The sequence below is a fragment of the Peromyscus eremicus genome, chromosome 6, assembly GCF_949786415.1.
Source record: "Peromyscus eremicus chromosome 6, PerEre_H2_v1, whole genome shotgun sequence".
NCBI lineage: Eukaryota > Metazoa > Chordata > Mammalia > Rodentia > Cricetidae > Peromyscus > Peromyscus eremicus.
This window is the reverse complement of record NC_081421.1, coordinates 69,193,789-69,464,464: the sequence shown is the minus strand read 5'-3', so window position 1 is coordinate 69,464,464 and position 270,676 is coordinate 69,193,789. Positions and strand designations below refer to the sequence as shown.

The 270,676-nt window shown below is 45.6% G+C and overlaps 10 protein-coding genes and 1 long non-coding RNA gene across 23 annotated transcripts; 9 read left to right on the top strand and 2 right to left on the bottom strand.

The window, feature by feature from the left end:
• Positions 1 to 39,987: 39,987 nt before the first annotated feature.
• LOC131913302 (uncharacterized) lies at positions 39,988 to 46,585 on the top strand. Its single transcript, XR_009379862.1, has 2 exons — positions 39,988 to 40,144; positions 46,359 to 46,585. It is a non-coding gene; the product is annotated as an uncharacterized LOC131913302 (long non-coding RNA).
• Positions 44,080 to 83,966, bottom strand: Anp32e (acidic nuclear phosphoprotein 32 family member E). Of its 4 annotated transcripts, none has more exons than XM_059265887.1 (7): positions 83,819 to 83,966; positions 56,106 to 56,255; positions 55,004 to 55,126; positions 52,928 to 53,093; positions 52,359 to 52,528; positions 47,073 to 47,127; positions 44,080 to 46,219 (listed from the first exon to the last, which is right to left on the bottom strand). In XM_059265887.1, the coding sequence occupies exons 2-7, from the start codon at positions 56,163 to 56,165 to the stop codon at positions 46,152 to 46,154; spliced, it is 642 nt and encodes a 213-aa protein (XP_059121870.1). In that variant the 5' UTR covers positions 56,166 to 56,255; positions 83,819 to 83,966; the 3' UTR covers positions 44,080 to 46,151. The 4 variants fall into 4 exon arrangements, with proteins under 4 accessions (XP_059121870.1, XP_059121869.1, XP_059121868.1 ...); XM_059265886.1 differs by lacking the exon at positions 83,819 to 83,966 and adding an exon at positions 60,090 to 60,474 and having other exon boundaries at positions 52,395 to 52,528; XM_059265885.1 differs by lacking the exon at positions 83,819 to 83,966 and adding an exon at positions 60,090 to 60,450.
• Positions 83,967 to 85,097: 1,131 nt separating this feature from the next.
• Ca14 (carbonic anhydrase 14) lies at positions 85,098 to 92,323 on the top strand. Its single transcript, XM_059265883.1, has 11 exons — positions 85,098 to 85,638; positions 88,047 to 88,067; positions 88,947 to 89,126; positions 89,647 to 89,789; positions 90,001 to 90,096; positions 90,241 to 90,307; positions 90,460 to 90,617; positions 90,702 to 90,822; positions 91,041 to 91,061; positions 91,162 to 91,246; positions 91,879 to 92,323. The coding sequence occupies exons 1-11, from the start codon at positions 85,584 to 85,586 to the stop codon at positions 91,943 to 91,945; spliced, it is 1,014 nt and encodes a 337-aa protein (XP_059121866.1). The 5' UTR covers positions 85,098 to 85,583; the 3' UTR covers positions 91,946 to 92,323.
• On the bottom strand, positions 91,491 to 96,124 carry Aph1a (aph-1 homolog A, gamma-secretase subunit). Its single transcript, XM_059265884.1, has 7 exons — positions 95,787 to 96,124; positions 95,073 to 95,243; positions 94,836 to 94,909; positions 94,478 to 94,600; positions 94,197 to 94,324; positions 93,753 to 93,876; positions 91,491 to 93,422 (listed from the first exon to the last, which is right to left on the bottom strand). The coding sequence occupies exons 1-7, from the start codon at positions 95,897 to 95,899 to the stop codon at positions 93,358 to 93,360; spliced, it is 798 nt and encodes a 265-aa protein (XP_059121867.1). The 5' UTR covers positions 95,900 to 96,124; the 3' UTR covers positions 91,491 to 93,357.
• A 3,087-nt stretch (positions 96,125 to 99,211) lies between these two features.
• On the top strand, positions 99,212 to 103,873 carry C6H1orf54 (chromosome 6 C1orf54 homolog). The gene is made up of 4 exons (XM_059266591.1): positions 99,212 to 99,257; positions 101,101 to 101,187; positions 102,766 to 102,824; positions 103,402 to 103,873. Exons 1-4 carry the CDS (start codon positions 99,212 to 99,214, stop codon positions 103,612 to 103,614), a joined length of 405 nt encoding a protein of 134 aa, XP_059122574.1. The 3' UTR covers positions 103,615 to 103,873.
• Positions 103,874 to 109,258: 5,385 nt separating this feature from the next.
• Ciart (circadian associated repressor of transcription) lies at positions 109,259 to 113,901 on the top strand. The gene is made up of 7 exons (XM_059264892.1): positions 109,259 to 109,636; positions 109,790 to 109,941; positions 110,325 to 110,728; positions 110,867 to 110,942; positions 111,257 to 111,335; positions 111,450 to 111,561; positions 113,261 to 113,901. The coding sequence occupies exons 1-7, from the start codon at positions 109,572 to 109,574 to the stop codon at positions 113,780 to 113,782; spliced, it is 1,410 nt and encodes a 469-aa protein (XP_059120875.1). The 5' UTR covers positions 109,259 to 109,571; the 3' UTR covers positions 113,783 to 113,901.
• Positions 113,902 to 119,654: 5,753 nt separating this feature from the next.
• On the top strand, positions 119,655 to 128,954 carry Mrps21 (mitochondrial ribosomal protein S21). The gene is made up of 3 exons (XM_059264891.1): positions 119,655 to 119,765; positions 120,507 to 120,647; positions 128,683 to 128,954. The coding sequence occupies exons 2-3, from the start codon at positions 120,565 to 120,567 to the stop codon at positions 128,861 to 128,863; spliced, it is 264 nt and encodes an 87-aa protein (XP_059120874.1). The 5' UTR covers positions 119,655 to 119,765; positions 120,507 to 120,564; the 3' UTR covers positions 128,864 to 128,954.
• A 5,097-nt stretch (positions 128,955 to 134,051) lies between these two features.
• On the top strand, positions 134,052 to 161,929 carry Prpf3 (pre-mRNA processing factor 3). 2 transcript variants are annotated; one of them, XM_059265881.1, is made up of 16 exons: positions 134,052 to 134,181; positions 136,507 to 136,699; positions 138,715 to 138,845; positions 141,341 to 141,487; positions 142,534 to 142,617; positions 142,765 to 142,985; positions 144,773 to 145,079; positions 145,640 to 145,806; positions 148,499 to 148,578; positions 154,141 to 154,284; positions 155,934 to 156,033; positions 156,193 to 156,306; positions 157,825 to 157,943; positions 158,177 to 158,260; positions 159,840 to 159,901; positions 161,592 to 161,929. In XM_059265881.1, the coding sequence occupies exons 2-16, from the start codon at positions 136,555 to 136,557 to the stop codon at positions 161,736 to 161,738; spliced, it is 2,052 nt and encodes a 683-aa protein (XP_059121864.1). In that variant the 5' UTR covers positions 134,052 to 134,181; positions 136,507 to 136,554; the 3' UTR covers positions 161,739 to 161,929. The 2 variants fall into 2 exon arrangements, with proteins under 2 accessions (XP_059121864.1, XP_059121865.1); XM_059265882.1 differs by lacking the exons at positions 134,052 to 134,181; positions 136,507 to 136,699 and adding an exon at positions 140,603 to 140,698 and having other exon boundaries at positions 138,747 to 138,845.
• A 19,380-nt stretch (positions 161,930 to 181,309) lies between these two features.
• Positions 181,310 to 238,733, top strand: Rprd2 (regulation of nuclear pre-mRNA domain containing 2). 6 transcript variants are annotated; one of them, XM_059265877.1, is made up of 12 exons: positions 181,311 to 181,572; positions 208,521 to 208,650; positions 211,931 to 212,031; positions 212,922 to 212,996; positions 214,282 to 214,334; positions 215,171 to 215,297; positions 218,241 to 218,416; positions 222,750 to 223,032; positions 223,851 to 224,111; positions 226,530 to 226,730; positions 232,830 to 233,869; positions 234,152 to 238,733. In XM_059265877.1, exons 1-12 carry the CDS (start codon positions 181,368 to 181,370, stop codon positions 235,571 to 235,573), a joined length of 4,074 nt encoding a protein of 1,357 aa, XP_059121860.1. In that variant the 5' UTR covers positions 181,311 to 181,367; the 3' UTR covers positions 235,574 to 238,733. The 6 variants fall into 6 exon arrangements, with proteins under 6 accessions (XP_059121863.1, XP_059121860.1, XP_059121861.1 ...); XM_059265878.1 differs by having other exon boundaries at positions 232,830 to 234,011; positions 234,152 to 234,353; XM_059265874.1 differs by having other exon boundaries at positions 181,312 to 181,572; positions 232,830 to 238,733.
• Positions 238,734 to 243,865: 5,132 nt separating this feature from the next.
• On the top strand, positions 243,866 to 259,051 carry Tars2 (threonyl-tRNA synthetase 2, mitochondrial). The gene is made up of 18 exons (XM_059265873.1): positions 243,866 to 244,226; positions 244,461 to 244,657; positions 246,640 to 246,763; positions 247,996 to 248,120; positions 248,812 to 248,929; positions 249,012 to 249,076; positions 249,328 to 249,406; positions 250,571 to 250,717; positions 251,090 to 251,188; positions 251,567 to 251,784; positions 252,508 to 252,670; positions 253,071 to 253,208; positions 253,382 to 253,459; positions 256,050 to 256,150; positions 256,316 to 256,417; positions 256,579 to 256,651; positions 257,661 to 257,775; positions 258,717 to 259,051. Exons 1-18 carry the CDS (start codon positions 244,146 to 244,148, stop codon positions 258,863 to 258,865), a joined length of 2,172 nt encoding a protein of 723 aa, XP_059121856.1. The 5' UTR covers positions 243,866 to 244,145; the 3' UTR covers positions 258,866 to 259,051.
• Positions 259,052 to 259,441: 390 nt separating this feature from the next.
• Positions 259,442 to 265,121, top strand: Ecm1 (extracellular matrix protein 1). Of its 4 annotated transcripts, none has more exons than XM_059264890.1 (11): positions 259,442 to 259,647; positions 260,706 to 260,768; positions 260,913 to 261,023; positions 261,158 to 261,238; positions 261,352 to 261,411; positions 262,066 to 262,116; positions 262,382 to 262,701; positions 262,974 to 263,348; positions 263,838 to 264,058; positions 264,363 to 264,450; positions 264,795 to 265,121. In XM_059264890.1, exons 1-11 carry the CDS (start codon positions 259,581 to 259,583, stop codon positions 265,026 to 265,028), a joined length of 1,671 nt encoding a protein of 556 aa, XP_059120873.1. In that variant the 5' UTR covers positions 259,442 to 259,580; the 3' UTR covers positions 265,029 to 265,121. The 4 variants fall into 4 exon arrangements, with proteins under 4 accessions (XP_059120873.1, XP_059120872.1, XP_059120871.1 ...); XM_059264889.1 differs by having other exon boundaries at positions 262,063 to 262,116; XM_059264888.1 differs by having other exon boundaries at positions 261,331 to 261,411.
• Positions 265,122 to 270,676: the final 5,555 nt, after the last annotated feature.

The window sequence follows — 270,676 nt, the reverse complement described above, 5'->3', positions numbered from 1 at the left end:
AAATTTCAGCTGTGCAACTTGAGTTCTAGGGACCCGGGGGCCGGTGCCACCTGTCCATGCCATAAGAGAAGTGAAATTTACCCCGGCCCTGAGGAGGATATGTGGAATTCACACTGGCCTCTCACCACGGTGTGTGTATGGGTGGCTGGGTCGCTAAGGCTGAGGCGGAGCTGGGTGGCACAGTGCTCGCCTGGCCTGTGCCAGGCCCCTGTGCCATATCCAGCATTACAAAAACAAGATTGAGCTGCCTCGGTTTCCTGGTGTGAGGTGCTTCCCTTCCCTTCTACCAAGGACTCAAGACAAACTTGAATAGACTGGACTGGCTTGGTCCTGTGCCTGGGGTGGGGCCGCAGAGGAGCTGGGAGCAGCTGACCCTGTGGAAGAGCTGACCTAAGCGTGAAACTGGCTTGTGATGGCGGCTGTGTGGGAAGAAGGGGAAGCCAGCCCTGCACCCAGCTTCCTCTTTCTGCCCCCCTCCTCTGTCCACCACCCTCCCAGCAGAGCACAGCTTCAGAACAGCTCTCCCCACACACCTCCTGCCCGACTTCCTCACAGGCGCCCGGTAGCAGTTCCCCCACGGCTTGTACTCTGAGATTAAGTTTATTAATGATAATAGTGAGACCTAGCACAGGGAAGGCAGGAGCTGAATGATTCGTGGGGTAAGGACATACAGCCTCTTGAATCTGGCATACAAGGGGTTAAAAATATGGTGGCATGTCCTTTGCCCCTGCTCCTCCTGAGGTCTCACCCCAGCAGTCAGGTCCCAGAGCTTCAGAGAAGGAAGAGGAAGGACAGGCTATGGGCTGCGGAGAGACTGGGGGGGACCCTTTGACCTGTGTTCTGTTGAGACATTGCCACCTTGTGCACAAGTTTGGGGAGTCCTTCCAATTAAACCATCTCGAGGAAAGAGAGATTCTGGGCTTTAAGCATATGTGAGTGCTGGAGATTTGAACTCTGGTCCTTGCACAGCAAATGCTCTTACCACTGAGCCATCTCCCCAGCCTGCCAGAAGACGGGCGGGCTCTTGTTTTCTTAGTCCCTCCTTCTCACTGTCCCCAAAGTTTTCTCCATACCTGGCCTGTAGTTACTAGAAACAAGGACCCCACTGGAGCCAAGGGAATTACACCAAGTACCACCTTCCTGACACCCAGGCCTGCCTGGGGAAAAAGTGGGGACCAGGCTCCCTGGCCCCTCAGAGGCTCCCTGGCCCCTCAGAGGCTCCCTGGCCCCTCAGAGGCTTCCCTTCCCACAGCTCTAGCCCCAGACTTCAGAGCCGCCCATTGCCACAGACACTGAAAGCTGGGTTAAAATCCCACACCTTATGCCCCTCCCATCTTGTCAGAGTTTCCCTTTTCTCTTCCTGTCGCCCCCACATAATGGAGAAAGACAAAACAAGAGTGACATGTGTATCCCAACATGCCAGTCATCTGTGGTACCCAGGGGAGGGCAACACACACACACACACACACACACACACACATACACACGCACACACACATACACACACATACACATACACACACATACACACACACACACACACATACACACACATACACACACACACACACATACACACACACACACACACACATACACACACACACAGAATCCAGGCTCTACGGTGCTAAACCGAACCTGGCTTTGAAACCACAGGGGTCTGGATTCAAGTTCTGACTGTCACTTTGGTTAATGAGCCCTGGACTAAAGGGGCTTGATGAGTGTTTTCTCCTCTGCAAACCACAGTGTTGTCGGTGCTAAAGAACAGCCAGGGGCCTCTGCTTGTCCCTCGGCGGCTTCAAAGGCTGCTGTGGCTGCTTTGACTCAGTGAGTAGTGAACAGCAAATTCAGGTGGCCAGAGCACAGCTTGAAGGAGGCAAAGGACACAGGGCCAATCACTGCCATTCTCTTCCACATCCTTGAATGGGCCACAGGCCATGCCCATCCCTCTCTTCGGAGGAGGGCATGCGAGGTACCTCCCCGCACTGTGCTGAGGACAGCTGTAAGGAGGGATGAGCGTGATTCCTGGTCTGCAACCATTTCGGAGCTTAACACAAAGCCATATTTCACACTAGAACAGCAACCTAAATTCTATGCTTGTGGTGGGCGGCTGCCAGCAAGATCTCTGCTCATGTAAAAATGTTTTGAACCTAGCCACCATGTCAGGATCCCAGCATGCTGTTCTAGTCTCCCTCCTGGCCCCTCTAGCTACTCCTTTTCCCTGCATTATGGCTCTTCCTTCCTCCGGTCTCCATGTGTGGAGGGAAGGGAAGAAGTTCTGCGGTGGCATCGGCTGGCTGTCTCCCGCGAAGCTGCCGACAGACATTTTCAGGGTGTTTATATTCACCCTCTTTCCCAACAGCCTGGCTCTGTCTTCTTACCCAAATCAACTGGAGAGGGAAACTCCTGTGGGAGGCCCCGGGATGGGGACAGGGCGAATCCAGGACACAGAGTTGAACCAGGGTGATGAGTAGAGACAGGTACATTGGAGAACCAGATGCTTAAGTCATATTTCAATGACATTCGCCTCCCCTTCTCCTGTTTCTCTCCGTAAGTTGTTCAGGAGGGATGGAGGGAGCTGATAAAGGTACAGTCTATAGCTTCCTCCATTAGGAAGGATGTCTGAGGTGTTGGCCTGGAAAGCTAATGAGTTAATTTGCATATGATTTCCACAGCGTAGCTGTAAGTTGTCTAGGGTGAGGAGTGGAGGACAGGTTTCTCGCCCCTCTCTCCTCACTCAAGCCCTTGCAAACTGGTCCTGAGCCTGGAGCTGTGGTCCTCGGGCAATAGCCCCTGTCCATTCCCCACCCACGCCCCAGCACCCTGCCAACAGTCAGCCTGCGCCCCCTTCTCCCTAGAAACATCCCAAAGAGTCTATCTCAACCTCCCAGGCAAGTAGCCCTTCTGCAACCCTTGAAGCCTGGCTACCATTCCCTCCCCTCCCTCCCTACGCTGGGTTTCTTTTTCTGCCTCCCAGTCTCCCAACAACAGCAGCCAATCCCCAGCCTGCTCTAGAGCCACGCCATATATGGAGAGGTTGGAAGGAAACCCGAGTAAAGCGGGAGTGAACACACACACACACACACACACACACACAGAGAGAGAGAGAGAGAGAGAGAGAGAGAGAGAGAGAGAGAGAGAGTTTGCGTGCTTTTCTGCACGTGACCCTGTGTCTCTGCGTGTACCATGAGTCCCACTGTCCCCTGTCCCTGGTTCACCCACCCACCAGAAAAAAAAAAAAAAAAAGAGGAATGTGCTTGCTCTTTCCCACCTTTATTCAGGCCCCAGGAGGCCATCGCTCCAACTGGTTGCCTCTGACCTAGATTCCCCGCACTAATTACCAGCCTAACGAGATCTAACAAACACCCAACTTAGCACAGCTGAGACCCTCCAGGTCAATTAGTGCAGTCCAGTTCCACTTGGGAAAGGAGGGATGGAGTCGGGACGTTGTGCACGTGCCTCAGCCCAACCCCGCCATAATAACCCTCTGGTTGAAGTAAGGGTGAGGAGAATACAAAAATTAGTAGGACCCGGTTCAAAATGGGATCTTGGAAAGTTAGCCAGTGTGAGAAGAACATCGAGGTTGGGGAACAGTTGGAGAGTTTGGATTCCCAGCCAGGCATGGTGGTGCATTAGAAGGCTGAGGCAGGAGGATGGCACATTCAAGCCATGCCTGCACCAGGGGATTACGGATTCCCACCTTTCCCTAGCCTATCAGCACAGACACAATGGGTACAGGCAGCTTTCTGAAGAAGACTAACTCAGACAAGAAGCCCTGCAAGCTGGGTCAGCGACATGGCCTCAGCGGTCCCTCCTCGTTCCCCATCCTCCCTGCTGGTTTGGAAGAACTCAGAAATCACACCTTTCAGAATTCCTATTGTCTATCTCATTTTTGCTTTTCATTCTTCAAGATATTAAAACTAGAAGAACAATCAGTCCCTTCCTCCTAGGTGCTGGAGAGATGGCTCAGTGGTAAAGGGCACATACTGCTCTTGCAGAGGACCTGAGTCCAGTTCCTAGCAACCACATCCAGGCAGCTCACAACCACCTATAGCTACAGCTCGGGGAGATTTGACTCCCTCTTCTGGCCTCCATCGGCACCTGGACTCATGTGCACATATCCATGCAGAGACACCAGTACATATAATTAAAAATAGTCTCAAAAGCCCTTTCCTCCCAGTCCCTTCCTTTAGGTGGCAATGGAGGGGCTTCCTGTCTTGTGCTAGGTTGAGTGTTTGTGGAGGTGGGAAGCAGGCAGAAGTGGACTTACACCCTTTGCCAGCTTCCTCCAGCTGAGTGGCAAAAGGCTCTGCAATGCCATGCAGCCTGCGCAGTCCTGATACAGAAACAAGGAACTCAGTCTCCCTCGGAACCAAGTATCTTTGTGGCGCCTCTACCAGAATGATCATTCTGTTTATCAAAAAATCAGTAAATAGGCCGGGCGGTGGTGGCGCACGCCTTTAATACCAGCACTCGGGAGGCAGAGCCAGGCGGATCTCTGTGAGTTCGAGACCAGCCTGGTCTCCAAAGCGGGTTCCAGGAAAGGCACAAAGCTACACAGAGAAACCCTGTCTTGAAAAACAAAAAAAAAAAAAAAACAAAAAAAAAAACAAAATCAGTAAATAAGGTTCTCTGTCAACCTCTTCCAAGGCCCTTTACAAGGTGGATTTGATGCTCTTCCCATTTGCAAGGCAGGGCTGTTTCTCAGCTGCTACCTGATCTTAGTTTACCTCGTGACTTATTTTGGACAGTGGAGCATGCCACTGTGGAAGTTCCAGACCTTGAGTCATAAGGGATCTTGCAGTTTTTACTGACTCTTAAAATGCAGCGGCATGTAAGAAGCTGCAGCTCGCATCCCAAGTGAGAGACCACATGATAAGAGAGGCCCGGAAACCCCACAGCTGCATCCAGATCGGACACAGCTGAAAGCAGAACACTGGGTCAAACTGGAGACCAGTGGCCCGGCGAAGTCCAGAAGATCTGAGGAACTAACAACCCTTGTTATCGGAAGCGCCGAGATTTGGAGGTGCTTTGTTATTCTGCAATGCACAGTAAATTAAGAAACTGGTTTGGGGAAGTGGAATGTCGCCATCATTAAACCCTAGAACAGGAGGTGTTGCCGTTGTGGCCAGCAGCAGACGGAAGCCAGAAGAGCAGTGAGGACGCTGTTCGTAAGGCCAGGATGAGCAGGGACGAAACCGATATTGGAGACTGGAAAAAGCTTCCCGCGGTACATAGTGGTGGAATGGTTGATAAAGCTGTTGCCTGTGGTAACTCAGCAGACAGCAAATGTACCTAATAAACTTGGAGAAGTCTTCCGGGTGGAATACTGCAAACGCCAATAGGCTTTCTTGCTGCCTGCTGGTAAGATACCACAAAAGAGAACGATGAAGGGAACTTTGAGGTTTATAAGCAAAGTTGAAGGGAAACACAGAGAGAGCTGGGAAAGTCTTGAGTGGAAAAAACATCCACTCGTGATAATTGAGAAGAGTGACCTGCTGGCGGGCACCACCCGGCCAGGAGCAGTGCCCACAAGGACAATGGAGTCAGCTGGTTGGTACAGACTTGCCACAGTGCCTGGGAGGGATAAGGAAAATATCTGACAAGCAAGAGAACATGCAGAGGCCAGTGGCCTCCACAGTGACTTACAAAGGGACCTACCTCCTGAAGTGATGGAGAAAAGGTTTAGACAGGTCAGCTTGGAAGTGCTAACCTGTCACTGAAGCAGGAGGCTAGTCAACTAAGGGAGGCTGGTCAAGGCATGCGAGGCCTCTAGTGGAACTGCACATAAAATTGGGGACATGTGGTACTTTGGTTGGTTGAAGCCCCTGTTTGGGTTTTATTTCATTAGTTTGTTGTCCTGAGGATTGAGTCCAGGACCTCGCCCGTCCTAGGGAAGTGCTCAGTGTGTGAGCTACACCCCAGCCCTTTCCACCCTAAACCTTCAAGTCCTCCCTTCCTCCACTGCTGGTCAGACATTTCGACTTTGCTAGAGGGAGCCATCGCTTTTTCAGGATTCTAGATGCCCCCCAATGCTTTCCATGGCAATAAACCACCTCCTGCTGTCCTTGCTGATGCACGACTCCGGAGCCCCAGCACAGGACCCTCCTCACCCAGTCTTCTATGCCAGTATCATCAAAGTCTAGATCCATGGGAACCTCCCTGGCTCCTGCTGGTACACGCTGTGTGTTAACTAGTCCCTCACCTTCCTGCCGAACTATGCTGTGACGTAGACACAGCTGTCATTCTGACAGTCGGGGACAAGGCGGGGCAGGTCTGGGGGAGCCCTGCTGTAACTGTAGACAGAAAGGCACCTGTGTTGTCTGGAGTGGTCCCTGATTCTGATTTCTAATAGGGAACTAATTTCCCCATTTTAAAACAATGTTTCAATCAGTTGCACAGCTCTGATCTTCTCTCTTCATGCCTCGCGGAGCTAGAATTACAGGTACGTGACACCACAATGGCCACCTGAAGATTTTTGATTTCCAGTTTCCTAGCATGGGTGAGACCTTCAGTCCCATATCCAGCACCACATAAAATCAGTGTGGTGGTACAGCGTGTAATCCTGGCACTCAAAAAGTGGAGGCAGGAGGGTCAGAAGTTCAAGGTCATCCTCAGCTGTTTATGCAATTTGTGGCTAGTCTGGACACGTGAGAGTCTTAACAAAAAGAAAAAAAAAAAGCCTAACCATGAATTATGAGTCATAGAAGTCACACCGCTCACGCCACACCACAGCTGTAAGAATTGTGCTGGTGGGGATCAGTGGCGTCACTAAACTCATGGCGGCATCTGCAGGCCAGAGCTGGAGATAATAATGGGATTATTGAGAGACTATTGACTTCCCACTCCAGCTCCATTACCAAGCCAGAGAGATGGGTCCGAGGTTGAGAGCACTGGTTGCCCTTCCAGAGGACCAAGGTTTAATTCCCAGCACCCATGTGTCAGCTCAAACCATCTGTAGCTCAAATTCCAGGGAATTTGATCCCTCTTCTGGATTTGGAGGGCACCAGGCATGCATGTGGCGCACATACACATACACAGACAAGGCTCGCACTCAAGTAAATAATTGTTAGAAGAGAAAGAATCACCATGTGATGCAGCAGCTTCTGGATCTGCATCCAAAGTAATGAAATGCAGGACCTGGAAGAGACATCTGTCCACCCTTGTTCAGGAATGTCATTCACAGGGACAAAGTGATCAGGGATGAGTCGATATGCAAAATGCTGTATGGCAGAGCTGGAAGATGGCTCATTTGGTGAAGTGCTTGCCATGGCAGTAAGGGGACCTGAGTTCAGTCCCCAGAACCCACACAAAAAACGGGCTTTGTGCCAGGCGGTGGTGGCGCACGCCTTTAATTCCAGCACACTGGAGGCAGAGCCAGGTGGATCTCTGTGAGTTCCAGGACAGCCTGGTCTACAGAGCAAGTTCCAGGACAGGCTCCAAAACTGCACAGAGAAACTCTGTCTCAAAAAAGAAAAAAGAAAAAAAAAAGTGGGCTTGTGATTTCAGCTCCAAGCAGGCAGACACGGGAAGGTTTGCACTTACTAGCCAGCCAGCCTAGCTGAGGGGTCCTGTCTTAAGACACAAGGTGGTTGGCTCATGAGACACCCAAGGCTGACCTCTGGCCTCCTCCACCCACATGGGTGCACATATGAAGGCACACCCACGCACACATGTGCACCCACACAAAAATGTGATAGACACTTAATGGAACTGTATACAGCCTTAAAAGGGGAAGGAAATCCCATTGCACGACACATGGGTGAAATACACCCGTCACAAAAAGACAAATACACGTGGTTCCACTTACAAGGTGTCTAGAGAAGCCAGATCCACAGGACAGAAAATGGAATGGTAGTTGCTAGGGTTTTGTGTGGAGGAAAATGTGGAATTTCTCATGATCACTATTGCAATGTGAAAAAGTCCTGGGGTTCTACTGCACAAAGTTGTGAATGTGTGTGACACCACAGAACTGCGTACAGTTAAGATGGTAAATTCTGCCTTTTACCTCAATTAAAAATAAAATATACGACAGGCAGTGCTGGTGCATGCCTTTAATCCCAGCACTCAGGAAGCTGAGTCAGGAGGATCTCTGAGTTTGAGGCCAGCCTGGTCTACAGAGCGAGATCCAGGACAGCCAGAGCTGTTACAGAGAAACCCTGTCTTGAAAAACCAAATAATAATAATAATATATACTTTTTTCAGCACTGAGGATCGAATTCAGAATCTTGCTCATGATAGGCAAGTTCTCATGTCAGGGTTGGCCTCGGTTTTCCAGGCCAGGAAGGATCAGCTCCCAATAGATAGGGGTCAAGGTCAGACTTCTCGATGGGTAAAATTAATTCCTCATTAGAAAGGGGCATCTTACTGTTGTTTTAAAATTCTACATCTAATGTCCTTCCCCCACTGCCCTGTTTAATCTTCGGCCTCTTCGCCCGTTCCTCTTGAGGAACCTGCTTGAAGTCTCGTGCTGCTCTGGACAATGACAGAGATGAACAGACCAACCAATAAGCATCTAGGAGAGCTGGAACAGCAAATGCCTTAATATCAAACAAGAGTGTGTGAACCCAAGGGCAGGTGAGTCTCTGAGCTCTGGGCCAGCCTGGTCTACATAGTGAATTCCAGACCAGCCAGGGCTACACTTAGACCCCAGCAAAATAATTTGGTTTTTTAATTTACCGTTAGGCTGAAGCTACAGCTCAGTGGAAAAGCATTTGCCCAGCGTGCTCAGGGCCCTGGGTTCAATCCTGGGGGTGGAGAAGAGCTGTTTAGGTCAATTACTAGGATTCTTTCCCCCCCTTACTTGATACTGGAGTAAGATGCAGCAAATGTCTCCGGTAAGGAAAAGGCCAGAGCAACCCTGGCACGGCCGTCAGAGCGGCTTACCACTGTAATCTGCGTGGCGCTCTGCGGAGGAGCCATGGCACAGCAGCCCGTAATTTCCTGCAGATTACCGTGCCAAGAAGATGCCAGTTGTTTGTTGGAATGTAGAATTCGAATGCTCTCCATTGGGAGGGGCAGATCACACACTCGTGTGTGTGTGTGTGTGTGTGTGTGTGTGTGTGTGTGTGTGTGTGAGAATGGGCATGTGTGTGGCTTCTTCCTCCCACTTTTTATAGAAGTTGGTGTGGTCAGTAACTTTGGAGTACACACCACCATCACGCTGTCATCAAAGCAGCTTATTAGGGGCTAGTGAGATGGTTCAATGGGTAGAGGGTCTTGCTACCAAAATGGTGGAGGGAGAGAACCAGCTTTGACAGGCTGTCCTCTGTCCTCCAACCACCATGCTACCCCATGTGTGTGCCCCCGTGTGTGGGCACACACACATAATAGATAGATAGATAGATAGATAGATAGATAGATAGATAGATAGATAAATAAACAAACAAATAAATGTGATTTTTTAAAATTTATTAAAAGCCATATCCAGCTGGGCATGGTTACGCCCGTCTTTAATCCCAGCACTTGGAAGACAGAGGCAGGAGGATCTCTGTGAGCTCAAGGCCAGCCTGGTCTACAAAGCAAGTTCCAGGATAGCCAGGAAACTAATCTCCATTTAAATCTCTGTTAAACGGAGAGACCTTGTCTTGAAAAACCAAAAAAAGAAAAAGGAAAAAAAAAGAAAGAAAGGAAAGAAGGGAGAGAGAGAGAGAGAGAGAGAGAGAGAGAGAGAGAGAGAGCGAGAGCCAAGCCCAGTGGTGTACTTGGTTGTAATCCCAGCTAATTAGGAAGCTGAGCAAGGCAGGAGGATCCCAAGTTTGAGTCCAGCCTGGGCAACATAGTGACATCCTGTCTCAAAGTCACTTAAGAAGTGTGAGAGGTCCAGCTCGGTGGTGGGGTGCCTGGCCAGCACACACAAGGCCCTGGCTCCAACTCCAGCACACATGTACAGAGGAAAGAAATGTCTCTAAATGGAAAGGTATGCCTGCCGTTGGAGTGTTAGCATGTGTTCATTATCCCTTTTCCCAACACGATGGAAGCCGTTCACACAGGAGCTCGACAAATGCTTCCAGTGAGTGCCCGCAAGTGAGTACAGGGGCTAACCAGTTCGGCTTTTTTTTTTTAAAGAATCACACAGCACTATAAAATAATGAAGCATCTTAGCAGAAGTGAAAGCTGCTGTCTGGAGGGCTGTGTTCCCTCTGGGCTCTGCTTCTGAGTGGTTGTTTGACATTGGATAATTCTCAATTCCTAAATCTATTTCCTCATCCAGAAAAAAAAATTGAATTACTCATATTCACTTTCCTTGCCTCCTACAACTACCGTCTTGCAAATGCTGTATCCCCCGCTCTCACCCCAAGGCTGCTCTTCAGCTCCCGGACTCAAGTGCCCTCCACCTCTGCCTCTCAGTGCTGAGACACAGGCATGTGTGAGGTTTTCAGAAATGGCGTGCATCTTAAAGGATGATTGGAGAACAGGCTCGGAATTCCAAGCCTGAGCCGGCTAAGAGCTGAGGCTGTGTCTCCCCTTGGCAGCCTTGAACAGCTGTCCTCAGCCGCAGCAGCTGGGCTTATATCTTTTCAGCTTTATAAAGGAGCAAAAGCTACATGCAGGTAGCAAACCGGAGTTAAAGCTTTGGTCTTCTCCTGGGCTGACTGTGCATTAGATGTACTGGGCAGTGGCCGCAGGCCCCAGTCAGCCCTGTGAACAAAGATATAATGTGTGGGAAGTTATATGGATTCAGTGTGTTCTCAGCCTATTACTATAGTTCCAGTTATTGGTAATATGACCCCATCACTGGAGTATCTAGGGTTTAGAGGTGGTCTCTGGTCTCTGCTGCCTGTGCTTGTCTTCTCTGAGCCTTGGTTCCTTAGATCCGCCTCTCTGCACCTTGGTCATGTCATGTTACATGAGAATAAAGTGGACTTTCTGGAAGGTTTGCTAGGAAGTCCAATTAGATATGACTCTTGCTAAGGTCCCCTTGCCAACCATGAAGAGCTGTTGAACACACAGAAATCTGGAGCAAAGGAGACAGGTCAGTTGTTAAATGCTTGCCATACTGGGGAGGCTGTGGGAACCTGCTGGGAATCCAGCTGCCACCTTTTCAAGGGTTCTTAGGTGGAAGAGAGAGGAATTAAGAAATGATAGCTAGAGAGACGTAGCCGACGAGAAGAAAGAAACATGGGATAGATTTGGGAGGGCCTGGGTCAATACCCAACAGCCCCAAGCTTTATTCAAAAGGGCTTTTTATAACATGCCAAGGGGAGAGGCAAAAGACCTCCCCCTTGCAAGATCAAAGCACACACAGCCAAGTGTAGACCCTTCCAAACACCTGGTAACCACGAGATGGCCAAGTCATCTCCTTACGCAGCCCTGCTGGGTAAAACAAGCTCAGATTCTCTGACCCTGAGTAAGTTTTCACAAGAAAGCCTCTGGGGGCTCCCACAGGAGGCAGAAATAGGAGGCTCCCTGGGGCTCACTGCACAGCCTAGCCAGGCCTATTCTGCCAGGTCTAGGCCCATGAAACTCCCTGTCTCATTTGACAAGGTAGACAATCGCTGAAAAAACAGCACCATTCTGAGCTGACTGAGGTTGACTTCTGGCCTTCAAATGTATGAATGAGGCTGCATGTGCGTGCATGTACACACACACACACACACACACACACACACACACACACACAATTTTTTTAAAAAAGAAACAATGGTAATAAATCCCTAATGGATGGATTTTTAGGGATGGTCAGCAAGATGCTACCACAGGAGTCACATCTGGGAAAGAATGGAATATGTTTGTGTCTACTGTCTTTGGTTCCATAACACTTGGTTTTCTAAATTCCATTCTGGCAAGGCTTTCCAAAAGGTAAAATACAACATAGGTCCTTTCCCATCAGTTGGCTCATTAACTTGAGCCAACTGGGAATTACATTGGAGACCAGACCCAAGGTTACATAACAGCCAATGGCTGCGTCTAAGACCAGCTCTTCTGTCAGCAGCAGGGGAGGACACGGTGGACATATACTAAAAGGAGGAACTAGTGGGAGATGGCCTTAAACAAATGGCTTGTATTCTCACTTGTCCCAGATACAACTGTCCATTTAAGCCAGTGAGCCGTGTGTGTGTGTGTGTGTGTGTGTGTGTGTGTGTGTGTGTGTGTGTGTTAAATACTACATTTCTTATTATGGCAAGAATGTCCACAGAAACACCAATAACAGGTGGACATGGGTCCAACACAGTGACACCTATGAATGGGAAAGAACCCTGCTGAGAGTGGTGTGTTTGGTATTCTCTTCTGAGACAGCCTCCTCTCCTGCTAATGGAGGGGCAGGCATGGCCAGCTTCAGTCTGTGCCTGTGAGAAGTGCCCAGCTCCTATGTCACATCTCAGGTCTACACATAGACTCAAAGGTTTTCATGAACACACCCACCTGCCCTCCCCATAAAAAACTCTGTAGCCTGAGAGCATGGAGAGAGGCTACTCAACATAGAAATGCTAGGGGTCTCTAGATAATGTATAAATATTTCTCACCACCATGAATTCTCCCTTCATTAGTTGGTGTCTTTTCTCTCTTTAAGATATTTTCAAATACTGAAAATTAGAAACAGCTGTAAACGAATGTTTACTATCCCAACCGCCCGGTCCCAAATAAACACACAGAGGCTTATATTAATCACAAATGCTCGGCCAATAGCTCAGGCTTATTACTAACTAGCACTTACATTTAAATTAACCTATTTCTATTAATCTACATATTGCCATGTGGCTTGTGACTTTGTCCTCTAGCAAGTCTTGCTTCCTGGGTGGCTGGCTCGAGTCTCTCTGACTCCATTCTTCTTCCCTCCAGCATTTTCAGTTTGGCTTTCCTGTTTAGCCTTATTCTGCCTTACTATAGGCCAATCAGCTTTTTTATTAACCAATGAGAGTAATTCTTATTCATGGCATACAGAAGGACTATTCCACAGCAAACAGCCCCATTGTCCATTAGTTTGGAGACCAGCTTAAATAAATTATGATAGCCAGGCAGGATAGACCTGCAATCCAAACTACTTGGGAGACTGAGGCAAGAAGACTGCAAGTTCAAGACCAGTCTAGGCAATGTAATGAGACCATGCCTAAAAATAAAAACACTGGAAAGGGGCTGAGCATGGAGCTCAGGGTCAGAGTGCTTGTCTGGTGTGCAAGAAGCCTTGGGCTTATTAAATTCCTAGCACTACACACAATCATGAATAGATAAATAAGTCACAGTCCTACCATGTACTCTTGGCCAGTCATTAAAAATAATAAGACAGTCAAATAGAGTGTGGAAGAGGAACACATGCATACTGCACTCCAACTTTTGTAAAAGAAAAATATTAAATATGAGCTTTAAAAGCCATAAAAATTCTAAAGAATTCGCACACACACACACACACACACACACACACACACACACACACACACACAAATGGTGCTGATTAAAGAGACACACATTCCAGGATATTCTGATGTCACTATGGTGTGTGTTACTCTTTCAATTAGGGAACAAGCACACTCGGGGGGCCAAGGAGACGACTCAGTTGGTAACGTGCCTTCCATGCAGCATAACAATCTGAGTTTGAATCCTTAGCACCCACATAAAGCTCTAGGTCCACCTGTGCACGCCTACAATTCCAGGACTAGGCAGCTGGAAACGGGCGGATCCCTGGAGTCTGCAGGCCAGCCTGTCCAAATTCATGAGCTCCAGATTCAGAGAGAGATGCTGTCTCAAAAAGTGAAGTTGTAAGGGGCTGGAAAGATGGCTCCATGGTTAGGAGCATTTGTTGCTCTTGCAGAGATCACGGGTTCAGTTCCTGGCACCCACATGATGCCTCACAACTGACTGTAACTCCAATCCCAGGGGATCTGATGCCCTCTTCTGACCTCCATGGACACTAGACATTTGGATAAAAATCTTACACATAAAAATAATAACCTTGCTGGGCGGTGGTGGCCCATGCCTTTAATCCCAGCACTCGGGAGGCAGAGGCAGGCAGATCTCTGTGAGTTTGAGGCCAGCCTAGTCTACAGAGCAAGTTCCAGGACAGCCAGGGCTGCACAGAGAAACCCTGTCTCAGAAGAAAAACAACAACCCTTCCTTTGGATGGAGCCAGGTGTAGTGATGTGCGCTGCTGTCATCTCAGCACTTTTGAGGCTAAAATAAGAAGAATCAGAGCTCAAGGACACCCTGAACTGCAGAACAGAGTATACTTCAACAACCAAAACCTCCGAGGGGTGCAGCTCAGGCAGAATGCTGGCCCAACACGCACAGGGCCCTGGGTCTGGTCCTTAGCACTGTGTACACCAGTCGTGATGGCACACACACAATCCCAGCATTCAGGATATGGAGACAGTAAGGTCAGAAGTTCAAGGTCATCCTCAACTATACAGTGAGGTCAAAGCCAGCCTGAGATATAAGACACTCTGCCTCAAAAAAGAAGAAAAAGAAAAAGAAACACATAAACAGGAGCCTAGTGGCACAGGTCTATAAACCCAGCTACTCTAGAGGCTAAGACGAGGGGATGGCAAATTCAAAGCTTTCCTGCGCTGAAGAGTGAGTTCAAAGCCAGTCTGGGAAAGTTAGTAGGATTCTAACTCAAGCCAATCGGTGGTGGGTACACCTTGAATCCCAGCACTCCAGAGGCAGAGGCACGTTGATCTCTGTGAGTTCTAGGCCAGCCTGGTCTACAGAGTTCCAGGACAGTCAGAGCTACACAGAGAAACCCTGTCTCAAAAACCAAAAAAAAAAAAAAAAAAAAAAAAAAAGATTCTGACTCAAAAAGTAGAAAGGTTTGGGGATACAGCTCAACATCATGTGGTATTTTGCTTACCCAGGATATACAAGGCCTGAGTTCAATCTTCACCACTGGAAAAGAAAGATTGGATGTAAGCAATGTGTATACATATGTATTCAATGTATATTTCTTTCTCTTAAACTTTCCATGGGACAATACTTGGGCTTCCAACTGCCCCCTAGCCTTGCTGTGGGAACCTGTCCCAGGATGGCCATTTCTGGCTCCGTTTGTAAAGGCTCAATAACCTTTTCAATAACCCCCGCCCCTTTTTTTTTTTTTTTTAAATTCCAGAGGTTTCTTATTCTCAGGAGTTTGGGATTGACACTAACAAAATATGAATTTCCAGTTACACTAGTGCACAAATCATGTCTTGACTTAGACAGTTGTTCGAAGGTTTGGAATTTCTCATCTTAAATGCCAAAATCACTATTTAGGGGTTCTAGTTCAAGCTATGACACATCTGTCCTCAGCTACTGCAGCTACTTCTGCTGACCCCCAGTTCTCTGTTTCTCTCTCTCCTCTCCCACAATCCATTTCCACAGTGCAATGAGGTTGGTCACAATTTTTAAATCCAATTCCCATATTCCCCACAGCCCATAAGTTAAAGTCCACCTGCTTAAGAGGATTTGCAAGTCCCTGGAGCCTCATCCTCCCTCTCCACTCTCTCTCTCTCAGGACTTGCTGGGCATGAGAGGACTGCTAGCAGCAGCAGCAGCAACATCACTATCACCATCATCACCATCAACAGCAACATCACCATCACCACCAGCAGCAGCAGCAGCCCGACTGAACGCAGTTACCAAAATAAATGCACAGGGAGGCGAAAGATAAACACCCCGCTCCCCTCACACCCCCATCTCCCGCTCCCTACCCCCAGTTTGCCTCCTGTTGGTTAAAGGAGCACATCTCCTCTTTGGTGAGTGTCATTTTGCTCTCAGCAATCCTGGAGGAGGAGGAAACTGCAGGCCACCGCAGTGAGAAGGGTCTGGGTGCTGCACCGGCAGAGTTTTGAGAAGTAACCTGTGTTCTTTACAGCAGGGCCCCACAAGCCGGCTTCTGGAGAAGAGTCAATAGTGCAGCAAGCTGGGTTCACCCCAAAAGGTGGAATGGCCTAACAAGCTTGTTCAGTAAGCTCAAAGCCTGGCGCTGGAGAGACGGCTCAGCTGTTAAGAATGCTTTCTCCTTTATCAGAGGACCAGAGTTCAGATCCCAACACTCACACTGACCTGTTCACAAACTGTACCTCCACTTTCAAGGGATCCAATGCCCACTCCTCGCCTCCATAGGTACTCACACACACACACACACACACACACACGCACGCACGCACGCACGCACGCACTCACATGTACACACACGCACATATGCATTGCAAAATGAGAAACCATGGCACACTTGAACTCCATCCTAAGGCCCTGGCCCTGGTGGCTTGCATTGTAATTAGAAAAAGAGTGATTTTTCAGCATGACATCCCTCTCATTCACAGCCTAGCCTGCTTGACAGTGACATTGCCAGACACATGCTCTATCCAGGATATATTTATAGCCTTCTTTATACTTGAATTGAAGGATGTGATTTTTTTTTTCATATCACCCCAAACAATAAAGACCAGAGATCAAGTTATCTTGCAAGGTCCAGACCATATTCTCTTGAAAATCTGGCACACTTTCCAATATTCCAGCAAATGCTCTCACCGTGTGCAGTGGTTACTGACTAGTCATTTACTACTGTTGGGGGCTAAACTGACAAGCCAAGGCTCTCCCTGAGGCCCCGATTTTTGGAGAAAGGACACAGGTCCTCCTCTAAGACCAAGACCATGCTTGGTGTAAGACACAGCTTGTACAAGACCTCCAGACCCCAAACTTTCTTTCTTTTCTTTTTTTTTTTCCTTTTTGGTTTTTCGAGACAGGGTTTCTCTGTGTAGTTATGGTGTCTGTGGAGTCTAACTCGATGTAACCTGGAACAAGTCTTTCAGGATTTGGAGCTCCCTTTAGAGTGTGTGTGTGAGGCGTGGGGTGGGGGTGGCATGCTCTGTGGAGAGTATGGTAGGGTGCTGACCACTGCTGACCATGTGTTCCATGGCTCTGGACTCCTTAAAGCACAGGGCCTCAGGCCACATTGTTTCTCAAGTGTGACACATGGTAAAATCTCAGGTACTGGAATAGCAACTGTGTTTCCCCAGCCTTTATCCGATACCTGTGTCTTCCCGGGCGAGAGGGCTCTCACAGTCTCTGGACCGGGCGGCAACTTCACTGATGCCCGTTTAGTAACTTTGGAAATCGTGGGAAAGCTGTTCTCTGGTGTAAATTTAAATCTCTCGAAGCGAATCTTCATGAAAGCTAAGAAACCAGCAGAAACGATCTAAAGAGTTGCATCCCCCTCACTCCTGTCCTCTCTCTGCCTCAGCCCAGACTCCAGTTCCCACAAGCGCAGCAGCAGGGACAGCCACCGGGGACAGGGTCTCCACGTGTTAAGCCCAGTGAGCGTGGGAATCGTGTCTGACCCCCAGAGGCGCAAAATAAACAAAAACAAACAAAAGCAAATACCTTTTGAGAATTTCACTTGAAACACCAAGTGTAATAGGGGTGGGGGGGGCTGATTCCTGAGCTTTGGGGGTGTTGGGGGTGCAGAACTGTGGAGAGCCGTTTCGGAAGGGCGCCGCATACCAGACAATGTGCTACAAGAGCCTCGGGCTGTGGCCTCAATGAGGCCTTTCAGCAGCTCCACACTGCCTCGCTTGTTCCCCTAGAGGGGCGCTTTCTGGAAGCTAAGCCCTCAGCTGGCAAGAGCAGGGACCCCTGCGCCATTTGTCTGTCAACGTCTTTAAAAGGCAAAGGCTCGCCTTCAGCTGTCCCGCTTCGCCTTTCCCTTCTGCGCTTGGGTGCACGCGGTGACAGACAGACGGAGGCGAGGGGCCCCTTCAAAACGGGGAGGAAAGAAACAAGGTAAAAAGTGCCCCAGAAGCCCCTGCATTCGACTGTGAGAGAAAGCTTAGCCTCTCGGAGGAACCAGCACTAATTAGGAGGGAGAAAGGAAGAGCTAAGCCAGTCTGAGCACTCAATCAGCAGGCTGTTGCTCCTCGGGTCCTGAGCACCAAAAACTACAACCAAATAATAAACAGCCGTGGTCCGCCCACCCTTTCCAAACTAACAGCGTCTCTCTCAAACTTTAAACGTAGCAGTCTTTTGGGGAGGGGGTGAATTCCATCCACCTCAACAACTTAATTCTTTTTAAGTTTTTTCACACTTAACCAAGTCTGTTGACATTACTACCCAAAATGATCCAGACTGACTAATATCCCTAAAAAATAGTTTCCCAAAAACCTGTTTTCCCGGTTGGTTTGTTTGTTTTTATCTTGTTTTGTTTATTACTATTCTTTGGTGTGCCCCACATGGTTTTTACAGAGAATTTCTCTTCATGCTTTATTTAATGGCTTAGTAAGAATAGCTTGCCCTGGGTAAGCACTAACAGCTCCGGAAAGACGTCAGAGTGTCTAAGAAGAACTGAAACTCAACATTTCCTACAAATAATATATTTTAAAAGTTACACTTGAATGTTGAAAATAGGCACTTAAAGGGGTGTTCTTTTAAAAGCACATCAACGTTGGTTTTGTTTGATCTGGGTTTTTTGGTTTGGTTGGTTTGGTTTTTGAGACAGAGTCTCATATACCCAAGCTAGCTCAAACCCCCGACCCTCTGGAATCACAGGCACACATATAGTGTTGTTTACTATTACCAATATCCAAGTAGCTGGTGAATTTCAAACTTTCACCCTAAAGAATTGTGTTCTTCCTACTCATTCATTCAACTGCTACGGCTTGAGCCTCCGTTACATGCTAGAGACAGGCACAGTATGAAGAGTAGACAGGAAGTACCATCCTCGAGATGACATGTTCTAGGAGTGAGCAAGATGGAGGGTGGTCAATATAGTCAGCTTCTTTGCTCTTGACTGTTCTTATTTGGATTTTTGAGAAAGACTCTCACTATGCAGCCCTTGGCAGACCTGGAGCTCGGTATAGGGAGAGGCTGCCCTGGGTAACCTGGAGCTTAATATACAGAGAGGCAGCCCTGGCTAGCCTGGAGCTCAGTATACAGAGAAGCTGCCCTGGCTAGCCTGTAGCTCAGTGTGCAGAGAGGCAGCCCTGGCTAGCCTGTAGCTCAGTGTGCAGAGAGGCAGCCCTGGCTAGCCCGTAGCTCAGTGTGCAGAGAGGCAGCCCTGGCTAGCCTGGAGCTCAGTGTGCAGAGAGGCTGCCCTGGCTAGCCTGGAGCTCGGTTTGCAGAGAGGCAGCCCTGGCTAGCCCGTAGCTCAGTGTGCAGAGAGGCTGCCCTGGCTAGCCTGGAGCTCGGTTTGCAGAGAGGCAGCCCTGGCTAGCCTGGAGCTCAGTGTGCAGAGAGGCTGCCCTGGCTAGCCTGGAGCTCGGTTTGCAGAGAGGCAGCCCTGGCTAGCCTGGAGCTCAGTGTGCAGAGAGGCTGCCCTGGCTAGCCTGGAGCTCGTTTTGCAGAGAGGCAGCCCTGGCTAGCCTGGAGCTCAGTGTGCAGAGAGGCTGCCCTGGCTAGCCTGGAGCTCGTTTTGCAGAGAGGCAGCCCTGGCTAGCCTGGAGCTCAGTGTGCAGAGAGGCAGCCCTGGCTAGCCTGGAGCTCAGTGTGCAGAGAGGCAGCCCTTGAGCTCTCTGCTCCGCCTCTGCCTCACAGTGCTGGGCACAGGTGTGCACTGCCATACCCAGCTCTAAAAGTGGCCTTTAAAGTAAGACAAGAATTTGTACTAGCCCATTATTTGTCTGCTGCTTTTCCCGTTCCCAGTATTCTTTCCAAAAGAGAGAAACCTGTATCTGTGATGCTGCAGCAGCAGGTACCCACCTGGAGGAGGGGAGACCACGTCAGAGAAGAGAGTTTACGCCCGTTTCTTGAATCAAATGAAAGCTGAGATTCAGTGAATCCTTTTTATGTTTATTCAATAGTTTTGAAAAGTAAACACTTTGATGCTCTAGATTATAGGATTTTGCATTTCTAAATTCAGACTCAACTGGTAAGACTGAAAATTATGGGCGGCCCAGCAATACCGTTCCATGTGTGTAGAGGGAGAGGGCAAGCCTGTGCCCTGAAGGTCTGATGGGATGAACTTCAGGCTTTTCAGGTCATCTGCTCTGTAGCAATTACTCACAAGGGACAACCACCGTAGGGTACTACCTGTCCAGCGGTGGGCTGCTCCAGTCTGTTTATTTATGGACACTGAAATTGAATTTTCATGTCAAAAAATATTAATCATATTCCATACCCCAATATTAGCTTCATATCACAAAAATTATTGTTCATATCTTTAAAATCCTTTTGGAAATGTAAAAGCCATCTTACAAAAAGTAGTGGAGGACCCATGGGCCAAGGCTGGGCTAGCCAAGGCCCTCCTTCCTAGGAGAAGTCTTACATGTGAACAAGCTCAGAGGTAAAGGAAATTGTTCAAAGCATCAATTATTTGCATTAGCAAATATGCAAATACCAAAAATGTTAGCAAATATGCAAATACCAAAAATGTTGGTATACAATTACCAAAACTATGTGTGTCAACACAGGTAACTTTTTTTTTTAATGGTGAAGTTTCTTTCTTTTTCTTATAATTTATTTTTATGTGCATTGGTGTTTTACTGCACGTATGTCTGTGTGAGGGTGTCAGATCTTAGAGTTACAGACAGTTGTGATCTGCTATATGGGTGCTGGGAATTGAAACCCAGGTCCTCTGGAAGAACAGTCAGTCCTCCTCACCGCTGAGCTATCTCTGCAACCCCCAACACAGGTAACTCTTACAAGCCAATGTCCAGAGGGAAGCACATTATAGAACAAGGTCATTTGCATAAGGTTTTAAAATATGCACAAATTATGTTACTATGCATATCTAACATACAGAGTGCAAATAGAAAAAGCATGTAGAGGGCTGGAGAGATGGCTCAGAGGTTAAGAGCACAGGCTGCTCTTCCAGAGGTCCTGAGTTCAATTCCCAGTAACCACATGGCAGCTCACAACCATCTGTAATGAGATCTGGTGCCCTAAGAATTAAGAAAAAAAAAAAAAGAAAAAGAAAAAGCATGTAGAAATATTCAGTGTCAAACCCATCCATCCAGGACCACTGCAGGCAGGGGCCGAGAAGAGTAGCATGTACTGGAGGAAAGATGGGAAGTCAGGGAGCGGAGGTGAGGAGGCGTGGGGCTTCCCTCAGATTGTTGAGATTTTAAGTTGAATGTCAAGCTTATAGTATCCAGCCTCAGAATCTTGTGGTGCATCTTAAGTATTTAATAATAAATACAAGGAAATATATAGAGTTAATGTGAGGAAGCATAATTTTTTTGTTTTTGCTAATTTGAGGGGGGGCGGTACCTTGTGCTACAGTACACATGAGGAGGTTCAACCTTCAGAGAACAACCTGCAGAGGATTGAACTCAGGGGCCAGGCTTGGCAGCAAGCACCTTCACCTGCTGAGCCGTCTTGCCAACCCAAGAGACTAATTTTTATTTTAAAAATCCAAACATACAAGTTCAGTTATGGACCTGATATTAAAAACGAAAAGCAATTGTTTCATTTTTTTAAGTTGGATGGAACCTTGAGAGAGAATCGCTGTGGCGCCCTCGAACACTGACCGGCTTCAAGCAACAGGCTGGTTCTTTTTTAGACTGATTTTTTTTTTTTTTTTTTTTTTAACGTGATGAGTGTTTTGCCTGCAAGTACGTCTGTGCACCACATGTGTGCTTGGTTCCCACAGAGGTCAGAAGACCGGATGGGATGCCCTGGAACTGGAGTTACAGATGGTTGTGAGGCATCATGTGCGTGCTGGAAACCGAACCTGGACCCCTTGAAAGAGAATTGCTATTCATCAGCTCGTGCTCCGCCTGCCCGCTTGGCTCCTCGTTCCAGATGCTACTTCACAGAGCTGCAGTGATCCACAGAGCCCGGAATCGCGCCTCCCATCACCTGCTCAGAGGAGGTGCCAATGACGTGGGTGTTCGTGCGCGAAATCCGGCGAGATCCTCCCCTTTCGTCTGGCAAAAGCTCCCAAGACATCATTATAGAAGGAAAAAACGAAGCCGGCTGGCTCTGCCCGTCCTGGCCTCGGATGCAGTAGCTGCTAAGACCGTTTTGGATTTACAACTATTCCGATAGTTCTTTAGCCATCTCCCGGTCACTTAGGTCACTTCATTTTCTGCAGAGATCCCACCAACCACAGAAACTGCGACTTTTGAGCAGACAGTGCCCTCTAGTGCTTGTACTGAAATAATAAAAACTTAAACACTGCCCCTTTTATCTAGTATCAAAACAAAGACAGTCTGCCAAAATCAAATCACGTCTTACTAATCCACTTTTTTTTTCAGATTCACAGTGGTGACATTAGGTCTTGATGTTGCCACAGGCCGTCTGCTGTGGGATACTTAGCAGCAACGCTGGTATCTACCGACCAGACACAGTGCAGCTCCGGTCAGGTGTGGCAACCAAAATATCTAAAGACATCACTAACCGTCCCCAGGGAGCCCTGGCTGACTGAGACAAGCGGTTGAGAAATAAAGCTTGTTCTTCTGGCCAAATACAGGGAGAGGGCTGGGAGGGCGGGGGTGACTCTGTCTATTACAGAACTACACTGCTTCCTTTGTTTTTTACTTTTATCTTTTAATGTGTGTGGGGTACTGCCTGCACGTGCATGTGTGTTCCTGTCCTTGGAGGCCAGAAGGTGGTGTTGGATGCTCTGGAAATGGAGTTACAGATGCTTGTGAGCCACTGAACACGGATCCTCTGGAAGAGCAGCTAGAGCTCTTAACTGTTGAGATGTCTCTCCAGCACCATCTCCCACTTCTTTTTTTAAATCAGGGTCTCGTGTAGCCCAGGCTGGCCTCAAACTCACTATATAGCCAAGGCTGCCCTGAAACTCCTGCTGTTCTTGTCTTGGCTTTCCTGGTGCTGGGATAAAGGCCATGTGCCACTCGGCCATGTCCCTCTCTACTGACATGTGCACATTTATACTATTTTATAATGTGTCACTCAGTAGTGTAACTGTACAACTGGCAAGCTCCTGTTCCAAGAACCTTGAAATGGAGGTACGTTGGCCACAGCAGCTAACGTGCTCACCCCCTGCCTCCACTTCAGAAGCTGTTGCTTTACTGGCTGTTTCTACTGGCTTCACCCATCTCTCTCTAATTCAGAGCAATTAGACAGTCTCCGGGACACACTATAGAGCAAATCAGAGTCTTCGGGCCTTTATACTTTAAAGGACTGATTTAGGACGTACATTTAAAACTAGAACCTAGAAATGTATGTGACTTGGCTAGATTAAAAAGCTAAACAGGGGGCTGGAGAGATGGGTCCAGCTATTAAGGGAGCTGGCTGCTCTCACGGAGGACCTGGGTTTACTGCCAGCAGCTGCATGGTGCCTCACAACCATCTGTAACTCCAGTTCCAGGGATCCGATGCCCTCTTCTGGCCTCTATGGGCACACACAAACATATTTGAAGGCAAAAGGCCCAAACACATTTTAAAAAAATTTTTTTTTTTTTTTAAAGCCACAACTAAACGGAAATGCAATCTAGAAAGCTGTGCTCTGACTGGAGAAAACTCTGCATGTCACCAGACCTCAGGGGACCTTTCCCCAGCTATGTGGAAAGTTCAAGTTACTCTGAAATGTTATTTTAAAACATCTAGAAGTTGTCTTAAGCAAAGAATCCTCGAAATTGGCTAATATAATCCATTGCTAATTTCACAGCACTTTGCACTGCGTCTCCCTCGTAAGAAACTGTCTTGGCTCCTCTCTCCAAGAAGTTGGTGTCCTCCCTCCCAGACCCGGTGGATGTCACTGGACAGGATGAAAGGACTGCAGGTCGACTAAGGAGTCCTCGTGAGTGAAAGAAGGACATGGGGAAGGCAGAGACGGGAACAAGGTGAAGGAACCCGAGGCCAGAGGGGTATGCTGTCTGCTTCAAAAAGGAAGAACTCAGGGGCCGAGGAATGTGAGCTGTGTCTAGAAGCTGTAAAAGGCAAGGGAAAGGTTCACTCCTAAATCCTCCAGAAGCGATGTGTCCATCTCAAAACGTCCTTGATTCCAAAACCGTAAAATTGATTTGTGTAAGCGATGTTCGAGGGAATCTGTTCTGGCAACAACAACAACAAAAAAATGACCACAAGGTAGCTGATTAAGTTTTTAATGTCTTATCCTGTTAGAATTTCTGCATTTGAACAATCGAATCTCATCGGATTGCTATAAAACTCCACGTGTGGGGCTGGAGAGATGGCTTTAGGAGCACTTTCTACTCTCCCAGAGGACCAGGGTTCAGTTCCCTGCACCCCACAAGGCAGCTCACAACCATCTCTTATTCCAGTCCGAGAATGTATGATGCCCTCTTCTGGCCTCCTTGGGCACCACACAAGCATTAGGTGCACAGACATACATGTAGATAAGACACCCATACACATAAAAATAAATAAATAAATAAATAAATAAATAAATAAATAAGCTAATTACTGCCGTGCTTCTCCTAAAATATGCTTATCATTCACTTTTAAGTAAATAACATATTCCAAAATTGTAAGACAGAGGCCAACACAAATGTAAATACCTCTATCCGCCATCAAAAGACGAACATATTTGTTACTTTATTTGCATTTAATTAAATGTGTGGCAAATTTTAAGTAGCTACTGACCAAATCTCAAGAGATAAAGCAGATCTAAGAACCTGTGCTGGCTGATCTTATGTCAACTTGACGCACACACTAGAGTCATCTGAAAGGAGGGAACCTCAATTGAGGAGAGGCCTCCATAAGATCCAGCTGTAAAGCATTCTCTTAATCAGTGATTGATGAGGGCCTAGTCCATTGTGGGTGGTGTCACCCCTCGGGTGGTCCTGGGTTCTATAAGAAAGCAGGCTGAGCAAGCCATGATGTGCAAGTCAGTAAGCAGCACCCCTCCATGGACTCTGCATCAGCTCCTGCCTCTGCCTCCTGGTTCCTGCCCTGTTTGAGTTCCTGTCCTGACTTCCTTTGGTGATGAACAGTGAAGTGCAAGTGTAAGCTTTTTGTTTGTTTGTTTGTTTTTTGTTTGTTTGTTTGTTTGTTTGTTTTCTTTTTTTTTTTTTTTTTTTTTTTTTTTTTTGGCTTTTGGGGCATGGTGTTTCATCACCGAAATAGAAACCCTAACTAAGACAGGACCTGACCATACTGGCTTTTAACAGACTAAAGCTGGATTCTGAAAACAGAATCTAACTTCAGAAGACAAAGGGGCAAAGTTGCCAGTGCCTCCTGGGGTGACTGTCGGGCGAGCAGACCTTCTGATGGGTGGTTAGAAACAGCTGTCATTGCAGCAACAGCTGAACTTGACAAAGGGTGGAACGCAGACCTCGCTCCTTAAATAGACCAATGCCTGGCAGTACGCTCTCCTCGTCCACCACCTGTGTGGGGGCTGCTGCGGTGTGGGGTCACTGCACGGTGCCCGAGGGGCCAGCAGCCCCCCAGATTCCTATGATCACAAGCACTCTCCTAGTCAAGTGTGACTCACACATTCCTAAGCTGTCCCTCAAATAACTAAAACGATAGCATGAACCCCAAAGTCAACAGCTTGCCTTCCTACCTCCAACCATACTGTTTATTATTATTCTACATTCAGCTCGTGGAACTTTCTGAAGAAAACGCTAAACAAAAGCTTGTCACCTACCTCCCCAGCATACTTATGAGAAAAAAAATGAGAATCCCTTCACTGTAGAGTTTTCCCTGAACAAGAAGAAGATAAGTAACCCACAGACACACAGAGAAAGACTGTATGGCGGGGGGTGGGGGTGGAGGGATCTCAAAATAGCTTACCTGGAGGTCTTGGCAAGTAGTGATGAGGGACACTAGATAGAAAGGAAAAGTGATCACAGAGAAGTGGTGTGTTCCTTTCCTGGACAGATGCAACAATATCTTAAAAATATCACAAACTTAAACCACCCAGAACTTCCTCTCTCACCATTCTGAGGGCTTGACATCTGAAATCAAGATGTTTGCAGGTCACCCAAGAGGTTTGCTCGCCTCTGATTGGCCCCTGGTGGCTCTCCAGCCCTGAGCATCCCTTGGCTTGCAGACACAGCCTCAGTCTCTGTCTCCACTGAAACATGGAGTGTTCTTTGTCTCCCCCACCCCATGCCTGTGTATCTCCTCTCCCCTACAAGGACACCAGTCCCAAGACAACAAAGAAGGCCACATCCACCAGTGGAGTTAGGACTTAAACGTGTCTCTTTGGGAGAGACAATTCCCCCCACAACACACAGTAATGAGAAGTTGGGGAAAACTAGAAAATAGAGTACTTTGGGGAAAGAATGGAAATAACACATGGAAAGGGGTCAACAGGAGCGGGTGTAGCGGCTCCTCCAGCAGTGGGAGGTGCACTAGGAAGATCAGGAGTTCAAGGTCTTAGGGGTTCTGTTGCCGTGAAGAGACACCATGACCACGGCAACTCTTCTAAAGGAAAAATATTTCATTGGGACTGGTTTTCAGTTCAGAGGTTGAATCCATTATCATGATGGGAAGCATGGTGGCGTGCAGGCAGACATGGTGCTGGAGAAGGAGCTGAGAGTTCTACATCTGGAACAAGAAGAGAGAGACAGTTTTCCTTGTTAACTGTGATGGTTTGTATAAGAATAGCCTCTATAGGCTCATATATTTGAATGCTCACAGAGTGGCACTATTTGAAAGGGTTAGGAGCCGGGCAGTGGTGGTGCACGCCTTTAATCCCAGCACTTGGGAGGCAGAGCCAGGCGGATCTCTGTGAGTTCGAGGCCAGTCTGGTCTACAGAGCGCAAAGCTACACAGAGAAACCCTGTCTCAAAAAAACCAAAAAAAAAAAAAAAAAAAAAAAAAAAAAAGAAGAAGAAGAAGAAGAACATTACTTAGTTTTAAACCCAGGGAGGCAGAGACAGGTGGATCTCTGAATTTGACGCTAGCCTGGTCTACAGAGTGAGTTCCAGGACAGCCAGGGCTACGCAGAGAAACCCTGGAGAGAGAGAGAGACAGAGACAGAGACAGAGACAGAGACAGAGACAGAGAATGACTGTAAAGCTGGGGTTCAGGTACTTGGGAAGCTACGGCGGGAAGATCATGAGTTCCAATTGGCCTGAACTATATCGTGAGACTGTTTAAAAAAAAAAAAAAAAAGAGGAGAGGAGAGGGAGGGAGGGATGGGGGAAGGAAAACAGAGCATCCTCTAGCTGTTTAAATTTTAATAACAGGCACTTCCAGGAATGCACTCTACACTCTTACCATCACTTTCCCCAAGACAGATTGTACTTCCAAGTGTATTCCATTTTTAGTACAAATAACCGCTCCCACTGACTTCCTAGGAATTGGGAGGATGCCAGCGGAGGGGAGTGACATTTAAAGGAAGTTCCCACCATATTCTTCTACAGTTTAATTTGCATAGATGACAGTTTGGTCTTTCTTGGAAAACAGTATTTAGATTCCACAGACTCTGAAAATGCAGCATTGCTTAGTAATGACTACTGATATTAGAAATAGGGCTTAAAACTCAGAAATAAGAATAGTCGTCTGGCCAGGTGGTGGCACACGCCTTTAATCCCAGCACTCAGGAGGCAGAGCCAAGCGATCTCTGTGAGTTCAAGGCCAGCCTGGTTTATAGAGAAAGTTCCAGAACAGCCAAGCTTAGGCAGTGAAGGAAACCACGGAAAACAGAAAGCTGGTGAAGATATAATTAAATGAGAGGGCCATGTTGCAGCCCCAGCAAGGAGCAGAACTTGACAGCTTCTGCCCTGTGGTTCTGGAGTTAAGGATAGAAGAAAGAGGCTATGGGATTTGCTTCTGTGACTAAGGAAAGCCCACGAGGAAAGGCATGTGGCAGGGGCGTCCCTGAAATGAGGCCCAGAGAGGCCGCTGCATGAAGCTGTGAAGTTGAAGCTGGATTTTCTTGGAGACCCCAAGATGTTAGAGATGCCAGCGTCCTGGGATACCTGCTGAGGACAACTGCTAACAGGAAGTGGAACCAGCCCAAGAGAGAGATGTGTGCTGCAGTCAACAAAGCTGAAAGGAGTTGGAGATCTGAAGAGAGCTTTGACATCAGACATGGAGGTGCAGAGTTTGGAGTTTGCCCAGATGGTTTTGAGTCTTGCTTTGGTCCAGTGTTTCCTCACTGTGCCCCCTTCCCTGTGTTTGGAACGGTAATGTACGTCCTGTGTCATTGTATGTTGGAAGTATGTGATCTGCTTTTTGATCTTGATTTTATAGGGGATTACAGTTAAGAGGTTGCATGAATCTCAGAAGAGATTTTGAACTTTGGACTTTAAAACATCGTTGAGACTGTGACAGACTATGGAGTATTGTGGGATATTTTGATCACACTGACATTCCCAAGACTGGCAATAAAGTTTACCTTGAATCAGAGGATGGAGCTAGCTACTAGCTGACCAAAATTAGCCATAGGGGTTTGGGAGGACTTAGGACATATAGAAAGTCACAGGAAATAGTTAAGGAGGAGTTTAGAAAGATTCTCTGCCCTTTTGGGTCAAGGAAGGAGAGAGAGGTCACTGGCTGCTTCTCTGATCATTCAGGTTCGTACCCCGATATCTGACTCCCGAGTTTTTATTGATAAAGTATAATTAGATAAACACTTCAATGGGGACTTTTGAAGTTGGACAAAATGTATTTTGCATTATGATATTGTTACAAGCTCATGGGGCCCAGAGTGTGAAATGTGATAGTTGAATGTAATTGGACCCCATAAGCTCACTGGGAATGGCACTATTAGAAGGTGTGGCTTTGTTGGAGTAGATGTGGCCTTGGAGGATGTGTGTCATTGTGGAGGCAGGCTTTGAGGTCTCATATATGTTCAAGCTACTTTTAGTGTCTCAGTTCACTTTCTGTTGCCTGCAGATCAAGATATATTAATTCTCAGCTCCTTCTCCAGCATCATGTCTGCCTGCATGCCAACATGTCCCACCATGATGATAATAGACTATATCTCTAATACTGTAAGCTTCACCCTTAGGGAAGGCTTTCTCACTCCCATAGGTCTGAGACATAGGTCCTTGGCATGACCATGCCAACAATACACATTCACTGTGAACTTCATCGACTCTTTACACATTCACTCAAGGCTCCCTCTGCTCCCTACATTACTATTTTAAAATAATTAGACAAAACTAAAAGAATCCATAAAAAATGTAATATATGCTTTTTAAAAAAAAAAAACAGAACATCACAGATCATTGGCAACAGGACAGGTTCTCGGTAATCTATAGTGTCGAGTGGCTCTCATAACAAATTGTGGTTATGCAGAGACAAGATTGTTCAAAGGATAGCCCTGGTTCTGACAGGGAGCTAAGAGGCACCCAGGGGTGTCTGTAGCCACTGGAGTTTCCTAGAGAGATGGCATGCAAGCTCAGGCCATTTGGTTCCCAAATTCAGCTGCACTGTCAAGGTCATGCCTACATCTGAGCACAGTGCCCCCGGGTGCCCTTGGGCACATGGCACACTCTCCTGATAGGGAGTGAATGGCCCATACATCCTGCAGACCTTCCTGTTGTGAATTCCTGCTTGAACTGAATAACATTTACTGATGTTACTTCAGGAAGTGGTTGAAGCCAAGACCACACAGTACGCGCTCAAGCTAATTCCAGCTGGTTAGTGGGTTAATAAAAGTAAATCAAAACAAGGATCACCAAAACAAAGCAGAATTAACTAACCTCACGTCTCTGGAAGATGAGACACTTTCTAGATAAGCCAGGAATAAAACAGTTTACTAGCTGGGTAGTGGTGGTGCATGCCTTTAATCTCAGCGCTCAGGAGGCAGAGGCAGGCGGATCTCTGTGAGTTCGAGGCCAGCCTGGTCTACAGAGCAAGTTCCAGGACAGGCTCCAAAGCTACACAGAGAAACCCTGTCTCGAAAAACCAAAAAAAGTTTACTAGATAAATATTATACACCTTCATATAGTCCAAATAGGAAGACAAAGATTAGACGAAGTATTTTCATCTAAAATGATAAAGGACTGAATGTCATTATCACTTTAAAAAATTGGCTGACCTTTAATCCCCATACTCAAGAAACAGAGGCAGATCTCTGAGTCAGAGCCAGCCTGGTCTACACAGTAAGTTCCAGGACAGCTAGGGCTACACAGGGAAACCCTGTCTCAAAAAACAAAAATAGCCGGGCGGTGGTGGCGCACGCCTTTAATCCCAGCACTCGGGAGGCAGAGCCAGGCGGATCTCTGTGAGTTCGAGGCCAGCCTGGGCTACAGAGTGAGTTCCAGGAAAGGCGCAAAGCTACACAGAGAAACCCTGTCTCGAAAAACCAAAAAAAAAAAAAAAATAGTAATAAATAATAATAATAAGTTCAGGGAACATAGAGATGGCAGCATTTAAGAGCACTTCCTCTCTTCCCAAGTACTGGGCTGGTGCCTGGTACTCAAAACCACCTGTAACTCCAGCTCCAGGCCATCTGGCACCATCTTTTGACCTCTGTGGGCACCTGCTCTCACACACAAAATAAATAAAAATAAATTTTTAAAAATTATTTATGGGGTTAGAAAGAGCACTGTCTGCTCTTCCAGAGGACCTGGTTTCGATCCCCAGCACCCATATACCAACTCACAACTGTCTGTAACTCCAATTCCTGGGGATACAACACCCTCTTCTGCCTTCTCAGGCACATGGTGCAGGCAAAACACTCACACACATAAAATAAATACCTAAAATAAAGCTTTTAAAGAATTAGAAACTCAAAGCATCTGGCCACATGTCTGCTCTCAGAAGAGAGCAGGGGGCGCACAACCCGGGTCCCGCCCACCATTAGGGTTACATCAGTTAACGTCATCAAGACACGCCCCCACAAGCACACTAGAGGCCCTTCTCCCGGGTGATTCTGGATTCTGTCCTGTTCTCAGATCCTTGCTTTAGGAGCTTGGGACCGTTAGAGGACATCAAATACGACACTAATTCATGAACTAAAACAGGGAAACATTAGCCCCTACAGCCAAGAGCAACTGAGTGGTCTGTAACCTTCAAAAGCATCAAGGCTGCTGGGCGCGGTGGCCCAAGCCTGTAATCTCAGCACGTGGAAGGTGGAGGCGGAAGGGTCAGGAGTTCTAGGTTATCCTTAGCTAGATAGCAAATCCACGGCCAGCCCCGGCTACTTGAGACTCTTGTCTCAAAAACCAAAAGGCAAGCGAAGCATCAAAATCATGAACACTGGAAAAAAACACTGAGAAACTGTTTCAGCTGAGGAGACTAAAGAGTCAGAACCACTCAATCTAGGAACACGTGACTCAGAACAGAAGTGTCGCTCTACTAAAGGGTGTTACATAATGAACACTGAGAACAAACACAAGGACACAAAGGAGAGTGGCTTTCAAGACGGCTGCATCTACCCAACGTCCTGACCTCAGAACACACTGACAGATGCAACCAGCCGTGTGTACCCAGCCACACCCTGAGAACAGGCAGCTGGCACCAAAAGTCCTGCACCAACAATCCAAGCTGCAGACAGGCGAAGCTCCCTCACAAGAGCCGTAAACACCCAGGCAGCCTGTAGGCGGCTCAGCAGATGCTGGTCTCCAGCACACCTCAACAAAACCACACGTCCTGGAAACCCGGCCAGTGACCGCATCTCCTGCCTCTGGCCTTGGTGACTGTTGAGTGTCTGGCACCCTGGCTGACCTGGCTAAGCACAACTGAGGCGGTGACAGCTAGCCTCTGTCACTCTCAGAGTACGTACGTCAGCTGGAGAACCAGCACCCACTCACTGTCCTTCCCACCAGGGATGTGGACATGGCGGCTTGCTGTGCACTGGGCATCCGATTTGTGACCTGTTTGTGCCACCTCTACCCAACGTCTGTGAGTGAACTCTGCCTCCAGAGATGGATGGCATCACTTAGAGCTAGATGGTCAGGTTGTTAGAGTTTTGCCGGGGATTGTTCCCCGCTTTTTAATGTGTGAACCATAAACTGTGCATTTGAAAAAGACACCTGACCTGCCTGTCTGTGACACAAATCATGTTCAAGACAGAGAAAATGATAATGTTTGAGTAGGACCTAAAGGTAAGGTGGTACTAACGACATGCTAATACCCCCCCTTTTTTTTTACCTGTGTGCACGTGTGGCAAGAGTGTGCAGGTACCCACAGAGGCCCGAAGATGATTTTGGGTCCTCTGGAGATGGCATCACATGTTGTGAGCCATCTGACATGGGTGCTGGGAACTGAACTTCTACAGGAGCAGAAAGCATTCAACCACTGGGCTACCTCTCCAGCCCAGTAAGCCCTTGTTGTGATGGTTACATTCCTTACAAATGAGAGTGTGCTTGTGTGTTGTTTTTTTGTTTTGTTTTGAGATAAGGGCTTATTGAGTTCAACTCAAACCTTCAATCTTCCTGTCTCAATTTCTCAGGCACTAGGATTACAGATAGATGTGCACCACAACACACAGCTATTTAATTTTTAAACACAATTATCCCAGTCAGGGTATGGTGGCACACGCCTTTAATCCCAGCACCCCGGAGGCAAAAGCAAACTCTGGGAGTTTGAGGCCAGCCTGGTCTACAGAGTGAGTTCCAGGACAGCCAGAATTATGTAGTGGGACTCTGTTTCAAAAACAAAACAAAAAAGACACAATTATCCCAACATAGGAGGCATCAATGCCCTGAAAGTTTGGCAAAGATTTAAGAATATAAAAATTGCAGAATGATTAGTCTACAATCAAATATAATTAAACATAACAAAGAAATTAAGGGCTGGAGAGATGAGTCAGCAGTTAAGAGCAGTTAATGCTCTTACAGAGGACCCGGATTTTGTTCCAGCACCCATGTGGCAGTTCACACTGCTTCAGAGGTTCCAAAACCCTGATTTGGCCTCCATGGGCATCAGGCACACACATGGTATACATATACACAGCTAAAATACTTACATGTTAGCATTCAGGCATCTGTACTGGCTTGTCCTTAGGGTCCTGACAAGATACGTCCTTAGCTGCAGCCACTAACAGCACTCCTCCCCCCAGCCCCCACCCCCGTGCACATTAGACACATTCCCTTATAAAAGACAGGCCTTAAGCCGGGTGCATGCCTTTAATCCCAGCACTCGGAAGGCAGAGCCAGGCAGATCTCTGTGAGTTCAAGGCCAGCCTGGTCTACAGAGCAAGATCCAGGACAGGCTCCAAAACTACACAGAGAAACCCTGTCTCAGAAAAAAAAAGAAAAAGAAAAAGGGAAAAAAAAAAAAAAAAACAAGCCTTGCCCACCTCCTTCCTGTCTCTTTCTCTCTGCCATCCTTGTCCCCAGGGACCAGTCTCTGCCCCTTTTCATCTTCCTCTTCTCTCCTCAGCTCTTGTCTCCCCAATAAACCCTCCATGTGAGTTCTGTTGTGTCATGTGACTTTCTGGGACCCCTTGTCTCCAACCCGCCAAGGTCACGTCTACTGTTTTTAAATAAATAACAATATACACAAAACAAGAATAAATAAATCTAAGCTGGAGAAATAGCTCAGTGATTAAAAAAAAACACTGGCTGCTCTTCCAGAGGACCAGATTCAATTCCCAGCACCCACATGGCAGCTCATGACCATCTGTAACTCCAGTCCTAAGGGATTCTGATAGAGTGCCTCAGTTGTACAACAGGATTCCTATGAGATGACCTCTGCTCAACCAGTTTGGTTTTTTGGTTTGGTTTCATTTGGTTTTTGGGGTTTTTTTTTTGTTTTTTTTTTGTTCCCCCCCACCCCCAGACAGGGTTTCTCTGTGTAGCCATGGCTGTCCTGGTACTCACTTTGTAGACCAGGCTGGTCTCAAACTCACAGATCTGCCTGCCTCTGCCTCCCAAGTGCTGGGATTAAAGGCTTGAGCCACTGCCACCCAGCCTCAGCCAATTCGTTATCTGTCAATCCAGAAAAGAATGTCTGTTGGGAGAGCCTGTCTCCCAAGACACTCTTGGGTAAATAGTCTCAGGAGGGAAAGGCTGCAGGAGACGCACAGAGCCCCCCACGGCTGCAGGAGACACACAGAGCCCCCCATGCCTGAAACAGTTTCTTCATTCCCAAGCCCCTATGCAGCTCCTGTAAAGGGTGGCAGCTAGCTTCTTCCCTTGGCAGACCCCCTCAACTTCCCAAAGGAGAGAGGCTGCCCCTCACTGTGTGTGCTAATAAACTGGTTCCACCTGGTGAAGGGCCGACTCCGGTCTCTTTCTGCCTCCGTCCCTTTGCACTGCCTCAGACATCTAAAATTCGGCACTGAAACGCAGGAAGGGCATCTGAAGTCTGCTGGTGCCCAAGGCCCTCACACAGACCTCCCTCGTCTCATCCACACACAGGATCCCAGTGGCCCCTCATCTCTCTGAGGCAGCCGTTTCTTTTACTCTCTGCCTCCACCTCCTCTCCACTCTCCTGTTTCAGTCTGACGCCGTCTGTCTGACGTCCATATGGGAGTTCTTCTTTCATGCACCCAACACAGCCAAAAGCGTCGGGACAAAGCAACTGGGACTTAACCGGGGGGCACCCCATTAGGTCTCCAGGGTTCTAGGAACCCTGCCTCCATCTGCTGAGAGGCTTGCTCAGTGGGAACTTTCAATGGCCTACTAAGCCTGGAAATGTGCTGGTCTGGAGTCAGACGCCCTTCCTACTTTCCAGGACTGTTTGATCGATTTAAAACCCAAGGGATGCCTCCGGTGGCTGGATTTGACCCTTTTTTACCTTGGTTCTGCACCTGCCATGGGTTCCAAATGGTCTGTGGGAAAAGACATACCCTTAGCCCGTCTGTATTCTAATCTGAAAAGGCTCCATTTGGGAGACCTCGGATCAGCCACATGTGTCGGCTCCCAGGCCCAATCTGGTCTCAATACACACTGGACAGTGACCACAGCAGGCTTGAGTTGGGAACTTTCAATTTCAGTATCTAAACTAATTTAGATAACTTCACAAGACAAAATGGAGACTGGTCCAAGTCCCCTCCTCCATAAAACTCCCAGCTCAGCCCTTGCAACCATGCCCTGAGCCGGAAGGCCCAAGACAGAACAGTCTCTCTGCTTGTCTAGAGTCCATGCCTTCTCCTGGCCTTTTCAGGCACCAGGCATACACATGGTGTACATACATACATACACACACACACATAAAATGAAAAAGAAATTAAGAGTAAACCTTCTTTAAAAGAAGTTTTTAAAAAAGTCTGCTAGAAAAAAGTAAGTGTAGTATAAAAGAAAATGGATTGCATAGAATCAAAGAGTCATAAACTTGTCAGATTAATTTAGAAAATCCCCCTCAAGACCAGCTGGCACAAGAGCCACAGAGCCACCAGGCCATTCACTTTGTTTCTCACTTACCTTGTCCCAGGCACAGAATAAGCTAACTCTTACCTAATCACCAAGGACTTGAAATGCGGCTAATTCAAACTGAGTCATAAACCTCCACCCACCCCAGACTGTAAGGACTGTGTAAGAAAAATCAATTTCAGTAATTTTTTTTTGCATTGCTTACATGTTAAAATTATATTTGGATTTGTTGAGTTATATAAAATATACTGCTAAAATTAATTCTGTTTCCTCCTTTTTTTAACACGACTGCTAGGAAGTGTTAAACGTATCTGTGACTCGAATTCTAGATAGCAGTATATGTCCATTCGTGAGTGTCGATCTAGGACACAGATCAAGCAAAACTACTTACTGCAGTCAGTGCTCACATACAACCTCCCTACAAATGAGCATGTCAACACCAGGTATGGACTCCAGTAAGCAAATGCAGCGGTCTCCAGATCGCGTCACAAATGGATGGGCGTTGCAGTAACACAGTGAAGTGCAAAACAGGCAATCAGACCTTCCCTGAAATGAGCAAACTGAAGTGCTGGCATCCTGTCAGCCTCCTGGGTACAAGCTGTCAGCTCAACCATTTCCCTGCCCGTTGTTACTCTCCTGGCTCAAAAGCGTGGTTCAGACACGGTTCTTCAAAGGCTGGAGTTATGAATTATTCACCTTGCTGTCTACTGCTCAGATGCCATAAGCAAAGGTATTCATGTTGTTAAATTTGATGCCTTTAATGATAGCTACATTCGTGTTTGCCTCAGGAAGGATTTGTGCATAATTGTGCACTGTTGTTTATCTGTTAATCACAAATGACTGTAAAGATTAAACATGCAAAGAGTAAAAGGAGAGCAAATGACTCAGTTGTGTAAAGTGAATGACATCTGATGTGTGGAGTGAGAGCCTGTTAGCCACAATGCACAATGTATGTTCTGATATCAAGAATAAAGTCCTAGAGACAGACCACCACACACACACACACACACACACACACACAAAAAAAAAAAAAAAAAAAAAAAAAAAAAAAAAAAAAAAAAAAAAACCAGAGGAGACAAAATGGAAAGCAGGTTCATGGAAGGACCCATGTGATGTTTTGGCCTCGTGACACAGGCCAGATGGTGTCTTCACCTGAGTATCCTATAGGCTGAGAAAGCAACTTCCATATCAAGTTCACCTGCTAGTAATTTTTTTTTTAAACAGCACAGCAGACTGTTAAAAAAGGGAAAATAAGCTGAGTGGTGGTGGCATGCCTTTAATCCCAGCACTCGGGAGGCAGAGGCAGGTGGATCTCTGTGAGTTCGAGGCCAGCCTGGTCTACAGAGCGATTCCAGAACAGGCTCCAAGGCTACACAGACAAACCCTGTCTCCAAAAAAAATTTAAAAAATTAAAAAATTTAAACTGCTCAGCCATTAGCTCAGTCCTACCATTGTCTAGCTCTTACAATTATACTCTGCCCATTTCTATTAATCTATATGTCGCCATGTGTTCCGCGGCTTTACCCGCTGCCTTTACATGTTGCTCCCTGGACGGCAGGCTGGCGTCTCTCCACCTTTCTGTTCCCCCAATTCTCCTCTCTGCTAGTCGCGCCTATACTTCCTGCCTGGCTACCGGCCAATCAGCGTTTTATTTATCAGTCAATCATAGCAACATAACAAATAATGTTTCTAAGCATTAAAAAAATTTACTAAGTCAAAAAGAAAAAAAAAGTTCTTTCCTGAGAAATGCTACGACTCACAGAAAACTTTGGCTTCTCTTCATAAACAACACAAGTTAGAAGCTGTGGGTCAACTTGGAATGTGTCCAGAGCCAAACTGACTACCCCATCTCCTGCCACAGCACACTTGAACCCCGATCAGTCCACTGGGAGCTAACCTAAGAAAAGGATGAACTAGACAATGTTTATTATCAAACTCACCAACAAGATGACAGAGGCCTGTTCCAGCTTTTGAATCCTGCTCACTAAGAGCAGAATTTCATCTACTGTGCCCCTAAAATAGCATTCTGAAGTCTGGGTTATAAAAAAACAAGATAAAGAAATATAAGCTATATGTGCAGACCGTACAGACCGTACATGTAGAAATTGGAGCAAGTTTCTCAATACCAGTGAGAGCCCATTCTCCCCCTCTGAAGGCACCATCCTCTGACTCATGAAGGCACCATGGCTCATCTTCTCTCCCCTTCAACAGGGAGGTGTTTGTGAGAGAAAACAGACTTTAAAACTTACAGCAATGAGAACTTGCTGGCGGTGGCAGCACAGGCCTTTAATCCCAGCACTCAGGAGGCAGAGGCAAGAGAATCCCTGAGTTGGAGGCCACTCTGGTCTACAGAGTGAGTTCCAGGACAGCCAGAGATACACAGAGAAACCCTGTCTCAAAACCACTCCTCCCCACCCCCACTGCCTGCTTTTAAACCTTATGCTTTTACATTTTGTTTTTGTTTTAGACTGGTGGATTCATGAAGGAACTAAACCATTTTCTTCCCCTAATCTTTTAAACAACTAAAAAATTCTTTAAAATATCTCATCATACTTTTTTTTTTTTGAAGAGGTAGCTGTTGAGTGCAGTCAATGGCCCCCAAAGAAAACATTCCAATCGGCTCACACTGTGGAAAGAGGGGTTGGAAAATACAAGAAAACACAAGGCTTTGGTCAGATCAATCTATAAGAAACCAGTAAAAGGGTATTTTGTTCTTGTTTGTTTTCTAGGAATTTCTTCTTTTTCTTTTTTGGTGGTATGGTTTAAATGCAATAGTTTTTGGGAATGGATATATTTTTGCCAATTGAAAACTAGAAAGGCAAATGATTTTTTTATAGCATAGAGAAGATTCACTATAAAAATCTTTTTAGTTTGCAACTGTTAACTAAGTTATACTTAAAATTTGCACCATTGTGAAAAGGAGCAAAATAGTCCGGGGCATTTGTTTTTAGATTAAAATGTTTCTGGATGGCCAGGCAGTGTGACACTTGCCTTTAATCCCAGCACTCAGGAAGCAGAGGCAGGTGGATCTCTGTGAGTTCAAGGCCAGCCTGGTCTACAAAATGAATTTCAGGACAGCTTGGGCTACACAGAGAAACCCTGTCTCAAAAAATAAAGACAAAAACAAAAACAACAAAATGTTTCTGGATAAGGAAAAAAATCAAAACAACGTTTTGTCTTGTGAAGTATGTCAGCACTTGGGAGGCAGAAGAGGGAAGACCTCTCTCTGTGAGTTCAAGGCCAGCCTGGGCTACATAGAGATGCCCTGTCTCTAAAGGAGGAAAAAAAAAAATCGAAGTGTGTTACCCTTTGGTTCGGGACCAAACCATAAGCTTTGTGCTGTACTCTACTTCATCCCACTGACCCTCTCCTTTTTTTATTTGAAGGTAGGACTATGTAGGCCAGGCTGGCCTCCACCTCAAGATTCTCCTACCTTTTCCACATTTCCCATAACTCCCAAGAAACTTCTACATACGAAACAAACTGATGCAAATATTCTAAAGTGACTTATTGATTATAATAAAAATCATTTAAGGACAGTTTTGCTTCATTGGTACCTTCATCTGATGACTAAAAGAGGAAAAAAAAATAAGTCCGAATTCTTCAACTGATCTTTACAAAGTCTCCCCAATGGAATCGCTGGGTCCGGTAAAGAAAGCCTGTGTAGATAACACTTGATTTGTGTGGTCCGGGTGTTGTTTTTCAATGCTTTCCCCCGAGTAACTGCTCAACTTGACTGATTTAGTTTTTTGTTTTTTGAGACAGAGTTTCTCTGTGTAGCCCTGGCTATCTTGGAACTTTCGATAAAGATCAGGCTGGCCTCGAACTTGGAGGGATTAAAGGTGTGCACTACTGCGCGACTGATCTAGTTTTGAGTTTGATCAACGTGGCTGTTCTAGCTTTCAGGATAAGGAAAAGGGGACAGATAGGACAGCTAGCTCCTAAGGACAGAGGCCAAGGTCAGAGAAAAAAGTATCCCTAAGGGACAACTGGGGCAGACCCTGCACAAACAAGATGGAAAAGCAAAAGTGGCCCCAGTTCCAAACACAGATCTTAAACAAAACTGGAGGCCGGTTTGGATGGCTCAGCAAGTCGCTTGAGCTTGTTTGCTAGGACCCAGAGGGAAGAACAGACTCCGAGTTATCCTGACCACTCTGGCGGGGGACAGACACACACACACACACACACACACACACACACACACACACACACACTGGGGGTGGAGCTATGGCTCCGCGACATAACGCACAGGCTGCTCTTCCAGAGGATCTTGGTTCAATCCCCTGCACCCACACAGCGGCTCACAGGCACACGCGTGGTGCACATCTGTACATGCGGGCAAGCCACTCATACACATTAAAACTTTAAAATATTAAAAATAAAACTAGCTGTCGTTCCTTGGAAAGACACACAACGCTGCTGTTTCCGATTACTGGCTGACCAGGATTGGGCGATATTTTCCACCGTTAGATTCTGGAATGATTCCGTATTTGAAACTAGGTGTCGAAAAGCAAAGGTTACACGATACGAACAACAAAGAACCGCCTCGGGGTTCCGCGGGATTCAGGAGGCGGAAGCTCGGGAACCGGGCTTCCGGCGCGACTCCGCATGCGCAGGAGTTCCGCCGAGCGGGGTTGCGGGGAGGAGCGAGGCCGTGTCACATGGCCGGCGCTGCAGCGTTTCTGGCCCAATCGAGTGTAGAAAGGCGCCCTGGTGACGGGGTTCGGGCGGCCCGGGATCGGGTCTGTCCGTCCTCTCCCGTTAGTCCCTGGGGCGATCCCGTCTGACGGGGAGGCGCCTGGGCCGGGCAGGTGCATCCGACGTGGGCGCGCGGTGACGTCAGAGCCGCCTTTGCTAGCTCGGTAACGGGTGCTCGCCCGTCAGTCCGGTCTCGGCGGGAGATCCCAGCTCGACTGCAGGACGCGCTGCTGCAGAAGCAAGCAGCACCTAGAAAACGGGAAATACCGGGAGAGGGGGGGGGCGGGGCGGGGTGTCCAGGGGACTGCGGCAGAGGACTGACTCGCAAGAGCATTTAGAAAAATGTCACCACCTGTTCAAGCCTATCCAGACCCGTTGCGGGCAGCACGCTGGTGCGCCCGGGGGATCGCGGTGGGAAACGCGGCTTTCCAGGAGTCTCCTTAAAGGTTGGGGTCCAGCGCGGCTCCTCGTGAGAGCTGCAGCCCGGTGACCCCCTCCCCAATTCCGATATGCACGGCTTTGTTAAAAAACAAAAAAATGATGCCGGGTGTTGGAGGCGCACGATTTTAATCCCACCACTCCCTAGGCAGAGGCGGGCGGACTTCTGAGTTCAAGGCCAGCCTGGTCTACAAAGGGAGTTCCAGGACAGCTAGGGTTGTTACAGAGAAACCCTGTCTCGATAAACCAAAAATAAAATAAATCACCAAATTTAAATTAAAAAAAAACTTCATTGCTAACCCTATGCAGAAAGACTTTACTAATCTACGAATAATTCTCAGCGCTGCAAAGATTGATTTAACTCACTATTCTCTGAGAAGTGAGGCGGGCGGGCAAGGTGGAGACGCGTTCAGTGTTGCCCAGGTATCCACCAGCTGCTGGTCTGCAGATGGGGCGGTGTCCACTGGCTCTTCAGTATAGTTGCTCAGCCGTGTAATCCCAGCACTCTGCGTGAAGCAGAGCTATTTGAAGCCAGCCTAGGCCAGACTGAGATACTGCCTCACAAAACGAAAAGCTTTTTTTTTTTTGGGGGGGGGGGGCTTCCTCTGCAGGTCCTTATTTTTCTAATGGTTTTGACAGCTCTCTACAAGGGTCCGGTGCTGCCAAAGATAGCTATGCGTGTGGCCTAATAGGAAATCCCAAACTTAAAACAGAGGGTTGTTTGTGCTTAAACAAAACTTGATATTATGTTTTCAAGTGTGAACTTTGTATAAGCCAACATCGTTGATGTCAAAAGGTTGTACGCCCCGTTATCGTCCCTGGGTGGAGAACCCACGAGGCCTCTTTGAGCTGTGTGGCTGTGGAGCGAGCCTACTCAGGCCAAACTCACAGGCAACACGGAGGGCAGAGATCATGGCTGCACTTACAGTCTACGTATTTTAACAACAATCGGAGAAAACAGGCAACATCTTAAAGATGGAACAGTAGGTCTTCACCAGAGCTGAGAGCTTGTTTGGCGGCCTATGTCAGCCATTAGAGTAGATGTGGCCAATGTTTCTCTAAGTAGCCAAGAAAAAATGCCTCGACAAAAAAAAAAAAAAAAGCGGGGGGGGGGGGGGAGATATTCATGAAATACATAACTGCCTTTGAGTCTTTTTTTTTTTTTTTTTTTTTTTTTTTTGGTTTTTCTAGATAGGGTTTCTCTGTGTAGTTTTGGTGCCTGTCCTGGAGATCGCTCTGTAGATCAGAGCTGGCCTCGAACTCACAAAGATCCGCCTGGCTCTGCCTCCCGAGTGCTGGGATTAAAGTCCTGAGCCACCACCCGGCCTTTGAGTCTTTCTAAATTGGGGTTACTTACTTTAGGATCTTACCAGGAAAAGACTTGTACAAACTGAAAGTATTTTAGGATCCAAAGCACTCAAGAGCACTTGCTTCTCTTGCAAAGGACCAGGTCAGGTAGGTACCTGCTCACACAGCCTGTAAAACTAGTTCCAAGGGATCTGAAGGCTCACACATATACTCATAAATTAAAAATCAATAAATAAATTTTTGAAAACTATTGTACCAGGGCTGGGTATAGAAGTGCACACCTTATTGAAGTAAGCGGAGGAGGCAGAAATTTAAGTGGATCCATGAGTTCCAGGCCAGCCAGGGCTACACAGTGAGAACATGTCTCTAAATAAATATATTTTACCAGCATCTCAGTCATTTTAAAGATCTTGCTGAGATAAAAGCCCACCTTGCAGTTTCATTTTGTGACGTGATCTGTTTTCCTTTAAGTTAGGCTAGCCAATAGAACAGGAACTCAAGTAGCTGCCCGGGCCACAGCACACACTCGGGGTTCTCAGGTCTCAAGCTGATTAGAATGTGAAAAGGCATGAGTCGTAGGGTGCTATTTAGGGACAGCTGCAGAATATCACTAAATCCATCGCTGGAAACAGAAATCTCCAGCAACTAGATAAAAATGTAATTCAAAGCCTCTCATTAACAGAACAGAGAATAAACAGTACTTAAGAATGTTTTTAGCAAGACACCCCCCCCACACACACACACACACAGGGTTTCACTGTGTAGCACAGGCTGTCCTGGAACTCTGTAGAGCAAGCTGGCTGGGATTAAAGGCATGTGCCGGCGCCGCCGCCGCCACCACCACCGGGCTTTTTTTTTTTTGTTAGGAGACTCAGACTTTTTTGTTGTTTCCCAGCACTAGGTAGTCAGAGGACGGCAGATCTCCGAGTTCGAGGCCAACTTGATCTACAGCACAGCTTGATCTATAGCACAGCTAGGGTTCCGGGACAGCCAGGGATGTCTTGAAAAACAAACAAAAGAATGTTTTCAGCTAGGCACAGTGGCCCACACCTTTAATCCCAGTGCAGAGGCAGGAGGATCTCTGAGTTTGAGGCCAGCCTGGTCTACAGGGTGAGTTCCAGGACAGCCAGGGGTACACAGAGAAACATTGTCTAAAAAAAAAAAAAAAAAAAAAAAGTTTTGAATCATGACCCCTCACTAAATTGACTCATTATTTAATCATTTTACCCCAAACTTCTATCATCCTATTTTCCTTTTTAAAGGAAGCAATGTTTTTTTTTTTTAGGCAGTCTCACTCTGGAACCCAGCCTGGCCTTGAACTGTAGCAATTCTGTAGCCTCAGCCTCCTAAGTGCTGGGATTATAGGCATGAGGCACATGTTAAGTTGTTAATGTTTTAAAGCCTTTAAGACAAAGCCAACATTCATAGTGGTGGTGGTGGTGGTGGTGGTGACTTTAATCCGAGAATTTGGGAGGCAGAAGCAGGCAAATCTGAGTTCAAGGCCAGCCTGGTCTACTTAAACACTGTCCTCTCACCTAAAAAAATATTCAGTATTCCCATCTCTCCAGAAGCAGAATTCAATATTTAAATTTTTCTCAATATATAACCATAATCATAAAAATATTACTTAGCATATTTAACTTGACAAAATACATTCCAGAATCATCCACAAACAAAACATTAAAGATTACACTTAAGGGAAACCCAAAACTAGGAATTAAAAAAAATAATAGGCCGGGCGGCGGTGGTGGCGCACGCCTTTAATCCCAGCACTCGGAAGGCAGAGCCAGGCAGCTCTCTGTGAGTTCGAGGCCAGCCTGGGCTACCAAGTGAGTCCCAGGAAAGGCGCAAAGCTACACAGAGAAACCCTGTCTCGAAAAACCAAAATAATAATAATAATAATAATAATAATAATAATAATAATAATGTCTATGTAAGAATTAAGATACGGGCTGGAGAGATGGCTCAGAGGTTAAGAGCACTGGCTGCTCTTCCAGAGGTCCTGAGTTCAATTCCCAGCACCCACATGGTGGCTCACAACCATCTGTAATGAGATTTGGCTTCCTCTTCTGGCCTGTGGGGACACATGCAAACAGAACACTGTATACATAATAAATAAATAAATCTAAAAAAAAAAAAAAAAAAGAATTAAGATACTATGGAAAAATGCTTGGGCTCTCATTCTAGAAAAAACCCATGTCCATACCATAATTCTGTGACCATTTTATAAACACTTGCTCACCTATAGGCAATAAACTCTGAGCTCAACCTGCAATTCAAAAGATAAATTTGAGCCAACCCAGGATCTTCATTTCCCCCCCCCCCTTTTTTTTTGGCTGCTGGAAAGATTAATGAGGAAGATGAGTTTTTGTTTTGTGTTTTGAGACAGGGTTTCTCTGTGTAGCCCTAGCTATCCTGGGACTCTGTAGACCAGGCTGGCCTCAAACTAGAGATCCGCCTGCCTCTGGCCCCAGTGTGCTGGTATTAAAGGTGTGCGCCACCACTAACCCCTCAGAAGATGAGTGTTCTAGTGCCTGTTGTCACAACTGTCTACCGTTCAAGCCACTTTTGTTTTTAAAGGCCTTAACACAGTCGATGGTATTACTGAAAAGTAAACATCAAACACTGAAGCTAGTCATTATTAACAACTCTTCGATTTATTCAAAGCAATTCAGTTTCAAAACTTAAGTTACAGCAGTCAGAAAAAAAAACAAAAATAGTCAGGAACACACAATCAGTACTGCCTGCCCTTGTGTTTAACACTGTGTGGCTTTATCCAAAATACAGTTGCATGAAAGTATGAACTTCAGAGTCTCTAAGGACTTAACATACTGTATACACACGCAGTACAGATAGCTAAAACAGAGCCCAGAACGTCTACAGAAGGCCCACCCTTGCTTATTTGCATGAAAATACCACCCACAAAGCTAAGTAAGTCTTAATAGTTATCTGGAGGCCCTATTTGTTGTTTTTAAACCCAAGAACTCTAATTTTGATTGTACAATAGATTGGTAAAAAAGTCAATATATAGATTTACTTTTTAAAAAATAAGCATTTATTTTGAACCTGGCATACTGTGCCAAGAAGAATTCTTAGGGACTGAAAGCAGGCGTTCCAATTATTGAAATGAGGAAAATGTTAGTCCTTTGGAGATCCCAGTACTGGCACTGAATTTATCACACGTTTATTTCAGTCAGATATGCAACTCTGTTAGCTTCTCTGCAAATAATTTCATACTTGTTATTTTAAAACACCATGTCAAACATCTTAAATTAAAAAACGGTCCTACTACTATAAACAATTTCTGCGTCCCAGTACAGGCAGAACTTAATTTGCTGATACTAACAAAATAAACATAGAAATACAAAACAAAGGAAAACAAAAATTAGTGGCCAAGATTTAAAAAGCAATTGCCTTGAACATGGAGCCTCTGGAACAAAAGAAAAGGGACCTGTCTGCTCATGTTTATTTAGTAGCCATGAGGAAGCATGTACACTTACCCCAAATGTTAACAGAAATAAATCCCAACTTCAATACTGACTTTCATACAGTCTCCCAACTGCTATTATATTCCAATCAACTGCTATATTTGATCACACTTTCAAACTATAGGAAGAATAATTAAAGGCTCCACTCAGAAATATAATAAATACTTCACAGCGTTGGTATCCAAATCACCTAAGGAAAACAACTTAATAATTAGACTTGAACATGTTATTAGTTATCAGCAGGTGATCAGTCTGGCCTCTGAGAAAGGAGAATGCTCTGCCTTAGCCTAACACGGCCTCGTGTGTTGTCCATGGTAAGCGAAGCCTGTCTCCTGACACTCCTAACGCTCATCACGGCATCCCAACAGACAGGCCATCTCCCCCACTTCACTTGACACCCAGACAGACGGATGACAGTTTCCTGGGTATCCACAACTTTGCCAGCTTTCCTTTGGATGTGGAGAGGACTGAGGCGATGGAGGGTGACGGAGAGAACGCACCCCTAAAGCCCAGCAAGTTGCTGGCACAGCATCACCCACAGAAAGGGCTCGCCTGCCTGCAAGTCTCTGGATTTCCATAAAATCAGGCTCCGTAAAAGCCTTGAACTGTATCACTGAACAGAATCTCTGAGTTCACGGCCTACGCTGCTGAAGAGAACCCTCTTACTCTGCTTCTACTTTCCAAACTGTGACAGGAAAGTCCTCTAATCCACCCCAGCCCCCAAAACTGCCTTCAAGCTATTGATTTCTGGATCACCTCTTAAAATATATATAAAAAAAAAAAAAAATCGATCAGCTTTATCATTCAAGAGACTATTGCCATTTCATATTACAGCTGAGTGTAATTTGTTAATTTATAAATAACTTTAAAACATGAATGAAATGCACCAAACTACACCTGTGTAAAAGCAACCATGTTTTAATTATGGGCTAAAAATGTCTAATACATTAAGCATGAATTATAAAAATCCAGAATCTAATACAGTGCTAGAGAATTTCACAATGAGAAGATGAGTGAAAATTTTTTCTACATACATTATGATTAACAGACTAGCAAATCTTAATCGGAATGATAAGGCCAAAATAGTAAAACCACACTTTTCCTATAAAAAGTTACACATCATCTCCTATAGAGACAGCTATCATACATGAAGAAACAAGGACATATGGTTGCTCTACTGCATGCCCAGGAGCGCCAGGCAACCTCATCCTGCAGGGACCTAGTCATCTTCCTCTCCATCATCTTCAGCATCCCGTTTCCTTTTCTCTCCCCGAAGACCCTCTTCTTCTAAAATAGAAGTATATAAAATACTCAATTTTAACAAATGAATTTTTTATAGTTACAAAGCTTTCAATCTGAGTAGAAAATGAATGGGAAGCAAAAATTATCAATTGTTTCACTCTGAAATTTCTTCTTCCAATTTCAGAGACTATGCAGACTTGAGAGAACCTGACAAAGTTCAAGAACACAATACACAGGTCAAGAAACCAAGTGCTTGACATCAATGTGAATCTTAACGTCAACACCATTCTGAAGGACTAGGTAAAGAGAAACTAAAGCGACACCTGGTCCAGCCATTTCTCTCTGGACTGAGGTCCATGCTCTGCAAAATGAGATTCCAGAGTGTAATAAAGTGAACAAGCTTTTACTTCATTTCCGGTTTTGTTTGTTTGTTTGTTTTTATCTGTGTATCAGTGGCTGTCCTGGAACTACCTCTGTAGACCAGGCTGGCCTCACACTGAGATCCACCGGCCTCTGCCTCTCAAGTGCTGGGACTGAAGGGATGCATCATCATGCCTGGCTTTCAGTTCCATTTTTTTAAGTACAAGTTACAAGCTCGCTTTTTTGTTTTGTTTTGGTGGAATTAATGTACTCTTTCAAAACACTTCTCTAAGGGGTTGGGGACTTAGCTTAGTGGTAGAGCGCTTGCCTAGCAAGCGCAAAGCCCTGGGTTCGGTCCTCAGCTCCGAGGAAAAAAACAAAAAAAACTCACACTTCTCTACTTCTAAAGGTACATTATGATAAACAACAAAATCAAAGGAACCAAGGGTGATCCCCATTATAGACTCAGTCCTCAACAACCCATCCCACTTATCTGTTATCTTTAGATTCAGAGTTGCTTAAGGCTGATGCAACTTACCCTCTTCTTCCTCTTCCTCCCCTTCATCAACATAATCATCATCATCTTCTTCATCCTTCAAATTCAAATATTCAATGTGAGAAGCAATGAACCGTAACTGGGACTCTTACTGTTTCGAGTTCAGCTATGTTCTGAAAAGGACAGTTTCTACCTGCTTGGCTTTTGAACCTAACTAAGCATGGAGATTTTGATACTCAAGCCTATGCTTTAGACAAACACTGCTCCTGAGAACTTTCTCCAACAATGCGAAGGCTCTCTCTGCTGCACTGTGCGAAGCCACCAAGGGCTGGTGAGTGCCCGAAATAAAACAGCGTAAATGTGGGAGATGCATCCTGAGTTTTCTGTCATTTTAATTACTTGTTTGCTTGAGACAGGGTCTCATAAAGTAGCTCAGGCTAACCTCTAACTCAGTGACCATACTGGTTCTGACTCTCAAGTGCAGGATTACAAGCACATACCACTTTGTCCAGCTTACTTTTAAATAGCCATGTCTGCCCATCATAACAGAAATGGGTCTTTACTATCTTAAAAATAAACTACTCTCTTCTACAGATTGAGGCACAGATGATCTGAACTCTAACAACAAATACGGTTATATGTTGAGTAAATAAATGTATTTCTCTAGACCTCAGCTTTCCAATCAATAAAAGCAAAAGATGAGCCAAAAATCTGAAATCCAAAATGTTCCAAAATGCTGAAAATTTTTTGATTATAAACCAAAAACCTAAAATGCCAAGTGACTTTGCATGCACCTTCAAACTGCAAGCATATTAAAGACACTATATAATACCAGGCAGAGTGACACATGCCTTTGAGGCAGAGGCAGGAGGATCTCTGTGAGTTTGAAGACATCCTGGTCCACAGAGCAAGTTCCAGGTCAGCCTGAGATTATAGATAACATGACCATCATAATCACTGTGTGGGTTCATAAGTATGCACACAGGTATTATGAGACCAGAAGATAAGCCTTGGTACTGTTCCTTAGAGTTACTATGCATCTTGTTTTGTGATGGGGCCCCTCATTGACCTAGACTGCCTCGTGGCCTATACTGGCCCAGAGATTCACCTGTCTCCATTTCTCTGAGGCTGGGATTACAATCACATCCCACCATACCATGCACACTTTTTTTGTTTTGGTTTGGTTTTTAGAGACATGGTTTCTCTGTGTAGCACTGCCTATGATTAAAGGCATGCACCACCACCACCTAGCTTTTTTTTTAATGGATTCTTGGAATTGAACTCAGGTCCTTGTACTTGTAAGGTAAGCACGTCACCCCGAGCAATCTCTCCAGCCCCTCCATCACTTCTTATGACTATGTTTTGACCATGAACATTCTACTTATTAGTAGATGCTAATTTCCTCAGAACCTGTTACTAGATGGAGGATGGTTTTCTCCCTTCTAAAAACTGTATTCTTGCTGTGTGTGCTAATGTGTGGCGGTCAGAAGTCAACTGGGCGTCACCTCTCTCCTTCCACTTCTCCATAGGTTCTAGGGACTGAAGTATCTTTACCAGTTCGGTCATCACTGGCCCACTCTCTCCGTTTTAGAATAACTCCTGCCTCCAGCTGGGTTTCCTCTTTCCAGTTTTCACACCCTCTCTCTTACCGTCCCTTACTCTCTCAATTTTATTCTGCCACAGACTCAGGACAGGGCATCAGAAGTGAATATGCAGGAGACAACAGATTTAATGTCAACACTGAATACTCTCCAAGGCAAACAGGGCTCAGAAGACTCTCATTACCTCTATTTTGACTGCTCGGAGCCTTTTGCACTTACTGCTGTGATCTTGGCCATGCTACAAATATCTAAGTACCGGACAGAGTTGGTACTACTGTGCATCTAAAAGCAATCAGTTGAGAGTCTCTCCATCTCACCACCACGCAAGTTTACTGCTCCTCAGGTATTCTCACTAATAACGTGTGGTGGTGCATACACGGAGCTCTACAGGTGCGAGGACTGAGGTCCCAGGTCAGCCTGGCCCAAAGCAGGACCGTCTCAAAACCACGCGACGGGCTAGGGAGACGGCTGCACGCTGTGCAGACCTGAGCAGATTCCCAAGCACCACATAAAAGGTGGCATGGTGGCGAACGCCCACTCCTGGCCCAGGGGAAGGGGAAACAGGAGATCCCTGGGGCTTGCTGGCGAGCCGACCTGCTAAGTTCTGAGTCAGCACAAAATATAAGTAGTGAATGGTTTAAAGTGCTTGCTAGGCTGGGTGTGGTGGCACGCCTTTAATCCCAGCACTCGGGAGTTCGAGGTCAGCCTGGGCTACATATTGAGTTCCAGGACAACCAGGAATATACAGAGAAACCTGTCTCGAAAAACCAAAAATAAATACATAAGTAAATAAACAGCAACCAGGTATGGTGGCACAAGCCTATAATGCCAGCATTTACAAAGCTTAGGCAAGAAGACCATGAGTTCAAAGACAGCCTGGGCCACACAGAAAACTCCATCTTGAAAAGGCAAAAATAACCACCTGGAGAGATGGCTCAAGGTTAAACAGTGACTAGGACCTAGGTGCTGCTCCCAGCACTTACACTGTGGTTCACAAGTATCTGTAAATACAGCTCTAAGGGATCCTATGCCCTCTTCGGGCCTCTGTAGTCACCATTCACACAGATGGTACACAGACATACATGCAGGCAAAACACCCATACATACATAATAGAAATAAATAACCTTTAAGGAAAAAATAAAATGCATAATCAAATATGCCATTTCCTTCTCATTTATTTTTAAGTCCCAGTGGTCTCTGATGCTTACCTGGCACATAGCTCCTAAAAACAAGAACTCTTGGGTTCGTTGGTTTGCTTGTTCTGAGACAAGGTTCATCTACAGCCTAGGCTATCCTAGAGCACACTAGGTAGCCTACACCATCATTAAACTCCTGCAGTCCTACTGCCTCACCCTCCCAGAGTGGTGGGATTATGGTCATGTGCTTAGCTGAGACTTTATTTTTGAATACCCAAACTATCCCATCCAGAATGAAAATGCTTCCTGGCCCTGCACTTACTTAATGCTGTGTGTATTTCAGAGATTTCTGATCTATGCTTGGCCATGTCATTTTCAGTTACTATTCCCCAACATTCAGTAGAATAATACACCCAAATGTAAGTCATCCCGAAGTTGGTTGGAAGTAATTTTTAAGGCAGGAGTGGTGAATGTCTGTGTGATCCCAGCACTCAGGAGGCAGAATTAAGAGGACTGCCCCAAATTCAATGGCAGCATGGGATGCATGAGTCTGAGGCCACCCTGGGGTGCAGAGTAAAAAAAATACACCCACCACCCCCCTCCCCCAAAACTCCCCCAACTTCAAAATGTAACTTTTAAAGTACTTACTATTTATACTTAAGGAGACCATTGACAGAGAAAATAAAAGGCCAAGTGCAAATAAAACAAAACTAGAAGACTTTCATTTTACCAAATAAAACCAAACATAAGAGAAACACTCAAGCTATATATATGCTGGTGTAAACTAACTAGGCTTTCCTTACAAATACTTAAGATGCTTAAACAAGTTTCCTTCCTCATTACTGCGTAGTTTTTGACTTACAAGGCTCCAAACGAGTCTAAGGCCTCATTATTGTACATTCATTTCAAATTTAGAAATAGTATCATGGCCAGGCGGTGGTGGCACATGCCTTTAATCCCAGCACTTGGGAGGCAGAGGCAGGGAGATCTTTGTGAGTTTGAGGCCAGCCTGATCTACAGAGTGAGTTCCAGGACAGGCTCTAAAGCTATACAGAAAAACCCTGTCTCAAAAAACCAAAAAAAAAAAGTATCATGTTGTAGAATATTATTTTAAGGTGTGTTACTTTTGTGTTGCATTTGTTTAATTAACTCTGTGAAGCTGTGTTACTTTGCCTGTCTAAAATACCTGATGGTCTAATAAAGAACTGAACGGCCAATAGCAAGAGAAAGGATAGGCGGGGCTGGTAGGCAGAGAATAAATAAAAGAAGGAGCCAGAGAAGGAGGACATCAGGGGCCAGCCACCCAGCTACACAACCAGCCACAGAGTAAGAAAGAAAGGTCTACAATAATAGAGCAAGGTAAAAGCCCAGAGACAAGGCAGACAGGGATAATTTAAGTAAAGAAAAGCTGGCAAGAAACAAGCCAAGCTAAGGCCGGGCATTCATGATTAAGAATAAGCTTCCATGTGTGATTTATTTAGGAGATGGGTAGTGGGCCCCCCAAAAAAAAGAGTAAAAAAACACTAAAAGTAGCAGGAAAAAAAAAAATAAGAACCATCCATCCATCAGATATTGTCTAACCACCATTACCTAAGAAAAACTACAATTAATGATGCATGCTTTGGTGGCAAGGGACACATTGCAGTATATCAAGGCAAGTAATGGCCGTTTCGGCATACTATAAAGGTACACTATGGAGGGCATCCCAAACTGAGGGGTCATGTGAGGCCAGCCTGGTCTACACACAGAAACCCTGTCTTGGAAAAAAAAAAAAAAAGGAGGAGGAGGAGGAGGGACAGGAAGAGGAGAAGGAGGAGGAGGAGGGAGAGGAAGAGGAGGAGGAGGAGGAGGAGGAGGGAGAGGAAGAGGAGGAGGAGGAGGAGGAGGAGGAGGGAGAGGAAGAGGAGGAGGAGGAGGAGGAGGAGGGAGAGGAAGAGGAGGAGAAGGAAAGCTCCTGCAAGATGCAAGAGTATAAAGCAAGAGGTAGGTAACTGGAGAGAAGACATTCAGGTCTGTCTCTGCAGTCTGTAATGTGCTAACTAGAACTAGGTGCTTTATATAGAAGCTCGGACATACATTCATCAAACGTTCCACCATCCCATGCCACTGAGGGCACAATCAATTCGAAGAGTATCTGGGCGCTAAGAAACAAGCAGTGGCAATCCTTATGGAGCCACTGTGGACTCAGCAGTCTGCTGCCCATCTTCCTTTCTCTTTCTTCTGGACGCTGGCCAGAACCAATAAACTTCTGGTAATTCGGGTCTCCATGCTCCTCCTCTAATGCCCCTTCCCTGCCATGTGACTGCTTGTCCAACCCATGTCTGACCGCAACACCAGCTTTTACACCACACTGGTTCATTCTCCTCCAGGCAGCTGCTGAGACTTACAGCTTGCCTAGCCTGGGAGCTTTTCCTTTAAGATTTACTTATTATGTATACAGTGTTCTGTCCACCATGGAGCATCCAGTAGGAGGCTGAGAGAGAAGACAGATGCTTACCCACAAGTTAGGAAACGAGTCAGGACTCACTCTTTACAGTACTCAGCCTTGTGCCCAAACCATCGTCAGGACAAATAGCAAGTTTCCATTCACCTGAATTTCTTCTTTCATTAAGTATGAGAGGCCCACCTCCTCTTCTCCCTCTCCCACTTCTGAACCTGCTTCATCCTCATCCTCATCCTCGTCGTCCTCCTCCTCCTCTTCGTATCCTTCAGGTGGACCAGCTTCGTCTTCTTCCTCATCTTCTTCATCTTCATCTCCATCTTTAAAAAACATTTTAGAAGATGAGCCAATGGCTGGGCAAATGCTTCTTCCTGGTATGCAGGCCCTCCCCACTCTTGCCCAATCATCTGAACACCTTAAGCCAACGGTGGAGAGTATCTCAAGGTGCTGCCACTACTTTAATCCCAGCCCGGACCTCTGTGAGCTCAAGACCAGCCTGGTCTACAGAGTGAGATCCAGGACAGGCACCAAAACTACACAGAGAAACCCTGTCTTTAAAAAAAAAAAGAAAGAAAGATAGATGATTCTGGCCAAGCAATGGTGGCACACACCTTTAGTCCCAGCACTTGGGAGGCAGATAAAGTGGATCTCTGAGTCTGAGCTCTACACAGTGAGTTCCAAAACAGCAGGAATTATGTCTCAAAAAGAAAAACCATTACCCTCCTCATCCTCCTCCTCCGAGTCCGGTGCCTCATTGTCGTCCTGATCGAATCCATCCAAGTATGTGATCTGCTGCAGCAGCTCGAAAATGCTTTCTCTGTAATCTTCCAGGTTCGTGATCTCACAGTTGAACAAGTCGAGACTTTTCAAATTTTTAAGATTTTGCTGAAAAAGTAAAGTTAAAGGTTACAATCAAGATTTTAAATACCATGTTCTTCAATTTTAATGAAAGATCTGAAAAACATATACTTGAAGTTAAAGAAAGATTTTTTTGCATTTTTAGTGTGTTTTAAGGGTCATTCTACAAAGCACAGGCAGCTCTTAGTCACCACTGCGCCTCCAACATCTGTCTTAGAGCTTGATTTCTTGTAAACACTCAAGGCGCTCTTGCTGAAAGAATCTGCAGAGATAATCAACAGCACGCCAATGTGGTGGTATACACCCATAACCCGGCCAAGGTAGGAGGCTCAGAGTTGGAGGCCCACCTGGGCTACAGAGACTACTCATCTTAAAAGAACAAAAGGTGTCACAACCATACGACAGTCCCCTTATACCAGCACCCAAGCCTGTTCCCAATAGCTTAACCTCACATCTTTTTTTTTTAAGACAGGGTAGGGTGTCACTATGGAGCCCAAGTCTTGAACTCAAAACCCTTTAGCCTCCCAAAACTGGTATACAGACACCACCACACAAAGCCCGACTGTTTTAAAAACCTGAGGACAAGGGCTAGCCAAGAGGATCGGCGGCTGCCTCCACCTACTGCCATGCCTGACACCTTGAGTTCAATCCCTGGGACCCACACACCTGGAAAAAAACAATTCCCACAAGTTGTCCCCTCACACATTCACTCACACACACACACACACACACACAACTGTAATGAAACAAAATGTAAGTCTGAGAATTTTCCTTCCTATCATCAGAAAATACCTCTTAGTACCTCAAAAGGTACTATGTGTCCCCTTACTTTAGAAGAAAAAAAAATGACAGCTGTTTAAAAACCAGAGTAAAGTCCTGAACAAAATACAAGCGAATCATTAAGTGAATTTGTCACTGATTCAGAATTCTTCTGGATTTTTTAATTTTTCTTACATTTTAATTATATTGAAGGGGTGTGTGCATGCATATGCCACAAGTGTGTGTGTGTGTGTGTGTGTGTGTGTGTGTGTGTGTGTGTGTGTGTCAGAGACAACTTTCGGGAGTGGGTTCTCTCCATCTACTACAAGGCTCTGATATCAAGACAGGTCTTCAAGCTCGGTGGTAAGTGCCTTTAAAAATGAGTGGCAGCCGGGCGGTGGTGGCGCACGCCTTTAATCCCAGCACTCGGGAGGCAGAGGCAGGCAGATCTCTGTGAGTTCGAGGCCAGCCTGGTCTCCAAAGCGAGTTCCAGGAAAGGCGCAAAGCTACACAGAGAAACCCTGTCTCAAAAAACCAAAAAAAAAAAAAAAAAAAGAGTGGCACTGAAGCTTTATTTTATTTTTGTGTGTTTGTTTGAGACAGGGTCTCTATACATAGTCCTGGCTGTCCTGGAACTCATTATGTACCTCGAACCCAGAGATCCACCTGCCTCTGCCTCCCAAGTACTGGGACTAAAGGCATGCGCCACCACTGCCTGGCTTAAGGCCTTAATTTAAAAAAAAAAATAATAAACTTTTTTTAAAGGTTTGTTTTTATTTTATGTGCATGTATGTGTATGTGAGGATGACCTGGAATAGGAGTTAACAGACAGGTGTGAGCTGTCATGTGGGTGCTGGGAATTGAACTCAGGTCCTCTGGGAGAGCAGCCAGTGCTCTTAACCACTGGGCCATCTCTCCAGCCCCAAGGCCTTTATTTTTAAGAAAGGGTCTCACTCTGCAGTCCAGGTTCCAACTTGGTGTCATACCTCCTCTGCCTCAGTGCTGAGTGGCAAGTCCAGCTAGATGTTAAAGAAAAACAGCTATCTGGATCCCAAGAGATATTTCAGAGAAGTCCAGACTTAAACAGAGATCAATGAAATAGAATAGGAACAAACCTCAGATCAATTAATCCAAAACTAATCCCAAAAAGCAAGTGCAGAGACAATCACTCCACTTACCAGCGCCTCTACTGTACTGAGATCTTTGATTTTGTTTCCACTCAGATTGAGGTAGGTGAGATTGGGACATTTCTCTGCCAGGACTTCCAAGCCTCCAGATATTATGTTGTCACTGAGTTCCAACTACATAGTCAACATGGAGAGAAAGCAAAGAATGGTGAAGCTGAGCACTTTGAAAAGCCCCTCAATGTGAAGAAAAGCAATTGTCATTCTCTCTGACATCATCGATTTCCATCTACCTGCAAACAGAGCAGAACCTACACGGCAGCTTGTCCGCGACTCCAGTGTGTTCATCTGCATTTTATGATGGGGGCCAGTGGTAGATATTAAATCCAATTTTGTGCCATAAAACAATTCTAATTTAAATTTCTAAGCAATACTAAAACTAATTCCAAAATCCTACAGTCTATTTCTTTTCTTTTCTTTTTTTTTTTTAAGAGATGGTCTCTCTGTGTAGCCCTGGCTATCCTGGATCTCACTCTGTAGACCAGGTTGGTCTTGAACTCAGACATCTGCCTGCCTCCTCTGCCTCCTGAGTGCTGGCATAAAAGGCATGTGTCACCACTGCCCAGCTCTTTTGTTTTCTTTTTAATTAATTAATTAACTAATTAATTTTATGTGCACTGGTGTTTTGCCTGCATGTATGTCCATATGATGGTGCTGGATCCCCTGGAACTGAGTCACAGAGAGTTGTGACTGGGAATTGTGTGCTGGGAATTGAACCCAGGTCCTCTGGAAGAACAGCCAGTGCTCTTAACCACTGAGCCATCTCTCCAGCTCCTTCCCTTTTCTTATCTCTGGGAACTTAAGTATTTCTTTTGTTTGTTTGTTTGTTTGTTTTGTTTTGTTTTGTTTTCGAGACAGGGTTTCTCTGTGTAGCTTTGGAGCCTGTCCTGGATCTTGCTCTGTAGACCAGGCTGGCCTCGAACTCAGAGATCGGCCTGGCTCTGTCTCTCCTAAGTGATGGGATTAAAGGCGTGTGCCACCACCGCCCAGCATTAAGTATTTCTTATTAGCGGGTGAAATGGTCATTTCGCTTGAGGAAGAACTTGATAAGCCTCAGTATAAAAACCACGGTATCCTCAAACTACTTCCAACTCACCTTTCGAAGTTTATTTAAGCTGGGAAGCCGGGCCAAGGAACTTAATTCCACGTTGGCCATACTAAGAAACTCCAGTTCTTTGAAAGTGTCATTCAGGCCTTCGATTTCCCCATTGACACACAAGCAATTATCGAGGACTAACTCTGTCACCTGTGAGAAGAAACACATCAATAATTAGTTTGCATAACAACAGACCTGTGTCTGAGCACTCCAAACACTGGAGTGTGTTGTAGCACTCCAGAGGCAGAGGCAGGCGGCTCTCTGTGAGTTCCAAGCCAACCTGGTCTACATAGTGAGTTCCAGGACAACCAAAGCTACAAAACAGAGAAAGACCCTGTTCAAAACCAACAGCCAAACCACCAAACCCAAACACCAATCCCTACACTGAGTGTACTTTATGAGGCTGAAATCTCTGCTTGGGAGTGCAGGGGGAAGGGTCACCTGAGTCATGGAGTCTGTAACCAGCCTGGGAACACCAGAGCAACAGTCTCAAACAACAAGCAATCCCTTACACATCATTCCTCCTCACCCATGTTCCAGGAAGCAACCCTAATGGAACTGAGTTCATAAAAAAAAGACTTGAAGGCATTCTGGAGATTAGCTGCGAAGAAGGGGATCAGAGGGTGGAGGGGAGAAGGGAGGGTAAGGAGGGACCATGATCACAACATACTATGGGCACATGTATGAAAAGCATGAAACACTGCATATAATTAACATACTAGTAAAACCTGACGTGGGACTTAGAGATCAGCGTAAGCAATCCTTCACAACGGAATTTGGACTAACAAGTGCAACGCCTGCTTCAAATCACTGAGGCAGAAACACCAAGTGTGAAAAGGGTGTTACTGAAAGGCGTTCGGACTCTTAAGCAAAGCCTCACTCACCACCTGACCTGTGTGCGCTTCCACAGGGAGGGACTCCTGGTACTGCGGAGGACGCCGTGACTACAGGAGGGAGAGAGGTGAACTGTCCGTCACCTTTCCAGTTTAGGCCTCTGTATCTCTGGCTATAAATGTCATGGAAGTCCAATCTTGTTACCCTTCAGGAAGTAATGTTCTGGAAGTCCCTTCTAGAACAACCCACCTCTGCGGTATCGACTGAAGACAAGCACCATCACACAAAACAACATCCTTGACAAACGTTATTTCTCCTTTTGATGCTCAAGCGCCTCTGTGGACTTTCCCAATCCTGGAGGGATGGGGGACTTGGACTTCTTTTCTTGTTTTTTTTTTTTTTGGTTTTTTCGATGTATATGGTGTTTCTGCCTGCAGGTACATCTGTGCACTCTGTGCATGCAGTACCCATGGGAGCCAGGAAATGGGCCTGGATCCCTTGGACTGGACTTAGGGACATTTGTGAGCCAACATGTGGGTTCTGGGAATTCAAACCTGATCCCACAAAGAGCAGCCAGTGATCTTAATCCCTGAGCCCTCTCTCCAGCTCAGAACAGGATTTCTTATTAGATCCAAGTTGTAGGTTTATTTATTTTATGTGTACAGGTGTTCTTCCTGCAGATAAGTGTACCACATGCGTATCTGCTGCCTTCCGAGGCCAGAAAAGGGAATAGACTCCCTGGCAGCTGGCAGCCACCATGTGAGTGTGGGCAAGAACATGTGGTCTTAAGTAGCGAGCTGTGCTCTTAACTAGAGAGCTGTGCTCTTAACTAGAGAGCTGTGCTCTTAACTAGAGAGCTGTGCTCTTAACTAGAGAGCTGTGCTCTTAACTAGCGAGCTGCCACTCCAGCCCCAGATCCGAGACGGAGTAACAAAACTTACCTGAATAGATCTAATCATGGATCCTGGTTCTCTATCCCCAGTTTAAAAAAAAAAAAAAAACAGAAACAAATGCCATCTTCTCTACTTGAGTGTAACTTTGCCATCATTTTTTTCAATGAGCAGAAATGACACCATGACATCCCTTTTAGAGACCAGGGAGCCAAGACTCAGAAAAAAAACGACTTGCATTAGGTCACACCATTAGTGTATGATAGGGTGTCTTACTCTTAAGTCTTTTTGTTTGTTTGGGTTGTTTTTTTTGTTTTGTTTTGTTTTGGTTTTTGGTTTTTCTGTGTAGCCCTGGCTGTCCAGGAACTCCATCTGCAGACCAAGCTGGACTCGAACTGGGAGATCCGCCTGCCTCTGCCTTTCTCTGCCTCTGCCTCTGCCTCTGCCTCTGCCTCTGCCTCCAAGTGCTGGGATTAAAGGCGTGCGCTGGAACCAAAGGAGTGCACAACCACCGCCCACTTCATTTGTCTTCGAGATGGCGGTCTCACTATTTAGTCCTGGTTGGCCAGAAACTTGCTTTGTAGATCATCAGGTAGGCCTCAAACTCAGAGACCCATCTGCCTCTGCCTCCGGGTGCCAGGATTCCATGCCAGGATTAAAAGCGTGCACTATCACACCAGGCAACTCTTAAGCCTTCTTTGGATTCCAAGCCAAAGCTAAGAAAGCTCAGCAAGAGAGCTTGGAGATCTGGTGTCAGAAACCCAGTTCTTCCACTAGAATAAGCCACTTCACGCCTTGAGACTCCTGTTTGCCGACTTGGATTCTAAAACAATACAACCCAGTTTACAAGTTTCCCCAAGGAGAAAGTAAGTAAACAGGGTACTTTATAAACTGTCCATATAGTGGGCTGTGGTGGTGCACACCTTTAATCCCAGCGCTTGGGAGGCAGAGGCAGGTGAATCTGAGTTCAAAGCCAGCCTGGGCTACAGAGCAAGTTCCAGGACAGCCAGGGCTACACAGAAAAACCCTGTCTTAAAAAGCTAAAAACATAAACAAAAATCAACTGTCTACATAAACCTGTTACTACACCACGGTATCGTCCAGCAATCCTCCAAACTGGAGGCGAAAGGATGGGGGGGGGGGGGTACTTCTGTGCCCGAAGGCTGCTGAGAAACCGCTTGTTTTGGTTTGTTTTGCCTTGTTTGACAGAGTCGCACTTGCAGGCACCCTTCTACCTCGGCCTCCAAGGGCTGGGAATTACAGACATCAGAATTACAGATCGCAGTCACCGCGTCCTGCTGATGGGCAGCTTTTCAACTTGGAGTTATTCTAGAATCTTCTAATAAGCTCTAGAAAACTTCCAGTTCTCCCTCCAGATAACCCTCACAGCCACAACGTTCCCTCCACCTCGCTCTCCGCTCAAGTCGGGAGAGACCCGCACACCGGCCACGGGAAAGACTCGGGCTGGGGCAGGGACAACCGCGAAGGCCGGGCAGCCCGGCGCCTGGGCTCGGGCGTCAAGGGACGACCACCACCGTGGCGCGGATCCCTGGTCCCTCGACTTCATGCTGCAGGGAGCCGGCGAGCCCCAGGCGCCGTCACCGCCCGCCGCCGCGGCCCAAGCTCCAGGCCCGTGAACCTGGCGGGAACCGCGAAGGAATCCGACGGCCGGGGCCCCGGCTTCGGAGGCGACGCCTCCCGGGGCCCCTCCCGGCCGGCCGGGACTCCTGCCGACCACCGCACGGAGCACTGCGCGGCTCGCACGGGCCACGGGGCTCGCGTAGAGGTCCGTGCGCCACGAGGACCGCGGCCGGCGCCGTCGGGTCCCGGGATGCCGCCGCAGCCCCGGTGCGCGCCGCCCGCGAGTGGGCGGGCGCCGCCGGAGGGAGCGCGGGGCGCACGTCGGCCCGAGACCCACGCCGGGGGCCGCGGCCGGCCGAGCGGCGGCGGCACCGCGGGAAAGTTACACCAACTTCGCAGGTGGCGAGGGCCCGACGCGGGGTCGAGGCCGGGCCGCCCGGGCTGCGGGGACGCCGAGGGGCTGAGCCCCCCGCGCGCTCGCGAAAATGCCCCTAGAAACTTAAGCCCTTCGCCATTTTAAGCACGAGAGCCTGGCGATTTAAAACTTAAAATAAACACCCCGCCCCCACCCCGAGTGGGGGCGCGTTCCCCAGCCCGCCCGGCGCGCCCACCCGGACCCCCGAAGCCCACCCCTCACGACCCAGGGCGGGAGGGGACGGTGGGGGCTGAGTCATCTCACCTCCTCCGGGGCTCTGTTCTTCAACTCCAGGTTAATCTTCTTCTTCATCTCCATGTCCTCCTCCTTTCCCCTCGCCTGCCCTCCCCACTACCCCCGACCCTAAAAAAAAAAAAAAACCAAACCTCTAAAGGTCTGGAGATGAATGAAAAGAGACGCGAAGACGAACGCCCACCACCACCCGGGTGCGGGGCAGGAAGAAAAGAATAGCAAATGGAGTCCGACGACTTGGGACTAACTCGGCTGCCCCCACCTTCTAGTCCACACACCCGCGCGCGCACACCCGGGCACGCACACACATCCACACACACACACACACAGAGAGAGAGAGAGAGAGAGAGACACGCGCGCGCCCGCAGTTCCTTCCCCTTCAATGGCTGCTGCGAGACTGAGCCTCCATGACACGGCACCGCCAACCCCCTGGCCTACACCCCGCCCACCTCCCGACGGCATTGGCCGAGTCTTTAGTGTCACACGACTCCACTGGGTGAGAGGGCTGTCCGTCCGTCTTTAGGTGGGACCTGGACCAGAAACTCAGTGTCTATTGGCTCGGAGCAAGCGCGCAGTTAATTCCGATAGGTCCGGGAGGATGTACGTCCCGGAGAAATGATTTTGAATCCCGGTCGCCCCCCTCCTTTTCTTTGTGTGATTGGCGCGCTTTCCCTCGGTAGTGGGACGGTTTGGGTGTCTGTTGAATTTGTTGTTGTTGGGGGGTTCTCTGGCTTCAGGGTTAAAGGGAGGGGAAAGGCGTCGTTGGCGTCCCCGGGGTTGTAAGTGGGTCACTGACACCGCACTCCAGAGCTTTTGGTGGTCTTACAGCACAAGTTTTCTGCTATGTGGCTACGGGGTGAGCACGGGACACAAGGCAAGAGCAGCGTGCTCGTTCCACCCCCGCGTCGAACTGCCCTTGCGTGTTTTGTAGAACCAGAGCGTGATAAGCAAGGTATTTTAACTTCCACTATAAAAGGCAGAACGACTCAGAAAGCAGTTGAGTTTAGCACGTTGAGTCAGAAACCTTTAAATACAACCGTCCTGGAGGAGGTGATACTGAGGTCATTGGTCGCTGGCAAAAAGTTGGGACGTTGGAGGAAAAGCAACACAGTCCTAAAGAAAACACGATTGCCAGAAACTCCACAGCTAGGCCTCTCCTTTCCAATTTCCCTTCGGTAAGTTTCCTACAGAAATCTACTTAAAATGTCCTTTTAAAGTGTATGTGAGGGGCTGGAGAGACAGTGTCCTCTTGGAGAGGACCCTGGTTCAGTACCAGCATGATGGCACACAACCATCCATATCCACAGTTCCAGGGAATCCAATAGCCTCTTCTGACCTCCACAGGCTCCAGGCACAGAAGTGTGTGTGTGCATACGTTCAAGCAAAACACTCAAATATGTTTAAAAAAAAAAAAAAAAAAAAAGTAAATCTAAAAATAAAAATTCTATTTAATGTCTCTCTAATACCCAGCATAATGGTACATGCCTTAAATCACAGACCTCGGAAGGGAGAGGAAGGCAGATCTCTTGAGGCCTGCCTGGTATACATAGTAAGCTCCAGGCCAGCCTCTGTCTCAAAACAAAAACTAAAAATCTAAATAAGATATGAGTGGGAGCCGGGCAATGGTGGCCCACGCCTTTAGTTCCAATACTCGGGAGGCAGAGGCAGGTGGGTCTCTGTGAGCCTGAGGCCAGCCTGGGCTACAGAGCTAGTTCTAAAACAGCCAAGCCTACCAAAGAAATCCTTTCTCTAAAAACAAAAATAAAACAAAGCAAAACAAAAACAAAAAACAGATAATGGGATAAGAATTATTATTATTTTTAAAAAACAAAAAAAAAGAATTATTATTATTATTATTATTATTATTATTATTATTTTGTTTTTTTCCAGACAGGGTTTCTCTGTGTGGTGTTGGTGCCTGTCCTGGATCTCACTCTGTAGACCAGGCTGGCCTCGAACTCACAGAGATCCTCCTGCCTCTGCCTCCCGAGTGCTGGAATTAAAGACATGTGCCACCACCGCCCCGGCCTCTATGTAGTTTTGGTGCCTGGTCTGCAGAGCGAGATCCAGGACAGGCACCAAAACAACACAGAGAAACCTTGTCTCCAGGAAAAAAAAAAAAAAAACACTTTTTCTCTACTTCCTGACTGACATGGTATGACCAGCTCCTTCCAGTTCCTGCCACTATGGACTGTGCCTAGAACTGTGAACTAAAACACACCCTTTCTACCTTTAAAGATTCCTCTGGGGGCAGGGGTTTGAGACTGGGTTTCTCTGTGTAGCCCTGGCTGTCTTGGAACTGGCTCTGTAGACCAGGCTGTCTTCGAACTCACTGAGATCCTCCTGGCTCTGCCTCCTGAGTGTTGGGATTAAAGGCGTGCGCCACCACCGCCTGGCTGTTTTTTAATCTTTCTTTGTTTTGTTTTGTTTTTAGAGATAGGATTTCTCTGTGTAGCTTTGTGCCTTTCCTGGAACTGGCTTTGTAGACCAGGCTAGCCTCAAACTCACAAAGATCTGCCTGCCTCTGCCTCCCGAGTGCTGGGATTAAAGACGTGTGCCACCACCGCCCGGCCTGTTTTTTAATCTTAAAGCTCTTAACTTTTCTTAGTTCTGGTTATATTCTGCCACATTCCTTTAAAATTCCAGATGAGGGGGCTGGAGAGATGGCTCAGAGGTTAAGAGCACTGACTGCTCTTCCAGAGGCCCTGAGTTCAATTCCCAGCACCCACGTGGTGGCTCACAACCACCTGTAATGAGATCTGGCACTCTCTTCTGTATACATAATAAATAAATAAATAAATCTTAAAAAAAAGAGGTGGCTTGAAAAAAAAATTCCAGATGATTTGGGGAAATGAGTGAATTAGCATACCTCTCCCATTTTTCAGTTTCTCAGCCTAAGACACCTTTGCGTCTCCAGCAGACTCTTCACCACTCCACACCCTTACCCTGACCCGGGCACAGGAACAAACAGGCTTGCACTTGATAACAAACAGCATAAGTAATGGAATGGTGCTTCTGAAGGGCATCCGAAGAGTTAGTTAGATTTTAATGCTAACAATGCTAAAGGAAGCCAGGGTAGAAAAACAACCAAAATACACAGCAAGGGGAGATTCAGGGGCCTGGTGGCTCACACCTTTAATCCCAGCACTCAGGAGGCAGAGGAAGGCAGATCTTTATGAGTTTAAGGCCAGCCTGGTTACATAGGGAGTTCCAGGCCAGCCAAAGCTACATAGTGGGACCCTGTCTCATAAACAATACAATACAAAACAACAACAAAACACAAAACAAAAATGTCAGGGAAGAGCTGGGCACAGGCTGGAGATGGATAAAAAAGAAAAAACTCATTTTAGGACCAGCCTGGGAATATATCCTGAATTCTGATCCCACCTGAGAGCTGACCATGGGGGAGGGTAGTATCCCAAGAGGACATACCTGATAGCAAAAAGAAGAGAAAAACGTGATTGAGGGAGAGAGAAAGAGAGAGGAAGAGTTTTCTACTAAAGAGCTGTCCACTAAAGAGACTGAGGAACGGAAAGAGAAGGGGCGGGCGGGGGCGTGTAATATATATATATATAATATATATATAATATATATATGGGAGCTGAACAAGAGATAGAAGAGAAGGCAGACGCAGGTAGATCGTTGTGACTTTGAGGTCAGCCTGGTCTACATATCAAGTTCCAGGCCAGCCAGGGCTACATAGACCCTGTCTCAAAAAGAAAAAGAGGAGGAGGAGGAGTGTAGAATAGTTCAGACAATGCCTTTAACTTGCCAACAAGAAGGAAGCATCAGGATTTTATTAAACTCTTGGTCTGCGGGATGCCTCAGTGGGTAAAGACACTTGCCAAGCCTTCCAACCTGAGTTTCCATTCCTGGAAACCCCATGGCGGAAGGAAAGAACTGACTCGCAAAAGTTGTTCTCTGACTTCCACATTCGTGCTATGGTACATGCATAGACACACACACACACACACACACACACACACACACACACACACACACATAAAGGAATAAATAAATAAATGTAAAAAAAAAAAGTTGAAGTCAACGTGTGTTTAACATTCAAGACCTGCAAGAGGAGGGGAGAGTGCCGGGCGGTGGTGGCGCACGCCTTTAATCCCAGCACTCGGGAGGCAGAGCCAGGTGGATCTCTGTGAGTTCGAGGCCAGCCTGGTCTACAGAGCGAGATCCAGGACAGGCTCCAAAGCTACACAAAGAAACCCTGTCTCGAAAAACAAAAAACAAAACAAACAAACAAAAAACATTTAAGACCTAAGCTCATCTTCAGCCACTGACTATCTTACTTACCTTGGGATCAGGATGTAAACTCTCAGCTACTTCTCCAGACCCGTGCCTGCCTGCCTGCCTGCCCACCCAATGCCAACGCTCTGCCATGACGGTCATGGACCCACCCTCTGACACTGTAAGCAAGCCCCCAATTCAATGCTTTCTTCTCTAAGCTGCCTCGGTCATGGTGTCTCTTCACAGCGATACAACAGTAACTAAGAATCCCTCTCTAAACTTACTTTCCATCCTCCATCCACGACTGCATTGAGTCTTAGCAGCTCACTGGCATTGGTCCTGGAGGAAATCAAAACTTAGGAGAGGGGGTTAGGATGTTTGTACCCCTCCCTCCCAGGCCCTTACAAGATGCCTGAGTCCCTCTACTGAAAGCCACAGATCCTGTGGTACTGTGGGATATGTCACTGAAGAACTTATTCCCCCAGTTACTGAGGGTACAGCTGGAAGATAATCCTAGCAAACAATACCCTGGAAGGGGATTGCCTTGCTCAGAACTACACCTCTTTCTGGAGGAAGTCCAAATCAACACCAATCTGGAAGGTGTAGTCTGCCATTTTGCTAGACTTACAAAAAGTGAAGGGATGTCCCAGCTTGGAAGCACTCTGTGGGGCTCTAAGGCCTCTGTTAGGTCTGCATTGCCTGTCTCCCTCTGCTTAGATTCATCGTCTTTCTCCTGCCTTCCACATTTTGGTCTACACAGTGGAAAGAATCGACTACTTCAGCCATCAGTGGTGGCGCACGCCTTTAATCCCAGCACTCAGGAGGCAGAGGCAGGCAGATTTCTGAGTTTGAGGCCAGCCTGGTCTACAGATAGAGTTCCAGGACAGCCAAGACTGTTATATAGGGAAACCTTGTCTTTTGGAAAACCAAAAAAGAAAAGAAAAAGAAACAAGAATTGACTACTTCAGATTTTCCTCTGACTACCACACACTAGCAGTGGCACTCAGATGTACCTGTGTATAAATGCACAAATAAATGTAATTTAAAGCTTATATATTTAACTTTTTCAAGACAAGGTTTGCTGTGGGATGGTCTTTCTGTATGCTGTGAATATATGCTGCTACCACTGGTTAATAAAGAAGCTGCGCGGGTCTATGGCTTGGGCTTCTTACTAGCTAGGTCTTTCATCTTAAACTAACCCATTTCTATTAATCTATGTTTTGCCATATGGCTGTGGCATTACCAGTCTGCTGCATCTTGTTACTGTATATTATTGTGTTGTCTTGGGGATTTTTAACTACAGAGAGACATTTTGATTGTGAGGGCTGCTAAGTTAAACCAACATATATATATTTTAAAGATATCTTGACTTCAAAATTTGAGTCTAAGGATATGTAGCTTTGGAAAAGAGGTTCTGTTTTTGTTTCCACAGAAGGTGAGAACCTGTGGATGGCTTCCAGGTTAATACAGTTTGATCAAGCAAGACCCCCTGAAAAATCTCCAATGAGAATCGATGGCCCAGATGATCCAACATTTCAGAGTGCCTCTGTTACAGATTCCTCTGAGTTCTGCATCCAGAAAGCCTTCAAGGCTGCTGGCTGAGATAATCCAGCCTCACAGAACTCTCCAATCAGGACTTGACCATAATCCCGAATTTTCTTTGGGTCCCCATAAGATTAACAGTGCCCTCTATCAGCAGGAAGTAGCCTAGAAAACTATGCCCACATTCCCAAAAAATGGATTATGGATGTTTGTCTTTGTTTAAAATGTTAGTTACAAATTGTTATGGATAATGGTCAGGAAAAAAGCTAAACAAAGGAAATTAGAATCAGGGGTTTTGTTTTGAAAAGATAGAAAGGGGAAATGCTGTGGATAATGTTCTTGCACACTGTAAAGATTTGTCACTCCTACTGGTTTAATAAAACACTGATTGGCCAGTAGCCAGGCAGGAAGTTGGGGGAGGGGTGGCTAGGACACAGACAATGACCAGACTAGGAGAAGGTTGGGGAGAGGAAAGGCAGAGACAGAGCAGTCAGCCAAATGCAGAGGAAGTGAGATGAAAATGTTGGACTGAGAAAAGGTACCAAGCCACGTGCGTGGCTAAACATAGACAAGAATTATGGGTTAATTTGTTTGTTTGTTTGTTTGTTTGTTGGGTTTTTTGTTTTGTTTTGTTTTTCAAGACAGGGTTTCTCTGTGTAGCTTTGGCGCCTTTCCTGGAACTCACTCTGTAGCCCAGGCGGGCCTCGAACTCACAGAGATCCACCTGCCTCTGCCTCCAAGTGCTGGGATTAAAGGTGTATGCCACCACTGCCCAGCTAATTATGGGTTAATTTAAGTGTAAGAACTAGTTAGTTATAAACCTGAGCAATAGACCAAACAGTTTATAATTATAAGCCTCTGTGTGTTTACTTGGAACTGAACAGCTGTGGGACCTGGCAGAACAGAAACTTCCCCCTACAAAGGTTTCTCTGTGTAGCCCTGGCTGTCCTGGAACTCACTATGTAAACCAGGCTGGCCTTGAACTCACAAAGATCCACCTGCCTCTACTGCCTGAGTGCTGGAATTAAAGGCATGCGGCCAGCACCCAGTAACTTAAATTTTTTTTAAATAAAATAATAACTGTGGGTTGTTCTTCCTCTTAACTTTCCCTTTTCTAAACTACGAGCAGTGTTAGTAACATGCGCCTATAATCACAGTGCTTGGGAGGCTGAGGCAGAAGGATTGCTGGGAGTTCAAGGCTAGCCTGAACTACTGAACAAAACACACACATCAAAACAAAAGGAAAAGAAAACAGAAACACAAATTAGTTAATTTGTGCTCACTCACAAAATAAAGCAAAGCTAATGCTACTAAAGCATTTTTCCCCAGAGTCCAAAGTGATTTGGAGCCCCAAGAAGTGATTCTCACCAGTAATTCTGTAAAATCCTTCCCCAGGAAACAAGAGCTGGTACCAGTCCTGTTGGCTCAGAAGTGATCCATTCCTAGAGAACACTAATGTTTTCCCCCCTTTACAGTTTTTTTGTGGTGTGAAGAAGGTCAGAGGACAGCCTGCAGAAGTCAGGTGCTCTTCTTCCACCATGCTGGTTCCTGGGATCAAACTCAAGCTACCAGCTTTGGCAGCAAGCCCCTTTACCTACTGAGCCATCTAGACATCCCCTACAGTACTCCTACCAATATTCCTACCAATGTACAAGATACAATAAACATATATCTGCTCATCTAACCCCTGTTGGGATACATAACAATAAGTTATGTAACTAGACATTGAACTTATAGACCATCCATTAACACAACAAAACATGATAAATGAATCTTTGGTCTTTAAACCTGTATCTTCTTTTCCTGGCCTATGCTAAAAGATAGTTCCACAGAAACTTAGCATACAAATCCAATGTACACAGTTCATAGACACATTCAATGCAAGAAACCTAGCTACAGAATTTTGATATGTTCTTCTGTTACATAGCTAATAAGTATATTTTCCTACTTATTAATAAATTTATTTTTTGCCAAGGTTGTTATGATGATTGATCTTCCTCAACTTGGCTGGATTTAGAATCAACATAGAAACACACCTCTGGGTGTGTCTGTGAGGGTGTTTTCAGAGAGATTTAACTGACAAGGGTAGACCAGGCTGGCCTCGAACTCAGAGATCAGCCTCCCTCTGCTTCCTGAGTGCATAAAGGTGTGTATCACCACCACCACCACCACCACCACCACCACCACCACCACCACCAAAGCTTGGGTGGTGTCACTGTATGTGCTGGAATGCCCGACTGAATAAAGGGAGAAAGTCAACTTAACAGCAACATTCACATCTCTCTGAGATTATCTTAGTATTGAAATGTTAAATCATTTTTTTAAAGCAAGACCCTGAGGAACGACATTTAAGGGTGTCTTCTGGCCTCCCCACATATGTAGACACACACATGCTTGCATCACAGCATACACACATGCACAGAACCAAGAATGAGCAGCTAAAGCTCTCATACACAGCTGGAGGGGACGACAAACCCTACAGTCACTCCGAGAAAGCTGGGCAGTTCCTTGTGTAGTTAAACGTACAGTTACCGTATGATCCACAAGAACAACAAAAAGATGTGTTCACTCAGACTCGTGTGTCAGTATCGAAAGTGGGTCCATCCTGCAAATGGACACAACCCACACGTTCTCCAGCTTGCCAATAAATGAGCAAATCTGGTCTACACACACAGAAACTTGGTGATAAAGTGAAGCGAATCCCCGGTACCCGACAACACGGATGGATGCTAAGTGTAAGAAGCCACATCCAAAGGATGTGTAATTTGATCCCTAAGATGTGCTGAGAAAGCCAAAATTATAGGGTCAGAGAACAGTAGTTACCAAAGGACGAGTGTGGGAAGAGGAGTTAACTACAAGGGGCGCAAGGGACTTATTGCGGGGGTGGTGGTGATGAAACTCTTCTCTGTCTTGATTATGGGGTAGTTACCCAATGGATTTGTCCAAACTCATGGACGTGCACACTGAAAAGGGTGCTTTTACTGCATATAAATCATACCTCCTTAAGCCTGGCTTAACTTTTTTCACAGTAAAGTGATAAAGGGAAAACTGCAGTACCCACTGAGAGTCCACTTCTAAGCAAAAACTGGACAAGTTTATAAATATTTATGTGAGAGTGTTTTTTTTTTTTATTCTGATTTTTCAAGACAGGGTTTATCTGTGAAGCAGTCCTGGCTATTCTGGAACTCACTCTGTAAACCAGGCTGCTCTCAAACTCAGTCACAGAGATCCACCTGCCTCTGCCTCCCAAGTGCTGGGATTAAAGGCCTGCGCCGCCGCCACCACCGCCGCCACCACCCAGCTTGAGTGACAGTATTCTAATTATTGTTAGTCAGAGGTAAAAAACTGAAAATGACTTAGTCCAGATACAAAAAAGGAGTGAAATATATCAGACTGAGACTGGGGGTGTAGTTTGGTGGGAGAGCATATACTTAGCTTGCAAAAGACCTTGGTGTTCAATCCATAGCACCAAACATGAGTGAACAGATAAATAGATGAATGAATGAATAAATAAAAATTATTACCTTTTTCCTTCCTCAGACTTTTAGCTGCCAGGCAAGGACTCTACCACTGATTCTATCCTCAAAAAAATAGGGTCTCACTAAATTACTGTCTTAGTCAGGATTTCTTTTGCTGTGACAAAACACCATGACCAAAAAGAGAGTTGGGAAGGAAAGGGTTTATTTGGCTCACACTTCTGCACTGTAGTCCATCATTAAAGGAAGCCAGGACAGGAACTCAAACCTGGCAGGAGCCTGGAGGCAGGAGCTGATACAGAGGCCTCCAGGGGTGCTGCTCACAGGCCTGCTCCTCATGGCTTGCTCAGCTTGATTTTTTATAGACTGTAGGACCACCAGCCTATACTCCTTTACACAGAGAAGGCCCCACCCACAATGGCCTGGGCTCTTTAAGAAAATGCCCTATAGGCTTGCCTACAGCCCAGTCTCCTGGAGACATTTTTTTTTTTAAGATTTATTTATTTATTATTATGTATACAGCATGTATGACTGCAGGCCAGAAGAGGGCACCAGATCTCATTACAGATGGTTGTGAGCCACCATGTGGTTGCTGGGAATTGAACTCAGGACCTCTGGAAGAGCAATCAGTGCTCTTAACCTCTGAGCCATCTCTCCAGCCCGACATTTTCTTAATTGAGGCTTGTAGCTAGAGTTTTCCTGCCTGGCCCACAGTCAGGACAAATCTCTCACCCACCAGCCCCACAGCCGCTCAGACCTGACCAAGTAAACACAGAGACTTACATTGCTTACAAACTGTATGGCCGTGGCAGGCTTCTTGCTAACTGTTCTTACAGCTTAAATTAATCCATTTCTATTAATCTATACCTTGCCACATGGCTCGTGGTTTACCGGCATCTTCACATGCGGCTTGTCATGGTGGCGGCTGGCAGTGTCTCCTTCACCCAGCTTCCTGTTCTCTCAATTCTCCTGTTAGTCCCGCCTATACTTCCTGCCTGGCCACTGGCCAATCAGTGATTTATTTATTGACCAATCAGCAACACATTTGACATACAGACCATACCACAGCAGAGGCTCCCTCCTCTCTGATGGCTTTAGCTTGTGTCAAGTTGACATAAAACTATGCAGCACAGTTGCCCAGGCAGGTCTTGAACTTTCGATCCTCCTGCCTCACCTACCCAGAGTAGTTGAGTCCAAGCTTGCCACATCAGGCCTGCCAAAATTATGCTATTTCAATACTACGAAGTCATTGTGGCAAGGATTTATATTTATTGATATAGAATAACTTTCACAAATTATGCATATGATATGGTCCTGTTTTTATAAAATCTAAAATGTCTATGCACCTAAAACATATACATTCATATGTAGCATCACAGAAAACAGTTCCTAAGACATCAGAATGTGGCTGTGGACATACATTGCTCAGTTGGTAGAGCGTTTGTGTGGTCTGTGAAAAGCCCTGGATTTGATCTCCTGGAGAACATAAACTGGGCATGATGATACATCCTGAAGTGGAGGCAGGAAGATCACAAGATAAAGGTCACCATCAGAAGGTTAGGCAGGCATGGTGGCATTGTCATCTAGCCTAGTACCTGGGAGGTGGAGGACGATCCAGGGTTACATGCCAACCTGGACTACATAGTGAGATTTTTTTTTTCTTTTTTTTTTTTTTTTTTTGGTTTTTCAAGACAGGGTTTCTCTGTGTAGCTTTGTGCCTTTCCTGGAACTCACTTGGTAGCCCAGGCTGGCCTCGAACTCACAGAGATCCGCCTGGCTCTGCCTCCCGAGTGCTGGGATTAAAGGCATGCGCCACCACTGCCCGGCCATAGTGAGATTTTTGTCTCAAATTAACAAATTAACGTGAGCAGTGATTGTTTCAAACCAGAATTTTGTGTTTTGAGAGGTGTCACCTTTATTTCTGTTACTGATTTTTTTTTAATTTTAGTATTATTTATTTTTTAGATAGTCTTTCTAGGTAGTCCAGGCTGGCCCTGAACCCATGAGCCTCTTACCGCAACCTCCCACATGCTGGGGACCCAGACCTGCACCACAATGCCTGACTTTTCTTTGTTATAGTCTTCAGCTTCTCCTAATTGAGTGTTACTTGAAATTTTAATTTTATTTTGTAAAGAATTTACTTATGGGGCTGGAGAGATGGCTCAGAGGTTAAGAGCACTGACTGCTCTTCCAGAGGTCCTGAGTTCAATTCCCAGCAACCACATGGTGGCTCACAACCATCTGTAATGAGATCTGGTGCCCTCTTCTGGCCTACAGGGATACATGCTGTATACGTAATAAATAAATCTTTAAAAAAAAAAAAAAAAAAAAAAAAAAAAAGAATTTACTTATTTATGCCAGGTGTTGGTGGCGCACGCCTTTAATCCCAGCACTTGGGAGACAGAAGCAGTCAGATCTCTGTGAGTTCGAGGCCAGTCGACACTACAGAGTGAGTTCCAGGACAGCCAGGACTGTTACACAGGGAAAGCCTGTCTCAAAACAACAACAACAACAACAACAAAGTATTGGGTCCAGGGGCGGGAGAGATGACTCAGTGGTTAAGAGCACTGGCTGCTCTGCCAGAGGACCTGGGTTCAATTCCCAGCACCCACATGGCAGCTCACAGCTGTCTGTAATCCACTTGCAGGGGATCCGACAACCTCACACAAGTAAATAAATAAAATATATATTTTTTTAATTATTGGTTCCTCACTGTCCCCTCTACAGTGGAAGGGCTTGAAGGTGGCCTGCTGGCAGAGCCACAGGGAGAAATGACCTAATATGCAATGGCTGCTTCCAGGAGCCAGTCAGTGTGATCTTCTGGCTTACCAACTATGACTGAGCAGTGTGGCCAGAGCATTCTCCAGAGTATTGCCATAAAAACAGGAAGACAGGAAGGCATCCTCACCCACAGTTTGACCGGATGCAAAGAAGTATCAGTGACCAGAGAATCTATACCTGAGCTAAACAGTGACTGCACGAGGCCAGAGTCACTGTGTGGTGCCCACATACATACAACAGTTACTGGAGTCATGTGTGGTGCCCACATACAACAGTTACTGGAGTCACTGTGTGGTGCCCACATACAACAGTTACTGGAGTCACCGTGTGGTGCCCACATACAACAGTTACTGGAGCCACCGTGTGGTGCCCACATACAACAGTTACTGGAGTCACCGTGTGGTGCCCACATACAACAGTTACTGGAGTCACCGTGTGGTGCCCACATACAACAGTTACTGGAGTCACCGTGTGGTGCCCACATACAACAGTTACTGGAGTCACCGTGTGGTGCCCACATACAACAGTTACTGGAGTCACCGTGTGGTGCCCACATACAACAGTTACTGGAGTCACCGTGTGGTGCCCACATACAACAGTTACTGGAGTCACCGTGTGGTGCCCACATACAACAGTTACTGGAGTCACCGTGTGGTGCCCACATACAACAGTTACTGGAGTCACCGTGTGGTGCCCACATACAACAGTTACTGGAGTCACCGTGTGGTGCCCACATACAACAGTTACTGGAGTCACCGTGTGGTGCCCACATACAACAGTTACTGGAGTCACCGTGTGGTGCCCACATACAACAGTTACTGGAGCCACTGTGTGGTGCCCACATACAACAGTGTGTGCAGAGGGCAGAGCTGAGAGACCTTTGGTTTTGCTGAGACAGGGTCTCACCATGGAGCTCGGACTGGCCGGGAAATCACTATGTAGACCAGGCTGGTCTTGAACTTACAGATATCCACCTGCCTCTGCCTCCACTGAGTGCTAGGATTAATGGGCGTATTCTGCCACCTGTGGTGAGTTTTAGTCTTGGAAGAATATTGGGCCAAGAATGGTCCAGAGGAGGTGGACTGAGAAGGAAAACATACTGGTCCAGGTGTAGTGGTACACAACTTTAATCCCAGCACTTGAGAGGCAGAGGCAGGCAGATCTCTGAGAGTGCGAGGCCAGCCTGGTCTACATAGTAGTGAGTTCCAAGGCAGCCAGAGCTACATAGTGAGACCCTGTCTCAAAGAAAACAAAAGAAACAAATTTTAACAAAGGAAAGAAAGAAAAAGAAGACATACTCAGGCTGGAGAGATGGCTCAGAGGTTAAGAGCACTGGTTGCTCTTCCAGAGGTCCTGAGTTCAATTCCCAGGGTGGCTCACAACCATCTGTAATGAGATCTGGTGCCCTCTTCTGGCCTGCAGGCATACATGCAGACAGAACATTATGTACATAATAAATAAATCTTTATTTAAAAAAAAAAGACATACTCAATGGCAAAATACTTGAGAGACTCTGGGTTCGAGCTGCCAGGACAACTGTTAGGCATTAGGGATAAATTATTCTTTTATTTTTAGCTTTTTTTTCAAGATTGATTTATTTTTATTTTAAGTGCATTGGTGTTTTGCCCGCATATATGTCTGTGTGAGGGTGCAGATGCCCTGGAACCCGAGTTACAGACAGTTGTGAGCTTCCATGTGGGTCCTGGGAATCGAACCTGAGTTCTCTGTAAGAGCAGACAGTGCTCTTAACCACTGAGCCATCTCTCCAGGGCATTTGTTCTCAAATTTTACCAATCATAAGCTTAAGTCTTGAATCTGGATTTTTCTTTGGGGGGACGGGTTTGGGTTTTTGTTGTTTTGGTTTATTTATTTATCTAATTGTTTGTTTGTTTATTTTTGGATTCTTCAGCTGAGACAGCAAGAAAGATGGTTTATTGCACACGAGTTATACTTGGCCCCAAGTGAGAACAGAACTAGTCCGGAACGCCATAGGTTCAGGGCAGAGGGCCAGCGGGACTGTTTCGGTTTTATTGAAGGCAGTCAAGTCTCTCAGGTGGTCTCTGCGAGCAGATGGTGATGTTCAGGTCCATTGGGACTTACACCAACAGCAGCACACACTCCAACAACTTGTACCAGCGTCCCGGCCTTCAGCATCCCTGTCTGCTCCTTCAGCCCCGCGGGTGCACAGGCTGGTTTTCTTGGACCTTTGCCTCATCCTCCTTTTCTTGTGCTGCGCATGCGTTTCTTCCTCCACTTCGCTCTCATGGTGCGGGAGCTTCAAGGAAGATGATGTTAAGGCCAAGAGCAGGTTTTGCTTTTTTGAGACAGGGTGTCTTTGTGTAACATCTCTGGCTGTCCCGGAACTCACTTTGTAGACCAGGCTGGCCTCGAATTCAGAGATCCACCTAGGATTAAGGGCATCTGCCACTTTGCCTGCCTGAATCTGGACATTTTATTAGTAATGCATGGTGGTGAGTTATGAATCTGTGTCTTCTCTGTCTACCTGTAAGGAGAGCTGTCAACCTCCGTCTCCTTAAATAACTGTGTTTCCTTTCCTTTCCTGTGTACCAGCATCAGCCATGGGAAAGGAAAGTGTCCACGGAGGCACACTTAACCAGAAAACGTGTGGGTTCCCATGAGTGACGAGGTCTGATGAGTAAGCAGCCCTTCCCCATCTACCTAGCAAATGTCTTCTTCACCACCACCACCCCGACTATGATCAAGATGCCACCAGACTATATGGACAGAAACCAGCTTTCTTACCTGTTTTCTAGTGTCATGATTTCTGTTTGCCCAAAAGGTCTTTTGTACGTTAACCGCTGCACATAACCAACCTTTAGCTGGCATCCTAATTGCAACCCAGTTATGATCCATATGATACTTTGAAACTGGGAAGAGAGGACATGCCAAATGTGGCTTCACTTTTTCTTAGCAATTAAAGGGATACTGATTACAAAAATCAGCTATATTAGGCAAGGTCTGAGCTGTACAATCTCTAGTGTGATCCACGTCTTTTTCAGCCTTTGAGCATTTGCTTGGCTCGCTCTTCCTGTGGCAGGCACTACCGGGAGGGAAAAGGGCATGGGTCTCCACTGCCCTCCGCTCTCATCCCCTCCCTTTGCACATGGGGTGTCTGGGTTACTTCCATTCACTTTAGTGCCTCGTTTATTTAACACGATTAATATCCCTTTTGTTATGAGGGGCTGCGGTGGTTGCACTTGAGACAGGCCCTTTGTGGAGTCTCAGCTGTAACGGCACTTCCTCCCGTGGCCTCAGTGACCCTTATGACGGCATCCCTAGGGCCACAGCAGCTCAGAAGGGCTTTTTGCCCTGTCTTTTTCTTGGTTCACCGGCCCTACTCTAATGAAATTGTAAAAGGTAGCACTGCCCCCCCCCCCAAAGCATCTGGAATGTGTCCAGCTTATTCTTTACAGGACCAACCTTTATTTATGGGTAAGGTTTTTATATAAAAGTTCCATTATTGTGGACTGGGACCGGACTAAGACTGGCTTCTGATGACTTATTTTTATATATGTTGCACCATGTAGTTAAAATGAATTGGCTGTTGTGTCATGGATTCTAACGGATTCTAACCAGCCTATAAAGATTTAATTTTTAAGATTTATTTGATTTTAAATTATGCACATGTCTGTGTGAGGGGATGTGTGTGAGTGCAGGTGCTCATCAGTCACGGGTGCTGAGAATTGAACGTTCGCCCTCTCCAAGAACAGGATATGCTCTTAACCACTGAACCATCTCCCTAGCTTTTTTCTCTCTCTCTTGAGACAGAGTCTTTCTATTCTATGTAGCCCTGGCTGCCCTAGAATTCCCTGTGTAGACCAGGCTAGCCTCAAACTCAGAGATCCTCCTACTGGGATTAAAAGGACACACCACCCGTCTTGGCCATTTTTTGTTAGTTTGTTTAGAATTGCATTACTTTAGGGACATTCTCGTATTCGCTTCTCTTGTTAGAACATTGTATGTATATAATGCACAAAATTTTAAAAAACAAATCTTTTTTTTCATTTTAAAAGACATCTTTAAATTTAGTTTATTTGTTTGTTTATTGTGAGTACGTGAGTGCTGTGAAGAGGGAGTAGACATCAGAGAACAACCCACAAGAATTGGCTCCCTCGGTCTGCCCTGTTGGTCCCAGGGGTGGAACTCAGCAGTCTGGATGGCAAGCGCCTCTACTCACAGAGCCATCTGCCCGTCCCCAGCTTAGTTTTTCTCTTTTCTCTTTTTAAAGTTTTGTTTTGTTTTGTTTTTGAACATAAAAACAGGTTATAATTTAAAAGTACATGGTTATTTTAAACAGTAAAATATTTTCTCTGTAGAAAATAGTGTGATAACACTTCTCAATAAGCCCTTTTAAGCCAAGTGATAGCTGAATTATACATATAAATATTGATTAGATTCTGGGATGTAGAATAAACCTAACTTCATCTGTTCAGAGAGCTATGTTTTACTTACGTTATGTAAGTGAGATTCCTATTTATCTTCCCTTTCACTATTTGATTTACAGCAGACATTTTTCTATAGGCTAATCCATAGTCTAAAAAGATTTTAGCCTCCCCTCCTGAAAGTACAGCCAACATTTTCTTTCATCAGCTTGATACAGTACAAACTCTTATCCTTTTTTTTTTTTTTTTTACAGTATTCCTTTTTGGCTTTTCAGCTTTTCTTTTAATACTTATTTATTCTTATTTTATGTATATTGATATTTTGCCTGTATGAGGGTGTCAGGTCTTGGAGTTACAGACAGTTGTGAGTTGCCATGTGGGTGCTGGGGATTGAACCTGGGTCCTCTGGGAGAGCAGTCAGTGCTCTTAACCACTGAGCCATCTCTTCAGCTCCAAATTCTTATCATAATAGAGAAATGTTTCACTAAAGCTTGCCCAGTGATTGGGTAAAACCAAAACTTATAAGCCACAGTCATCCTAGGGTCCCCCCTGCTATGTAGCCTCCCTGGTTCTGTGGGTTGCAATCTGATTATTCTTTGCTTTATATCTAGTATCCACTTATGAGTGAGTACATACCATGTTTGTCCTTCTGAATCTGGGTTACCTCACTCAGGATGATATTTTCTAGTTCCATCCATTTTCCTGCAAATTTCATGCTGTCGTTGTTTTTCTCTGCTGAGTAGTACTCCATTGTGTATATGTACCACATTTTCTTAATCCATTCTTCAGATGACGGGCATCTAGGTTGTTTCCAGGTTCTGGCTATTACGAATAATGCTGCTATGAACATAGTTGAGCATGTATCTTTGTGGTATGATTGAGCATTCCTTGGATATATGCCCAAGAGTGGTATGGCTGGGTCTTGAGGTAGATCGATTCCCATTTTTGGGAGAAACCGCCATACTGATTTCCACAGTGGTTGTACAAGTTTGCATTCCCACCAACAGTGGAGGAGTGTTCCCTTTGCTCTGCATCCTCTCCAACATAGACTGTCATTAGTGTTTTTGATCTTAGCCATTCTGACAGGTGTAAGGTGGTATCTCAGAGTCGTTTTGATTTGCATTTCTCTGATGACTAGAGATGTTGAGCATTTCCTTAAATGTCTTTCAACCATTTGAGATTCTTCTTTTGAGACTTCTTTGTTTAGCTCTATAGTCCACTTTTTAATTGGATTGTTCAGTATTTTGATGTCTAGTTTCTTGAGTTCTTCATATACTTTGGAGATTGGTCCTCTGTCATATGTGGGGTTGGTGAAGGTCTTTTCCCATTCTGTAGGCTGGTTTTTTGTCTTATTGACTATGTCTTTTGTCCTACAAAAGCTTTTCAGTTTCAAGAGGTCCCATTTATTAATTGTTGCTCTCAGTGTCTGTGCTACTGGTGTTATATTTAGGAAGTGATCTCCTGTGCCAATGCATTCAAGTGAACTTCCTACTTTCTCTTCTATCAAGTTCAGTGTAACTGGATTTATGTTGAGGTCTTTGATCCACTTGGATTTGAGTTTTGTGCATGATGACAGATATGGATCTATTTGCAATCTTTTATATGTTGACATCCAGTTATGCCAACACCATTTGTTGAAGATACTTTCTTTTTTCCATTGTATAGTTTTGGCTTCTTTGTCAAAAATCAGGTGTTCATATGTGCATGGATTAATGTCAGGGTCTTCAATTCAATTCCATTGGTCTGTATGTTGGTTTTTATACCAGTACCAAGCTGTTTTTATTCCTATAGCTTTATAGTAGAGCTTGAGGTCAGGGATGGTGATGCCTCCAGAGGTTGCTTTATTGTACAGGATTCTTTTAGTTATCCTGGGTCTTTTGTTTAAAAAACAAATCTTGCTGCTAATTAGTCCATTTCTTCCTCTGTACAATTGTTGCATCTGGCACACAGTCTAACTTACCTGATAAGCATCTGGCACACAGTCTAACTTACCTGATAAGCATCTGGCACATAGTCTAACTTACCTGATAAACGCACATTTTAAGAAATGTATTCATGGTCAGGTGTAGTAGTACACAGCAATTGGGAGGCAAAGGCAGGGGGATCTCTAGGTTTGAGGCCACCCTGGTCTGTAGAGTGAGTTCCAGGACAGCCAGAGCTATACAGAGAAATCCTGTCTCCAGAAACCAAAACAAAAACCAAAAGGAAAACAGCATCACTGTGTCTGTGTATGAATGGATGTTGCAAGTGTGTGCAGGTGTCAGTGGAGGCAGAGGAAGGGGTCATATTCCCTGAAGCTGGGTTAGAGGTGGTTGTGAGCAGCCTGGCATAGGTACTGAGAGGTGAATTCTGCTCCTCTGGAAGAGCAGCAAGTGCTTTTAATGCCTGAGCCATCTCGACAGCCCCTGATTTAACATGCATTTCCAAAATGCCATAATTAGCCAGGCGTGGGGGTGCATGCCTTTAATTACAGCACTTGGATCTTGGTGAATTCCAGGCCAGCCTGATCTACATAGTGAGTTCCAGGCCAGGGCTATGTGGTAAGACATCATCTTAAAAAACAAACAAACAAACAAACAAACAAACAAAACTATTAAATATTTTGTTTACATACAGATGAAATAAATTTTATTCCAATCAAATTTTTAAAATATTCTATAATATTTTAATGATTTTTAAATAATATTATAATGAAAACATTTTTTCTTTTTAAAAATTAAATAACAAAGGAGGGGGAAAACTAATTATTCTTTGCTGAGATCTGAAGTTCTCCGCTATTCTGGGGCCAACTCCAAGTACTACTATTTTTTTTCTTTTTATTATTGGGGGGGATATGCATGTTTGTGTGTGGGGGTGTATGGTGTGCACTTTTGTGTGTGTTTGTGTGTGTGTCCAAAGTTTACCACAGGTTTACAAGGTCTGCCTCGATTGCTCCCAGCCACCAAACCTGTCCGTATTTACGCAGGCTCCAGAGATCTGAACCCTTAACCTCATGCTTACAAGACAAGCACTTTCTCTCCTGCGCTATTTATCTCCTGAGCTCTTTTGTTTTTTGAAAAAGTCTTTATTCCCGCCACTGGAGAGGCTAGCCTGGGCAATTTGGTGAGACTCTTATCTCAAAATAAGAAGTAACAAGAGAAGCCGGAAGTTGGTCGCGCACGACTTTAATCCCAGCATTCTGGAGGCAGAGGCAGGCGGATCTCTGTGAGTTTGAGGCCAGCCTGGGCTACAGAGTGAGTTCTAGGAAAGGCGCCAAAGCTACACAGAGAAACCTTGTCTGGAAAAGAAGAAGAAGAAAGAAGAAGAAGAAGAAGAAGAAGAAGAAGAAGAAGAAGAAGAAGAAGAAGAAGAAGAAGAAGAAGAAGAAGAAGAAACAAGAGAGCTGAAGCTAACACTCAGTATTTAAGCCCTTGGCCATCACACAAGGCCCCTGGGTTCAGTTCCCAAAATCGAAAAAATGAAAACAAAACCGGAGTAAATCGGGCCAGGCGTGCTGATACACAGCTATAACCGCAGCGCTCAGGAAGCATGCGCAGAAGAATCTGGAGTTGAAGGCCGATCTGAGCTACTCAGTGAGAGCCTCGTCTGAGAAAGGGAGAAAATATAAAAACAGTAACAACAACAAACAACGGAAGAAGGGAATGGGATCGACATGGAGTGTGCGCTCAGTGTTAGAGTGTTTGCCCAGCGTGTGCGAGGTCCTAACTTTGGTTCCCGAACTGAGAGGGGCAGGTGGAGCAGAGGGAGAGAGAAATCAGGAGCGAAAAGTCAATCTTTGTAATGTGCTTCCTTTCAGCATTCAATAAAAGATGTAGATAGAAGAATAAATGAAATAATAAGCCGGGCAGTGGTGGTGCACACCTTTAATCCCAGCATTTGGGAGGCAGAGACAGGCAGATCTTTGAGTTCAAGGCCAGACTGGTCTAGAGTGAGCTCCAGAACAGCCAGGCCTGAACAGAGAAACCCTGTCTGGAAAAATAAATAAATAAAAGGCTGGAGAGATGCTCAGTGATTAAGAGTACTGGATGTTCCTGCAGAGGACCAGGGTTCAATTCCTAGCATCTACAAGTGGATCACAACCATCTCTAACTCCAGTTCCAGAGGATCCAAAACCCTCTTCTGGCCTCCACAGACACTCTATCCACATGTTCCTCTATACACCTACATGGAAAATACTCATAAACATAAAATAAATTAATCTTTAAAAAATAAAATAAAAAAAGTTTCAATCAGGCACCGATTACATACCATTGATGTTTGGGAACTCAAGCAGGAGGATCAAGAATTAAAGGTTAGCCTCAGCTATACAGAGAGTTTGTGTCTAGCCTAGGTTATATGAGGAGAGGGGGCTGGATCTCTCCTTGTCAAAAAGAACTTTGTTAGGGTGTTAGTGCACAAACTTGAATTAGACGGAAGGCAGAGCATAAGGAGGAAGTGGAGAAGACAGGCAGGATGAGGCAGCCAGAACAGGGGGAAGACATCATCACCCTGGGGGGGGGGGGGGCGACAGCCTTTTCCCACAGGTCACAGGTTGCTGCATGTGTCAGGGAGGACCCTCCTTTGACAGCCTATCCTTTGGTGTCACTCTCAGAGAGGGTGCTATGGCGCTGCCCACCTTCAAGTGGCCGCTGTTCTGTTATTATGGGTGATCCGCTCTGGTTAAATCACAATGTTACATCGCCATGCACAGAAAGACTGGTGTAGGTAAAAGAAGTCTCAATGTTCATCATTCCTGCAGCACCCCGGCTCCCTCCCACTTCCGTCCGACGCTATATGGACACTCACACTGTCTAGACACTGGACAAAATCTGCATCCCTTCGAGATTCGGGAGTGTTTTAGGGCAAAGATCATGTCTTACTCACTTGTTCATTTCTAAGTCGTGACTGGTTCCCAGTACCTACAAGTACCTAAAATACGTTTGTGAGGGAATTGTTGCTAAGCTCAGAGAATATGGTGGCCGCAGAGTGAATTGGTGGTTTTAATCTCTACAAAGAACAGCCAACTCACCACATCTGCTCCTGTGGTGGGATGGGGCAGGTGCTCTCAGGGGAAGTCCCGCAGACTACCAGCACCATCTAATCTCACCTAGGGACCTGCTACAAATGTAGACTCTGGGGACCAGCAAACCGGCTCAGTGGGAAAGGGTGTTTGCTGTTAAGCCTAAAGACCTGTGTTCAACCCCCAAACACACACGTTAGAACTAATTTCCACAAGTTGTCCTCTGACCTCTACATGTGTGCCCACACACGTACACAAAAATAAGTAAATGTAAAAATAAAGTCAATCTCTAGACATATACCATGGCATGAGTGTGCACATGCACACCCACACCAAATAAATAAATAAATAAATAAATAAATAAATAAATAAATAAATAAATAAATGTAAAAAGAAATGCAAACGTCTGGACTTACAGAACTGAGATAGGCCAGGTGTGGTGGCACACACCTTTAATCCCAGCACTTGGGAGGCAGAGGCAGGTGAATCTCTGTGAGTCCAAGGCTGGCCTGGTCTGCACAGTGAGTTTCAGGACAGCCAGGGTTATGTAGAGATAACCCGTCTTAAACAAACAAACAAGCAAACAAACAAGCTATGAGGATGCAGGCTGGAAATCTGTGTTAACAAGCTTTCCAGGTGACTCCAATGCTCACCAATGTTTGTGAGCCAGTGGTGCTGAGGAATGCTCATGGAGGTCTGGACTCTCTTGCTGATTTAGCCCCGCAGCTTTCTCATCAAACACAGCTGAATCCCTAAATCCCTCAAAATTCATTCTCCACTGAGCATAACAAGGAGTTTGGATGGATGCCCAAGGGCCCTGCTGGTCTAAAGGTCTGTGAAACGGCAGAGGTGGAACAACAGCCAATACTGTTCCACAGACGAGATAGATTCATTCATTTAATCCACAAGCATTCATAAACCTAGCGGTGTTCTGTGCATGTAATCAATTCATGACAGAAAATTACTTTTTAATTAAAAGAGAAAAAAACCTGCAGAGGAGATGGCTCAGCAGTTAAGAGCACTGGCTGCTCTTCTAGAGGACCCGAGTTCAATTCCCAGCACCCACGTGGCAGCTCACAACTGTCAGTAACTCCTGTTCCAGGGGATCCTACACCCTCACACAGACATACATGCAGGTAAAACATCAATGTACATAAAATACAAATAAATTACACACACACATCTGCAATATTTCTGACGACAAATTTACCGAAAACTGTAATTTGTAAACACTTCTGTGTTTGCAGAAGGCAAGCATGTAATACTAAATGTGATTTTATTACCTATAAAATTAGAATGTTTGTACCTCCATTATATCATCTCAGCAACAACGTTGTTAGCGTTTCTTTTTGTTTGTTTTTGTTATTAGCTTTTCTAGAAAATCTAATTTCATCTAATCTGTCTCCTCAATTGTTGTTTTAACCTAACTCCATCCTTTACTGAACCTTGTACCCTACCACGCAAACTCAGGGCACTGAGAGGGTTTGCCACAGGAGCATTCTAAAGCAGTGAGTTTAAATATCCAAGTTAAGAACTTTTAAGAAAAGACAAACAGTTGTGATCTGACATTCACGTCTCACTGCCTCGCAAGGACAGGAGATGGCGCCATACGGCAGTGGAATGTCTCGGGTTTGGTGGGCTTTGGGCCAGGTGCAGGGTGAGCAGAGGGCTTGGGAGCGAGAAGGGAAAAACCCAAACAAAGACTCGGGAGTTTGAGGAGAAACTACCTGGAGGAGGTCGAATAACTCAGTCACCTTTCTCCTCTTTTCCTTCCCCCTTTTCACATATTTCCTTTGCACCTACTCCAAATCAACGCAGCTAGAAAGCAATGTGTTCACAGTAACGCCAAAGAGCCAAACAAAAAGTCAAGTCGGAGGAGGGCAGTTCTTTCTCCCTCTCCTAGAAACCAGCCTTTGTTCCTTTGGGGGAATCGGAACTCCGGGACGGGCTGCTTGCTCGGGGAGCCCAAGTGTTGACTAGGAGCTAAGATTTCTCTTATGAAGCAACGTTCAATCGTGTAGGCAAAGTCCCCAAACGTCCAGCACCGACTGCTGTCCAGAAGGAATCCCACATTTTAAAATTTAAAAATTCATAGGTAAGCCAGGAGGTGGCGCCAGGCGAGACGCACTTCCTGCCCGGGAAGCTGAATCTCGGTCGCTGATGCTCCAGGGGAGCTCCGGCCTGACCCGGTCATTCTCTCCCAACTCCTTCTTTCCTACCTTGTGAAATATGTATCTGCTCTCCCTCCCCCACCCCACCTCCTATAACTTCCCCGATTCCAAAGACGTCTTAACTTACATTTTACATCTTTTATTCTTCCTAGATGGGATGGATGGAGCTTTGGAACGATTTCAAGACGGAAACTTTTCTATAGGGGATGAAGAATTCGCAAAGCGATGAAAGTATAAAAAAGGTTACATAAAACAAAACAAAACAAAAAATCAGGCTTGCTCGGAAGCTTAGTCACGGGACAGAAAAGCGCTCGGAGCTCCTGTCTCCGCAGGAGTGATGACCCAGCACATGCATTATTCTGTTCATTTGGCTTTTATCCTGTGCCCTTGTTTGGCTTCGGCTCCCTTTGTTTTGGCTATTTATTGCTACTTGTTAGGAACCAGGAGGGCAGAAGGACCTCACGTAGGTGCATGCCCTAGGCTAGTGAGCGAAGGGTATGGAGGAGACAGAGATTTCACCACCTAGCTTGAAATTATCTGTGGTTTTCACACTCACTAATGAGGGACTTAGGATGTACATTCCGATCGGGATTTCCAGTCCCGTGGGGGAGCGCTCAACAGCTCACATTCCTGAGACGCCACGCAGCCTCCATGCTCCACTGGCTAACTCCACGGTGGCAGGTCTCACTCGGTCCCATTGGACCTGCAGCGACCCTTTGTCGGGTGGGCGGGAAGCCCCCCGGACCCCCTCGCCCCGCTGGTCACATGGCCTCTCTCTGGCCCCTCCCCTCTCTTTCTCTGGAGTCCGCCTTTTTCTCATGGTGACAGTAATTGTTTCCACAGTCACCCATCGCCCCTCCTGTCCAGGCCTCTCTGCTAGGGGTCAGTGTCCTCTTCAGTGACAAAAGGCGCCCTAGATCTGGGCTCCCCGGGGAGGGAGGTGGCTGGGTCTGGTAGTTAGAATGCTGTCTCTCCCTGGTGCTGTGACAACCCCTCCCCCGCTGTGCACACAAATGGGCTTTATACGGCAAACAAAACCGCACCCCCACCCCAGGCCACACAGGCACGTGGACCTAAGGAAGGGGGTGGGTAGTGACAGGCACCAGAGAAAGACAGCCGGGAAGACAAATTCCCCTCGCCCCACTTCTTGGTCTCCACAATCCAGATTTTAAACATTGACTTTCCACTCCCTACCAGCGCCCTGAGCCCCCAACTTCTGTTCTTCTATCTCCCAAGTCTGAATCCTTTCTAGTCCCAACCAGCTCAACTTCTCTTGGGTTTGGAAACAGGTTCCCCGCCAGCTGTCCCACACCACCCAGGGATGTGCTCCTTAGGCAGGCGAGGACACATTGTCCTTGGAGAGAGAGGTGCAAAACCCCCCTTCCCCGCCCGAGAGTTCCAGGGGACACCCATCTGAGCGGCAGTGTGAACGGCAAAGGAAGAGCTCCCTCCTGCTGGGCTCCTGAACCAAGGCCAGGGCGCTCCGCGGGGCCATCCTGCATGCCTAATCCGCTATTTAAGGAGCTAGCTGCTCTCCTGCAGCCCAGGTACCACCCCCTCCTCACGTACACCGGTACAGAGCCACCTTAAAAGCCGGAGGCAACTGTGAAGTTGCTGGCCAGTAAGTGGTGTAGTGACTACGGAGGGACAGAGAGCTGAGAGAGGAAGAGAGAGAGAGAGAGAGAGAGAGAGAGAGAGAGAGAGAGAGAGAGAGAGAGATTGATTAATTTATCCTGGGATCCAGAAGTTCGTTCTAACCTGAGGAAAATCAAATCCCTGGAAGCTTGCAGAGACCAGAAGAAAACACGCCAGAAACTCTTCTCTCTCTCCTTCCACACCTCTCTCTCCTAGCTCCCAAATTCCTGGCTCCCCCGTGCACCGCTGTGGAGATAATGTTGCTCTTCACTCTCCTGTTAAAGGTGACTTGGATCCTGGCTGCAGATGGGGGTAGGTACAACTGTGTCTGTGCTAATGTCCACGCCATGTGTACTTAAGTGGGGGAGGAGAGGTGTAAAGGGAAGCCTAGGGGCTGGGGAAAAGGCATGGGGCTGGGGGTGGGGTAGGGGTTAGAGTATGGAGGAGAGGCCTCTGTTCTTTTCCTTTCCCTCTCTAGCCCAGCTCTTACTGCTATTGCTGCGGCAGGGGAGAACTAGCAGGGGCCAGCGTGTGAACGCTCACATGTGTAGGAAACTTGGCCAGCTACAGTTCTCTGCAAAGCTCTTTCCCTACTGCCCTGGTCCCAGGCAGCGCTCCTTTGTTTATGCACTCTGCTGGTTAGGGGGAGCAGGGGTGCCCGCGGAGACCCCGATTCCCAGCTGATCAGATGATAATCCCACTACCTGCCAAGGGGTCCAGAGAAACTAACCAACTGGTCCATTTCCCTGAAAGTAACACGATGATAGACTGAGTTACTAGCCCTCGGTCACTAGCCCTTTATGTACAGTGTACTTTCAGGAGTGGGAAAGAGAGGGAAAGACTCTCGGGAAACGGTGTTCCTGGAGTCCAGGAATGCTTCAGGCATTCCCACAGCTTTTTTGTTGTTGCTTGTTTGTTTCTTTGTTTTTGAGACAAGGTCTCCTGGAGCCAGAGGGTAGCTCACCATGCAGCTGAGGGTAGACTTGCTTCTGCCTCAGTCTGCATCACTATGCCTGGCGTCTACATTGTTTTTTGTGCTTCCCACGTCACATTCAGTATCCAGCACATAGTAGGTGGAGGGTTTGTTGGAAGAACTAAGCGGGAGGAGTACCTAGAAAGCAAGAGGAGGCAGGAAGCAGATGGGACCAAAGGAACCAAGTGAAAACGGAGAGTCAAAGTTCTCTTTTGAGAAGAAACGGGGAAAGAGGAGAAGTAGATATTAGAATCAGTGCTGAGCATTTAACAGGAAGGGCAGGGCCCCTTCACAAAGCCAGGGAACTCTAGCTGTTGTGGTATCCCACAGAGATAGTGAATGAGTGGATGCCTCCAACCCCATTTGAGCTTTGTTGGGGGGGGGGGAGTGTTGTTTTGTTTTGTTTGAGACAGGGTTTCTCTGTGTAGCCCTGGCTGTCCTGGAACTCACTATGTAGACCAGGCTGGCCTCGAACTCACAGAGATCCATCTGCCTCTGCCTCTGCCTCTGCCTCTGCCTCTGCCTCTGCCTCCTGAGTTAAAGGCGTGCGCCACCATCTCCTCCCACTTAAGCTACACTGCAGAGTCTCTTGAGCTGAGGAATGGGCCAGCTGGACAGACCAAGGATGAGACCTAAAACATCTTACAAGTCTGAGCAGTTAAAGGAATGATAGAGACGCCGGGCATTGTACCACATGCTTGTGATTCCAGCACTCAGGAGGCTGAGGCACAGTTAGTTGTCCCAAGTGTGAGGTCAGCTGGGACCACATGGTGAATACTGGGCCAGTATGGACCACAGAGCAAAACGTTGCCTCAAATAACAAAATAAGTGAAGGACTAATAAAGACGAAAAGGAACTTGGGATTTTTGTCCCCCCCATTTCTAGATTTAAACAGTACAAGCCAATCTACAATTAGATTTCCTTTTCTCCTCAGAGCAGGTTAGCCATGGGGGGTTAGTTAGATCCACAGACCCCCAGATTTTTAGCCAGAGGCAGAACGGCATGAGAGCCTGCATGTGACCAGGCTGGCAGCTCTCCTCTCGACACACAATGCTTCACTTTCATCCCGTCCTTGCCGGCCCGGCTGCCTTGCCCACCCACCACCCTCAACCTAGAATAGACCTTCCCCTGACTCCTGCCTCGCTGTCTGAGAGTGCAGGAGCCGGGTTTCGTGATGGTAGGCAACTTCCCTGTAGAGCTAGTAAGACCAGAAAGGAAGAATGAATCGAAGTCCTGTGTCTCCACTCGTGCGGTGGTGCATCACGGCAAAGGGCTAACAGACCCTCCTGCCATCAGTAGTGCCGCCACACACCGAACGTGTTCCCGTCCTCTTTTGTTCTCTGTCCTTCCCAGCCCTCTGCCCACACCCTTACCCTACCCAACCCCGATCTTCTAAGTGTTACACTGACTGGCTCCAGCTGGAGAAAAGTAAGGGTTGGGCCGCCTGCACATTTGGATCCAGGTTAATTTTAGTCTCTCGGCGTTATCTCTTGCCGTTGCCCCTCCCTCTTTACTCATTAACCCCGGGGCACAGCCTGGCTAGTTATTTTAAATAGGACCCCCGACCTTTCCACCAAGGTGTCCAGTTTCAGGACTTCACTTGGGAAGTGCTGGAGTGGAGGGGGAGAGAGCAGCAAAGGAGGGGGCGCTGGAGGGAGTGGAGAGCGGAGCGGAGGCCCCGGGCACTGCTCCCGCCGGGCACTGCTCCCGCGGCGCTGGCCACAGCCCACACGACTCTCTCTTACAGGTCACCACTGGACATATGAAGGTGAGAGCAGAACTCCAGATGGCCTGGCACGCCTTTCACCCTGGGACCCCCTCACCTGACACGAAGACTTGTCCTGGGGAGGAGGAAGAGCTTCCCTTGAGCTTCACACACTAGCCCCTGTCTTCTGCACGACACCACACAGACACATGCCCTGGGGTTTGCACATGTGGCTGCTAGACCCTGCTCTAACCATTAAATCCCACGTCTGCTGATTCAGCGAAAAGGCCAATGAGTCCGCCGTCAATCTGTGTGGGAATGAAGCAGCCTGGGTGGGGAGAGGCACACTGCGCTCAGCGGCCATTCTTCTGGCTTTCTCCCCAACAGTCCTACCCGCCACCTGTCTGAAACTGGACAGAGCGTGAGGTCAGGAGGAAGAGGCTGGCGGGATACTATGACTCTAGGGACAGTGGAACTCAATCCCTTTGAATGTCTGATTAGTGACCTATCTGCAGTCAAAGCAAGGTCCAGTGTGAGAGTAAGGAGTGAGTGATAGAAAGCATATCTGGACCCCAAGACTACTTGACAGGGCGGTTGTTAGGGTCAGTTGTCCCCCTCAAATTCGACCTCTCCGGGGATTCAGGCTCTCTATTTCCTCTTCCCACCTTCAAGCTCCATTGTTCTCAAACTCCAGGTGATTGAAAGCTACCACTCTCCCACTAACTAGGGTAGCTGGAGAATCACCCCTGCTTCTAGGGAGGCGAGGGGCGCTGCAGCCTAGAGTGCAGTGGGGACTCCCCCCTCACCCAGCCCTGCCCAACTGGGTGGCGAGAGTAGATCTCTACTTCCACTATAACATGTGCAGTATGGGGGGGGGGTTACTAAAGGGTGGCTGGGGCTGTGGGCAGGCCAAACGCCCATGGTAACTTACTCCTCCACCAGGCCCACATGGTCAGGACCACTGGCCAGCCTCTTACCCTGAGTGTGGAGGCAATGCCCAGTCCCCCATCGACATCCAGACAGACAGTGTGATATTTGACCCTGATCTGCCTGCTGTACAGCCCCATGGATATGACCAGCCTGGTACTGAACCTTTGGAGCTACATAACAATGGCCACACAGGTAAAAGACCTTACTACAAGTGACTGCAGGTTCTCGCTCAGATCTTAAAAGAGCTAGAGGAAATAAGACCCCTAATTTGCAAAATCTTAGAATACTCCATTAATTAACACGGACAAATGAGGTTCAGAGCTGGGCAATGGTGGCCCACACCTTTAATCCCAGCACTTGGGAGGTGAAGGCGGAGGCAGACAGATCTCTGTGAGTTCGAGGCCAGCCTGGTCTACAGAGCGAGTTCCAGGACAGCCAGGGCTACACAGAGAAACCCTGTCTCAAAGAGATTCAGGCTCTGCAGGCAAGGTGGGATTGAATGTCTATGATCAAGCTCAGTGTGTAGGAGAGTGCTGTAGTACTGACTGGTCATCAGCAGAGAGGCTACCCTGTCAGAAAAGCCACAGCCTTTAGAGGAGCCAGGCAATTCTGGGAGGAGAAGGAAGAGAAGAGCCAAGTGTCCCAAGTGGTGGCAGGTCGGGGTGGGAACTGTCCACATTCCCCCACCGATCCCACCTTGTTTTCCTCACAGTCCAGCTCTCCTTGCCCCCTACCCTGCACCTGGGGGGACTGCCCCGGAAATACACAGCAGCCCAGCTCCACCTGCACTGGGGTCAGAAAGGATCCCAAGAGGGCTCAGAGCACCAGGTCAACAGCGAAGCCACAGCTGCAGAGGTACCAACTAGGACTCGGGATATAGAGGGCGCCATTCCGTTGATCTTGGAGAAAGGATGGGTCTGAGCCCTTGCAAAGTCAGACTGAGGGGAGAAGGCAAAGCTTTGGGGGCAGAGCCTTGGGTTGGGGGATTGAGGTGGTGACCTAAGTCAAAGCCCTGGGAAGAATGAGGAAGCACCAGGTAACTCGGTCCCCTTCTTCCTCCCCACAGCTTCACGTGGTCCATTATGACTCGGAGTCCTATGGCAGCCTGAGTGAGGCTGCTCAGAAGCCTCAGGGCCTGGCTGTCCTAGGCATCTTAATTGAGGTCAGTCACCCCTAAGCTCTCTCAGGTCTCTCTCCACCGTTTATTTACAATCCTCAGGCCTGTTCTTTGCCGGCCTTTCTGTACTATTTACCCCATGCACTCTTACTCCCAAACACATGCTTCTACCATACACTCCCTTCACAGGTGGGCGAGACTGAGAATCCAGCCTATGAGCACATTCTGAGTCATCTGCATAAAATAAGACACAAAGGTGAGCCCTAAAAACCTGCAGCAAGAATTCAACTGTAGAGAAACCTTCAAAAGTCAACCGAAGAGGCTTTGGGAGCAGCCAGTGGGTTGGCAGTCCATTCTGCCTAGAGGAACCCGGTCCAGGAAGGGTGACCATTGCTCTGTTCTCCCTAGATGATGTAACCTTAGTGCCGCCCTTCAGTGTGAGAGAGCTGCTCCCCCAACAGCTGGAGCAGTTCTTCCGTTACAACGGCTCGCTCACAACCCCCCCCTGCTACCAGAGTGTCCTCTGGACAGTCTTCAACAGAAGGGTCCAGATTTCAATGGGACAGGTGAGTGGTGGGCAGGCGAAGAGCTACTTTAGCTTCAGACCCTTGCCCAGGCCCCAGAGTGACTTCTACACTGCTGCTCCTCAGTTAGAAAAGCTCCAGGAGACGTTGTCCTCTACAGAAGAGGAGGCCCCTGAGCCCCTCATACAGAACTACAGAGTCCCCCAGCCTCTCAACCAGCGGATCGTCTTTGCTTCGTTCACCCAAGGTGACTTGCAGGGCTCAGAAGAGGTGGAAAACTGAGGAACTCAAGGCATGAAACAGTCAAGCCCTGGGCAGGAAAAGGCCAAGGGCGGGTTCTCATACTTTAGACTGGGAACCACTCCTGGCCATGGACGCCCAGGTCATTCTCCAGGTGTGTAAGCAGAGCTCCCAAATGGGAAGATGTTCTGAAACCCCCCTAACCCAAGTTTTCTTCCTCTACAGTGGGACCATTGTATACCACAGGTAAGACAGCCCTGTATGGAAATATGAGGGGTCCTGGTTCCCAGCAAAACTGGAAAGGCTTAGCGCCTGTTACACTGGGCTGACATCTTTATCTCCCCAGGAGAGATGCTGGGTCTAGGCGTGGGAATCCTGGCCGGATGTCTCTGCCTTCTGCTGGCTGTTTATTTCATCGCTCGAAAAATTAGGTGAGGTCCTCCTACTTTCTATCCCTGCAGTCCTTTGCTTTTATTCACTAGTATTCTCAGAGGCTGGGCAGCAGTGGTGCACACCTTTAATCCTAGCATTTGGAGGACAGAGGCAAACGGACCTCTGAATTCAAGGCCAGCCTGGTCTACAGAGTGAGTTCCAGGACAGCCAGAGCTACACAGGGAAACCCTGTCTCAAAAAAACAAGCCAACAAAAAACAAGAACAAAAAAATGCATTCTCAGCCGGGTATGGTAGTGCACACCTTTAATCCCAACACTTGGGAGGCAGAAGCAGAAGGATCTCTGTGAGTTCAAGGCCAGCCTGGTCTACAGAGTGAGTTCCAAGACAGCCAGAGCTACATAGAAAGACACCCTGTCTCAAAAAAAAAATAAATAAAAAATGTCTCTGGAGCTATGGCTCAGCTGGTGGAGTGCTTGCCTAGCATGCACGAAGCCCTGGGTTTGACCCCTAGCACCACATTAAACCTGGCATGCTGGCACACACTTGTAATCCCAATACTCAGAAGGGGAAGGAAGGAGAAAATTTAGGGTCATAATTAGATACTTATTTCCTGTCCAATCTTCACTTGGGACAATAGTCTCTCCCATAAACCACTATTTATCCTTCCAGGAAGAAGAGGCTAGGGAACAGGAAGAGTGTGGTCTTCACCTCAGCACGGGCTGCCACAGAGGCGTAAGCTGTCTCAAGATGCCACGGACGCCTTCCCCTTATACCTGTTAGAGAGCCTCTCTAAGGGGGTGCAAGGACTGAACTACCAGTAGTAGGCAGACACATGCCCTTCTACATACCACCTCCCCACTCATACACCAGAGAAGCAAGGACCCAGCTCTGCAAGGAAGAGCGGAGCCTTTGGCCTTTCAACAACGAAGGTCAGGAGATCCCTGTTTTAATGTTTAGCTATGAAGAAGCGGAGGATAGGCCCTGATATCCCTCCCCTTACACTTTCACGGCCCCTCCCCTAGATACACATCGTGGATTTTTTTTTCCTCTAGGAAAAAAAGCTGCTACTAGGATTTTAGTTATTTTTTTTGCTCAATAATGTTTGAAAACTCAAGTTTCTGACCTTAATTCTGGTCTGTCTTTTGTGCCTTTGTGGGAGAGTTCCTCTGTCTTCTGGGTGGTAGAGACAGACACAGAGAAGAAAACTGGGGGATTAACTCCTTGTATCCTATTCCCAGGGGGAATCTACTTCTGGCAAAAATTAACTCAGTTTCTACACGTTAAACCACCAACCGATGCTTCTGATACTACACCAAAGCTGCCATGGTGAACACCGGTTGCCAGGCCAGGGAGGAGGATGGACAGAGCCACCAGGGGCTAGAAATCTCAATCCATTATCCCCTCTCTTGAAAGCCAAGTTCCCCCACAATTATAAAGTCCTTTTTATTAGTCAAAATCACAATCACTTTGATTAAAAGGATGGGATATCCCACCCTCAGCAGAAAAATGACACGTGATAGAAAACCTCCCCCGCCCACCCACACCCCAATTAAAAACTAGAAAAAATGTCTGCCCTCTTGGCCTGCAATGCCATGGTCGCCTGACTCCTCCAGGGGCGCTGCCATGGAATAGACCAACCCCCATAGCACCCTCCACTTCACCTTGGGGAGAGGAGGGGTGCTGATGGTCACGGACGTTAAAACATGAGTTCCAGTGGTACCAGTTCCCAAACATGCACTTCCTTCCTTTTCCCCAGGGCCTGGGACCAAGGGGAAAGTGGGATAGAAATGAGCCATGATCAGAAGTTTCTGGAGCAAAAGTACAGCCCACAGGAGGTTAGGAAGCTCCCAGTATACCGCCTCCCCCCCACACTTTAAAAAAAAAAAAAAAAAGGCATTTCTGGGGTCATTATCATACCAAAAATGGTTCCTTTCAGACCTGAGAAAAAGACCAAGCTGTCCAGTTTGGGCAGGAGATACTGGAAAACTGAACTCATCTACCATTGGGCCTCCGGTAACTTCGTCACCAGGGCCATGGCTAACCTAGGTCCCTTTTCTTGGCAACCTGCACTGTCCAGAACTGGAGATGGAGAAATACAGGAGGAGGTCGGGAGGGCACCCCAGGCCCAGGGGTCCCCCCCATGCTCCCTCAGTCCTCGGGTGGGATGCGCAGGGCAGAATACACCATCACCCGACTGTCCTCCTGCCGTCGGCCTGCAGAGGGGAAGCGGGGTGAGTCGTGGGCAGGGTGAGAGCGGAGCACTGACACATGGGGAGACCTGGACAAGGGGCTCCCCAGGTGGTGGGGAGAAATACAGATTCAAACCCACCAGTCCCTGACGGGCTGCACCCAGGCTGTTCCTGATAAAGCTTAGAGACTACAGGCCACAAATGGACAACGCCAAACCCGGAAGGTAGCGGGACACATCAGCGAGGAGACGGAGGACGTGGGCAATAGACCCGGGCTAGGGCTGGGTTCAGTCATGGGCAGTGGACAGGCAGATGGGATCTGTCGGGCGATCAGTCCAGGTAGTCAGTCCTTACACGAGAGACTGCGCTGGATACTTCGGAGGGAGCCTCCAGCTGTGATGAACGCCCAGAGCCCCATGGACACAGTGACTACATAGATCGGCAGCAGGCTGGCCTCATACCAAGGGTTCAGGAATGTCTGAGAACGAGGACAGAAAAGAGGTGAGCTTCTCCCCCCACCGAACCCCAACACTCACTTCGTGCCTCTGACCGAATCTCCCCCAGACTTCCCTTCAAAGCACCAACATCTTGTAGCTAAGGGAACTTTGGATTGCAGATTCCCTCAGAGGGTTCAGCTGTTCACCTCAGGCCTCCTGCATTGGTCTGACTAAGCACGTCAGGCTCCTCCCCAGAGCAGGTGGCCTAACTGGTGTGGAGGTGACAGAATGCAGAGACATGCCCCATCCCACTCACCATGAAATGGTTTCTCCCTGACTCAGGCCCCTATCTCCAACTCACCAGTCCTGACGTCAGCAGGTGACTCCCAACTACCAGGCCCAAAGCCCAGTACCGTCTCCTCTCGCAGGCATCAAAGAACACAACTCCCCAAAAGGTGTGGAGCAGGATAATGGCTGCTGTCAGAAAGGCTGCAGGGAGGGAGATGGGGAGGAGATGCGTCCCTGACCTTCTCCCAGCCTCCTGAGATGTTGAGCCAGAGGAGTCTCCCAGGGAAGGTCACTAAATCAGATCGGGGCCAGGGATGGACGGGGCATAAACTCCAGATTAGAAGTGAGCCTTACCTGAAGTCAGGAAGTAATAGGGTGAGTCTCCATGGATCCCAACCACACCTGGCCCAAGTGCATCGGCCAAAATATTGATAACAGAGAAGACACCACTGATGATACCGAAGGACAGACCAGAAACTGGGGGGGAGGGAGGCTCTCGTCAACATCCGAGATCACCACGGCATCCTTACCAGTACCTCCTTCCCCATGCCCAGTGGAAATTCTGCCATACCTACACTCCCTCCAGACCGCCTCTCCTTGGATGTCAAGTATGAAGAAAAACACTTAGCACATGCGGATGTTTAGATTACCCTGAAAGGGAGGAGGGGGGTGTCCGCCCCCTCCTCTGGTCGGTCCCTCTCCCTTGGCTCACCATAGGCCATCTGGCGGATGGAAATGGGTGATCGTCCATCCTCACTCAGCGATGCTAGGCCCTCATCTGCCTTCCTGGGATAAAAGAGAGGAAATATAAGGGAGGGCAGGAATGTTCCCGTCCCTCTAATACCCTCCCTTTAATGCCCCTTACTCCAACCGCTATCCAAGGGCTGGCCCGCTTCCCACTATTCACACCACTGTCCCCTCTCCCTTCCAGACCCCACCTTGCCCTTACTTAAGGAGCTTGTAGTAGGCAAAGCGGAACACTTCCTGTAGAAGCACAGACACAGCAGCACCAAAAATCAGGAGGCCATACTGGAGCCGGGCATCTGATCGGTCTGTCACATGGACCAAGACGAACCAGACCACAGAGGCCAAGAGCAGGGAGACCAGCCAGAAAAAGGCTCTGAGGAAACACAAGGCAATGAGAGAGGCACGGACAGGGGCAGCCAGGGAAGTCAAGGAGGGAACCAGCCAAGGCTGCAGCATGAAAAGTGGAAGTTAGACTTCCGGATGGTCAGGGAGACAGGGACCAAATAGGATAAGTGTCTCCACCAACAGACTCCTCTGTAGGAATCTGCAAGCGGCAGACGGGGAGGAAATCTGGTTAAGAGTCTTCAGTGCGATGAGAGTCGGTGTGCGGGCACGGACGGACAAGCAAGGTATCCATTCCTGGGTCCTCGCCTGGCCGAGGTCAGCACAGCCCCCTCACTAGTCTCGGCCTTGGGCCTTCTCTGACGTTGCCGGGAGGACTACAGGAGGAATCTGTGAAATCCCTGGAAGGCGGAAGCCGACTGCGGAAAAATCGCCTAAACCACGATTTGATCCTGTCCAACCTTTTCCTACCTCTGTCCCCCAACTCAGGCTCCCATGCTCGCCCCAGTTCCTCCAGCTCTTTCTGCATCATTTTTCTCTACGCTTGGCCCCGTCTCCACCACTCGCTACTCACCCCGCGACCAGGATGATCACCCGAAGCGGGTCTCCGGCCACAGTGATCAGGAAAAGGGCGAAGGCTGGGCCGAACGCGACGAAGGTGCATCCGAAAAACACAGCAGCCCCCATGACTGGGCAGCTGGGGGCGGGAGGGAGCCCCGGCCAAGGGAGGCGAGTGGGAGCAGCGCGCCGGGGGGGAGTCCGCGTGGGGCGGCGACGCAACCCCACGAGGGGCGCGGTGCAATGTCACCCCCGGACCCCGGGGAAGGGGAAGGGGGGGCACCGAAACCCCGGACGAAGGTCCGCCCGACCTCCTCTACGGAAGCCGAAGAGGGAACAACCCCCGGTCGCTGCCCCATGGCCACCTCCCATCTAATCCCCACCCCCGGAAGGCCAATGAATACTTGATGGGGCGGAACTGCAGAGGCGGGGTCGTGGCAGCACGGCCTTCTGGGAGTTGTAGTCTCCCCATTTTCCGAACCCTCGACTTGGTGCTGGGAGTGGCTCCAGAACAGTGGGTCGGGACTGGGCCCAATCAGGGCAAGGATTCCTGGGTTCTCTTGTGCCTTGGCGACAGTTTCTTTTCATTACTCTGTGGAGAAGGGTGATAACAACCCTACCTGTTTCTAGAAGAGCTTTGGTGGGGAAAGATCCTGTTTGCATCTAGAGACAAATAAAAAAAGAGCCCAGGATAGGGATTGTACAAAGATAGGGACGGGCATTGTTCTTAACTTGAATTAGAGGAAATGGCCCAGAGAAGCACCCTAAGGAATCAAAGTTGGGCTTAAAAATTGGAGCTCTTTGGCAGGCTCATATAGGAATTATGTGGTACAGTCTCAGTTGAAGACTTCACCTGTATTCTATAATGACAGAATCAGAGAAGCAAGGAGAGAAATGTTAGGAAAAGGTTTAGAAAGAGTCCAGGAGTCAAAACGCAACTAGAGCAACGAGACAGAAGGGAAATGACACCCCTACCCCCACCCCCAGCCGCTTAGTTCCTTTGATGTCATACTTCCTCTATTTATATTCTGAAAAATAAACTTAAGTGGTGTCTTTTCCTCAAGCTGGGGAGGGGGATTTCACATTAGAACAATTTCATCATTTGTATGAGGACAAATTGGTCCTTAGGAGGATGCCTAAGCAAAGGAATCCTACGATGGGATCAGATCTGGAAAATTGTTTTTGAGAGTGTAATCAAAGCAACAACAAACTACAGAAATTGTTTGAAGAAAACCAGGCTTCCCTGGAGTCATTTTTTTTAATTTTCTACATGTGTGCCACTCATACAGAGTATCTTTTACACTTCTTTTTCCGAGTAAATTCTGGGAAGAAACTGAGAAACACGTTCTTGCAAAAAGACACCAGGCACACCTTGCCCCGTGGTTAGGAGGGTTAAGAGGGTGGGAGCATCCTGGCCAGAGTGTCTGCTTCTGAGTTCCGCAGCCTGAGTTAGGGGAAATATGAGCAAGACAACTCTTCTTTCACTTCATGAGCTCTCAACCGGGCATCTCCTGACTAGAGAGAGCCGCCTGTAAAACTGTGATTCCACAGACACTTGTGTTCCAGGGACCCATCTTAGATGCTGAGCAGATATTTATTACATAGGTGGGATTTCTCGAGACAGGGTTTCTCTGTGAAATCGTCCAGGCTGTCCTAGAATTCACTCTGGATCAGGCTAGCCTCAAACTCAGAGATCCGCCTGCCTCTGCCTTTTCCCAAACACTGGGACCAAAGGGCCGCGACACCACACCTGGTATTGTTTTGATTTTTGACTGTCTTGTCTGTGAGGTCTCAGTTGCCTAACAGACTAAACGTAGTTCATTGTGCCTAGTAAGTATGCTGCTGCTTCTGAACTGAACCGAATGAAATTAGGAAATACCAGAGCAGACAGAACGATAGAGAAGGTGCCTGTGTCTGAAAGTGGGAGACAGGTATGGCGCCTAGCAGGAGGAAAGGTGGTGTTTGCTTCCTCTCTTCTTCCATCCTGTATCCAAAAAGTTGGGGGGAAGGGGTGAGGCCAACACAAAGTGGAGAGAAATAACTGGCTTTGGCTATTGCATGCAGGGGAGTACAGTAAAGAAACGGCCAACATGGCCGTTTCATGGTATGGTGAAGGTTTTATTAGGAGAGAACAGCCAGAGGCATCAGGAAGAGTTCAGAGAAGAGAAGGAAAGTAGATGGAGCGTGGCCAGCAGTCTAGACATGGCCAGGGCTATCTGCAAGAGGAGGGGAGAGTGCCGGGCGGTGGTGGCGCACGCCTTTAATCCCAGTACTCGGGAGGCAGAGGCAGGCGGATCTCTGTGAGTTCGAGGCCAGCCTAGTCTACAGAGTGAGATCCAGGAAAGGCGCAAAACTACACAGAGAAACCCTGTCTCGAAAAACCTAAAAAAAAAAAAAAGGAGGGACAGTGAGAATAGTGACAGAGGAGGAGTAGCTGTGGGAGTGGGGAGCCCATGAGCTAGAGGGAGTACAGTGTAGAGAAGCGGGTGAGAAAGGCTAGGATGTTAGTGTGGACTTTTGTTTTGTTTTCCAGACAGGGTTGCTCTGTGTAGCTTTGGAGCCTGTCCTGGAACTCGCTCTGTAGACCAGGCTGGCCTCGAACTCACAGACATTCACCTGCTTCTGCCTCCCGAGTGCTGGAATTAAAGGCATGCGCCATCACTGCCAGGCCAGTGTGGACTCTGAAATATGTAACAGGTATTTGTGATACTGAGGGAGCCTGGAGGCCAGCATAGGATTTAATAAACTGATAATCTCCTCTGGTAGCTGTATGTCCCTTCTGCTAGAGAAAAGGGAAATGACTCCATTGGTCAGATGGGAACCAGTTTCACAAGTTCCTGTGGAATGCTGGCTTTTATCTATCTTCCAGAAATCCTCCTATAGTCCAGGATGAGCTCATTTCTGGATATATGAACTGCCTTTTGGAAGTTGGGAAATTGGAGTTTCCTTTGGACCTGACAGATTTTTATCAGCGGCAATGCAGAAGGAAATTTGGGAGTCAAACAATGGTTCGTAAACATCACTCTCATCCTCCATAGCCAAGACAGGCAGAGAAGAGGCACCATTTATTTATTGTCGAGAAAAGGTCCTCACCCTTTCCTCTCATCATCCCCACAGTGATAAAGGATATTATGAGTAAAGACGAGTCTGCATGGGAAGGAGGAGAGAGTCAAAACGTTGGTCCCAACAGTGGAAGTCCCGAGTGGACCTAATGTAGAGCTAGAGGCTCTCCAGGAATAACAACTTTGCATCCATCAACAGGCTCGCCCCTCAGTCCAGAAGCTCTACAACAGATCTACTGAGCAAGTAGGCGGAGAATTCTTTCCCTTGGGAGGAGAATCACGGCTCCTTCCCAGCAGCAGCGGGGGAGGCTGGGTTAGTGTGGTGGGAAAGAGCAGAATTTCCTCTTTTTACTCTCACAGAGGCAGGGCACAACCCAGAATGGATGTCCTCTTTGTCGCCTTCCTTGCTGTACCACTCATCCTGGGTAAGTCTACTTCTGAGCCTGAGCTTTTGCACTGGTCCATTTGTTGTCAATGGGATGAGAGAAAAGATATAAAGAGAAGGTCAGTGGGCACGTCAGCAGGGGGTGTGATGGTGCTTTCTCAGCTGCGGGAGTCCAGGCTTGGGGGCAGAGGAGAGATCTGGAAGGTGGAGCCGGGAAACCAAAGGCAAAGCAACGCCAAGTCCTGTCAAAGAAGAGAAGGCCGGTGGAGGCTGGAGTCCTCAAGAGAGATCCTTCAGCAGACTGAGCTCAGATTTCTGTCACTGTCACCACGAAGCTGAACACAAGAGTGAGGCGCGGGGGAAGGGAAGAGGGGGGCTCTTGGACGCCGGGGAGTGAAAGTAGTGAGAGAAGCGAGACCAGCTCCTTCCCACAGAGCAGAAGGAAAAAAACCACCTTCTATGAGCAACGGCACAGGTGTGAGAGCCAAGCTCGCTGACACCTGCCCCAGTTCTTGGGACACAGAGGGGAAAGGATCAAAAAGTCGAGGTCCATTTTGACTGCACAGTGAGTTCCTGACTAGCCCCAGGCACGTAATACCCCCTTCACCCCCACCCCACCCCCCAGCAAGGTGCGGTGGCACACACACCTTCAGTCCCAGCACTCAGGAGGCAGAGGCAGGCGAATCTCTGAGTTTGGGGCCAGCCTGCTCTCCAAAACAAGTTCCAGAACAGCCAGGGCTACACAGAGAAACCTGTCTCAAATAAACAAATACTCCCTATAGCAAGAAACAAAACCAAGCTGGGTGTGGTGGCTCACTTCTTTGATTCCAGCACGCCAGAGGCAGAGACAGGAGGATTTTCGTGAGTTCTAGGCTGGTTAGGGATACATTCGCTGGTTAGCGAACCCTGTCTTAAAAAGAAGAAGGAGAAGATATAAATGGATTGGCTTGTAGGACAGTCGAGCACTGGCCGCCTTTGGGGACAGAGTCCCGAGAGCAGCTTGGCTCCTTCCCTTCTTTGTTCTCCAGTCGGCCAGGTGGGTCATTGTTTCCCTTTCCTTTAAATCCTGTGTCCTCAGTCTGGGGTCGGAAGGGATGTATTTAGCAGAAGGCCTAGAATTCTGGATTCAATTGTCAACGCCACACATTTTTAGTTCTAGAAGGGAAGAAAGGGTATGATGGGTCGTTTAGTCCAGCTGACTCATTTCAAGGAAGGGGATGTGAGGCCAGCGGTGGTAGTGTATGCCTCTAGCCCCAGCATTTGGGAGGCAGAGGCAGAAGCAGGCAGATCTCTGTGAGTTCAAGGCTAGACTGGTCTACACAATGAGTTTCAGGACAGCCAAGGCTACGTAGAGAGCCCCATCTCAAAAAAAAAAAAAAAAGAAAAGAAAAAGAAAAGAAAAGAAAAGGGGGGAGGGAGGTAAATGGACTGTTCAAACTTCCGTTAGTTAGCAGGGAAGCTGGAAGTAAACCCAAACTCAAAAGCCTGAGATTGTTAGTATTTTGTGAGAGATGCTGATACGATCTCTCCCAAGTATAACAAATTTGGGAGCATATGGAATCTATATGCTTTTCTAAACTTCTGGTCTCCGTCTTCCACTTATAAAGGGTTTACATCTCCCTTGGGGCTTAGAGGATGTGAAAAGATCTGCTTTCTGTCCTGAGAGTTCCTCCCTGAAAGCAGAGTAAGGAGACTGGGCGGGTTTGGAGGGGCAGAGCAGGGAGCTGAGACCTCTGGAGCGGAGGCAGAAAGAAGGAAAACCAGGAGATCTGGGATCAACTCCTTATGTGCTGTTGCTAAGGAGCTCCAGATGCCCAGCTCCTTATGTGCTGTTGCTAAGGAGCTCCAGATGCTTTTGACCTGTAGCTCTTGTTCCTTTGCAGGACAGGAATACGAGGATGAAGAAGAGTTGGAAGAGGGTGATTACTATCAAGTGGCATATTATTATTACACAGTTACCCCTAATTATGGTACGTACATGAAAGGATCTGAGTCTTAGTGGGGTAGGAAGAGATTTGGGGAATACTTAATTCAAAGATTGCCCTTCACTTTGCAATAGAACAAGAGGGTCAGACAAAATTTTGGCTGTGAGCAAAACCTACCGAGACTCTTGGTATTCTTTCTCAAGCTCGTGATTTTTTTAAATTAATAACTATTTCATGCTGGGCAGTGGTGGCACACGCCTTTAATCTCAGCACTCGGAAGACAGAGGCAGGCGAATCTTTGTGAGTTCAAGTCCAGCCTGGTCTACAGAGCTAGTTCCAGGACAGCCAGGGCTACACAGAGAAGTGCTGTCTTAGAAAAACAAACCAAAAAACCCCAAACAAACAAACATAAAACAAAAAAAAAAGTATTTTATGTGTATGAATATTTTGCCTGTGTGTGTGTCTGCGCACCACGTGTGTGCCCGGTGCCTACGGAGGTCAGAAGAGTGCATTGGATCCCCTGCAACTGGAGTTCCAGATGGTTGTGAGCAAAGAGGTGGGTGCTGGGAACTGAACTCAGGTCTATCTGCAAGAGTAGCCAGTGCTCCTAACCTCTAAACTGTCTCTCCAGCCCCTTAAGATCATGATATTTTTATTCTTTGGAAAAATGTTTGGAACAATTTGGAAAATTTTCAATTTGTAAATTATTTTAGATACTAAATTGACAATATAAATCTATTTAAAAAGATTTAGCCAAACATGGTGATGCATGTGTTTAATCCCAGCCCTTGGGAGGGAGAAGCTGTTGGATCTCTGTGAGTTTGAGGCCAGCTTGGTCTACAGAGCAAGTTCCAGGACAGCTAAGGCTGTTTGTTACACAGAGAAATCCTGTCTCTAAAAACAAAACAAAATAAGACAAAAAGATTTAGTTTTCATTATTATTCTAAATTATGTGAAGTTGCCATGGAGATCAGAGGTGTCAAATCCCACTGGAGCTGGAGTTATGAGAGATTGAAAACTACTCAGTATGGAGTCTAGAAACTAAACTCAGGTCCCCTGAAAGAGAAATACATGTTCTTAACTGCTAAGTCATCTCATCAGCTCCAACTCACAAACTTCTTTTTTCTTATTTATTTTTATTTTTTTTATTCTGCATTGGTGTTTTGCCATGGGTGTCGGGTCCCCTGGAACTGGAGCTCCAGACAGTTGTGAGCTGCCATGTGGGTGCTGGGAATTGAAGGGAATTGAACCCGGGTCCTCTGGAATAGCAGTCAGTGCTCTTAACCGCTGAGCCATCTCTCTAGCCCCACAAACTTTTTGTTTGTTTGTTTTTCACACAGAGTTTCTCTGTGTAGCCCTAGCTGTCCTGGAACTTGATTTGTAGCCCAGGCTGACCTCAAACTCACAGAGAACCACCCGCCTCTGCCTCCCAAGTGCTGAGATTAAAGGCATGCACCACCACCGCCTGGCCTCACAAACATTTTTCACACTAAAAATAACGAAAAGTAGATTGTACCAACACCTTTTACAGCTTAGGTAAGGTCACGTATTCTGAGCATGAAGTATTCTGAGCAGTGCCTTCCCCTTTTATCCTTTTTCTTTTTTCTTTTTCCTCTTCTCCAGATGACTTTAGTGCAAACTTTACTGTTGATTACTCCATGTTTGAGTCGGAGGACAGGTTGGTGAGTGACTTCTTTATCTAAGAGGGTCAGGACAAATACAGTCAACAGAAACTGAGAAGTGCTGAAATGTAACTGACTAGCAAGAATGAAAAGCAGGCTGGGTATGGCAGTTCCCTTCTACAACCCCAGGACTTAGGAGGCAGAGGCAGGAAGATTGCCATGGGTTGAAGGTCAGCCTGATCTACACAGCAAGTTCCAGTCCATCCAGGACTATTGAGTAAGCGTGTCTGAGGAAAAAAAAAGGAGTAATTGAGAAAAGAAAACCTGGTAGATAGAAACTAGGACATGGGTCCCAACTGGACCTGTTATCTGTAGCTGGGAGAAGGAAGCCAGAACCGAGTGGCCTTACTAACACATGAAGAAGGGGCAATCGAGGGAATGTTGAATGGAATACATACATAGTCCATGCTGGCGCTGGGCCCAGACAATCCCTCATCTTCAGTTTTAGTCATGTGGGCCTGGGGGTGGTGGGGTAGGAGGCTTGCTTGAAGGAAAAGATGAAAAACCCTAAAGAGAGCGTCTGTGGGGACATTAGATGGAAGAAGTGAAAACTGTTTCCCAATTGTGCCGAGGTCAGAACAGGCTGCAGAAGGAGGTGACAACAGAAGCCGTAGAGACCACCATTAGTCTTCAGACAGAACTTGTGGACCAGGAGAACCCTGTAACAACGAGACCAGCGAGACCAGCGAGACCAGCGACCACAGAACCAGTGAGTCAAATGGGGATGAAGGAGGAGGGAGACAGGATAGCTCTTATCCGGACAGATCTCAGGCCTAGTGACCTGGAATGAACAGGGCAGGTGTTGGTAGAGGGGAGAACCGGACAATGAGTACTTCCATGTAGGTACTCCATTTTGGTTTTTGTTGTTGTGACCAAACACTGACAAAAAACGACTTGGGTTTATTTCAGCTTACGACTACCAGGTCACACTTCACCACTGCAAGGAGTCAGGGCAGGAACTCAAGCCAGGAGCTGAACATAGACTTTGGAGGCACACTGCTTCCTGGCTTGCTTCCATGACTTGCTCAGTTTGCTTTCTTATACCACTTGCCCACCGTGGGCTGACTCCTTCTATATCAATCACTAATCAAGAAAACTCGCCGGGTGTGATGGCGCATGCCTTTGATCCCAGTACTCAGGAGGCAGAGGCAGGTGGATCTCTGCGAGTTTGAGGCCAGCCTGGGCTACAGAGTGAGTTCCAGGACAGGCTCCATAGCTACACAGTGAAACCTTGTCTTGAAAAGCCAAAAAAAAAAAAAAAAAAAAAAAAAAAAAGAAAAGAAAAAAGAAAATTCCCCCAAATATATTCCCACAATCCAATCCGATGGAGACAATTCCTCAGATGAGGGTCCCTCTGCCCAGTGACTCTAGTTTGTGTCAACTATCCAGCAGAACCGGTATCACACTTGGGCCATATCGCATGTGTGGAGGCCAGAGGACTGCTCTGGGGAGTCAGTTTGTCGGGCTTCAGTGGTATGTTGCTTTTACCTGCAGAGCTGGTCCAGATTTTGTTTTAGACACAACTCAAGACTAGGACTAAACAGCTTCTGCTGGTTAGGTGTTCTGAAAGGACAGACGACTAGGAAGAACAGTTACTACGAGAGTGAAAGCTGCTGAGGGAGGGAAGCGGAACAGACAGTTGTGTCTGGTGATTAGGTACGACAGAAGGAACATTTGCAGAGGGGAACAGCAGGAATCTTCAATATCTACAAGGGCTGGGCTGCAAAGGAAATTCAAGAATTAAGTTTTTGCCATGTGGGGTTGGGGGACAGGAGGCTTCCTTGCAGGAGAGGGTGATGAGGAGAAAAACTCGAAATAAGCCATCTGTGGGGATGTTGGATGGAAGCAAGACCAGCCTGAGGGACATAGCAAGACCCTATTGGGAAAAAAAAATGGCCAGGCACAGTGGCACAGGCTTTTAATCCCAGCACTCTAGAGCCAGAGGCAGGTGGATCTCTGTAAGTTCCAGACCAGTTTGGTTGACACGGCAAGTTCCAGGACATCCAGAGCTACATAGTCTCTGTCTTAGAAAACATTTTGAGCAGTGAGCTGGATCATCAAATAAACAAGCCTGAGGACCTCGGCCAAGTTTGGTCCCTGAGACCTGCTTGGTAGAAGGATACAAGAGATTCCAAGAGTTGTCCATTGGCTTCCACACATGTGACATTCCATGCCCTCCCACCTAAACAGATAAATGTAAAAACCTGTACAAGTCCTTTTGTTTTGTGTAGTAATATTATATACATCAAGTTAGGGAAAAATAGATAGATACTCTGAAATGTTGGGCTGGACTTCGGGCTGATAAGCAATAAGGAGCCTGGTGAGTACTCCAGCAGGGTGAAGACAATGGAATCAAAATTTAGGAAAACTCTTCACCTGATTATATGCAAGATGCATAGTGGAAAAGTTTATACTGTCCCAGAAACACCCGCTAAAGGGCTGGACTAGGAGAGTGGTGCATAAATTGAGAGCAGAAAAATAAAGTTAGAAGAAAATGCCTCTCTTCAGTGATAATTTTATAAAGGAGAGTTAAGATAACTTACAGACTTTAACCATGTTTGGAGAGGACCAGAGAGATGGCTCAGATGGTAAAGATGTCTGCCACCAAGACGATCTGAGTTCAATCCCCAGGTCCCATGTGATGGAAAGAATGTACCCACTTCTTCAAGTTGTCCTCTGACCTCTACATATGCACACATACACACACCAACACACGTGTACCCACAAAACAGAAATAGAATCTAATAAACATGTTTGGGGAAATGGTTAGCCAAAATGGGAACTATTGGAGACCAGAGTGGCTTAGGAGGGAAGTGATCATTTTGCCAGTCCTGTGGGTGTCCTGAAACTGAACTAGATCAGCAGAGACCTAAGGGCAAAGCTATAGTTGTAGAAAGGCCAGTGACTAAGTCAGTGGAGGAAGAGAAATCAACCAAAGAAATGGAAGAGGCAGGCAGACAGCCAACTTTGCATTATAGGGACTAGAAGAGAAAGCTTGATATAATCACTCAAAAGCTACCGAGAGCCCAAAACCTATCTCAAAAATAAGGAAGGCTTGTGTAAGGTGCATGCTTTTAATCTCGGCACTCAGGAGGCAGAGGCAGGCAGATCTCTCTGAGTTTGAGTCTAGCCTGGTCTACACAGCGAGTACTAGAAAAGCCGGAGCTATATAGAGAGACCCTGTCTGAAAAAAAACAAAACAAAATAAAGAGGAGAGAAGAGATTGGGATGTAGTTCAGTGGTAGAGCCCTTGTGTGACATTTGCAAGGCTCTGGTTTTCATCCCTATGGTGGGTGTGTGTGATGATGAACATTATGAGGAAACATAACAAATATAGAGCCACCTAAAAAAAAAAAAAGCTAGGCGGTGGCGGCGCACGCCTTTAATCCCAGCACTCGGGAGGCAGAGCCAGGCGGATCTCTGTGAGTTTGAGGCCAGCCTGGTCTACAGAGTGAGCTCCAGGACAGGCACCAAAACTACACGGAGAAACCCTGTCTCAGAAAAACAAACAAACAAAAACACAGAACACCAATGGCTATTACAGGCAAAGGGAGCAAAAAGCAGCCGAGAAGCAGCTGAACACAAATGGGAGGAACTGGTAGGTTTGGCAAGCAAAGCCTGACAGCAAATACCCACATGTGTCTTCAAATGTATAGTGGGTTCTCTAGAGACGGTAAGCCCCTCCTGAGCACAGGAACTACGTCTTATTTATAGCCCCCCAACGCACCCAGCACAGTGACTAGCAAAAAAGCCATGTACACCAAAGGTAAAACATTGAACGTCATTGAGAGTTGTGGCCTCCCAAGTAGGAAGAATTCTTTACAGTGATGGGGAGGAGGGCTGAATCTCCTTTGAGACCAGAGGGAGGGAAGAAGGGGGTTTGGGTAAAGAGTGTCTATCTTCTGGAGGTGGGATGGGAATTACTAAGAAGGTGACAATGACCTATTGTGTGTGTGTGGGGGGCATGTTTTAGCAGAGTCCAGATCAGAATGATGCCATGTCCAGTCTGCAGAGTTCTGTGTCCTGTCTTCTCTTATGGACCCTCCTTCAAGGGGGGATGCATTTTATGTAGAAGGTAAGAGGCCAGCCACTGGCTTTTGTGGGGGTGCTCTGAAGTAATTCTTACCAACCTGCTCAGTTCTCCTATGCTTAAGGAAAGAAACGGGATCACATTTAGAAATATCTAACCATCTAATCTTGAAGAAATTTGTAATAAATTGAAACAAAGACTTTTGTGATGTCATTTTTTTTTTAATTCTAATCTGGGAGGACTTTCAAGACCTCCTAGGACAGAGGCAGGTTGAATGAGGAAGACTTTTCCAAACTCCCAACAAGACTGGAAAACCAGGGCTGGTTCCATTCTGGCCAGGTTTGAAGTTATGGCAGGTGCCAGAGGTCAAAATGGGTGTGTGCTACAACCCTGTAAGAGCCAAGAGGCAAAGTTCAGCAGGAGGAAGGAAGCATGAAAGGGACACATCTTTCTCAACAAAGAGTGGAGAATCCATCTTAGAACATGAAATCTGTGGAGTCTGCACAGAGATGGGAGCGAGGGCAGACTTCTTGGCCTCTTGTTCTTGTGTTTTGGCTTTATTGTTTTTAATTATGTGTATGTATAGAGGAGGGGTATGGATACATGAATGGGGTGCTTAGGAGGCCAGAGGCACCAGAGCTCCGGGAATGGGGTTACAGGGTTTTGGGAACCACCTGGCGTGAGTGCTAGGAATTGAACTTAGCTGGCGGGCTGTCAATTGTCGGTCGTGGCACATGCTTTTTTTTTTGTTTTGTTTTGTTTTGTTTTTTCAAGACAGGGTTTCGCTATGTGGCTTTGGAGCCTTTCCTTTGTAGCCCAGGCTGGCCTCGAACTCACAGAGATCCACCTGGCTCTACCTCCCGAGTGCTGGGATTAAAGGCGTGCGCCACTGCTGCCGCCACCACCACCACCACCACCTGGCCAGCTCATGCTTTTAATCCCAGCACTTGGGAGGCAGAGCCAGGCGGATCTCTGTGAGTTCGAAGCCAGCTCTGGTTTACAGAGCTAGTTCCAGAATAGCCAAGGCTACACAAAAAAATCCTGTCTTGAAAAACAAAACAGAAAGCAATGTGTTTTCTTAACCACCTGATCCTGTTTTTATGCCCCTCCCTCCAGGTGAGAAAAGGCTGCTCCTACTCTTCAGACTAGAATTTGGCAAGAAGCTGGATGAAAAATAAAGTAAAAAAAAAAAATGTCTACTTCTTAATGATGGTTTGTTCTAAAGTCAACACTGACATGTACACCAAAACTTGGGGGGCTATGAAGGGGTAGATTAGATAGAGAATTAGAAATCAATGTAGTGGCGCATGCCCAGCATTCAGGAGGCAGAGGCAAGTGGATCTCTGAGCTCAAGGCCAGCCTGGTCTACAAAGAGAGTTCCTCCAGGGCAGCCAGGGCTATGCAGAGAAACCCTATCTCAGAAAACAAACAAACAAACAAACTTGAATTAGACGTCAGTTAATTGGCAGGAATCATACCCTGTAAATAAATCTAGAGTTCAGGGTAGAAAAGAGAATATTCACAGGTAACAGGTTTCTAATGGTCCCATGCGGCTCAGGCCATCATACCGAGATTAATTATATTTTATTTGATATTGTCTTGAAACTTTGTGTTTGGGAAAACAGTGCTGAGGTTTAATTTAGAAAACCTTTTCTTTTTCTAAAATAACCATATTGCTAAATATAAGTAAAAAGTATTCGAATATATTTAAAATAATCACGCATTCTCCAAACCCCAACTTATATCCCTGTCCAACTTTTTCTTTTAGTAAGAATATGCATTTAAAAAATAAAAATTCCAGTCTCTGTTCTCCCGACCCTCATCAGAACTAGAGTGCCCCCTTGCGATCCCTGTGTTGTCTTCAACCTACAGGGTCCTGTTCTTCCTTGTTTCCTTTAACTATGACATGGTGAAACGGATGTTAACGTCTGTTGGTGACTCTGGACTTGCTCGTTTCCTTCCTCAACGTCTTTCCAGTCGTCTCAAAGGAACAAATAAACTGGAGTCAGACAAAGCCATAACCTTGAGAATCTACTCTGTTCTACTCTGTTCCCTGTGCTGAGAATCAGAGAGTTCTGAGTTGAAGGGTCCGAAGGGCCCGGGGCAGAAAAGTCAGGGACGAGTTCGGCTTTGACCCCTAGAGTCTTGGCGGGCTGGCATCTGAGATGGTAACGTGCGTGGCAGGTTATGTAAGAGCCGGCTGAAGAAGCCGCTCGGCGGGAGCCCCGGAGAGGACGCGGTGTTCCGGCTGCAGTCCCCACCCTCCTCGCCCAGCAGGGCAGGAGGCACCCAACTAGGAGACGAGGAGGGGAGGATGAAAGAGTGGGGAGTCACGAGGGCGAGCCGCCGACAAGGGAACGGATGCCCGGCGTCACACGTCCCTTGTCACACACGTTGCGGACACGAGTTGCTGAGGGCTCCCACGTGCTGCGCCCGTGCGCGGAGGCGCTCGGAGGGGCCCACGTCCCCAGGCACCGCCTCCACGGCATGGTCTCGCTCTGCACACTCCAGCCGCACCGTCTCCCGCGCAGCGCCGTCCTATTTAAGGCGACGAGCTCCACCCTTTTCCGCCCCTTCCTTCATTTTCACTTTTTTTTCCATCCTCCTTTTTATCACCGGAGGAGCCGCATGTACGGGCGGAGCATCGACTGCTTCCCTCCCAGCCAATCACCACTCGGCTGCCTCTCTATTGGCCGAGCCCCCGCGTGCGGTGGCAAATGGGCTGTGAGTGTCGGTATCTGGAGTCACGTGTTGCCGGCAAGCTAGCCAATGAGAGCACAAGGTCTGTGTACGCCGGGGGAGGCACGTGCAGAGCCGCACGTGTCTGGGAGGGGGAAGGGGCGGGACCCACAGAGTGAGGCGGAGGTGGGTCGGCCAGACCAGCGCCAGCACAGACCGTGAAGGAGCTGGATACCGACCCGGGCTGAACCGACAGACCCAGGCGAGCAGACCAGAGCCGGGCGCACCGGAAGACTGACCCGGACCGAGAGAGTGGGCTTGTGAGACCGCAGATCTGGGTGTTGAGAGGAATTGCATCACCTGGAAGGCGCGACCACAGACAGACTGACCGGCGCAGGGCGCCTGACGGTGAGGGATGCGAACGCTGTGGAGATGGATGTCCGTGGGGGCGGTACCCACAGGGACCTTAGCGGGGTTGGGTGCGCAGATCAGCCACTAGCGGGTGGCTTTTTAGGTCGCTGAGCTCACTTTGAGGTCTGGAAGGGAGCAGCCCAGAACAGCAGGGGAAGGTGTAAAGTCGGGTATTCACTCTGAAGCCAGAGGAAGAAAGGGCTGGGTGGGGTCAAGAGCTCTGTGTGGGCCGGCGGTCTGGATTTTGAATGGGGGTGGAAAAGCAAGTTTTTTTGTTTCTGTTGAGAACGGAAAAAAAAATCGTGTTCAGAACGCCCCAGTCTCCCGGTCCCTTTCCAAATCCTTTGACTGATTTCAGACTCCCTCTCTTTGCTCTTCAGTTGCAGGTTCTGATCTTTGGTACTACAAGAGCTGCTCTTCAGCCCCTGCTCCTGGGCCTATGGATTCTCCATCTAGCATTTCTTCTTATTCCTCCTCCTCTCTCTCCTCGTCGTTTTCCACATCCCCTGTGAGCAGTGACTCTGGCTTCCCCTCTGATAATGACAGGGAGGGCAAGAGCACCCAAGGGCTCAGGCCAGACGCTGTTGGGCAAAGGGGAGCCTCCCAGCCCAGTCCAGGCCCTATCCGTTGCAGACATCGACCCAGGATTTCTAGTAACCAGCCTACAGCCTCTCATCTGGAACAGCGAGGATCTAGGGTCAAAAGATCAAGAGACGGTGAATTGGAGACCCGTCTACACACCCGGGGATGTACCACAGAGGGAGACCTGCTTTTTGCTCAAAAGGTAAGAAAGCAGGAGACAGAAGTGCAGTGGCAAACACCTAATTGGTTGATAAGGACCCTAAGAGGATGGTATTGGCTGCCATACATGACAGCAGAAACCCACTGCTGGTCCCTTAGTCTTTGTACTGTTTCCCTACAGTGTAAAGAACTCCAAGGGTTCATACGGCCCCTCACAGACCTACTGAATGGACTGAAAATGGGCCGCTTTGACAAAGGTAATTAACAACCTGATTGATACATTTACCGGGGTGGCGGGTGGGGGGTAGTAGCTCCCCTCCCTGTGTGAAATGTACATGCCTCTTAAATCTCTCTTTTGGACCTGGGCTATTCCCTGATTGCATCTGTAACTTAATTTCTTTGGGTGAATCCATTTTAACCCCCATCTATCTGTCTTTACATATCCTTCAGTCCCCACCTCTGCTTTCTCTCACGCTGGGGAGTGAGCCTACTGCCTTGTGTACGCTAGACAAGCTCGCTGCCACTGAGCTACATCCCACACCCTCTGATCACCCTCTCTCTTTGACGGTAGGATTGAGTAGCTTCCAGCAGAGTGTGGCCATGGACCGGATCCAGCGTATCGTGGGGGTTTTACAGAAGCCTCAGATGGGGTAAGTCTCCCCATTTCTTTCTTCCTCTCCTCAGTGTGGGATTGAGGGAGACCTGTACAATTCTCCACATCTCTTTTTTCATACTTGACGTTTAAAACTATCTCGTTTTCACAGAGAACGGTATCTAGGGACCTTGCTCCAAGTGGAAGGGATGTTAAAGACATGGTTCCCTCATGTGGCTGCCCAGAAGTCATCCTTAGGAGGTAGCAGGCATCAGATAAGCAAGGTAAGAACCTAGAACCAAGGAAGCCATGGGAGAAGAATCCAGAAATGGACTGTGCATGGAGAAATGTGTCCCTCCTCCCCTTTTCCTTAAGCCCCCCCCCCCCAACATGGAAGAGAATGCCTAGTTTTGTGCAGTACTGTGATGTTTAGATTTAGCCGAGGTGCTGGTTCCATTTTGTTGGGATCCCACAAAACTTAACCCTACCTTCCTGTTTTGGCTTACCTGCTTTCTGAAGATACAGAAGGCTTTTGAATCTGGCCAAGTGACTCACACAGGAAGAGGCCTCAGTTCTTCTTTACAGCTCTGTTCTTCCTTGCACCCTCCAAACCCTTCCCCTCTCCGTCTTTTGACTCCTGTCAAAATATTCTTGGCCAAACCTTATGTGTCTATAGTGGGTTTCTATTTTTGTTTGTTTTGTTTTCTTTCTCTTTTTGTTTTTGTTTTTGTTTTTTGAATCAGGGTTTCTCTGTGTAGCTTTGCGCCTTTCCTGGAACTCACTTTGGAGACCAGGCTGGCCTCGAACTCACAGAGATCCGCCTGGCCCTGCCGCCTGAGTGCTGGGATTAAAGGCGTGCGCCACCGCCGCCGCCACCACCACCACCACCTGGCACTGTTTTGTTTTCTTTTTCTTTTTCTTTTTTTTCAAGACAGGGTTTCTCTGTGTAGTTCTGGCTGTCTTGGAACTCACAGAGATCTGCATGCCTCTGCCTCTTGAGTGCTTAGGTTAAAGGCAAATGCCACCATGTCCAGCTAAATCAACTATAGTTTTGTTTTGTTTGTTTGTTTTGTTTTTGTTTTTTCTTTTTTTTTTTTTTTGGTTTTTCGAGACAGGGTTTCTCTGTGCAGCTTTGCGCCTTTCCTGGAACTCGCTTGGGAGACCAGGCCGGCCTCGAACTCACAGAGATCCACCTGGCTCTGCCTCCCGAGTGCTGGGATTAAAGGCGTGCGCCACCACCGCCCGGCTGTTTTTTCTTTTTATGGTGTTTTGCCTGCATGTATGACTGAGGGTGTCGGATCTTCTGGAACTGTAGTTACAGACAGTTGTGAGCTGCCATGTGGGTGCTGGGGATTGAACCCAGGTTCAAGCCAGTGCTCTTAACAACTGAGCTATGTCCCTAGCTCCTCAACTATAGTTTTTAATGATGTGAAAATAATTGACTGAAAAATAAGTAACAGGATCATGCCTCATGAAGAACTAAACATGGAAAGTGAGGATTTTCAATACAGAAATCAGGACATTAATTCACTTACACTTCTCTGCCTGGGGTGTGGTTAATTCACTTACAGGTCTCTGGCTGGGGTGTGATTAATTCACTTACACTTCTCTTAGAGTGTTCTCCAGCCACATGACAGGCTGGGTTTGATTCTCTTAACAACACAAAAAAGTACTTTAAAGAAATGGAATCATTGTGTACGTAGTGAGAACTGTAGGACTGTTTTATCTTGTCCCTTTCTAGTAGCCTAATAGCATGTGTGACACAAGAGCCACCACCTCTCAACTGTTTGTTGAATAAATGGAAGCATTCCTTGATTGCTAAAATTTTCACTTAATCATCACCTGGCAAGAACACACCTGTTGCACAAACAATGTGTGTTTGCACTGCACAGTGGGTTCTCAAGGCTAGCCAAGGTCCAGACTAAGGGGGGCTAATCTGCAAGCCTTCTTACCCGATGTTTTCCTCCTTTCCCCACTCCCCAGCACTTTCCAAGCCACCAGAGTGACTCAGCTGCTTCCTCTCCTGCACCTCTCACGGAGAAGCTGGGCCAGACACAACTAGGACATTTCGTTTTGAACCCGGAGCAGCCTTGGCATCTTACAGAATGGCCAGCGATGAACCTCACCTGGATTCACAGCACCCCCATTTGTAACCCCCCCCTCAGTGCCCAAGGCTCCACCTCTGGCCACAGTTCCTCAGGCTCTGGGGCCAGCATTGGTGTCATCCTCGTCCTCCAGAAAGGAGGCCAGCCCTTCACCCGCTCTGCCCCAGGCACTCCCACCCCACCAGCCACACTGTCTCCTGTCACCCCTGGTGAGCTGAAGAGACCGTCTGGAGATGGAGAGGGGCCTTGTTGCCACAGTTTGCCAGCAACGGTGCCACCAGACGGCAGCTGCACCCTCTGTCCCCCTGTCCTCCCTACCACTGTCGGAGAGATGGCGGCAGGACCCCGAGACCCACACATGAGCAGTCATCCTGCAGCTGCCCCAGCCCTCAGCCCCTGACCCAGGCTTTGCAACTGTCCTCTGAGCTCCAACTTGTGTAAATACATGTTTGTGGGGGTTTTTTTGTTTTGTTTTTTACTTTTAATGTATTTGTGGTGAGGAAAAAGAAATCCTTTCTGATTAAAGACATTTTTTTACCTAAACACTGCTGACTGTGGTAAATTGAAATTCAGCCTTGAATACCATAAATCTTACCCACTGGGCTTCTGAAAAGAAGATAGGGGACAGAAGTGTTTGTGAATACGAGCTCCACAAGGCCGAGTCTGACTGGGAAAAGACAAAACCTGTGAGGGGCACTGGAGCTGCTGCTTCCATAGGGAACCCCCTTGGGACACTTAAGAGTTTCAGACTTGAGGTGGATTTGTTTTTTTTTTTGTTCACACTCAGAAACTAGTGCCCTTCCCTTTGTCTCTCCCTGTGGAATCTTCCAGCTGGGCAGACAAGCAGGTTCTTCTGCTCTGGCGCAGCTCTGCTTTGATGGGAGCTGTTGATGCTTGGGGGTAAATGCCTATGTAACCTGCTGCTGCCTCCAGAAGAGCCAAAGCCAAAACAGCCACGGGGGTGCCAGTTTTGAAGAGGGCATAGTGCCTGAGGATTGCTGAGATCAGGACAGGGGCACTCGGACTCGGGGCTAAACATAAAGCAGGCCACGGAGAGCTATTCAAGTGTCACTGAGTGAAGTCCATGAATGAATGGATCGCTCCCCTTCTCTGTGTCTGTCTTTCTGATTTGTCCCAGTTTCCAGCAAAACCATTTCCTCTCTCATCCTCAGCCTTTTGAGCGCATCAGATAACTCTGTCATCCCAGTCATTGCTTCTCAGCTGCTCAGCATGCTTCTCACTAGTCAGACGGCTTCCTCCCATTTTTGGTAAATAAATCACCTCCCTTTATTTCAGAAAATATGGCCTCCTTTCTAAGGCAAACCTTATTTGCGTAGCTCAGGCTGGCCTGGAAATCAAGGTGATTCTGGTGCCCCAGGAATTACATGTGTGAAACACCACTCTTAGCTCTATTTGTGATTTTACACACAATTTTTGAGATAGGGTCTCACTATGTAACCCTGATTGCCTAAAACTTGCTACATAGACCAGGTCTGCCTCTACACAGACCAGGTCTGCCTCTTCATCCTGAGTGCTGGGGTTAAAGGAGGCATGAGCCACCATGTCTGGCTCATTTTTTTATTTTAAATTTATTTATTTTTATTTTATGTGCTTTGGTGGTTTTCCTGCATGTATGTCTGTGTGAGGGTGTTGGATCCCCAGAACTGGAGCCACAGACAGTTGTGAGCTGCCATGTGGGTGCTGGGAATTGAACCCAGGTCCTCTGGAAGAGCAGGCAGTGCTGTTAATCACTCAGTCAGTGTTCCAGCCCCTCATTTTATTTTTGAAGATTTATTTTCACTTTATGTGTATGATTATTTGCCTGCATGTATGTATGTGTACCATATGCATGCCTGGTACCCAAGAAGGTCAGAAGAAGGCATTGGATCCCCTGGAACTGGAATAACAGATGTTTGTGGGCCACCATGTAGGTGCTGGGGACTGAACTCAGGTCCTCTGCAAGAGCAGCAAGTGCTCCTAACTGCTGAGCCATCTCTCCAGCCCCTTGGATTTCCTTGCATTTGTGAAACTTTGGTAAGTTATATTTGCTACCCATAATACTTTCTCCCTGGTGTCATCCGTTACTGGCTTACTGGAAACACTGCCTGAGCCGACACAACCTTTCTTTCCTTTGCTCGGTAGTTCTTCCTCAGTCCCACTCCCACTCAGTACTAGGGATTGAACTTTGGTCCCCATGCAGCTAAGCAAGTGCTCTACCACAGCCTTCATCCCAGCGTGCTCCATAATTGCGCAGAGTGGTTTTTCTAATACCTCATTATCACTCTAGCTAACTGCTGGCAGCCCAGCTTACACTCCTTTTATTTTGTTGCACCTTCCAAAGTAACTAGTGAGCCCACAAAATGAGCACAGGTGTTTTAGAATAGACCTCCCACCTAATCAACAGTGAAACCCAGGAGCCTCCACAAAGGCTGTGCGTGATATCACCTGACGCAATGCTGCCTTCGGAAACTTTCCTACCTTAGATCTTGTGACTACACACGGTCCCAACTCTCCTCTTACCCAACTGGCAGCACTTTCTAGGTTTCTTAATGGCCCTGTTTCCACCCACCCCAGAGTGTGGGTGTTCTCTGAGGTGCTAGGCTTGGCTTTTCTCTACATATATCCAATGATGTTAACTTTGCATTTTTTATTGCCTTTATTTTTTTCCTCAAATTAGATAAATGCTAAACTTTCATTTCCTGTTCTAACGTTTGCCCTAAGAAGGCACACTGAATGTATACATTTTTGCTGGGAAGTTTTATTCATATACTGCTTATACAAAAATTAACAAAGGGACCAGTAACATGGCTCATGGCCCTTATCTACAGATCCTTATAGGCAAGTCTTACTGAGTTTGATACCTCCATTCCACATGGTAGAAGGCCAGAACCAACTCCCACAAGTTGTCATCCGGCCTCTGCGTATGCACATACCCATGTAGGCACAGATACACACACGAAGTATTTTTGTTGTTGTTGTTGAATTATTAGGACTAGAGAGACGGCTCAGCAATTAAGAGCACTCTTGTAGATGACCAAGGTTTAGTTTCCAGCACCCACATGGTGGCTCACAACCCTTTGTAATTCTGGTTGCAGGGTATCTAATGCCCTATATCTGATGCCCTCTTCTGACCTCCTTGGGCACCAGGCATGCCTATTTTGAACATACGTGGAGGCAAAACACTCATACACATAATATAAATCTAAAACATTTTAATTAATTAAAATTTTATAGTTGGGTGGTGGTGGCAGCAATGGCCTTTAATCCCAGCATGCAGGAGGCAGAGGCAGAGAGATCTCAGTTCCAGGACAGCCTGGACTACACAGAGAAGCCCTGTCTCGAAAAACCAAACGAACAAAAAAACTATTAAAATTTCAACATTTTCTGGCTGGGGAGGTAGCTCTAAAATAGCACATGCTAAACATGCACAAAGCCATGGGTAAAATCCCTAGCACCCCATAAAACTGGGTATGGTGGCATATGCATGTAATCTCAGCACTTGGAAGGTAAGGCAGGAGGATCCAAAGTTAAGGTCATCCTCAGGTACAGATCTTCTTCCTGACCACCTTAGACTGTCTTAAAAACAAGTGTGGAGCACTGGAGCGATGGCTAGGCAGCCAAGGGCAGTTGCTATCTAATCATGAGGACTAGAGTTGGGATCCCAGACACCAGATAATAAGCCCAGCATGGGCATCTCACAAATATCTATACAGCTCTGAGGAATCCAATGAACTCTTCTGGAATCACATGTACAGGAACATGCACCTGTACATATATCTGCACACACACACACACACACACACACACACACACACACACCTGTCTTTAAAGTAAAAGGCCTGGTGAGACAGCTCAGTGAGTAAAGGCCCCTGCCACCACCAAGCCTGATGACCTGAGTTCAAACCATGGGACCCACCTGGTGGAAGGAGAGAAACCATTTTAGCAAGATGTTCTCTGACCTCCTTACGTGGTGACACATACACGAGCCTGCGTTTGAGCCCTAGTACACAGAATTAATTGCCCTCTAATTAATTAGTTAATTAATAGTAAAATAAGTTAATTTTTAATAATAGTGAAATAAATTAATTTTACTAAATTAATAGTGAAATACAGGATGCCAACATTTTTCTAGATAACTAGGCTCAAAACTTGGGGGCACTGATTTGGGCAGATGGCTCAGAGGCTAATAGCACTGGAAGCTCTTCCTGAGGACTCAGGTTAGTTTCCCAGCACCCACACGGTGACTCATAACATCTGTAAATCCAGATCCAGGGGTCTGATGCCCTCTCTGGCCTCCCTGGAAACCAGGCACACACGCAGACAAAACACCCATGCACATTAAAAAAATTTTTTAGCCAGGCGGTGGTGGCACACACCTTTAATCCCAGCACTTGGGAGGCAGAGCCAGGCGGATCTCTGTGAGTTCGAGGCCAGCCTGGGCTACAGAGCGAGATCTAGGACAGGCTCCAAAACTACACAGAGAAACCCTGTCTCAAAAAACAAAACAAAACAAAAAAAACAAAAAAAATGTTTTTTTAATCTAGTAAAAAAGAAAAAAATTAACAAAGGGGTGGGAAAGTTGGCTCAACAGTTAAAAGCACTTGTTGCTCTTGCAGAAAACCCAGCTTCAATTCCCAGCACTCACATGGTAGCTCACAACTGTCTGTAACTCCAGACTCAAGGGATTCAAGGCCCTGTTCTAACCTCCATGAGCACCAGACACATACGCAGTATACATACGTACATGTAGGCAAAAATACTCATACACATATAATAAGAAAATAAACCTTAAAAATAAGACAAAAATTCACCAAGTACCTTTATATCTTATCCCATTTGATTCTTAGGACAAATTCTGTGAGATCAACAGAGCAGCTATTAAGCCATTTTACAAATAAGGAAGAAGACTGAGCGTTCATCTAACAAGATCCAGATCATAAACATTTGTAGGTCATATATCCCCATTTCTTTTACCCAACTCTACCACTGTAGCCCGAATTAACCATACACAATCAACAAATCAACGTGATAGTATTCCAATATTTTATTAATACAAAAAAAAGTGCAGACTCCTAGTTTGAGTAACTAGTTCAAAGTCATATAGCTGATGGCTCCCAGTATCTGAAGAGAAACGGGAACTCCTTTCCACCGCATTGTGCAACTATCCATATAATTAATTTGGCACTTATTACATGCTACCCCGTCTAAATTTGAGTCTGCGTACTTTCAGCAGTGCTACAGACACTGGATAGTATCAACAGTGCCTGGCAGAGGCCAGGTGTTCAGTTAAGGTTTGTCGACAAGCATAAGGGTGTCCTAGTCTAGCCTCACTTGGGTACTTTGGATTCCGCTTCCTACGAGGTAGGCTTAAGTTGTGTGTAAGTACCTACTAACTGATGATGATGTTCTGGAGAGATGACTCAGTGGTTAGGAAGATTTCTCTTGCAAAGGACCTAGATTCAGTTCCCAATAACCACATGGCAGCTCACAACCACCGGTTAACTCCAGTTCCAGGGATCCAACACCTCTCCTATCTTTCTTGGGCTCCTACATGCACATGGGGCACATACATACACTCAGGCACACACACACACAATAAAATAAAAACCAATCTTTTAAAGAAATAACAGATGAGGATGTATCTGTGTGTGTGTTGTGGGGAGGGTTTTCTGCATTCATTACTTCTGAACCCATGCAAATAACTGTACATGGATATGTGGGGACAACATACACATAAGGTTGTCAAGACAGTGTGAAAAAAATTTTAAAAAAACAAAACCAAAAAACAGATATTTCTACCAGGTCTTACTAGGCAACAAATGACAACGTTGGCATTTAAAAACAAGCAAACAAAACACTTCTATTTTAAATCCTGCAGGCGTTTCCTATTTCTTTCTTTAGCGATTCCACTTTATTTAGTGAAATGGCTTAGGTAGATGATGAAATGGGAAACTCACAGTAAGTAATTTCTTTTTCTTAACTTTTAGGCGGAAGAAGGGTGTGGATCTGCTCTTCACCGGGTGAGCAGATCTGTCCTTCCTTTTTAAATAGAAAACATTCTCCGGACGCTTCCCATTTCCCATCCAGAAAACGAAACCGCTCACTCAGATCTCGTAAAGGTTTAGCGGGGTTTCAGCTACGGATCGGGCTGACCTTCTCGCAGACCCAAGGGCTCCATAGGAAGGCGAGGAAGCGGTTCCTTTGACTTTGTCAGGCGTAGAGTCCAGCGCCTGCGCTCAGGAGCGAACCTTCATAAGGACGGACCGTAAGCACGGCTTCCGCAGCCGACGGCGCCCTTCAGCGCCGCTTCCTCCCGCCGCGGGGATTCCGTAGCTTCCGCTTCCGGTCCGGGGCGTCCTGGTGTCCGAGCGCTGAGGCGGCTGGTAAGGCGCTGGCGGGGATCTGGACAGCAGAGCTGGTGTGGCGGGAGGGCAGGATTTCTCCTGCAGGCCTGGTCCCTAGAGACGTAGAAAACCTTTTTTTTTTTTTTTTTCTTTCCGAGACAGGGTTTCTCTGGGCAGCTTTGCGCCTTTTCTGGAACTCACTTGGTAGCCCAGGCTGGCCTCGAACTCACGGAGATCCGCCTGGCTCTGCCTCCCGAGTGCTGGTATTAAAGGCGTGCGCCACCACTGCCCGGCTGCAAACCTACTTTTTCAAATTACATTTTTTTTTTTTCTTTTTTGAGTTTTGAGACAGTCCTTTTGTAGGCCTGGCACTTGCTCTGTACACCAGGCCGGCCTCGAGAATTGACAGAAGCCATATCGTTGCAGTGTGAGAAGAGGGATATTGATAACAATTGGCTTCTACTTTCTCTTTTTTAAAAAGTTATTTATACTTTATGTGTATGAGTGTTTTGCTTGCATGTATGTGTGTGCACCACAGAAGCCAGAAGAGGGCGTTGGGTCCTCTGGACTGGAGTTACAGATGGTTGTGAGCCACCATGTGGGTGCTAGGAATCAAACCTGGGTCGTCTTAACCACTGATCATCTCTGCAGACCTGCTTGTACTTTCTAAGATGTGAGGAATCCTTCCTACCTGGTTCCATGGGTTCTATTTCTAGATTGAATAAAACTACCTGTGGTAATGTGTGACTCTGTTGGGCTGTTCTCTTACTGATTTTCCAGCTTCCCTGCTCCTTGTCAGTCTGTAGGTCCTGAAGAATGAAGATTTGAAAGCAAGGCCATGGCTAAACACCTGAAATTCATTGCCAGGACTGTGATGGTTCAGGAGGGGAACGTGGAAGGTGCATACAGAACCCTGAACAGGTAAAAAGAATCGGAATTTTGCTTGTGGAAATGTGGGATTATCCTTTACTGAGCTTACCCCCTCATAAACTGTTCTCAGACTGGTCCCAGCCCAGTGTTTAGGCTTTGGACACTGTAGCCCTTCAATTTCTTATTGCAAAAAATGAAGTTCTTCCCAAATCAAACTTGATGGAGTTTACCCAGCATGCAGTCACCATCCCTTGACGAACCTGCATGCTCTCTGAGGTTTTGGAAAGAGCCCATAAGTCTGTGCCTGCTTGTGTACAGCACCTGGGAGGTGGAGACAGGAAGAATCTGAGAACAATGTAGGCTACATCGACTAGACTCTGTCTCAGCTGACCTCTCCCCATCTCAAAAAAAAGGAAAAAAAAAAAAAAAAAGCTAGAAGGGAGATGAAGAACACGAAGAACCAGCGTAGTGCATGAAAAATGGCTGAGACCGCTTCTGTGAAGATGAATTCCTTTGTGATTTTGTTCGTTTCATGTAGCTCAGGCTGGCCTAGGATGGGCAGGGTAGCTAAGGATAACCTTGACTCCTGATCCTCCTGCCTTAATCTTCCAAGTCCTGAGATTATGTGTCCGCTGTCACTTACATGGCCAGCTAGAAAAGATGAATTCTGGTTTTGTTCTTGGAGGAACAGGTCAAGATGAGACGGTATTACAGGTTCAAAGGGAAGTTAGAGCAGAAGCAAAACTATAGAGCTAGAGGCTGGAGGGTGGTTCCGTGAGGAAGAGGAGCGCTTGCTGCTCTTTCAGAGGACTGACAAGGATGTCGGGGATCTGACACTCTTCTGCCCTCTGCAGGTACCCACGCAGGTGACACACAAAAACAGATACATACATACACTTAAAAAATGACGTAGCCGCAGAGGAGGGGCTAGACTATGGGATAGACAGCAGTCCTAATGGTGCCGCTCCGCTCTAGTTCTTTTAGGCTTCCCTAGTCTGGCATGCCTCGTTTATAGTTGTATTAATTATGTGTGTGTGTGGGGGGGGGGCATGTGCACAAGTGCCAGCACTGCTGGAGCCCAGCAGCGTGGACCCCCGGAGCTGGAGCGCAGGGAGTTGTGAGCCACTGACATGGGTGCCGGAAGCCAGGGAGCCGACTCTCCAGCGCTCCCTTTGTTTTGTTGTAGTCTGATTTGGGCGGGGGGGGGGGGGGGGGGGGGGGGGGGGGTGTGGTGGATGTTGGTTTTTGAGAGGCGATCTCAGTGTGTAGTTCTGGCTGGTCTGGAACTGCTGTGTGGAGCTCCTCACTGAGATCCACCCACTCTGCCTCCTGAGTGCTGGGGTGCATGCCACCATGGTTGTCTTTTCAGCTGGTTTTTCTCCTATTTCCTTGGTTATCGGTCTGTAAGAAAACAATGGGCTTTATCTTGACTTGAAGATTGCTTTGAAGAGAGAGGTTTTTCTTCTTTTCTTTATTTGTTTTTGGGTTTTTGTTTGTTTGTTTGTTTGGTTGGTTGGTTGGTTTGGTTTGGTTTTTTTCAAGACAGACTTTCTCTGTGTAGCTTTTGGAGCCTGTCCTGGAACTCACTCTGTAGCCCAGGCTGGCCTCAAACTCACAGAGATCCACCTGCCTTTGCCTCTGCTGAGATTAAAGGCGTGCGTCCCATCACCTGCCTGAGAATTTTCTTATGTAGAGGGCAGTACCCTGCCACCAAGTGCCCCTCCGTTCATTTTCAACAGCATTTTCTGCCTCTGTCCATTTTGTGTAATGGCATGTATTCCTCATTTCTACTTTCAAAACTATAAAGCAAACGTGAGAAATAAAATATTTATCATCCCTTGCCTGAAGGAGGTGATCATCTCTTCATTGCCATCCGGTTACAGTCTTATTTAATCATTACTAGGGGTTGGTTTGTTTAAGATTATTTTATTTTTCTTTAATAGCATTAATTTATGTGCTTATTTATTTAATGTATGTGAGTGACCTGTCTTCAGGGACACCAGAAGAGGGAATCAGATCTCATTACAGATGGTTGTGAGCATGTGGTTGCTGGGGATTGAACTCGGGACCTCTTGACAAATAGTGAGCGCTCTTAACCGCTGAGCCATCTCTCCAGCCCATGAAATAAACTTTTTTAAAAAGTTATTTATATGTATGTATATCTATGCCTGTGTGTTTGGGTGCCCCCAGAGGAGGGTGTGGAATCCCCTGGAGCTGGATTATAATCCTGGGGCTGTAGCTCAGATGGTACAGTGTTTGAGGCTTTGGGCTTCCTCTCTAGTACTCTATGAACTAGGTGTATCGACACACCCTTATAATTCCCGCAGTTAGAAAGTGGTGGTAGGAGGTAAAAGTATTAAAGATTAAATAAAAATACAATCTAGGTGCAAATAACTAGTTGTGAGGGAGAAAGAACTAAATGGCAGAAGTAGAGGGTGGAGAAATGGTTCGGTGGTGATGAGCACAGGCTGCTCTTTTTTTTTTTTTAAAGATTTATTTATTTATTATGTATACAGAAGCGGGTGCCAGATCTCATTACAGATGGTTGTGAGCCACCATGTGGTTGCTGGGAATTGAACTCAGGACCTCTGGAAGAGCAGCCAGTGCTCTTAATCTCTGAGCCATCTCTCCAGCCCTTGTTTTGTTGTTTTGTTTTTTGTTTTTCGAGACAGGGTTTCTCTGTGTAGCTTTGCACCTTTCCTGGAACTCACTCTGTAGCCCAGGCTAGCCTCGAACTTCTGCCTGCCTCTGCCTCCCGAGTGCTGGGATTAAAGACGTTCGCCACCACCGCCCGGCCAGGCTGCTCTTGTATAGGACCCAGGTTCAATTCTCAGCACCTATAGACTGGCTTACAACATTCTGTAACTCCAGTTCCAGGGGATCTGACACCATCTTTTGGCCTCCATGGGTACCAGGCACATACCACTTACACAGACATAAATGAAGACAAACACTTACACACATAAAATAATAAAATAAAAATCTTAAAAGTAAATGCTGTGGGGGCTGGAGATGGCTCAGCAGTTAAGAGCACTGGGCTACTCTTCCAGAGGTCATGAGTTCAATTCCCAGCAACCACATGGTGGCTCACAACCATCTATAATAGGATCTGATGCCCTCTTCTGGCCTGCAGGTATACATGCAGAGCACTCATACATGAAATGTAAATAAATATAAAATTTAAAAAGTAGATGCTGTGTGGATACCTTCTACCATCTGGCTTGGTGTTATTTCAGATCTTGTTCTAAGGAGTCTGTTTTCTTTCTTTTTGGGGGACAGAGTCTTATGTAGTCCAGGTTGACCTCAAATTTACCATATAATGGGGATTTTTTTGTTTGTTTGTTTATTTTTTGGGTTTTGGTTTTGGTTTTGTGAGACAGGGTTTCCCTGTGTAGTTTTGGTGTCTGTCCTGGATCTCATTCTGTATACCAGGCTGGCCTTGAACTCACAGAGCTCTACCTGGCTCTTCCTCTCAAGTGCTGGGATTAAAGTTGTGTGCCACCACTGCCTGGTTGCTCCTAAGTCTGGGGTTATAGGCCTGTGTCCCACCCCCCACGCCCTTCTCTGCAGCTCTGGGGATGGAACCCAGGGCTCCATACATGCCAGGGAAGCACACTGCCAATTTTAAGCTGCTTCCCCAGCTTAGAAATCTGTTTCCTTCAGAAAACAAATAAACAAGTACAAGGCAGTTGGGAGTGGTGACGTATGCTTGCAGTCCCAGTCCTGGAGAGGCTGAGGCAGGAGAATCTCAAGCTTGAGCTGTACAGACCCTGTCTCATAAAATAAAAAGAACATAAAGTACTTTTTTCTTACTTCAGTTATTAAAACACCAAGGAAATTACAAGTTTAGGGCAGGGGGCAGTTTATGTTACCTAAAAAGAAAAAGAAAGGATCTGGGGATGCAGCTCCCTTAGCAAAACGGTCCTTGGCCAGCAATACCATAGAAAATGCCGCATGGTGGCCTGTGCCTGTAACCCTGGCATTCAGAGTCGGAAACAGGAAGATCAAGTTATCCTTGGTTACATAGCAAGCTCGAGGCCAAGCTGGGCTACATGAGACTACCAGAAGAAAGGAAGGAAGGAGAGAGAGATTCTTGGGACAAGGAGGACTTCAGTTAGATGGAGGTGTGTAGAAGAGTAAGTGAAGAAATCTAGGCTCCTGGACTCAGACTCTGATGTTGAATCTCTTTTAGGCTTCCTTATTAACTTGAAAATTTGAAACTGTGGCTTGCAAAGCAGTGCAGGGAATGTATTGGCAGTGAAAGTCCCTCTTCAGAAAGCTGTGTTTTAGAAATAGACTGGGCCAGGCCAAAGGTGACACAGGACTTTAATCCCAGTATAAAGAAGCAGAGACAGGTGGATTTCTGTGAGTTCAAAGCCAGCCTGGTCTATACAGCAAGTCCCAGGACAGCCAGCGCTACACAGAAAAACCCTGTCTCAAACAACAACAAAATAGTAGACTGGTTAGGGCGGTGTATATGTGTAATCCCAGTCAGCACAAGAAAGCTGAGGCAGGAGAGTAAGGGATTCAGGGTTATTCTTGGCTACATAGTAAGTCAGAGGGCAGCCTGAGATACTTAAGAACCTGTCTCAAAAACAACAAAGGAAGCTACACTTTTAGTATAAAAATATATTTGCAAAGAAGAAGAAAGCTGCATTTCTATTCTTTTTTTTTTTTTAATGTTACAGAAATGTCTTATAAATTGTATTTTTTTTTTGGGGGGGAGAGGAGTGAGCAGATACTTTGCTCTTAGGGTACTTTTTTAAGCAAGAACTTGTGAACTCACATGTGCGTATGGAGCCCTGGAGTGCCTGGTCCTCCTTGCCAGCTAAAAGCATTTTTCCTGACTTAGCGCTCACACATCTCCTTTCCTCAGCTGCCCTCTAGGGTCTTCCCTTCGGGTCACCTTTTCTACATAGCTGTCCTGCTCCAGTCTGCTCTTATCTTTCTCAGCTTTCTGATGGTTGTGGTTTAAAAATGAGTCGCTTGTTTTGTGATCTGATTACCGTAGCAGCACAAGTGAGAGGGGAGAGGTGTTTAAACCTTTGCTGTATTTGGAGCACAGAAGAAACCTATAAAGGAAAAACCTATGTGTCTGTCCAGGGGGACTGCCACAAAATGCCTGTTATATAACCAGGGGCTCATTGGAGCCCTGAGATGAGGTTATGGAGAGTGGGGGTTGCTGGGAAGCCTCATGTGATTGGCTGGCCCCCAAACTAGAAAGACAAGCACACTGGAAGCATGCCCCGGTTGACCCCTTTTCCTCCTCATGGGCCAGCTTCTGGGCTCCTTCTGTGTACACGCTTGTTGACGTAGGCTGGCTACAATGACATGTGAATCTGCCTCCCCCAGCTTCCCCTTGTGAGCAGCACAACTCCTTTTACATAATCAGTTGAATTTTACTAAAACTGGCAGCTGGTTTCCCCTTCGTGTAAGGTTGCCAGGCACCAGAACTCCCAGCTGATCTGTTTACACTGAGCTCTTCATGTGCTAGTCCTTGAACTACCTTTGCAAACAGAAGCAGCACTGGTAACACCTTCCCAAAGTGCTACCGTGGAGTGACATCCTCAGCGTTTTTACGTTGCTTACCCCACCCCGACTGCCTGAACTGGGAACTAGAGCCAGGGTCGTGCATATAAGATAGGCAAGCACTCTACCACTAAACCACACCCCCAGCCCTTTTGCTATTACTTGAGTTCTTTTGGTTTTGCCTATTTGGTTGGTTTTAGGGTTGTTGTTTTTTTTCTTTTGAGACAAGGTCTCATGTATCCTAGGCTGGCTATGTATGACTTTGAATTCCTGCCTCTACCTTCCAAGTGCTGGCAAACTGCAGGTGTGCAATAATACCACACTGGGTTATATTGTACTGGGGATCAAACCCAGGGCTCCTTCCCACCAGGCAAGCGTTCTACCAACTGAGTTACACCCCAAGCCCCATACTTGAGCTCTACTACAAAGCTTGACCTACATACATCCTTGCCTAGTAGAGATGAAGATGAATAAGTGCTTCTACTGTGTGTGGGCATGCATGTGTGTATTAATGTGAGTACTCGTGCACATGTGTTTGGAGCCAGAAGACACATCAGGAGTCCTGCCTCCAGCTCCATTCACCTTTTTTTGTTGCTTGTTTGAAACAGGGCTGTCTCTGCCTCCTCAGTACTGGGATTACAAGTGAGTGCCACCACACCCATCCATTTTACGTGGATTCTGGGGATGGAACTCAGATCTGTGTCAACTCAGCTGTCTTCCCAGCTTAATCTGTGCTTTGAAATTCTTTTTTTCTTTTCTCTTTGTTTGAGACAGGGTCTCACTGTGTAGTCCTGACTAGTCTGCAACTCACTATGTAAATCAGTCTGACCTTGAACTCACAGAGCTCCACCTGCCTCTACCTCCCAAGTGCTGGGTAAAAAATTGTACTGTGTCCGGCCCCCAGATGATTCCTTTTTTTAGTGCACCTCCTCTTTTTGGCTTCCATATTCTCTTTCCCTGCTTGAGAAGCCTCACCCAGCTGTCCTCCTCACTGTCTAAGTAAGTCTGTGCAGCCTGGCCCAATCACTGGGTACCCTCCAGGCCAATGAGAGATCCTGTCTCAAAAACACATATAGGACACATACACACTGCACAGAAGGAAGGTGGATGGACCTGAGGAATCACTCCTGGGGTTGACCCCTAGCTTCCACAAGCACCTACACACTCATGTCCACACACAGTCATGATTGGAGCCCCTGATTCATGGGAAAATGTGAGTGAGGCTGTTATAATGTTCCCATTTGTATCACTGGTATGAGGAGGGCCTGTATTTAGGTAGGCCCCCAATATTACTCAGACTTCAATCATGCCCCCCCCAATTTTTTTCTCTAAGCCTGGGTTTATACTTGTGGGACAAGTGCTCTACTACCGAGCTATATCCCTTTTATTTATTTACTTATTTTTATTCTAAAGCAGGATCTAAGTTGCCAAGGCTGATCTGAAACTTGAGATCCTCTTGCATCAGCCTCCCAAGTCCTGGGCTGTCAGACATGCACCACTACCATGTCAGTTCTTTTTTTTGTTTGTTTGTTTTGTTTTTCAAGACAGGGTTTCTCTGTGTAGCTTTGCGCCTTTCCTGGAACTCACTTGGTAGTCCAGGCTGGCCTCGAACTCACAGAGATCCACCTGCCTCTGCCTCCTGAGTGCTGGGATTAAAGGCGGCCGCCGCGGCTGCCGCCGCCGCCGCCGCCGCCGCCGCCGCCACCGCCACCGCCACCGCCACCGCCACCGCCACCGCCACCACCACCACCACCACCACCACCACCACCGCCCGGCTCCGTGTCAGTTCTTAAATACAAAGAGGAAGGAACTGCATTCTTCACTAAGATCAGATAGGAGTCACTTCTACATGTATATAATTACAGATGGCTTACCCCGTTTGTGCTTTGCTTTGCTTTGGTTTTGTTTTTTTGGTTTTTGGTTTTTGGTTTTTTGTTGTGTTTTTGTTTTTTTTTTTTTTTTTTTTTTTTTTTTTGGTTTTTCGAGACAGGGTTTCTCTGTGTAGCTTTGCACCTTTCCTGGAACTGACTTGGTAGCCCAGGCTGGCCTCGAACTCACAGAGATCCGCCTGGCTCTGCCTCCCGAGTGCTGGGATTAAAGGCGAGCGCCACCACTGCCTGGCATTGGTTTTGGTTTTTTAAGTCAGTCTCTGTGTGGCTGTGGTTGGCCTTCAACTCACAGAGATCTGCCTACTTTTCCTTCCATACACCCGGTTTCATGTGTAGTTTCTGAAATGCTCCCATGGTTAAAACGCACTGCACAGGGAGCCACTGTTCCCGTGAGAAGCTGTCCTATACCTCAGGTGTGTTGTGGGGGTCAAACGTTTGAGAACATGACTACAAGCTCCCCAAGAGTAAGAACCGTGGCTGCCTTTTAAATTTATCTCACAGGTTCTTACTGGGGCCTCTGGAAAGAAGTCAGGGCTATGTTGTTACTACTTCCCACTGTAAGTATACGAACACGGGTTGTTTTTGCCCTTGACTTCTGCTGGGCTGTGAAACTGGTAAAGAACAGTAGTGAGCCACAGCATCTCACTTCATTGCTTGTCTTTGTACAGAATCCTCACTGCCGATGGGCTTACCGAGGTCATAAAGCGACGGCGCTACTATGAGAAGCCCTGCCGCCGCCGCCAGCGGGAGAGCTATGAAGCGTGCCGGAGGATCTACAACATGGAAATGGCTCGCAAGATTAACTTCTTGATGCGAAAGACCCGGGCCGATCCATGGCAGGGCTGCTAAGGCCTGTGGGTAGAAGACCCACGTTAATTCTACGTCTAACTCTTTCCTGTTACCTTTCTGTACAATAAACTCAATCACATGTGAACAAGAAGGCTTGAACATATAGAAGCTTTCTCAGTCCACAGTGGACCCTTTCTTTTATCGATAGGAAAAAAGTTAATCAAAAACTGGAACAGGAGCAGTAATATTGGTTGCCAGTCTAGGAGAGGGGCCAATCAGGAGTTATATGTAATGGGTACAGTTTTGTTTATAAAGATTTGTAGAAGTTCTAGAAACCATGGTAACAAAAAATGTATATATTAGGGTTGGAGAGATGACTCAGCAGTTAAGAGAGCTTGCTGGTCTTTTATAGAGGACCTTGGTTGGGTTCCAACACCTGCTGGGGCCTTACAAGGTCTGTGACTCCAGTTCCAGGGGATCTGTTGCCATCTTCTGGCCTCTGCCTGTATGTAGCACACATACTTGCAAAACTTTTTTTGGCGGGGAGAGTCTTTCAAGACGGTTTCTCTGTGTGCAAAATACTTTATACACAAAAATTGTAAGATTTTAGTGAATGTGGGACTGGAGAGATATCTTGGCTTTTTTTTTTTTTTTTTTTTTTTTTCCAAGACAGGGTTTCTCTGTGTAGCTTTGTGCCTTTCCTGGTAATCGCTTTGGAGACCAGGCTGGCCTCGAACTCACAGAGATTCGCCTGCCTCTGCCTCCCCAGTGTTGGAATTAAAAGCGTGAGCCACCACCGCCCGGCCATATTTTGGCTTTTTAAGAGTACTGGCTGCTCTTTCAGAGGGCCTTGGCACCTACCTGGTGGCTCACAACTGTCTATAACTCCAGTTCCAAGGGAATTTCTTTTCTAACCCTGACAGGCACCAGACACACGTGTAGTACATAGACATACATGTAAGCAAATGCTTATCAAATTAAGTGAGTGAATGTACTTAATATTGCTGAGTGGTACACTTGGTTAAATTTGGTTTAGTTTGGTCTGGTTGTTGTTTTGGTTTGGTTTTTTTGCGGGGGGGGGGGGGGGGGGGGGGGGAGGGGGGTGTTTTGTTTTTTGACACAGAATCTCACTATGTAGCCCAGGCTGGCCTCACACTCTGAGATCCATCTGCCTTTGCCTCCTTCTTCAGTGCTGGGATTAACAATGTGCTCCACCATGCCCAACTACATTGCTATGCTTTTAAAGTTTAAAGCCCATTTTCAGAGTCGGGGAGGCAAGGAAAAGTTCCAACTGTAAAAAAAAACCCTGCATTTCCTACCCAATTTTTATGAGCCCCAAAGCAAGTCTCACTGGAAATGCAGATGAGTCTTTTTTATTAAGCTACCCTCCACCCTTTGAGTAGAGAAGTATGTATGTAAACTAATGCTGAAATCCTTGTCCAAAAGAATCTGAAGAACAAACCTAACAAGGCTAACTCCTGTTTCCGCCCTTGAGGTTTCCTGGATGCGCTCAGGAAGGCAGAGGGAAAATGCACTAGTGGGTGATAGAGCAGTAAATGAACAGGAAGGAAGTAGCGGTGCTCAGAGTGAGAAGTAGTGTCGCATCCGAACTGTGCAATGCCTGGGGATCAAGTCCAGCAAACCTTTGTCCTGTGTGCACTCACTCTCTAGCTGTAAGTTCTCACTGTGTCGGCATCTTCCCACAGCAAGCATCTTGACCAGTAAGGAAACCTGTCCTTTGTCTGCTGCATCTGCTTCCCTGTCTTGGTCTCCCGAGTGGAGCGCCTCCAGTTGACACAAGCATCTGTAGAATAAATCAGAGAACCTTCTCCGCATGGACTTGAGGGGTAGCATTTAGGGTTAGTGTGTGCACATGGCCCCTTATGGTGGAATGCACCGGCTTTCTAGATTTCTAGCCTTCGCTGTCACTTTGGAGATAGGAAAGCTGGCCTCAAATGTGCAGTTTACCTGCCTCGTCCTCTCCAGTTGGTGTTGCAGGTTTGTCCCTTCTCCAGTGGCTGGTGCTGCTGAGCCTTTCAGGAATTTGTTCACCTTTCCCCTTTGAAGGGGTATTCAAGTCCTTAGCCACCTCTGAAATTATATTTTTGCCTGCCAAGTTGGAGTTTCTTTCATTCTCGTGACAAAGTCTCATCAGATACCTGACATGGAGATGTTGCCACCCACGCTGTGGGTTATCTCCACCACAACCCCCGCCCCCCCCCCACCCCACCCCCACCCCCGACAGTTTCTCCGTGTGGTTTTTTGGTTCCCGTCCTGGAACTCACTTGGTAGCCCAGGCTGGCCTCAAACTCACTGAGATCCTCCTGGCTCTGCCTCCCAAGTGCTGGGATTAAAGGCCTGCGCCACCACCGCCCGGCTGTGGGTTGTCGTTTTTTCTCTGTTGATTGGTTCCTTTGCTGCTTGTTCACTTGTTGTGACGTGGCCTTGGCTGGCCTGGAACTTCTCATCCTCCTGTCCCAGCCTCCTAAGGACAGGGACTACTGGCATCTACCATGCCCAGCCCAATGCAGATGTTTTCCACATCCATGAAGTACAGTTTGCTTTGTTGCCTTTGTTTTTGATGTCCCATCCAAGAATTCATTGCCAAATCCAGTGTCGTGGAAACTAAACTTGTTTTCCTCTAAGAGTTTTATAATTTTTCACTCTTAATTTTAGTATAGTTTTTAAAATTTAGATCTTTGAACCATGCAAATTAATGAGAATTTAACTACATTTTTGGGGTGTTGGATTTCAGTATCCCTTGTAGCCCAGACTGACCTCAAACTCAACATTTAGTTGAGACTAGTCTTGAACACCTAATCTTCCTTCATCCAACTCCATGTTTTCAGACAAAAATTTAAAAAAAAAAGAGAGAGACAGTGTCTCACTGTACAGCCTTGGCTGTCCTAGAACTCACTATGTACAACATATTTGCCTGCCTCTGTCTCTAAATACTGGGATTGAAGGCATGCACCACCACTCCCAGCCAAAAACTAACTTTAAAAAATTACATTTATGCCCGGCGGTAGTGGCGCACGCCTTTAATCCCAGCACTCGGGAGGCAGAGCCAGGCGGATCTCTGTGAGTTAGAGGCCAGCCTGGTCTACAGAGTGAGTTCCAGGAAAGGCGCAAAGCTACACAGAGAAACCCTGTCTCGAAGAAAAAAAAAAACCTACACAGTGAAACCTTGTGAAAAACCAAAAGGAAAAAAACAAAAAAAATCTGAGTTCAATTTTCTATGGGAAATGTTTTAGAGGAACTGGTTTTATTTTCAATATTTAATCAGATGAGTTTAAAATAACTATTGGTCTCTCAGTTACTGGCTGTGATTCCTCCATATGATTTTTCTGAATTGTTTCCTCCATTAGGAAATGACAAAAGAAGTCAGGCACAGTGACACACACATGTAGTCCTAACCTCCCAAACTGAAGAACCAGGGTCACTTGAGCCCAGGAATTCAAAGCCAGTCTGGAGAAAACAGACCTCAAACAGAGAAGGGGGAAATAGGAATCCCTTCAGGGGGATTAAATGATATATTCAAACATGCTAAACGGGGGTACTGGCAGAAGGAAAGATGTGAATGAGTAGAACAGAATAAACTCATATATGGTCATATTGTTGATTTTATTGTAGTGCTGGGCATCACACCCAGGGCTGAACCATGTTAGGCAAGTGTTATACCACTGAGCTACTTCCCAAGTTCTGGTTTACTGACTTAAAATAGTTTTTTCTTTAAAATGTGTGTGCACGTGAAGGTCTGAAGACAACTCTTAGGAGTCACTTTCTCCAGCCGCCTCACTGTATCTTGAACTCAAACTTAGGTCGTTGTCAGACTCCTCTGCTTACAGAAACAAGGCTGCCAACGCTGTTCAAAAGGGAAAGGACGGCCTGATAAACAAATACGGTGAGGGCTGGCTTTGGTGGTTCAGGCCTGTAATCTCAGTATTTAAGAAATGAAGATGGGGGTGGAGGTGGCACAGACCTTTAATCCCAGCACTCAGGAGGCAGAGGCAGGTGGATCTCTGGTCTACATAGTGAGTTTCAGGACATCCAGGGCTACACAAAGAAACCCTGTCTCAAACAAACAAAAAACCAAACCAAAAAAAAAAAAAAAAAAAAAAAAAAAAAAGGAAAGAAAAGAAAACAAATGGAGGTGGGAACATCAGGAGTTCAAGGTCTTCCTCCACTGCATATTGAGTTTGATGCCAGCCTAGACGACATAAGACCTCTCTCAAAACAAAATAAATAATAGTATTGGGAAACTGGATATTCACAAGCATAAAAATGAAGTTAAAGCTGGAAATGGTGGCACAACAGTAGAACACCAGAAGTAATTTCTCTTACCTAACTGCATTTTGATGTCTTATCTAACCGATATCCACTCCCCCCACCTTTCCCAGAAGAATTTCCATTCTTTTAAAAAAAAATTGTAACTCTTAATAAAATAAAATAAATTTTTGTATTGCATTTTGAGGGGGATGTAGTGAGGAACTGCCACAAAGTATTTATTAAGTACTTATTGTGTGAGTGATAAGTATTTAAGACATATCAGTGAACAGAGGCGTCAGAGGGCTAGCACTAAGCCTAAGCAAACTTGTATAAATATGGTGGATATACCATACATACGTACAGTACAGTACGAAAAGGAAAATAGCAACCAAGAGTGTCAAGTATCAAATTAAATAAAGTGGCCACAAAGGTTTCTCTGGGGCCAATATGAACAGAATTCTACGCGAAGGAGAGTAGAGTGCAAATATTGCAGATTTCTGAGTAAAGAGCACCACAAGATGGAAAGCGACAAGCCAGGAAGTGGTCCAGATTCTGAGCCTGAGTAAGCAATGGGAATACTAAGTGTGATCCCCACAGGTTAGGGTGAGGCAGGTCTCGTTGGTGTTTCATTGGTTAATGGAAAGTCAGGGGATAGCTCTGAGTGTGTGTTCTTTTTGTTGTGTTAGATTAGGGAGACAAATTTAAGGAGGGATGGCTAATACTAGTGATTATAACTTTTCTGTGTAACAAAGGCCATTTTGAGCACGAATGTGGAAGTCCTCGCCTTTAGTTCTAGCAGTAATCTTAGCGCACTAACTCTTGCTGCCAACCGATTTCTGCTCCAGGCAGTAATGACTGGACTAATGTGGGAATCGCTCCGCGGGCAGTCAGCCGGTTAATCTTTAGGGTCTGGCTGCGCATGCGCCTCGCCGCCGGCACAAGGATACCGCGGCTGCGCGGCCGCGGCCCCGCCTTCCCTGGTCACGTGCTATGGGGACCGCAGCGTGGCGGCGGCTGTGGCAGTAGCGACGGCGGGCCGTAGGGCGACCGGAAGGTTTCCGGTTCCGGTGTAACGTTCGGGCTCCGTCTCAGGGGCTGAAGTTTGTGAGGTGAGTAGTGGCCCCGCACCCCGAGAGGCTAGCCTTCGGTCCGAGCGGCTGGACAGGGCTCAGTCCGAGGGGAGGACCGGGCGGGAGTCCTCGGCGGGAAGCAGGCTGAGAGGAGCGCCCGGTCCTTTGGGGGGAACGAGACCGAATGGGCTTGCTGGAGGAAAAGGGCGGGGGCGGGAAGAGCAGGGTGGGCAGACCGGTGAGGAGTTAGGTCGGACTCGGTGGGGCGGGGGCCAGTTGGAAAAATCAGCAAAGATGGAAGCATTGGGGTACCAGGGGCTTAGAGCTCAGTAGAGTAAGGGATTCCTTCGGAAGCTGGGATTCTGCTACCTGCTCATTCATAAGAGAGCGTTCTGCCTTCCTCGGCTCCCTCCAACCCCCCCCCCCCCCCACCGACGCTGCCGCCTCTTCGCTGTTAGGATTGAACATTTGGTTAGTGGCAACTCTGGTAACTGAAACTTTCTTATCCATTGACTGTCTCGTTTGCACATTTATGAAGCATCGGGTCGAATTTGAAGACATCCATTTGTTGGCATAGTGCTTGGGCGCACATCCAGTCTGATAGCATGCTTCACCTATTTGGCTTTTGAAATCGCTTACACTTTCTAGCCTATTTTTCAATTGTAGTGGGTTGTAAGTCCCATTAACATGAGGAATCTTGACTATCTTGATCACTGCTGTATGTGTCCTTACATGCAGTAAGTATTCTGTTCGACAATAGTTACTTAAGTATTTATTGAATGGAATGCTATGTCAAATGTTGCCATTTTCTAAGATGAGTAAACTGAGGCTCTGGGGAATTAACTTATTTGCCTAAGGGCTTATAAATAGTGGTGCTTAGTATATATACTATCTGTTCAGTGAGCTTTTTTCTCCGCTCTTGTTAGTGCTTGTGTTTGCTTTCTTTTTCATAGGCAGTAAGTATACTATCTCATGATGACCCAAAAAAAACGCTATCACAGGATTATTCATAAAACGTGTTACTGAGGCACAGCCTTCCAGCTTCATTCAGATATATCAAAGTTAATACTACATGGTGGCAGATCTTATGAGAAATCAATCTGTCAAGAGTGTAGGAGCTAATTAGACTGCATCTTTCTGTTTTATGACAAGGTCTCCTGTAGCCAAGGGTGAGTTTGAACTCTGTAGCCAAGGTTAGACCTGAATTCCTGATTCTCCTGTCTTTACCTCCCTTGTGCTGGGATTACAGGCTTGTATGATCTAGATGTCTTTAAACATCTTGGAAGGGACTGGAGAGATGGCTTAGTGGTTAAGAGCACTGGCTCTTCTTCCAGAGGACCCAGGTTCAATTCCCAGCACCCACATAGCAGCTTATAGCTGCCTGTAATTCTGCCTCCAGGGGATCCGACACCCTCACACAGACATAACATACATGTAGGCAAAACACCATTGTACATGAAGTAAAAATAAATAGAAGGGAAGTTTTCTCTATGCTTGTGAGGATGTTTGAGATTTAAAACTTGTGTTTTACCCAAATGTAAGCATGAGTAGTGTTGAAATTTTTATACCAGCTTGCGTTAAGTAGTAGAAGTTTGTTGTGGAGAGTTTAGCACTAATAAGTAAAAGAATAAAAATGAGGAGGGAGAGAATTTGAAAACATGAATAGCCTTTTTCTGAGTTTAGGGTTTATTCTCATTAAGTCAGCTGACAAGTCCTATAGAGTACGATATTGAATTATTGATGTATAGAATGCACACCACCGTGAATAAAACTACAGAGAAATGTAGCAGCATTCTTAAGGATTATGAGATTTTAACACAGGAGGACTGACTTGGATAAGCCATCTTTTGCACCCCTTAGAAAAGTCTTGGGTCAGAGCTTCCAGAAGTAGAAGAAATAGTAAAGTTGACTTCTAGATTGATTCTTTAAATGTTCTGTTTGTCTGTCCTTTGTATAACAGGGTCAGGAGTTAGAACTCATTCCTCAGACTAGGTTATTCCTAGTTTGTTTATTCTTCAGATAGCATTGATGACTGATTCTGAATTAGAATTAAAACATCAAATGAATGAGGCATGGTGGTGTATTCCCAGAACCCCTCACTGGGCAAGCAGAGGCAGGAAGAGTGCGAGTGTTAAGTTCCACATGAGCTGCATAGTGAGAGCCTATCTCAGACACCAAACAAGCTAATGGACAGCTTCCTTCTGCTTTGAAGCTTGGTTTGGGGAAGCATTTCCCTTCCTATGAATTGTAGTGACATGACTAGGGGTTGAAAATGGGATGGAGAAAGCACTCCTTCCTGTTCTACTAACTAGTATCCTGACTTGTTTATTTCCCTTCTCTGACTCTTGCTTGCTTTATTTTTAGGTGTAGTATTTCGTCCCATTTGAGCTGTCATTCTCCTTCCCCCCCAAAATGGCGCTGTCTAAGCGGGAGCTGGATGAGCTGAAGCCATGGATAGAGAAGACAGTGAAGAGAGTGCTGGGCTTCTCAGAGCCCACGGTGGTCACGGCGGCGTTGAACTGTGTGGGGAAGGGCATGGATAAGAAGAAGGCGGCTGGTATGTACCCTTCGGAGTCTTCTGACTTAAGGGGTGGATTCGTTCCAAACATTGACTTGAACTTCTCCAGATTGTCTCTATTGGGAGCAAATCAAAGAAAGGTCAGACTAGTGAACCTCTCCTCACCCCCACCATACCCCCTTTTTGTTTGGTTTGGTTTTGTTTGGTTTTGTTTTGGGGAGACAAGGACTTCTGTGTAGCCTTGTCTGGTCTGGAACTTGCTGGGTAGACCAGGCTAGCCTTGAACTCAGAGATCCACTTGCTTCTGCCTCATGAGTGCTAGGATTAAAGGTGTGTACTAGCCCCACCCCCTTTTTAAAGACAGAGACTCATGGAGCCCAGCCTGGCTTCCAACTCACTATGTAGCTGAGGATGGCCTAATACTTATGGTTCGCGTCTCTGCATGAACAGTTCTCAACCTGTGGGTCTCGACCCCACAGGGGTCATATATCAGATATCCTGCACATCATATATTAACATTATAATTCATAACAGCAAAATTACAGTTATGAAGTAGCAGTGAAATAATTTTATGGTTGGAAGTCACAACATGAGGAACTGTACTAAAGGGTCCCAGCCTTAGGAAGGTTGAGAACCACTGCTCTACATCCTGAATTCTGGGATATGAGCATGCACCACACCTGGCTTATGCAGTGCTGGAGATGGAGGAAACCAGGACCTAGGCAAGCACTCTACCAACTGAGCCACGTCCTTTCCTTATTTTTTCTTCTGTTACAATGGGAAGAGTGTAAATAACCAATCTTTTTCTCTCTCATTATTTGTGGCACATTATGAATCACAGTCTTTGGCCACCATACCAAGTCACATAAGTTTGCTTAGGAAACACTCTGCAGTCAAATAGCCTGATATGATTGACATCTCAGAGTGTGGAAGTCTTATCAGAAATGTGGAAAGGTGCAGGGAGGTAGGTTTCTAGTAGTCTTCTATGATTTGTTGTGTAGGAAAAGTTAAGGTGATAGTTATCTTAAACTGTTTTTAGGGTGCTGGGGATTAGACCAAAGCCCTTGTGCCTGCCAAGCAAGTTCTCTTCCACAGAGCTACATTCCCAGCCTCATTTTCAACTCTGATACCCAGTTTAAGCAGATTTCTCTGGCTATACTGCTTTCTGCTCCAAAAAAATTAGAACCTTTTACCTCATAGAGCAGAGTCATTAAGTATATCAGAAACTGGGAATTCCAAAAAGAAAATTATTTGCTTAGTTATTAAGAAAACAGGATTTCACTATTTAGCCCTAATTGGCCTCTGTCTCCTGAGTATTGGGATTAAAGACATATGTTTTTATTTTTTATGTGTATGAGTGTTTCATTTACATTTATGTATATGCCCCAGAAGTGTGCAGGTAGCTAGCAAGAGTCAGATGGAGTTACAACAGACAGTTGTGAGCCACCATGTGGGTACTGGGAATCAAATGTAGGTGCTCTGGAAAAGCAGCTCATGCTCTTAACTGATAAACCATCTCTTGAGCCCCTACAGTTTATGGTGTGTGTAGCGGGGGAGGGAGGGTGGGAGAGTGGGAGAGAAGATGCCCTCAGAGGGATTAGAGTCCCCTGAGGTCATAGGCAGTTGTCAGCAGCTCATTGTGGATTCTGGGTACCAAACTTGGGTCCTCTGCAAGAGCAGTATCTTAACCATTTTTCTAGTTCCCTACGGAGAAGTTCTTAAAACATTTTTATTTTCCCTGAGCTGGAGAGATGGCTCAGTGGTTAAGAGCACTGGCTGCACTTGTGGCAGACCCAGTTCAATTACCAGCACCCACATGTCAGCTAACAACCATCTAACTCCAGTTCAAGGGATCCAGTGCTGTCTTCTGGACTCCTTGCGCATGCAGCATGTGGTGACTGTGCAGTCAAAGCGTAAGATTACCTTAAAAAAAAAACCTTTTTCCTTCCTATTCTTTTTTTCTCCTCTCCTATTCTAGTTTGTTGTTTATTACATGTTTGGTATTGGACTATATACTTTTACCTTTTCAATCTTCGACCTCTTTTTCTTGTCAGATCACCTGAAACCTTTTCTTGATGACTCTACTCTCCGATTTGTGGATAAGCTGTTTGAGGCTGTGGAGGAAGGCCGAAGCTCTAGACATTCCAAGTCTAGCAGTGACAGGAGCAGAAAACGAGAATTAAAGGTAGGTTGCGGTCACTATCTAATAAGCTCAGGAGTATTTGGAATAAGAAATGTGCTGAGCTTACCTGCTTACACTTTGACATCTACTATTAGAACGCCTAGTGTTGGGGCTAGGGTTAGAGCTCAGTAATAGAGTGCTTGCCCGGCATGCATGAGGCCCTGGGCTCAATTCCAGTACTGCAACGAATAAAGAGTTAAAAACAACAACCAAATAGAACACTGAGTGTTCAAGAGGGATCCTCAGACATTAAAGTAGAAGAGTAGGATTTGTGTTATCACCATCTTTCGATTATGAGCACAGTTTATTTGAAATAGTCCAAAGAAGTAATTGATAACTTTGTCCTTTTTTTCATACATCGTTTAATTCTCAACATTCCCTCTTTACTACTACCTATAAATTGATTGCTCTAAGAATCTTGGGTTGCTTAAAGTCTAGTAAGTTGCTTCAAGATGTCTCCACTGCTTCCTGACTGTAGATTCTTACTCATTAATAGAGATTTCTGTTTAATGTACTTGTAGATAAGAGGCCTGAAACCAACTGCCATGTAGTCTACATTTGTTGTACGCCCTACTGAGGGTCACTGACCCCAGGAGTGGGATGTGTAAAAGAGTTAGAAATACTCCCTTTTTATTCTGTGGTTGCTGTGCAGTCATGGCCTTGTTATTTTGAGCAGTGTCAAGTAGCTGACCTCTTATCTTAGGTCCCTAATGTAGCCAATTTCTCTGTCTGACTTCCCTTTGTCTCTCTTGGGTTTTTGGTTGGTTGTTCTGAGATAGGGTCTTACTATATAACTAGCTCAGCCTTTCCTGGACTGTGATGCTCCAAGTGCTAGGGTTATAGGTGTGTACCACCATGATCAGCTTGTCTTTGTTTTTAATAAGCTTTCTTTTGATTAGGGTTTTTTAAAGATTCATTTTAAACTTTTTGTTTATGTATGTGTATGCACACAGGTGCCCATAAAGGTCAGAAGAGGGTGTCAAATCTCTTGGGGCTTGAGTTACAGGTGGTTGTGAGCCACTACAGAAGTGCTAGGAACCAGATTAGTCCCTGGAAGAACAGTCCTCACTCTTAACCTCTCAGTCATCTCTCCGGCCCTTGTTTGGGATTTTTGAGACAAGCTCTTGCCACCGATCCCAGGCTGACCTCAAATTCAGAGGTTCTGGCCCAGCCTCCTGAGTGCCGAGATCCTAAGCATGTACCATCATCCTCACTCTGAAGTGTTTTTGATACCTTGAATATCAGTTGCTTGTCGTGAGACACAAAAAAATATAAGCAGTGTCTTCCTGGGGCCCGTGGCCATGTTATAAGACCAAGAAATAATAGAAATTCCTTTCCCTTTTGTTTTTATGGCATTATAGAGTGATCAGAGAAATCAGACATAGTCCTTGCCTGAAATCAGTCTGCAATTTAGAAGTAAGGAGTTGCAATAAATCAGCCACAGATCATAAAATCTGAGTAGCAGTTTTGTATAAATATTAGAACTGACTATAGAATTTCAGACTTGTGTTAAACTTGAGAGGGATGGTTAGTCCACGTACTGTACAGATCAACACAGTAAAGATTATATTATGATAGTACATGCCACTGTCAGTGCCAAGCTCACACTCTGAATGAGTTGACTACATTGGGTGGGATAGTAGAAATGGTTTCTTGAGGGAGATATCTAGATAGCATGGGATATGGGTCCCATTTTTGGTCCATTCAAGTCCCCACTCCACACAATATATTATGGGAGAGTCCTTTTTCTTGAACTGTAGGAGTTCCAGGAAGCGCTCGCCCCTGGCTGAGGATATGTCCTTGCAAAACACGAGCCCTCCTAGTGAAGAGGGGATGTCACCCAAAGCCTACCACCGGTGTGTACATTTGCTTTTTCCCATTGTCCCTTCCAGTTGGCCACTCTTGGTCCTATTAAATTCATTTTGCAAATTAGTCAACATATTTGAGTTCCCATTGTATGATAAGAAGAAAATGTTATTGGGGAATACTAAAAAAGATCAAGCCTCTTTTCTGGAAGAACTTAGATTTTAATTGGGAGAAAGTACTACCTAACACTTGGCAAACAGTGTCAGCAATGTAATAATGTAATCTAATATGAACAAGCTGTAAGTGCCTAAGAGGATGTGAAAGAACAGTTTGATCAGAGTGGGATGAGATAATGAGGAAAACTTCCTGGAGGAGGTGAGTTTTAGACAGGATTTGTGGGAAAGGATTTGGAGAAAGAGCACTACAATGTAGGCAGTAGCATTGGCGAAGATCTGGAGATGGGAACGTTTATAAGAACATGGGGATGCAATTTGCTTGAATGGGATAGAAGAGTGATGAAGTTGGGTGAAATGTTCCACTTGGTGGAGAATCTAGAAGACCCTTTCAAAGTTATTTAAAAGATTGTGTCGTATTCCCTGGGAAAAACACAAGATGCTAGTAGGGTCGGGATGGTTCTTCCCTTTTTCCCCTAGAGAGGGATACAATTCTTCTTTCATCTTGGGTTCCTTTAGGAGGTGTTTGGTGATGACTCTGAGATCTCAAAGGAATCGTCAGGGGTAAAGAAGCGGCGAATACCCCGTTTTGAGGAAGTAGAAGAGGAGCCAGAGGTGATCCCTGGGCCTCCATCAGAAAGCCCTGGCATGCTAACAAAGCTCCAGGTTAGTTAAAAGAAGCAAAGTGATTTTGTGAGTTGAAAACAAAAGACACATGGGTCCATGTTCACTGTGAACTTGATGTGAATCAGTGTTAACCATTTGGGGAACTTTTATTTCCTACTTTATATTTTAATAGTCCTTGGTTTGGTCAGAAATAGTCCAGCTCAAGATGATTGAAATTGTAATGATTGAGCAGCTAGTGCATTACCTCACTGTTTGCCCAATTGTCTGCTTCATGATCATTGGGAAAATTAATGAAACGATAGCCCTGGGCTTGACTGTGTCCTTTCTGAGACAAGGTCTTACTATTTAGCCCTCACTGGCCTGTGATTCACTGTATGTGGAACAGACTGGACTCAAATTCACAGAGATCTGCCTGCCTCTACCTCCCAAGTGCTGAGATAAAGGTCTATGCCAACATGCCTTGCTCTGGTAAACATAATTTTTAAAAATAATACGTATTTATTTTATTTTATGTCTGTGTGCCTAAGTATGTATATGTGTACCATGTTCATGCAGGAGCCTGTGGCAATTAGAAGTGTCAGATCCACTAGAACTAGTTAGAGACAGTTGTGGGCCACCGTGATGGTCCTGGAGACTGATCTCGGGTCCTCTACAAGGGCAGTTGGTGCTTTAGCTCCTAACCGTCTCTCCAACCCTGCCCCCTGTAATGTAATAATTTGGTAGGAAGTGTGCGTGCACTACTTTCCCCCTTTCAGATTCTTGGGAGGTTAAGATATTAGTAGTTTCCAACGTAATACAGGCAGGAGGTAGCACAGTTTTAAACTCATATTGTCTGAGTCTCAGTCACCATAATGTGGACTACCTAATATACCAGTCCTACCTTGGGGGCAAAAGATTGAAAAACTCTCGTGCTTAATTTGTATAGGCTTATCTTTACTAAATTTTCTAGTCTATGGTGCAGGGTGTGGGTGTGTGTGTAGACATTCACGAACTCTTAGGTCTCTAGAACTGAATGCTTTTTTTTTTTTTTTTTTTGGAAACATTGATTGGAGAAATTAATCTTCCAATTTTCCTCTGGAGAACAGATCAAACAGATGATGGAGGCAGCGACACGACAGATTGAGGAGAGGAAAAAACAGCTGAGCTTCATCAGCCCCCCTACACCTCAGGTACTATGTCCAGGTTACTCTGAAAACAACAGTTAGCACAGATTTGTTGTCATTCAGTCCGTGAGAGTCCAGAAAGTGCCACAATCTACGATGGTGTGTATATATCTGTGCCTATCTATCTCAAACCCTTTAATCTCTATCTTATAGCCAAAGACACCTTCTTCTTCCCAACCAGAGCGACTTCCAATTGGCAACACTATTCAGCCCTCCCAGGCCGCTACTTTTATGAATGATGCCATTGAGAAGGCAAGGAAAGCAGCTGAACTACAAGCCCGAATCCAAGCCCAGCTGGCTTTGAAGCCAGGGCTTATTGGTAATGCCAACATGGTGGGCCTGGCTAATCTCCATGCCATGGGCATAGCTCCACCGTGAGTATCTTTCACAGAATACTTTATCACTCCTGAAATTTTATTTATTTATTTGTTTATTTATTTTGGTTTTTTGAGACAAGGTTTCTCTGTGTATTCCTGGCTATCCTGGAACTCGCTCTATAGACCAGGCTGGCCTGGAACTCAGAGATCCGCTTGCCTCTGCCTCCCAAGTGCTGGGGATTAAAGGCGTGTGCCATTACCCCCTGGCTCACTTCTGAAATTTTAGGAGTAGTAAATTAAAGGAAATTTACTTGAATGTTACTGATTCCCCCAAAGAACATTAAATAATTTCTTACCATTTCGTATTTTTAATATGTGATCTAAATATCAGTTACATTTATTTTTAGCTTTGTTATATATATTGTTGTCTGTTTATAACTGGTAGAACTAAAATAATATTTTTTGGCTAATATTGGAGGTAAGAATAGAATCGGGTTTCTGGACTTACCACTCGAGAGCTTTAGCCATTACACAGTATTGAGTGAGACCAGATGTTAGACTTGGGTGAGACGTGGCAGCACATACCTGCAATTCTATTACTCAAGGAGGGAGAGGCAAGAAGAGTGAGGTAAATATGAATCTAGCCTAGTCTACATAACAAGTTCTAGGCCAGCCAGGACTGCATAGCAAGACCCTGTCTTGTTTGTGATTGGTCTGGCATCCTAAAACTGATTGAAGAATTTAGGAGCAGATGTTAGAAGTGTCTTCCAGTAATAGAACATTTGGCTAGCATGCAGGAGGCCCTGGGTTCTTAATCCATAGTACCACAATCACCACCACAAAAACAGAAGTGTGGGGAGTGGGGCTGGAGAGATGGCTCAGCGGTTAAAAGCACTGACTGTTCTACCAGAGGGCCCAAGTTCAATGCCTAGCATCCACCTGGCAGCTCACAATTGTCTATAATTCCAACTCCAGGGGACCTGACTCTCTCACACAGACAGACATACATGTAGGCCAAGCACCATTGCATATGAAATCATGGGGGGTGGAGGGGTTTGGCAGAAAGGTGGCTTAGTAGTTATTAAAAGCACTTGCTGCTATTCCAGAGGACCAGGGTTTGGTTCCCAGCACCCACAAGTTGGCTAATGGCCATCTCTAAGTCCAGTTCCAGATGACCTGAAAATAAATTTAAGAAAAGAATTTAGGAATAATAAGACTAGATAACAAAATTTTCTCAGCATGATTTTAGAATTAATTTCATTTGAGTATGCCCTGTATCCAGATACTCAGTTTGATATATTTTTTGTGGACTTTTTCCCTCAGTGCTGGGGTTGGAGCCCAAGGACTTGAATGTGCTAGGCAAGTGCTCTAATGGTGAGATACAGCCCCAGCCTGGTTTGTGTTTTAGCTAGAAAAACTGAACTAATTTCCTTTGTTATTGTTTTCTTTTGAGCTTTATTTATTTTACATGTATGAGTGTTTGCCTGCATATATATCTGTGTAGTACATGGGTACCTGGTGTCCTCAGAGGTCAGAAGAGGGCATTGGATTCCCTGGACCGTTGGTGGTCAAGTTACAGACCATTGAACACCAAGAGGATGCTGGAAAAAAGCCCCAGTCCCACTGCTAGAGCAGCAGGTGCTCTCAACTGCTGAGCCATCTCTTCAGTCCCACCCTTGGTGTTTTTAAATCCAGATTTTAGTAAGCACTAAGGGGGTCGGTCGACCTCCCTAAAAGTACTTTACACAGTTGTCTTTGTAGGCTGGTTTCTCTTATTTCCTGTGGGGTTTGCTTGCTTTAATGTTCCGTGGTAGGATTTATTTCTTTGTGGACTGTGTTTTCAGGAAAGTAGAGTTAAAGGATCAAACTAAACCTACACCCCTGATCCTGGATGAGCAAGGTCGGACTGTAGATGCAACAGGCAAGGAGATCGAGCTGACACATCGGATGCCCACCCTCAAGGCGAATATTCGAGCTGTCAAGAGGGAACAGTTCAAGCAGCAACTCAAAGAGAAGCCATCAGAAGACATGGAATCTAATACCTTTTTTGACCCCCGAGTTTCAATTGCCCCTTCCCAGCGCCAAAGACGCACTTTTAAATTCCATGACAAGGGCAAATTTGAAAAGATTGCTCAACGATTACGGACAAAGGTAATTTAGACGTTAAGACGCTGTCAGCTTCTATATTTGGGGGAATTAGATACATAATTTCAAACAATGAGTGATTGATTTAAGTGCTATATTCCTAGAATATTTGATGTTTAGCATATTTCTCTTCCTGACTACTTTCTGCTTGTATAGAAATTTTTCCCATAGACTGACAGTTGAGGAAAACAATTAAAAAACATTGTCTTGACTTCTTTTAGTGAAAGATAGCCCGGTGTTTAAGTTTACTACGTAAAATCCATGTACTTAGGAAAGTTGAAGTGACTGCATAGTTAGTTACATTGACCTTTTTGTCTTCTCAGAGTGAGGTGTTCATAGAATTCCACTAATGTGTATCTGCTGCAAACACTGTAGAGTGAAGGGAGAGAGGTAGAGTGAACGTGTAAATAAAATGAGTAAAGAAATCAAATAAAGCAGAATTACTCTCTTTCAGAAGTCATGAATTCATTGCATTGGATATAAAGATTTTAACAAGGGGGATTTTTAGATTTGTGACTTTCCATTGCTCCAGCTTACCTTCCTGTTTTGTGTTATCTTGCTTTTAGGCTCAGTTGGAGAAGCTGCAAGCAGAGATTTCACAGGCTGCTAGAAAAACAGGCATTCATACTTCGACTAGGCTTGCCCTCATTGCTCCTAAGAAGGAGCTAAAGGAAGGCGATATCCCTGAAATTGAGTGGTGGGACTCTTACATCATACCCAATGGCTTTGACCTGTGAGTTTGTTAGTTCCTACTAGAAAGATGGTACATACGCGTTAAATAACACTTTCAATCCAAAGGAAATAGATAACTGCACAAACATATATTCTCAGACTTTCTTGAGTTATTTTTAGCTTTGGGGTTAGTGCACCAGAATCAGATAAACAACACAAGAGTGAGTCTGCAGAACATGTATCTATCTACTTCTTTATTTTTCAGTGCTCGGAGATGAACTCAGGACCCATTTTCTTTTGACACCTTTTAGGGTTTTACATTTTTTTCCTTACTGTATTCTATATATTTTACATGTTTGTAAAGATCCAGTTACAGGGCTAGGGACCTGTAGTTCAGTGGTTGAACTTGCCTAGTATGTAGAAGGCACTTGTGCAGGTGAGCACATGCCACTGCACATATGTAGAGGTCAGCGACAATTTATGGAGTCAGTTTTTCTCTCCACATTGTTGAGGAGGTCTCTCTTTACTTCCACTGTGTCACAGGTAGGATTTTGCCAGCCTATTTTTTTCCTCTACTCCCGTCTCGCAGGAGTGTTGGATTTCAGGTGTGTGCCACCACAATTAGCTTTTTTCCCAAGACTTATTTTTATTGTACGTGTATGAGTTTTTTGCCTAACTAGCTTGCAGGTGTATGTATGTGCACCACATGTTTGCCTAGTCGAGGCCAGAAAAGTGTCAGATGCCCTGGACCTGGAGTTATAGCTGTTTACAAGTCGTTGTGTGGGTGCTGGGAACTGAACCCAAGTCCTCTGGAAAAGCAGAAATGCTCTCAACCACCAAGCCATCTCTGTAGTTGTCAGTCCTCTTGCTTTATTTTATAACTGATTTCTTTTCTTTGTTTGTTTGATTTTTGTTGTTGTTGTTTTATTTTGTTTGTTTGTTTGGTTGGTTGGTTGGTTGGTTTAGTTTGGTTTTGTGTTTTTTGAGACGAGGTTTCTCTGTAACAGCTCTAGCTGTCCTGGAACTCACATTGAAGACCAGGCTGGCCTTGAGCTCATAGAGATCCACCTGTCTCGGCCTCCCAAGTGCTGGGATTAAAGGAGTGCGCCACCGTACCTGGCTTTATTCCTTTTATTTTGCAGCTCCCCCACCCCCACCCCAGGGGATCTCACTATGTAGCCATGGCTGGCCTGGAACTCAAAGACATCCACCTGCCTCTGTCTCCTGGCATCTTTTTGAAGTATTAGTAATTGAACCCAGAACCTTACATAGTTTAAGTAAGTGCTTTATCATTGAGCTATATCCCTACCTAGTTCTTAATTGATGGGTGGAATAATAAAGCTTTATTAGCATAGACTGGGGAGCTTGTTCAGTTGGTAAAATACTACTTGCTGTTAGGCATTAGGACCTGAATTCAACAGTTAAAAAGCCAGGTACGGGGACCCAGAAATTAAGAGTACCTGTTGCTCTCCCAGGGAACCTAGGTTCAGTTCCCAGCATCCACAGGATGGCCTACAACCACCTGCAATTTCAGCTCTAGGATATCTGACTCCCTCCTCTGAGCTCTGTAGGTACCAACACATGGTGTACATACATAAATGCATGCAGGACACAAAACACATTAAATAAAAATAAAACAAAGCCAGGCCGTGATGGCATAGGCCTTTAATCCCAGCACTCGGGAGGCAGAGCCAGGTGGATCTCTGTGAGTTCGAGGCCAGCCTGGTCTACAGAGTGAGATCCAGGACAGCCAGCACAAGAGCCTGTGCTTATGTGTGCCAGGCATGGTATAATGGTAGAAGCTGGTGATCCCAGCACTAGGAAGGACAGGGACAGGAGGATCCTTCTAGCTACTGGCAAGCCAGTCTAACCAAATAAGCAAGGTCTAGATCCAACGGGTGGAGTTGCCTCAAAAAATAATGGCGAATAGTTGAAAAAGGTACTCGATGTCAACCTCTGGCCTCCCCTTATGTGTACACACACACACAACATAACATACACATGAACATGGACATAGACAAAAACTTTTTTGGAGAACTTTGTTCATCATTCTGATATATGACTTTAGGAGTGTGTGTCTTTTTTTTTTTTTTTTTTTTTTTTTTTAACCGTTTGTCAGCCTGTTTCTTAGTAACTCCTTGTTACTAATAAGAAAATATGCTTGGAGCTGGGCGTTGATGGCATACATCTTTAATCCCAGCACTCGGGAGGCGGAGCCAGGCTGATCTCTGTGAGTTTGAGGCCAGGACAGGCACCAAAACTACACAGAGAAACCCTGTCTCGAAAAAACAAAGAAAATAGCTTGGGACTGGAGAAATGGCTGTGTAGTTAGGAGCACTGGCTGCTCTTCCAAAGAACCCAGATTCAGTTCCCAGCACCTGCTTGGCAGCTTACAATTGTTTGTAACTCCAGCTCTCTGGATCTGTGTAAAGGATCTGGTGCCCATACACAGACATACATGCAGGCAAAATACCATTGTACATAAAATAACAATAAATCAGAAAAGGCAAATATACTGCCTGTCTGGGTATTAGGGTTCGTACCGAGATTAGGAATGACTAGTATGGAGAACATGTCCAATTTTTTTGAGACCCTTTTTTCTCAGTTTGAAAATAATGTGTAACCTAAGTACCTGGTATAGGTAGTATGTAATAAATACACTAGAACAGATATTTTTCTCATTGTGTCCCTAAGCTACTCTTGATATCATCTCTACCCACATATCTTGTTTTTTCTTCTTCCTCCAATTTTAGTACAGAGGAAAATCCCAAGAGAGAAGATTATTTTGGAATCACAAATCTTGTTGAACATCCAGCCCAGCTTAACCCTCCAGGTAATGTATATATTATCTAATAGGGTATGATTATCCAGTATTACAGATTATGATTCTAGAGCAGCATTAGCCAATAGAACTTTATACAGAATGGATGAGTTCTTTACCTGTACTTCCAACCTGTAGCCACTGTCCACATGTGATTGTTGTGCACTTGAAAACTGAATTGCATTAATGAAGCTGAAAGCCTTGTATTAAGTTAAATAATACAGCCTGCTAATGACTCCTGGGCAGTGTGGAGATCAGTAATCATCAAATCAAGGCCTCGTCTGCAGTTGGCATCGCTGGTAGAATCACAAGTTGGACTTTTGTCATTATGCTACTCTACAACCATTGAAAACTGTCCATCTGTCGTCATTTTGGTGTTGCTTTTATTATTTATTTATTTATTTTGGTGGTTTGTTTGTTTGTTTGTTTTAAAGAAAGGTCTCACTGTGTAGCCTTTCTGGCCTGGGCCTCACTATGTGGACCAGGCTGACCTGGTACTTGTAGATATCCTCCTGCCTCTGCCTCCTGAAGGCTGGGATTAAAGGTGTGAGCCACCAGGCCCCTGAATCTCCCCTTGCTGTGTATTTTGGTTGTTTTCCTACCCTGGCTTCCTTTAGCATTGTTAGCATTAAAATCTAACTAACTCTTCGGATGCCCTTCAGAAGCACCATTCCATTACTTGTGCTGTTTATTATCAAGTGCAAGCCTGTTTGTTCCTGTGCCTGGGTCAGGGTAAGGGTGTGGAGTGGTGAAGAGTCTGCTGGAGACGCAAAGGTGTCTTAGGCTAAGAAACTGAAAAATGGGAGATGTATGCTAATTCACTCACTTCCCCAAATCATCACGAATTTCTTTGGGCAATTTTCCTAGTAATGGCCACCATGTGTGTATGCATGTAGACACACAAATGCCACAGCACTCATGTGGAAGTCAGTGTACAACTTGTGAATCACATGTTGCTGGTTCCCATTTGTGATCTTTGGCTTTATTCAATCTTTTTTTCCTTACTTTTTTTTTTTTAAATTAGTAAAAGTCTGTTAGTTCAGTCAAAAGAGATAGGTAGTTTAACCAGGTATGTTAGTACATGCCTATAAACCCACCACTGTGGAGATTTGTGATTCAGTGCAAGCATGGGATACATATGAAGACCCTGTCTCAAAAAGGTGAGGTTTTTTTTGTTGTTTACTTGAGTGAAGTGTGTAGTTAGTTTAAGGTAGAGACAGCAGAGGTTGTAGTTGTGGCTGTTTTCCATAGTTGAATGTCTTCAGTAAGTCACTTGGAGCATTGAGAATTTTCTCATAGAACAGCTGGATAAGCCTTCTTTAAAAGTTAGGTGCTTACTGAGGCCTGGCAGTGGTGGTGCACACCTTTAATGGGAGGCAGAGGCAGGTGGATCTGAGTTTGAGGCCAGCCTGGTTGTTGGAGTGAGGTCCAGGACAGCCAAGGATACACAGAGAAACTCTGTCTGCAAAACCCAAAAACCAAACAGAAGTTCTCTGCTTTCTAGCTGGGCATATGGCATATGCTGTTGTAATTCTAGCATCAAGGAGGCTGATGCAGGTAATTGCTTCCAAGTTTGAGGCCAAGCTGGGATGCATAGAAAGACCCTGTCTCAAACATGAAAAACCAGAAGAGAGTTAATGTAGGTCCTCAAGGATTTTAATTCTTTCCCAGGATGAATTGAGATAATGCCATAGTGGCAAATTCACTTGACGATAATTCCAATATGTTCATAAAAATATATTGACACCATAAGATAAAGGTCAGATATCTCTTGTCTAAAGTGCTTGGGACAAAAGTGTTTCAGATGCTAATTTTTCATACTTTGAGGTTTGCATAGCATTTGAACATTTCTGATGTGGAATAGTAATTAGTAATAGTCAAAAGGTTTTCATTTCAAGGGCAAGAGGGTGGCTCATCAGGTAAAGCATTTGCTGCATAAATATAAGAACTGGAGTTTGGATCCTAAGTGCCTGCATAAATGCCGAGCAGGTGTGGGGGCCTGTTTGTGGTCCCCAGGAGGCTGAGATGTATCGGGGACTAAAGGGGTCCAGCCCCTTGAGAGTCCTCTCCCAGAGTCCGGGAAGAATCTACAACCAGCTGATAATTAATCTTTGATAAAAAGAAATGAATCTATGTACACGAAACTCCTTAGTTCATATACTTTATTATTCTGTGATAGTTCTCTCTCTACACAGCTTCTATTCTGCTCTCATGTCTAGCTCCTTTCTTGCCTGATTTCTCTATATTTATCTACTGTCCCTTCTAGGTTCTATCTTAATTCCTTCATCTAGTTCTGTCCCTTCTGGGTTCTCATCTATCTAGTTCTTTCCCCTATCAGCTCCTCTCCCGTCTCCTTCTCTCTCATCTGGCTCTTCCTCATCTTGTTCTTCCCCATCTGGCTCTTCCTCATCTTCCATCTCGTTCCTGTAGCCCTCTCTTTTAGCCCTTCAATCTAGTTCTTCCCCATCTCAGTTTGTTCCTCTCAAGTTCTTACCCATCTAGTTCTTCCATTCTCTTTTCTCTTCTCTGTCCCCTCGTGCCCTGGGAGTATATATACACTTACAAGTAGTATTCCCTTAGCAGTGCAAAGCCAGGCTTCCAGGGTCAAATGGAGGGTGATCAGAATCACACAGAGAGGCAATAACTGTTAATTATCATTTGCAACCCCAAAGGGAAGTGACCAATGGGGAAATGAATTAACTAAAGGCTAAATTCGGGTAATATCTAAGAAGAGGAAATCTTATGTGCTCAACTATAGTCTTAAACGTGATTAGTAGAAAATGTTAAGAATCTATAAGTTGCTAGGTCAATGGAAGAAAATAAAACTGTCTTCTTTTTTTCCTGTGGCTCCTATCTGTCCAAGCTATCTGCCGTTTTTCTGCAGGGTGGGGGAAAGTGTGCTCGGTCGCTAGGCAACCTGTGTACAGCTAGATGCCTCTGGTGATAGTTAAAGGGAGATCTGGAACTAGAGGTAAGATTTGGGAAAGGAGGAAGTAAAGCTTAATTGGCATATCCGCCAGGCCTTCTCACATGGGTAGCCTGGATGCTTAAGTCTGTTCTTAGAAAGTACGGAGGTATCTCTGATAAGGTCCTTTCCTCCATCTGGGGATGGACCTGGCCGGATGCTGCCAATGGTGATAATTACAGGGAGGCTTGAACTGGGGTTCGGGCTGAGCATAGCTGTCAGCACAGAAGGTTATCTAAATATTCCTAGAAGTGGTTAGGTAAGGAGTTAGCAGTCTATAAAGTTAGTAAGGCTGTAAGAAAGGAGGGTCCGAGCTGAATTGTGTAAAACTATTACTTAACATCCACCTGACCTAGGTGGTGTCTCCTTGTGGAATTTACCTTAAATCGGGAGACTTGCATGTGGACTGTTATTACTGCTAGTTCTTGAAAGTGGCCAAGGGAGATATCTGATTCCAGAGAAAGCCTTTCCTGAGGCTGTTCTCCAAATACCTGGAATGTGTATGTCCAGAGAGTGATCAGTCCACACTGTTAGCCCTTCTTGGGGAAAAGTCAATTGGGAAAACTATGAAGGCACACATGATTTTCATAACAGAATACAGCTGATATATAATAAGCCAAGTAATACCAAAACTCCTTGGGATTTGGCTTCCTCTGGAGGAATTCCCTGATTCTTCCAGGTAGTGACTTTGCCATAACCAGCTGAGTTCTTATGATATATTCCTGCGGCCCGCAGCAGAGGTGATCCCCAGAGTCTTAGTCAGAGAAGATACCAGGCGACCTCCGGTGTACACACACAGCAGACACGTATGGATGTGCGTGTGTGCCCCCCTAGATTGGATCCCCAGCCCTGCATAAACCACGTGTGATGCCATACACTGGAATTCCAGCACTCAGAAAGTAGGGAGACAAGAATGTTAGAAGTTCAGGTCATCCTCAGATACATGCTGAATTTCAGGCCAGCTCATGTACACAAAACCCTGTTTAAAAAAACATTTTAGATTTTGGAGTATTGAAGTGTTTAAGTGTTAAGATTAGGGACATTCGGCCGGGCGGTGGTGGCGCACGCCTTTAATACCAGCACTCGGGAGGCAGAGCCAGGCGGATCTCTGTGAGTTCGAGGCCAGCCTGGGCTACCAAGTGAGTCCCAGGAAAGGCGCAAAAGCTACACAGAGAAACCTTGTCTCGAAAAACCAAAAAAAAAAAAAAAAAAAAAAAAAGATTAGGGACATTCAACCTATAATACAAGTTAAAATCAGGGACTCAGCTTCATCAGAGTCTATTAAACTGTCATAAGTATGTATCAGAGGAATGTGACTTTTTGTTTTTTTTTAACTGTTGAGTAAGCATGCTTTGAGAGTAAAGGGAATTTTATTTTATTTTATTTTATTTTATTTTTAAAGATTCATTTTACCATCAAGCCCATTGGTTCAGTTGGGTAGACTGTGTCAGTAAAGATTTATCTTTTATTAAGAGTAAATGGGCCGGGCAGTGGTGGCGCACACCTTTAATCCCAGCACTTGGGAGGCAGAGGTAGGCGGATCTCTGTGAGTTCGAGGCCAGCTTGGTCTATTGAGCGAGATCCAGGAAAGGCGCAAAGCTACACAGAGAAACCCTGTCTCGAAAAAAACCAAAAAAAAAAAAAAAAAAGAGTGAATGGTGTGTGTCTGTGTGTTGTGTCTGTTTGGAGATGGTATGTATGTTCAGATGCCCTCAGTGGTCAGAAGCTGGAGCTACAAGTGGTTGTGAGCCACCCAATGTAGGTGCGATAAACCAAACTTGGGTCCTCTGGAAGAGCATTATGCACTTTTTGTTTGTTTGTTTTTGAAGACAAGGTTTCTCTGTGTATCCCTGTCTGTCATGGAACTCACTCTGTAGACCAGGCTGGCATCAAAATCGCAGAGATCCACCTGCCTCTGCCTCCTGAGTGCTGGGCTTAAAGGCAAACTTTTTGTTTGTTTGTTTGTTTGTTTGTTTGTTTTTGTTTTTTTGAGGTGGGGTTTCTATGTTTAAACAGCCCTGGCTGTCCTAGAACTTGCTTTGTAGACCAGGCTCACCTCTAACTCAGATCCATCTGCCTCTGCCTCCAGAGTGCTGGGATTAAAGGTGTGCACCATCATGCCCGGCATGGTGCACTTTTTTAAAAAATAAATTTATTGGGCTGGAGAGGTGGCTCATGGTTAAGAGCACTGTCTGCTCTTCCGGAGGTCCCAGGTTCAATTCCCAGCACCCATGTGGCAGCTTACAACTGTCTGTAACTCTAGCTCCAGCGTATTTGACGCCCTCACACAGACATAAATATAGGCAAAATACCAAAGAACATAAAGTAAAGATGAATTTAAAAAAAAAAAAATTATTTAGGTGTGCGGGAGAGGAGTTTTGGGGGTGGTGTGTGTGTATGTGTGTGTGTGTACACCATATATATTTTACTGTTGTTCCATCAGTTTTGAGGTGGGAGCAGCAGGACTCTGAGTTCAAGACCAGCCTGGGCCATAAAGCCAGACTGTCTGAACCTCTCCCTCAAATTGTTTGTCGTTACGGTTCTTCTCAGTGATGGGTGCTCATCTAACTCCTTCTATAGTCTTAGGCTTTCGTTTTTCTTTCTCATAGTCGACAACGATACACCAGTTACCCTTGGGGTCTATCTTACAAAAAAGGAACAGAAGAAACTTCGGAGGCAAACGAGGAGGGAAGCACAAAAGGAGCTACAGGAGAAAGTCAGGCTAGGTCTGATGCCTCCTCCAGAACCCAAAGGTACGTGTCTAGCTGGCCCTGCTACCACCGTAAAGTAAGTCAGTCGGGTCCTTTTTCCACCTAGAGGCACTTTAACTGGGTGTGGTGGGGGGTGGGGTGGTTTCTCTGAATCATTCACAGGTGGTTGTTGTTGTTGTTGTTGTTGTTGTTGTTTTGAATCTATGCTGTGTTTCCTTATGACAGATTAACACATTCTGTTATAGAAGTCATTTAGAGTTTATTTTTAAGCATTATTTGCTGTATTGACTCTCCAGAGTTTACTGAAAGGATGTTAGTCTTACTGAAAGTTTACTGAAAGGATCCTAGTCTTAAAATTCATGAAGACAGCCAGGCGGTGATGGCGCACACCTTTAATCCCACCACAGGCAGAGGCAGGGAGATCTCTGGCCAGCTTGGTCTACAGAGTGAGTTCCAAAACAGCCAGGGCTACATAGGAAAACTCTGTCTAGAAAAACAAAACAAAAATCATGAAGATAATAGTTGTAGTATTTGTGGGACTTTATACATAATTCTTAGTATATAGACAGGCATGATGGCACTGGTAATCCTAGGTCTTGGGACAGTGAGACAGGAGGATCTCATGTTCCAGACTAACCTGTATTATACAGGAAGTTCCAGGCCTGTCTGAGCTGTATAGTGAGACCCTATCTCAGAAAAGGAAAATGGGTGATGGCACACGCCTTTAATCCCAGCACTTGGGAGGCAGAGCCAGGAGGATCTCTGTGAGTTGAGGAGACATGGTTGTGAACACCTTTAATCCCAGGAATCAAGAGGCAGAGGCTAGCCTCGTCTACAGTCTACAGAGAGAGTTCTGGGACAGCCATGGCTACATAGAAAAAGACCCTGTCTCAAAAAAATAAAGACTTTTAAAAAATGAACCAATAGAAATACAGAGCTGAGCATGGTGACACTCATCTGTGTTCCCACTATGTGAGAGTCTGGGGCTGGGGGGGGGGGGGGGGGGATTTGATGCCAGCCAAGGCTGTGTAGGGAGGCCCTGTCTCAAGAAAACAAAAACAGAGACTAGAGAGACGGCTCAGCGGTTAAGAGCACTGCCACTCTTGGAGAGGACTTAGATTCAGTTCCCAGCATCCCGATGGCAATTTCAAACCATCTCTAACTCCAGTTTCAGAGGATCTGATGCCTTCTAGACTCCATAAGCACTGTGCACACATGGTGTGCTAACATGCACACAGGCAACACATTCCTATACATAAAATAAGACTAAAGTCTTTTGGGGGATGGGGGCCAGTTCAAGACAGGGTTTCTGTGTACCCCTGGATGTCCTGAACTCGCTCTGTAGAGAGATCTGCCTGCCTGTCTCCCAAGGGCTGAGATTAAAAGCATATGCCACCACTACCTGGCTTATAAGGTTTTTTTTGTTTTGTTTTGTTTTTTAATGCTGATGAATGAATTTTTTACCATGCTTTTTCATGGTAAAAAAAATTACTGAATTTTTTTAGATAGTTTGACCTTCTACAAAATCTGAGTTAACTGAGTGGGATTTTCAAGGTAGAAATTATTGTAGAAAGTGAATTTGAGTAGAGATTTGAAATAAGCAATGTTTGTGTGCAGAAAACAACGAAAAACAGATTGTCCTACCTAGACAAATAACTTAGGAGATTGATTGCTGTCCTCTCTCCGTGTAGTGAGAATCTCAAATTTAATGCGAGTATTAGGAACAGAAGCAGTCCAAGACCCTACGAAGGTAGAAGCTCACGTCAGAGCTCAGATGGCAAAGAGACAGAAGTAAGTGTGGTGGGTCGGGGGGCCGGACACTGCCTTTCCAGACCCTCCAGGGTCCGTATTGGAGGGGGGGAGAGTCCTCCGTTGCTCTCTCTCTCCCTTAGCCCTGCCTCTGACCTGCAATGCCTTTCTCACTTGTGGATGTCCTTCCTGTCACGACAGAGCGCACGAAGAGGCCAACGCTGCCCGGAAACTTACAGCAGAACAGAGAAAGGTCAAGAAAATTAAAAAGCTTAAAGAAGACATTTCACAGGGGGTGCACATATCTGTGTATAGGTAGGTGTCCACATAGACAACTGTCCCTAAAGTTTGTGACTTTTTTGAGACAGGGTCTCTCTACATAGTCCCAGCTGTCCTGGAACCCACTGTGTAGACAAAGCTGGCCCTGAACTCAAATCCACCTGCCTCTGCTTCCACAGGCCTGATATTAAAGGTGTGCTCCATCACACCCTCTTTGCACCTGAATTCTCAGTATCTTCCCAATGTTTAAGGCAGAATCACTATGGTCTTAAAGCATACCTACCACATTATTCATCCTTTGTGAAGTATAAAATACCCAATTTCGGGGGCTGGAGAGATGGCTCAGTGGTTAAGAGCACCGACTGCTCTCCCAGAGGTCCTGAGTTCAATTCCTAGCAACCACATGGTGGCTCACAGCCATCTGTAATGAGATCTAGTGCCCTCTTCTGGCCTGCAGAGACACATTCAGGCAGAATACTGTATACATAATAAATAAATACATCTTAAAAAAAATTACCTAATTTCTCTAGAAAGCATTAATTTTTGTTTGGTTGTTCATTTTTTGGGGGGTGGGGGGAGATAGGGTTTCTTTGTGTAACAGCTCTGGCTGTCCTGAGCTTTAACTTTTTTTTTTCTTCAGTATTATGTCTTTATCCTGATGTACTATAGTAAGCCTTTCATCCTCACTCCAGAATATATTTTTACTCCGGAAATATATTTTTCCTTTTGTATTGATTTCATGTCTTAATTTTATTCTTCTAGGTTAGCTCATGTGTGCCTTCTATTTTTTAGATGTGCTTATTTCTATTAACTTGTTCTTTATCAGAAGAGGTGCATTATTACAACACTGGTGTTTATTCATATTAAAATTTTTGGACCAGATGGGATGGTGCAAACCTGTAATTCCAGCACTTTGGAAAAGCAAGATAGTTTCGAACTTGAAGCTAACCTGTGCTAGCAAGTTTGGGGCTGGTCCAGACTGGAAAACAACAAGACAAATTCTAATAAAATAGAGGAGCACTTTACTGAAAGAGTCCCTCCCTATTCTCCTATCTCTTAGACTGCTGTCTATAGGTAATTACTACTTACAGTTTTTGATGTCTTGGCTAGAAAAATTTCATGAATATATGGCATTTACATTATAGGCATCTAGAGGGGACAGAATTTAATGCTTTTTATACTTTCTGGAACAATGAACTTATAAATACTTTTGGATGATAGTAAGTACCTCTCCTTCATTCATAGAGTAAATTCTAACTACTTAATATGAAAAAATAATGGACTAGTACTTGGGAGGCAGATGCAGGCAATCTCTTGAGTTCAAGGCTAGCTTGGTCTACATAGTGAGTTCCAGACCAGCCAGACCTACATAATGAGATCCTGTCTTCAAAAAAAGAAAGAAAGAAGTGTATTTACAAGAGAGTAGAAATACAGTTCTGTGTTCAAGGTCTTGATTTTAGAAAGATGAACATTTTAGATCCCTCTTTATTTGACATTCCATTCAGGCAGCTTTGTTGGTAAACTGAAGATGTAACTAAAATTTCCCTCCTCTAGAGTTCGAAATTTGAGCAACCCAGCCAAGAAGTTCAAGATTGAGGCCAATGCTGGGCAGCTGTACCTGACAGGGGTGGTGGTGCTGCACAAGGATGTCAACGTGGTGGTAGTAGAAGGGGGTGAGTGTGCAAAGCATTAAGAGAAACTGTCCCTAGACAGCCCTGACCCTAAAGTGATAGCATTGAGGGGACATCCGTGAGTCTGATGTGTGTCCGTTTCTTTGTGTGCCGGAGTAGAAGGCCACACGTTGGTTCCCAGAGTTAGTTCACCTACCCAGTCCTGTCTGAGCGTCAGACAAGCCGGAGGTTCTTTCTACTGCAGTCTTTGCAACTCTCTCAAATTCTCCTTCCAGGCCCCAAGGCCCAGAAGAAGTTTAAGCGTCTCATGCTACATCGGATAAAGTGGGATGAACAGACATCTAACACGAAGGGAGATGGTGAATTGGGGTTAGAAGGATTAAATGGGAGAGCTGGGGGAGGCGGGGTAACAATTCTGTCTGTCCCTCTTGCACACTTCTGAAATGCTGTAGTGTTCAAGAATTTCAGACAGGCTTACTTGATTTTGTTTGGCTGTGTTTTTGTGAGACAAGGTCTCACTGTATAGCTCTGGCTGACCTCAAACTCCTAAGATCCACCTGCCTCTGCTTTCTGAGCACTAGGATTAAAGGGGTGTGCCACCCGCCCAGCTAGGCTGACTTAACTTAGACAGTACTGCTGAGTGCTTATGTGCTCTTTATTGCATTGTCATACAAACTGGTATTAAAATTATTCTTTCACATACCCTTTAAGGATTTTCTCCCAGCTGGCTTCCCTCTCTGTCTTGATTGTAAGTTCTGATTATAAGAGTATATTTAGCCAGGCGGTGGTGGCGCACGCCTTTAATCCCAGCACTCAGGAGGCAGAGCCAGGCGGATCTCTGTGAGTTCGAGGCCAGCCTGGTCTACAAAGCGAGATCCAGGAAAGGCGCAAAGCTACACAGAGAAACCCTGTCTTGAAAAACCAAAAAAAAAAAAAAGAGTATATTTAAAGTCAGCAAGCTATGCATTCATGTATACAGTGTCTATCCTGTGTTATTCTTTAGTCAAAAGTTTCTTGTTAGCTGTGGCATGGTGGTCCACACATGTAATCCCACCACTTAAGAGGATTTCCTGGGAGCTCAAGGCCATTATGTAGCAATTTTAAAGCAGCCTAGGCTACATGAGTTCCATCTTTTAAAAAAGTTGCTGTTTTTAATTGCTCAAGAGCTACTGGTATCCACCCATAACCCAGCACTCAGAATATGGAGGTAGGAAGATCTTGGCTTTGAAACTACTGAGGACACATGCCAATTTAACACAGATATGGACTGCATACAGAGACCCTATCTTCCCCACCCCCACCCCCAAAAAAATTTAAAGTATTGACTGTATAAAAACAGATTTTCAGAAAGCTGTTGTTGAGCAGCTCCCTGCTTTAATCAGGAAAACATACTTTGGGTTTTATTGTTTTGAGACAGGATCTAACTATGTAGCCCTAGATGGTCTGCAACTTTGTATATAGACCTAACTGGCCTCATACTCAGCAGAGGTCTATCTTCCTCTGCCTCCCAAATGCTAGGATTAAAGGCATAGGTCATCATGCTAGGCCACAGAAAAGATACTTTGGAGCTAGGGCTGTAGTTTAGTGGTTAAGCATTTGTCTGCTGTGTTCAAAGCCCTGGACATTGGGCTGGGGGGCGAGGCAGTGAAGAAAGAAGAGATATTTAGTGAGGTATGATTGCTGAAGCTTGTAATCCAGCATTCAGTAGACTGAGTCAGGTGGGTGGTCTCAAATTGAAGGCCAGCTGAAACTACAGGCCTTTAAAAAAAAAAGAAAGAAAGAAAAAAGCCTGGTGGTGGTGGCACGCTCCTTTAATCCTAGCATTTGGCTTGGAAGGCAGAGTAGGTGATCTCTGTCAGTTGGAGGCCAGCCCGGTCTATATAGTGAGACCCTATCTCAACAAATAAAACAAAGATTGAGCTCTTTTGTCTTTTCCAGATGATGAGGAATCTGATGAAGAAGCTGTGAAGAAAACCAACAAATGTGTGCTAGTATGGGAGGTTGGTAATCTTTGTAAAATGGTGAAGTAGAAAGTTAGCTGGAACATTTAGAGCTACTTTTAGTATATACCAACTGAAAAAAGTATGGAAAATGCTGTGTTAGGAATACAAATTCTCAATTGGAAATTACATACTTCCAAGCCTGAACGTGAGAGGGGAGTAAATTATGTTTTCCCCCTGGGTGTAGTGAAACATGCACTAGATCTAAGAAGCTGATGGTGGATGGGTGGGGCCTGGGAGTGTAGCCCAGTGACAGGGTGCTTATCTAACATGCATTAGATCCCGAGTTAGATCCTCAGCTCAGCAGCAAAACAACCAGGGTGATGGCAGAGTGCCAGCTTTGATTTGAGTCAGACAGTGTCAGAGTCCATTGCCAGAGCTGTGAAATAGGGGTGTTATTTGATCTCCCTGATTTGTTGGTGTAGTTGAGAATAAATTAAAGCAGGCCCAAATTCAACTCCCTATACTCACATTGGGAGTGCTTACAACCTCCTGTAACTCCAGCTCTAAGGGGTCTGACCTCTTAGCTCTGACAGATATCTATACTCACTTGAACACATAAACACATTTTTAAAAAAGATTGATATATTTTTGTGTATGCGTGCTTTGCCTGCATGTATATATATATTTGTATGTATCTACATCACATGCATGCCTTAAATGCCCATAGAAGCCAGAAGAGATTGTCAGATCCTCTGAAACTGGAGTTAAAGATGGTTGTGAGCCATGATGTGGGTGTTTGGAACAGAACCTGGGTCCTCTGCAAGAATAGCAATTGCTCTTAACTCCTGAGACATCTCTCCAATCCCCAATTTTTTATTTTAATCTTTAAAAAAGAGTTTTTAAGGCTAGTAAGTAATGTTACTCAGTATAGAGTGCTTGCCTTTCATGTCTGACACCATAGGTTCAATCCCCAGTACTGTAAAAACAAAACCACAAAAGTTGTTTTAGTCTCTGGTTCTAAAAACAGTAACAACAACAAAGAAAAAGAAACAAACAAAAAACCCCAGAAGTCCTTATATATAATCATGCAAATATCTAAGACATAGGGTTATAATTTTTTTATCATAGAATCATATTTCAGTGAGGCATATTGCTACACAAATGTTATTAGGTATTTTAAAAGAATATTATGTCAGCCGGGCGGTGGTGGCGAACGCCTTTAATCCTAGCACTTGGGAGGCAAAGGCAGGCGGATCTCTGTGAGTTCGAGGCCAGCCTGGGCTACCAAGTGAGTTCCAGGAAAGGCGCAAAGCTACACAGAGAAACCCTGTCTCGAAAAACCAAAAAAAAAAGAATATTATGTCAGCTGGTGAGTGGTGGCACACACCTTAAATTCCCATGCTCAGGGGCAAAAGCAGGGGGATCTCAAGGCCAGCCTGGTCTACAGAACAAGTTCCAGGACAGCCAAGGCTACACAGAGAAACCCTGTCGCAGAAAAAAGAGAAAAAAGACTATTATGTCTATTTAAGTAAGTTGAAGTGGTAGAGTGCTTGCCTAACATGAATAAGGCACTAAATTCAATTCCCAACACTGGAAAAGGGGTAAAATAGAAAGCTTATTGAAATTCTTGTCTCTCCTGGGCATGATGGTGCATTAGGATGTTGAGGTAGGATTTCTAATTCAAGGGCAGTGTGGTCTAGTAGCAAGTTAGACTTTTCAAATACATAAAGTTTTACTTGATCCCTAGGGTACAGCCAAAGACCGGAGCTTTGGAGAGATGAAGTTTAAACAGTGCCCTACAGAGAACATGGCTCGTGAGCATTTCAAAAAGCATGGGGCCGAACACTACTGGGACCTTGCACTGAGTGAATCTGTGTTGGAGTCCACTGACTGAGACTACTGCTAGCCCTAGATCTCCTTCGCCTTCGTCTCTTCCGTCTTCCCACTTCCCAACCTTCCCTCACCTTGTGTGATCTCAGAACTGTGCCAGGCAGTCGCTGGGGCAAAGAGACTACCTTGTTTACCCAGTCAGCCTGGCGCTACCCCTCATCCTTATGTGCATATGATTAAAGAGTTATTTTTAAACTTAGTGTGATGTTTTTCATATAGCCGTGGGTATTAGGGTTTGGTCCTGTACGTCATTTTCCTTTTACCTAGGATCCCAACAGTGGAAGTCTATAAATATCTGACCTCATCATGAAGTACAAATGGTAAGTACAGTTTTCTGGAGCAAGTAAATCAGAAGGTGATGTTAAACAGTTCTGAGATGAGTGACAAAATACAATTTTGTCATACCTTCATAGCTATAGTAACAGGGTAATATGTTGGTCTCCTAAGATCAGGTTCTAGGAAATCAGTTCTTCGAACAGGTATGGATATTTTGATTGAAATAGACACATACATTCCAAGGGCATTAATTTGTAAACTTAAGACAAAATTCAAGAAATTGGCTCAATTTTCACAGGTGGATCTATTAGTGCCATGTGACTCCTTTCTTGGCAATATGCTAAATATAACTCTAAAAAATTTTACTGAGCTAGGCAGTGGTAGTGCACGCTTTCAATCCTAGCAAATCCTACCACGCAGGAGGCAGAGGCAGGCAGATCTCTTGAGTTTGAGGCCAGCCTGGTCTACAGACTTGAGTTCCAGGCCATCCAGGACTACACAGTGAAACCCTCTTGAAAAATCAATAATAATAATAACAACAATAATAATAAGCTCGGCGGATCTCATGTAACCTAGACTAGCCTCAAACTTGCTATGCTCAAGGTTACCTTGAACTTCTTGCCCTTGGTTCACCTCCCATGTACTGAGAGGGTAGCCTTTATTGCCGAGCCCAGTATTGTATGTTGTTGGGGATAGTGAACTCAGGGTTCTGTGCATACTACACAAGCACTGTACCTGCTGAGTTCCATCCCCAGCCCCTAACTTAACATTTCTCTTTAAAACAATACAAAAAGCCAGGAATCGTGATTTGTTTAGGGCTGTAATCTACACTGAGGAAGCTATGTCAAGCAGATCCCTACAGATTCAAGGCCAAGCCCGATGTGCATGACTCCAGGACAGCCTGGAATCTTGTTGCTGTGATGAACACCATGACCAAAGTTTATTTTGGTTTATGGTTTCAAAGGAGGAATCTATGTATTGAGGAAGGCCTGGCAACAGGTGGTTGGAACAGGAAGCTGGCTGATCACATTTCACCTGCACACAGGAAACAGGGAAATCTGCAAAACTCTCAAGGCTGGACCCAAGTGACATTTTTCCTCCAGCAATGCTCCAAGCCCTAAAGTTTCCTTGGCCCCCCAAACAGTGCCACCACTTAGGGGCCAAGTATTCAAATACATAAACCCACAGAGACATTTCTCACTTGAACCAGAACATTCCCTCAAAAAAAGAAATCTTAGTCCATCTTGCCATGCATAGTGATGCACACAAGCCTATATGTATGTCCGGTACTTGGGTGACAAGTGGCAAGAACATCAGAACTTGAGGGTAACTGAGGTTCATGATAAGGCCCTATCTAGGAAAAAACTAGCCCATTTTTGTTTGTTAATACAAAATTGTTTTCCCCATACTGGATGTAGCCACATTCCTAAGCCCAACCAAATCCTTTTCTAAAAGATAATACATGGTCTGGGAATGTAGCTTGGCAAATACTTGTACAGAATATATAGTCTTGGGTTTGATGTCTAGAACCCCATAAAAGTGGTCCACACATGGGGCTGGAGAGATGGCTCAGAGGTTAACACTGGCTGTTCTTCCAGAGGTCCTGAGTTCAATTCTCAGCACCCATATGGTGGCTCACAACCATCTGTAATGAGATCTGGCTCCCTCTTCTGGCCTGCAGGGATACGTGCAAGCAGAAACACTGTATACATAAGTAAATAAATCTTAAAAAAAAAAAAAAAAAAAAAAAAAAAAGTGGTCCACACATATAATCTCAACACTGGAGGTGGAGACAGGAGGAGTAACGGGAGTACAGGATGATCCTTGAGCTACGTAATTTAAGTCTGGCCTGTGATGAATGAGAACCTGTCTCAAAAAGGGGGGAAAGCCAGGTGTGGCACACACCTTTAATCCCAGAATTTAGGAGCAAAATCAGGTAGATCTCTGAGTTCAAAACCAGCCTGGTCTTCATAGAGAAAGAGGTCCAGGACAGCCAGGACTACAGAATAAGACCCTGTTTCAAAATAAAAAGACCTGAGTGTGTAGCATGCCTTTAATCCCAACATTAGGAGGCAGAAGTATGTGGTGATATTATGTGTACCCTAATAAAATTTGCCAAAGATCAGAGAAGCAGAGCAAGCCACAGCTACCACCTCTTACCAACTCCTCAGCCTGACAGGGCTTCAGCCTAAAAGGCTCTCCTAATGCCTTATATACCTTTCTCCACCCATCCATTAAAGGCGTGTGTGCTTCCCAAGTACTGGTATTAAAGGTGTGTGCCACCACTACCTGGCTCTGTTTCTCTCCTAGACTGAGTCAATCTCATGTAGTCCAATGTGGTTTTAAACTCAGAGATCCAGACGAATCTCTGCCTCCCAAATGCTAGGATTAAAGGTGTGTGCCACCACTGCTTGGCCTCTACGTTTAATCTAGTGGCTTGTTCTGTCCTCTGATCTTCAGGCAAATTTTATTAGGGTACACAATATATCACCACATTTCCCCTTTTTGTCTAAAATAATAAAGATCATAACTAATATAAGAAAACTATAAGTACAATAAGTATATACAATACATAACTCAAGAATTACATTAACAATGTCCAGTCCATTAACATTTGACAGATTCAGAGAAAATATTCCATTATCTACAACATTTTGGTAAATCCAAAATGCTGTACCTAATTCACTTTCTATCCTAACTTGTATTACCAACTGAAAACTATCTTTTGATGTCTTTCAAACTTATATACTTTATACCTCTTGAGTTCTTTTCTGAATTTGTTAACAAGGAAAACTATAACTATCTAGTCTTTAATTCCCTCAGAGAGCTGAGAAGGAAATAAAATTACCTAAGTAAGCAGGAAGAACAAACAAGCAACTTCCAAATATGAGAAATGACAGAAACAGCTGGCTGCCTGGACAATCACCCGAGGTTCCTCTGCAATGTTGGGGCATCCATCTTCAGCCTATAGGCCTAGCATGTCCTGACAGACTCATCTGTGAAGCAGGATTTCGTAAAGGGCCTTCCTGCCTTGTCTTGGCAAGGTTTAGCAGTCCTTTATTTTTGTGTCCTGCTTTTCCATTTTGGACAGCATACTGTCAGCAGTCAAAGCAAAGTCACTTTTATTGCCCAGTGGCTGACTTTTGCCACAAAGAAAGTAAACTCCATATGGAGTTTCTTTGATGCCCATCATCTTCTCTGAAGTAGATTTGTGCTGCTAGGAGCAGACATGTCTCATAGTCATTAAAAAAAAAATCTGTTATTAAAACATCTTGAGTGCCATATTCTGTAGATCTTTGAAGTGTTTGAAGATGACCTGTCTATCTAAAATATATTTCTGTTTGACTTTAAAACATACCTGCTGTGGGATGGTCTGTATGTCAAATGTGTTGCTGATTGGTCAGTAAATAAATCACTGATTGGCCATTGGCTAGGCAGGAAGTATAGGCAGGACAAGGAGAAGAATTTTGGGAAGTGGAAGGCTGAGGGAGAGACACTGCCAGCCGCCATGATGACAAACAGCATGGGAAGATTCCGGTAAGCCATGAGCCATGTGGCAAGGTATAGATTTATGGAAATGGATTTATAGAAATGGATTAATTTAAGCTGTAAGAACAGTTAGCAAGAAGCCTGCCACGGCCATACAGTTTGTAACCAATATAAGTCTCTGTGTTTACTTGGTTGGGTCTGACGGCTGTGGGACTGGCAGGTGAGAGAGATTTGTCCTGACCGTGGGCCAGGCAGGAAAACTCTAGCTACACATACCTAATATGACTACAAGTGCAGTTGTAATAGGTAATTAACTACTAACTTGCATTTTTTTATATCCTAATTGGTAATAATAACTTTCAAGGACCAGAAAATTTCATTACATTGTTAAATGAATTGTATAGGTACAATACCTTGAACAAGAGTATAAGTGTATGTACAGTATGTTCTAACAAAAATAATCTCAAATTTGTATCATCAATATATCAATATACAAAATTAATATACAATATAAAAAATCTAATCCAATGTAAAATATTTAAAACTAGTAGTTGCTTTTTAAAAGTTGATTCAATAATCTACCTTTTTATCTTATCATATCCATATCCTCCCTTTTTTCAGAGTAAATTAAAAAATATACACTTTAATCTTATTATTTCTATATCTCTTTTTTCTTTTCAGAGTAGATTAAGTAATCTACCCTTTTATCCTATATCTATATCCTCTTTTTATCTTTTCTCATTTTTTTCTTTTCCTTTTTTTTTTTTTGTTTGTTTTTTTGAGACAGGGTTTCTCTGTGTAGCTTTGCACCTTTCCTGGAACTCACTTGGTAGTCCAGGCTGGCCTCGAACTCACAGAGATCCACCTGGCTCTGCCTCCCGAGTGCTGGGATTAAAGGTGTGTGCCACCACCACCCGGCTCTTTTTATCTTTTCAGAGTAGATTCAATAATCTACCCTTCATCCTATCATATCTGTATCTTTTTTTAAGAGTAGATTCAGTAATCTAACTTTTTATCTGATCATTTCTTTCTCTTTTTTTTTTCTTTTTTTTTTTTTTTGTTTTTTGAGACAGGGTTTCTCTGTGTACCTTTGTGCCTTTCCTGGCCCAATCATTTCTGTATAATACATTTCTAGCCGGGCGGTGGTGGTGGTGGTGGTGGTGGTGGTGCACGCCTTTAATCCCAGCACTTGAGAGGCAGAGCCAGGTGGATCTCTGTGAGTTCAAGGCCAGCCTGGGCTACCAAGTGAGTTCCAGGAAAGGCGCAAAGCTACACAGAGAAACCCTGTCTCAAAAAAAAAAAAGTAGTAATACATTTCTACATAATTTCTCCCTTTCTTCTTTTAGAAAGAGATTGACTATGACCAATAACAATTTTTAACCACCCCCTAAACAAAGACAATCATCCATAATCCATTTTTTGGGGGATGTGGGTGTAGTTTTCTAGGCTACTTCCTGCTGATTGGGGGTGCTGGTAGTCTTATGGGGATACAAAGAAAATTTAGGATTATGGTCAAGTCCTAATTGAAGTAGTCTGTGAGGCTGGATCATCTCAGCTAGCCATCTCGATATTGTCCTGAGCAGTTTGTAGTCCAAAGCTGATCTTTGAGTGGTGTTTGTCAGCTTAATGGTCTTATAGTCCTTGTGGAATTGTCATTGTGGGGGTCCCATCATTTTTTTTTTTTTTTGGTTTTTTGAGACAGGGTTTCTCTGTGTAGCTTTGCACCTTTCCTGGAACTTGCTTTGTAGACCAGGCTGGCCTCGAACTCACAGAGATCCACCTACCTCTGCCTCCAGTGCTGGGATTAAAGGTATGCGCCACCACTGCCCGGCTCCATCATCTTTTTGGAGACTTTGAAGTCACTGTTAGGCATGGTCATGGTTCACTGCAGAAAAATCTTTTTCTTGGGACAAGTTTTCTGGTTAATTCGTCCTTTTTCTTCAGATGTCTCATTTGTCCAGTGTTCTTCAGATTCTTTAGCCTTCATTCTCCTGAAAGACAAAAAACAAAACCTTTCCCCAACCCTAACTTTAGGGAGGTTCCCAGTCTAATCTTTATCAATTTTTATTTATAGTTTCTTCTGATTTTTTGTTCTTTCTTGAATAGCTGTTCTACCATCCAGAGCTGTACTGTATAGTATTTTTACAATAGGCATTAGGTTGTTTAATTACTCTAGGAAAAAGTTTCTTCCATGGTGACAGGAAAGGACTGAACAGAAAGGATTTCCTTGACTGTCCCTTGTTGTTCTACATTTATTAGTCCAATGTCTGCCTTTGCCACACCTTCTGCATAATCCAGAAGGGAGGGGCATTCTATTGGGATTATTTCTAGCAAAAACTTTGTTTCTAGGAATGCCCTGTTTACAGTCCCTTTTTATGTGACCTTGTTTACTGTAATTGAAACATTTGACATTTCAAATTTTCTTCAAACCTCTGGAAATCACCTCTTCTATCCAAGCACCATCATGATCATGAGATTCAACACTAATTGTATCTTGGATCCATTCCTCCAAGGGTGCTTATCTTGCCTTTAATGGCCTAATTATCCTTTTGCATTGTGTGTCAGCATTTTCAAAAGCCAGAGATTCAATTATTATCTGTCTAGCTTTTGAATTTGGTAACATTCTATTTACTGCTGAAGTCAATCTTTGTAAGAAATCAATGAACGTTTCTTTTGGACCCTGTATAACTTTTGTAAATGATTCAGTTTTCTTTCCTACTTCTTCAATTATGTCCCAAGCATTCAAGGCTGCCATTCAACATAAAGAGAGGGTGTGGTAATCATATAAAGATTGTCTTTGTATATAAACATAATCGCCCTCTCCAAGAAGTTGATCTTGGCAAATTTCAATACCTCTAGCCATACTCCATTGTTCAGTGGTCTTAGCCTCATTTTTTCCACCAGGTCCTCCATTGTAATTGGGGGCCAGCCTCTAAGACAGCTGCAACCAAATCTCTCCAGTCTTGAGGGATACTTCTTTTACAAGTTGACCACAAGTTTAACATCTGCTTCACAAAAGATGAGTGGATGCCATATGTGACTATTGCTTCTTTGAATCTCCTCAAATCTAACATTTGCACAGGAGTCCAATCAGCTCTTACACAGCCTTGAGGATGTTTATCATTGGGTAGTTCCTGTAAGGTTACTGGATAGATTAAGGTTGGCTGTTTGAAAGCCTTAGGCTGTTTCTCTGTAACCTTATAATGCAATGTTGAGATTGGTTCTCCTTTAAATTCTTCTGTCTGGGTCTGAATATCTCTATGATCTGTTTTTAACAAGTTTTTCTAAAACATTTATCTTGGCACTCATATTAACCAACTTTTTAAATCATAAAACAAAAATAATCAAACATAATATTTATAATTGACATTACATCTCTCCTATCAACATTAATTATCTCCTCATTTCTTTTTTTTTTTTTTTTTTTTTTTTTTTTAAAGATTTATTTATTTATTATGCAGGCCAGAAGAGGGCACCAGATCTCATTACAGATGGTTGTGAGCCACCATGTGGTTGTGGGAATTGAACTCGGGACCTCTGGAAGAGCAGTCAGTGCTCTTAACCTCTGAGCCATATCTCCAGCCCTATCTCCTCATTTCATTGTTCCATTTTCAGACCATTTAATGTATAGTCAGAGACCAAATGCCTTTAATCCCAGCACTAAGAAGGAAGTGATATGGTGGTCCTAGAAAGATATATAAGACCTGAGGAGACAGGAACTAGAAGCCTTTCTGGCCGAGGAAGCTCATTTGGCTAGAGGCCTATTGGCTGAGGCCTTTCAGGCTGAGGAGTTGGTGAGGTAAGAGGTGGTGGCTGTGGCTTGCTCTGCTTCTTTCATCTTCAGGCAAAGTTTATTAGGGTACACAATATATCACCACAGAGGTAGGTGAATCTTAAGAGTTCAATGCCATCCAGAGCTAAACAGTGAGACCCTAATTGTTTTTTGAGGGGGTAGATTTGGTTTTGGTTTTTTCCAGATGTGGTTTCTCTGTGCAGCTCTTGCTGTCCTGGAAGTCACAGTATTTTCCTGCCTCTGCCTCCCAAGTGCTGGGATTTTTGTTTTGTTTTTCAAGACAGTGTTTCATTGTGTATTCCGGGAACTCACTATGTAGACCAGGCTGTCCTGGCACTCACAGTATGTATCCACCTGCCTCTGCTTCTCAAGTGCTGGGATTAAAGGTGTGCGCCACCACCATCCAGCATGAGACCCTATCTTAGAAAATCAAATCAAATACATAAATTCTCCTTACCTCAGAATCTGATTGTCTATGATGAGCCATTTTAGCAAGTACAGAACTGCCTGTACCTATTCTACCACTTCATGTTGCCAACTGAACATGTAACAAGAATGGCTCCAACCAAAACTCAGCAGAACACCCAAAACACTGCTTCATGGGAGGGCCCTATAAAGTAAACATGGAAAGACAAGCCTCTCTTGTCTGTGTTTCTGTTGTTTTCTTTGATGGCTGACCTAGAACCCAAGATCTTCTGCATCTGTCTCTGAGTACTAGGAATGCAGCATGGGATGTATTTAAATGAAACCCATTGCTTTGTACAGTGAATGTACTCTAAAATAGTAAAGATCAGGGACTGAAGAGTTAGCTCAGTGACTAAGAGCATTTGTTGCCCTTGCAGAGGACCCAAGTTCAATTCCCAGCACCCATATGATGGATTGCAACCATATTTAACTCCAGTTCCAGGGACTCTACTGCTCTCTTCTGACCTCCATGGGCACTGAATGAGGATAATGCACATATATACAGGCAAACACTCTTGCATGTGAAATAATAAACTAAAATACAAATTAAAATTATAAAGATTAGTAATTGTGAAGAGCTAAGAGAATACATGTCATAAACATGTGTCCAAACATAGAATGTTCAGGAGTGAACCCTAGTCATAGAAGTCATATCTGTAATCTTAACATTTAGGAGGCTGAGGCAAGAAGCTCATGAGTCCAACCTGGGCTAAATAGAGCCCCTGTGTTTTATTTGGTTTGGTATGGTTTTTTGAGACAGGATATTCTCTGTGTAGCTTTGGCGGTCCTGGAAGTCACTCTGTAGACCAGGCTGGCCTTGAACTCACAGAGATCTGCCTTCCTCTGCCTTCTAAGTGCTGGGATTAAATGTGTTTGCCACCACTGCCCAGCCTTGTTTTGTTTTTAAAAGAGAACGAAATGGCTTGCTGCCCAGCCTGATAATCTGAGTTCTATTCCCAGGACTCACATGGTAGAAGGAAAGTATGTTGATGCAATGTTATGAAAATACCTCTTACATTCTAAGAGACTGGAACTTTTGCTGGACCGCACAGCCAGAGTTAATAATATGCTTTGAGGTCACTTAAGACTGATAACCTACTCAGACTGTTTAACTTGCCTTTAAGAGAACAATATAGGGCTGGAGAGATAGCTCAGAGGTTAAGAGCACTGACTGTTCTTCCAGAGGTCCTGAGTTCAATTCCCAGCAACCACATGGTGGCTCAAACCCATCTGTAATGAGATCTGGCGCCCTCTTCTGTATACATAATAAATAAATAAATCTTTAAAAAAAAAAAAAAAAGAACAATGTAACAACCAACTGTACTTGCTTGCCTTGGATTTTTCACATAATTAACTTTTACATTCTAAACCAATATATAGCTATAAACTTAAGTCAGGTACTCTTCCATGCCTACGACCCATAGTGCCTGTCTATCATTTGCTGAAAGCAGCAAAAATAGAGGTTGAAAGCAATTTTCTAAAATGAATATCCACCATAAATGTTGTAACACAAAATCTGGATGTTGCTTGATAAACAGTGGTGTTTGTAATATTGTTATCCGGGTCAGCTGGGGTCTTTGGAGCCAATGACATAAGCCCTTGTAAAGGTTTCTGGTAAGTATTCCATAGTCCTTCCCCACGTGATGCTTTCCATGCTGTTCAGGAAAGACAGCAAAGCCCTTTGTCAGAGGCAGATTCAGAAACAGTCGATTCACAAGACAGCCTTCAGGCAGGCACAGACACAGGCTCATTCAACAGACAGAATGGAAGACACAGGAAACAGGAAGTGGGGAATCCAAATCTGGACTTACTCTTGGTTAAATGACCCCAAACCAGAAGTGCTTTGACTTCTTAATGCAAAATCAACACATTATTGGTAACTTGGAGTTAATTCCTAATGTGTTTAATCCACATGGAGAGGACCTCTGACCTCCACAAGAGTCTGAGGCACGCCAGAACCCCTCACCCACACACATACACAAGTAATTTCTGTGGATGATCTGCTTTGGCAGGGTGTGGGGGCGGGGGTGGTGGTGGGAGGTGTCCAGGTCCCAAAGCAGATGTGTGGAGTCATGGGGGCCGGGGGATGGGGGGACAGAGAGAAGGAGGTGTTGGGGTACACTGTGTAGCACAGGTCAGTTGAAGCAAGAAGGCACTCTAAGATGAAATTTTGAGGCCTATGTGGCAGCAGGAAGGTTCAGCCTCTCTGAACCCTGAACAGATGTACAAAGGCATATTATTGATTGAAGTATTTCCTCATACCAAGATCCCTAATTAATTTACACGTCGTCTTTTTTTTAAAGATTTATTTATTTATTTTTATTTATTTTTATTTTTTTATTTTTTTGGTTTTTCGAGACAGGGTTTCTCTGTGTAGCTTTGGTGCCTTTCCTGGAACTCACTTGGTAGCCCAGGCTGGCCTCGAACTCACAGAGATCCGCCTGGCTCTGCCTCCCGAGTGCTGGGATTAAAGGCGTGCGCCACGATTTATTTATTTATTTATTTATTTATTTATTTATTTATTTACTTATTTATTTATTTATTTATTATGTACACAGAAGAGGGCACCAGATCTCATTACAGATGGTTGTGAGCCACCACGTGGGTGCTGGGAATTGAACTCAGGACCTCTGGAGGAACAGTTAGTGCTCTTAACCTCTGAGCCATCTCTCTAGCCCAATTTACACGTCTTCTAAAGGAGAGCATTACATGCCCCCATGACTCTAGTCTTTTATTATGTATCATGTGCAATATACAATAATACAAGAGCCTCAGGTGTGCCTGAGCCGTCCTGTGAGCAAAGCCATGGGGTGGCTGCAAAGTCCCTTCAGCCAAACAATCGCTGTTTTCGACAGGATTCTTCAAGGTCAAAGTACTTCTGAAAAACAGCTGTTTGTCCTAATATCCACCCAGTGATTCTGATAAATTCCTACAACAAGGAGGAGGTGGACACGTTCTGAGGGTGAATCGGAATGGCTGCCAGCAGCCTTTAATTGAAAAGAGACTACACTTTATACAGAGAAATCCTGTCTCAGAAAACAAACACAAAAACAAACAAACTCCAGGGGTTGGAGAGACGGCTCAGCAGTTAAGAGCACTGGCTGTTCTTCCACAGGAGTTTCGTTCAATTCCCAGCACCCATATGGCAGCTCACAACTGTCTGTAGCTCCAGTTCCAGAGGACCTGACACCCTCACAGACATACATGCAAGGAAAACACCAGTGCACATTAAATAAAAATTAAGCCGGGCGGTGGTGGCACACGCCTTTAATCCCAGCACTCGGGAGGCAGAGCCAGGCGGATCTCTGTGAGTTCGAGGCCAGCCTGGGCTACCAAGTGAGTTCCAGGACAGGCACAAAGCTACACAGAGAAACCCTGTCTCGGGGAAAAAAAAAAAAAAAAAAAAATTAAAAAGAAAAGGAAAAAAAATCCCAAGATACAAGCTTTGGGTGATATTGCAGTGTCCTTTGGGGAAAAGGGGGGCAGGATGAGGATAATAACACATTTTGTTGTTTTGTTTTGTCTGGAGACATGATTTTTCTGAGCAGCCCTGGCTGTCCTGGAACTCACTATGTAGACCAGGCTGGCCTCAAACTCAGAGATCCAGCTGCCTCTGCCTTCCAATACTAGGATTAAAGACATGCACCACCATTGCCTGGTGATGGCAACTACTTTAGTAGGTATATCCCCAGTCCTCTTTTCAGTTTGAGAAAGTATCTTAAGTTGTCCATTCTGGCCTTGGACTCACTCTGTGGCCTAGAGAGAACTTAAGTTTATGATTGTCAATATTTCTGAAGATAATAAAAAACATACAAATAATTTCACTTGAAAGAAAATAGAACTGCCAGAGATACACAGAGAAACCCTGTCTTGAAAAAACAAAAAAATAAAAATTAATATTGTAAAGAAATAGAAAATTTGTGGTCTATAGTTCAGTAGTGAAGTATTTAAGAAGTATCATGCTTAATGATCTGGGTTTGGTTCTGCACTGGAAAAAAGGCAATTATGGTAAGGAAAGAAACCATTTTGTATAGAATAATTCTTTTTTGGTTTTTCGAGACAGGGTTTCTCTGTGTAGCTTTGCACCTTTCCTGGAACTCACTTGGTAGCCCAGGCTGGCCTCGAACTCACAGAGATCCGCCTGGCTCTGCCTCCCGAGTGCTGGGATTAAAGGCGTGCGCCACCACCGCCCGGCTTTGTATAGAATAATTCTAACTGGAAATTTTTGAGATATGCTAACCAAAAAAAAAAAAAAAAATGCTTAGAGTCCAGGAAACCATAGGGGAGAAAAGGCATTTATTACTGAAAAGTTAGGTTGTAATCATTGGAGAGAACTTGTATTTAACTTGGTAAGTCACAAGAAATAATATCTTTCAGTCTTATTTGTATGCATGTGTATATGTTCAGGTTCAAGGAAGCTGTTTTAATCACTGATCTATCTTGCTGGCCCACTTTTTTTGTTTTGTTTTTTGAGATGGGAGTCTTGCACTGTAGCCCAGGCTAGCCTGGAACTCATTATGTAGCCCAGGCAGACCTAGAATTCTTTCTTAGCTTCTCAAGTCCTGGAATTACGTGTGTACGCCAATATACCTATATGTTTTTATTTTTGAATAGAGACACATCGGGTATCACTGTATAAACCAAAAACATTGAATTGAGAGGTTGTAATGGTTAATTTTCATTGCCAACTTGAATAGACTTGAAATCTTCTGGAAGACACCCCTCTGGGAGTGTCCATGATGGCATCTCCAGGTTTAATCAAGGGAAGAGATGCAGTGGGTATGGTCTGGGGGCCAGAGTGAATACGAGAAGCAGAGTGACACAGTATGAGTGAGCACCAGTAGCCATCCCTCTGACCCCTGAAGGCAGAAGTGATGCAATCGGCACCTCCAAGCCTTCCAGCCACAGTGGACTAACCTCTCAAACTACGAGACTACGAGGCAAGACTGTAGAGAGCCGTGCACGGCCGCACCGCAAGGATGGCGCCGGCATCCGGCTTCTGCCTTCCCGATGGCAGGTGCTCCTTATTATAAAGGGCAGGGGAGAGAGAGAGAGAGAGAGAGAGAGAGAGAGAGAGAGAGAGAGAGGAGAGAGAGAGAGAGAGAGAGGGAGAGAGGAGAGAGAAAGAAAGAGAGAGAGAGAGAGAGAAAGAGAGAGAGAAAGAAAGAAAGAAAAAAAGAAAGAAAGAAAGAAAGAAAGAAAGAAAGAAAGAAAGAAAGAAAGAAAGAAAGAAAGAAAGAGAAAGAAAGAAAGAAGACTTTCCCCGGGGTCAGAAGATTGTTCAAGGTTCCTGAATAAACTGCTTGGAGAAGAGCCTGGCGTTGCGTCTTCCTTGCTGGTCGAGGCGGACGCGAACACAAGACAAACCCTTCTATACGTTGCTTTGTGGTGTTGTTGTTGTTAGATATTTGGTCATAGCAAAAAAACACAAAACAAAACAAAACAACAACAACCCAAATAGGCTGCCTTGGGTAGTCTTACGGCCTGTTAAAAACAATGGTAGTCAGGTGGCTGTGTAGGTTAGTTGGATAAAGCACCTCTCATAAGAACAATGATAGTCTCAGAAGGCAAGGGATTAATGAAAGAGCCCAGAGGGTCTGAGGGTTGATAACTAGAGGGAAAGGGTGGGTTCAGAACCAGGAAATTAGGTATGACACATGCCTGTAAACAGCAGTAGGGAGGCAGTGATGTAGGAGGTAAGAGGATGAGAAATTCAGGGTCATTTTTGGCTAAGAAGTTCAAGGTCAGCCTAGGCTGTATGAGACACTGTTTCAAAACAAAATAAGCTGGGCGATGGTGGTGGTGTTGGCAGCGGATCTCTGTGAGTTTGAGGCCAGCCTGGTCTACAGAGCAAGATCTAGGATAGGCACCAAAACTGCACAGAGAAAAACTGTCTCGGAAAAAACAAAAACAAAAACAAAACAAAACAAAAAACAAACCAAACCAAACCAAACAAACAAAAAAAAAAACCCAAAACAAAAACAAACAACGCCGGGCGGTGGTGGCGCACGCCTTTAATCCCAGCACTCGGGAGGCAGAGCCAGGCGGATCTCTGTGAGTTCGAGGCCAGCCTGGGCTACCAAGTGAGTCCCAGGAAAGGCGCAAAGCTACACAGAGAAACCCTGTCTCGAAAAACCAAAAAAAAAAAAAAACAAAAAAAAACCAAACAACAAAATAAAACACCAATAAAAGCTAGGATATTCAACTTAAATAAATCTGAATGTAGGTGATAAACCAAATCTTTGGGAAGATAGGAGTTTTAAGATTTCAATGGGCTTTCTGGGCATGGTGTATCTCTGTGGATGTGAGGCCAACCTGGTCTACAAAATAAGGACAGCAAGAGCTGTTACACAAAGGAAATCCTGTCTCAAAAATTAAACAAACAGCCGGGCAGTGGTGGCGCATGCCTTTAATCCCAGCACTTGGGAGGCAGAGCCAGGCGGATCTCTGTGAGTTCGAGGCCAGCCTGGGCTACCAAGTGAGTTCCAGGAAAGGCGCAAAGCTACACAGAGAAACCCTGTCTCGAAAAACCAAAAAAAAAAAAAAATTAAACAAACAAACAAACAAAAATTTAAGTTGGCAAGGTATGGTGGGGCACACTTTTAATCCCAGCACTTGAGAGGCAGAGGCAGGTGCATTTCTGACAGTTTGAGACCAGTCAGGTCTGCACACTGAGCTCCAGGACAGCCAGGGCTACAAAGTGAGACCCTGTTTCAAAATAACAACTGAAGTAAATGGGCTTGGGGTATAGCATGGGAAAGGCTGTAGCTTTGACCCCCCAAGAACAGAAGGAAAGAAACAAACAAGGCTGAGGCAGGAGAAGAGAGATGCCTCAGCCATTGAGAGCACTAGCTGCGCTTCCTGAGTATGAGTTCAGTTCCAGCTTTGATACCAAGCAGCTCACAACCTTCAGGGGATCCACTGCCTTTTGCCTCCAATGACATTCTCTCTCTCTTTCTTCCTCTCTGTCTCTCTGTCTCTGTCTCTGTCTCTCTCTCTCTCTCTCACACACACACACACACACATACACTTTAAAAAAATAAAATCTGGACTGGAGAGATGGCTCAGGGGTTAAGAGCACTGACTGTCCTTCCAGAGCTCCTGAGTTCAATTCCCAGCAACCACATGGTGGCTCACAACCATCTGTAATGAGATCTGGTGCCCCCTTCTGGCCTGCAGGTGTACATGCTGTATACATAATAAATAAATAAATCTTAAACAAACCACCTTTTTAAAGAGGTTCATAAGCATGGAATAGTGACTAATGTCATCAAGCCTTCACATAGCCTAAGCACTTCTCTGAGCACTTTACAGGTATTAACTGATCCAATAATTACGACAAATTGGAAAGGTTTTGAAAAAATACCTGAAATTGCAGCTGCCAGTGAAAAGCCTGAATTTCGGTATGTTTTTATTTTCAAGATAGAGTTTCTATCTGTGTGCAGCCCTGGATGTCCTGGGAACTCGCTCTGTAGACCAGGCTGGCCTCAAACTCACCAAAATCTGCCTGCCTCTGCCTCCTGAGTGCTGGGATTAAAGGTGTGCGCCACCATGCCCAGCCAAGTAGTCTGATTTGTAGACATCTTATGTGAGAGCCTGTGTAAAAATCGAGGTGAATTTACTGTGAACTAGGGATGGACTAGTGTGCAGAATGTTTTTCCCACAAGGTGGCCTGCTAGAAAAAAATTGCATGAATTATGATAAGTGAATGCACTTGAAAGCAAGGACTTTCAAGGGAATGTCCTGGCATGTCCACAGCATCTCTGTGGGAAGGGCAAAGGCCTGGGAGGAATATTCTTGGCTCTTTTCACACGACCAAAGATGGTAAGACACACCATCAGGTGTATTCCTGGCTGTCCTTGTATTCCCTTAAGCTAACTGTAAGCATCACCTCTTGTTTGGCTTGCTTTAATAGTAAAAATGGGAAGTGCTTTGTTCACACTACTCAAAGGCTTGGACTCCCCTGGTTAACCCATGCAGATCTTTGGCATTTCCATCCCAGGAGACTTAACCTAAAGGGCTGGTGGGACTCGACAATATTCCTCTAAAACCATTACATTATCCAACAGAAAAACGGAAAGTTAAGACCATAAACGGCCATTCATGGTGAAGCACTTGGTAAATCCACTACTTATGAGGCCAGCCAGGTTTACACAGTTCCAAGCCAGGCAGGACTACGAAATGAGATCATTTTTCAAGAAAAGAAAAGAAAAAAGACAGGCATGCAGCTTGTGTCTGCAGACCCAGAACCCCAGCGTGTGTCTGCAGACCCAGAACCCCAGCTTGTATCTGCAGACACAGAACCCCAGCTTGTATCTGCAGACACAGAACCCCAGCTTGTGTTGGGCAGACAGGATTGTTGGAGCTTGCTGGCCACAGGCAGAACAATAAGTAGAGACAGATAGAGCTGAACCCGAGGTCCTCCTCTTGCCTCCAAGAGTGAACACACACACACACACACACACACACACACACACACACACACCAGCAGTGCTCCCCTGATTAAAAGGGCTTGCTTACTATTTCAGTTAAGACTGCTAGAATTTACAGAAGGCTAATGGTCAACCAAAACAAATAGAGTCCTATGTTAAAGCTCCACGTGATCAAGTGAAACAAGTTGTTTATTTTGATCTCCAGAGAAACCAGGAAAGAGCTAATAGTCAAATCCCTAAGCAGGTCAGTTACAGTTTGTCATCAGGAAGTCCTGCTTTTAACCTTTGGAAGGAAAATAACTATTTCTTCTTTCCATGGCTCTTTTCTATCTGCAATGCTAAGCTTCTGCTCGGCTCATCAGAATATTCATTGTATAGAATGAGAAGCTGCCTTATTCTAGGATCTTCAAAGTCATTAATGTTATGCCCAGATCTTGGGGTCCCCCAAAAGACCACCACAGAGACCAAATCACATATGTAAAAGCAAAGAGCCTTTATTTCAAGCTTGGAGCTTGGTCTCTCTCTTTCTCTGACGCAGTGGTGAGAGCAGAGAGCCCCTAGCCCAGGCAGGGTAGGGTTTTTATCATAGCAGAGGTTGGGGTGAGGGGATTTCCACGGTTCAGGACCCTGATTGGCTGACATTTGTCTACGGGAATGTTTGGGATGCCAGGTATTTCCCCTTAGATGCAGGCCCTCCCTGGCTGGGGTCAGCTCATAGCCTCTCCTGGATCTGGTTGTTGCCTGCCAGTAAGCCTCTCACAGAAGTTATGTATAGGCCTCTAAGCCTGTCATGGCAGTTGTGTGGTCAAGCTGTTTTGGGTTCTCCCAAAAATTAAGGTCTTTAAAACTGCTGTAATTTCTTCCTTTTAAGAAACTCAAAGTCAGCCAGGCAGTGGTGGCACAGGCGTTTAATCTTAGTACTCGGGAGGCAGGCAGATAGGATCTCTGAGTTTGAGACCAGCCTGGTCTACAGAGTAAGTTCCAGGACAGTCAGGGCTGCACAGAGAAACCCTGTCTCAAAAGGAACAAGAAACAAACCCAGGGTGGTTACAGTGGCTCCCAGTCCCTACAGGCGCCCTCTTCCCTCTGCGCTCTTCTTACCGGCTTTCTTACTATCTCCCAGTCACACTGGTCTCCTTGTTCTTCCTTGGTGTGTTAAAGACAGTCCTGGGCCGGGCGGTGGTGGCGCACGCCTTTAATCCCAAACCAAAAAAAAAAAAAAAGACAGTCCTGGTTAGGGAATTGGCACTTGGTGTTCTTTACCAGGCCTTTCTCTCCCCTCCACATCTGCGCCTGGACCTGGTTGCCTTTTCCCTCAACTATTTCTCTCTCTCTCTTTTTTTTTTTTTTGATTATCCGAGACAGGGTTTCCCTGTGTATCCCTGGCTGTCCTGGAACTCACTCGGTAGACCAGGCTGGCCTCAAACTCACAGAGATCCGCCTGCCTCTGCCTCCCGAGTGCTGGGATTAAAGGCGTGGGCCACCACTGCCTGGCAAGTATCTCTTTTGAAAAACTAGTTCACACCATTTTTACTCATCTACTCAGTCTTTCTCCCTTAATCCTATTCCATGCCTCTGACTCCTTACTCCCTGACACATACTCGTGGTTTGATCCTAATATTAAACCAAGCCGGAGGAATTTTGTCTGTTTTGCCATCATATTCCCAATGCTAAAACAGTTCTTGGCACAAAGATATTGATGAATACTAAATGTGAACTTGATGAAGCAGGCTCCTTGCCTCAAAATCCTTGCTTCTATTAAGGCACAATTAAAATGAAATTGCTCTACTTAGGAACTTCCAAATCTCCCCAAAAGATTAACACTAGGCAGATGAGATGTAATGGTTAATCTGAGTCTATGCTAATAAACGCGATACTTAGGACTTGCAAACTACAGCGCATTACGCAATTGTGAGATTATCATAACCGACCAACTACCATTTCCTCGCTTCGAAAACTTTACAGGGAAATTTCGTCTGATTTTTCTTCTTCCCTCTTTCTAGAATGCGGACGGCCGACTACTGGCTGGGAAGAATATCCAAGTCGGGTGTGTAACATCGCGTACTCAAGGAGTCTGCGTGGAGAACGGCTAACTGGACCTGACGCATGCGCACTTCCCACCACGCCGCAAGATGGAGGCCAGCCATTTTGTCGCGTGTACACCCCCGATTTAGGGGGTGGTAGCGGCGGAGGCTGCCGGACACAGCGGTCACAAAACGGCGGGGATTCCCCAGCCTCGTGCGAGTAAAAGGCTCCAAGCGGGCAACCTCGCTATGAAGGGAAAGGCAGGGCGCAGCCGTCCCATCGCTCTCTTCACACCCGGGGCTCCCCCGCTCCTCCATCCCGTCCTCCCAGGTTTTCCTCCCAGCCCGCTCCGCGCAGACCTGACGCGCAGGCGCACGAGGAAACGCAGCGCCGCCTCCGCGTCCAGGGCTGGCCGACTCTGGCGCGCGCTTCTCCGACCCTTCCCTTGATTGGTCAGGTGGCCGTGCCATCACGCCTCCCTCCGCCCTCAAGGTCGAGACGGAAGCGGAGGGGGCGGGGCTGCCGCGCGCGTGCGCATTGCCTTCGCTGGGCCATTTGCTGCTATTGCGTTGCAAAAAAAAAAAAAAAGAGAAAAAAAAAAATTCTGACTAGGTAGCTTTGGGCCTCCCCTGTGGTAGAGAACCTAAAGGAAAAGCTTTCCGCAGCCGAAGGGACACTCTGGTAGTATTACGTTTTCGATACTAAGGCCTCCCTGGCTCGCCGGAGTTTGGCCCGCGGGATGAGGGAAGGGCCGTGAGCGTTGAGGGCCGTGAGGCTAAAACCTTTAGTTTCGGCGCTGGGCGGTGCTGAAAGGCGTCGCCGGCCCTGCTTTCGGCGCAGTTTCTCTCCCGACTACTGGTTTACACACGACCCCCGAGCCATAGTTGAGCACCCTTGGAAAGCCGCAGCCCCTCCTCGGGGGGAGCGTCGGGGAGCCGCCGGCGTGCCCAGCAGCGCGCCGTCCTCGCTCAGGCGAGCCGAGCGCGCGCCCCGTCCCCACCCCCCGGCCTCCCTCCCCGCCTGCTGCTTTCACGCACTCGCAGTGATTGTTTGGCCCGCTCCCGCCGCCGCCGCTCCCGCCGCCGCTCCCGCCGCCGCTCCCGCCGCCGCCGCCGCCGCCGGAGGACCAGCGGCGCTTGTGCAAACCGGGAAGATGGCGGCCGGCGGCGGCGGAGGCAGCAGTAAGGCCTCCTCCTCGTCGGCCTCGTCCGCAGGGGCCCTGGAGTCCTCGTTGGATCGAAAATTCCAGTCGGTGACCAACACCATGGAATCCATTCAAGGCTTGTCGTCCTGGTGTATAGAGAACAAGAAGCACCACAGTACCATCGTCTACCATTGGATGAAGTGGCTCCGGAGATGTGAGTGTGGGGGCGACCAGGAACGGGGGTCCCGGGGAGACGGAGGGAACGCGGCCCCCCGGCACTCCGGGGCTTGCCCGCGGAGCCGCGGCATTCAGTTAGGGCTCGCGTTCAACCTTGGACGCGGGTGTGCCCGAGCCCGGACTCCATTCCCGGGCAGGCTTGCCCTGGTCTGCAGGGGGCTCCTTTGCTTGGGGTTTGTTAGCGTCTCGTTTGGCGTGACCTTGGGCCGTTGGGCCTAGACCCGCAGAGCTGCCCGTGTTTCCCTTCCGAGCCCTGTAAGGTGTGCGTGCTGTCGGTGTCTCTGCGCCTCCACGGAGATGGTAGCGTCCGTTTACTCCTTACAGGCCCTGACGTGTTGGCGATTTCTGGGTTCCCTGGTAGTCGGGCTGGGGTTTCAGCCGGCCGCTTCCCTGGAATATGTTGGACCCTTCAGTGTTGTGCGCCGACGTGAAACTTGGGCTATGTGTGAAGAGGGGCCTTGTCTGGATTAGTGTGGGTGAAACTTGGCGTGTGCTGTGAGGAGGTTGAATGTGCAGCAATAGGAGCTCCAACCGAGCTCTAACCGAGCTGCGAGGCGGCCACCTGTTTTCTCTTTACCTGTGTTTGCAGCGGTAAAATGCAGACTTGGGGATACTGACGAGACACAACTGAGAAACTGGAATCAGTGTCTTCATTGGTCCTGAAGCATAGAGTGTATCCGGCCACTTCTAATCACCTGAAGTACATTTTATAGAATTGAGTTTGTTTGCATAGGCAATCAAAATGGGAAGTCTACGTTTCTTCATGTTATTTATTTTAGCATATAATACTTTCCCCATATATATTTTATCTTCAACTTGCGGGGCTCTCCCCGCAACCCCGCTTTAATATAGAAAAGAGGTCTTCTAAAAATATGGGTTGTTAAACTGGGCGTGGTGGCTCACGCCATTCCCGAGGCTGAGGCAGGAGGATTGCCATAAGTTTGAGGTCAGCTTGGGCTACATTTTAAATTCCAAGCAGCCTTAATCCCAACTCCATACATATTTATTTGAGTTTTAGTTTGCTCTTTATCCTTAGAGCCTCTTGTCAGTGCTACCCATTTAACAGGTTTCTTATTGCACGGCGGTCTGTGCTTCTGTAATATTTTTGAGTTTACAAGTTCGTGAACAGATAGATAAAACTTCAAAGTTAAAGGCCCCAAACTTGAAACCTTTTGTATTTAAAGTTATTGATGGGACAGTTGTTCTTTGAAATACAGTGCTGAGAAGGATGTTCAAGAAAAAAGACTGGCTTAGGTATCTCTGTTTACTATTATCAGATCTTTTCATTTATTTCTTGCCAAGAGATAAAATTAGAATCTGCGATATCAAATATGCTATCACCTTCAAAGACTAACATCAAGTATCTGCCACATGCCAGCCATTTCCTTAACCCTTACAATATACTTTATAATCTACGGGATTCTCAGAAGTGTCACGTTGCCAAAGGTTCCTCAGTGAAATGATGTCGTTAGGGTTTGGCTCTGTCATGACCTCTGAAACAGCGTTGGATGTATTTGGTATGTCATGGTAGTCAACAGTGCTGATGTGCTGAGAACATCTTCCACCCTGTTTTAAGTTAGGAAGCATTTTTACATTCTCTGCTGTTGGTCTTTGGTGTTTTAACTCTATGGTTACATTATTTTGGAGAATAAGTTGGTTCCTGCCTCTGCTGTGTGGGATCACAAGTGACAGGTAATACTTTTTTTCCCTAGTCAGCAATGAGACGAGAATTTTCCCTGCCCCGCTGCCGTTTTGTGTCTGAGCTTACTTCCTTTGTTGGAACTAAGAGTAGGAAGGCAATATCTCATCTAAAAGTGCACTCTGCATAATTTAAATCACGGTAAATGCACTTGGCTTCCTAAAACCTGCTGTCAGTGTCACAGCAGAGTGGAGTTTAGCTTTCTAAAACAGCTAAGAATAATTTGTGGACATTGGTATGTACACGTGATGGATATCTGCCTCACACCACCTAAGTGGGGAAGAGGCAGACACAGGTAGTTGGTGTATTGAGCCTGTGGTTTTTTTCGTAGATCTCGACAGAGTTTGGTTGCTAAGTTTGCTTAGGCAAAATTGTGAGGTAGATACCGGGCATTCCCAATCTCTCTGCGTTTTCCTGAAGCCATTTTTGCCTCTCCCTTTTCTTCTGACACGCAGTATTTAGTCATTTAGACCTCAGTTAAATTAAGTGACTTTGCTGGATATTCAAGACCTGTTTTCTTTCTTCATTTTATGATGCATCTAACTCAGGGCCTCCTGAGTTCTGTGCAAGCACTTCCACTGGACTCCTTATATATAGCTCAAGTCCTCAGAGGTGTTTTCATTGTATCCTAATCTTACCATGTGTAGTAACAATGACAGACTTTATGCATTGTAAAGAAAAAAAATTAATGCACAAGCATGCTTCCTGGATTCCATAGGCAGGTTCCATTGATTTCCTCTAGGCCTGTCTGTAACATTCATCATCTTCTGTCTGAGTTACCCGGCTGGTTTGGTATTCAACATAGAGCCCACATTGGTCTCCAGCCTGCAGCAGCATCCTCTCTTAGCCTCCCTGTTGCTGGTTTTGTAGCTTATTGCCACCATCCTTATTTTCTGACGTGATCTTCCTGTGATATGAACAGATATTATGCCTCTGCTCTTTTTTTTTTAAGACAGGGTCTCTCTGTGTAGTCCTGGCTGTCCTGGAACTTGCTATGTAGACCAGGCTGGCCTCGAACTCACAGAGATCAGCCTGTTTCTGCCTCTGGAGTGTTGGATTAAATGTGTGGGCTACCATGCCCAACTCATGCCTCTACTTTTTAACCTTCCATTGATATACTGTTGCAGCAGAGTTAAGTTAAATTTTTTGTACTGTGGTCGCTCCAAGAGCCTGTATCACCTGTACTGCCTGCTTCTCAGGCTTCATCAGATCCTGCCACCTTCTCATGTGGATCTCATCTCAAATATATCCTCCTCAGGAAGGCCTTTTCGAATTACCTTTAATTCCTATTATCTCTTTCCTTTTCCTTTTTCTCTTCCTTTCTTCTCTTCCTCTTCCTCTCCTCCTCTTTTTTTTTTTTTTTTTTTAAAGACAGAGTCTCACTGCATATAGCCCTGGCTGGCCTGGTCTTGCTGTGTCTACCAGGCTGACTTCCAATTCGTTGTGATCTGCCTGCCTCTGCTTCCTGAGTGCTGGTATTAAAGGTGTGCACCACACCTGGCAGGCATATCATCTTATTTTCTGCATGCTAAATTACTGCATTTACTTGTTATATCTTTATTGCCTGTTTTTCTCAAATGTCAGGGCTGTGTCTTGTTTGTCTCTATATTCCCAAGCACTTGATATAGATCAGTAAATATTTGCCAAAATAATATTGCAAAGTGACTAATAAAATACTTGCTTCTAGCCTGGTTGCACATGCCTGCAGTCCTGGCACTTGGGATTCTGAAGCAAGAGGATTGCAAGTTTGAGGCCAACCTGAGCTACTCCCCCCAAAAACTCCAGCCCCACCCCCAAAAAAACTTGAACAATTTTTTTTTTATTCCTGTTTTTGAAAGTATTTATAATTTAGTAAAACTGTGGGATGGCTCACTTGCTGGTTCAGGACGTGGCTCTTATGTGGACTTGAGGTGTAGTTTAATGAGGTTATCATTTCTATAGTTCATTTTTTTTCTCCCAGTTTTAGTGTAAAACGAGAGTCAGTATAGAAAGGTAGGAAAACCCAGACTTTAGAATTAGAGCTAGGTTTGGATTTTAGCTCCAGTGCTTCATCTTGGCAGATGCACGTGCAGAGTACTTAAACCGTGGCCTTTGTCTCTTATCTACAGGGAGCGTTGGACTCTCAGAATTTGTGGCTTGGGTTTAGGGAGATAATACATGTATCTTAGTATAGAATTAACCTACAGAAACATGAATTGTTTACTGTTGAGACCCTGAGCATTCGGGAGAATTACAGGACAGCTTTGCTTGGAGTACAGAGGTGGAGTCACCCAGTAATGGGGAGAGAATTGGACCAACCTCTTAGTGAATTAGAAGATGTTCTGAACAACCAGTGGGACAAAAGTGAAACAGTGTTTCCTAATACCTCTATTTTATCTTTTTTAAAAAATGATTTATTTTTATTTTTAATTCTACATCTGTGTCTGTCTGGGGGTATGTGAATTGGATCCCCTGGAGCTGGAGTTGTGAATAGCTGATGTGGGTACTGGGAACTGAACTCAGATCCTCTGTAACAGCAGTATGCACTCTTAGCCAGACCCTGTTTATCTTATTTCTAATCATTGAGTGGTTTAATATGTTTTAGGAAACAAAGTGAGAATTTAAATGAGTTCCTGCAGGAAAAGTAGAAATCTAATTAGCAATCAATTGTAAACCACAACATTTCTTAAAGCTTCCATTCATTCAGCTATCAATGTGTGTTTTGGTTTTTTTTTTTTTTTGTATTTATTTGTTTTGAGGCCCGGGGGTATACCCATGCCACAGTGCATGTATGGTCAGAGGACACCTTGTGGGAGTCAGTTCTCTTCTTCTGTCATGTGGGTTCAGGGATGGAACTCAGATCATCAGGCCTGGTGGCCAACTCCTTTCCCACTTGAGCAATCACCTTGGCCCTTTCTTTAGCTATTTTTAGTTAAAATTACAAAAAATAGAAAGGTAACCAGGTATGGTGGCACTTCCTGTAATCACAGCATTCAGGAAACAGAGCTAGGAGGATTAAGGCCAGTGGAGTCCTGTCTACAGAAGAAATGAGAGAGAAAGGGAAGAAAAAAGGAAAGGGTAAGGCTGCCTCTTTCTCGTCAACGTCAGTGGTCTTCCTGTGTGATTTTACACGTGCAGCTGTCCTTTGCTGTTTGCTTTTTGACTGTGTAGCACAGACTAGCATGGAATCATAGTTACTGCCTTTGATCTATGCAATGATTTCTCAGTTTTGATTTTAGATTCCAGAGTGGACCAGACCGTGAAGCTGGCATGACTTTATAGTTGACTTTGATTGAGTACTTACTATGTTCCATGCTTTGTCCTAAGAAGCATTTTATACATACTAACTTAGAATAATATACTAATCCTCGGAATAATTCTTAAAAGTAGGTGTAATTATGAGACCCATTTTACATTTGAGAAAACAGGAACAGAGGTTATGTAACTTGCCCCTGGTTACAGAGCTAATAGTTGTTTAAGCCAGAGTTTAAACCAGGCATTTTCAGCCACTGTATATACTACATGGTCTTTCCTATGTGTACAATATTTCTATAACGCAGAAAACCCTTGATGACTTGCTTATCATTCAGGCCTAGGCCATGTAGATTAGCTAGAATGTTGAGATACTGTGTCTCTTATTTTAATCTTTTAGGGTGGTAGAGGTTGGTTTGTTTTGTTTTTGGGCTAGGGTTTCATGTAGTTCAGGCTAGCCTTACACTCCTTATCCTCCTGCCTCTAGTGGTGGGATTATGGTGTGTACTACTATGCCTAGCCTTTAAAACAACAAAACCCAGGGTTAAACTGTGTGCTGTTGGCTATCCTGGGACTTAAGAAGACCAGGAGGCTAAACTTACTCAGAGATCCTCCTGCCTCAGCCTCCTGAGTGTTGGTATTAAAGGCATGCACCTGCAACACCATGCCCTGAGAACCTAATTTTCTTGTTTTTAAATTGACCTAAAATTGTACATAGTTATGTTCTGACTATATATATTTATGTTGTATATAATGTTCAAACCAAGGTAAGTATTATCTCCTCAAACACATTGCTTTGTGGAGAATGTTGAAGTTTTAATTTTTACTTTATATACATGTATGAGTGTTTTCCCTGCCTGTGTGTGTATACCCCATTTGAGGGCTTGGTGCCTGCAGAGCAGAAGCGTGTTGACCCCTAGAACTGGATACAGGTAGTTGTGAGCTGCTGTGCGGGTGCTGTCGTCATTCTGTTGTTGTTGTTTGCTTTTTTGACTAGCGCAAACTAGCCTGGGATCACAATTACTGTGTGGATCTATGCAATGATTTCTCAGTTCAAATTTCAGGTTTCAAAGTGGACTATAGGACCTTACAAAGGAACCCTGGTCCTCTGTAAGAGCATCAGTTGCTCTAACCACTAAGCATTCTTTCCAGTCCTGAGGTTTTATTGATTGATTGATTGATTGATTGATTGATTGATTGTTTTTGGAGACAGGGTTTCTCTGTGTAGCTTTGTGCCTTTCCTGGATCTCACTCTGTAGCCCAGGCTGACTTGAACTCACAGAGATCCGCCTGGCTCTGCCTCCCGAATGCTGGGATTACTACAAAGTACTTTTTCGTTTGTGTTTGAGATGGAGTGTTAGCTCGGCTGTCATTGAACTCAGGATCCTCTTGCCTCAGTCTCCCAAGTAGGTAGAGTGAGAGGAGTGACCAGAGCATCCAGCTCCAAGATTAATTCCATTACTCAGTCACTTCACTTACAGCTGCTTACTCCAGTGATTATTTTCAATACGTTTAAATGATTGATGACAGTGTACAGATTTGTTGGGTCTAGTGTGATATATTTGTATTTTAATTTAATTATTTTTAAAAGATCTTATTTTTTATGTGTTTGAGTATTTACCTACATATATGCATGTATAGCATATATGTGGATGCTGGGAAATAAACTTGGATTCTCTGGAAGAGCAGTTAGTGCTCTTGATTACTGAGCCATCTCTCCAGACTGTTCTTTTCTTTTCTTTTTTGATTTTCAAGACAGAATTTCTCTGTGTAAAGCCCTGTCTGTCCTGGAACTAGCTCTCACTAGTCTAGCCTGGAACTCACAGATATGCCTGCCTCTGCCTCCCAAGTGCTGGGATTAAAGGTGTGCGCTCTTGCGAGCCGCAAGAAAATATTATAGAGATTCAGCTGTATTAAAGCTATACCTTGGGCTGGAGAGATGGCTCAGAGGTTAAGAGCACTGGCTGTTCTTCCAGAGGTCCTGAGTTCAATTCCCAGCAACCACATGGTGGCTCACAACCATCTGTAATGAGATCTGGTGCCCTCTTCTGGCATACGGGCATACATGCAGACAGAACACTGTATACATAATAAATAAATAAATAAAATTAAAAAAAAAAAAAAAAAAAAAGCTATACCTTGAAATTTCTAGGTATAATTTCTAGCTTTAATATACAGCTGAATAGCTATAATATATTCTTGCGGCCCGCAAGAGTATGCCACCACCATCTGGCTCAATTTTAATTGACAGATAATAATTGTACAAATTTATGGGTACAGTGTGACATTTCAGTATGTTCATATAGTAGGTAATGAATAAATAAGGGTAATTGCTTATGTGATGATACTTCAGACATTTCTTTGTGTTTGGAACATTGATAATCCTCAACAAGAGCCTGGAAAGTTGGCTCAGCAGTTCAGAGCATTTGTTGCTCTATCATGAAAACAAAGTTTGGATCACAGAAACTGTATTAGGCATCTCACAAACACTTACAACTCAGCCAAGCGGTCTGATGCCCTCTTCTGGCTTCTGTGGGCACCAGCACACTCAAATGCATGTACATTCACATAGACACAGATATATAAACAATAAAAATGAATCTGTAAAAAAGAACAGAACTTACATGAGCTGTTTTGAAATATAGTTAATTGTTGTCGGGTATAGGTAGTTACCTTACTGTGCCGTAGAACAGAAGATTTATTCCTCCCTCTCGCTGCACTCCTGCCCCTGTTAACCATCAGCAAATATTTACAGGACACCTGTTGTGCCAGGTACTGTCTGGGCACTGAGGGCATAGGCGAACACAGTGGGCAGGGCATTTTCCTGTCAGACAGCTTCCTCTAGTGAGTCAAGACAGACAACAGATAAAGTGAGTAAAGGATTAATTAAGTCTGTTAGAACTGGGTGTTAGAGGTGACAAATGCTACAAAGCAGAAATAGGGAATACAGGGTGTTAGGGGGGTTGGAGTGGCAGATTAGTGGTAAGGAAACTGGGAAGGTAACAGTGGAGTAGAAAGGCAAGGCACTGGACAGTGTGGTCAGGAGATGGCTCAGTTGGTAAAGGTGCTTGCCACCAAGTCTGGCCACCTGAGTTCTGTCCCCAGGACCCACATGGTAGAAGGGGAGAACTGACTCCTGTGGGCTGTCCTTATTATATGTACCATGGCACACATATGCCTACAAAATAAATAGATAATAAAAAAATGGTAAAAGCCAGATTGGAGAGATGGTTCAAAGGTTAAGAGTACCTGCTGCTCTTCCAGAGGTCCCGAGTGCAATTCCCAGCAATCACATGGTGGCTCACAACCATCTATAATGAGATCTGGCGCCCTCTTCTGGAGTGCAGGCATACATGCAGACAGAACACTGTATAGATAATAAGTAAATACATCTTTAAAAAAAAGAATCTGTTAAAAAATGTTAAAAGCCAAAAGAACAGAAAAACACTAACTTCCTGAGGCTAGAGTATGCCCTGTGAATTAAAGGAACAGTAAGAAAACATTTGTGGCTGGAAAACAGTTAAGATGGAGCTTTATTAGCCAATAGTGCAGAGTTTATGATGGGAGAGAGGGTACAGGGGCAATACATAGATCAAAGATCTTCTTTATTTAAAAAAAAAAAAAAAAGGATTATGCCGGGCGGTGGTGGTGCACGCCTTTAATCCCAGCACTTGGGAGGCAGAGGCAGGGGGATCTCTGTGAGTTCGAGGTCAGCCTGGGCTACAGAGTGGGTTCCAGGAAAGGCGCAAAGCTATACAGAGAAACCCTGTCTCGAAAAACAAAAAACAACAAAAAGGTTTATTATTTATGTATATGAGTGTGTCTTAGTGTGCCTGTGCATGAATGTACCCATGGAAGCCAAAGGAAAATATCAGATCCATCAGAGCTAGAGTTTTAGAAGGTTGTGAGCTACCTCACATGGGCGTTGGGATCTGAATTCGGGTCCTGGAAGAGCAGCAAGCAGTCTTAACCACTGAGCCATCTCTCCAATCCCTCATCAAGAGGTTTTTTTTTTGTTGTTGTTGTTTTTAAAGATTCTTCTGGTTGCTGCAGAAACAAGGACAGCAGTGTAATCTGTTGTAAAATGTGTATGGTGTAGATCAGCTTGTGGTGAGAGGTGATGAAAAGTGATCTTGTGTTTTCCAGGTAGATCCAACCAGATCTTTATTTGAATTAATATTGTTATATAGCCCAGGCTGGCCCTGAACTCACCATGTAGCCCAGGCTGGCCTCAAACTTACATCAGTCTTCTTGTCTCAGCTTCCTGAAAGCTGAGTGAGTCACGACACCTGGCCAACAATATTTACTTATTACTTGTATCTTATTGGTATATATTCATTGTAAGTAGTGATGGGTTTCATAAAATCCTTTTCATACAAGTTATCACATACTTTTGGATGGATTTTTGGATGGATTCAATGTGGGGCAAGAAGACTAGTCTGAATGACTGACTTTTGCCTCAGTGACTACACAGAGTTAGTGACTGCTGGTGAAGGTTGCAGGTGGGGCAGCTTTGGAAAGGTAGATCAGAAATTTATTTATTTATTTATTTAAAGATTGATTTATTTATTATGTATACAGTATTCTGTCCGCACATATCCCTGCAGGCCAGAAGAGGGCACCAGATCTCATTACAGATGGTTGTGAGCCACCATGTGGTTGCTGGGAATTGAACTCAGGACCTCTAGAAGAACAGCCAGTGCTCTTAACCTCTGAGCCATCTTTCCAGCCCAGAAATTTAGTTTTGAATGTGTTAAATTTTTAGGTGTCTGCTTTTTAAAATACCTTGAGATATGATTCACAGATGTAAAAGTCACTTATTTGAAGTTTTAGTGTATTCAGTGCATGGTTTATGTCACCATAGGACCTAGGAAGTTGAGACATGAGGACTGTGAATTTGCAGCCAGCCATGGCTGCATACCAACAACCAAAAACATGTTTAATATATTCTAGAAGTAATAATTAAGTTTCATGCTTGGGTGGGGACTGGCTATGAAAGTCAGTGGTGGAGTGCTCATGCACTGATATCCATTCTGAAGCACAGGAGAAAAAAATGTTTTGTGTTTTTAAAACATTGCCAAGAAACATGGAAAAATACTATCTGTATCTCCGTGAACTTACTAACACATTGGAATAAAGAAGAGGGGCTGTAGACGTTCAAAGGGGAGACAGGGCAGATAATGCGGCACTAACTTCAGGACTGAAGCTATGAAACAGCTGCTCCTCAGTGACTACACTGGGCAAAACGACAGTGTAGCCCTGGCTGTCTTGGAACTCACTCTGTAGGCCAGCCTCGAACTCACAGATTCCGCCTGTCTGCTTCCCTAGCGCTGGGATTAAAGGCATGTGCCACCATGCCTGGCTGACTGCTTTATTCTTGGTGATGTGACTTCTTACCATTTACAAATTAATAAATAATGGCTTTATCCAAATTGCTTTTCCTCTTAGGTTTTTGTCAACTAGTTATTCTTCCCCGAGTGTTTATTGTTTAACAGGAATACTTCTAAAAGTTCAGGGGGATATTTGGAATTATTGTAAAAATTTGACTATGGGACTAGATGCTTAGTGGTTAAGAGCACTGGTTGCTCTTGTAGAGGACCTGAGTTTAGTTCCCACCATCCACATGGTGGCTCACCGATATCTGTAATTCCAGTTCCTGGGCTTCCAGAGCCCTGGCCTGGCCTCTACAGACACTACACACACGGTACACATGAACCTGCACAAGCACACACATAAACATAAATAAAAAAATCTTAAAAAAAAACCCACAAAAACAGTTTGACTGTGATAACTAAGTACACGTGAGGTTTAATTTGTAGAAGGACCCCAGAGATGGTAGTAAAAACAACCCAACAACTACACAAATCAGCTAGCTGACTTTCATTTAGTTGTCAGAAAAGAATAATAGTTGGGATTTTGTGGTATTACAGATTCCAACACCCTCACAGATTTTAACTGGAGAACAGGAGAAATACACGTACAGAAAGTAGTGGTAGAATCTAGTTACTCCCCTCAGAAAGACAGCTGTTCCTCTTTGCTTTGAAATGTAAAACTTTCAGGGTAAGATAAAGGTACTTTTTTTTTTTAAATGCCTTATTCTTTTTTAATGACTTATTTTCATTTCTTCATTCATTCATTCATTCATTCATTTTGAGACAGGCTGTCCTAGCACTCGCTCTGTAGACCAGAATGGCTTCAAACTCATAGATCTGTCTCCCTCTGCCTCACAAGTGCTGGGATTAAAGGCGTGTGCCACCACCGCCTGGCGACTTATTTTTATTTTTATGTGCATTCATGTTTTGCCTGCATGTGTGTCTGTCGGATCCCCTAGAACTGGAGTTAAAGATAGTTGTGAGCTGCCATGTGGTGCTGGGTCCTTTGGAAGAGCAGCCAGTGCTCTTAGCCCCTGAGCCCTCTTGCTAGCCCATCATCCCTTAATTTTTTTTTCTTTTATGTGTATGAGTGTTTTACCTGCATATATGTCTGTTAACCATGTCTGTCCCTGGAACCTGCGGAGGTTAGGAGTGTCAGATTCCCTGGAACTGTAGTTAGGATGGTTGTGAACCATTATGTGGGTGCTGGGAACTGACCCTGGTTTCTTTGCAAGAACAAGTGTTTTTTGTTTTGTTTTGTTTTGGTTTGGTTTGGTTTTTCGAGACAGGGTTTTTCTGTGTAGCTTTGGAGCCTGTCCTGGAACTCGCTCTGTAGCCCAGGCTGGCCTCGAACTCACAGAGATACGCCTGCCTCTGCCTCCCTAGTGCAGGGATCAAAGGTATGAGCCACCCGACTTTTTTTTAAATATGTAATTTATTCCTATTTTATGTGCATTGGTATTTTGCCTGAATGTATGTCTGTGTGAGGGTGTCAGAAGCCCTGGAATTGGAGTTACAGACAGTTGTAAGCTGCCATGCAGTTGCTGGGAATTGAACACGGGTCCTCTGGAAGAGCAGTCAGTGCTCTTAACTGCTGAGTCATCTCTCCAGCCTTTCCCTGCTCTTCTTATCATATAACCTTGTTTTATTTTCTTAATAGCCTTCTCATAAGATACTAGTTTATTTACTTATATGTGCATATTTACTGAGACATGGCACCCCTAACTCCCAGTTAAAAGGTAGTCCCCAGCAGAGGCTGTTTGCTTTACCATGACACATTCAGCACTCACATTCAGCACTCAGATGACGACATACAGCATAGAAAGGACTTGATTAATGGATTTTTAAGTCTGACCCCAGTTCTCACTTTGAGAATGACTATAGAGGTTATAAACAATTGTGTTTAGTTTATAGATGAGGGAGATATACCCCATATATTAATTAGCTAGTAGAGAACATGAGCTTTGAATTGTTATAGTCAGTAGTTAACTTTTGTTTGTTTTTGTTTTTCAAGACAAGGTTTCTCTGTATAGCCCTCACTGTCCTGGAACTCACTCTGTAGACCAGGCTGGTCTTGAACTCAGATCCACCTACCTCTGCAGGGATTAACGGTGTGAACCACCACTGCCCAGCTTTTTTTGTTTTAAGTTCTATTTATTTTTATTTTATATTTCTGAGTGTTTTGTGTGTGCACAGTGTGGATACATTGCCATGGAGAGCATTGAATCTCCTGGAACTGGAGTCCTAGCCAGGCAATTCAGAGAAACCCTGTCTCAAAAAAAAAAAAAAAAAAAAAAAAAAGAAAGAAAGAAAAGAAACTTCTTGAACCTGGTACCTTTGGAACCACTTTGCCAGCTCCCAGTAGTTAACTTCTTAATGCTTTTAAATGGGAATAACAGTAAAACTCACTTTATAGTGAAATGGAGACCCCACCCCCAGACACAGGGTTTTCTCTGTGTAGCCCTGGCTGTCCTGGAACTTGTACTGTAAACCAGGCTGTCCTTGAACTCAGAGATTTGCCTGCCTCTCCCTTGGAGTGCTGGAATCAAAGGCTTCGTGCGCCAGCACAGCCTGCTAAATGGAGAATTTAAATAATTTACATAAAATGCTTTGTAGACTATTTGACATTTAGAAAGCTTGATACATGATAAAATACTACATTTTATTTTTTAAATGTATTAGTTTTTGTGTTTAGGTGTTTTTTTTTTTTTTTTTTTTTTTTTTTTTTTTTTTTTTTTTTTGGTTTTTCGAGACAGGGTTTCTCTGTGTAGCTTTGCGCCTTTCCTGGAGGCTGGCCTCGAACTCACAGTAATCCGCCTGCCTCTGCCTCCCGAGTGCTGGGATTAAAGGCATGCACCACCACCACCGCTGGCTTGTTTAGTTTCTTTTCCTTTATTCATTTATTGGGGTATAAATGATACAGAGTGTGTTGGGGGGGTCAGAAGACATGTTCTGGAAGTTGGTTTTCTCCTAGCATGTGAGTACTTTTACCCACTGAGCCATCTTGCTAGTTCTTGGTGGTGGTAGTTGTTGTTTATCCCGACCCCCCTTTGGTTTTTGGTTTTTGACAGTCTCACTGTATAGCTGGCCCAAAGTCACTTAAATCAACCTGCCTCTGCCTCCCAAGTGCTGAGATTAAAGAAGGTGTTATGTAGCCCAGACTAGCCTTGAATTTATGTAGTGGAGGATGACCTTAAACTTCTGAGCTTTCTTCATTTTCCTAGTTCTGGGTTTACTGGTAAAAACTATCACATCCGGCCGGGCGGTGGTGGCGCACGCCTTTAATCCCAGCACTCGGGAGGCAGAGCCAGGCGGATCTCTGTGAGTTCGAGGCCAGCCTGGGCTACCAAGTGAGTTCCAGGAAAGGCGCAAAGCTACACAGAGAAACCCTGTCTCAAAAAACCAAAAAAAAAAAAAAAAAAAACTATCACATCCGTTTATTCATTTACTGATTTATTTTTTTGGCGGTATTGGGGTTGGATCTAGGGCTTCATGTACGCTAGGCAAGTGCTCTGCCACTGAGCTACAGCCCCAAGTCTCACACCTGGTTTGTAATATAACTTTTAAAACCTGGTAGTAGGTAGCTAGAGCAGTAGAGAGTGCTTTCTGCTCTTGGAGAGGATCAGGTTTATTTCCCAGCACCCACATGTTAGCTCACAACCATCTGTAACTCCAGTTCCAGAGAGTTGCACAGGCAAACACACATGCATAAACACAAATGAATAAATCTTTTTTTTTCCTGGTTTTTCGAAACAAGGTTTCTCTGTGTAGTAGCTCTGGCTTTCCTGGAACTCACTTTGTATACTAGGCTGGCCTCAAACTCACAGAGATCTGCCTGCCTCTGTCTCCCAGAGCTGGGATTAAAGTCATGCACCACCACCACCTGGCTGAGTAAATCTTTAGAAAACATGATCTGCGCATGGCGCCACATGTTGTAATTCCACATATGTAGAATGTTGAAGTGGGAGGCAGATCAGTTTGAAGCAAGGGTTTTAAGGTTAACCTGGGCAAGTAAAAACCTGATAGAGGAAATGAAGAGCACTGGGGACTCATTTGTGGAGCACTCTCACACAAATGTATTACAGAATCACCTAGGTTATGAATATCTAGAACTAGGGATGTGGCTCACAGGCAGACTGCTCAGCATGTGTCATACCCTAGGCTCAATCTCTAGAGTTGCAGAAAATAAAATAATTTATTTCTATCATCTTAGGTTTCTCAGACTACAGTTTGCAGCACATGTGTGAACAAATAAATGTGCACAAAATATAGCAAAATAGTGACAGAATAGCATTGAAGATTCATGATCGTACATTTCCCAAAATATGGTAATGTTGAGAATGCCATTTTTTAAATTAAAAAACATCTTTTGACCCTTATTTTATGTGTATAGATGTTTTGCCTACACGTGTGTCTGTGCATCATGTGTGAGCAGTGTTTATGGAGACAAGGAAAAGGTACCAGACCTCTAAGAACTGGAGTTACTTTGTGTGTGTGTGTGTGTGTGTGTGTGTGTGTGTGTGTGTGTGTGTGTGTGTTGGGAATCAAACGTGGATTCTCTGGAAGAATGGCCAGTGCAGCCTCAGTCTCTATAGCCCAAGAATGCCACTTTTTTTAAAAGATTTATTTATTTTTATTATGTATACAGTGTTCTTTCTGCATGTATGCCTGAAGGCCAGAAGAGGGCACTAGATCTCATTACAAATGGTTGTGAGCCACTATGTGATTGTTGGGAATTGAACTCAGGACCTCTGGAAGAGCAGCCAGTGCTCTTAACCTGTGAGTCATCTCTCCAGTCCAAGAATGCTATTTTTAAAGTGAGATGCTAGCCAGGTGGTGGTGGCTCACACCTTTAATCCCAGTACTTTGGAGGCTGAATAAGGAGGATCTCTGTGAGTTTGAGGCCAGCCTGGTCTACAGAGTGAGTTCCAGGAGAGCCAGGACTGTTAAACAGAGAATGTTGTCTCAAAAAACAAGTTTAAAGTGAGGTGCTACCAAATTGCAATTAAACCTACTTTCACGCTGTGAAACTTTAGTTACCATTGATAAATGTTTTTTGAACTTCCTCGAAGATTGGAGATTAGGATATTTGGCATTTTGTATACTTATTTGACTACGGACTCCCTTATGATATAGGTAAGAATAGCCTTAGGCTCCTGATGCTTGTGTCTCACTTCCTAAGTGGATTCCAGGTATGTACCACCTGCCTGGTAAATCCACTTGTTCATGTGACTGTTGTTTCATAGCACATATGCTGGGAAACTTGGTTACATAAACATTTCTGAGATACCTCTAATGGCAGAGCAGAAAGTAACTGTGTATCTGTGTGTAGGGCTTCAGAAATCGGGTGAAAGAAGGCATCTTATGAGCCTAAGTGTCAGAAGACCAGAGGGTACACACAGTACCACGTCAGAGTGAAAGGGTGTTGCTTATTGTGTGTGTGTGTGTTTGAGTCAGAGTCTTAATGTAGCCAAGGCTGTCCTTAAGCTCTTTGATTTTTGTGTTGAGAAAGGGTCTCATAATGCAGCCTCGATTATCCTCGATCTCACTATGTAGGCCAGGCTGGTCTTGAACTGATCTGCATCAGGGCTGAGATTACAGGTATATACTACCAAATCCCTGAAATTTTAAATGGATTTTACTGAAAACCTTTAGAATTCATAAAGCTGAAATTGATCTAGCAAGGCCCAGATATTTAATATATCATAAACGATCATATTCTTAGCCATCTAATAAAGCCCTGAGTCTGTAAAAATATAACAGTAAACATGGACTATCATATATAAATCACTAGCTGCTAGGACTGGTGTGGTGGCTTAGCAGTTAAGAGCACTTGCTGCTCTCTAGAGGACCCAGCATCCACATGGCCTCAGAACTCTCTGTAACTTCAGTTCTGGGAATCTGACACTCTCTTCTGGCCTTGGGTACTTTGCACGCACATGTAACACATACATACATACATACATACATACATACATACATACATACATACATGTAAAACACCCATACACATAAAATAAAAATAATTAAAAACAGAACTACACTTAAGATCAGTCCTTAGCTGCTGCAGGCTTTGCATCTGACTTTGGTCTTTGCCTGGAGTACCTTTGTAGTTACTGTGTGTGCTGTACTTGGCTGCATTGGACTTCAGTATCTCTGTTACATTTAACCTTTCCAAGTTAGTGGTTCTCTCAGAACCATTTGTTTGGTCGGCACTTCAGAACTCCTGAGCTTTAAGTGGAGGCAGAAGAATTCAGGATCATTCCTGGCTTTGTAGTGAGTTGGGCCAACCTATGCTATTTGAGCCTGTGTCTCCAAAAAGAAAAGAAAAGAAGGCTGAATTTCCAATTTTCTCTTGGCTAATTTAGGAAAAATTGCCCTAATCATGAGGTAATCCTTTCCTTCTCCTTAGGTCCATATTTTGTGAGACATGCCAGGGGTGCCGGAGTTAAACCCAGGGCATTGTAAAGCTGGGCAAAGACTCCCACTGAGACACATGCCCAGCACTCTTGACTTATGGGTTGAAAAGGTGACCACAGTAGAGAGAAGTGAGTGGGCGGTTTCCCGGACTGGGTGGCACCAAGCCTAGGATTTGTGGTGAAAGTGAGATGTAGGGATAGATGACATTAAAGTAAGGAAGAAGCTTGATGTGGTGGCAGAGGCAGGTGGGTTTCTGAGTTTGAGGCCGGCTAGGGCTACTTGGTGAAGCACTATTTAAAAAAAAAAAAAATTAGGAAAGTAATGAAGCTTGGTGTGCCCCTGTAATCCCAGCACCAGGGGAGCCAAAGCAAGATCAGAGCCAGCCTAAGTTACATACCAAGTTACAGGAAGCCTGAGCTAGACAGTGGGTTAGTGGGAAAGCTGTGAAGCTGTTCTATGTTATACCAAGGACATTTTGTATTTTGTGAAATCAAATGTACCCCTGGTCTGTGTAGCTTGGCACTTGGGAATGGAGGCAGGAAGATCAGGAAGGAGTGGAAGGCTAGCCTTAATTACGTAGTGTAAGACCAGCCTGGGCTACACAGATCCTGTCTCAAAGGAGGAAAAAATACTGTGTTCTGTTACTTAGAAGAGGAGTACAAACTGCAGTATCTGAAACTGATATTAGTTTCTAAAAATAATAGTCAGTTCAAGGCCAGCCAGAGGTACATAGTGACATAAAGTGGAAGAAATGTTACATAATCTGACCAAGTTTGAATTAAAACAGAGAAGGAGAAATATCTTAGAAGAATTTAGAAAATAGAACTTGATAAGCTTGACAGTTGAATGTTGTGGCTGTAATTTAGAGGAACATTTGGAAGACAAGTTCTCTGTATCTTTGGTGGATGGGAATTTGGGAAGAACAGATAATGAGAGCAGATTTGAACTAGATGGCACTGGCGTCTGTAGGGCACCTGAAAAGAATTGTGTACTGTTAGTTCATTCTTTACCAGTCACGTACTAGATGGTGAACTTGAAATTTTATGTTTCCTGTCACATAATCTTGACAACTACTTTGAACAGAAAGAAACAGTTATTAGTATCCTATTGGTATTAATGAGGAGAGCAGTGTTTGGAAGGGTCATACAGCTGGACAAGAGGGGCTACCTGGTCTTTGGCTTAAGAGATAAGGGGATTTGGTTTTTTAAAGTTTATTTTATTTTCAAGAGATTTATTTAATTTTATGTGTATGAGTGTTTTGCCTACATGTATGTCAGTGTACTACATGTGTGCCTAGTGCTCACAGAGGTTAGAATGGGACATCAGATCCCCAAGAACTGGACTAAAACGTAGTGAGATTCTTGTGATATGTGTAAGCTTTAAGAGTGCAGTTGAGGGCTGGAGAGATGGCTCAGAGGTTAAGAGCACTGGCTATTCTTCCAGAGGTTCTGAGTTCAATTCCCAGCAACCACATGGTGGCTCACAGCCATCTAGAATGAGATCTGGTGCCCTCTTCTGGTATAAAGGCATACATGGAGGCAGAGCACTGTATACACAATAAATAAACCTTAAAAAAAAAAAAAAAAAAAAAAAAAAAAAAAGAGTGCAATTGAGCCAGGCAGTGGTGGTGCATGCTTTTTTGTTTGTTTGTTTTTGTTTTTGTTTTTTGAGACAGGTTTTCTCTGTGTAGTTTCCCGAGAAGCAGAGCCAGGCGGATATCTGTGAATTCGAGGCCAGCCTGGTCTATGGAGTGATCCAGGACAGGCACCAAAACTACACAGAGAAACCCTGTCTCGAAAAAAACAAAGAAAAAGAGTGCAGTTACCAGGTTTAAAAAGGTGCTCAGAGGTTAAAAGTACTGGGTGCTCTTCCAGAGGACCTGGGTTCAATTCCTGTACCCATATAGGGGTTCACAACTGTCTAATACAGTTCATTTGACCTCTGAGGGCACCAGGCATGCACATGATACACAGACATACATGCAGGCAAAACACCCATACACATTTAAAAAAAAAAAAAAAAAAAAAGCCCACAAGAGTGTAGTTACCAAGGTGTTTGTAAGAGAATTGATGTATTCTAAATCTACAATGGAAATGATTTATGGATTATCTTGTCTATAGCAGCTGTCTTAGGGTTTCTATTGCTGTGAAAAGACACCATTACCACGGCAACTCTTACGAATAAAACAATTAATTGGGATGACTCACTTACAGTTTCAGAAGTTCAGTCCATTGTCATCATGGTGGGGAACATGGTGAGTGCAGGCAGATGTAGTGCTGGAGGAGTAGCTGAGAGTCCTACATCTTGCAGGTATCAGGAAGTTGACTGATACTGGGTGGTACCCAAGCATAGGAAACCTAAAGCCCGCCCCCACAGTGACACACTTCCTCCAACAAGGCCACACCCACTCCAACAAAGCCACACCTCCTAATAGTGCCACTTGCTGTGAGATTATGGGGGCCAATTACATTTAAACTACTACAGCAGGCATATTATGTTTCTCTTTCCTGATGTCGTACTAGTAGTAATAGTACTCACTGAAGATGAAAAAAAAAGAGGAAATGTAGCCCAGCACTGGGAGGCAGAAGCAGGCAAATACCTGTTAGGCTAGCCAGGACTACATAGTGAGATCCTGCCTTAAAGGAAAAAAGAGGGCTGGAGAGATGACTCAGGGGTTAAGAGCACTAGCTGCTCTTCTAGAGGATCTGAGTTCAATTCCCAGCAACTACATGGTGGCTCACAACCATCTGTAATCTGATCTGGTGCTGTCTTCTGGCATGTAGGCAGAACATTGTATTCATAATAAATAAATCTTAAAAAAAAGAAAAGATGAGAAAAGAAAAGATAAAATGTGGTTTTAGCACTGTGAGAAGTAGAGGGGTGATAAAGAAATGGTGGCCGGGCGGTGGTGGCGCACGCCTTTAATCCCAGCACTTGGGAGGCAGAGCCAGGCGGATCTCTGTGAGTTCGAGGCCAGCCTGGGCTACCAAGTGAGTTCCAGGAAAGGCGCAAAGCTACACAGAGAAACCCTGTCTTGAAAAACCAAAAAAAAAAAAAAAAAAAAAAGAAAGAAATTGTGTTTCCAAATAATTTTTTTAAAAAGATTCATTTATTTATTATGTATACAAAAGAGGGTGCCAGATCTCATTACAGATGGTTGTGAGCCACCATGTGGGTGCTGGGAATTGAACTCAGGACCTCTGGAAGAGCAGTCAGTGCTCTTGACCTCTGAGCCATCTCTCCAGCCCCTCCAAATAATTTATACCCTAGCTAAAAACAATGCAAATATGTAGAATGGTTCATGTCATTAAATGGAAGAGAGCAGGATGAGTACTTATCGGGTGTGGGATCCACCTGTCTTTATCACTGGGGTGGGTCACAGGCATGCCTAGCCATCTCTGACTTTCACATGGGTACTGTAAATTCAAACTCAGAACGTCATGCTTGTGCAGCAAGCACTATTACCCATAAGTCATCTCCCTAGTCCCTGGACTGCTGTTTTCTTTTGTTTTTCATTCATTCATTCATTCATTCCATTTCATTCATTCGTTCATTCATTTGTGTGTGTGTATGAGAGAGAAAAAGAGACAGATGGACAGACAGACGTGTGGCGGTCAGAGAATGACTTGGTGGTTCTCTCTTTCCACCATGTGGGTCCCAGCAAGTGAACTCAGGTGTGCAGGCTTGGCAGCAAGTGCCTTTACCCTATGAACCATCTCGATGGCCCCTGGACTAATGTCTTATAAAAATTTAGACTACTTTGAATTTTAGGTTGGATATGGTTCCCTTTTCAATGTATATTAAAATCAACTAAGGACTTAGGTTCTATAAATATGACATAAGATGAGATTAGACTTGAAAGTGTCTGAAATTGTTTGCTAATTACAGTATCCACAATATTCATTCATTCATTCATTTTCAAGACAGGGTCTCTCTGTGTAGTTCTGGCTATCCTAGAACTCAATATGTAAGTCATGCTGCCCTTGAACTCAGAGAGATCCACTTGAATCTGTCTCCCAAGTACTAGGTCTAAAGGCATGTGCCAGCACACCCAGCTTATGTTTTTCTCATAAAAATCTTGCTAAGAAATATGAGAATAAGCCGGGCGGTGGTGGCGCACGCCTTTAATCCCAGTAGGGGGCAGAGGCAGGCAGATCTCTGTGAGTTTGAGATGACCTGGGCTACAGAGTAAGTTCCAGGAAAGACGCCAAAGCTACACAGAGAAAAACCAAAAAAAAAAAACCACCACCAACAACAAAAAAAAAAAAAAAAAGAAAAGAAAAGAAAAGAAAAAGAAATATGAGAATATACAGTGTAATTAATAGTATTTCATTCATCAGCAAGTAAACAGTTAAATTTCTTAAATATTTGTTGGCGTACTAACAACAAATTTAGGAAAAAATTGCACTTTCTTGTTGTTCTGTCTCTTTGTCTTTGTAAAGATACTTGTTTTTCCATTTATTAGTATTTCTCTATGGTCCCAGATTTCTTTCTGCTTAATTGCCTTTGCCTTTGACCATTTAAAAATTTACTATTACTGCTACTGCTACTACTACTACTACTGTTATTATTATTATTATTATTGGATGTGTATGGGTGTTTTGCCTGCATGTATGTTTGTGTACCATGTTTGTGTCTATAGAAGCCAAAATCAAATCCCCTAGGGTTGTGTGAGCTGCTACGTGGGTGCTGGAAATCAGGAACCATCTCTCTAGCCCCCACTTAACCTTTTTTCTTTTTAAAAGTTTATTTATTTACTGTGTTTGTGTAAGTGCCTGAATATGTATGTACCATGTGTTTGCAGTATTCAAAGTGTGGCTGTAAGAGATCTCATGTAGTCACAAGCAGTCGTGAACCTTGGTCTAGAAGAGAACAATTGCCCTCAGCTTCTGAGCCATCTCTCAGTTTTGCCCCTGAACATTTTTGACAGGTAGACATAAAATATTAATATTATCATGTTAAAAGTTACCCAGTCTTGCAGTGGCGCACGCCTTTAATCCCAGCACTCGGGAGGCAGAGGCAGATGGATCTCTGTGAGTTTGAGGCCAGCCTGGTCTACAGAGCAAGATCCAGGACAGGCACCAAAACTACACAGAGAAACCCTGTCTCAAAAAAAAAAAAAAGTTACCCTGTCTTTCTGCTACCAGGCTAACAGTTTCATTTTGATATTGCTACATTTAAATCAGCAATCCAGTGGTTGGGAATGTAGCTAATTCGGTAGTGCTTGCTTAGGGTGCTTCACAGAGCCCTGGATTTGATCCCCAGCACCTCATAAAACTGGGCAGGGTAGTAGACATCTGTAATCCCAGTATTAGGGAGGTAGAGAGGCAGGAGGTTCAGCCCGAGGTTATCCTTAAATACATAATAAATTGAAGCCAGCTTGGGCCATATAAGACTCTATCTCAAACAAATAAAACCAATAACCCTCATTTTTCTGTTAACCCCTTTCTACGTCTCCATAGTGATTTAAAAAAAAATTTAAAAAAGCTTGAGTGGCCGGGCGGTGGTGGCGCACGCCTTTAATCCCAGCACTCGGGAGGCAGAGCCAGGCGGATCTCTGTGAGTTCGAGGCCAGCCTGGGCTACCAAGTGAGTACCAGGAAAGGCGCAAAGCTACACAGAGAAACCCTGTCTCGAAAAACCAAAAAAAAAAAAAAAAAAAAAAAAGCTTGAGTGCTTAGCTTTAGAGTGTGGAGTGGTTAATGTGACAACAATGACTTTAATCTAGATTTATTTCTGCTGTAGCCTTCCTACCTTATACAGGGTCTCAGCCCTGTTTAACCGATGCTACAGAAGTCATAGGGGGTGACTAACCAAGATAAACTAAGGCTACTCATTTTGTTTATTGTCTTTTCCCCTGTATTTGTCTTCTCATTTTCCTTCATTTGTCCATTTAAAAAGTAGAAACTGAAGTATGGTGGCACACTCTGGAGGCTGAAATAGGACAATTCCAAATTCAAGGGACAGCCTGGGCAAATTTAGAGTCTGTCCCAAGATACAAAAAAAAGGAGAAAAAAAAATTGAAAGGGCTAGGCTAGGTATAACTGGTAGATTGCTTACCTAGCAAGAACAAGACCCTGAGCCCATCCCCCCAGTACATGGATGTAGGAGAAGGCCCTATAATTTTAGCATTTAGAGATCAGTGGTTCAAAGGACAGCCTGAGCTAATTTAGCAAGACCCCTGGCTCAAAAAGCATGATAGACAAACAAAAATAGATACAGAAAACTAGTTAGAATCCAGCAGGAAGTAAAACTGGCAAAACCCTTACTCCCAGTCAAACCTGAGTCTTAGTAATCTTGGTGTTTTCTTTAAAGACAGATCTCTCTAAGTCCTGGCTGCCCTTAGACCAGACTGGCCTTGAACTCACAGAGATCTATTCACCTCTGCCTCCTGAGTGTTGGGATTAAAGGCGTTCTCCACCATGCCTGGCTTTCATCACTTTTTTTTTTAGGCAGGGTTTCTCTGTGTAACAGTCCTGGAACTCACTCTGTAGACCAGGCTGGCCTTGAACTCAAGAGATCCCCCTGCCCCTACTCATCACTCTTAGTGTAGGTATTTGACCATGGAGCTATATCTCTAGTCAAGTTTGGGGGGCTTAAAGTTCTTGAGAGGAGGAAAGACAGGTGAAAAATAAATCAAATATAGCATATTAAGAAGTTACTTTTGAAGTTTGAAATTCAAGCTCATACCTGTAATCCAAGAGTTTAAATTTCAAATTTTAAAAACACTTTACTGTGTACCTTAACCTACATTCTCCAGTTATTAATATTTTAGGAGTTTTGTTGTTTTGAGACAGGGTCCTATATGCCCCAGGATAACCTCACACTTGCTATGTATCACAAGGCTGACCATGCGATTGTAATCTTCCTGCCTTTGTTCACTCACTCCCTAGGACTGGGAAGCAGGAATGTGCCCCCACACCTGGCTAGGTGTTTGGCCTTTTGATTTGGTGGTTGGGATTGTTGCTGATGGTCTGTCTCTATTTTGTTTTGAACTGTTTAGTTGTCCAGTGTCTTTCAGGCTTCCACTAAGGGTGTCAGAATTCCTCTGGGTAATGAGATGGGGATGCGTCAAGTGTTTTAATAGAAGATAATTCTCGTTTAATGGTTTCTACTTTGTTTATAAAATAGCATGTAAGCTTATGTCCCAAGAATGAGAGAGCTGGAGTACTGTAGAGGGTATCATGGATGGTATATTGTGAAATACTTCTTAGAGCAAATGAGAGAAGGTGCTGCTGAAGGTCATGAGGAGGAATTGTTAACACTAGGGGCCCAGTTGAAGAAGGAAACTTAGCTCATAAGACTTTAGTCCCCTTCTTGGTAGACCTTTTCTTAAGTAGAATCTAACAGGAGAATTAAAGATGCAGCAAAACATGGTAGCACACACCTGTAACATCAGTGCCTGGGAGGTGGAGTCAGGAGGATCAGGGGTTTGTGGCCAGCTTGGGCTATGCAAGACTACCTCAGAAACAGGAATGAACTCTGGAGGTAGAGACAGGCAGATCTCTAGAGTTTGAAGCCAGCCTGGTCTACCCACCAAATTCCAGGCCCATATAGTGAGACCTTGCGTCTTAGTCATTGTTTAATTGATTTGAGGAGACACGGTGAGCAAGGCAACTTGAAGGCTTGTTTGTAGTTATCATTGTGGAGGGAGCGTGGTGGCAGGCAGGAGTGGTGGTGAAAAAGCCTGATCCACAGGAGAGTGGGGGGAGGGGAGGGAGGGAGGGAGGGAGGGAGGGAGGGAGAGAGAGAGAGAGAGAGACAGACAGACAGACAGACAGACAGACTCACTCTGATTGGGCTGGTATGGGCTTTTGAAATCTCAAAGCCCACCCCCTAGTGACACACTTCCTCCAACAAGGCCACACCTCCTAATCTTTTTTGTTTGTTTGTTTTTGTTTTTCCAGACAGGGTTTCTCTGTGTAGCCCTGACTATCCTGGAACTCACTCTGTAGACCAGGCCTCAAACTCACAGAAATCTGCCTGCCTCTGCCTCCGAGTGCTGGGATTAAAGGTGTGCCACCACCGCCCGGCGTCTTTTTTTTTTAATTAATTAATTAATTTATTTATTATGTATACAATGTTCTGCCTGTATGTAAGTCAGTAGGCCAGAAGAGGGTACCAGATCTCATTACAGATGGTTGTGAGCCACCATGTGGTTGCTGGGAATTGAACTCATGACCTCTGGAAGAGTAGCCAGTGCTCTTAACCTCTGAGCCATCTCTCCAGCCCCCCACCACCCATCTTAATCCTTCTAATTTTTTCAAAGATTTCTATTCTCTGGTGACTAAGCATTCAAATATATGACCCTATGGGGACCATTTTTTTTTTTTTTCCAAGACAGGGTTTCTCTGTAGCTTTGGAGCCTGTCCTGGACTAGCTCTGTAGACCAGGCTGGCCTCGAACTCAGAGATCCGCCTGCCTCTGCCTCCTGAGTGCTGGGATTACAGGCGTGCGCCACCACTGCCTGGCCTATGGGGACCATTCTTATTCAACCCACCAATACTTTGTCTCAAAAAAAAAAAAAAAAAAAGAAAAAAAGAAAAAAAAAAATAAAAAACAGAGAGAAACAGAAAAGAAAGGGATGGAGAGATGGTGCACATGCATACATACAGGCTAAACACAAAATAAAATTATTAAATCTAATTTTTAAAAAAATCAGCAAAGAAAGGTACAGTAAAAGCATTCATTTAGGCCGGGTGGTCGTGGCGCACGCCTTTAATCCCAGCACTCGGGAGGCAGAGCCAGGCGGATCTCTGTGAGTTCGAGGCCAGCCTGGGCTACCAAGTGAGTTCCAGGAAAGGTGCAAAGCTACACAGAGAAACCCTGTCTCGAAAAACCAAAAAAAAAAAAAAAAAAAAAAAAAAAAGCATTCATTTAGACTAATCTAAATTTAGGATTTTGTTGAATGCATGTTCTAGAATGCTAAATTAGTTAGAGAAGGAAAAGAAGACGAGGAATTTGATAAGAGTAATTTAAATAATGTATCAAATACTCTGGAATTAATCTAAAGTGAATTCTAAAGGAGGCTGAGGAGTTTGAAAACGAACTGATGTCTGATGAAGTTGTAGAACCCGTGTAATGGGGGATAGGAGAGTATGCAGAGAGAAGGGGCTGAGGGGAGATCTCAGAAGTTACTGAATTTGAGATTGAGGAACTGTGGAAACATGGATCATCTATGTGAATATTGGAATTGCCCCACATGTAACAGTGAATCTTAGGTAAGTTGAGCCTTGGAAAAGCTTAGCCTTCATGTATATATGGAGTCAAATTATCCCCAGAACACTGTAACACAGACAATTAAAATAACTCCAGCCAGTAAACTAGAGGACTTGGACTTAGGTGCTGCTATGTGAGTAGTGTTTGGATTGGTTAATCTAGGAATCTGTGTATAACATACTATTAAACATTATTTACACAATTGATTTCTGATTAGAGTTTGGTGTTACACTTTTTATACTGGCCTTGATATTTTTATAACAAACTGAGTTTTTTATTCAACCCTTTTTTGTTTTTGTTTTTGTTTTTGTTTTTTTGGTTTTCACATAGTTGGAGAAACAATTTTATGTTGTCTTAGCATGTCTAAAGCCACTAAAGGATTTTTTTTCCTTTAGTGCCAAACATCTACAGAGTGAGATGGTCTACTTGAAGAATACATGAACATAAATTTAACCTCAAATGGTTAGGGTTTTAGTACATTTAATAAATTAATCCATTAGTTAATTGTTTATTATTCACTATTTCATTCATGTAATTAGTTCATATAAAAATGCTTAACTGGGCCTGGAGAGATGCTCAGAGTTTGGGAACACTGGCTGCTCTGATGCCCTCTCCTGGTCTCCATGGACACTGCGTGCATATGATGAAACTGCATGCATATGATGTACATACAAGCAGACAGAACACCCATAAGCTTAAAATAATGTAGTAAAAAATTAGCTCTTTGGGGGCTAGAGAGATGGCTCAGAGGTTAAGAGCACTGACAGCTCTTCCAGAGGTCCTGAGTTCAATTCCCAGCAACCACATGGTGGCTCACAACCATCTGTTGTACTGAGGTCTGGTGCCCTCTTCTGGCCTGCAGTCATACATGCTGTATACATAATAAATAAATAAATCTTTTAAAAAAATTAGCTCTTTGAAAACAATATTTGGAACAAGTTGCACTAAGTATAAAATAACTTTTTTTATTGTCTTTCATCTACAGCTACATATCCCCATCGTTTGAATCTCTTTTATCTTGCCAATGATGTCATACAGAATTGCAAAAGGAAAAATGCAATCATATTCCGTGAATCATTTGCTGATGTGCTACCTGAAGCGGCCGCTCTGGTAAAGTAAGTAAATCCTTACTGTGCTTTGGGATTTAAGAAGACTGAAAAACTTTCTTTTCTTTTTCCATTCATTAGCAAGAACTTGAGTAGTTGTGCAATTTTTAGTGTTCTTCAGCTTACAGATTTTTTTAAATAATGAAAGAATCTCGGCATGAAAATAGGGGAAGAAATGGAAGTATAGCCTGTCTGTTCTAGTTAGGATCTCTGTGAGTTTGATGTCAGCCTGGTCTACAAAGTGAGTCCCAGGGCTACACAGAGAAACCCTGTCTCAAAAAACCAAAAGAACAAACAAACAAAAAACTGCCTGGCAGTTTTTTAATCTTACACTTTAGTGTACATGTACTTTGATAGATGTGCTTAGAAAGTTATGGTTCTTTTTTGTCTTTTGATGGATATAGTAAGATGTTAGAATATTCTCTCATTCTTTTGTCCTTATTTTTCGTTTTGAGATCGTACCAGTTTGATCCCTCCTTTTTCTTTTCTCTCTTTTTCCTCCTCTACCCTATCTCTTTCTCTTTTTTCCTTTGGATTTTTATTTTGTGGGTCTGTGTTACATTTTGTTTTTCTGAGACAGTGTCTTCACATGGCCCTGACTGTCCTGGAACTCACTCTGTAGAACAGACTGGCCTTGATCAGAGCTCCACCTGTCTCTGCCTCCCGGGTGCTAGGATTAAAGGCATGCACTACCATGCTTAGCCCATGTTTTGTTTTGTTTTTTGGAGACAGGGTTTCTCTGTTGTTTTGGTGCCTGTCCTGGATCTTGGTCTGTAGTCCAGGCTGGCCTTGAACTCACAGAGATCCACCTGGCTCTGCTTCCTGAGGGCTGGGATCAAAGGTGTGCGCCACCCCATGTTTTGTTTTTAAAGGCATAGTCTTGCTATATATCCCAGGCTAGCCTTTAACTAGCATCCTGGTTGCTGATGTTACAGGCATATACTTCTATGATTGCTCATTGATTCTTCTTTTTGAGGGGTGGTACTTCTTAAATTTATTTATTTATTTTTATTTTATATGTGTATTTTGGTTGCATATACGGCAGTGTTTGATCAGGCTGGAATCCTCTTCTCAGAACACATGTTGTAGTATGGAGTTGATTCATGCTTATTTTTCAGTAAACCTTAAAAGGAAGAAAAAACCAGTATTTCAATCCTAGTGCAGTTATTCTGGGTTCTGTATTCTATTTTGTTTTGGTGCTGAAGATGGAAGTCAGGACCTTCTGTATGGGCACTTGCTAAACCAGTGCTCTGCACCATGCTTCATCCCAGTTCTTTGTTTCCATTTGTTAAAATTTTATTTTATGTATGTGAATATTATGCATGCATGCATGCATGCATGCATGCGCGCGCGCGCGCGCACACACACACACACACACACACACACACACACACACACACACACACACACACACGCCTGGTGCTAGTGGAGTCCAGAAGAGGTCATCAGATCCTCTAGGACTGGAATTATAGACAGTTGTGAGCCCCATGTGGGTGACAGGAACTGGACCGGGTCCTCTGCAAGAATAGGAAACACTTTGAACTGCTCAACTGTCTCTGCAGCACCATTTGTTTTATTATTACATTTACTTATTTGTGTATGTGTGTACATATGCCCCAGCATGCATGTGGAGGTCAGAGGACAACTTTCAGGAGTTAATTCTCTCGTTTCACCATGTAGGTCCCAGGAATAGAACTCAGGTCATTAAGCTTGGTGAAAATCACCTTTACCCTCTGAGCCATATTGCTCCCCTTGTTTTAAACCTTTTTTAAGTGGGGTTCTCACTGTAGTCAACACGACCTCAAACTCATGATCCTTCTGCCTCAGCCTCCCTTTACCCCATCGTAACTTCATTGATTTTTGCTTTTTTGATCAAGCTGTTTAAAATTGTTTTTTAATTTCTTTGTCTTTTTTTTCTTTTTTTCTTTTTTTCTTTTTCTTTCTTTTTTCTTTTTTTTTTTTTTTTTTGCGAGGGGCGGGGGTTGTTTTGTTTTGTTTTGAGTAGCCCTGATTGTTCTGGAACTCACTATGTAGAGCAGGCTGGCCTCAAACTCACAGAGAACCACCTGCCTCTGCCTCCTAAGTGCTGGGATTAAAGGTGTGTGTTGTCAATGCCCAACTTAAATTTCTTTTTATGCCAAACATAGTGGTCTATTCTTTTAATCCCTGGATTTGGGAGGTAGAGGTGACTCTCTGAGTGCAAGGCCAGCCTGGTCTACATACTGAGTTACAGGCCAGCCAGTGACACAGAGTGAGACCCTGTCTCAAAAAAACACATTGCTCTCCATGTGAGTATCTGTGTGAGTATATACTCCATGTGTGGGGTCATCCATGAAGGCCAGAAGAGGGCGTTGGATCCCTGGAGCTGTAGTTACAGGCAATTGTAAGCTGCCCAAGGTCGGTGCTGGAAACCCACCTTGGGGTCGCTGCAAGAGCAGTACACAGTCTTAACTGCTGTGCCATCTCTAGTCCTGTGTTGTTATTTTGTTAGATTCAGCTTTTCCTTTTGAATGCCAAGTGTGTCAAGTGTTGACTAGATCTTTGTATTTCATGATCATCACAAGGAGGAAATTTTCCTTAGCAATAAACAATGTAGGAAAAAATATTTAAAAGTATACACACGGCTAGAGAATTGGCTTAGTAAATAGTACTTGCTGGTCTTCCAGAAGACCAAGATTTGGTTACCAGCACCCACATGGTGACTCACAACCATCCGTAGCTCCAGTTTCAAAAGAATACACAACACAAGAAGTTTTCTTGATAGTATATTGTTGGTAACTATTCACAGACTTCGAGTTTGAGGGTAGGTCAGCTTTTTTTGGGGGGAGGGGGAGGTGTGTTTGTTTTTTTTTTTTTCAAGACAGGGTTTCTCTGTGTTGTTTTGGTGCCTGTCCTGGATCTCGCCCTGTAGCCCAGGCTGGCCTCGAACTTACAGAGATCCACCTGGCTCTGCCTCCCGAGTGCTGGGATTAAAGGCGTGCGCCACCACCGACTGGCTGAGAAGAGGATTTTGAGACAGAGTTTCTTTGTGTTTTGGTGCCTGTCCTGGGATTAAAGTCATGCACCACCACTGGCTGGCTGTAGGTCAGCATTTTTTTTTTTTTTTTTAGTTTTTCAAGACAGGGTTTCTCTGTGTAGCTTTGCGCCTTTCCTGGAACTCGCTTTGGAGACCAGGCTGGCCTCGAACTCACAGAGATCCGCCTGGCTCTGCCTCCCGAGTGCTGGGATTAAAGGCGTGCGCCACCACCGCCCGGCGTAGGTCAGCATTTTATATTTACTTTTCTTCCAGGGATCCATCTGTCTCTAAGTCAATAGAGCGAATCTTTAAAATCTGGGAAGATAGAAATGTGTACCCAGAAGACATGATTGTGGCATTGAGAGAAGCTTTAAGTAAGTTCCTTTTCTTTCCTAAAAGAATTTAAAGTCAATCTTTACAATTGTGTCTGTATCCATAGCTCTAGTCCTGTTGTATAATACTAAAGGGGTGAAGGGATCTGGCCTGATTTGTTTAAAATTAAAGACATAAAAATATGAGTAACTGCACTCAGTAGAATTGATTGGGATAGGTCGTTTGATCTTTGTCCCTGCTGATTACAAACACCAAACATGTTAGGTGATGATAGTCATCTGGTTATTCTCATGTGCTTGCTTTCCTTGAGTCTTTAAAACTCTTCATTGGCTGTGTTGAATAAATACTGCTCTGTCTTCTTACTGTTGGGGAAATTTGGGGCATCGTTTCACATTTTAAATTGTTTGGGGGTGAGTATGCTTGTATATTCTGTAAGCTCCATTTGGCTTAGATTTGCAGTAATTATATATCCATTCTTTGTGCGCGCGTGCATGCGTGCGTGTGTGTTTTAAATAAACTAGTTCTTACATATAAGATATATGTAATTAAATCAGCAAATAGAAGTTGATGATAATTATTACCATGATCATCATTTCACTAGAAATTTGCTTTTAAAAGAACACCTTCTAAGAAGCTGTTGAATCCTTCATATGAGTTTGTGTTCTATTTGAAAGTAGCTGTTATTTTTAGCCTCTGCCTTATTCTTTTTCAGACTGGAGGTTTCATTACTCGTAGAAATTACATTTATTTAATAGCTTCTTAGATTTGGTGGGTGTTTTCTGGTTTTGTTTTTATAAAAATAAAAGAAAAGAAATGAAAGAAACTACACAGTCTTGGATTGCCTTTTTTCATGCTCCAATTTTGGCACTGAAGTGGACAGACAGAACAACTTCCCATAATGCCAGACTGCCAAAACTGCAATGTTTTCCAGGTACCTCTTTCAAAACTCAGAAGCAGCTGAAAGAAAATCTGAACAAACCGAGTAAGCAGTGGAAGAAATCACAAAGTAAGGAACAAAATCTCAACTAATATAAAATTACCTCCTCCTTTTGGAGCAGAAGAAAATGTAGACCGTTTGACAGCGTACCTGGCATAAACCATGGGCAAGCCTGTGTTCCCAGGCCTGGGAGGTTCCCAGTGACGTAGACTAATCAAGCCAGCATGAAGTTACTTCTTTTAAAAACTACTTTTAAACAGAGGAAATGCACAAAAAGGGTTTTAATTGAGCGAAGATCCAAGAGTAGTTGGGGGATTGAAAGAAGAAAAAAAAAAAAAGCTTTCTAGTACCCAGGCTAATTTCCACATTCAAAGATGTGCAAAGTTAGAGGCGACTGGTATTACACCACAGAGCTGAAGAGGAGACTAGGCATTAAGAAGCATTTCTCTGGGAGCCATGAAAGCCTTCAGATTTGGGGAAACATTCTACCAGATTAGACATGGGCCTCCAATTTTGACCAGAAACTCATTCTCTATCTGGAGCTCCTGTTGTGTTTGTCCTTTGTCCTACCCAGCATGATATCGAGGGAGTGGAATGCTGCATGCTATAGACTGTTGTGGGCAAACTGAGGAATATCAAGAGACTGGAAGGTTTGGAGGGAACAAGGTGAAGGACAGTGGAGAATTGGGAGGTGAAACAAGAGAGTTGGGATGTTTTGCTCCGTCAAGCATATGATACTCATCGTGGTTAAGGGAGTCCTCTGGCATCCTTTTGTCATACATTGCATGCTTAAGAACAACGGGAGCCATCAGTCTGGCCAAAGTTCAATTGCAGTGATAATGCATTTAGACCTTTTGTTTCTATGAACTGAGTCAGCTAAAAAAAAAAAAAGTCCAAACTTAACCAGATGGGAGTTGATAAATAATTTTCTTCAGCTGGTGCTCAGGATTAATTGGATGTCTTGTTCCTGGACACTCTTACATTGAGATATTGAGATTTTTCTTACACTTGATGAGACCAGGAGAAGGAGGTGCTTCATGTACCTACCTCCGTGTCTCCAAATCATTAATTCTAGGACTTAACAAGTCTGTTGGAGGTAAGTTGGTTAGACTTATCTAAATAGTTTATTTTTCTATTGGCCATATTTAGGAGTATTTAAATTTCATAGTCAATTATTTTACTGCAGTATTATACTATGATTTATGTGTGCATGGCCTGCCTGTATGCTTGCAGAGTACACCCTTAACTCTATGTCTCAGATTTTTTCCTGCATTTGGTCAAGTCTTTGTGCTTAATGAAAAGCACAAAGAATGGAAAATCATTCTTAATAATGATTTTTTTTTTCATTCAACAGCATCCACGAATCCAAAAGCTGCTCTCAAATCTAAGATAGTTGCTGAGTTTCGGGTAAGTTACAGAATTTGTTAAGTATACCAAAAATCATTTATTCGCCTTTGAAGCCACAGTTCCTAGTCATCCTTACTTCTGCTCACATGCACATGGGGAATCCGAATAGAATGAGATTACCTAGAGTTCTGTTTCCCTAGTGGAAACACAACCTTCTAAAACATCTGTTGCCAGTTAAGCTCTGTGTGTAGTGTATGTTACCAGGGAGCCTTCTTTTTTAATTTAGTGCTACTAAATTAAAATTTTCTTAGAACAGCACAAGACTAAATATCTAATTAAATTTAAGGAGAGTAGGAGGGGCTGTTGTTTCCGTGTTAACCCGTATCCATGAATTAACTTGAATAATTAGGGACTGGGGAGATAGTCACCAAGCCTGCTAACCTGAGAGACTCCTGGGAGCCACACGATGAAAGGAGAGAGATAGCTCCTGACAGAGTTATCCTCTGACCCCTGCACATGCACCATGTACCTGTGTGCCTACAAATATGTGCTGATTATAAAATAAGTTAGAAGTTAAAAACATTTTTAATTTCAATAAAAGGGTTTTGTTGTTATAACTTGGTGATTGTGATTGTGAAGGCTAATCCTAGCACTCAGGAGGCAGGGACAAGTTTGAGGCCACCCTGGTCTATGAAGCAGGGCTACATAGTAAGTGTGTAGCTAATAATATAGTTTTGACATGAGAATTGAAGATTAATTCTGTTGCTCTGAGGAAAATTTAAAAATAATAATAATAATTTTTTTCCTCTTAGGACTTTAATAGTCATTAGTCTTCTATATGTAGGGAGAGAATATTTGATCTTCTCTGATGAAAATTGACTATGGTCTGTGTTTAGTCTCAGGCCCTCATTGAAGAGTTGTTGATGTACAAACGCTCAGAAGATCAGATAGAATTGAAGGAGAAACAGTTATCAACTATGAGAGTGGATGTTTGCAGCACCGAAACTCTCAAGTGTTTAAAAGGTAACAAATACATCCTTCTAAATAAAATAGCTCAAAGTAGCCAGGTGGTGGTGGTGCACACCTTTGGTCCCAGTACTAGGGAGACAGAGGTAGTTGAATCTTTGTGAGTTCAAGGCCAGCCTGGTCTACAGAGTGAGTTCCAGGACAGCCAAGAGTTACACAGAGAAACTGTCTTGTAAAAAAACCAAAAAAAATGGGTTGGGGATTTAGCTCAGTGGTAGAGTGCTTGGGTTCGATCCTCAGCTCCAAAAAAAAACCAGAAACACACACACACACACACACACACACACACACACACACACACATATTATATATATCTCAAAGTTGAATCTCTACCCTCTTCAGGTAAAACAGTTTTCAGAAGCAATTGTGTTCCATTGAGGTAGCAGTTTGATTTGCATAAACCTCATAAATAAATAAATTCCCCTGAGGGGGTAGGTTTTGTGAGGTCTTTTTTGGGGGTGGTTAAGATTTATTTATTTTACTTTATATGTATCAGTATTTTGCCAGAATATCTGTATGTGCATCACATCTGTGCCTGGTGCCTACAGAGAGGCCAAAGGGCATTGGGTTCCCTGGGCTGGAGTTAAGGGTGGTTGTAAGCCACCATGTTAATGCTAGAAACAGAACCCAGGACCCTCACAAGAGCAGCAAATGCTCTTAAACCCTGAACCATCTCTCCTGCCCTGTTTTTTCATTTTGGAGGCAGGGAGTTATTTGTTTGTTAAAGGGTTCCACTGTGTATACCAGGCTAGTCTTGAACTCAAAAAGATCTACCCACCTCCACCTCTCATGTACCACACACCTGGCTTTGTATGTCAATTCTTACTCTTTCACTGTATTGCTATAGTGAATTAGATATAAACAATTTTGCTTCCCCTTTGTGGTTAATTTGTTTGATTATATTTTTTCATAAGGTTATTCTGTTGTCTTGTAAAGTCTAGTTAATTCCTTTCCTTTTTTATATTATGAATTGTATATAATTATACTCATAATTTATTAGAAGATAAGCCTCCTACAGTCAGAGATTATCTTTTACTTGACTATTTCTGTACTCTAATGCTTGAACAAATACACATAATATGAATTTGGTACATATCTTTGAAATAATGAGTAAATGATGATGAGCTATTCATTTTTTGTGTCTATTTAGCTCCTGTACTGTGCTTTATTTTTATTTAATTATTTATAGAATAACAATATTTTACTAGAACATAAGTTTTTTTGTTTGGTTTTTGGATTTTCGAGGCAGTGTTTCTCTGTGTAGACCAGGCTGGCCTTGAACTTACTCTGTAGATCAGGCTGGCCTTGAACTCATAGAGATCTGTCTGCCTCTGTCTCCGCCTCTGGAGTGCCAGGATTAAAGTCGTAAAACATAAGATTTATAGAAGTTTCCAGATAAGCCATACAAAATAAACTTCACATCCCCACCCCACCCCAAGAGGAAAATCTACACTTGATAACAAAGTCATAATGCTATTTGTGAGGGCTGTGGTGTTTGTTTAATGTTCCCATTTTGGTTCTAACAATCAAGCTTGTTCACCTACACTGTCTACATAAAGTTAGACTTGGCTAGAGAACATATTCTAAAGAACTGGGTAGCCGGGCAGTGGTGGCGCATGCCTTTAATCCCAGCACTCAGGAGGCAGAGCCAGGCAAATCTGCGAGTTCAAGGCCAGCTTGGGCTACAGAGCGAGATCCAGGACAGGCACCAAAACTATACAGAGAAACCCTGTCTCGAAAAAGAAAAACAAAAACAAAAAAAGAACTGGGTAGCTGTGTTTAACCATTGCAACTAGGGGCTATAAAGAGGGAGAAGGGAAGTAGACCATTTAGACAAATTAGAGCAGGATCAGCAGTACCTCTGTAGATAATCAACCCTACTATCTGCCTTCCACAGTGCTTTGTACTTGAACCATGATGGGGGGAAAAGAATGAAAGCAGGACATGCTGTTTTTAAACAGTTTACAGCAACTCAGATGGTGTTTCTAGCCTCTGCTCATGTTTTACAACAGTGACATGAACTTGGTAATGTGCATTAGTCACCAAAGATGAAGATGCCTGGGCTTTTATTCTGTAATGTTTCTAAGGGTGTATCCATTGAGTATGAGCAAAACGTCTTGGCAGAACAGTGATAATATACTTGCTGATCAGAGTGACTTGACTATTACCCATTGAATTCAGCCCTGTCCACTGCACCATACTTTAACTTGAACATGGGCCATCTGTGTAATCCCAATCCTGGAAAGCTCGGTCCTACCCACGAGAAAGCTGAGGCCTCAGGAAGAGATTAGTAGCTTGCTCAAGTCGCATAGCTGATGAAAGGCAAAGACAGGATGAGTGCCCGTGTCCACAGCTCTACTCCAGCAAGCACTGGGAAGGAAGCATCCTGATTTCCGGACACCGCTCAGAGAAGAGTGCGGACCGCTGTAGGAGGCGACTTCTGGCCCCTTAGTCGAGCCTTCTGCACTGCAGAACGTGGACACAAGTGAGAAGGATGGAGCTCCGTTCCGGTATCCTTAAGGAGGAGCATGGCTGAAACAGTAACCAGTGCTTAAGAGCACTTGCTGTCTTTCCAGAGGACTTGGAGTCAGTTCCCAGCACCCATGCTGGGTGACTCACCACCAGTGGCCTGTAATTCCAGTTCCAGGGCATCCAAGGGCACGCATGTGGAACATATACATGTAAACAGTTGCCCATACACATAAAATTTAAAAATAAATATTCGGTTGGTTGGTTGGTTTTTCGAGACAGGGTTTCTCTGTGAAACAGTCCTGGCTATCCTGGAACTCACTCTGTAGCCCAGGCTGGCCTCGAACTCAGAGATCTGCCTGCCTCTGCCTCCCAAGTGCTGGGATTAAAGGCGTGCGCCACGACTGCCTGGCTAAGATTAATGTTTTTACTTTTCTAATTTTGAAATAAATACTTTCTCCATTCTTTTAGACAAAACAGGGGGAAAGAAGTTCTCCAAAGAATTTGAAGAAGCAAGTTCAAAGCTGGAGGAGTTTGTGAATGGATTAGATAAACAGGTGAAAAACGGGCCCTCACTAACAGAAGCACTAGAAAATGCTGGAATTTTCTATGAAGCACAGTACAAGGAAGTGAAAGTGGTGGCAAACGTAAGTAATTGCAGCTGCTGTCTTCTGTTGAGTGCTCCCTGTGGGTTAGACACTGGTCACACAGGGCGCCTGACACCAGACACAGGTGAGGAGGAAGTTACTCCTGAGGAGTTAGTGTCCTTGTCTAAGACACGGTAGCTGGTGAAAAGTGGTGCTGGTTACATTAAGACATGGGTCCCTCGACACTGACACTCACGAACGTCCTAAGCATTGTGCGCTAGTGTTTCTTTTTCTTCCCCTTTTTCCGTGTGTGTGTGTGTGTGTGTGTGTGTGTGTGTGTGTGTGTGTGTGTCTGTGTGTGTGCGCGCGCAACTTATATTCTTTCTATAGTGCCCTATACATTTGGACTATTATTAAAAAAAACAAAGTTTGTTTGTTTGTTTGTTTGCTTGTTTTGTTTTTGAGACAGGGTTTCTCTGTAGCTTTGGAGCTTGTCCTGGAACTCCCTTTATAGACCAGACAGGTCTCAACTCAGCTCCACCTGCCTTTGCCTCCCAAATGCTAGGATTAGAAGCATGCACCATTACCGCCCAGCTATAAAGATTGTTTTTTTTTTAAGCTAGGGTACCATGAATGATTAGAGGTATCTTTGTAATTTTTAACGTGGAAGTGGTCAAGGAAGCAAAGATTTGATAATACAGGGTGCTGGAGTGAAATGGATTTCTTGGGGTGGGGGGGAGGTACCATGATCCCTCTACCTAAGTCATGCATATTCACAAAGACAGAATACATAAACATATGGAAGTTTGGGGACTTTATTCCCATAGGGGATAAACCTTAATAAACCTTAAGGAAAGCCTGTAATCATTTCCTAGGATGTTTTAATTAAAGGTTTCAGTTTCAACTAAGAAGTGATTTCCTCCAACCTCTAGACAGGCCTGGGTTACCATAGTCACTCATCTTAACAGTCCCTCTGCTTTAATTGTTTGCTTATCATGCCTTGATGTTTCTTTTTTCTCTTTTTTCCTTTTATTCTTTTTTAGAAGTTCACAGTATTACAGAAATGAAAACTAAGACTAGAAATACATACGGCTAAAACACATATGACTCTGTACTTGGACTGTAATAGTATTGGGGCTGTGAGATGGCTTAGAGGATGAAGTCCCTTGCTGCCATCCTCGATAACCTGCATTCAGTCCCTAGGACTGGCATGATAGGAGAAAACCAACTTTCCCACAGATTTTCTTCTGACCTCTATATGTTGCTGTAGTATACACACACCTGTAAGCCCACTCCCAAATCAATGTAATTTATATATTATTTAATGAAATATGTATCTATTGTTATAAAAATACACTGTAAATTATATGTGTGCATTTATACATACATATGTGTATGCAGAAGGAGGAAGCAGGGGGAGAGTGGTGTGAGTGTGTGTGAGAAAAGCCGGGCAGTGGTAGCTCACACCTTGAATTCTAACACTGGGAGGCAGAGACGCAGGTGGATCTCCGAGTTTGAGGTCAGCCTGGTCTACAGAGTGAGTTCCAGGACAGCTAGAGATACACAGAGAAACCCTGTCTTGAAAAACAAACAAAACAAGAAAAAATTCTTTTTTTTTTTTTTTTGTTTTTTGTTTTTTGTTTTTTGTTTTCGTGACAGGGTTTCTCTCTGTAGTTTTGGTGCCTGTCCTGGATCCCACTCCTGAGTGCTGGCAATTATTTATTCTTTTTTTTTTTTTTTTGAGACAGGGTTTCTCTGTGTAGCTTTGCTCCTTTCCTGGAACTCACTTGGTAGCCCAGGCTGGCCTTGAACTCAGAGATCCGCCTGGCTCTGCCTCCCAGAGTGCTGGGATTAAAGGCGTGCGCCACCACCGCCCGGCTAATTATTTATTCTTAATTGGGTGTTAACGTGTGGGTAGGGGGTGGGTGGGCGGGAGGCACTGTTGGAAGTCAGTTCTCCTCTACCTGTGCATTCCAGGAAGCAAACTTTAGGTGCCAGGTTTGGCAGCAAGTACCTTTATCTGCTGAGCTTCCCAGGCCTTCAAAAAATCTCATTTAAGCTGGGCGGTGGTGGCGCATGCCTTTAATCCCAGCACTCGGGAGGCAGAGGCAGGCAGATCTCTGTGAGTTCGAGGCCAGCCTGGTCTCCAAAGCGAGTTCCAGGAAAAGGCACAAAGCTACACAGAGAAACCCTGTCTCGAAAAACCAAAAAAAAAAAAAAAAAAAAATCTCATTTAAAAAAAAAGGAAAAATAAAATATCATGAAGGAAAACAAAATTAAAAAAATATTTTGAACCAATTCTATCCATACTCTTGCCAGAGTATCTATCTTTTGAGACTCTTAACTTTTGTTTTCCTACATTAAAAAGACTGTTAAAAGCTCTACTGAGTAGCCTACCTTCACTTTGTGTCCTTTTGAATGGATACTCAGTTTTTTACACTGTTCCCCAAAATCAGAACCTCAAAGAAAAGAGCAACACTGACATGAGCTTAGCTTTCCTTGTGGCCTTACTGGTGTTCCTCACTTAAAGTTTGGATGCCCCAGCACTTTCCAATACCTTTCAGTAGATGGACATTTGTATCTTTATTTTTACTTTATGTACATGAATATATGCCTGCATATACATTTGTGCACTGCATTCGTCTAGAAGAAGGTGTCAGGTCCCCTGGAACTGGAGTTACATAGGGTTGTCATTGGCTGTGTGGACTCTGGGGATTGAACCTGTGTCCTCCAGAAGAGCAGCCTGTGCTCTTGGCTGCTGAGCCGTCTCTCCAGCCCCGGCCTTTCCCTATAATGTTTGTCAGTGTTGCCTGCACATGGGGGTGTACAGCCAGGACATTTGTGCCTGTGCCTTGGAGGCAGCTATGACCCACCAGGTGGGTTCTGGGAAACTGAGCCAGGTCCTCTGCAAGAACAGCCAGTGCTGGAATTCAATGTGCCATTGTGCCCGGTATATTAGTGTCTTTTAAATAATGTTTTTGAATGTCTAGCTAAAATAAAGTAATACTTACAAAGTGATGGTTCAAGACTCTCAAAGCAAAAGGAGGGGGAGAGGTAAGATGGCTCAGTGTGTAGAGGGACCTGCTACCAAGCCAAGACCTGAGTTTGAGCTCTGGGACCTGAACAGTGGAGGGAAAGAACCAACTGCCACAGTTTGTTCTCTGACTTCTGCACATGCTCTCCAACATTTGTACACACAAAATAGTATTTTTAAAGCACCCAGCTTTAAGATCATAGCAATTGAGATAATCAAGGCATGAAGGGGGCCACTGAGATGGCTCTGCAGATAAAGAGGCACTTGCTGCCAACCCTGATGGCCTGAGTTTGGTGCCCAGGACTCACAGGGTGGGAAGAAAAGTTTCCAAGAGTTACCCTCTGACATTGACTTGCATGTCATGGTGTGTGTTCACACACACGTACACACAGTAACTTAGTCAGGAAAAGGAGAGGGGTTCACACAAGGTGTTGGTACTAGCAGCAACAGTGCTGAGGTGATGAGTATGTTGGCATGACAACTCTGTGGTCTTCCTCCTAAAATCTCATGACCTCTGTCTAATCATGACAAAATCAATCGATCAGCACTCTTCAGAATGGTTAAGGTCCTCAGAAACAAAGAGGCTCAAGCAATCCATCACACACAGGAGGAACCTGGGGAAGCATAACTTCCGTGGGGTCTTGAGCACAGCACTGACTTAGAAAAGGAGTAACAAGCAACAGAAAGGGACTCCGAGGAAAGTGAAAACTTCAGTACATGACCGCCAGTCAGACTGGTTCATGGATGTGCTGGATAGAGCACTTCTGAGGAATTGGGCAAAGGTTCAGCGGGTAAAGGCACTCCTGTTGAGACCTCAGTTGATCCTTAGAACCTGCATACAGATGGAAGGAAGTAACTGACTTGACAGAGTTTTTCTGTGATCTCCATGTGCACACCATGGCCTGCCCATCCATGTCCATCGTACATGCATACACAGTAACCGTGAAAGTTTTAGAGTCTAGCTCAGACAGCTGTGTGGGTTGTAGTACTCACTGAGCACAAGTAGATACCCCAGACTACTCTGTGCTCAACAGAAGGTGATATTCTTGTTTGGGGCTAGTTATTTTTATTTTATTTATTTATTTATTGGTTTTTTGAGACAGGGTTTCTCTGTGTAGCTTTTGGAGCCTGTTCTGGACCTCACTTTGTAGACCAGGCTGGCCTCGAACTCACAAAGATCCGCCTGCCTCTGCCTCCCGAGTTCTGGGATTAAAGGAGTGCGCCACCACCACCCAGTTCCTTTTTTTTTTTTTTTTTTTTTTTTGGTTATTTTTTAGTAATAATGAAATCTGATCATAGTCAAAATGGTGCCTGGCAGTTCCTTTTCTTAGAGAAACAAGCTCTTTTTATCTCTTTTAGGCTTACAAAACTTTCGCGAACCGAGTAAACAACTTGAAGAAGAAGTTGGATCAATTGAAGGCTACCCTTCCTGACCCTGAGGAATCACCAGTCCCTTCTCCAAGTATGGATGCTCCTTCCCCAACGGGGTCTGAATCTCCGTTTCAGGGAATGGGAGGTGAGGAATCCCAGTCACCAGCCATGGAGAGCGACACATCTGCCACACCTGAGCCTGTGACAGATAACCGTGATGTGGAAGACATGGAGCTCTCAGATGTGGAAGATGACGGGTCAAAAATCATTGGTAATCCTGATGTGGTTAATAAGTAGCTTATTCTGTATTGACTTTGCTTTCCTGCTAATTAATCGATCAGTCAGACTTTCTTTTCCGTGGTACTAGAGAGCAAACCCAGGGCCTTTCACAGGCACTTAGCTCTAAACTGTATGCCCAGTGTTCATAAATGATTTTTATTTTATCATTTATTTGTTTGTTTGTTTATCTATCTATTTATTTATTTTTGGGTTTTTCGGGACAGGGTTTCTCTGTGTAGATTTTGGAGCCTGTTCTGGAACTCACTTTGTAGACCAGGCTGGCCTCGAACTCACAAAGATTCTCCTGCCTCTGCCTCCCGAGTTCTGGGATTAAAGGCGTACGCCACCACTGCCGGCCATGATTTTTATTTTTATACCTTACTGAAATAAAAATATTTTGGATATACACTTGGTGGTGGTAGCATACGCCTTTCATCCCAGCACTCAGCACTCAGAAGGCAGAGGCAAGGGCAGCCTGGTCTATAGAGACAGTTCCAGGATAGCCAGAGCTACATAGAGAAACCCTGTCTTTTTATTGTTGTTGTTGTTGTTGTTGTTTTTCTAGACAGGGTTTCTCTGTGTAGTTTTGGTGCCTGTCCTGGATCTCACTCTGTAGACCAGGCTGTCTTCGAACTCACAGAGATCCGTCTGCCTCTGCCTCCCGGCTTTGTTTTGTTTTTAATCATAAAGTAAGTGAGTGTAGGGCTTTTGCCCTCAGAGTAGGAAATATTAGGTCATAATATTGGTTCATACTGGAAGTAAAGTTTAGAAAATAGGTCATAAAATTGTCTCTCTTGTTTGTTCAAACAGTGGAAGACAGGAAAGAAAAACCTCTGGAAAAACCAGCTGTCTCCACTTCTGTCCCCACAAAGCCAACAGAAGGTGTCTCTAAGGCCTCCTCATGTGCCCCGGCCCCTGTGCCCACGACAGCGACCCCACCTCTTCCAAAGCCCGCGAACACTTCTCTTCTGTCCCCCTCCCCTGCTTTGGCTTTGCCAAACCTGGCGAATGTGGATCTGGCAAAAATTAGTTCCATCCTTAGCAGCTTAACATCAGTCATGAAAACCACGGGTAAGTGAGCCCAGTGAGGATGGAAAAACGTGGATTCCATCTTGGTTTCATGAGTCGTCAAGGTTTTGTGTTGCTGTTGTTGTTGATGGTGAAATTTCTTTAAAAATACATTAAAAAATGGATAGACGTTATAGAAAAGCTCAAAAAGAATCTTAATACACCAAAGCAAACCACCCACACATATGCATGGATGCTGGTTTGACAGATTCGGTATTTGTAATACTTCTTTTAGTAATTGAAACATTGGCTGGGTGGCTGTGATGCACACCTTTAATCCCACCTAGCCCTTGGGAGGCAGAGGCACGTGGATCTCTGTAAGTTCCAGAACAGCCAGAGCTGTTACACAGAGAAACCCTGTTTTGACAAACTAAGAAAAAATAAACATTGTACATATTATTTTTAAGCCATCTTATTTAAAAACTTAAGTACTCTATCTATACTTATCTAAACAGCTGGTTGTGATGGTGCACACCTGTAATCTCAGCACTTGGATGAAGAGGCAGGAGAATCAGGAGTTGAAGGATAGCCTGGGCTACATGAGACCCTTTCTGGAAAAAAAGATGAAAGTGGGTAGGGAGATGGTTCAGTGAGTGAAGTGCATAAGGATGAGTATCCATTGAGTTCAGATCACCGGCACCACATAAAATCCAAGTTAGCCACAGGTGTCTAGAACCCCACCATTTGGAGTAAGTGGAGACAGGTAGATATTGGGGGTTGGCAACCAGTCTAGAAGAAACAAAAAACTCCAAATTCAGTGATTGACACCATCTCCAAAAATGAGATCGTGACAGAAGAAGACATCCAATGTCATTGGCCTCCACATGCACACATGTGGGCGTGTGTACCTGTGCATATAACACAAACACAAGAAAAGAAACTGTTGTGATGTGTGGTAGTCCTTGTTATTATACACTACTGCGTCGTCAGCCTTTTGCTTTATAAAGAACACTGAGGTCCTTGCTGCGCAAACCTGGTGAGCCCTACATTCAGTTCCCAGGGTCTCATGAAGGTGGCGGAAGCGATGGACTCCAAAAAATTGTCACTGATTTCCACATGCTCCCCCGTTGTCTACACATGAGCAACAACAACAACAATGAAAGTGCTATAATGTGCAACACGCAGCTGCAGAAAGATAGGGAAACAAGTATTCTTTCGTCTGCGCCCTGCCCACTCTGTATTAATTTGGAGGGGAGGATCAGCATGTGACCTAGATAGAGTGTTACCTGTAACACTGACACTCAGGAAACCAAGCAGCAGGACTGAGAATTCTAGGCCAGCTGTGGTTATCGTGAGACCCTTGAGATCCTGTTTCTTTTTTTCTTTCTTTTTTTTTCTTTTTTTTTTTTTTTTTAGGTTTTTTGAGTCAGGGTTTCTCTGTAACTTTGGAGCCTGTCCTGGAACTCGCTGTATAGGCTGGCCTCGAACTCACAGAGATCCGCCTCACTCTGTCTGCCAAGTGCTGGGATTAAAGGTGTGCACCGCCACTGCACAACGGGAGACCCTGTTTCCAAAATACAAAACCAAAAAACAGAATGTAGATTTTTGTAAAAGTATTTTCATGTGTTAGAATTAAATTGTTATCTAAGAGAATATACTGTTTTATATACATAGTATTTGGAAATTTAATTGTTCCTTACCCTTCCCATTGTTACATTCAATCTTGAAAAGATAATATCTATTCTTTTAATTAAAGACTTCTTTTTCATTTGCTTATTTATGTTTCTTTGTAAAACACCTGCTCATAGTGGAGTTTTTTTTTTAAGAAATCAAATGTTTTTCTCCTGTCAGCATTTACCTTTGTGTTAATAACCAACCCAATGTTTTGAAATGTAAAAGTATGAAAGAGTTTGTTTGTATAATGTCATTTTAAAGGCTGTTTCAAAAGAAAAACCCTTGCCGCCAGACAGTGGTGGTGTACACCTTGAATCCCAGCACTCAGGAGGCAGAGGCAGGCGGATCTCTGTAAGTTTGAGGTCATCCTGGTCTACAGAGCGAGTTCCAGGGCAGACAGGGCTACACAGAGAAACCTTGTCTCAAAAAAACAAAAAAAATAGAAAAACCCTTGCCAAATACATAGACTCATAGTGGCAGCGTTCTGTAGTGGTAGTGCCTCTGATCCCATAATACCACCACCACACCCCACATACACCCAGTCATACCATCAATAGAAGTAGGTTGCCTGGTCTGTGCTGGTTGCTGCTCCTAAAACCAATGTGCGCGAAAATAACGTAGTGCTTCTTTGTTTTAAGAATATTCCAAATAGAACAGTTCATATTTTCAGTTGTTTTTCTTTGTATGTGTCAAATGGGCACTATTTGTAGATCAGTCACAAGAATTACTATTAAACAATCATTCATTGAGTGGAAAGTGTCATGAATGGAGTATTGCATTTTCTTGAGTTCATCTTTCTGCCACCAGGGGTCAGTTCTGCATCAAGACCTTCTCCAGGAACGCCTACCAGTCCCAGCAACCTCACCAGTGGCCTGAAAACACCTGCACCTGCCACAACAACATCTCACAACCCTCTGGCAAATATCCTCTCAAAGGTGGAGATCACCCCAGAGAGCATTCTCTCTGCTCTTTCTAAAACCCAGACACAGTCAGCCCCTGCACTCCAAGGTAAACGGACATGTGCCAGAGGGACTTGAATGTTCGTCTCTGGTGTAATCTTGGATTCTAGCTCTAAGGAATCCAAAGCCATGAAATGTACAATATAGTTAACTCATTACTGCCTTTATAGTTACCACTTAAGAGGTGGCATTTATAGAATTGAAAATGTCAACACAAAAACAGCCTAAATATTATCTAGTCTATTACCTCCCATTCAGGTAAGAAAACTAGGCTCAGTGAGTTAATATGGTTGGTTAAGGTCATAAGTCTGTCTGATGTGTGATGAGCTGAAACTAAAAACCAGATTTCTTGATTATTTAATACTCTGACCTGCACCATGGCACCCCTGGGGGTTACATTAATCCCAGCTCTTAGTATAGATTTTTGTTTTTGTGGGGGCGTTCTAGACAGGATTTTTCTGTGTAGCTCTGTCTATCCTGGAACTTGCTCTGTAGATCAGGCTGTCTTTGAACTCATAGACATCCACCTGGTGTGTGTTGAAGTCTAATGTTGACCTATATCTTTTTTTTTCCTCCTTTCTATAATCTCTACCTCATTTCAACTTCTCTTTTTGGCTTCCCCAGTTATGTCTTATACATAAAATGGCTTCAGTTTTTCATGAATCGTACCTGATCTTTCAAATCTTACTTTCCAGGTACCTACACCACCCTTCTTAAGCATTTCAGTATAATTATGCAATTAGGTATAAATTCCAGAACAGTGTCAGCGTTGTATAACCAGGTCAGACAGACATTAAATATCCTATAAAGCATAGCATGGTCTCCAGCCACAAGACCTATGTAGTCTAAAATGTCAGTGTTGCTAGTGAGGAACCCTGTGCTGTATGAGTAGAGCAGTATCGGTAAGTATTACTTTTCGTTTCCCAAACTGTTCTGGGTTTATCTTCAAATAAAGAATTTTATTTTACAGAACTAAATACCATTCAGTGATCATCTGAAACCCCTGTCTATTGGAACTAGCAGTAAAGAATTGATGTTCCCAGCAATCCCAGTTCTTAGGAAACTCAGATTTCAAGTTATAGGCTAGCCTAGGCTACAGTGGGATTCTGTTTTTGTGTTGTAGGGGTTTTTTTTGTTTGTTTTTTGTTTTTGTTTTTTGTTTTTTTTTTGGTTTTTCGAGACAGGGTTTCTCTGTGTAGCTTTGCGCCTTTCCTGGGACTCACTTGGTAGTCCAGGCTGGCCTCGAACTCACAGAGATCCGCCTGGCTCTGCCTCCCGAGTGCTGGGATTAAAGGCGTGCGCCACCACCGCCCGGCGGTTTGGTTTTTTTTTAAATGACTTATTTATTTATTATGTATACAGTGTCCCGCCAGCATGTATGTCTGCAGGCCAGAAGAGGGCACCAGATCTCATTTACAGATGGTTGTGAGCCACCATGTAGTTGCTGGGAGTAGAACTCAGGTCCTTTGGAAGAGCAGCCAGTGCTCTTAATCTCTGAGCCATCTCTCCAGCCCTGTGTTATTGTTGTCAGATTTTTTTTTTTTTTAGCACAAAAAAGTTTGGTAATATACAACAGCTCTTCTGGTACAACTCAAGAGAGATTCCACTGCTTCTGAGTTCTCCTTTTCTACCACCATCCTGTAGATACAGTAAAAATTTCAAAGTCAGCCAGGAGTGGTGGCGCACGCCTTTAGTCCCCAGCACTCGGGAGGCAAAGGCAGGTGGATCTCTGAGTTGAGTCCAGCCTGGTCTACAGAGCAAGTTCCAGGACAGGGAGGGCTACACAGAGAAACCTTGTCTCAGAAAAACAAACAAACATATGAAAATTTAAAGTCATTCCTTCGTTTTTCCACATGGACGCATCACTGTATCTTAGAGTCCTTTCTGCTCTACAGACCAGGCTGTCCTCCTGCCTGAGTGCTGGGATTAAAGGCTTGTGCTACCACCGCTCACAGAGTACAATTTTTTTTTTTTTTTTATGCCTTTAATCCCAACACTTGGGAAGCAGAGGCAGGCAGATCTCTGAGTTTGAAAACCTTGTCTCCAAAAAAAAAAAGAAAAGAGCCAGGCAATGGTGGCACACACCTTTAATCCCAGCACTCAGGAGGTAGTGCCAGGAAGATCTCTGTGAGTTTGAGGCCACTATATCTGGTATACAGAGCGAGATCCAGGACAGGCCCCAAAACTACACAGAGAAACTGTCTTGAAAAACCAAAAAAAAAGGAAAAGAAAAAAAATTTTTAGAACTTTGTTCTGTTGTCATTCATAATCCTGTTGACAAATTTTCAAAAGAAAGATTTTATAGCTTGTTGAGATGAAAAAGATGTAGTAAAGTGACAAAAAAGAATTTTACATATTACAGAAATCTAATATTTTTTATTTATTGGTGGGAGTACATGAGCTTCAGTGCTTAAGGAGGTCAAAGGACAATTGTGGGAATTGGTTCTCTCCTTCTACAGTGTGGGTGCTGAGAATTCAACTCAGGTCTTTAGGCTTGGCATCAAGCGTGTTACCTGCTGAGGCGTCTCACTGGCCTGACAGTGTCTGCCTTTGAAAAACAGTGGTCTGTGGAAGAACATGTCCCACAGTATCTGAAATATAACACTGAATCTCTTTTTAAAAATCACATATACCTCACATCTGTAATCCCAGCATTTGGGCAGGATTGTCGAGGCTAGCCTGGGCTACGTAGCAAATGCCCATTTGAGAAAACAAATGAATAGTGGGATGTAGTGCCAAATGCTTTTAATCTCAGCACTTGGGAGGTATGGGTAGGTGGATCTTTGTGAGTCTGAGGCCTGTGTGGTCTGTGTGGTGAGTTACAGAACATCTAGTCTCGAAAAACAAAAGAATAAATAAAGGATAGGCATGGTACATGTGACTCCCACCTGGGAGGCAGTAGCAGAAGGATCACAGTTTATGCCAGTGTGGGCTAAGGAGCAAGTCCTAGTGCATCCCGGGGCACAATGTAAGACTCTCCAAAAGACAGACCTGAGCCAGGAATGTAGTTCAGTGTAGAGCACTTTCTTAGCTCATAAGGAGCAAAACAATAACAATAGTAGGATTTGTGTCTGGTGCTGTAGGTGTGTAAACGAGTATAGACACCATGGAAGTCAGGATGAACTTTCTTGACTGCAAATGGAGCTCAGATACAATTGCTCCTGGGTCTACACCTGAAGAGCTCAAATGAACACACCACAGAGGTTCTTGTGTGTCCTTGTTAATGTTGCCTTACTTTCAGTAATCAATGGAACCAGCCTAGAAACCCGTCCACAAATAGATCAAATGTGCACATATGCACATTTAATTTAATTCAGCCTTATGAAGAGTATGAAAAACCTAACATTCACAGGGAAGTGGGTGTAACTGGAGATTATTGTGCTAAGCAGAGTAAGCCAGACACAAAAAGAATATACCCATATTTTCTCTTAAAGGCATAGTGAATTGTGTCTGTGTCTATGTAGATGTTAGAACAGAGATCCATGAAAGAGAAGATCTTGGTTGGGGTGAAATAGGTGTGCCATGAAAGCAGATGGAATCGCTGTTTGCAGAGAAGTGAGCACCAAAAGGGAGGACAGTAGGAGAGGAGGATGGAAATGAAGTGTGCTGATTCGTGCCAGATGACTATGGCCTGAGGAGGCCCAGGTGCTTGAGTTCACTCTAGGAGTTGTTCAGGTGGTAACTGCTTTTTGGGCAGGCACGGGGACCAGAGCCCAGTCACCAGCACCCACATGGACATCCAGGCTTGGGGTCATATGCTTGTGATCATAGCACCAGAGAAGTCAGGACAGAGGAAAACTGCTGGCCAGCCGACATGATGATCAGTTAGCCCCAGTTCCAGTGAGAGAACTTGCTTCAAAATAGGTGGATAGCTCCTGAGGAAACAACACCTGAAGTTGACCTCTGGCTTCCACGTGTAGGTGCCACATGTGTATGTGCACGTACAGAATTAATTTTAAAAATTGGAAGTCAAGGAAAATTAAAAAAAAATTTAATCCCTTAGTAAATATGATTTAATTTGATATTTTGAAGAAGCACTAACTGAAGTATCAGGAATATTTTCTTTAGATGTTTCATTACCAAAAGATAGTTTTGGTAGATTTAGTAAGAACTGGAATTTTCATTTATGACTAGAAAGTGAGTAAACTTGACAAAGTATGATTGGCTTAATAGGATCTTACGTTAGTTTCTTTTCAACTTTTTGTCTTCTAGACTATTTTCTGCCTGGACATTGAAGTATACCTTTGTAATTTTGGCAGGCAGGCATATCTTGAGTTTGAGTCCCTCTGGCTATGTAAGGAGATCCGGGGTTTGTTTTGTTTCATTTTCAGGAGCACTTTGATTTTATTAACTCCAGCCTGTACCAAAGAATTCTTTTTCCATGGTTCTGAGGTTTGTCAGTCAGTGTATATGGTTGAATCTCATCATTGAAGTTTGTACTAATTGATAATCCTTGGTTTTCCTAGCTATAAAACAGGAATTGTGCATTTTTGTATGAAAAGATCAGCACTTCTGTTGGTCTAATTTGTAGTCCTTGTGGTGCCTGTTTTTCTGTTTATCATTGCTGTCTTTTACAGACAGAGCTGGTCCTGAAAGCATTGTCTCTGTGATGCACGTGTATAATCCCCACATTTTTTAAGAGAAAGGAAGATTGAAAGTTTGAGGATAGCCTGGCCTTCATAGCAACACCTTGTCTCAAAAAAAAAAAAAAAAAAAAAACTAGAAGAAAATGAAAAAAGGGACTTAACAATAGCCTAGCAGTTAGAGCGTGTACTGCTCTTGCATAGGGCCCAGATTCTGTTCCCAGCATCCATATCTGATAGCTTACAACCACCTGTGACTCCAGCTCCAGAATATTTAATGCCTTCTTTCATCCTCCACAGGCTCCTGAACACACATGGCATTCATTACACAAATATACACATAACTAAAAACAATTTAGAAGAAAGAGAGTCAGACTGTAGTGACATGTACCTTTAATCTCAGTATTCAGAAAGCAGAGGCAGGCAGAGCTCCATGAGTTCAAGGCCAGCCGGGTCTACATAGCAAGTTCCAGAGCCAGTTGAGCTCTGCCTCAAAAATAAATAAATACATAAATAAGTTGGAATTTTAAAGGGGGAAAAACAGGGTGTGATGGTACCCAATTAAATTCCCAGCATTAAGGAGGTGGAACCAAGAGGATTAGAGTTTAAGGCCAGCCTGGATTATATGAGAGTCATCCCCCCCCCCCCCCAAATAAAAGAAACAGGACTGGGGCTGAGAAATGGCTCAGTGGTTAAGAACACTGACTGCTCTTCCAGAGGACCCAGGTTCAATTCCCAGAACCCACATGGCAGCTCACAACTGTCTGTAACTCCAGTTCCAGGGGATCTGACACCCATGGCAAAACACCAATGCACATAAAATAAAAATAAATAAAATAAATTTTAAAAGACAGGACTGGAGAGAGAATGTTCAGCACCCACATAGTTTACAGCTGTTGGTAACTTCAGTTCCAGGGGATCCAGTACCTTTTTCTGACCTCCTCCATTCCTGTGGTACAGAGACATACACGAGGGTAGGAGGGCCAGACACCCATACACATACAAAATGATTTTAACGTGACGCTAATCTAGCAAGAGATAGACTTCTTGAAAAAAGTATTCCCTATTGAAGCAGATTTCTGAATTTTGTATGTGTTCTTGAAAACAACAGTGCGTGCTAACAAATTGGAGTAAATTGTGAAGGATGGAAAGGTGGGAATATTCATTGTGTTTAGAGCAATTCCACAGCTCAGACACAGATACTGGCTTAGAATGTTGTGTTAAGAAGAATTTTCTTCCGTTCCTCTCCTGCTTTGCTTTGTTTAAGCTGTGAATGATTCTGACATTAAAAATCCCTCTTTCCTCTGACCTTTTATTACTGGACTTGTGTCTGGATTGTCCTGGAAATATCTGAATGCTTTGCTGTCTTAGATTGATAAATAGGCCCGATGTTTTTTTTGTGACATCCAGACGTTGCCTGTTTAGTCTGGAGTCCTTTTAATTCCGTATTTGGAAATCCATCTGATTCCCACCAGAGTGAATGATAGTATCTAATAAGCCAGGCTTGTTTGCATTAGGATGTGGGTAGTTGTTCTTTTTAACCCTGCTAATCTGTGTTTCTACAGGCCTGTCATCTTTACTTCAGAGTGTTACTGGGAACCCAGTGCCAGCCAGTGAAGCTACATCCCAGAGCTCTACAGCTTCCCCTGCTAGCACCACAGGCTCTACCGTAAAGGGGCGAAACCTGCTTTCCAATACGCAGTCCTTTATTTCCAAAAGCTTCAGCTATTCTCCTAGTTCTTCAACTGCTGAAGTCTCTTCAACTTCAGCAAGCAAGGCGTCAGTGGGGCAGAGCCCAGTGCTCCCAAGCACTACTTTCAAATTGCCGTCCAGTTCTTTAGGATTCACAGGTGCCCACAATACTAGCCCTGCTGCCCCACCTACTGAAGTTGCCATGTGCCAATCCTCAGAGGTCTCCAAGCCAAAGCTGGAATCAGAGTCCACTTCCCCAAGCCTGGAAATGAAGATCCACAACTTCTTAAAAGGTAATCCTGGTTTCAGTGGCTTAAACTTAAACATCCCGATCCTGAGCAGTTTGGGATCCAGTGCCCCGTCAGAGAGCCATTCCTCAGACTTCCAGCGCGGTCCGACTAGTACTTCGGCTGACAACATTGATGGAACCCCTGTTCGGGACGAACGGAGTGGGACCCCCACCCAGGATGAGATGATGGACAAGCCCACGTCCAGCAGTGTCGACACTATGTCCCTGCTGTCTAAGATCATCAGCCCTGGTTCCTCAACACCCAGCAGTACAAGATCACCACCCCCTGGAAGAGATGAAAATTACCCCCAAGAGCTCCCCAATTCTGTGTCTACATTTCGGCCCTTCGGCCTAGCCAGTGACTCTCCCTACAAGCAGCCGTCTGAGGGAGTAGAGAGACCATCTTCCCTGATGGATTCTTCACAGGAAAAGTTCTTCCCTGATACTTCTTTCCAGGAAGATGAGGATTACCGAGATTTTGAGTATTCAGGGCCTCCACCCTCTGCCATGATGAACTTAGAGAAGAAACCAGCCAAATCTATCCTAAAGTCAAGCAAGCTTTCTGACGCTACCGAGTACCAGCCAATCCTGTCCAGTTATAACCACAGGGCCCAAGAGTTTGGGGTAAAGTCTGCCTTCCCTCCATCTGTAAGGGCCCTCCTAGACTCTAGTGAGAACTGTGACCATCTCTCATCTCCCCCTGGGCTATTTGGTGCCTTCAGCATAAGAGGGAATGAACCTGGGTCTGATCGGTCACCATCACCGAGTAAGAATGATTCGTTTTTCACCCCTGATTCCAACCACAGTAGCTTGTCTCAGTCTACCACTGGGCATCTCACTTTGCCACAGAAGCAGTACCCAGACTCTCCTCACTCAGTCCCACATCGTTCCCTTTTCTCTTCGCAGAATACCCTTGCTGCGCCAACGGGCCACCCACCCACATCAGGTGTGGAGAAAGTCCTGGCCTCCACGATTTCCACCACATCGACGATTGAGTTTAAGAATATGCTTAAAAACGCCTCACGCAAACCCTCAGATGATAAGCATTTTGGCCAGACCCCCAACAAGGGTACTTCAAGTGATGGTGTCAGTCTGTCAAACCTCACCCAGCCTACCTTGCCTACCACTGACCAGCAACAGGAAGAACACTATCGCATAGAAACCCGAGTCTCTTCCTCCTGCTTAGACTTGCCTGATAGCACAGAAGAAAAGGGGGCCCCCATAGAAACTCTGGGTTATCACAATGCAGCCAATAGGCGGATGTCAGGGGAGCCGATACAGACTGTAGAGTCCATACGAGTTCCTGGGAAGGGAAATAGAGGACACGGGCGTGAGGTCTCGAGAGTAGGATGGTTTGATCTGAGCACACCAGGCAGCTCTTTTGACAATGGTCCCTCAAGTGCCTCTGAGATGGCATCCCTTGGGGGTGGGAGCAGCGGAGGCCTCACTGGCTTTAAGACAACGCCATACAAGGAACGGGCACCCCAGTTTCAGGAGAGTGTCTCCAGCTTTCATTCCAGCAGTTTCAACTCAACATTTGAGCATCATCTCCCCCCATCCCCCTTGGAACATGGGACACCCTTCCAAAGAGAGCCAGTGGGGCCGTCATCTGCCCCACCTGCCCCTCCTAAGGATCATGGTGGTATCTTCTCTCGAGAGGCACCCACTCATCTGCCCTCTGTGGATCTTTCGAACCCCTTTACAAAGGAGGCAACTCTGGCCCATGCTGCCCCACCACCTCCCCCTGGAGAGCACAGCGGAGTTCCTTTCCCTCCCCCACCCCCTCCCCCACCCCCGGGGGAGCTTAGCAGCAGTGGAGGGAGTGGTGTCCCTTTTGCTACCCCGCCCCCTCCTCCACCCCCTGTTGACCACTCTGGGGTTGTACCTTTCCCAACTCCACCACTGCCAGAGCATGGAGTGACTGGGCCTGTGGCAGTTTTTCCCAAGGACCATAGTTCCCTCCTTCAAGGGACCCTGGCTGAGCATTTTGGGGTGCTCACAGGACCCAGGGACCTCAATGGCCCTGGTCTTAGCCGTGCACGAGAAAGCCTGAGCCTACCCTCCCACCCTCTGGAGCACCTGGGCCCAGCCCTTGGAGGAGGTGGGGGAGGCAGCACCAGCAGCAGCGGCCTTCCCCTGGGCCCCCCACACAGAGACGCCATCGGCCGGAGTGGTATGATTTTACGGAGTCCCCGGCCAGACTTTCGGCCTAGGGAAGCTTTTCTCGGCAGAGACCCATTCCACAGTCTAAAGAGACCCCGGCCACCTTTTGTTAGAGGTCCTCCGTTCTTTGCACCAAAACGCCCATTCTTCCCTCCCAGGTACTGATGGAAATCAGGGAAAGGCATTTTGAACAGTCTAGAGAGCATTGGAAGTAGCAGTTTGGTTTCTTGTTTTTATTTGTTTCCTCTCTTGATTTTGTTTGTTTGTTTGTTTGTTTTTAATGAAGGGCCTCTCTTCCAAATTCAGAAAGCATACTGGTGATAGTTTACTATTATCTAGTCCTCTCTCTGCACTTAGGACCTTTCCCAAATTGTTTGTATTTTTTCTTTTTTCCTTTTCTTCTTTCTTAAAAAAAAAAGTAAACATAACCAAAGTCACTTCATTTGGCTGGGGGTTTCGGGAGTGGGGAGGTAAACAATATTTTATCTCATCTATTGGAGAGATAACTTACATTTGAAATAAACTTCGGTCAGTACAGGTCATAACATGTGCAATGTTGGGGTGTCATTTGGGGCTTGGCCTTGCTAATCATAGTGGGAGGATCCCTGTCTCCTTCCCTCTCCAGCTAAGCAACTTCTGTGACCAGCTTGGCTCCCTTCTTTGTATTCTCTCCTCTGCTGAGGGCCAAGAGGTGTTTGCAGAAGGACAGAATGTGGGCAATTTGGGGCCTGCCAGGTGTATTTGCTTTATTCTAAAGGCATGTTGAAATGGAGTTCTTTATCTTTTGTTTTTTAAGCACCCTCTTCTGAACTATTACCAGACAGTCAATCTGAGGCAGTACAAATCTCATTCTGTGTAGTAGAAAGTTCTCTCTTGCTGGGTGTGGTGGTACACACCCACAGCCCCAGCGCTGGGAGGCAGGGACTAGAGAATGGCAAGTATGAGGCCAGCTTGAACTATAGTGGAACTTTGTCTCAAAAAGAAAGAAAAGAGAAAAGTCTCTTCCTTAAAGGAAAAAAGAACGGAATATAATTTCAATATTAAAATGAGGAATGATCACAGTATGTAAAGCTAGGGAGGGGATCATTTAATGGTGCTGTGTGACCAACTGTCCTTTGTAAACAAGGACTTGGGAAGCATTTGGATGGTTCTACGTATCTGTTCTAAGCCCTTGCCCCCTGCTTTCCCTGACTTTCTCTCCCTCAGTTATTAATTCTGACTAAATTGTTGAGCAAGCGTAGGTAAACTATTTTCCCTGCCTTCTTAAATGTTTAGTTAGACACTTTACTGTGGTGCCGCTGGTGGTTTTCTGCAAACATTAACTACCAGAGAAAGGGAAATATTCTGTCTTTAAGATTTTTCCATCTCATTCATGTACTCACCGCTGTTGCTATTTCAGAGGAGGTGAGTGGTATCTTGATGTCCTACTCTGTAGGTGTGTCTTAGAGACAGGTGGGTATTGCTGGCCCTCTTCACAGAGCAAGTGGGGTCCTGAGAAATCCGAGATGGCCCTCAGCAGATAGCAACTTGATGTTTTCAGTGCCCACCTCCAGCCCTCCCTGTCAACTGATAGATGTTTTACCTGAGTCTTTGCCATGGAGGGAAGAGCTTTCTTTCCTGCATTGAAAGGCTTGTTTGTGTTTCTGCATCTAATACTTAGGGGAAAGACAATCACTGTGCTTGGAGTGCTTTTATCTTTATCTGGGAAGCACATACTGCTTACTACAATTTCTGTTGGTGTGTTGCACCACGGTAAACGCTAATAGTCTCCAGGTAGGTGTGTAAAACAATGTGTTGAGCTTTTGAAGGAATTCTAGCAAGTTAGAATAGAACTATAAGGAAGTAAGGAGTGATTTGAATTCCTCACTGGGGTAGCAAAGATGGAGGAAAGTGCAGCACATGGTTGAAGACAATCCTTTGTCTCAGAACAAACCAGTTTTCAGAAGGAAGGCTGTCTGTCGTGGTCCGGGCTCTGTGTTCCGTGGAAGGGTGCATTGCAGCAAGGCCTTTCCCTCGTGCACATCCCATTTTGAGCCAGCTCCTCTTTCTTTCCTTTCTCAGACCTCTCGGCCCTGTAGTTCTCCCCACAAAAATTCACGATACCATGACCTTGTGAGGGGATTGGGTATATAGCATAGCAAAGCAAAAGAAGTATAGTTATGTTGAGTCTTAAGACATTTGTTGAATAAAAGCACCAAACAGAGAATGGGGGTGGGGGCAGGGGAATTGTGACTTTCAGAATTGATCTTTTTTTTTTCTCAGAAATTAAGTGGGGGTGTTTCAGTCTAGAACAAAAGAATGTGAATTCTTTCTACCGCTCTTGTTTAAGCTAAACATACTGTTTACTTGAAAAGGCTCTCAGACCATTTGATTTTCTAAGAAAACATGGAGTATCAGGAAAGTGGTTTCTGGAATGGTAAAGCAAGATAATTGTCCTCAAAAGCATAATGGCCAATACATGAAGGGATACTTTGTACAGTTCAAGGATGGACTAACCAGGGGTTGGGTTTTTGTGGGATGTTTTTGTTTTGTTTTTGCCACAAAATCTTGAGTGTGTTTCAGGGTGGAAGTGAGGATTGTATGAAGCTGTCAGATATTTTAAGGAAATCTGTCTACAACAGTAAATGAAGACAACTGTATATATGTGATATAGTGAAACAAAAGACATTTCTGGTATTCATAAAGATAAAACAAGGGATATTATTCTTTCCGTGTCTGTGATTTAAACTCCGTACCATGCTCTGACTTTTGTATTTCACCCTGAGTTTAAAAAAAATAAACAAGATATTTTTTAAAGAATGCACAATATAGTGTGTCTTAGCAAGGACATGAGTCATATGAAGCAGAATGAGTAGTTGTCACTAAGGTCCTTGGTGCTCCTTGGTGCTCCTTGTAAAACCACAGACAAAGAATTCTATGAATACACTAGTACCACACAGAATTCAGTGATGCTAGATCAGAAATAGGATCCTTCAAGGTTTTCTGAGAGTTTACTCTCCAGTCAGCTTAGATGGTAGCTCCTCCCTGCACCTCTCTGCCCTCCCAAGAATGGAGGTCAACAGAACTCAGTTTGATTCCCTGGAGGGTGCTATGAGCAGTGTAGGACTTTGACCCTTTCTGATACCAGAAACCGTGATGTGTATGGTACAGCAAGCCTATCTAGACAATGTGAATAGGCTCAGCTTTCTTACTGCAGAATACCCACTCAGTCCTAACGGTACCTGTTGATGCAGTTAGGCTTCAGCTGTTAGGGTTTGAATCGGCTGTAAATTACTGCTCCCCCCACCTCCATATTTTTAATTGGTGGGGTCATCTGTTAAGATTTTTTTAAAAAAAAAAAAGTAGATATGTTGGATTGATATTCTCACGTGTTCAGTGTGGAAAACAAATACATGCTTTAGAGGCGACAACAATGAAATCCTTTGGAATGTGTATTAATATCATTTAATAAAATAACTAGTTCTAAAGGTTTGACATTTTTCTTTGAGACTGGGGCTTTGACTAAGGGCCCCTGGCTTCTCTGGTGACTGCAAACAGAAATGACTTCTCTTCTCCAGGAGCCAAAACTGCAGCTTTGTAGCACAGACCTGTGGTTAGAGATGCTAAATTTCCTCCATCGAAGATGCAGCATGGCTGTCCAGGGCAAAGGAGAAACAGGCTACAGAATGCAGAAAGAAAAGCTGGGGGATAGCCCTGAAGATGCCACTGGATTGGCTTTTCACCTGGGGAAGGACAGAAAGTGGTATACGTACCCACACGTATCTAAGGCATATGTTCCGAGAATCACCCATCTGTTTTCTTTATACCACTTAACTTTTCCCAGCTTTTTGGAAAAAAGAAAATTGCCTCCAATATTTTGTTTTCCAGTTTAATAAACTATGGTTTTCTTTGTTGTGTGGTTAACTTTTCCCCTCTCACATTGAACTTTTCCAGCCGTCCTCTTTTGACGTGTGCATTTGTGGTCGCTGAAGTCTCGCTGAGCCTGTAAGCTCTTCACGGTCTCATGGGTGTTCTGTTTGATCCTCTGTATTGTAATGGGTGGGATGAGATCAAGGTGCTCAGGGAGTGACCGATAATGACATGGGATATACTGTATAGATTATTTGTGTGTTTTCCAAATATTGTACGTACGGTTGGGAACCAAGAAAAAGGCAGTTCTGGTTGTTAGGTTTGCAGTGCCGAGCATCAAACCCATGGCTTGTGTAAACAAGCAGAGAATTGAGGGGAATGTGTGGGAAAGGGTCCTTCTGGTCACTATCTGTCCTTGGTCACATATTGGTGATTGACCTGTCATGCGGAAACCATACTTCACCCTTCTCTCCTACTCCATCTTTTTTCATAACCCAGTGAGGCTTAATAAATGGAATGTGGGCTTAAAGGGATCACAAGGGATAGTCACTTCATCTGGGCCAGGCTTGGGTCACTGGCAGGGTAAAAGGCTTTGAAGAGCAGCCCTGATTTCCTGAAGTTCCATGTGTCACAAGACCTCAGAAATGGCAGCACACCCAGCTCCCAGGGTGTACCACTACACTGACTCTGTAATCTGACTCACCTTGCTTGTCTCCACTTAAGAGCTCAGCTGATCACCCAGGCGCTCGCTCTGCCCCCGAAGGAGCAACATCTTTTAGTCTTCTCGTTGACCTCTGGGCATATTATTGAAAACTACATGACTTCTGGGCCTTCTCCCCAGCTTGTTTTATTCGGGCCAATTTTACACAGCAGGAATGAGCTACCATCTCTTGTGTGTAGACTTAACATCGTCAGAATGGGTTTGGGGGTATTAGGGTGTTTCTCATACTTGCTTATGAGTAACTATAGACAAGTCTGATCAGTTGCTGTTCACAATAGTTGAGGAGTAACTCACAGAGGCTGTAAAGACAAGGCTTCTAGATGGTCGCCTGTAAGCTGTCTCTAAAGCAAGCATCCTGTTCTGTGGAGAAGGGGAGAACAGGACAAAGTGGTACAAGACTAGTCATCCAAGTTACTTGTGAAAAGAAAAACACCTTAGTTGCAAAGTTGGTTTTCTTGGTTTTTTGTTTTGTTTTTGTGGGGATGTGTGGGGCTAATTTGTAGTAGAGCACTTGCTTAGCATTTAAAAGGCCCTGGGTGAGGAACAAAGGGGATTGGGTTGGGATTTGGTTTAATTTTTGTTTGTTTGCTTTTTTCTTTCTGTTTTTTGGTGTGTGTGTGTGTGTATGTGTGTTTGAACTCAGGACCTCGTACTAGCACTAATGTGTCCCAGCCTCTCCCCTTTTTTGTTTGTTTTCCTTGTCCCTTTGTTCTCTCCTAGGCGGGAGAAGATGGGTGGAGGCTTAGGGAGAGATGTAGTGCCAACTGAGAAACAAAAGCCACATCTGTTCTTGTCTCACTCAAAAGGATGTTGGCTAACCCAGTCTACCTTGGACTGGTTTAGGTTCATAGCAAACTAAACGTTCTAGAAATTTTTGTTTCTTATTGTATTCTCTTGTATTTATAAGATATTCAAGTCCTTTGTCAACTGATCTGGAGAAAAGAAAAGACCTGATTCTTCCTATGTTTTTCTTGGGGTATCTGTGAGAATGGGAAGAAAGGACATTGACAGCATGCAGTTGTTCCTCCCCTTCTCTCCTTTCATATTAGAGCCCTTGGCCCTACTCGAGACTCACGTAAATCAACTAGTTCTTACTGAGGGCAGTAGAGGTTAGGAAAGTGTAAAACGTCCCATGTTAGGCCTTCCACAGATATTACTAATGAATCGTTTATCTAAACCTGACTTCCCCAGCATTTGCTTAATGAGCTGGAGCTGTAAGAGTGGCAAAGTTCTTATTTGTGAGGCTCAGCCCCAGTATCCCCAGGAAAAAGTGGCAGACTTCACATTGTGGGTGCCTGTAAACAGAATTTGCCTCTAAGAGCTAAGATGGATTTGAGGGCTATGTGCTGACCTGATAAATGAAAAGTACTCATTTGGAGATCATTGCAAGTAGTTTAAAGCTATAAAGACAATATTATCCTTTGCCAAAACTTTTTTTTTTTTTTTTTTTTTTTTTGGTTTTTCGAGACAGGGTTTCTCTGTGTAGCTTTGCGCCTTTCCTGGAACTCACTTGGTAGTCCAGGCTGGCCTCGAACTCACAGAGATCCGCCTGGCTCTGCCTCCCGAGTGCTGGGATTAAAGGCGTGCGCCACCACCGCCCGGCTCCTTTGCCAAAACTTAAGCCAACTGAGGAGGTCTAAGACTAGAGAGCTGAGAAGTTCCTAAAATTTGATTAAGGATCTAGAATATCCTTTAGCAGATTTTCCTTGTACTTTTTGGGCCACTCTACTGTATTCATTTTATGTAACCAGTCCGTAGAGGCAAGTTAGAAGAACATCACCTTTGACTTTTTCTTGATTGTACCTCTTCACTCCAAAAGTCTTTTTTGGCCACAAGTGTCTGAGTCATGTGCCTCAGGAAAGAAAAGGAAGCAAGTCCATGTTAGCAAGCACGATCCATTATGAGTAATCTGGCCTTAAGAGAGTCATTGTGGCTGTGAGCAACCCAGGCTGTGGGCTTGGACAGACTAGGATTTGGCCTTAGGATCATTTTCCATGGTTGAAAGGGAACATAAGAACACTACTGGCCGAGTTGTTCTCAGAATGAGATTGAATTATGAACAAGTGCTGCCCCTCAGGATTCAGGCAGGAATGGGGTGGGCAAAAAAAAGTTGCAGAGATGTTTTCCAGGTAAACTAAAGGCTTAAAATTCCCCGAGGCCGAGGCATGTACTAGGAGAATCAATAATTAATGTATTGGCCTTGGCTGCCTGGTTTGCTGCAATGGGTGAGGGAATAAGACAACATTCCTTCTTCTAGTGCAATACCAGTTACATACGTGATGATGTGGTAGCTGATCAATCAGCATCAGCCCAGTGCATTGCACACAGTAAATCTTGAAGGATGAGTGTAAGGAGCTGTCATCCCTAGCAAAAAGCACAGTGGAATAATAGTTAAAATGGTGTCAAAAGGTAGTTTCCAGGCAGTATGTGACCAGTACATATTTAACTCAGTGATTATTGAGCACCTACCATGCCTCTGCTACAGCACCACTAGAAAATCTTGGTCTGCCATTGCCACCCTTTCTGAATGCTATTGAAACACCGCTCTGACCACAAGAACACACATAAATCTTCCTCCCCACAGCCTTGTCTCTTTCTTTGTATTTCAGGATGTCTAACATATCAGAAGATGGAGCCCCAGAGTGGCCTATGACTCAAGTCAGCTGCCCTCCCCAGACAGAACTTGGGGCCTCTCTGGAAGCCTAGGTTAAGCATCTTTATCTGACAACTCTTCCACAAGACCCCTTGATCCTCTCACCACTGCAGTCTGGGAATGGACTAAGCGTCCCCACCCCCAGGTGAGGGACTACTTGTACCTCAACAGGTGCCAACAAGTTCACTTCCCTCTGTGCTTCTCCACACATCTGACCATGTTTCTGTTTTTACTGTGTAAAGCTAATTAAATAGAGCTAGCCCTGTATCCTAGATTTAATGAAGAAGAATAAAGGAAGATGAAGGCCGCAGTAGTAATAGCAGGTACAAAGCCAGTGTAAAGGACAGACAGTCGAATGCCTCTGAGGTGATCAGGGAGTAAACGGTGGAGTGAACATGGCATGCTGGAAGTGTGTAAGCCTTAGATTCATCAGCACCTTTTGACCTTAAACTACCTTCTGTGATTTTTAAATTCTGTATCTGGGACCAGTAAGATGGCTCAGCAGATAACGGCACTTCCTGCCCAAGCCTGGCCACCTAGGTTCGGTCCCTAGAACCCACATAAGGTGAAAGGACAGAGCTGGTTCCAGAAAGTTGGCATCTGACCTTCAAAACAGTGCTGCCCATGCCCACAAAGATATTTCATACACACTCACAGAAATTAAAATCCACATCTAGATGTCTCTAAAGTCCCTCCACCATGACTATGGAATGGCCTCTGCAGATAGCTTCAGTTTTAGAGTTATGTCTAATGGTAATTGCATCTTGCAGCTGATGCTCGTTATCTTATACCAAACGCTGAGAGTTTAGCTATTTACATCAGATGTACCTCAACAATTGGAACAGATACTGCCCCGCTGCCCCCGAGACAGGACAGGGTTTCTCTGTAATAGCTCTGGCTGTCCTGGAACTCGCTTTGTAGACCAGGCTGGCCTCGAACTCTCTGAGATCCGCCTGCCTCTGCCTCCTAAGTGCTGGGGTTAAAGGAGTGCGCTGCCACCACCCAGCTGAACCGGATACTTTTTTAAAAATTGTTTTATAGATGAGAAAGTCGAGATTATAGAAACAGTTTACCAAAAACTACTTAGTTAATGCCAGATCCAGGTTTACACTAGGCGTTTAATTCCAGTGTCTGTGCTCTTGTTTCCTGCCTGCTTTAAGGATGTTTAAGAAATTTTATGATTAAAGGAAAATGACTAACTGCCACTCCTGTTTTTCTCTCACTCTTGCCTTTAGGAGGTCTGCCCCTTCCTCAAAGTTGGACACCTTTCTGTCACTTTGGGCATCAGGCTGCAGGTATGTGCAACAGCTTCCACCTTCCGGTCAACCGGAACCTTTCCCAGAGCGACTGCTGCTGTGTGGGACGCGCCTCGGCGGAGTTCCTGGGGGTGGTACCTGACCGGAGTGGCGGCTACTTTATCCAATCGGAAGGGACATTATTGGCTCAGCAGCCAATGAGGACTCTGGTGAGGAAGAAGCGGTGATCTGAGCATGGAGGCACCGAGTTGAGGCGGCATGGGTCTCTGTCTGAGGTGGCGCCGGCTCGGGCTCCCGCTCCCGGGGTTCCGCGGCTGCGAGCTCCACACAGTGCATGAGGTACGCAAAGCTCCCAACCGTCCGGCCCAGCGGAGTCCAAGGTGCAGGCTATCCAGTCTCCCCCGGACCCTGCAGCCCCGCTCTGCAATGTGCGGTCCCCTTGACTCCCCGACCTAAGACCTAATGTCACCTTAGGACCAACGCTACTTCAGCCTCCACAGCCCCACCATGGGCATTGCGGAGTAGTGCAAATACGGCCAGGGATGACAACCTAACGTGTGCCTTTCTCTTCAGGCCTCTGTGCCGACTCCTCCACATTGGTTGGCAGAGCGATTCGGCCTTTTTGAGGAGCTATGGGCCGCTCAGGTGAAAAGGTTAGCAAGTATGACACAGAAGAACCCCCGGGCTATTAAGATCTCACTTCCTGAAGGCCAAAAGGTAGATGCTGTTGCGTGGGACACAACCCCTTACCAACTGGCCCGGAAGATCAGGTATCAAGCCATCCTCTACCTACAAGAAGTATTTTTTCTGTCCACTATTTTCTCTGCACTTGGTCAGGAAAAGAAAACACTTTTTTGTTTAAATTTTTCTTTTTCTTTGTTTTCTATCGGAAAGTTAGTCTTTGGTCAAGGAGAGGCGTCATTTAAGCGATTGCCACACAACCATAAGGACCTGTAGCATGTGTGCTCCCCCAATAAATAAATGAAATAGTAGCCCCCCGCCCCCCAGCTGAGGTCCGAACCCAGGGCCTTGCGCTTGCTAGGCACGCGCTCTACCACAGAGCCAAATCCCCAACCCCAAAATAGTAGTTTAAGTTTAAAAATAAACAGCGTAGGTGTGGTGACATGTTCTAATCCCAGCGTGGGTAGGCAGAGACAGGCAGATCCCTGTCCTGTCTGACCAGCCAGCCTACCCTGCTGGGGGAGTTCCTTGCCAATGACAGATTGTTTCTAAAAACATGGGGTTAATGGCTCCCCAGGGAGAGTACATACCTACACCTCCCAAAAAAAGCATCTTTGAAAAGAAAAAAAGTGTGTTGGGTGTGGTGGTACAAGTCTTTAATCCCAGCATTATTCACAAGGCAGAGACAGGTGGATCTCTGGAGTATGAGGCCAGCTTGGTGGATACCGTGAGTTCCAGGACAACGTGGACTGTGTAGAAAAATCTTATCTCCAAAATTTAAAAAAAATTTTTTTTTTTTTTACATTTAGTGTGTGTGTGTGTCTCTGTCCGCACACTCACACGTGTGCCTGTGCATGTCCACACACATGCATGCCACAGTGCACATGTGGAGGTCAAGTAACAACTTTCGGGGGTAAGTTCTTTCCTTCAATTATGTGGATTCCACGGACTGAACTCGGTTCATCAGACTCGACAGCAAGCATCCTTACTACCTCACAGACATCCTGGGGGGCCCAAGCTTGAGCCCTCTGGACCCTTCTGCCTCCACTTCCTGGGCTCTGAGATTATAGGTGTGCACCACCATTTCTAGTTTATGTAAGACTAGGAATAGAACCCAGGTCTTTCTGCATGCTAGGCAAGCACTCTGTGGACTGAGTTAGGTCGTCTCCTACTCAGACTTTTTTTTCTTTCAAGTTCAAGGACAGTTTTATTTGACTTTAAAAGAAAAGCCTCCCACTGGGCAGTGGTGGCACAGTTCTTTACTCCTAGCACTGGAGAGGCAGAGGCAGGTGGATCTCTGTGAGTTCGAAGCCAGCCTGGTCTATAGAGTGAGTTCCAGGACAGCCAAGAGTATACAGAAAAACCCGTCTCAACAACAACAAAGAAAAGAAGAAGAAGCAGAAGCAGAAGAAGGAGAAGAAGAAGGAAGAAGAAAGAAAGAAAGAGAAAGGAAGGAAGAAAGAAAAACTTCCAGGGCAGTCAAGCAGTAAATTTTAGCAGTTGCCTGAAGAGAACAAGGAGAGGGGGCAAGACCATGCTGTTTCAGTTGTCATGGAAGTCAGAAAAAGTATACTTTCTGGCTACAGAATAGTGGTGAGACCCAGCCAAACCTCATGGTGTCTCACAGGACTATGTTCCACACTCCCTTTATCGAGATAGTCTCACTCTGGGCCTGGCTGGCTTTGAATTTATGAGAATCCTCCTGCATAAGCCTCCCAAGTGCTGGATTACAGGTGTGAGCCACTATACCTGGGTAACCTTTCTTGCTAAGCATGGTGGTACAGGCCTGTAATCTTAGCATTCACAAAGTAGAGACAAAAGATCCAGAATTCAAGGCCAGCCTGGACCGTATAGCAAGACCTTTCTTGGGTGGGGGGGTGTCTTTGATGATTTATCTTTATAGTTTCAGAGTCTCTGCCCATCTGTTATTCATTGAGAAAAGGAATAGTAAGTTTATTATTTTGGAGACTTATTTCCACTTGGCAAATTTAGGGTTGCTGAGGTATCAGCCTTTGTCCTTGTGGATTGTAACCCTTACTTTTCTTCATCCCTACACCCTCCCACTGCTCAGTTCAACACTGGCTGATACTGCAGTAGTTGCTGAAGTAAATGGAGAACTTTATGATCTGGAACGACCCTTGGAAACAGACTGTCACCTCAGATTCCTGACGTTTGATTCCCCAGAAGGCAAAGCGGTAAGTTTTTATAGCAGGTACAGAGGCTAATTAGCTAAATGATCTTTAAACAGGAAATTCTCATTTTTTTTTTTTTGCCTCAGTTTCTCAATTTGCAACTGAGAAGGAGACTTAATCACAGACTATATAGACCATCTGATTATTCCTGACGAAGCTGGAAGCCTTGATAAAGGTGTTTACTTAGCATTAGTCTATTAAGCAGTACCTTGTATGCGAGTGAAAGGAGAGAACTTGAGAATCAGAAGGATAATGTGCCTGTTCAACCTCCTCAGCTCCTGAGTACATACAGTGTAAGTCAGCCATGATGTGTACTCAGTTCTCATAGGTTTCCATAGCTGAGCACAGAACCTGGGCCTCATGCTTTGATCATTTCATGTCAGCTCAGGTATCATAGAGCTTGGTTATTAGAATCCAGAAAAAAATGTATTTCTTTTGTCATCTAAATGTGAATAGTGAACAAACCCAAGAATAGTTCCGTCACATTTCATTCTGGGACCAGAAAAAAAGAGAAGCTGGGGATAGCTAATGGGTGATGTCAGGTTTGTAGCAACGCACACACAAACAACAATAACAACAGCAGCAAAACCAGAGCTTAAGGAACTGCTGTGTGGTGGTGGCGGTTGTTTTTAAGACAGTGTCTTGCCTCCAGCCATAGCCTTCTGTCCATGTGTGCCAGCACAGCCAGTTAGGAGCCGCATTCTTTATAAGTAGTACTGTGATGAGGCTCTAAAGCCTGAGGAGCAGGAAAGAAGGCCAGCGCCTCCCGCATCTGTGCCCCGGTCCAGGAAACACCGAGGGTGTGTGGGGTGGACCCACACTTCCGCTCAGCAGCAGCAGAAAACATTGGCTCTTTGCTTTCTTTAAAGATTTTATTTTTGTGTACATGTCAGTACCTGAATGTTTATACATGTCTACATATGTGCCTGGTGCCCATGGAGTCTAGAAAATAGTGTCAGATCCCCTAAAATCAAAGTTACAGGTGATATGGGTGCTGGGAACCAAACCTGGGTCCTCTGCAGGAACAAGAGTTAAGCGCTGGTACATCATCTCTCCAGCCCCCCATTTAAGGCAACTTTTTACTGTGTAGACGTCATCCTCAGAAGTCTAGATTCTTCATTCTGCAGCAGTCAGTCTTAAAACGGGCACAACAGCTTCCCTGCCAGCTCTGGAAAGCATCAGCACTGGGACTTACGTGAGCAGTTGGTGAGCTCACTTTGTTCTTGTGATCCCAGGTATTCTGGCACTCCAGTGCCCATGTCCTGGGCGCAGCAGCTGAGCAACGATTGGGTGCTGTTCTCTGCCGAGGTCCAAGTACAGAGTCTGGCTTTTACCATGATTTCTTCCTGAGAAAAGAGCGGTGAGCATTCCAAGGAAGGAGATTGGTTCTGGGGTGGTTTCTGGGGTCTCAGGGCAAGTTCAGTGTAGAGGAAAAGCTGGAAGAGATCTTCTCAGTGTCTACCAGAGATTGACATCCCTTCTGCAGTGGTTTCCCTTCTGACTCTGCTGACACTCACCCCTTCTAGTCCCCATGAATGTGTTAGTATTGTAATTTTGTTCATCCAGCTTTCCTTCTCTCAGCACACACTCTCTCTGCCCCTTTCCCCCTCCTTTCCTGCCTCCCTCTAGCCCAGGCTGGTCTTAAACTCATGATCCTCCTGTCTTGCCTCTAGAGTGCTTGCCTAGCATAGCATGGACCTGGGTTCAATCCCCAGAACCACACACACACACACACACACACACACACACACACACACAATCTATACTGCTGTGGTGGCACAGGCCTTTCATCTCAGCAATCAAAAGACAGAGGCTGACAGAGTTCGAGGCCAGCCTAGTCTAAAGAGTGAGTTCCAGGATAGCCAGGGCTACACAAACCCTGTCTCAAAAAAACAAACAAAAGCTATACTTAATTTCCTATTGTTTTTTCTGAGTTTGTCTCTGCAGTAATTACAGATTTCTTTGTCAAAGGGCAGAGCTTTGCTCCCTGGCTAACGTGTCGTCCCTCGGGTTGTCTCTGAAGAAGCAAGTCAACAATTTCCCTTTTCCAGGACAGTCCGCAGCTCAGAGTTGCCCCTTTTAGAGCGGATTTGCGAGGAGATCATAGCCTCCGCACAGCCATTCCGGAGGCTAGAGGCTTCTCGGGATCAGCTTCGCCAGCTCTTCAAGGTGAGTTAGCGATACACAAGAGGAATTGGATAACTGCCAGGGTGCCCTGGTAGCTCCACGCTCCCTTTCTGCCTTCATCTAGGACAACCACTTTAAGCTTCATCTGATCGAGGAGAAAGTGACCGGTCCTACAGCAACAGTGTATGGGTGAGCCTTGTCAAGAGGACGAAACCAAGCATGCTTCTCGGAGGCTAGAACTGGGCTCAGGGAAGGGTGATGACAGATAACCTGTGTTGCTCTAGGAAAAAAGTGGGAAGAGGAATTTGCTTTTATCTGTCCTCACTGTCTCTGTCAGCAAAACAGTTTCTTCCTCAGCACCTCTTCTGTCAGTTGAAGGCCTTGAAAGGGAGAAAACGAACCAGGAGCCTGGAAAGCACTAACGGGCCTCTTTGTCTCAGGTGTGGGATGTCAGTTGACCTCTGCCGGGGCCCCCATCTTCGGCACACCGGACAGATCGGGGCACTGAAGCTGCTGACGGTGAGCTGTGGGTGTAATCAGATACCCCTGCGTTCTCAGAGTGGAAAGGAGACCCTCTCCGAGCCCCTTCTCTGTTCATGGCTCATGAAGGAATCCAGGAGAAAGACAGTTTCCTCCATCCTAGAATCTCAGAGTTTCATGGCAGGGTCCAGAATTCAATTTAGACTCCCTAGTCTGGGTCTGGATTAAGGGAAAAGAAACAAGATCATGAGCGGGCTAGACAGGGTCACACCAGGAAGGCACGTGTGGAGAAGGACCGTGTCCAGGAGGACGGATGCTGCTGTTTGACAGGTAAAGGAAGAGCACCCGAGGCAAGGGCGGCCTGTCATGACAGTGCTGTTCCTGGACATCATGTAACTGTGTGAAATAGAAGGTAGCAAGAGTCAGGCAGATGTGGAGGAAAACCTCCTTAGCCATGTGCACGATCTCATTCTGCTACTAATGAGTGTGGCTTTGGCCAGCGCTCTGTACCTGTTGCTCCCATCTATAAAACGAGACTGACTATTCCAGTACGACTGGCAAAGCCACACCATAGAAACCAGCCAGCCAGCGCAGAAGAGTCTTTAAGGAAAAGCTATCAACGGTCAGTTCTCAAGCCAGGCAGGCTAGAACATGCCTGGGATCCCAGCACTGGGAAATGGAGGAAGAAAGATTAGGAATTCAAGGCTATCCTTGAGTGATACATGTCTGGGGTCACCTTTGACTATGGAGACCCTGTCTTAAAAACAACAGCACAGGTTCTTATTAATACTGTTCAAGAGCAAGCAGGGGCATTTGCATTTCAAATGGCTAGGAGTAGGATGGGGTGTGGAAGGTGGACTTTTCTAGCAGCTGGGTGGAAGACTGATAAGGAATAGTGGACAGACACGTTTGACCATAGTTCAGTTTTTCTCCTAAGCAGTCATTAATTAGGAGGTGGAACTGAACGTAAGGGTAGGAGTGGGGCAGTGAGGGGGTGGAGAAAAAGTGGGCTGTGTGAGATTACCCCTGACCAGGATGCGTAGAAGATGTGATCCAGGTAACATAAAGGGTGAAGTGCCGTCCTATTGGTACTGATGGGAGGAAAGTCATGAGATGAGCTGACCTTCAAGTGGTGACCTCTGCAGCGAGGGCAGTGTCTGCAGCCCCCTTCATCTCTGTGTGACCCCCTCTGCCCTCTCACAGACCTCCTCCGCCTTGTGGAGGTCCTCAGGAGCTCCGGAGACACTGCAGAGAGTCTCGGGAATTGCCTTCCCCAAGGCAGAGTTACTGAGGAACTGGGAAGCACAGAGGGAGGAAGCGGAGTTACGAGACCACAGACGCGTCGGGAAGGTGCGGAGCACGGACCAGGGAAGGATGGGGCCGGGGAAGGTGGAGGAAGGTGATGTGATCTTTTTGTTGGGTTCTTTTTTTTTTTTTTTTTGGTCTTGATTTTTGTTCCAGTTTTGATTTTTTTGTTTTTTAGACAGGGTCTCATGTAGCCTTGTCTGGCCTCCTGCTGTAGCCAAGAGTGACCTAAGCTCCTGACCCTTCTGCCTCCACATCCCAAGTACTGGGATTACAGGCTCAAACAGCCACACCTGGCCAAAGAATGGGATTGTGAATTTGCCCAAAGATTCAGTCAACGCAGGGAGCAACTCTGTCATTTTCTTCTTTAGTTCCAAAGCCCTCCCTTCCTTGAGTGACAGGTAATCCTTTCCCCAGGAACAAGAGCTCTTCTTTTTCCATGAACTGAGCCCTGGGAGCTGCTTTTTTCTGCCACGGGGGACAAGAGTCTATAATGCCCTGGTGGCTTTCATCAGGGTAAGCAGGGCACGTGTGCAGGGGAAGGATGGGGCCTAGACCAAGCCAAGGGGTTTGAGTTTGGCTCAAGCATGGTGGTGTATGCCTGTAGTGTCAGCACAAAGAGACTGAGACAGAAGGATCATGAGATGGAGGACAGCCTGGGTCACAGCGCAAGATCCTGTCTCAAAGGAAAACAGCATAAACCTTGTAAAGTCCTGGTGACTTTTAACAAGGTGCTGTTACTGTTGTGCGGTCTGCAGTGAAGCATCTTAGAGTGGACATGGCATTTAATAGCTTGTGGCTGTGGTCAGCATGGTCTGAGTCCCCAAGAGAATCACAAAGCTCTCCTCTCCTTCTAGTTACATTGACTTCTGGTGTCTGTGTCCACCTTTTCAGGCTGAGTACGCCCGCCGTGGTTTCTCAGAGGTGAAAACTCCCACGCTGTTTTCTACAAAACTCTGGGAACAGTCCGGGCATTGGGAGCATTATAGGGCAGACATGTTTTCCCTGAAGCCCCCAGGCACTAACGGTCCCGACAGCTCTCAGAGTGACCACCCTGCCAGGTGTCCCAAAGACACACTTGCTCTCAAGCCCATGAATTGCCCTGCACACTGGTGAGTTGGGAGCCAGGAAGCCTGGCTCCTCCTGGGGCTGGGATAACTGGTCACAAAATGGAAAGTACCTTGGAAAGAAAATTGGGGCATCTAATTTGGGAAGTAGATTCAAGTTTACCCAAGTGAATTTTGGAACATTATTCCATTTCTTGGGTCTTTGTTGTTAGGTGACAGACATCAAGGCACTGCACCCATCACAGAATACAGACACAGTAAATGATGCCTACTCTCGTGGGACTGAGAGTTTAACTTCTTTCTAGACAGGGTCTCACTGTGCAGCCCTGGCTGTCTCCAGACTCACTACATAGACCAAGCTAGCCTCAAACTCACAGAGATCCACTTGTCTCTGCCTGGTGGTATTAAAGGCATGTACCACCATGCCCTGCTAAAATGTGACTTTTGACCAGACACTAACGATAGGATTGGCAGGATTTGGTGGGACGGTGTGATAAGAGGGAGAAGTATGGCTAGTATTTCACAGAACATGGGCATTTGGTGCTAGGCATGGTGGAACACAGCTGTAATCTCAGAACTGGAAAGCCAAAGGCAGAAAGAGCATGAGTATAAGGCCAGCCTAGGCTACATAGCAAGTTCTAGGTCACCAGAGATACATACCAAGACCTTGTCTCAAAAAAAAAAAAAAAAAGAGTCTAGTAGGAAGAGGAACAGTTGGCCACAGCTCATTTTCCCTTTGGCCCTAACCCCTTCCCGTCCCAACCTCAGCCTGATGTTCGCCCACCGGCCCAGATCCTGGCGGGAACTGCCTGTACGACTGGCTGACTTTGGAGTCCTGCATCGTGCTGAGGCCTCTGGCAGTCTGGGAGGATTAACGAGGCTGTGGCGCTTCCAACAGGATGATGCTCACATCTTCTGTGCACCAGACCAGGTGGCTTTCCTTCTTCAAATGTTCAACTTCCCTTGCCTTTTTGTGGTGTAACGCAGGGTCTTATATAGCCTCATGTACTATGTATCTGAGGATGACCTTGAACTTCTGGTCCTGCTGCCTCACCTGAGTGCTGGGATTACTGGTGTGTGCAACCATGCCTGGTTTATACAGTGCTATGAATCAAGCCCAGGGCTTCATGCATGCTAGCCAGGCACTGTACCAGCCAGGCTGCATCCACAGGCCCCAGTTCCCTTCTTTTTACTATAGTACAGCTATCCCTCTGGTCCCCATCCACCCCCCATACCCCACCCCCACACCCCTGCCCCATTTTCCCCAAAACTACCCATCACCAAAGGCTTCTAGTTGGCGTACACCTAACATCCCGACTTCCTGTCTCTAGCTGGAAGCAGAGATCCGAGGCTGCCTTGATTTTCTCCGATCTGTTTATGCTGTTCTTGGTTTTTCCTTCCGCCTGGCTTTATCTACCCGGCCATCTGGCTTCCTAGGGGAGCCTCACCTATGGGACCAGGCTGAGCAGGTGAGTAGGAGAAAGGGGGGTAAAGCAGATAAAGCGGGCTACAGTAGAGGGAGGGGATATGGTAGCCCAGGTCTTCAGATGAACACATGAGCTATGGGTATTCATTTTCACGGGCCAGGAGGTTATCTTGTAATTAGTCTCCTACACCCTCTTCTCATCTTGTTCCCTCTAAGGTGCTACAACAAGCCTTGGAGGAATTTGGAGAACCCTGGGACCTTAATCCTGGAGATGGCGCTTTCTATGGGCCTAAGGCAAGCTGGAACCACACTTAAGAGTTACATTAGTCTGTCTCGTTTAATTAAGTTGTATCTACAAAGAACTGTTTTAAAGCTTCTGTGAAAAAGAAGAGTACATTTCTGCTCAGTGGACCTTAGAGTTTCATGAAGGCTGTGGTAGGTCAATAGGCCCTGTCAGCCCAGTGGATCTCTGCTGTATAGCTCCTGTGAGACTACAATGGGGGTAGCCTTACTCATAGTCTAGAAAAGGCCTTCTGCAGGAATCAGTTGTCAGTCTATACATGAAGAGCCCTCTCTGCGAGGGAATGGTGTAGGCAGAGGTTGAAGGATAGGATAAAAACTCACAGCAAGTTAGAAGAAATGAAAAATTATAGGGCAAAAAGGACTTGGTATGTGTCTGAGCAGACAGGCTGTTAGGAGCCTGGTGCGGCACTAGGCTGTAATTGTAGCTCCTTGGAGGTTCAAGAAGGATCATGGGGCTTCAGAGATGGCTCAGCGGTTAAGAGCATTGGCTGCTCTTCCAGAGGACCTGAGTTCAATTCCCAGCACCCACAACTGTCTATAACTCCTATTCCAGGGGATCTGACACCCTCATACAGACATACATGCAAGCAAAATACCAATGTACATAAAATACAAATAAATAAAATATTAAAAAAAAAAAAAAAAGTCACTTGAGCCCTGGAATTTGAAGCCAACCAGGGTAGCAAAAAAAGACCTCCTCTCAAACCAGGGCAGTGGGAATAAGGTTCTGTGGTAGAGTAACTTGACCAGTTGCCCAGGCTCTGAATTTGATCCCCAGCACCACAAGGTTGCCTTGTGAGTTCAGATGTGGTGACACTTGTTTTGTCTCATTACGTGGACACAGATTGGTTTGCAACTTTATTTCTTTACATATTTTTGTTTTTTTGAGACAAGTTTCTCTTTGTAGCCCTGACTGTCCTGGAACTCACTTTGTAGACCAGGCTGGCCTTGAACTCACAGAGATCCACTTGCCTCTGCCTCCTCGAGTGCTGGGATTAAAGGTGTGCACCACCACTCCTGGCTAAATATAATAAATCTTTAAGAGAATTTTGTTTTTGTTTTTTAATTTTAAGTCAGAGGCATTTAAGTGAAGGCTCGACACTATTCTTTCCATTACTAAGAAATTCAGAAAGGTTAAACAGTTCACCCAGGCTACAGAGTTAGCAGTCATGATAAACTTGGAATTTTTTAAGTCTAAGATATTGTTTATTAAAAGGGGGCTGGAGAGATGGTTCTGAGTTAAGAGGGCTCGCTGTACAACCAATGAGGACTGAGCTTGGATCCCAGCACGCACTTAAGCTAGCTGTGATGTCATAGGTGCCTCTAACCTCAGTGTTGTGGGACGGAAAAATAGGAAGATCACCAGGGCTTGCTAGCTGACAGCCTAGGGGTGAGAAAATCTTCAGGTTCTGGAGAGATCCTGCCTGTCTGTGACCAGACACTCTTGACAAAAATACCTTAAGGGAGAAAGGGTCTGTTCTGGGTACAGTCCGACGAAGCAGCTGGTCTCGCTGCACACACAATCAGGAACAGAGAGCAGTGAATGGACCCAGTGCTTAACTTAGGTTCTCCATTTTATACAGTCTAGGACTTCCTCCTGAGGATTGGCCCTACACACAGTTAACCTAAGCAAGATAACCCCCACAAGCATGCTCAGAGGTCTCTCTCCTAGGTGAGTCTAGGTCCTGTCACATTGGCATTAACCCTTACACTGCCTCAAGGGACAAGGCCAGAGAACAGTAGAAGAGGAGGGAAGCTGCTCCTGCCTTGTGCACGTGTATGTGCACAGGCACACACACATAGTTTACAAAACAAAACAAAAGGCTGGGCGGAGGTGGCGCACGCCTTTAATCTCAGCATTTGAGAGGCAGAGGCAGGCGGGTCTCTGTGAGTTCAAGGCCAGCCTGGGCTGCCAAGTGAGTTCCAGGACAGGCAGGGCTGCATAGAGAAACCTTGTCTCAAAAAGAGAAAAAGAAAAAGAAAAGAAAAATTATGACCAAGAGAGGAACGAATTTGAAAATTCCTAAGGAGAACAAGGCAGAATGCCTCAGGGCAGCCGAGGGCTTGCAGGGGACCAGTTGAATCTTGAAACGGATTTCCATAGTGGCATCAGTCTCTGCTTGGGCGTGTGACGTGTTGGGTGGCACTGAGCAGTTCTGCAGGGTAAGGCGGTAGGAGAATAGAAGGCTAACTGGGCAGGATTTGCCACCGTGATCTGACAGCAAAACCACACCGGAGACAAGGGGACTGGAAATGTTCCAGCGAGGGGAGCGGTGAACGGGGTGAGCCTGTGTGTGGGTGGGAAAAGGGGAGCTGCCGATCCAGGGACAGAGTTATCAGCTACCAGAGAGCGATCAGACCGAGGGGCAGGCGTGCGGCCATCGAGGGAGACGATGGGTACACTGTCACAGAGGTGGGGTACAGGTCTAAGGGAAGAACTCAGGGAATCAGGAGGGGAGGGTATGGGCACTCGGGGTAGCACAGCTCCACATAGCCTGTGATGTGGGTAGTAGAAGAGCTGCCTTGTGAAGATAATGGAAGCTGCTGGGTCTGTTCTCACCCCCCCATCCCACGTCTCCAGATTGATGTGCACCTCCGTGATGCCCTGGGTCGGCCCCATCAATGTGGAACAATCCAGCTTGACTTCCAACTGCCGCTGAGATTTGATCTGCAGTACAAGGGGTATAGAACCCTGCCTCAGCCCTTTCTGCCTTGGCCCACTCCCCTCACTAGTCCAGCCCTCCACCCCTACCTCATCAGAGCTATTTCTTGATAACTGGAAGGTGATTTAGGGGGCTCAGTTTGTGGCACGTCCACCATTCCGCTCACTCCTTTTTTCCTTCCAAGGCAGGCAGGTTCCCTGGAGCGTCCGGTCCTTATTCACCGAGCAGTGCTTGGCTCTGTGGAAAGGATGTTGGGAGTGCTGGCAGAAAGCTGTGGGGGGAAGTGGTGAGTCATTGACCTTGGAGTTCTGTCCTTCTCTCCAGCCACATAGTGCGTGCCGTAGGTTCTGACCTTCTTATCCTGTGTATTTCCTTCTCAGATCTCCCTGCAGCTACACCTGATGGCTAACGCCAAATGAGTGATTTCCTTCCATTTCTTCCCAACAGGCCCCTGTGGCTGTCCCCGGTCCAGGTGGTGGTCATCCCTGTAGGGACAGAGCAAGAGGAATATGCAAGGCAGGTGAGTTGGGGGGCAAGGGCATCTGACACCTGTCCTTGGGCAGGAGAGGCTCTGCAGGACAGTGGGCAGGGCCTGAAGGGCAGCTGTCCTGTGTGCTGAACATTCTGTGTCTCAGAACCGAAATCAATTCCTGCCTTATAGAGATGCATGAAAAACAGATTAAGAGATGCTGAACATTGCCAGCCGGGCACAAATATGGGTTTATCTAAACGTTGGTTTAGTTTTCCTTGCTAAAGAGAACGGATGGCCAGGTGCAGTAGCACACACAGTAACAGCTCTTGGGAAGCGGAGGCAGAGGGGTCACAAGCTTGAGTCCAGCCTGGCTTCATAGTGAGACCCTTTAAAAACGGAGGTGGGCCTAGGGGTGTAGTTCAGTTGGGGGCATGTTTACCTGGTTCTGCACAGAGCAGTGGGTCCAGTTCCCAGCACCACCGGGGCCAGGTGCATGCCGCAGTCCTACCACGTAAGAGGTGGAAACAGGAGCATCACCAAAGTTCGCATTCATCCACGGTTCACAGCCTGAGGTGCATGAAGTTGTCTTTTAAGAACAGTAGGATATGGACAGTACCGAGTTAAACAGCTGGTGGGAAGGTGGGTGCCTAGCAGCAGGCAGACAGAGCCCAAGAGTAACTGAGTGTTCATTCAGTGAGAAGCACCCCAAGAAGGGTTAGGCAGGGGTGGGAAGGAGGCCTCGCTGTCTCAGAAGAGGCAGAGTCAGCAAACACCGAGAGCACTGAGGTGGATGATGGGGTGTGAGACACGTGACTGAGGGAGACTAGTGGCCAGCTGTCGGAGCTCAAGCTTGCATTGAAATTTACCCATCACCACCTGGGTGATGGTGGCGCACACCTTTAATCCTAATACTCCAGAGGCAGAGGCAGGTGAGTTCAAGGCCAGCCTGATCTACAGAGTGAGTTCGAGGACAGCCAAGACTACACAGAGAAACCCTGTCTCAAAAAAAACTAAAAAAAAGAAAAGAAATGTACTCATCACCGAACCTATGTCCCAGGTACAGCAGTGCCTGCAGGCTGCAGGGCTGGCCAGCGACCTCGACGCTGACTCTGGACTAACCCTCAGCCGGAGAGTCCGCCGGGCCCAGCTTGCCCACTACAATTTTCAGTTTGGTAAGAGAGGGTTAGCTTTGGACCTCAGAGCCCCAGGCTCTGCATTCTCTGTAGTAAGTCTCTTGTTTGGCTCTGTGTACATTGGATTAATTGGAGCTCATTACCTGGGCTGGGTAGGAGCCTGACTAATCTGCCTCCCTTCCATTGCTCCTTCCCACAACCTCTTCCATCGCTCAGAACAGTTTTCTTCTCATTCACCCTACCCTAGGATGTTTCTGTTAAGTTAATTAACCAAGTCAACATCAGAGGGAAAGGAGCAGCAGAGGGGTAAGAAGGCAGTGATTGAAGCCAGGCATGTTAGGCACACCTGTAATCCCAGGATTCGGGAGGATCAGTGGTTTGGAGCCGGGCATGGAGCAAGCTCTGTGCTGGAGCACTGGAGCGAGAGTTTGATCCCAACACCAGAAAGCACCCAGGGCATTAGTTAATTAGCCTTGTCTGTTGTGGTGTGGGTGGAGGCTGCTCCAGGGGCAAGAAAGGCCTTCAGGAAGGAAGTCGCTCCTGGCTTTGGGTCTCTGAAGGCAAGAAGCAGAAACTCCCTTCCAGACCGCCTGACCGGGGATCACACATGCCCCTTGCCTTGCCCGCGCTAACTGCAGGCTGTGCCACAGCCCAGCTCCCCTTCCTGGATTGCTGCCCTCCCCCAGGTCACTCGCATAGGTTTTCTCTTCGTGTTTAGCTCTCCATCTGTTTGTCTTTGACTCTCTAGCCCTGGTCTCCTGACCTCCAGTGATAAGGGAAGTGGAGCCTGGACCATTTCCTCCTCTCCGAATGGCCAGGCAGCAGCAGAACAAGAAAACTAAATGTGTACCGCTTTAAGCCATGTCTGGGCTCTCCCACCCTTCCTAAAGATTCAGGACTGAAGTTTCTGCAAAGCAAAAGGAAATAGCCCGTAGGGTTAGGAAATAGCCGGGGTGTGCAATTCTTTCCTCTTCCTGCAGTGGTTGGCCAGAGAGAGCAGAGCAAGGGGACGGTGAACGTACGCACTCGGGATAACCGGCAGCTGGGGGAGCGAGGCCTGACCGAGTCTGTGCAGAGGCTGCTGGAGTTACAGAATGCCAGGGTCCCCAATGCGGAAGAAATGTTCTGAGTCTTTGTTCACTGGGGAGGCATAGACTCATGAGAGTCATCTGTCCCTTACCATGGGGATCCCAACCCAACTGGCAGCCCAGAATGTCCCTGACTCCTCAGAACTGCCTTCCTGAAAATACACTTGGTTTGGGGGGTCCTGCATGGGAAGGAATGCCGTACTGTTTGCATGGAGGAGAATAAAAAATAAACTGACTAAGGCTGTGTCTTCATCTGACTCCGAACGGGAAGGGGTTTCTGTGTTGTCTCCCTCTTATCCCAGAGTTAAGGAAAAGGGATGCTGAGGCCTCTGACCTTGAGTAAACTCCTCAGTGCCATTTCCCACTCCCATTCAGGAGGTGGTCAGATCTCTCTCTACAAAGGACAGTATTCAGGTGGAAAACTGAGGCACAAATTAAGGATCAAATATCAACTTGCTCCATGACTCTCTATCAGCTTTGGAGTCCTGTGACTGTCCCCCCACCCCCTCACCTCCATTATTCCCAGTCTTCTAAGGAGGCTCCAGGATAAGTTGGGGAGGAGTGGCCGAGAGGAGGAGCAGCTGGGACTGAGTCATGGCAGGAAACAGGCGGCGGGCGGGAGATAGCATATAAAGAGACGGCAGTCTTGGAAGCTCGCAACAGCAGCAGTGAGGAGAGGCTTGCAGCAAGTGGTCCAGACCTCCACTGCCCGGGACAGCCAGCTTCTGGTGGCCAGTGACCAGTCCTTGCCCCAGGATGGGGACCATATCCAGAGCAGCCTTGCTGTTGGCCAGCTTGGCCCTTGTTTCTGCCTCTGAGGAAGGTGAGTCGGGTGGGGTCAGCAGTTGCTTAGGAGCCTGGCTCCAAACAGCTCATCACCAGTTGGCTTCTGAGCCTCCTTGTTATGAACGTGTTCACAGTGGGGCTGGGGCACCTGAACCTTTAGTCAGGGAAGCTGGAGCAGGAGAGGGATGCCTAGAGATAGTAGCTAAGAAATACAGAAGTTGAAGCCAGACAACCCAGGACAGGTGAATTTACAGGCTAAGGGCCTGGAGATGTCTGAGGAGGGACTCTGAGGCAGGGGAGGAAGAAAGAGGGCCTTGGGCTGCTCAAAACCATTCTACTGACCCAGGGAGCCTTGACTGACTCACTGGTTAGGAGGCCAGCTAGGGTGTCCACATTCACCCTCTACTAAGCACATACACGCTGCTGGGAAGTCTGAGCAAAATGGAATGCCCACTCTGGACAGGAGGGAGACTTGGAGGCTGTTGAGTAGATGCAGCCTGTGCCTGGCAAAGCTCCACCTCATTGTCCTGGTCCCTAGTCTGGTGCCTACAGTCCAGCTACAGATGCCCCACACCTAAAGGAGGCCCGGCGAGATGGCTCAGTATGTAAAGGCGCTTGCCAACAAGCCTGGTGACCTGAATTCGATCCCAGTAACCCACATGGAGAGAGGACTGCCACAGTTGTCCTGTGACCTACACACTCACTGTGACACACTGGCCCCTCTGCACAGAGTAAGAATCTGAGACTGACTGGAGAAGGCGCTTAAACACTCAGCTGGGCTCCTACCCGAGGCTTTAGGAGGAGTGTGGGGAGAGGTGGGTCCATGACAGCTAAAGTAGTGACGGGAGGATCAGGGGGACAGCCACAAGCCCCAGCCAAGGGAGATACTGATGGGAAATGGACCTCCCTTCCCAGCCACATACACACTCAGGTTTTCTCAGAACCCAGCCCACTCACATCAAGGCTGGTGTGGGAGGCTACAGGGGAGACATCCCACAGTGGTCTTTCTACACTCTCGGCCCCCACGGCCTCGCCATCCTTTGGTCAGGACAGGACCTCTCAAAACTGCCTCTGACTTGCTCTTCCTTCCTGCAGCCTTCAAGGCCTCAGAGCAGAGAGAGATGACACCGGAGAACCTGTTCTTGCACCTTCATGAAGGTGAGAGCCTCCTGCCCCAGAACTAAGGAGGTCCAGCGGGACGCAAGCATTCCGGGGGGGGGGGGGCGGCTGTAGTTCTGGGGGGACCGAGCGAGCAGGAGGTGGGGAGTGTGGGAGGAGCTATAGGTTCTGACTCTCCCCTAGGGCCTCTAGTGGGCTATGCCGCACCCCCTTCCCCACCGCAAACCCGGAGACTCCGAGTGGACCACATTGAAACTTCTCTGCATGAACCTCTCTTTGAGGAACAAAGGGAAGGTAAGGCCCCCACAAGGCCCTCTGGGTTGCCCTCCAGACCTGCATACTTCCTGCTCTTCAGGTGGGGAGGAGGGGACCCCCCTCCCCGCTGTCTGGCTAGAAGGGGTAGCCGGCTCACACTGCCCATTCTGTAGTGCAGCCCCCTTCATCTCCAGAAGCGATCCCCGTCCAGGAGGAAGAGTGGCCCGCTTTCCCCAAGTCTGTAGAAAGTAAAGGTGAGTGCGTTCCTCGCCCCTGCCCCCATCCCACTGTGATCTTGCTGACACTTGTCTGATCTCCACACCCTGTGCCTTCACCCATCTCACAGCGGGTCCTCCTCTCCCTCCAGAAGCCATCCCCCTGCAGGAAGAGCAGCCCCCTCCCCAAGGCCCTGTCGAGCAGAAGGAAAGTGAGTGATTCCCTTGACTCCGGAGCGTGGGCTTGGGGGACCAACAGGGTGGGGGAGCTCTGCCACTCACTCACACCTGTGTGACTTTCCTGAGCCTGTCTGGCCACAGCATCGCCCTGGGTTTGGTCCCCAGCGCCACATCAACTGGCTGTGGTGGCAGTTGCCTGTAATCCCAGCGCTTGGAGGAGGCATGAGCATCAGATGTTCAAAGTTAGCCTCGGCTTTTTACAGAGTTCAAAGCCACTCTGGGGTACATGAAGCCCTTTCTTTAAAAAGGCAGGAGGAAGCCGGGAGGTGGTGGTGCACACCTTTAATCCCAGCACTCGGGAGGCAGAGCCAGGCGGATCTCTGTGAGTTCGAGGCCAGCCTGGGCTACCAAGAGAGTTCCAGGAAAAGGCGCAAAGCTACACAGAGAAACCCTGTCTCGAAAAACCAAAAAAACAAACAAAAAAAAAAAAAGGGCAGGAGGAGGGAAGGAAGGAAGGAAATAATGCTTATTCCGCAGCTCTATGATTAGATGATATAGACTATCACTTGGTTTTTACTGACCTCTCTATTGAGTTCCTTCATGCATGGGAACTAGGAGGTGCCCATTTTCTAGAGGTGCCCATCCCAACAAGCCTTTTGCTTACACATCTCCTTCTACCCAAGTAGACACAGCTGTGCGGCATCAGGAGGAGATAGTCCAGTCCAGTCAGAAAGAGGGTGAGTGACAGCATTTGTCTGTCTGTCCCTGCGCTTTAGCCCTCGGGCTTAGAACCCTGGAGAGAGGGCCAGGCCCCTGAGCCTCTAGAAGGAGCTAATGCCGGCCTGAGTGTGCCAGGCCCGTGCGGTTAGTTACCTTTTCCTTTCAGTGACTGTGAAGGTAAGACGCCCAGAACAGCTGCTTGTTTGCCCCCCATGCTCCCAGCCCCCCAGCTCCCCCAACCTAGCATAGCCCTCCTCCCACTGCTTGCTGTCCCTATTCTAGAGAAGCCAGCCCCCTTGGTGGGCCAGCGTTCCCCACAGCCTCAGTCTCGGAATCCAGCCCAGCACTGCCAGCAGGGCCGGAGAGGCGGCTGGGGCCACCGGCTGGACGGCTTCCCTCCTGGACGGCCTTCTCCAGACAACCTGAACCAGATCTGCCTTCCTGAGCGCCAACACGTCGTCTATGGCCCCTGGAACCTGCCGCAGACCGGCTACTCCCACCTCAGTCGCCAAGGAGAGACCCTCAATTTGCTGGAGACTGGGTATTCCCGCTGCTGCCGCTGCCGCAGCCACACAAACCGCCTAGACTGTTTGAAGCTTGTGGTAAGGGATTGACTGCTGGTGCTGGGGGTGTCCCTTAACCTCCAGACAGTGTGTGTACACGTGTGTGTGTGTACGTGTGTGTAAGGGCTAGACACCTCCCCCTGGGTACGGAGGAGCCTCAGTCCCTTTCAATGGCTCTACCTCAAAGACCCCAGTGCGCCCGCAGAGCACAGGAGAGCTATTTACCTGCCTAGGGGCCTTTCCTGGAACCCGGGAGGAAGGCAGGAACATGGACAGTGGGTTTCTGGGCTCACCCACCCCTCTCACTCTAGTGGGAGGACACAATGACCCGGTTCTGTGAGGCCGAGTTCTCTGTCAAGACCCGACCCCACCGGTGCTGCAAACAGCGTGGGGAGGAGCGATTCTCTTGCTTCCAGGAAGATGCTCCTCGACCAAACTACGAGCTCCAGCCCTGCCCCGTCCACCAGACTGGCCTGTCCTCAGGGCCCCAGCTGCCTTTTCCCCCGGGGTTGCCCACTCCGGACAATGTCAAAAACATCTGTCTCCTGAGACGCTTCCGCTCTGTGCCGCGCAACCTCCCGGCCCCCGGTGCCATCCAGAGGCAGCTGCAGACCCTGACCTGGCTGGAGGTGGAGTTCCAGCTCTGCTGCCATCGGGGCCACAACCACACCTGCGCACAGAAGGCCGTAAGTGGGCGTCCCAGCCGCCTCGGGAGCCTGCCCGCCTGCCTGCCCACCTGCCCACCCAGCTCCAGCTGCTGACTCTACCGCCAGCCGTCCGTGTTCTTCCCCGTGAGCACGTCCACGTCTGTCTGCTTGTGACTGTCCGTCCATCCGTTGTGTCTGTCGCCTGAGTCTGTTCACTTTGAGTCTCCGTGCTGCCGTCCTGGGCTCATCTACCTGTGACCCCACATCTGTCTGCCATCCATCCCGTCCAGCTCTGGCCTCAGCTGACCCTCCGTACCCACTGTTCCAGCTCATCTCCAGTGGCCATCTAGGAGTCTCATCTGTTCTTCCTTCCCACCTTCCCGGGCCCCCGCATCCACAGCTGCCTGCCGGCACTCTAGTTCCTCCCCCTCCCCTCGGGCCTCGGCTCACGGATGATAGTGACACGTGACACGGTGTGGTGAGGGGAGCAGGGGCGGAGCCGGCTCTGACTTCTCTCTCTGTCCACAGTGGGAGGACACCCTGGACCAGTACTGTAACCGGGAGCTGGCTATAAAGACACACCCCCACTCCTGTTGCCACCACCCTCCCAGCCCCGCCCGAGACGAGTGCTTCGCCCGCCGGGCTCCCTATCCCAACTATGACCGGGATATCTTGACCCTTGACCTCAGCCGAGTCACCCCCAACCTCATGGGCCATCTCTGTGGAAATGGAAAAGTTCTCTCCAAGCAGTGAGTCTTACTTAGATCTTCCCAACACTCTCCTTTGGCCAAACCTCCTCCCTCCTGGGGTGCCCTTGGGGAAACCAAACCATGATCTCCCAGTACCATTTGGGTAGTTTGGGGGCACTGTTTATTTATTTCGAAAGAGTTTCACTCTGTGGTCAAGGCTGGTCTTGAAGGGAAACAGTCCTCCTGCCTCAGTACCCCAAGTGACAGGATTACAGGCATAAGCCACCACCCCTGGCCCTGACGGCCTGTGGATGCTATGGCCTGCATAAGACCCTGAGTCCCGCCTCTCTTGTACCAACCACAGTAAACAGATTTCTGGACTGATCCAGAACATGACTGTCCGCTGCTGTGACCTGCCCTTTCCAGAACAGGCCTGCTGCGGTGAGGAAGAGGTGAGTGTGGAGGAAGAGGAGGCCGGGGAGAGGGCGCCCTTCTCTTTAGACCCTCAAACCTGCTCCCAGAAGTCAGCGGTGGGAGGAATAGACCTTTCTTGGTGTTCCAGATGCCTTCCTTCCCGACTTGACCTATTATCCCAGCCCTGGGCCTCAAGCTTCTGGCATTTCCAGATGTGCACATCTGTCAGTCACAAGGAATCTTGCTGTACTAGGGGATCTTGCAGTCTCTGGGCCCCAGGAGGAAATCCAGTGGGCAGGCAGTAGAAGGAGGACTTAGGGCCCCCAAGCCAACCTCCGACCACCTCATCCCCAGTCATCTCTGCTTTCCATTCCTTCTTCAGAAACTAGCCTTCGTGGAGGAGCTCTGTGGTCCCCGAAGGAACTCCTGGAAGGACCCTGCCTCCTGCTGTGACTTGGCTCCTGGGGATGAACAAGCCAACTGCTTCAATACCAACTATCTGAGAAGTATGGCGTTAGTGGCTGGAGACACTGGGGATGCCACCAGAGAGGAGGGGCAGGGTCCAACTGGAGGACCAAATGTCAACTCCACCCCCGGGTCCAAGGAAGAAAAATGAGTCACCCTGAGCCTCGGAGGATTAGATGGAGGGACCCCACCCTACTCCACCCTCTTGAACACTCATTACAATAAATGCCTCTTAGATTTGGCATCCTCATTGTCCTTAATGCACAAACACTCCCTCCTAAGCTCCCTAAGACTGGCCCAGTGCCCCGTCTCCAGAAGATGTTCCTCAGGCGCTGGGACCGTAGCTAAATGGCTTGACTTCACCTGTCATTGTGACCTTAATCAAGCGTTTTAAAAGAACACCACCTCTGTAACTGGTTGTTGGGATTCAGAGTGAAAAAGATGTGGTCTGTGTTCTTGATGACCCACAGCCCAGCCTGACATTTTAATTTTGCTGTTCTCAGGATGGAACTGGCATCTTGACAACTAATCATGTTCTTCCACTGAGCTATGACCCTACGCCCCCAGCCCAGGCTGTGTGGTCTCTGAGTGTGTGTGTTTGTGAGTGTGCACATGTGCATGTAGGTGTGTGCATGTAGGTATGCACATGTATGGTGTGGAGGCCAAACGTCCAAGTCTGGTGTCTGTCTGTGTTCTTTACCTTACTGAGGCAGGGTCTCTCACTGAATCTGGAATTGACTCAGTGGCTTCTTGGCTGACCAGTGAGCTCTGAGGATCCTCAAGGATCCACCTGCCCACTGACTACAGACCCACACCAGCACCCTGACTAGAGACCCCAACGCAGCGGCAAGCACTTACCATCTCCCAGCCCCAGCCTGGTGTTTTAAGTCTCTTTCAGTCCTTAAGAGCTCTCACTTTGGCTCATTGTCAATTTTCGGAACCCCCGTTTGTGATCATGTAAGCCTTAGGAAATACGCATTTTACAAACACAGCCCCTGCCCTGGTCATTCACAGTCCAAGCACTTGTTCGCAGGTATGATGAGTGTTGTACATGTGGGCAGGGTGCCAGTCTGTTCTGAGCAGGACAAGACCTGAGTGGGGCAGGGTGGAGCTGGAGGCAAAGCTTCCACAGCAGAGAAGTGGAAGGGCCTGGGGGCCTGCAGGACCAGGCGGGGTGAAAGCCGCAGGCACCAACACCAGGGCCTTACTTGTGGTGGTCCTCCTTGGCTAGCTGGAATGATACAAGGCCCCTGGGAGTTTCCAGCAAAGGATGCGCTCAAATTTGCTTTGGAAAATGTCTAGTCAGCAGCCAGCCAGGCAGGAATGCCATGTTCCCAGGCAAGGGGGTTGAACTCCAGCCCTGAGATGAACAGACAAGGGCAGTGACGGGGACCTTCAAACCCTCCAAAGCTGCCCCGGAACCCTGAACCTCAAGGCTGGGGATGAAAGAACACTCCTGGGGGAGGGGTTCTTCCTCTGTGACCCGGGTGGGAGTACGTCTTTCCAGAAAGACAGACTTCTGAGTCCCCGTTCTGGCAGAAAGGGTGAACCAAGACCGGTCATGCACCCTGGCTAGGAGCCAACCACACCAGCCGCTTCCTGCCCTGCCACAGCCTTCTATTTATTTTTTTGGTCAGTGGTTGTTCCTAAGCAACCGCTTAGCAGATCCTTCCTGTCTGTCAGCACTGGGGCCAATAAGCAGGCCATTGCAGCTCTTCGCCCCACCCCAGCCCCAGTCCTGAGCTCAAGAGTTCCAGAACGCCTGCGCAGAAGTCCCATGCACTCTGACTGGAGGGAGTGAGTTGGGGAAACCGAGTCATACCCAAAGACACTTCTGTCTTTACCCGGCTGTAGGACAGCACCAAGTCGCGCAGTCCCGGCCGCCGTAGCGTGTTCACAGTGTGGAAAGAAGGGAAACGGAAGGAATAGTAAGCAGCCACGAAGAGGGAACCTGATCAAGAATTAAGATAGAAGCTCCTTGTGAGCCTTAGTAACTAGGCGGTGAGTTTGGACAGCATGAAGTGGGGTGCTGTTACCAAGGAAAAGGGGAAGTGTTAACTTTACAGCAAGTAGATGTAAAAATAAACTATTAAGATAGAATTTAAACCGGGTGGTGCCACGCACTTTTAATCCCAGAACTCGGGAGGCAGAGGCAGGTGGATCTCTGAGTTCGAGGCCAGCCAGCCTGTTCTATAGAATGAGTTCCAGGACAGCCAGAGCTGTTTCACAGAGAAACCCCGTCTCAAAAAATCAAAAACCAAAAGAAAAAAAAAAGAGTTTAAGTTTATGGCAGACACAGGAATCAGAGCTTCTGAGAACTGAACTCCGCAGAGCAGTTAAAGCAGAGGACCTGGGTTTCATCTCCAGCGTCCACATGGTGGCTCTCAACTCTGCGACGGCAGTTCTAGGGAATCCCAAGCCCTCTTCTGGCCTCTGCTAGCACCAGGCACATACAGGCATGCGGACAAAACACAGAATTAATCGCTCTTTCAGGAACTACAAAAATAATAATAAACAAGTTCAGATTTTTGTTGGGAGAGGTTGGAGAGATGGCTTAGCAGTTAGGAAAACCCGGGTTGGATTCCCAGGACGCAGGCAGCTGACATCGGCCTGCATCTACAGATCCTGGGGTCCCATCCACCCACCAGCGCCTGCACACACAGCAGACATGTGGCAGACAAACAATTAAAATATGAAAAAAGGAGCTTGGGAGGCAGAGGCCAGTGGATCGTAGTGAGTTTGAGGCCAGTCTGGTCTACATAGTTCCAGGACAGTCAGGACTACATGAGCCCCTGTCTCAAAATAAACAAATGAATAAATAAATATCTAAACCTGACTGGAAGAAAAGCATCAAAAGAAATCAAGTGAGGCCAGGGTGGTGCAGGCTTTTAATCCCAGCACTCGGGAGGCAGAGGCAGGCAGATCTCTGTGAGTTCGAGGCCAGCCTGGTCTACAGATCGAGTTCCAGGAAGGAGCCAGAGCTACACAGAGAAACCATCTTGAAAAACCAAAAAAAAAAAAAAAAAAAAAGAGAGAGAGATGGAAAACACCTGTGACTTGAGCCCTGGGGAGCAGGGTGAGGGTGAGTTCAAGGCTAGCCTGGGAGGCTGGGTATAGAAGCAATGCTTTAATCTCACAGGCAGCTCTCAGTTGGAGGCCAGCCTGATTTGCAAAGTGAGTTCCAGGACAGCCAGAGCTGTGTAGAGAGCTCAAACCCAGCCACAAACGAACAGCGCTGGCCTGGAACACACTATGCTCCTGTCTCAGCCTTCCAAGTGCCAAAGCGCTCGGATCACAGGCACACCTGCCACCAAGACACCAACTCGGCGTGAGCCTAGCCGGAGCAGCACGTCCGGTGAGGGTTAGATTAGGTTAGAGGGATGTCCTGCTTTCCTTTATCACAACAGTCTGTGATAAACTCGAAGGGAAAGGGTTTGTTTCAGCTCAAAACTCAAGGTCCACGGTGAAGGACAGTCACGGCAGGAACTCAAGGCAGGTGCCAGAGGCAGACACTGACGCTGCTGACTAGTTGGCTCCTCACGGCCTGCTCAGCCTGCTCTCACACAACCCAGGACCACCAGCCCAGGGGTAGCACCACCCACAGTGGGCTGGGCCCTCCCACACCCATCATTAAAAAATAAAATGCCCCATAGATATGGCCACAGGCTGACCTGACTGAGACACTCTCACTTGAAGTTCCCTAGTCCCAGATAACTCTCGGGTGTGTCAAGTCGACAAAAAGTGAATAGCAAACCTGGCAAGTGGCAATGTGTGACAGACAGGAAGAGGTGACCTGGGGAAGGGGTGACCCAGGGAAGGGGAGCAGCTCAGAGGGGTTAGTAACCCTTAAGAGCCCCCCAAATTCTGTATTAACGATATAGAAGAAATAAGGAGGGAATGGGGACAGCCAACATGATGCCCTGTGCCTGTAGTCCCAGGTACCCAGGAGGCTGAGGCAGGAGGATTATGAATTCAAGGCCTCTTTGGGCTATGGAGTGAGTTTAAGACATATGGAGGAACCTTAGACTCTCCAAAGTACCACAGGAAGGAAACATGGTGGCCTGTGCCTGCATCAATACACTTGGGAGGTTGAGTGTGCATGCGTGTGTGTGTGTGTGTGTGTGTGTGTGTGTGTGTGTGTGTGTGTGTGAGAGAGAGAGAGAGAGAGAGAGAGAGAGAGAGAGAGAGAGAGAGAGGGAGGATAGTTAAGTCTAGAGAGAGATTGGCTCAGCAGTTAAGAGCACTGGCTGTTCTTCCAGAGAACCTGGGTTCAATTCCCAGCACCCACATGGCGGCTCACTATCATCTGTAACTCCAGTTCCAAGGGATCCAATGCCCTCTTCTGGCTTCCATGGACACCAGGCATGCGTGTGGTGAACAGACATATATGCAGACAAAACACGTAAAAAAGTTGAATTACATTTTTAAACTTTATAAAACAGTTATAAGTATGTGGTGTGTTCTCCAGGACAGCCAGGGTTATACAGCAAGATCCTATCTCAGAAACAATATAACTTAAAAGCACCATCCAGTTGTATATCCACACTTCAATTTTAATAACTCGTTAAGTTCATCTAAGCCACAGTTATCTATCCCACTAGGTTTACAGGAAATTAGCTTCATGTCTTCTGGGTGGAAACAGTGGATGGGGCTTCCATGAGCCTAAGCATACGGATCTTTGTTTCAAGAGAAGATCTAGGCTTAAATTTGAATAAAATTCATTTTTTATAATTAAAAAAACATTGTGGCTAAAAAAATGGTAACAATCATCTGAACCATTGGAAGACACAGTACCTGTGGATGTGAGATTCACGGTCCAGAAACCACAAATTAAAAAAAAGTATATATGAAATGCAATAAAGCAAAGAACAATAAAATGGCCATAAAATAATAATAATATAAAAATAGGCCGGGCGGTGGTGGCGCACGCCTTTAATCCCAGCACTCGGGAGGCAGAGGCAGGCGGATCTCTGTGAGTTCGAGGCCAGCCTGGGCTACCAAGTGAGTTCCAGGAAAGGCGCAAAGCTACACAGAGAAACCCTGTCTCGAAAAACCAAAAAAAATAAAAAAATAAAAAAAAATAAAGCCGGGTAATGGTGGCGCACGCCTTTAATCCCAGCACTCGGGAGGCAGAGGCAGGCGGATCTCTGAGTTCCAGGACAGCCAGGGCTACACAGAGAAACCCTGACTTGAAAAACAAAATAAACAATAATATAAAAATAAAGAGGGGGGAATGGTGGCCCACACCTTTAGTTCCCGCATTAGAGAGACAAAAACTGGCGTATCTTAGTGAGTATGAGGCCGGCTTGGTCTACAAAGTAAGTTTCAGACAAGACAGGGTACACAACAAAAGCCCATTTCAAAACAAAACAAATGAAGGAAGAAAGGAAGGAGAGAAAGAGCAGAGAAGAGAAGAGAATGAGACAAAGGGAAGAGACCCAAGGGTCAGTGGTGTGGCCCATGCATTACATCTGCATGAGGCTGGTGTTGACGGCTGGAGCCCCCCAAACACACACACACACACACACACACACACACACACACACACAGAGCACAGAGACCTGGCAACTGCCCTACCTCCCTACAAGGAGACACTGTATGAGTGCCTGAGCCTGATCCAATTAAGGCACTTCCAGAATTCCCAGCCCGGAATCTGCGATAACATTTTGCATTCCCCATTTACAGTTTGGGCTAATTAGAGTAATAAACCAGCAGCTCAAAGGAAATGCTGAACATCTTACATTCATTTCTTGGTCACTGGTGCTTTGTAGGTCCTATAAAAGTTTATTTTACTTTGAG

Excerpts from the sequence above, each read along its gene's own strand:
- Anp32e (XM_059265885.1), bottom strand. The coding sequence starts at position 60,143 with ATGGAGATGAAGAAGAAGATTAACCTGGAGTTGAAGAACAGAGCCCCG. Across the intron at positions 56,256-60,089 it reads AGAACAGAGCCCCGGAGGAG|GTGACAGAGTTAGTCCTCGA; the intron begins GTGAGATGACTC and ends TTCTTCTCACAG. Across the intron at positions 55,127-56,105 it reads GCTTAAATAAACTTCGAAAG|TTGGAACTCAGTGACAACAT; the intron begins GTGAGTTGGAAG and ends TTGACTATGTAG.
- Ca14 (XM_059265883.1), top strand. The coding sequence starts at position 85,584 with ATGTTGCTCTTCACTCTCCTGTTAAAGGTGACTTGGATCCTGGCTGCA. Across the intron at positions 90,618-90,701 it reads TCCAGATTTCAATGGGACAG|TTAGAAAAGCTCCAGGAGAC; the intron begins GTGAGTGGTGGG and ends GCTGCTCCTCAG. Across the intron at positions 90,823-91,040 it reads CTTTGCTTCGTTCACCCAAG|TGGGACCATTGTATACCACA; the intron begins GTGACTTGCAGG and ends CTTCCTCTACAG.
- Aph1a (XM_059265884.1), bottom strand. The coding sequence starts at position 95,899 with ATGGGGGCTGCTGTGTTTTTCGGATGCACCTTCGTCGCGTTCGGCCCA. Across the intron at positions 94,601-94,835 it reads CATCCGCCAGATGGCCTATG|TTTCTGGTCTGTCCTTCGGT; the intron begins GTGAGCCAAGGG and ends CCTCCCCCCCAG. Across the intron at positions 93,877-94,196 it reads ACCTGCTGACGTCAGGACTG|ACATTCCTGAACCCTTGGTA; the intron begins GTGAGTTGGAGA and ends CCTCGTTCTCAG.
- C6H1orf54 (XM_059266591.1), top strand. The coding sequence starts at position 99,212 with ATGGATGTCCTCTTTGTCGCCTTCCTTGCTGTACCACTCATCCTGG. Across the intron at positions 99,258-101,100 it reads TGCTGTACCACTCATCCTGG|GACAGGAATACGAGGATGAA; the intron begins GTAAGTCTACTT and ends GTTCCTTTGCAG. Across the intron at positions 101,188-102,765 it reads CACAGTTACCCCTAATTATG|ATGACTTTAGTGCAAACTTT; the intron begins GTACGTACATGA and ends CCTCTTCTCCAG.
- Ciart (XM_059264892.1), top strand. The coding sequence starts at position 109,572 with ATGGGCTGTGAGTGTCGGTATCTGGAGTCACGTGTTGCCGGCAAGCTA. Across the intron at positions 109,942-110,324 it reads CCGGCGCAGGGCGCCTGACG|TTGCAGGTTCTGATCTTTGG; the intron begins GTGAGGGATGCG and ends TTTGCTCTTCAG. Across the intron at positions 111,562-113,260 it reads GCAGGCATCAGATAAGCAAG|CACTTTCCAAGCCACCAGAG; the intron begins GTAAGAACCTAG and ends CCCACTCCCCAG.
- Mrps21 (XM_059264891.1), top strand. The coding sequence starts at position 120,565 with ATGGCTAAACACCTGAAATTCATTGCCAGGACTGTGATGGTTCAGGAG. Across the intron at positions 120,648-128,682 it reads GCATACAGAACCCTGAACAG|AATCCTCACTGCCGATGGGC; the intron begins GTAAAAAGAATC and ends GTCTTTGTACAG.
- Prpf3 (XM_059265881.1), top strand. The coding sequence starts at position 136,555 with ATGGCGCTGTCTAAGCGGGAGCTGGATGAGCTGAAGCCATGGATAGAG. Across the intron at positions 136,700-138,714 it reads GGATAAGAAGAAGGCGGCTG|ATCACCTGAAACCTTTTCTT; the intron begins GTATGTACCCTT and ends TTTTCTTGTCAG. Across the intron at positions 156,307-157,824 it reads GTGCACATATCTGTGTATAG|AGTTCGAAATTTGAGCAACC; the intron begins GTAGGTGTCCAC and ends TCCCTCCTCTAG.
- Rprd2 (XM_059265874.1), top strand. The coding sequence starts at position 181,368 with ATGGCGGCCGGCGGCGGCGGAGGCAGCAGTAAGGCCTCCTCCTCGTCG. Across the intron at positions 212,032-212,921 it reads GGCATTGAGAGAAGCTTTAA|GTACCTCTTTCAAAACTCAG; the intron begins GTAAGTTCCTTT and ends AATGTTTTCCAG. Across the intron at positions 218,417-222,749 it reads AAGTGAAAGTGGTGGCAAAC|GCTTACAAAACTTTCGCGAA; the intron begins GTAAGTAATTGC and ends TATCTCTTTTAG.
- Tars2 (XM_059265873.1), top strand. The coding sequence starts at position 244,146 with ATGGGTCTCTGTCTGAGGTGGCGCCGGCTCGGGCTCCCGCTCCCGGGG. Across the intron at positions 249,077-249,327 it reads CCTACAGCAACAGTGTATGG|GTGTGGGATGTCAGTTGACC; the intron begins GTGAGCCTTGTC and ends TCTTTGTCTCAG. Across the intron at positions 256,418-256,578 it reads GAAAGCTGTGGGGGGAAGTG|GCCCCTGTGGCTGTCCCCGG; the intron begins GTGAGTCATTGA and ends TCTTCCCAACAG.
- Ecm1 (XM_059264887.1), top strand. The coding sequence starts at position 259,581 with ATGGGGACCATATCCAGAGCAGCCTTGCTGTTGGCCAGCTTGGCCCTT. Across the intron at positions 260,769-260,912 it reads GTTCTTGCACCTTCATGAAG|GGCCTCTAGTGGGCTATGCC; the intron begins GTGAGAGCCTCC and ends ACTCTCCCCTAG. Across the intron at positions 264,451-264,794 it reads CCTGCTGCGGTGAGGAAGAG|AAACTAGCCTTCGTGGAGGA; the intron begins GTGAGTGTGGAG and ends TTCCTTCTTCAG.